Source organism: Macrotis lagotis, chromosome 7 (genome assembly GCF_037893015.1).
Source record: "Macrotis lagotis isolate mMagLag1 chromosome 7, bilby.v1.9.chrom.fasta, whole genome shotgun sequence".
Classification (NCBI taxonomy): Eukaryota; Metazoa; Chordata; class Mammalia; order Peramelemorphia; family Peramelidae; genus Macrotis; species Macrotis lagotis.
Window position 1 is genome coordinate 13,094,448 of NC_133664.1, and position 282,500 is coordinate 13,376,947.

At 42.9% G+C, this 282,500-nt stretch overlaps 1 protein-coding gene across 1 annotated transcript; it reads right to left on the reverse strand.

Annotated features, from left to right (window-relative positions):
* Nucleotides 1-24,245: 24,245 nt before the first annotated feature.
* LOC141494001 (rap guanine nucleotide exchange factor 5-like) lies at nucleotides 24,246-187,523 on the reverse strand. The gene is made up of 11 exons (XM_074195202.1): nucleotides 187,293-187,523; nucleotides 149,325-149,375; nucleotides 140,923-141,029; nucleotides 132,913-133,034; nucleotides 129,674-129,845; nucleotides 117,359-117,425; nucleotides 103,016-103,064; nucleotides 79,085-79,158; nucleotides 70,876-71,001; nucleotides 25,164-25,282; nucleotides 24,246-24,549 (listed from the first exon to the last, which is right to left on the reverse strand). The coding sequence occupies exons 1-11, from the start codon at nucleotides 187,521-187,523 to the stop codon at nucleotides 24,246-24,248; spliced, it is 1,422 nt and encodes a 473-aa protein (XP_074051303.1).
* Between the last annotated feature and the right edge of the window lie 94,977 nt (nucleotides 187,524-282,500).

Below are 282,500 nucleotides of genomic sequence, written 5' to 3' on the forward strand. Positions count from 1 at the left end.
AATCCTCCCTAGAAAGAGGCACCCAACCTAGGTCACTGTGAAAGCTGCAAAGATCTCCCAGCATCATTAGGAGACAAATCTAAAGTGGCTTCCAAGGAGATGATCCCACAGTGACTGCCTCAAGAGCTCTTAATGACCAGCAGGTTCTTAGTACAGGGAAGACCCAAGGGAAGAGTTTTCCTTCACCAAGGCAGGTTAGAACCTTCTCTGTCATTCATAGCTTGAGAAGGCTGCCCAGAGTATGGGAGCTTGTGACTTGTCCAGGTTCACACAACCATGGTGTGCCCAAAGCAGGACTTAGACCTGAATTTTCCCTGATTTCAAGGCAGGCTCTCTAGCGACCATGTTCTTACAATGTATAAATAATTCACTGATGACCTAAACACTAAAATGTGATTTTATAATCATTTATAACCATTTTATAACCATTTCCCACCTTTTAAACAACACTCAACCATTGTTGTATATGTTTGGAAGTCACAAAATGTCATCATCTCCAAAGAATGAAACTGGAGAATCTCTCAAAGAGCAATGTGAAAGGCACTTGGTAGGCAGGTGTCATTTATGAGACATTGAAAACAAGGAATTATGTAGGAGCAGGGCAAAGAATGTCATCAAAGAAATGTTCATGAAAAAGTGAGTCGGCAAGTCCAATCAGGTACAAGGGTAATGAGGGATGACAGCCCATAGGATGCTATGGAAAGATAATAAGTAAAGGAAGAAATAGGAAAAATTCTTCATCCAGGTTCATCAGGGGACACATGAACCAGAGCTTCCTGAACAGAGAGAGCTCCACTGTTGGAGAGCCCAGTCTTGTGGGAATAGCAAAGGAAGGGGAGGCCAAGGAGCAGTCAGATTTGCTTGTGAAATCCAACCCAGTCCTCCCCTGGAGATGTCCAAGGTCCAACCTTTATTCTATTGGCTCCATTTTTATGGTAAACATCATTGATGCTTAGCAAGAATATCCCCTTGTTTATCTCTCCGTCCAAGGTCCTCAGATGGCATTCCAACTTTTTTTTAAGATTTGAAGAAAAAAAACCTACAATTTATATTTAAGAAATTAAACATTTGGCTTTTTGTTTAAGAGTTTAAACGTTTGTCTTTTTTCCCCCCTTTTTGCTTTTAGTGAATCAATTCCTCCTTTATAATTTAAGAATTTCAAGCATTTTGCAACTTCCAGTCTACATCTGGAGCAAATGTCACCCTTGGGCAGGGATTGGGGAGGAAGTTTGGGATTGAAAGTCAAGAAGATATGGGTTCAGAGTCCGTCTCTGGCGTTTAGCAGGTGTGACTTTGGAATTCTACCTCTGGTTTTTATCAGGTATGGCCTTGGCTAAGTCCCCTAACTACTAGAGGACAGTTGTCTAACCAACCTGGGGGTGAGGCTCAAAATGAAGCTGCATTCTAAAGCTTACAAAATGAGTATGAGATAAGCATCAGTTTTCACCATCCCCAACATTATCACCACCATAGTCATCAAGTTTTAAAGCTAGAAGAGCCATGGGGACCTTCCTGTCTAACGTCTTCATTTTAACATGGTTTCAAGAGAAGGCATTGACTTGTTCATGCTAATAAGCTTCTAAGAATGAGATTTGAATCCAGATCTCCCTAACTACAAAGTCCAATGTCCTATCTGTCATACCCTTCTGTGCCTCCATGTCCACAGTGGCACTCAGGGCACATCTTAAGAGACTCAACCTCAGGCCATTTGGGAAAGGTTCAGTAAGGCCTTTGAATCTTACCTGAATTATTCCTGTATAAATCAGAGAAGGAAGAGAAGGAAAAGAAGATTCTGAAAGGGAGATGGTCCTGGGAAAAAAACAGCAGCTTTGGAGTTAAGAGGACCTGAGTTTAGATCCACCTCTGCTGCTTATTAGCAGTGTGACCTTGGGGTAATCGCTTCCCTTCTCCTTCTCAACCTCAGATTACTACTTAGAGGAGTCAAACTAATGGTGGTTCGGGAGCAGGTCTCTGCAAAACTTCCTAACAGCCTCTGGGTCTGCTCCCTGGCCACCTGCAAATGGCAATGATTCACCCCTCTCCCGAATGGAACTGAAACACTTTGCAAAGCTTTGAAAACCCTCTCCAAGTCAAGGCTGTGTGACCTGTCCTTGACTTCAAGAAACAGAGCTAAGGGGTGCCGGGGGTGGTCCCCAGGCTCTGTACCGTCATTCCAAAAACCCTGAATGCAGACCCAAGTCTAAGTGGCTTGCTCCCTTTGAATCTCTAGGCATTCAGGTTTTTTAATTGCAGCCCTTTAAATCACAGAATAAAAACACACCACCCCTGAGAGCAGTGTTTTTTCCTGGGGGCCCTTATTTTTGGATCTGAGGTTTATTATCTTGTTCCCAGCAGGATGGAATGTTCCTTTGAGAGTTCTCTGCAACTCAGCCTACACAGACCAGAAACCGCCTGGTCCTTGGAAGGACCACACCTCCTGACCCTGAAAGCTCTCCCATTTTTTTTTTGTTTTTAAAGATGGGAACAGGCATTGAGATAACACTCATTCCTAAAAAGATACGACATTTAAAGATAGTGTCTTATCCGGTGAATGACTGGGGAGACATTTGTCAAATGGTAGAAAACAATTTGAATGTTTTTAAAAATATTTAACAAAGTACAAAACATCCTACTCCCTCTGCCGTCATCCCCCAGATCTTCCTTTGAGAATAGAAGGGTTTGAGCACACACACCCCCCCCCCCAGGAAATTTTCCCAAAGGCCCTGAAATGTTTCCTTCTATAATTTCAGTTTTTCTGTCACTTCACTATGACACATCATAGAGGCAGAAGATCTCAAAGGCATTGTATCACTTGCAGTTTGGTCAAGGCCATGAGCAATCTGATAAAAAAAAATATGTTTGTCATGGGCATGGGGTCTGAAGGGCATGAAATCATAGACTTAGAACTGGAAAAGACCTTGGGAACTACCAACACTATTCCTGCCCCCATTCTGGTGAGGAAAAAATTGAGGCCAAGAGACTTTAGTATCTTACTCAGATTCACAAAACCAATATTTATCAGAAGTGGGCTTTGAAGCCAGTCTTTGTGATACCTCTATCCACTAGGCAATATTGTCCTTTCAGTATTTATAGAGAACCTTTTAAAAATGTGCGAATCACTTTACATAACATATCATGTGAGCTTCCCAACCCCTGGAAGGAAGGTACAAATATAATTACTAATAAACTAATGATATGCTTCATTTACACATTGGGAAACTGAGGCTAAGATAGACAATAATTTCCTGTTGTTGTCATTCAGTTGTTTCAGTTGTATCTGACTTTCCATGACCCCATTTGGGGTTTTCTTGGCAAAGATCATGGAGTGGTTTGCCAATTCCTTCTCCACCTCATTTTACAAATAAGAAAACTGAGGCAAACAGGGTGAAGTGACTTGTCCAGAGTCACATAGATAGTGAACATCTGAGGCTGGATTTGAACTCAGACTTCCCTGCATCTAGAAACACTGCTCTATCCACTGTGCTATCTAATTGGCCCTAGGTCTCCTTCTATTCAAGGAAAGCAGGATATCCACTGTTTGACTGAGGATCCTTAGAGGGTAAGGATAGGTCATATGTAATTCAATTTGCACAACTGCTCACCATCTACACAATTATGTCCTTGATGGATATTTTTAATAAGAGGATTATTTTAAAACTTTTTACAAGAACCTTCCTTCTATGCTTCACAATGATGTGTCAGACCCCCAGGATCTGAGATACCTGTAATGCCCATTACGAATTTGACAGAAGCTTATAGACTTGACTTGATGTCCAAGGCCGGGCCAGTAGAGCACCATCTCTGACCATCCGTGACATGGCTAATAGATTCCTCCATACCCACTCTTTCCTACTGCCTTGCATAATCTTTAGAAAAAATTCACTCTATGACCCCCGTATACATTTCTCTCAATGCCAATACCTCCCTCAATTCCAATTTTCTTCTTTCATGATCTGAATAATATCATCTCTTTTTAAATGACTTTCCAATGTCTTTCTAGCCCTAACCTCTCTCCCAAGAATGAAACTTCATCAGATTTACATGTTCAAGAAATATCAAAAGGAAAGAGGGCTCCCAAAGCCCCATTGGAACTGGAAGGCAGAAGGTCCATAATGACTGTTTCGGCATGCTTAACCATTGGCTAGGACGGTCAAGGCTCGCACAAGATGGGCAGGCAGGGATGGTTTATAATCAGCATAAATGGATGGAGTGAATCCAAATAAAAACTCAACTCCATTGGCTTACTGGGAAAAATCCAAACAGTGGACAAGACTTCCCAATTTAGTCCCATTTATTATTAAGATCAGTGATAAGGACATAAAACAGTTTGATGAACAACCCAGTTTTATTATCTCCAAGCACTCTCTTGGGTTGAAGCAACTGCCTTCCATTGAGGCGCAGCAGGCGGGCGCCATGCACAACCCGAGGAGAATTGCCTAGGTCTGTCTGAGTGTTTGTCTGCTGTGGCAGCTGGCCCCCAAGAACTACAGATTTATCATGCTAATTTTGGTTCTGGGTAGAAGTTGATTTAATGCTTTAAAATCATTTGGAATAAAAGCAAAAAAAAAAAAATCCTGAATATTAACATCTTAAATTAGTACCCAAAGATACACAAAGTAATTCCCAGGAATAAGACAGATCTTTCTATCTGAATCCATTTAAGGATAGCTCACCAGGCACCACAGAACAGTCTGGATCATCAGCTTCCTTTCCAAACTTGGAATGGGCTCCTCTTCTAACTATACAGGATTTCTCTTTATATGACTCTAGTTCACTGAAAATTATTGACAGAGAGAGGGGGGCGGTATTTGGCAAGCAGACTTAAAATTTTATAATAAAATAATATTAATAAATCAACAAGCATCTAAATGGATAGAAATGATTTTGGGGGAACTGAGGCAACAGATAAAGTGGACAGAGAGCTGGTCTCAGAGTTAGAAAAGCCTGGGTTCAAATCTTGCCTCTGGTTGAGTGACCCTGCGTAAGTCACTCATCATTTCAGGGACCCCCTAGGCAGCTCACCAAGATGAGACATTTCAGACATGAAGTGTGAAGACATGAAAAGTGCAGGCCTTGAAGTGCCAAAAATGTTAGTAATTGTTACAATATATTCATCATTGCTAAATTAAAGGGAATTAATTGGACTCTCTTTGGTTTTCCATGAACTCAGCACCAGGCTCTACATGTCCTAGGGGATGACTGTGGAGCATCCCTTTGGTTTGCAATTCCCTAAATCAACAGTGACTGTCTGGATCAAGTTCCTACAGATCACGCACTTGCCTCCATCCCATGAACACCTGGATAAATAAGTGGGTGGCCGCAGGACCATGACTCAAGCAAATTCTGCCTGCGGGCAGCTGTCAGGCCCTTCTACAACTTCCTGTTGTGCCCACTGGATCAAAGGGACTCTGTGGCACTTCTGGAAGTCATTTGGATAGCCCTTCCCAAAACTCCCAGGATGTTCTCTTGGGGGGGGGGGCTTGAGGCTATGCCAAAGACAGCCCAAGTTCAGACAGGCTCTCATGAGAGGAAAAGCTTTTCTGATGGGCCTGGCAGCCAACTCTTGGTCAATGGATTGGTGGAGGACCAGCTGAAGCAGCTTCAAGAGGATCCATCACTAGAAGGCCAATGACCGGGCAAGGTCTGGATGAGGACTTGCAACTTATGAAACTATCAGTGACAGGCCAGGAAGGGCAGCCCATGGGTCAGCGGAGGCAGACGTGGTTCCCATGATTTCATCCCCTACCTCTCACAATGAATGTGATGATGGGAAGGTCTCCTGGAGTAAACACCTACACCCCCCCCCACACACACACACACATTTAGAGATATAGTGGACCCTCTCCTTTTACACCTGAGGAAACTGAGGCACAGTAGAAGTTTACTGGACTGTTTGAGGTCACACAGATAATAAACAGCAGAGAAGATTTGAATCCAGGGCTTGTGATCAAGAGTTAACCTCATTACCCTGTAAAGTGGAGCCTTTGTCACAAAATTACAGAACTTCAGGCTAAAAGGAACATTTTATTCCAATTCACATCTGAAAGGAAAGTCCACTGACATCCCTACAAAGGAGCTGCCCAGGGTCTGCTTAGGAACTCCGGAGAAGGGGAGCATCAGCCCTCCTGTCAGTAATCCTTGGGAAGTTCTTTTAGAAGGTCCCCTTAAATGTCAACTTCTCTCTGAGAGGATCCAAGTTCAAATAGATCCTCACACACTTACCAGAGTATGACCCTGGGCAAGTCACTTAACTTCTGTTTACCTTAATCCACTGGAGAAGGAAATGGCAAACCACTCCAGTATTTTTGGGAAGAAAACACCCATGGACAGTATGATCCACAGAGTCATGAAGAGTTGGGCACAACTGAATGATTAAACAAGGATAACAATCAACCTCAATAGATACTGTTTGTGATTCATTTTCACATGGGAAATTAGAATATTCTCTCTCTCTGGCTCTCTGTCTTTGTCTCTCTCTCTCTCTGTCTCTCCCCCCCCCCTCGCCCCCATATATACATTCCCATACACACACAAACATATATACTTTAAAATGATGCAATCCCATAATTGTCCATAGTCAATCCGCCAAAGCACAGATGCTCACCACTGAGATTTCTACACTTAAGAAGAGATAATGACAACATTTCAAATAGGCCCAGATAATCACTCCAGAGAATTTGATGACTTCTTGAGCCGGAAATGAATAATGCCAGAGCCTTAGGAAACCACTTAAAGGTTTATAGACACTAAGAGCTGTCAATCACAATAGATTTCTGTCTCTGACAAAAGAAGAGAAAATAGACTTGTATTTCTAGAGTCAAAGCCCATGCTAGGTTTGCACACTATAAATTTCACATATTGGGGATAAAGAGAATGTATGTTCAGAAACACAGACTTCAAGGACACACAAGATAAGCCCAATACATTTCTTAATTTATTAATTAACACAAGGATTAATTTCAGGGTAATGGCCCTAATAATCTATGAGAAATCTGGGCTGCATAGTATTATAGGATCTGTGACCTGGAGACGAAAGGGAACTGAGAGGCTTCAGTTAGTCCAACCTCCTCATTTTACACTTGAGAAACCTGAGACTCAGTGAGGTTTGGCATGCGTCACCAGGGAGCAAGTGATGAGGCAGAATTTGAACTCAGATCCTCCCCCAAGAAAAGGGGCCAGTAAAATCCCTTCTAATCACCACTGAGCCTTGTAAGGAACCAATGAAGGATTCAGAGATGGGGCCCAGAAGTTGGCTTCAAATCCCTGAGAGACTAGCATATCAGAGAGATTGGATCTATTCTCTATGACATCAGAGTATGGAATGAGACCAAATAGGTGAATATTAATTACAGGGAGGAAGGTTCCAGCTGACCATGAAGAAGAGCTTTCTCACAACTAGAGATTCATGAAACAGTACAATGAACCCCTTCCTTCTAGGAGGTTACTCTAACCATTGAAGATCTCTTAAGGCAAAGTTTGGGTTCATTCGTGGTGGGCATTCCCATAGGGCTTCATTCTCTGTGATGCCAAGGTTGGTCAAAGTACAAAAGAGAAATATGGCCCAACAAAGAATGTTCTGTGCTCTTTTAAAGGAACAACTAAAAGAAACTCACCATTGCTTTTAACCAGACAGTGAATCTGGAATCAGATGCCCTGAGTTCAAATCTCACTTGGACATTTATTACCAGTGTGATCTCTGTGGATTTGAGTGACTATTTCACTCCCCTGGGATTGGTTCCTCACTTAATTAGACTAGATGGTCTCGGATGCCCATTTGATCTTGCCAGACAATTTGATTTTAAGCTATTTTTTTTTTTTTGGTTTTTGCAAGGCAATGGGGTTAAGTGGCTTGCCCAAGGCCACACAGCTAGGTAATTATTAAGTGTCTGAGACCGGATTTGAACCCAGGTACTCCTGACTTCAGGGCTGGTGCTTTATCCACTGTGCCACCTAGCCACCCCTAAGCCAAATTTTTAAGACAAAATGCTTTGTGTAAGAATACTTTTTTAAAAAAGAACAAAATGGAATAATAGCACATGTCAAAGTGTCTCTTCATAAGACTCTAAGAGCCCACAATTTGGTAAAATGCAGGATTGTAATCACCCACATTCTTCCCCTTGACATCCTCCTACCCCCCCTCAACCAACTCTTTCTTGAAGTGATAGAAACTTTGCATCTTCCTTCCAAATGCAATAAATCCCATTTGTGGCAAGGGAAATATCCTATCTAATGTAAGGGAAAAATGAAAAACAGCTTAACAAATGAAAGCCCCTCTTTTACAAACACACACCAAGCAAGACCTTGTCTACATAGCTTCCTTCCAAAGCACCTCATTCCTAATTTTTGGTTTTCTCATCTCCTTTGGAGTTCACAACAAGTCTCACAGGTGGGTGTTGTAATTATTCTCACAGAAAGGGAAACTGAGATGCAGAAAAGTCACTTGCCTGGGGTCACATAGTTAGTTTCTTCCTATCGACCCCCTCCTTTCTTTTTTTTGGGGGGGGGTTGGCAAGGCAATGGGGTTAAGTGACTTGTCCAAGGTTACACAGCTATCGGATTTGAACTTAGGTCCTCCTGACTCCAGGGCTGGTGCTGTATCCACTGCGCCACCTAGCTGCCCCAGACCCCCTTCTTTCTTATTTAAAAGTGAGTTTAGACGCAAATCAAACATCTCCAGATGTGAGGATAACAGCTGTCACCAAGTTTCTCCCACTTCCCTAGTGTTTCTTATTCAGCTGCAAAGAAGTCATCAATTACTGTCAAATAAGCTGATGATTTGGAGATGTCAGGACTCCACCAGGAGAACTTGGCCTGAGTTGACCAAAATTGTGTTAGAAAACCATCCATCAGTCAAGAGATGAAAACAGTTTTCAATACCTTCAACTGAACTGAATTGAGCCATTCTGAGTGCTCCCAGTTCCCAGGCAGACTGCAGGGTCTGTGAAGGTGGGAGTGGGTGGGAAAGAGAGAGTAGAGGAAATGCTCACAGCTAGAATGGCCCAAATAATAGCCAACTCCCCAAAGCAAGGGAGCTTTGATAGAAAAAAAAATACAATAATTAAATATAATTACCACAACAAAATACTTTTTGAGTTCTTTTCACTATGTTCTCTTCAGTTCAAATAAGAATGTTTTATTTACTTTTGACATCCCTGCTCCTGGGGAACACTGGGCATCCTTCTCTCCTTCCCAGTCTTCCCACCCTTGCTACCCTTTGCATCAGAAAAGTGACTTTTTTCAGAACAGCAGAGGACAGACTCAAGATGGATTCTTTTCTGTGAAATTAAAATGCAGTAACACCTCACATGCACAGTTTTCCTACCTAAGGTACTAGGAGGATGATTCTACAGTCGGTGTTTAGGCTTGGGAAGTTTCAAGGTCAGATGTATGGTTTCATTGCTGTGATCAATTCCTCCTATTAATGCAGAGCAACAGCTCATCTTTAACCTTCTTAGAGAGTTGGGCACTAGTGGTTAAATGATGCATCAGAGGCAGGATTTTATTCACTTCCTCAAGACTTCAAGACTGTCCCCCTCTAAGCTATTTTTCCTCTCCTAGAGGCACAGAGCTTTTAAACAAGCCAAATTTTGCTAACAGACTCTGGGTATGTCTATGTCCGTCTGTCTGTGAAGAATGGACCCTTAAATTGGACCAAAATAGTATTTTCCCTAAAAGAAATACATATTCTGGGGAAGTTAGATAATACAGTGGATAGAGGATCAGTCCTGGAGTCAGGAGGACCTACGTTTAAATCTGGCCTCAGAAACTTAATAATTACTTACCTGTGTGACCTTGGGCAAGTCACTTTCAAAAACCAAAAAAAAAAAAAAAAGGAAATGCATATCCAACTGTCTTCCTTCCAAAGCATCTTTCCTTATATTTGTTGGTTTGTCATCACCTTTGGCCTTGCAATAATGTTTTCTGTTATGTCCCTTACAGTCATAAATGGGATGTAGGACCACATGTACCTGCCTTTGCACTGGAGAAAGGAGAGCACCAAGAGATGGCCTTTAGTAATCAGAGTAAAGCAACAAGGATTCAGATGTGGGCAAGTCCCTGTCCTTGCTCCTTTCCTCCCTCCCCTTCCTCTTCTTCTGTCTCTCTTCTTTTCCTTTCCTCTCCCACTTTCTTTTTCTTTTTCTCTCTCTGTCTCTCTGTCTCTCTGTCTCTCTGTCTGTCTCTCTCTCTCTCTCTCTCTCTCTCTCTCTCTCTCTCTCTCTCTGTGTGTCTCTCTCCATCTTCCTTTTCATCTCTCTCCCTGTCTCTACTCTCCACCCTATATGATACTAAATACATTTGTATAAACTCTGGGAAAGCTCACTATCCATGTAAGTCTCCTAAAACTGGGGGGGGGGGGGGGAAAGGGAGGGAAAGGGGGACAGCAAACTGGCTGAACAGTTTCAAATGCAGGACACCACCAACAAAAAGCTCCAAAGGTGGAGAGTGGGGATAATGAAAAAAGGAAGAAGTGTTACAATGAAAAAGAAGTTGAGGCTGGCAGAGGACAAGGACCCGGCAGATTGCTGGTATCTGAAAGAGCCGCTAGTGCCCCAAAGGACATCACTACATTAGTTGCCAATTCCAACTGATTCTATGGCGCCACTGTTTAAATGAGGTCAATGATTTGATAGAAACTTCTGGGAAAGATTAACAAATGCAGTGACTGCTCATCCAACAAATTACCATCTAGCAGCCCTCTTTTCTACCTTGATCAGCCCCCTGATGATCAGCCCCTTGCATATACAAAGCCTCTCTCCGTGTAGAGACAAGGCAATAAATTCACGTGGGGGAAGATATCAGCAACATTTTAAAATTCTTACAAGGGCATCTGATGATCCCACACTGCTGATTGACCAGCTGTGTGTGGGGGGGGTAAGGGGTGCAATTACCCCTGAAAGAGAAATGGTTCCACCTTTTGCACTGTCGTAAAGATGCTGTGGGGTAATAATTTCCGCAGTGGCCGTTCCAATGGAATGGTCCTTTGGCTCAAACTACTAGACTGCCAGACTCATTACTGACACACTGTCCCTTTCCTTGGATTGTAGGAGTAAGGCCCAAGCGGCTGCTACAGCAAAGTCTGAGCCTCCTCCTTTAACTTGTCCAATGTACAACTGAGATTTAGGGAAGCGGAGGAGTGAAGGCTGACGGAGAGCAGGAACCACCACCACCCAAGAAAAGCCTTCAGACAAGCAATGCCATCTTATTGTTCTGGAGCCCTCACAGTATCACTTCTTAAAAACAACACCAACAGCAAAACATGACTATCACAGATCCATTAACCCATCATTGGTCCAGTCAAAGGTCTATCTTACTAATGGCCAGAGCACAGGGACCTCTTCCGGAAAGCAAAGGAAGCTACAGAAGGAGAATCTTCACCCTGAGCCCCGAGAGAGCTCATGTCCTATTGAGAAGACAGATTATGTCCAAAACGTAAGTTACAAAACGTCACTAAGTAGAAATTTCTATATTATTTCAAAAGAATGGCAAATTATAAGTGATCTGCCGAAAGACCACTCTAAACAAATGTAAGAAACATGCAAATCCCAACAACTCTGAAGAATTTTCTCACATCCTGGAAATTGTAAAGATCACAGAAACTAGAATCAGTCAAGGTAGTAGGGACTGAGGAAAGACAGGAACGGGTAGCACACTGTTAGGAGAGCTGTGAATTGGCCCACCCATCCTGGGAAATAATTTAGAATTGTGAATGATAAACGATTATGATTCCATTACTGACAATACATATTTTTTTTCTCATTTTTTTTTTTGCAAGGCAATAGGGTTAAGTGACTTGTCCAAAGTCACACAGCTAGGCAATTATTAAGTGTCTAAGGCTGGATTTGAACTCAGGTCCTCCTGACTCCAGGGGCCGGTGGTCTATCCTCTGTACCACCTAGCTGCCCCTCTAACAAAATAGCTTAATGAGGTCAGACAGAAACATCCAATACTAACCCAAACTATGCATAGGAAGACTTTTTTGTAGCAAAGACCTTTAAGTAAACCAGATGCCCATAAGCTACAGAATGGCTAGAGAAACCATGGCATAGATGGATATGACAGGACAATATTGTCCCTCGTTCCATGCCAAGAGGTGAACCTGATCTGTCAGCATAATATAAATGCCCTTGAGGTGGTACAGACCCAGTGATAGTGTATGTCTGTTGTCCAAAGACCAGTCTGGCTATTTCAGTCTGGGGAGTCTCATCACCAGGGGCGGAGGGGGAGGCTGCAGGGTGATCAACTGTGGGGCCACAGCAACTCTTAAAGTCTGAATAACCATGAAGTTTTAAAGAATGCTCAATCTACATCAGTGAAGAGAGGGCTGAATCTGATAAAAGTGAGGGGAGAACAAGAAAGGACCCTTTTAACACAGCCCAGAGGCAAATGGCAGCAATAAATGGCAGGATAAGTCATCAGGAATTTCCCTTTTAGGTTAAAGATTATAGAATCAATACTGATTCAACTTAATTTCCTACATCTGCTACATTTCTATCCCAAACTGATGCTCCTGGTGATGCCCTGGACACTGTTGGTTTCAAATCCTTCCTCCAACATTCACTTTGGGCAGTTGGGTGAGGCATTGGCCCTGGAGTTAGGAGGTCCTGAGTTAAATCTGACCTCAGACACTTGACATCAGACACTTACTAGCTGTGATTGCCCCACATCCAGGACCATCTCCAGTCATCCTATCTATATCTAGCCTCTGGTTCCAGATATCTGGAGGAGAAAGTGAGGCTGAAGACTTAGCACGGTTACCCCTCACTCAACTCCAATTCAAGTGCTTGTCATGGCATCACCCTGATGTCATGGTCATTTTTGAGGATGAAGGACAAGCAACAACAGAAACAACAATTAGGTGGGTGACCTAGGGAAGTCATTCAAGTTTTCTGAGTCTGTTTTCACATCTATAAAATGGGGTTTGAATGTAACCAGATTATCCAAAGCACAGGGCTATTGAGGGGTTAGAATGAGACTATCTGTAAGGTCCTTTCTGAGTGTTATGGCACTGTATAAATGATGATGATGATGATGATGATGATGATGATAGAAGAGGGTAAGAGAATTAAATTTGCACCCAACAGACCTAGATTCAAATTCTTTTCCACTACTTTACTATAGAAAGTGCTCCAGAAGTCTTAGTGCAGTTCTAAGCCATTGGAGCTTGGTTATTTTTATTTTGACTTGGGTTTAAAGCTAGGAGAATTTATGTACATTCATAAGAGGGGGGAAAAGAGAATTCTTTTGCATAAACAGGGCCCTTTCCCTCACAGATAGGCATGGTCTTGTCCTTTCTCTAGCTTCCAAAATTCCTTAAAATGAATTCCTATTGGCCCTACCACTAATTTGGCCAATTCCCAAATTGCTAGGAGATACTTCCTAACTTTTTCCCTTCCACAATAACTCTTACAAGCTAGGAAGGAGACTATTAATACAACTCTATTTTGAATTCTATCTCCTTTCTAATACAGTATATAATATAAATAATATCTCTCAGCTCCCAGATTCGTCTTGCCTTGGCAAGCCTAAGAGATAACCACTGGACTCCCCATAGGCTCAAATGGCATCGTTGGTCAAGAGAACCTGAGAAAATATCGCAGCATGATGGGTGGACTCCAGCTAATGAAATTTATAGAAGGATGTGAACAAATGTCACAATGGGCAAATGTAGACAGCATACATTGTGCATTGTTGGGGGGGAATGCCCTTGTTGATGAGATTCAGATGAGTGTGTTTCATGCCACTTTTCTCATAGAAGAAGCATGATATTGTATTGTAGAAATGAGCACTGATTTTTAAACTGTCTGAAATCTGAAAGATGGATAGAAAATGAAATGTCTCCTAGCAGGAAGAAGGAGGTAGGTATGCTTCATCACCAGTCACCTAGTGTTAGGACTGGTCGGTGCTGGTTCAGAGTCCTGGCACTGTTTGGTCGGGTTTTCCTAGCCAATACTAAGGTCGCCATATATTATTTGTTCTCCTGGTTCCACTTATATCTCCAAGCAACTGTTTAGATAAATCTTCCCAAATGACTCTAAATTCTTTTATTTTTAGTTTTTTGCAAGGGCAATGGGGTTAAGTGGCTTGCCCAAGGCCACACAGCTAGGTCATTATTAAGTGTCTGAGGCCAGATATGAACTCAAGTACTCCTGACTCCAGGGCTGGTACTCTATCCACTGTGCCACCTAGCCACCCCCTGACTCTAAATTCTTTCTGTGTTATATCTTGAGACACAATAATAACATTCATAGACCACAATTTGTTCCCCAGTGCCTCATTCAGCGAATACCCACTTTATTTTCAGCTTCTTTTTTGGGTCTAGATGCAGGATTCCAATTATATAGGAAATTCCTTGGGGAAGAAATCCTCTCTTTCAATGCAGATCTGCAACTCAGAGTTCTCCGAGAATTGTCTGGAGCACCAAGCTCCAGAGCCAATATGTTGTCAGCAGGGGAGGGACTTGAACCTAAGTCATCCTAACTCTGAGGTCAGAGTCTCTATTCTAGCTTCTTGGGTAATATAAAAATATGCTGCTATAAATATTTGCATCTCCATAGAACCTTCCCCTCTACTATTGATCTCTTTGGGGCAGATGACTGACAATGGGAGTATAGAGTCCGAGTATAAGTAGTTTACCCACTTTTCTGGCATAATTCCATGTTTTTTTTCCAGAATGGTTAGGAGCAACCCATAGGACACCCTAACAATGAATTAATGTGCTAATACTGATACTAATTATCTCCAATTTAAATCATCCTTGCCAATGGGGTCTCAAGTAAGAACTCAGAGTAGTTTTCATTTTTCTTTGCCTTATTATTCGTAACTCAAAGCATATTTTCATATAGGCAATAGCTTTCAGTTCCATATCCTTTGACTAATTGTTTTTTGGGAATTGCTCCTGGTTGAATAGATTTATATTAATTCCCTATCCATCATGGTTACCAGATCTGCAGTCTACCTGGATTCCCTAGCTTAATCAAGATATTCATACTAAATTGACACTATTATCTAAGCATTGTTGTAGTTTTGTCCAGCAGCATAATCTGCCATCTATCCATACCTGCTCATTCTGTGGGACCCTCATTCATGTCCTCTAGAAGTTTGCTTTGGGACATCTTCCCAAGATGCTAGGGGTCTTCCTCATTTTCTTTGGACATGGCAAGGAAATCAATCAAGCACAAAACAATACCTGTATGCCTTTCTGGGAGGTGGCCCTGGGTTCTTCATAGCTATGCCAGCAAACCCGAACCTCTGGCAGGCCCCTCCATGCTGGAAAGAAGAAGCTAGTCTGGCCACTGGGTAATGAATTCTTTGGTCATGGTAATCCGTGAAACAAAGAACAATACAAAATGGCCCTCAGTCTTATTTGGACCCTTTCCAGTTCAGCAGTGATGATTGCAGGGTAGATGACAAGGAGGCAGAGAGTGGCAGCAATTTTAGATATTATATTAAGAAAAAAAAATCACTTTTTCTATTGAGAGACCAATGAAGTCACCAGTCTGTGTTTCTCTGAAAATGCTTCACTCACAGGAAAACCATTGTATTCTGGTCACTTGATCCTAAACATTTTTGTAATGATGAAATTTGAACCCAAAGCTTAAAGGAGACCTTGGTGGATCCCAAGAGAAGTTATGTTTTCAATAATGAAGTGATGAAGTGCTCTTCAGCTTGCCAATTAACCTTTTAAAAGACCCCTTCTCATATTAGGGGGGAAATGAAAATCTTCCCTTGAAAGAAGGGTAGATTCTCTGGATGAAGCATCATCCATTAAACACATTACCCCACCCAGGGTCGCACCACAATGAAATAAGCAGGTTTCCATTCTTAATCAGTGGATGCTAATAACCTGATGCTTTGGCTCAGTCTCACTTCACTTCCCCCACTTTCTTTAGTAATGAGGGTATTAATTAACCCACAATCCACTGGCAGTGTAAAGGCATCAGCTCCCTTGTTACTGTACAGCATGTCGTGTGCTCGAAGGTGAGAGAGAACAGATTCATCCAAAAGAGGAACGGCTTCAATGGAAAGTCTCATCTGATGTGGGATGCCTGGTAATTTCTCATTAGAGCCGGCTGCCATGGTGGCAGTTGGACCAGGGAGGCTTTGTACCCTCTTAAGAGGAGGAACTCAGAGGGGCTATTTTGCTCACAGCTGGTAGCCCAGATGATGGTCTTTGTGCCGGAGATGAAATGACTTAAGTGGCTCACAAACAGTCTGACCCAGGGCTTGCCAGACAGAGCCTCACTTCAATTAGGACCTTGGCATCTAGGATTCCACTCATGAGACACACGCCAGGCTGGGAGAAAAGCTAAGGGATCTCTGAGTTATCTTTCTATCTACTTCTCACCCACTCTGTCACAAGAAAGAACTTAGCTTCAGCTCTTCCTATCACTCTGCTCCCATTTGCATGAATGCCAACATTAACATACTTGATGTACCTTACTTATCTCAGTTGAATTTCACAATAATCCCGGGAGGTAGGTGTCTTAGCCACTTTTAATTCCCATTTTGCAGATGTGGAAATTAGAGTCAGAGAACCTGGAGAAAAATCCCCTCCATTCTGTTAGCTGTGTGACTCTGGGCAAGGTCCCTAATAATAGAGAGGGGGCATATTTATAAGTCTTTATCTTTGTTTTCTCATGTCATTCTCACAACAACCCTTTGAGGAAAATGCGGCTATTATGCCCATGGACAGATGAAGATATGGAGGCATCCAGAGGTGAAGTGATTTGTCCCCTTAGAACTTCAGTCTTCCTGACTCTAGGTCCATTACTCTCACATAATGGACCATAGAGAGGTAGCAATTTGACTGGAATAATGACTAATATTTACACCGTGCTTTTAAGATTTGCAAAGCAGTTGACAACTGACAGAGAGCACCCTTACAATAACTCTTGGAGGCAGCTGCCATTATCATTCCCATTTTGGAGGTGACAAAACTGAGGCAGACTTTTTCCAGACCACCAGCTAATAAGTGTCTAAGACAGGATTTGAACTCAGGTCTTCCTGACTCCAACTCCACCACTCTATCCATTGTACCATTTTGCTACCCACCCGATTCTATTGGGTCTTGGGTATCTCACCTGCAAATCAGATAAGAATATCCATAAGCCTCACTTGCCCCCCAGTTGTTGTGGAGATCTCACTTCATAGCAGATACAAAGTGTTTGGCAAGCTTGTCTCATAAATGTCATTTGCTTCCATCTTCCAATTTTGTTGACAACACTAAACTCTCCCTATGATTCAATGACTACACCCAAGGCTGGGCTTCCACCATGCCTGCGGAAGTGGGGGTTGGCCACCCTAGAGGATGGGCAGTGTACCCCTCTGGTTAGGCCTTCCTTTGGGCTGCTGTCCCTCCTCTTTGCCTTTCACTTCCCAAACCAATGGAGAAGGAATTCTGAACAGAACTCTGCAGGAAACCAGAATGATTCCATTGCCATCTCTCTTTGATTCTATTGCCATCTCTCTTCCAAGACACTCTACCCCTCTTAAACCTATGACAGCTCCAGTACATTGGGAATGTCCTTGGTTACTTAATTCCTCAGGAACGTCTAATCAGATGCATCTAATCAGGTGCATGGCCAAATCAGAAAATAGCAGGCAAGGCATTATGCTTTCTTCATAAGATGGAAAAGAAGCATCAATATCCTCAGGAATTAAAAGAGATGGCAGCCCTGTGCCTGAACAAAGCGACATACTTTCTAGCAATCAGTAAACATTTATCAAGAACCTTCTCTATATTGGGCACTGTGCTAAGCAGCAGCAACTTTCTGAAATCCTCCCCAGTGACTTGGTGAGGTCTGAGGGGCTTCTGAGACAGTTTTCTATCACTGGTTAGGAAGCCTTGCTTCCATTTTGGAAGTTCATGGCACTTTTTTCCACAGGGGATTTTTGTCCAAAACTGTTCATTTGACATGATGTCTCCTTATGGATGCACTTAAATTGGCACCAGGTGGAAGAATGATGTTATGCCAGTCAGGTCTAATATTCCATCTCCTCATTAGCTGTACCATGTGGCTGTAAACAGTGGGGCAGTGACACACTAGTGGGAACTTGCAGAAAAAGATCAGTAACCTTGTTTGTAGTTAAGGAGTGCTGCTATCTGCTACTTTTGAAGGACTTCTAGGGTGAGTCCAAGGTCCTTCCCCAGACCCAGGGCTCTGGGGTTCTCTGGCTAGTGTAGTCCTAGATTTCTTAAAATTAAAAATTTGGGGGCTAGAAGAAATCTAATCAGATCCAATATTCACCCTGCCACACTAAATTTTTTCCCTTCCTTCCTTCCTCCCTCCCTCCCTCCCTCCCTCCCTCCCTCCCTCCCTCCCTCCTTCCTTCCTTCCTTCCTTCCTTCCTTCCTTCCTTCCTTCCTTCCTTCCTTCCTTCCTTCCTTCCTTCCTTCCTCCCAGAGTAAAAGAACAAGAGCATTCCAGGATGGTGAGAGTCAGAGAAAACTTCCAGAGCTGAGAAATGGACATCTTGTTCCCGGAAAAACAAGGAGGCCAGGGTCACCATATTCATAATATTATACTGTGTTTTTTTTTTACTTATTTTGTGAAATGCTTCCCAGTTACATTTTAATCTGGTTCAGGAAGGACTTGGAGTTGTGTGGGGGCGAATTTGACCTTGAGCATGGGGTAATGAGAAATTAATTAACCAGCCTGGAGTCACATGGCCAATCGGAATAGACCTTGACCCTAGGTTGAAGGTCCATAGGTAAACCAAGACTCAGAGAGGTTAGGGGCTTGCTTGGGGTCACTCAGTAAATGTCCAAGATTATGCCAAGCACAGCCAGCAAACCCACCTGGGTGAAACTGTAGGACACCCTGAGGAGGGGATGGGAGGTATCCTGTGACAGTCAACCCAACCACCCCCATCACTAGCTTGACCACCCAACTCCTGATGGAGGCAGCCCAGGACCCTGAGCCCACAAGCCTTGAGAAGAGCAAGGCATCCAGTCCAATGCTCTCAGTCCCTGAGAGATGCAGCCTGGGGACTGGCTGCTCAGGGGCCGCAACAATAGTTAGTGAAGACCTAGAGAGGAAAGTTGTGGCCACCAGGGTCCTTGGTCCTGTCAGGTGATTCATCAAAGAATGAAAGGACTGGGGGTGGCTAGGTGGCACAGTGGATAGAGCACTGGCCCTGGAGTCAGGAATACCTGAGTTCAGATCCAGCCTCAGACACTTAATAATTGCCCAGCTGTGTGACCTTAGGCAAATCACTTAACCCCACTGCCTTAAATAAAAAAAAAGAATGATGGATTTACCAGTGGAATGGAGGCTTTTCCATCTGCCTTGTAACTGAAATCATCTGTGTGTGTTCCCTTCTCCAGTAGATTGGAAGCTCTCGGAGGGCAGGGTCTGGCTCACTTTTTTGTATTTGGGTCCCCAGGGCTCTGGACATAGTAAATGTCTTATACTCTATCCACCCAAGTACTTAATAAATGCTTCACTTATTCATTCATTCCTTCTGTCATCACAGGTAATTATTAAGTATCGGTTGAATGAATGAAATAACTTTTTTCTCCAGGTTTTGTTCTCCCCCTGGTGAAGTGAGAAACTGTTTCAGAAACTTAACTTTCTATTCTTCAAATCAATCAAGCAGAGAGGGAGTGTCACCAGCTCTTTTGTCGCTCCACTGTCTGGTAATCCCATGAGGGTCCCTCACTGGATCAGTCACATTTCCTCTTATCCAGGGAGGACTGGTTACTGAGTGCTGAGCATGCTCCTCTGGTTGTTTAGCCTAAGTCTCCTTTTCATCTCCTAAACTGCCTGGAGAGGAGACTGATGAGAGATGACCTCCAGGGTTGGAGAAACCTGTCTAGGCAAGAGTGCCCTTACTCCATTCCACTGGGGACCCCTCCTCTGCCCCCATGCCAAACATGGGACCATGCCGAGAAACACATGGCTGTCTTCTAGAGGATGAGAATCACCCTCCCTCAAAAGAGACTTCAGATGATGAACAGTGCCCTTGGACACCTGGATGACAGCCCCCTGTCATCCCAGGTGTCTCTCACAAGACATCTGGGGCTCCCCCTAGATTAGGAATGAGGATGTGAATTTGGAGTTATCAAAATATCCTATGTGTGTCTCATTCAACGTGTCCTTCCCAATTTATCTATGTATGTATGTATGTATTCATTAGTTTTTACTTTTTTGCAAGGCAATGGGGTTAAATAGTTTGCCTAAGGCTACACAGCTAGGTAATTATTAAGGTAATTATGAAGTGTCTGAGGTCAAATTTGAACTCAGATCCTCCTGACTCCAGGGCCAGTGCTCTATTCACTGCGTCACCTAGCTGCCCTCCAATTCATTTATTACAATGAATAAAAGTGGCAAAAGTTTCCCATGACCCTGGGGCCAAGAATTAGAGATCCCTACTACAAGGCTTTTATGACTTTCAGTCCAGAAAAATAGAAAATACATTACTTTTCCCCTTGATTTTTTCTGTTCTCCTCAGATGTTGGACATGCCAATGTACTATTACTGCCCAAACTCTGCAAAGAGTTCTTTGGAATTAGAAGAAAACTCACTGAAATGTCCAACCCAGAGGTCCCACCATTCAGTGTCTACAGAAAGGACTAGTATCCATAGAATAGTTGCAGTTGTAGAATTTTAGGGGTGAGCAAAAAAGCAAAAAGAAATACAGAAGGTCCCTATTGCTTGGGGGAGGACTAAATAAAGGGTAGTACATGACTATAATGAATGATGTTGTCACATAAAGTAATGAATGGGAGGAATCAAGGAAATAAAAGGAAATAAAGTGGGTTCCCATTGCTTGGGGACTGACTGAACCAATCATCATAAAGAACTATAATGAATGCTGCCTCCTAACCAATGATAAATATGAGTAATCTAAGAAACCTTGATTAAACTTCCATAAAGTGATGCAAGGTCGAGAGAGCTGAACCAGGAGAACAAAATACACAGTGTTAGCAATGCAAAAATAATACTTGGGTATGGGTGAACTCCAGTAAACTGCAATATGCTGACCTTGGCCAAAGAGGAGGAAATGCACATCCCTTCTCTCAATAGGAAATAGGAGTCTAGGGGTGCAGAATGCTGCTTATCTTGCTAGTTGGAAAGGAGGATGATGATGGTGATGGTGAAGATGATGGTGAGGAAGAGGATCTTATGGCACTGTGCTAAGAACTTTACAATTATTATCTCACGTGATCCTTACAACAATCCTGGGAAGTAGCTGCTACTTTTCTTTGGCCTTCATTTTAGAGAAACTGAGACAAACTGAGGTAAAGTGACTAGTCCATGCTCACACAGTTGGTGAGGGTCTGAGACCAGATTTGAACTCAGATCTTCCTGACTCTAGCACTCTAACCACTGCCCCACATTGTATGCCCTTGACCAAATCATTGAGACTCATCTCATCTGTAAAATGGGGATCCCCACATTTGCACTACCCATGTCACCAATCTAGCATATACTGCCAAACACTATATAAACAGGAGTTATTGTCACTGTCATGATCACCATGCATGGGAGTAGGGGTACCAAGAGATAAAGGTAACAAAGGGGCACAGGACGATAGGGTACACAGGAGCATGGGCTAGTGGATGAGACATTGAACTTGGAGTCAGAAAGACTGGAGTTCAAATCCATTCTCAGTCTCTGATTAGCTGTGTGACCCTGGGGAAGTCATTTAACCTTCTGTGCCTCAGTTTCCTCATCTGTAAAATGAAAGGACTAAACCTGTGGGCCTCGAAGGTCTCTTTCAGATATACACTTATGATCCCATGCTTTGTCAGTCAGTTCAGTTGTGCCCAACTTTTTTTGCCCCCATGGAGTTCTGTCCATGGAATTTTCTTAGCAAAGATGTTGGGATGATTTACCATTTCCCTCTCCAGTGGCAAACAGAGGTGAAATGATTGGCCCAAGGTCATACAGCTAGGAAGTTGCCGAGGCTGGATTTGATCTCCGTTCTTCCTGACTTCAGGCCTGGCACTCTATCCACTGAGCCACCCAGTTGCCCCGATCTCATGCTAAGTGTGACGTGATTATGTGAAGAGGGATAAAAGTATGAAGTTTAAGGGTCATCAGGAGAAGCTTGTCCTTGAGGCAAGCTTGGGATTCCATTCAATGACGCCATCAAAAGGCCTTTATTGAGTGCTTGCTGTATGGGCCAGACCCCGTGCTAACCAAAGAGGAGACTGATTAATCGCCCATCACTTATCTATCAGACCTGTGAGCTCCTGCAGGTAGGGTCTGATTGCTGTCTTTCTTTGACTCCCCAGTTCTTAGCACAGAGTCCAGAATACAGTAGACACTCAATCAATACTTCCTAACTTTCTTCCCCAAACCTTCTTTTGTCCTGTGTGTGTGTGTGTGGGGGGGGGAACTCCAGAGTCAGGGGCTGAGAGCTATTGGGGTCTCATGGCCTGGCCGTGAGATTGAAGTGACCAAGTGAATCCCAGAGTAGTTCTGACTGGGGGAGATGGGAGAAGACATGCCCAGCTCCCGCTCAGCTCCCAAATGCCCAGTGCCAAGCTCAAAGGAGAGTCATCATTCTGACTTTTAAATAGTGGAAACTTAAGAACAAGTCCTTGGACTTTCTTTCAGGAGGAGAAACCAAAACACATCCTCATATAATCCTACATATGGTCAGGAGCACAGATTGAGAGAAAGAAAAGACCATTAGGTTCAGTCCCCTCATTTTACAGATGAAGAAACTGAGACACAGAAAGCTAGATGGTTTCTCCCAGGCTCACCCAGTGAGTCAGTGTCTGAGTCCAGGTCACCTTCACGAAGCCCAATGTCCATCCATCAGCCCATGTCTCTTTCTGTGTACACTATAACCTCCTCTAGAATGTAAGCTCCTTGAGGGCAAGGATATTAAAACACTCATTTTGATGGCATCTTAAAGGCCCCACAATAATTTCAGGAGGTAGGGCATTACCATAATAATTTTGCTTTGTTTTGGCATGGTCTTCCAGCCACTAAATGTTGAGGGAGCAGATTTGCAGCCCTAAGAACATTATTGAAACCTCTGCACCAAAATCAATTATTCACAATAAATGAAGAATTATAAGATTATGACTTTGGGCAAGTCACTTCACTGGTGCCTGTAAAATGAGGGACTTTATTAGGTAGCCTCTGGAGTCCTTTGCAGTATGAGATTTATGATCTTAACTTCCCTCTTGAGACCCCAGCTTCCTCCTTCCTATATTGGGAAAGTTGGAATGGGGGCTTTGGAGTCCCTTTCAGTAAGCCATCTTATTATAAGTTCATCCTCCTCTCGGGGCCTCAGTTTCCTTTGCTCTGTAAATGAGGGGGTTGGATTAGACAGTCTCTGGGGGTCCATCCAGCTCTGACTCTCCCACCCTGGGAGTCCTACTTCCACTACCAACAGTAATTCTCTCTTGGTGCATAGTAGGTTTGTCCATGACTACTCTGTTCTTGCTACCTTGGTCCTTCCCAGGATTATCCATCTGCCACCAGCATGCATGAAAGACACCCCATTGGATATCACCTAATGTGGAATTCCACTCAAAAGTTGCTGAGGTCTCCCCAACTTTCTAACTATAGGGCAACCTTGGCTTTCATGGGAAACTTCTCCCATCATGCTGGGGAACTCCAGAATCCCTCCTGTGAAGGGTGGAAACATGGAATTGGGGTTCATCCTCCCCAATAAAACTTGTCCAACCACTTTCTAGAGGAAATTCTAAGCAAACAGGACTTCTGAGCTATCTGATCTACTGAAGGGGGCACAAAACAAATACCCTGGAGTCAGGCAAATCCTTGGAGCCCATAAGTCAAACGCCCTTCAAGGGGGTTGACCAGTGCAAGAATGCCTGGGGGCTGAAGGCCATGCCAGCTTCTGGGCTGAGATGCACCAGCAAGGGGCACCAGGATGTCCCAGGGCATAGAGGAAACCCTCCAGATAACAAACTCTGAAACCCAAAGGTCTTTCCTCCCAAGGAGCAGAGTGCCTCAAGTCTACTTAGCAATGAGATTAAAGTCGACATCCAGGACCCGGGATCAATAGCGTCATTCCTCCAGGCACCAATGAATTACCAATTCTCGGTGAAAAGTCAGAAGTGCCATATCTTAGCCCCTCCAGATTACGCTGCCCGGCTTGTCTGCAAACCGGTTATGTATCTGGAGGATGCACAAGTTGCCCCCAAGCAGTTTTCTTCCCAGTGGGTCCCTCTGCCCTTGCTCTCTGCATGGCAGGTGGATGTTTCCTGCCAGGCTTCACCCTGGATGCCAACTTGGGCCCCTGCCTCTGCAAGCTCGTCATGGTTGGGAATTCCTGGCGCTGCCCTGTCCCAGGCTGGCATCCATCTGGAGAGGGCCTGGACTGGGCTGACGGGCAGCGGACCAACCCAAACGCATCCCCCCGAGCAGGGCAGCTCGCCTTGGCATTGGCCCTGCCTTGGCAGCCCCGGGCCCCCGACGCATCGGCTGGGCTGGGCTCTCCGGGCCGGCAGGAGGTCCCGGCGCCCCCTTACCTGTTTCTTTGTCCTGGACTTCTTCCAGGTGCAAGTCATTGAGCAGGTGCTCCAGGATCTTCTCGGGAGTCCCCGACACCACCACGTATCTGTCGGAGAGGAGAGAATCGGAAGACTCGTCCTCAGTGGAGGACTGCGAGCGGCTGCTCCACTCATCCTCCTCATCCTCCTCGTCGATGTATTTGAAATAAGGCACATCAAAGGTGGGCAAGGGCAGCTGGCGGCCGCCGGCCAGGCCGGCCGAGTCCTTCCTCTCCAGGTGGGGGTCAAAGACCCTGAGCCGGGAGCTCCCCATTGTGCTGCCTGAGTAACAAAGGCATCTCCCCCCCCCCTAGGCGCTCCGATCCCTTGCCATCCCCCAGACAGTCAGTCCATCTGGCTGCTCCCGGCTCTCCGCAGCCCGCTAGGACGTTCCAGAGGCGGAGAGAAGGCAGGCAGGGGGAGGGCGGCAGGGATGGAGGCAGGGATGGAGGCAGGGATGGAGGCACGGATGGAGGCACGGATGGAGGCACGGATGGAGAGCCGGAGCCGGGGGGGGGGGGGCGGAGAGGAGACAATCAGAGAGAGAGGGAGAGGGCTGGAGGGGCAGACGAGTGGAGAGGAAGAGGAGGAGAGAGGGAGGAGGAGAGGAGGAGGCAGCTGGAGCCAGGCGAACAGCCAGAGAGTGCCTGCTGCGGGAGGAAACAAGCCCCAAGCCGCTCACCTCCAATCAGTGCGGGCACTCCCTGATGTGGGGGCCGGGCCATATGACGACACCTTCTTGAATACCAGGACAGTTCCGTCTTCTTCCTTGACTTGCAAGGTTGTCACTTCATCATCTGGCTGTAATTTGGGGTTAAGGGAGGGGAGGGGCAGGAGAGAAAACAAAGAGAAAGCAAGAAAGGTAAATACTCAGGAACAGCTGGGCAGCCCCCCCAAGGGAGATGGCTTTCATCTGAAGTTGCAAGGGGGTCTGGAAAGACAGCTTTAACATCCAGAATGAAAGTGGGGTCCCATGGAACAGCTCCCACGCCCCTGAAAGGAGCAGTTTAAGTTTGGGGCGGGGGAATCCTTGGATCTGGCGTTTCCATGGATCTGGATTCAGATTCTACCTGTGACCCTGGCCAAGTTACTTCTACGTTGTTGGGTCTCGATTTCCTTATCTGTAAAAGGAGGGTGTTTTGAGAGAAGCAGCTGACAAGCCAGGACCATCCCGTCCAGTCCCTTCATTTAACATTTCCAAGTCCCGTGGCAGTTACTTAATTTGCCCAGGGGCACCCAGGCAGCCATCATTAGATTTGGAATTCGAACTCAGTTCCTCGGAAGTCCAGACACGCTGGTCTTTCTAGCAGACTCTCAGCTTAGTCTCAGTGACCTCCAAGGTCCCTTCCAGCTCTAGAACAATAACCTTGGAGAATCACAGAAATCCTTTCAAGTATTGTAGGCAAAAGGGAGTCAAAAGGGGTGAGGCGCAGTGATTAAAAGCAAAAAACAACCCCTCCATGAAGATCATGAATTAGAGAATTCATAATGTCCCAAACAATCACGGTCCATTCATTGGACTCCAACTTCACGTCCTGGGAACTGGGGGCTCTTTCTTTTGTTCCTTGCCCAGGATCTGCCAAGACCCAGCCCGGGGGGGGGGGGCGGGGGGGCTCTGCCCCATGGGCCAGTCAGGATGGAAGGCAAGCAGCCAGAGAGGTCAAGGACCTGGGGCGTCCCTTGCCTTCATGCACTAAAGGACTATGTTTCCAGGTCTGCTCCAAAGGAGCTCCTGTGAGCGGCCCACCTACTATGAAATGCCAGGGCTCTGGGTCAAGGAGCTGGCTGGCCTCTCTCATCTCAAAAGGAGGGAGGGATAGGGGGAGAGGAAGGGTGGGACCAAGGGGGTGAAGAGAGGGAGAAGGGGGAGAGAGGAGGGGAGAGAGATAGAGAGAGGGAAAGAAGGAAAGAATTGAGAGGAGGGGAAGGAAGAGAGGAGAAGAAAGGAGGGAAGTGGAAGAGGAGACAGGAGGAGAGGGGAAGAAGGGAGAGAGGGCGGCATAGAGGAGGGTTCCCTTGTGCCCCCACAGCCTCCCTTCCAGCCCTGCAGAAGTGGAGCCCACAGAAAGGGCATGGGGTGGGGCTTGGCCAGGTACTGCTCTGCCTGGGCATCCTGGTGCCCTAAGAGATACCGAGTGATGAGTATTTCCCGACCACTTGACTGAAATAGATGAAGGCAGTCGGTACCATTTCTGAAGGAAAAGTTGAGTCCAGTAACTCTGGCTTTTAGAACAGTGTAAGTGGGGGCAAAAGGGAGCAGAAACCAGGGCATGGTAGCAGTGGAGTGGCATAGGAGCCCCTCAGCTCATGGCTGGACTTCCCACTAATGACTGCAGCATGTTTTGTCAATGTGTAACAGACTATCTTACAAATATATTACACATTTATATGGCTTGCTAGTTACTTGACCCCCCCAGCTAATGGAGCCCCCATCCTAGTCGAGGCTCTCTTCCCCTCTGTGACAGCCCCCTAATTTGTCACCCACAGTCCAGCTCTCCTCCTCCTCCACCTCCAACAGAATCATCCTCTGACCACCCTGCTGCCCTGTTCAAGAGTCATCAGTGGCTCCCTATTGCCTCGAAGATAAGATGCCACCCCCTCAGCCTGACCTCAAAGTCCTTCCCTTCCCTCCACTGATCCATTCTGCATTCCACCCAAACCAAATCTCCCAAGAACAACAGCATCCTGACCTGGGCCCTCCAGCTGCTCTCCTTGTTTTTACAAGCTGTCCCTTCCCTAGAGTAGACTCCCTCCTCTCCCTGCCTTCTGGCATCTCCTGGGCCCCCCATACCTAAGAAGCCATTCCTCACCCCCACTCCCATCCCAGCTGTTCCCATTCTCTCTCTTCCTCAACAGCCTTGCATTGGCCTTTCTCTTGATCTGTGTCACTCCCACCCCCATCCCCACCCCAGAAGGATGACCACAAGCACCTTCAGGTCAAGGATTATTTTCATTTATAAAAACCTGGCACCTAGCAGGCTCTTCACAAATGTTTAATGTGAAATGCTGCAGAAAGGAATAATATTCCACAAAGGGAAGGAGACAGCCACAGACGAATGACTTCCCAAAAGCCTTTTCATTGGCTTAGAAGTCCCAGACATTTTTAGTTCCCCATTTGTAGAAGTGGAGAGACAGGTTATTGCCAGAATCTCCAAGCAAGTTAGTAGCCAAGATGCCATGCTCCAAGACTGGGGTGGGGGACTTTAGATACCCTCTGGGCCAGGGATTCTTCACCTGCTTTGAGTCTTGGATCCCTTTGGCAGCCTAGCATTCCTAGATGGAGGTTAGAAATTCCTTCCCAGAATAATGTAAATTATTAATGTAATTAGTATTATTAATATAATGTGTTATGAATCATGTAAATGTGTAAAATGAAATACAAAGAACAATAAAGGAAACTACTGAAAAACAGCTGTCAAGATATTAAAACTCCCAAGCTCATGGGTCCCCTGTTCATGAGGCCCAGAGAAATTAAGTGACTTGCCCAAAGTTTCATAGATCAAAACTGAGACAGGATTTGAACCCAAGATGTGACTCCAAAGTCAGTATTTTTTCCACCCTATCACCCATTTCCTGCCTCAAAGGTTGAGCCATGTAACCATTCTATCTCCCCCAAGTTCTTTTCTTTTTTTCTAAATTTTTATTTATTTAAGGCAATGGGGTCAAGTGACTTGCCCAAGGTCCACAGCTAGACAATTATTAAGTGTCTGAGGCCACATCTGAACTCAGGTCCTCCTGACACGGCACCATTTACCTGCTCCCCAAAGTTATTTTCAAAATAACTTTTTTTCCACTGGTGATTTCAAAGAGTAAAACAGTGATGCATTCATTGGCTATTTTTTTTTATTAATTTTATCTCCTCTCAGTAAAAATGTGACCAAATAAAAGGGACACAGGAAGTCTTTGCAAGGTCAGTTATCACTGAGTTACTGGGACAATCCATGCCTGACCTCTGTTGGTGTAAAGCCATAAGGCATGAATGCCAGTGTTACTGGGAGGGAAGCATAGAGAGGACCTGCTGGGTCTGAGAAGGTGGGTACCCCTTCATCCCAGGGGCTGGTGGAGTTACAGGATAGGATGTATTTATCATAGTGATCTAGTAACCATTCCAACACCTGGTCAGGAATAAAGAAGGTGGAAGATGATTCTGCAAGGAGACTCATGGAAAAAAATGGAGGCTCCTTTTGAATCAGGATTATTCCCCTACTAGAAGTTCCCAAGGAGCGGGCTATTCTCCTTGGGGCAGCAATTCTTAGCAGGAATTTCTGTCTTTTCTAAGCCAACCAAGTCAACCCTACAGCCTTCCACCTTGAAGGATATCAGTCCCTGTCTTCCCCATCCTCTTTGCTCTCTATTCATCAGTATCTTTCCTAAAATGTGGCTCCTAAAGTTCCTGGTTTGGTCTGACCAAAGCAGCAACCAGTGGGATGAGCCAGGCTTCCATCATAGTCACCACTTCTCTCCTTGGGAATCTCTCCCACCACCATAGTAAGCCATGCCTACCTCATCACCACAGTAAGCCATGCCTACCTTATCACCATAGTAAGCCATGTCTACCTCATCACCATAGTAAGCCATGCCTACCTCATCACCATAGTAAACCATGCCTACCTTATCACCATAGTAAGCCATGCCTACCTTATTTTTTTCGAGAAGCATTTGGCCAATGATAGTGAGCTGTTTTTTTTCTTTTACCTAGAAGATCAGATAGAAACAGTTGAAAATTCCCAGCTGGGAGTAGGTTTAACTCCGGGTGGACCAGATTCAGCTCCCATTGGTTTTTCATTTGGTTGGAGGTGCCCAGAAGTCTCTATCTCCAAATACCAAAATCAGCAAGAAAAAGATATTCTGAAGGTGATCTCAAGGGTGTTGGCACTGTGACAATTACCCCCGTGATTTTGATGAGCAGCAAAATGTCCTGCCCAGGCACAACCATTCAAGCCCAACCTTCAGCTACTGCCATCACAGGATGATTTCTAGCGTAATGAGCCTCCAGCTCTCCCTGAGAACTTCTCTGTCAAACACTTTGAGAGGCAATGACTCCCAGAGAACAGCTCAAGGATTCGGCCAAGCCAAGCTGTACCTCTGAGCACCGGTCCCATGAGGGAGTTGGTAATGCCAAGGCCAGAGAGTGAGGCTAGCTCTAGGCACCATACAACTTCTTCTTACAGTCTCCTCCCCTCCTTCCTCTACTCCTCTGTCCTCATCAGGTCCCACAGATGGGATGGTGGGCCAATCAGTAATCCAATCCCCAGGGCTTCCAGAGCATCCATCTCCCCCTTCAAACACCCAGTCCTTCACTGCTTTATGCCAGCAAAATTATCAACTAATTCACACTCACCTGTCAATAGTTCATAAAATTTATGGTAATAGTCTCAGAATTTTTTTAATAGCTTGGTCTGGATCTGTGATTTCCTTGCTGCTAGCATGGAAATGTCTTCCAAAAATGAATATAATTGGCCTTGCCTACCTCAAGCCTTTCTTAGCATTACCTGAGGTCACTAAGAGATTAAGTGACTTGCCCAGGGACTTCTTGACTCCAAGACTGGCCCTCAGGTACTTCCTGTGAAGTTTCCTCAGTACTATTACTAATAAACTCTCACATTAAGTAGCAATGTTTGTGAAGTGCTGTGTATTGTTGTTGAGTTGTGTTTGACTCTTCATGAGTTTTCTTAGAAAAGATACCGAAGTGTTTTGTCATTTTCTTCCCCAGTTCACTTTTTATAGTTGAGGAAACTGAGGCAAACAGGGTTAAGTGACTTGCCTCACACAGTTAGTAAGAGTCTGAGGTCAGATCTGAACACAGGTCTTTCTTACTCCAGGCTAGTACTCCATCTATTGTACTTTACTTCAAAACTTTACATACAGCCCCTTTCCAACTACTCCAGGCTGCTGCTGCTGTCTCCCAGATGCTTTATAGTCAGTAAGTATATGATCCGTACAATTTTACATACATAATCTATATATAGGAACTACATTATATATATTTATATTCATCTACCTATATATAAATATATTTATATTTATAGACATTACCTGTATAAAAATGCTAAGTGTATATATTTATATTTATATACATCTGTATATAGAGATTGTGTATATATATATATATATATTTATATACATACATCCATATGAACATGGTGAATATATATATTTATATACATATACCTTTATATAGATGTTAATTATATATATCTCCCTATATATTTATATGTATTTGCATTCATCTGTATCTATATCTATACATCTATATACCTACACATACACCTAGGTATAGATGCTATACATATACATATATATATTTATATTCATATACTTTTATATAGATGCTATATATATTTATATTTATATACATCCATCCATATGAAGATGGTGAATATATTTGTATACATATACCTTTATATAGATGTCAATTATATTTATATATACCTCCCTATATATTTATATGTATATGCATACATCTGTGTGTATATATATATATGCCTACACATACACCTAGATATAGATGTTATACATATATAAATATATTTATATTCATATACTTTTATATAGATGCTATTTATATTTATATACATACACCTTTATTTGGATACTGTATATATACTTGGTTATATATATGTATACACACACACACACACCTTTACATAGATATCATATTTATATTTCTATACATGCCCCTATATATTTATATATATATGTGTGTGTGTGTGTATACACACACATACACACACACACACACACACACACACACATATATATATATATATATATCCACCTGTATATAGATGTTGCTGACCAATTGTTCTCGGCAGGCAAATATGAGAGATGCGACCCGTTCCAAAGACCTATCTATGTATATAGATGCTAGACCTAGTCTATTTGAAATTTTTATAAAATCCTTAGTAGAATGGAAAGGGGACTAGTTTGGGAACTTGGGTTTGAATCCTGGCTTGGCCATTTTCTATCTGCATGATCATGGAATAACTACTTCCCTCTATCCCTGTTTTTGCTTTTCTCAAGGACAGAATCGGGTCTTAATAAGATGACTGTTAACTGACTGGCCATGAGCCTCAGTTTCCTGGTGAGGAGATCGGCCTCTAAGGTCCTCTCCATAAGTCTACAAGTCTGTGTTGATCCTCTGAAGAGGAGGCAACGGATCCCATGTGGAGATAATTTGAAGCTCATATGCTGATGACAGACTCCAGACTCAGGCTGGAATGATAGACCCAAACCAACCAGATGACATTTAATGAGGATAAACGTCAAGCCATGCAGTCAGGCTAAACAAATGAACTAGGGACCTGGCTTGGCAGTTTTTCCCATCAAAAAGTCCCAAGAGCTTTGGCTGGCTGCATGCTTGATATGTCAATGATGGGATGTGGCTGCTTAAGTGGCTAATGCAATCTTAGGTTGCATTAATAGAGGCATAGACTCTGAATAAGGGCAGATCCAGACCCACTGTCCACTGAGGCTGAACACCAGGCTACATGGGGACCACCGATCTCATCAGGAAGGATCGTCATTTCAGAAGGGGTTACTAAGGAGGCCATGATGAGGCTGGGGAAGGCTCTGCTAACCCCATCACAGCAGGAATGAATTCCAGAGTGGTAGCTTTGACTTGTGGCCAAAGAGTGGAAGAAGAAGAAGAATATGGGGGACTGCCATAAGAAAAGAGGCAAATGATTTCAGAAAGACTGGAAAGATGTAAATGAACTGATGCAGAGCGAAGGGGCAGGACCAGAGCGTCAGCATTAGAAACATCACAGTTCTGAGGACTTTTAAACTGAAAAAGAATGAAAGGAATGGAAACAGGAGAACAGTTTAGACAATCACAACAAAACCACTGAGACAAACAACTTTAAAAGCTGGAAGGACTTATCAAAACAAGGACCATCTGTGATTCCCAAGGATGGAAGGAAAAACATGCTCTTTCCTCCTGACAGATGGACTCGGGGTTCAGAATGAAACATCATGTATGTATTGTGCATGCATGCACATGTGTGGCAAAACAGGAACACACACGCACACCTATCCAACACACATGTGTGTGATGTCTATACATGTGTGTTCATATGTGTTTAACATGCAGGTGAGCATATTATAAATATTCATTTATATTAATGAATATAGCAATGGGGAAATTTATTTGTGTCTGAATTTGCATATTTGTTAAAAAGGATTTGATGAGTCCCTTTCCAGATTCTTATGTTGAGTCCCGCTTCTGGACCCCCTCAATCTTCCCCAGACAAGCGTTGGAGGGGCGGGAGACAAGGAAGACAAAGGAGACAAGTACTCCATCAAGATTTCCAAGTGCTCCCTTTATTCACCAAAACACCAGTGCCTAAATCCCTTTCCAGTCTCTAATCTACTCCCACTCCCACACTTAGTAAAACAAGGTTCTCATGCTCAAAGGCACCAGGTGATGATAATTTACAGTATTCCCACACACAGCAATCCCTAAAAAGGATTTTTTTTCTCTTTTTATTTTGAGGAGGAATGGTGAAATGGATGTCAGTTCTCTGGGATAATAATAACAAGAACAACTATTATCATTATCATTATCATTATCATTATCATTATTATTATCATTATCTCGATCATTATTGCTATCAAGTTCGTCCACAACTCCAACAAACACCCATTTAAGTTTTCACTATGAACAAGGCACAGAGGATACAAAAATACAAACGAGTCAGCCTTCAACTTATATTCTAGTGGGAGTAGAATGGAGGAGACACTGCACACGTCGATAACTTCATATGGTATAATTCAAGACAATTTCACGAGGGAAAGGACACAACTTAGGTGTCCCCATTTTGGAAGAAGTAAAATCATTTCCTCCTGGTCACACAGCTACCAAATATAGGAGCCAGAATTTGAACCTGACTTTCTGCTCAGGGACCTTTCTGGGCTGGCTGTTTTAGGAATTGGCTAAGTAGATGTGATGGAGAGTCTTCAGAGGCTTCCCACAATCAATGAGTCATTACCTAAAGGGTCTTAAAGGTCACTTCTGATTCAAAGATTCTGTCAACTATAACTGAATTGAATTCAGTACCTTCAAAAATACAAAAGACTGAGTTGCTCCAAATCTTGTCATCTTGGATTCTCCCGTCTCCCTCATTTAAATACACTGCCAAGTACTATAGAAACCAGAAATCTCTTTGTCTGTCTCTGGTTCTGGCTCTTTATTTCTGGGTGTGTGTGCATGTGTATGTCTGTCTGTCTATTTCTGTGTGTCTTTCTTTCTCCTTGTCTGCCTTTGATCACACATACACATTCACACATGCACACACATGCACACACGCACACAAACCCTTCCCAGTGCTACCTCCTTAGCTCAGGTCCTAAGTTCTTTTCTAAATGATGATAATCATCACTTAAGTGGACTTCTTCTATTTTTTAAAATTTCTTTTTATTTTCATCTGTTTGTACATGCGTATTTCCAAGTTACAAAATCTTCTTACTTCTAATTTAACCTTTCCCCAATTTATTCATCATTGCTCCAAAACCTTCATAGTCTCCTTTATACCTGTTGAAAAAAAGCATAAGTGCAGATCCCAATATTAAAAAGGAGAATCATGGAGCCTAAGAGTTGACTGGGACTTACAAGGACATTGAGTCTGGTTCCCTCTTGAATGAGAATGACTTTGCCAGTATCCCTGACTGTAATCATCTAGCCTTTGTTGGAAGATGGCCCATGATCAGAGCCATGAACTCTGACCATTCCTTTTTGGGACCATTGCAATGGTCAGCAAGTTTCTCCGGATATCAAGCCCCATATCTATTTTTTTTCCAATATCCACCCATTGTTCACTATACTATGCTTGAGGGCCAAACAAAATAATACTAATCTCTCTTCCACCCGATGGCCCTTCAGACACAGGTGGGCAGCTGTTTTATGCTTCCAGTCTCTTCTCCCGGCTAGATGTGCCAGTTCCTTCGGGCTTAAGCCTTCACTACCTTCCTGTGGATACTCCATAGCTTATCGAATGATGTCCTTCTTAGGAGAGCCCACCGAGACCCGAACCCAATACTCCAGCAGAGCAGAGGGGAAATATACCTTGGATACAAACAATGGGGCTTCAGAAATATTTCAAAACAATAAGGGGAAAATAGACCCGATTCAGCAAGCAGCAAGTGCTTCCAAAATTCACTCAGCCTGTTTCCCAATGGAACCACCAGCATGGGGCTCACATGGTGTTCGCAGGCTTAGCCAGGGAAGCCTTGTGAATAAATGAGCCCAAAAGCTGTCCTCTGGGTCCAGACAATTGTCCATCAGGGGAACGATCCCTGAAGCTGCTGACTCTGCTTTGGCATATTTTCCCAGAAAATATGAGTAAACAGATCCTTGTAGAAAGGTCAAAAGCATATCACTGGCAAGATGAAGCTGATTAACAATGTAAACTGGGGGAAAGATGAAGCCAGTGAATGTAGGTCAAGGTGAAGAGCTTCCAGTTCAATTTACTGGATTAGAAGGGGTTTTGTGGAGGCTTTTATGGGAAACAAACAGAGAAAGTGCTATGTGGGAGGAGATCAGACCCTTCTCAGTCTCTCCTGTGTAAACAGCTCTGGCAGAGGAGAGCACTTACTGCCCACATTGATGAACCTTCAGGGAGGCTAAGACAAAAGACTTTCAAGAAGCTTACACCCAGTTTTCACAACTATAAAATGAGGTCTTTGGGTCTAACGAAGTCCCTCCCAGCTCTAAATCTGTGGTCCTCTAGGAATTTTGATAAACCTCAGTTTCTTTATCTGTTAAAAGGGGGGTTGGGGCTGGAGGAACTCTCAGATCCCTTACAGCTGTGATTCAGGAGGAAAGAAAACACTAATTTTATTTTGGAAAAGCAGAGAATTAGGGAAGGCTTCACAAGGAACACTGGTGCCTCAGTTGAACAATGACAGAAAGAAGACAAGGATTCTGAGGAGGAATGGCCGGTGGGGAATAGCTTCGGTTTGGCTAGAATAGAGAGTTGGTAAATTAGTGAGAAAAGATGGGAAAAGTGGGTGGGAGTCAAAATAAGGAGGGCTTGAAACGCATAAGGTAGGTAAATAGTTCATATTTTATCCTTTGAGCAATAGGGCGCCACTGAAGGTTTCTGAGGAACAAGTATTTCACATTTTTCTCCCTTTCAAATTTAGATTTCTTTTTTTGAACTGGGACTGTGATTTCAATGGTCTTTGCTATTTCCAACAAAGAAACCCCATCATTTCCAGTGCAATTTGTAACCTTATAGTGTCGACTATACCCTGAGAGGGTAAGCTCTCATAGTTATTGGTCAGGGGCAGTATTTGAATAGGGATCCTCCTGTCTTAGAGGCTACTTCTCAGGTTGAGATGCAAATAAAATCATCTCCTGTACAATCTGTACAATGATATGGAACAGATCCAAAAGCTTTGAGATTTGGGGTGCCATCTCAGCAGCCAACCTCTCCTTTTACCAACAAAGGCAGAGATGGCATTCCAGATCTCACTGAATAATACAAGGGATTGCCCAGTTACCTCAAAGGCAAGAAGCAGGCTTAATCCTATCACCTCTAATCACTTGAATTCGAATCCCATGTCTGACACTGACAGCAGGGTGACCCTGGGCAAGTCCTTTCACCTCTTGGTGCCTCTGTAAAATAAGAGGATTGAACTTGACCTGAGATGTCTCAATTTTACTTCTTTTCTGGTTCCATTCACTGACTCTGAGTTTCTTCCTCTGGGACCAAGGAGAACATGTCTATATGTTCTCTTCTACATGTCTGTATTCTCCAGGGGAAATATTGCCCAGTTCCTTCTGCTGACCCTCATGGCATGATTAGGAGCCATCCTTCACCCCAACTGTCAGCAGCCTCACTCTGGGAAATGACTTTGTTTTTATTTCTTCATGTATATACTGGGAGCATCCCCAGCACCTAACCTTGTATACAGAATGCATTTAATAAATGTTGCTGGCTTTTAATTCAATTGGCTCCTTCCTTCTCTCCCCTCTGGATGCTCTCTAGGTTGTCAGCATCTCTTCTGGGCCCAGTATTAGGCACAAATCTCCAGGTGCGATCAATCCTTTCTTCACGTTGCAGGACAAAAATAGCTCTAGGCTCCATCTAACTCTAAAAGTCTTTACTGGGGGAAGGGCAGCATGGGGAGAATGGGATTCTATAATCTCCCTCCGTCATGTGCTCCATGCCCTGGCAACCTTGACAATGGTCATGTTCTTTCTTATCAAGAACCCAGATCAGCTCCCTGAAATCTGAGCTCGTTTCCTAACACTCTGTACTCAGAGGAAACAAGATTCGGTGCCTCGGCCCTTGAGAACAGGGAGATCTCCTGAACACTCTCTCTGCAAGATGACATCTGGCGCTGGCTGTAGGTCACCATGGGATGAGGCAGGTCAGAAGAGACCAGGCTGGGGAACTGCGCTGAGATGGATGGGAGCAGGTAGGCCAGGAGCTGAGACTAGACAAGTCAGCAAAGGCTGAAAAATGGAAGGGGCAAGAGAAAGGAGAGAAAGAACTGGGGCCATGAATCCTGTGAACAAGGTAGGCAGTACAGGTAAAGGGTTCAAGCAACACAGGGTCAGTAATGGGAATTAGAGTCATTGGTCTAGGCAGCAGCCTAGAACTGGCCAAGTGTTCTAGCAGTGATGAAGTTTGATAATAAGCATGGCAGAGTGGCCAAAGAGCTGGTCTTGAAACCAGGGTGACTGTGCCCCAGAGAAAATCACAGATTCTGGTTCGGTCTCTATCCCTAGTCTTTAGCCCGACTTCTCTGTTTCTCTCAAGGACCCCACCATCCTCCTGGACCCTCTTCCCCACCCACAGCCTCTGCTCAGTCCAGGTACTAGACCTCACATGATCTCCCTCATCCTCCCCTTCCTCAGGTGAATACTGGCCACCACTTAAGTGAAGACCCTCATTACATTTTTATTTTTGGTAAGGCAATGTGGTTAAGTGGCTTGCCCAAGGTCAGACAGCTAGGTCATAAGTGTCTGAGGTTAGATTTGAACTCAGGTCCCCCTGACTCCAGGATTGGTGCTCTATCTACTGCCCCTACATTTTTTTTATGTCTTCTCATACATTTAAAAAAAAGTATTTAAGGCAATGGGGTTAGAAATGAATCACTGAGTATCTGAGACTGGATTTGAACTCAGGTCTTCTTGACTCTAGGGCCGATGCTCCATCTACTACACCACCTAGCTTCCTCCCCGCCTCCCCCTTACACCTTGTCTACTGTTTGGCACCACCTCCTCACTGGTCTCCCAGTTTCCAGACTCTGCTTTCATCAGTCCATCTTCGCAGCTGCCAAATAACCTTCCCAAAGGCCCAGGTCAGGCTATGGAACACACCTCCTCAGAGACCACCAAAGCTTCCCCAGAGCTTTTAGGATGAAACAGCAAATCCATAACCTGACATTGAAAGTCCTCCATGTGAATGCCTCACTCTACCTTTCTGGGCTTATTTCCCATTACTCTCTTTCCTTCCTTCAAAATTGGAGACAAATTGAATTGTCGGCAAGTCATTTCTCCCTCATTGATCTTTATCTATAAAATGACAGGAGACGATAATATCACCTCAGACTGGATAATTTTGAGGGTCCCTTATGGCTCTGTGCCAATGAACCTAGGATCCTTAGTATAACTGATAGAAGAGTTCACATTCCTGTTTTGCTGGGAGTCCTGCAGTTTTCTGGGGTATCAGCGCTATTTTACAGGTGAAGCAGCAGACTCCATGCTCGCCGCCGGCCATACGCACACACGCACACACACAGCTATAACAATAAGAAAGCAGAACCACAACAATAGTTGTCCTTCATATTCAAAGAGGACCCCGCCAGCTAACTTGATGGTGGCATAATGAGCACATTGCGCCCGCCAGAAGTTCCAGATCTGGGAATCATGCAGAGGCGGCCAAAACGACCCAGCACTAATATTCAGAGTTCCTAGAGATTTATAAAATGCTGTACAAACATTATCCCTTTTCTTTCTCACAACAGCCCTGAAGATGGCTGCTATTTTGACCCCCATTTTGTGGATAAGAAACTGAGGCAAACAGGGTTAAGTGACCTGCCCAAGGCTGTAGAGCTAGTGTCTGAGGTTGGATTTGATGTTTTCCTAACTCGAAGACAAGAGCTCTAACCACTGTACCACTGAGCTGGCCGCCAGGCCCGGCCTTAGTACAGATTTTAATCTGGACTTTAGAGGTCAGCCAGCTCCACCCTTTCCAGTTCTTTGCATCTGGCATCTTAAAGAGGCACCTCAGGATAGTGGGATGCCAGAAGATCTGAATTCAAATCCCACCTTTGGCATATAATACCTGTGTGACCTTGGGCACACCTTTTCATCTTTGGTTCCCAGTCTTCCTAACGTATAAAAAAAGATTCTTTTCTAGCAGTAGAGGGATTAAACCTGTACCTAAAACAGAACTTTTCTCTTAGCGATTCAAAATTCTTCTTTCCCTCCAATCAATCAATCAACATTTATTAAGCACCTGCTAGGTCCCAGGGACTGTGCTGAGTTCAGGTGCCACAGCTTCCCAGAATGCACCTTGATCTTGCTCAAAAGGACTCTGACCCGCCACCCATCCCAAGCGCAGCTTCTCCTGGACAGAGCTTCATCTTCTCTTCATTTCTGCAACCCCAGTCCTGAGAAGGGGACCATGCAGGTACATAAATCAAGGAACCTGTGATTTCCTTAACATGGGAACTCTCTCCATCTATGGAGATCCCAGCTTGTCTATCATTGGCAGTCTCAGAGTATTGCCTTTTCCCAGGATCACCCAGCTCCAGGGGTAAATGGGGACCCCAGTCTTCCCAGCTCCACAACCAGAGCTCCAACCACACATTGAGCTGCCCCTCCTGCTCACAAACTGTACATAAGACCACAGGGCCATGGATTTGGAGCCGGAAGGGACCTTGGATAGTGATCTCACAGTCCAATGTCTTCATTTGAGGGATGAGAATGTCTTTGAGTGAATATGGCTACGAGGAAGCATCAGCCATTATCGCTGTGATTTGTTGGCTCTGAATCAGGAGGCTGGGGCTCCTTCCAGTCCAAGGTCAGACTTCATCTCAGAAATGGGGGTGGGTCCGAAAGTGCTGGAGGAAACCGGGCAGGCTTAAGTCAGGAAAGGAGGAAATGGAGAACAAGGCAGGTCCTGACATCACCTTTTTCCTCAGCAGATGGTGTCCTCACCCTTTCCTTCCTCCAGTGGGCATTGGCTTCATAACTGCTGACAGCTGCTGACAGCTGTTCTGGTGTTCTGGCAGCTCTCTCTCCTCCACCTACCAACCTGGGGGGGGGGGGGTCCGGCAGGTGCAAAGTCTCATCCATCTCCTTCTCCTGAGCACTGACAAATTTTGCAGTGATGAGGCAGTCTAGAAAAAGGTCTTAGATTTTTTTTAAGTTAAAAAAACCTAACCGTGCTCCTTAAAACATATTTTTGGGGATGGGGTGGGAGGTGGGAAGTTGTTTTTGTTGATTTTAAATGACCTATTTTTTTCTTTGTACCCCAACCTCTTCTTCCAGAAAGTCATTCTTTAAAATTGGAGTTTCAAACCTGAAGTCCACGAACTTCTAAAAAACAGTAATCTGGTAACTGCATTTCAATATAATTCATTTCATTTAAGAACATGCTTCTGAGAAGGGTCCAGAAGCTTCAGGCTCAAAGTGCCAAACAGGGGCTGACATTAGAAAGGTAAAAAACCTTATTACATAAAATAAAATGAAATTTAAAAAAAACTTATGAGAAGGAATTCTTCACTGTTCCAAGTTTTTTGACCAGGGTAAATCCCTTAACTTTTCCAAGTCTCAATTCTCTCATCTGTCAAATAAAAAGAGGGGGGCTATAATACCATCTATTGGGTCTATTTAACAGGGGTGTGAGTCCTTAGGGTTTTCAGTGGCTGTTGTCTTTTGGGGTAGCAGGTAGGGAGTGTGGAGCTCATTTGGAAGAGTTCTTTGAGAACATGGAATCCAGCCTATTCCCTAGATTGAGGAGGAAGCCAAAGAAAGGGTCCCATATGTCAGGAAGGGTCATCTACATGATTCTGATTATTAAACTATTATTTTAAAGAGAGAAAAGTGAAGACTGTTCTGGCAACCATCAGACAATAGAAGGAAAAATAGAAAGTTGTGAGCTGCCAGGACAATAGAAGGAACACATGGTGACTGTTGATGATTCGAACAGATAAAAAGTTCTACTGATCCACGGCTCCTGGACAAACTCAAATTGTCTGATGTGTGGTCACTAGAGACGCCAGCCGAGCTTTATTTTCAGAATGAGACGATGGGCCAAATTTCATCCCCAGGTACTGTGCCAGTCCCTTATTTACAGCTGGAATCTTGAAAGGGCCGTGTGTGTGTGTGGATGGACTTCTTCTGACCCCAGGGGAGATTTAACAGAAATAATTAGAATGGTATAGTGACAGAGGATTCCCTTCTAACCCAGGAGAAGTCTATTATCATATCATTTCCCAAACACAGGCAATCCTAAGGGGAAGGCAAACCAAGACAGAGGCTGTTCCCCAGACAGTTGAAAGGCATCATGAATAGGATGGAAGGCTAAGCCAGAGGAGTGATTAAAATTGAGTTTCCACATTTCAATTGCAGTTATAGTTATCACCTGGGGTTTGAATAATTCATAGCAGCGATCTCAGAGAAGCTTTGAAAATCTGAACAACTTGATAGTATTTTCAAAAGTGGCATTTTCTAAGTCACCTCATGGCCTTGGTTTCACTTCTGAGAGTCTTCCTACTCCATCAAAAGTTCAATGGAATGGGAATCACAGACTCCCAAAGTTGGAAAGAGGCCAGTTAGCCCAACTGGGACCTGAAGAAATACTCTCTAAAAAGCCGACATCCAACCTTGGCTCGAAGACCTCCAAGAAGGGGACACTCCCGCCCAGCATCCCAGCTCATCACCCTTTGGAATGGCTCTAGTTCTTAGGAAATTCCCCCTCCTCCTGCCATTTTTCCTAGCTCTGCCTCCTGGGGCCAAGCGCAACAAGCCTAATCCCTTTTCCCCATGACAGACTCAAATACCTGAAGACAGCTACACTATCCACCCTGCCCCACCCCAGCCCCAAGACTTTTCCTTCTCCAAGCTAGTCATTCCCTTCATCTATTGATCAAAACCATTGGATTCTTGCTCTTCCCTCCATCAGAACATCTCTGGTCATTGGATACCTTAAAGAGAAAGAAAAGCATCTATAGGAGAATATGCAAAAAGGTGGAGGTGAGCTTCACGCTTTCCAAATATTTCTCCTTTTTTCTAACTTCAAGGAGGCCGAGGCAGTATTAACAAGGACACCCTTCGTATTTATGCAAGTTAGAGAATGAAAAAATTCCGTGTTACCATAGCAACGGCTAAATCACGTGGTCCGTGGGCAGGGAGTTGCAAAGCATCTTAAGTAAACAGTCTTTGTTTTGTCATGTTTGTGTACCCCTCCAAGAGCCTGTGGTGAAGGGTGCAGGGTGGAGGCTTCAAGACTTCATTCTACCCTACAGGAACTTTTATTTGGGGGTGTGGATTTGGAGTCAGGAGAGAGTCAAATGTGAATTTTGCTTGTGACCATCGAGCCAGTGATTTCAACTCTTTAGCTTCAACTTCCTCATCTGTAAAATGGGTGCAATGTGACCTAAAGAGAAGGGATCATGAGTTATTGTGAGGGTCACACGAGTTACGAGTTATGGGATGGAGAGTGCTTTGAGATCTTAAAGTGTAATAGTCATGGCAGCTCTCATGAAGAGATCAAATTCATGCCAAAGGCTGCTCAGGTGAATTGGAGAAATGCAACAGGCCTGATCAATCTGTCCTTATCCAAGTATGAGAAATGACGATGATGATGATGGTATTTTTCCTTCATTTTTGAAGAAGACTATGGCATCTAGGAGGTGATGCCATGACGTGTATATGATTTGTATTTAAATGAGGGGGTGTTTGTGCTAGGTCATCAGCCTCACCTTCTCCTCCAGAGGCTAGGTCCAGTGGCCAGATAGGAATCAGGATGCCTGGAGCTAGCCCTGGATGTGAGGCAATCAGGATTAAGTGACTTGCCCAAGGTCACACAGCTAGTAAGTGGCAAGTGTCAACCTGAATTTGATCTGAGGTCCTCCTGATTCTATACTGCACCACCAACCTGGAAAGGGATAAAAAAGGAAGGGAAAAGGGAGAGGGAGAGAGAAGAGAGTACACTGAGGAGCAGGATACCAAGAATGAGGGATCTTAATTCTCATTATGCAGATAAAGAGCCTGAGTTTCAGAGAAGCCAAGCTTGTAACTAGCAGGTGTCCCATGCAGAGTTCAAACTCAGATCTTGCCTGACTTGGGAGACAAAGAGATTATGGTTTTCATATTCAAAATGGATGCAGGTCTTTTGAGATGGAGATTGTCCAAATGAAGAGCACTCCTTAAGAGATGGGTCACACATTGGGTTAGAGTTCTCTACCATTTCATGATATGGTTGATGAGCTTCAAGAATTGCTATGACTGAAACATCCATTTCCCTGTGACCAGTCTGGTGGTGAACCTACTTTGGAATTAGCTCAAGTTGAACATAGGCTTTTGTTCAACCATCTTTCAGTCCTGTACAACTTTCATGATCCCCATCTAGCATTTTCCTAGCAGATTCTAGAGTGATTTGCCATTTTCTTCTCCAGTTCACTTTACAGATGAGGAAACTGAGGCAGACAGGAGTAAGTGACTTGCCCAAGATGGTAACACAGTTAGCAAATATCAGAGGCAAGATCTGAACTCAGGGAAGGGAGTCTTGCTGACTCCAAGTCTGGCACCCTATCCATTGCACCATCTTCTGTTTCCATACTCAAAGCCTTTCACACTTGTTAAGACCTATCAAAGCTTGAGTTCCATGACCTTCAAGAACCCAAGGTCACCTCCATGCTACAAAGGGGGTTGGAGAACAATAAAAAGTCTGAAAAATTTTTGCTAACAATGTTTTCCTTTTTATCAATAATGAGGTGGCAGGACAATAGGAGCAAAACACTTGGTAATAATTGTCTCATTTGATCTGGCGACAACCTTGACTGGTGGGAAGTGAGTCATAAAGCTCCTTGGGCCTTCGGTTCCTCTTCTGTAGTGTTTGGGGAGCCTGTTTCAGACAGGTTACCCATGTATCCACTAGGACTGGGTGTCACTGGTCAGTCCTGTTACAGTTAAAAGTGGGGTTTAGCCTGGATGGCTTCAGGCTTTTGCTCTGAAATGAACAGTGTTGAGGATGCAAAGATGAAACTAAAAAATACCTGCTCTCAAGAAGCTGCCATTCTAAAGGGCAAGAATAATAGGAAACTTGACATCCGTTCTCATTGGATCTGGGGAGCCAGACTGAGAAACAGAGATGGGGAAGGAGAATAGGCAAGTCCTGATCTTGAGTCTGATATTTGCTTCCCGTTTGGCTTTGGGCGAGGCACTTAGCCTGCTTAATTTCAATTTACTTATCCTTAAAATAAGGTGCTACTTTAGTTGGCCTTACAAGGTCCTTCTAACTATTATCTTCTTTTTTTTGGGGGGGGGGGTAAGGCAATGGGGTTAAGTGGCTTGCCCAAGGCCACACAGTTAGTGTCTGGGGCCAGATTTGAACTCAGGTCCTCCTGATTCCAGGGCCGGTGCTCTATCCACTGCACCACCCTCTGTGACAGGGTCTGAATCATCTCTACTTTTACAGATGAGGACAAGTCTCTAAGAAGTTCAATGACTTCCCCGAGGTTATACTGCTAGTAAATTCTGAGGAAGGATTTGAATTTAGATCTTCCTGACTCCAGGCCCAGTACTCTATGCTGGCTCCACAGATAAGTATAGTATAAAGAAAATGGAGGTAGAAGAAATACCTATGTGGGGGGTTGGGGTTGAGCTCAGAGAAGGCTCCACAAGGCAATATCATATTGTGGGGAAAAAATGGAACTCAGTGTTCTGAACTCAAGATGTGTTCAAATCCCAGCCCAACTACTTGTTTGCTGTGTGACCTTAGGCAAATCACTTAATTTTCTGACCTTCAGTTTCCTCATCTGTTCAATGAGGGAGCTGGGCTCAATGGCCTCTGAGATCCTTTCAATCTCTCAATCTTTGTTCCTATAAAGAGACAGTTGAGAAGGGACACCTTTTGGCAGTTTTCATGGAAGACCTATCAGGTCAGTATTACTGATGAGGTACTTGGTTCCCTGGGACTGGCCAGTGCTTGGAAAATTTGTACTATTTCTGTCCTATTTGGGATATTTTGTGCTCTGAAAACAAGTAACAGGTCCTAATGGAAGGTTTGCTTTGAAACCTTTCTCTCCCTAGTATCATGAAGCTCTGGAAAGAGATGCTCTTCCAACCATCTGCACCCCACCAACACCATCTTGTGAGGAGGGAATTTTTAGGAGTTTCCATCATGGAAGTATTTTTAGTTCAAGAAAGAACAGAATGATACTTGGGTAGCTGGCAACCAGTTTTAGCAGGGAATGAAGTGGGTACTCAGAGCTTGCTAAGTGAAGGAAGAAATCTGATGACATCAAAAAAGATAACTGGATTCCAGAGTCCAAGGGTACTGGGCTTCTACTATCAATATTGATAAGTGAAAGATCACCAAAGCAGGCAGACCCTGGAGAACTCCTCTCCACCAATCCCTTCCATTGTCCATATGGAGAAACCCAAGTGAGATGAAACCCACCCAAATCTTTCTCTCCCCAACACAGAAATGTTTCCCTAATAACTGTGACTTTAGGTCATTCTATCAAACCAAAAAGAAAAATTCAGATATGATATGAATGAACTTATTAAATTTACCAAAGATTCAATCCATTCAGGAAAAATGACCCACTAAATTTATGGATAAAATAAATGTATGGATAAAAATAATCACTGTGGTAGAATAGACAAAGTGCAAGAGTAGAGCTAGGAATACTGGGGTTCATAGTCACTTAAATTTCTATATGACCCTGGAGAAGTCACTTCAACTCTATAAACATCAGGCAATTCCCTAGGATTTGCCTATCAAGTCACTGTGGAATGATTTGGTCTGTGTTAGAAGGGAATGCTCCTATACTGAGTTCCCCAAACTAACAAAATCACCTAGGTTCCTGTAATCTCAGGTGAGTCAGAACTTTGGCTATTCTGAGTCTTAACTGTGTCTATGAAGAAGGGCCTTGGTTGAGGAATCAGAGACCTGGGTTCTAATCTCACCTTTGATAATTCCTAACTATATGATTTGTATTAGGTCCCTTAATCTCCTTGTGTCTCAGTTTCCTCATCTGTTAAAAATAAGGGAGTTTTATTACCTTGCGCATTTCTAAGATCCTTTGAATTTTCAGTAGCCAGTTAAGAAATCTCACCTTAACAGAAGTTAGGGAACTAACTTTCTGGAACTATTGGCAAACTGATTGGTTACAAAGGTTACAAGCTACTAGTGGAAGCCCTGAGATTCAAAACTGGGTTTCCTAAGTCTCAGTTGCCTAGCCAAGTCACACACAGCCTAGCTGCCTTCACAAACCTTAAACGAAGAAAAACATGAAATTTCTGTCCGACCACAAAAATGCACAAAGTCAACAGACAGGTAGCGTGCTAAATATAATCCTGACAGACAGAAATGAATGCCTCAGCACATGTTCATAAGCAGGAAAAACTGATGATAATAAACTCTTCCCATAGATTTTTCCTTATTTTAATAATAAATTTATTCAAGTTTTACTTTTGTCCCCTGTCCAAAGCAAGGAAATGTGGGAAATACGGGGTGGGGGGGGGGGATTTGCCTCAATAGGCAAATAGTGGAATAAAATACATGTTATATAAAGAAATGGCCTCCCCAAAGTGGGATCTATTATTTAAAATGAGAGTATAAATCATTCCTATTAAAACAGTGCATGCAGGAGAAGGTAAGCTCATTGAAGGCAGGACTTTTTCACTTTTGGAAATAGACTGTATAGACAAGTCCTTTTCAGTAAAAGTCAAATATCAAACTATAGGACTTTCTAAATATGAACTCAAAAGAATTATCTTTCAGCTCAAACCTTGCCTGTGTGGAAGCTATATTTATGATATCTCTTTCCAGGTCCCTCTCCAAATGGTAAAACCCTCTAATCTCTTGCTCCAAAAAGAGTAATCAGATTAACTGGCCTTTATTTCAGGTTGAAAGCATTCAGGTTTTTTTTGTTTGTTTGTTTGTTTTTTAATTACTATCTGGGTTTGATTCTCAGGATTCTTGCTGCAGGACCACGGACAAGTCTTAACATTTCTCTGAGCCAGGATTTGGAATCCAAAGACCTGATTTCCAATCCTGGCCTGGCCATGAACTCAATGTGGGAAAATTGCCCTCTTATATCTGAAGGACTCCATTTACCTATTTTTAAAAGAAAGGACAGATTGGAGAAAATAATCTCTTAAGGTCCCTACAGATTCTAAATCCTATGAAGCTATAAATGTATCTTTATTCCTCTTGGCAAACATTAAATTTGATTTGGAAAACCTGATGCTATCCTTGGTGACAAGGTGAAGGATGATGATGGTAATGGCAATTGACATTCATATAGGGCTTTAAGGTTCACAACAATACCATAGTGAGGGGAACTGCTGTTTCTATACACATCCAAAACCAATATAAACCCAGATAAGAACAAATCTATTTGCTGAAGTAACTCAAAAGTGCATGGCTCTCACAGAAGCTTAGACTGTTTGGGGGAGTTGAGGACTTGAAGTCTCCAGGGCTTGGGTTGCTCCATGGGGAGACTAGATTCTAGTTTGTTTCGAATCCCCCAAACCATTCTTGATTCTCTGTTTTGCTACCCCCAAACTGCCAGGGATTAAAAACTGGTCATTGCCATCCTGATCCCTAGGACCAGGAAGGAAGAGCAGGAAGAATAACAGAGTGTGAAATTTGGGACAAGCCTCAGCAGCCATTTCATCCAACCTGTACATTTACACACAAGGCATCACTGTTCTCATATACTGGATAAAGAGTCACCCAGTGTCTCTTTGAACACCTCCCAGATGGAGACCTGTTTATGACTTCTCTCAGTGTTAGAAAAGTTGTTCTGCGCTCAGACATAAATTTGCCTCTGTAACTTTTTTCATGGTTAGTTAGGTGGCACAGTAGATAGAGGGTGAAGTGAAATTGGGAAACCACTCCAGTATCTTTGCCAAGAAAACCCTCCAAAAAGTCATGCAGAATAAAAAATGACTGAAATGACTGAAGCAGCAATGAAAATATCCCTCCCACCATTGCTCTAAGTTTGTTCCTCAGAGACCAAACAGAATGAATCATATGACAGCCCTTCAAATATTTTGAAAAAACTCTTATGCTTCTTTAGAACTTCATTTTCTCCAGGCTGGACAGGCCCAGTTCCTCCAACAGACCCTTATATGACTTGAACTTGAGACCCTTTCTTATCCTGGTTTCCTAACTTTGGACACTGTCCAATCTATCATTGTTCCTCCCCAACAGTGGGGTCCAGAACTGAACCCAATGCTCTGGATGAGAGCAGAAGACAGTGGAAGTGTCATCTCCCTGGGCCAGGAAGCTCCAGTCCCTCTTAACGCAGCTTAGATTCACCCCAGCCCTTGGGTGCTTTATTATTCCACTAAAGGCTCGATTGAGATCCCTGCCCACTAGAAGGCCCAGATCTTTTTCATAATAGCTATTCCCACATGCCTCCTCTATTTTACATTAGAGAAACTGATCTTCTGAAGCCAAATGTAAAACTTTCCATTTATCCCTATTACATTTCATCTAATTAGATTTAGCCCAGGGTGCAAGTCTGACAAGATCCTTTTGGAGTCTCACTACAAAGTCACTCTAGTTGCTGCAGGGTGATCACAAAAATGGGGGCCTGTGGGGAACATGACTGGGAAATGTGAAGAAATTTTAAAAAATGAGAAAATTTGTACAAACGGATGCAAGACTGAAGTAATCAGAACCAGAAAAACCAAATGTCTGGGTGACTAGAACCATGCAAGTGGAAATGATCCAGCTCCCACCACTAAAACAATCCCACAGCAGAGATGAAAAATGCATCTTCTTCCTTTCTTTGAATGAGTAAGGATCATAAGAGGTGGAATATCACATCCATTTTTAGGCTTATCCAAAGTGTTGGTTACTTTTGCTGAACTAACTGATGACTAACTTCTCTCTTTGTTTTGCTACCAGGGATGGTTCCCTGGGTTAGGGGAAAGAGACAGATGTATTCAGAAATTAAGGTGATGGGAAGAAAAACAAAGGATATCTTGGGAGATAATGGGTTCTTCCACGAACTTGGCTCAGTGCCTAACCAAGAATTAGCCCCTAATAAAGGTTTACTAATTGACTGGGAGACTTTCAGTAGAAATTGAATGACCACGGGGTACTAGGTAGCACAGTGGATAGAGCACCGGCCCTGGAGTCAGGAGGACCTGAGTTCAAATCCGGATTCAGACACTTAATAATGACCCAGCTGTGTGGCCTTGGGCAAGTCACTTAACCCCATTGCCTTGCAAAAACCTTAAAAAAAGAGAAAGAAATTGACCACTTGAAGAGCTCGTTTTCAATGAGTTTCTTTTCCATGAAAGAGCTGAAAGATAGGATCCTTGAGGACTCTTCCCACTTAAAAATCTCTGATGCAGAGTAGACCGTCTCAGGCTCTCTCTAAATCACATGGACCCATACAGGTGATATAAATGAGATATTAATCATCATCTTCTATTCATTCTATTGAGGGGTTTTCACTTGGTGAGGAGAAATCCCTTTTGCTATACCAACTACAACCAGCCTATGATGCTAGAGATCCCCTAGAGATTTGCTTAGGTCAGAGCATCACCCAGTTATAAATGTCAAAGGCAGGATTTGAATTTGATTCTTTTCTGCTTCCAGCCCAGCCCTTTATACCTCCCTGTCATGCTTAGAAGTAATGACAATTGGACCATTTACTTAATGCTGAGTGGTACAAGGCATTCTAGATGTTCTCACATAGGGAAGGATATCTTGAGAAACACAGGAGTGCCCTTCTCATATTCCCCTCCTTCCCACCCTCGGGGACATACTTCTTGTCTCCACTCCCCCCTAATGAGCCCAACCAGCCCAACTGGGTGGAGTTCTCCTTTGAAACCAAAGATATAAACAGCTGCCAAGGATGCTTAGACCTAAAGCTATCTCCAATCTTAAGAAGGATTTCTCCAAGGTGTGGTGGAGGCTCTCAGGTCTATACAGATCTCTTCTGCTTGCCAAGACATTGAGTAACACTAAAGGAGAGTCAGATTTATTGACTTGGCATGGAAACAGGACCCACTTAAATCTAAGGGGGAAAGGTTATATTTCATTTCTTCCTGGAAAATCCCAAGCTCTATCCACATCTGTGGGTCATTAGAGGTGGATTTTTCCACCGGAAGGTGACTTTACACATCTTGCCTCATTCCTTAAAAGAAATCTCCTTATCAGGAGCAAACCAACTTCCTTCATTTTCTTTCCACTTTGTCCTTGATTCCACAGCTGGGGTATTCTGCCTCTGCTGGCATCAAAATCTCCCTGGTTTCTTCTATGGTCTTATCTTTTATCTCAACCTATGTACCTGGAGTCCAGTGTAATCTTTTGTTTTCAAAATCTTTTTTTTTAATTTAAGGTAATGGGGTTAAGTGACTTGCCCAAAGGTCACACAGCTAGGAAATTATTAAATGTCTGAAGCCACATTTGAACTCAGGTCCTCTTGACTCCAGGGCTGGTGCTCTATCCATCGTGCCACCTAGCTGTCCTTCAATATAATCTTTAGCCCTTTCTCATACCTCCATCCCTCATTTTAATATCTAATACATATTGGCATTGTAAAAATGTAATTAATTCCTTTTGTATTTTTACTACCAAATGAATTTTCCAATAAACTCATTCCCTCACTGAACTCTCCTAACAACAACAACAATTGAGGAAAATAACCAACTTATCAACTAGATCTGATGCCATATGTAAACGTCAGTGCCCTTAGGAGGCGTATTTCATCCCTCGACCCTGAGTTCATTGACATGATTGCTGTCTTGGTGGCAATCATTTTCATCTATTTAAAAAATCTAGTTTTGTATATGTTCTTAGGACAAGCTAGTTCCACAAGCTTGGCTGTGATCTCATCACCCTTCCAACCATATGATGCCCTCCTGTTTAGTTTCTCTGATCTCAGCAGTTTAGGGATTCCCTCCAAAAGATCACAAATCCAATCCATCTTTTGGGACTCTTCTGTGTGCAGGTGATAAGATCACCAGATGGGGATCACCTGTTCACATGCTGGGACTTCCTCTAGATGCATCAACATCCCATGGATACTAACAGGCAATATGAAATGTCACTTGATTATCTCTCATTCTCACTCTGGGACTGGTTCATTTTTTTTCCTGTTCATCCATTTAATTATTGTTTTAAGGCATTGGGAATTATTGAGTTGGCTCATGAACCTTTGCTGCCTGCAATATGATGAATGAGGTCACTTTTCCTTTGTTTTCTCATAGGAGAGAGCAGGGATGTGTTTTTTGGTTTTTGGTTTTGGGGGGTTTTTTGGTTTCTTTTCTAGTTCAAATGATGGGAGGCATGACATCTCATTTCAAATGTAATACTATTTTATGAAATATAAACTCACCGCATTCTTCCAATCAATTTATGTTGACAAATCAAGGATAACTTATTCTAAAAAATCTTTTTATAGTATTTAAACCTGGAAAAGGACCTTGGAGATAGGCCAACAGGAACCAGAGGCCAAATACAGAGTTTGGGTCAAAGGACCAAGACCGAAAGCCCAGCCTTGCTGTTTAAATGATCAATAAGCATCTATTTAACCACCTATTACTGTGGCTACTGGGGTGAAGTTGTTGCTGTCCTTCGTTCTTGAAGAAAACCATGTCATTAGGGGGGTGATGCCATGGCAAGCAAGTGAATTGGATTGGAGTGAGGAGATTCTGTGCTAGGTCCCCAGCCTCACTTTCTCCTCCAGAGCCATCTGGGTCCAATGGCCAGATAGGAATCAGGACGACTGGAGATGGTCCTGGAAGTGAAGCGGTCAGGGTTAAGTGACTTGCCTAAGGTCACAGAGCTAGTAAGTATCTGAGGCTAGATTTGAACTCAGGTCCTCCTGACTTCAGGACCAGTGCTCTACCCACTGCCCCATCTGAGAAGCAGTCCACCACCACAGAAAATGGACCAGTGAGACCCGGGTTCAAGTTTAGCTTCATTCCAGTACTATCTGTATGACTTGGCTGGCTCATTATGAACTCAATACTATTGAGCTCTCTTAGTTCTCTTAAGCTCTCTTAGACTATGAGCTGCGGGATGTGGACATATGTATTTGGAGAGTTTATCTGAGGCTTACTTAAACCAGTGAAATTGAATTCCTGGCTCAACCCTGTCTCTAATTACGTGCTAGACATTGTGTGAAGTGTTGGGGACACTTAACCCTTAATCTTATGGCCTTCCCTTTGAGATTAACTTCATTTCCCCCCTCTATATGTCTTATGTGTACATGATTGCCTGCTTGCTGTTACTCCCAAGGAAAATAGTCCAACACATCTATAAAATCAGACTAGGGACACTTGGTGAAGAGAAATTCCTCTTGCTAGGCTAACTACAACCAGCCTATGAAACTAGAGATCTCCTAGATATTTGCTTTAGCTCAGAGCATCACCCAGTTATAAATGTCAAGGGCAGGATTTGAATCTGATTCTTCCTGCTCTCGGCCCAGCACTTGACACCTCCCTGTCATGCAGTTGGTCCATTTACTTAATGCTGAGTACTCAAGAATCTGAGAATGAGAGGAGGAAGGACTTCAGAGACCATCTTGTCCAATTCTCTTGTTTTTAACAGTTACCCCTGAGAGGGGGTAACTGGCAGGAATAGCAAAGCAGGCCACTAGGTAGCACCACAGTGTATGCACTCCACCAGGAGTACCAAAGACTCCTCAACCTGAATCCAAATCTGGCATCAGACTAGCTGTGGGACCCTGGGCTAGTCAATTAACCTGTGTCTGCCTCAGTTTTCCCAACTGTAAAATGAGTCAAAAAAGGAAATGGCAAACTAGTCCAGGATTTATGCTAAGAAAACCCCAAAAGGAGTGGAAATGAGTCAGATATGACCGAAAAAATCTAAACAATAACCAAAAAAGGAGAGCTAGAATTTGAATCCTTGCTCCAAACCCAATATTCTTTCCAACTCACCATCCAGTATTCATCTAGTTTCATGCAAAAGCCCCTCCTGGGTACGGTGAACACATGCTCTTTACTTTAACCATGAAAAAAGGAGAGATTCTATTATCAGTGTTTATTCATTGAACAGCTACCTAGTTAACGCAAAGCAAAGAAGGTGGAATTCACATTAAAATTCCATTTGGATTCTCCAATCTACTTCTCCATTTCCAAACCTACTGGAAGTCTTCACCTATATGGACATGAACATGCAGTCTAACAATTGTTTATTATACGCCCGAGGCAAGGCCAAGACAAAAAAGGTTCCAGGATCAGTGGTGCCAGGATGGAAGGCTGAACTAGTCTGCCTCCTGATGCCCAGGGGGCCTCCGATCTCACCTGAACACACCTGCCCCTCAACCTACGGGGTCACTTCAGCATTCCTCCTTGTGTGACTCAGCAGGCTTGGAGCTCCCTCTTTCTGAACTCGGCCAAACCACGGCTCCCGGTTTCCTTAATTCCACGATCCCTCTTCTTCTGCTCACATCTTGCTTACTCCCCCCCCCCGCCCCGAGTGCCCCCCAGCCCATCCTTTTCTTTTAATGTCTATGACTCACTTCCCCCACAATCCGCCCCATTCTTGGAACAGAACAGGAATGGCATTTAAAAGCATTAGTTAAGGCTGTTTGGGCTCGTTAATTTAATTATCTTAGAGTTGAGAAATGTATAAGGAAATAGTTTATTCCTCTTTGCTTTGTTTAATTCAGAAGGGAGGTATTGGCAAAAGAGATCACCTTCTCCAGGTGAACTCAGCGGGCAGTGGAATGACCCACAGACCAAGTCAGATCAGACCAGACACGGATGAGATGATTATACCAGTTTCCAGAGAAGGACCTGTGGAAATTAGCCTTTGCGAACATGGCCAGAAGTGATGAAAAAGATGGGCACATAACGGATGATATAATTGAAAAATATGTACTGAATGTTACCAAATTCTGTTATGTTCTTTTATTTTTTTTCGGCAACTTGCGATTTCTGCTATCTTAAAAAAGCATTTAGGGCAGTTGGAAGCCAGATGGAATTTTTTCTTTCCTCCCACATCCCACTCCAATAGGAAAATGGTTTCAAGCACCATCCTACATGAAAACCTTTTTTTGTGAATGTCTTTTTCTTCTCCTTTCTCAATTATAGGATTTGAATTGCACAAAAATCCTAACTCTCCAAAGCTCCACACTTAGGCTTGGGGAAAAGGGACAAGAGTATTTCAGCTAGAGTTTGGAGATCCTGACTCTATTTCCTGGCAAAATACTAGAATGTGTTAAAAAGGCACAACGTGTTTGTCTTTAGGAAGGGAAATGGAGACGATTCAAGAGTCAACATGCCTTCATCATTCCCTTTGCCTGGGTGAATATCTGGTAGACTGAGCTCTCCCGGTAGGTCTGGCACCTCTGCCAATGTACTTTGTGATCCCTCCAGGTGGGGCCTCTCTGCCCTTTAAAAGCAGGCAGTTCACAGACAGAACAACCTGCTTATCTATGACTTTATGGGATATATGCCCACCAAAAACATCCTGTGTGTCCATCGGGACCAAAGATTCTATGCTTATCCCAAGGGAAGATTTAGCCTTGATCTTAAACAACTGAACCTAATCAAGACGTGGCCCAAAGGGCAACAGATGACCCTAAGACATGGTGGTTGTCTTTTCTCTGGGGTGTTCTAAAGGCAGCTGGTGATCAATAATGGGGGGTGTTATAAGAGAGACTTTTGTTCAGGGGGTAAGTGTTAGATTAAAAAACTTCTGAAGTCTATTCCAACCTTGAGGGCTGGGCTGGAAGTCAAGATTTGAGTGGAAATTCAGCCTCAGATACCTGTGAACCTGGACAAGTCATTGAACCCTGTTTGCCTCAGTTTCCTCACTTGTCAAATGAAATAGAGAAGGAAATAGCAAACCAATCCAATATCTTTACCAAGAAAAGCCCAGAGTCACAAAGAGTTTGACAAGACTGAACACAATTGAACAACCACTGCAAAACCTATTTAAGGCAAACATAGATCATGGGATTTAAAACTGAATGAAACTCCAGTTTCTAATTCCAGGCCCACTGTCATAGAAGAAACTGAGACCCAGAGAGATCAGTAGTCTATAATAGGATTTTGAATCCCCAAACCAAAATTCTTTGCAATGATCCATAGTAATGATCAGAGTATAATGTATTACCAACAAAATGTATTTTCCTGGTGAATGTAACATTTCTTAGTTCAGTAATTATTTCAGAATGCCCTCTACCCTCCCAGTTTGCTTATTTAAGTAAATCTTGGAACTGACATGAAAACAATTTCCAAATGTAGAGGGTTAAATTAATATAAGCTTAAAATAAGTTAAAATATAATAATACAACTATAATGAAACAACATGGTAGAGACTTGATTGGTAGCAACCTGGAGACTTACCAAAGCTAATTATTTGTCCTTTCTAGATTGATCACAGGGACATTGCACTAGAATATTTCAAAATGTTTAATTGGGATACACTGAGTATTCTGAACTGTGCTAGAAACAACTCTGAAATCAGGGAAGGAGAACACATCCATCGAGATCTGAAAGGGAGGTCAGCTTGGGTACCTAGGGTCTCCTTGGCTAAATTAAGAAAAAGGAATGAATAACAAGGAAGTGAGGAGATATGTCTAAAGATAGGCAGGTGCTGTAGTTAATAGGGAGCTACATAGAGGACCCAAAAGACTCAGGTGCAAATCCTTCCTCTGAGGCATCTTGGTTGGTCAGTTCCCTAACCTCCTCTTGGCACAGTTGGAGCTTAACAAATGCTTGTTGACTTGGCTCTACATGTTTCACTGTGATCAGGGCAAGGTTTTGAATTTGAGATTGCAGGAGGGATGAGCTGCACTGGTGGAAGGAGTTTGTTTACCTGGGAGTTCCCTCTGCCCATGAAATCACAGAGCCAGTCTCCATCACCATGTTATTCCTAAAGACATCAGACCACCCTCCAAAGATGAAAGGATAAGACTATGGGAAAAAGGAAATTCTGATATTTCAATCAAACTCCCAGCCAGTCAGAAGGATAAAAATGAGAAGCCTGGCCTCATTTAACATGTCATTTACCTGAGAATTGTTATTTTTACCAGATATGCATCATTAACTCAAAGCAAAAAAATAGAATACACAACACTAGAAACTGAATAGCAATTGAATTTTAACAGCAAAAAATATAGATTCGGGCTGAAAAAACTTTAATAAGTCAACTCTCATTTTATAGATAGGGAAACTGAGGCCTCCAAAATTTCAGTGACTTGATCATGATCATATGACTAATTAGGACCCAAGGCAAGATTCAAAGCCAGATTTCCTGGATGTGTGGCTGGAAAGCCATTCATTACATTAAAGTGTGCTGACCTAAAAGAAGAGGAGAACTGATTCAAATCCCACCTGGAGCACTTTCTCGACATGTGACCATGAGCTGAGTAGACTGTCTGTAAAACAGAGGGGTGCCCAGAGGAGTGGGGCTGGCGTGGTTGCTGGGAAGATCAAAGGAGAGAACGTATGGAAAATACTTTGTCAACTTTAAAAAGGCAAAGAAATAGGGCAGCTAGATGGATAGGGCACTAGCCCTGGAGTCAGAGGACCTGAGTTCAAATCTGGCCTCAAACACTTAATAATTTCCTAGCTTGGGCAAGTCACTTAACCCCATTGCCTTGCAAAAATAATAATTAAAGGGGCAGCTAAGTGGTGAAGTGGATAAAGCACTGGCCTTGGAGTCAGGAGTACCTGGGTTCAAATCTGGTCTCAGACACTTAATAATTACCTAGCTGTGTGGCCTTGGGCAAGCCACTTAACCCCATTTACCTTGCAAAAAGCTAAAATAATAATAATAATTTTAAAATAAAAGCCAAAGAAATGGCCACTCTCATCCCCAAGATCTTCATCACCTGATCTTCCCCTTACTTTCCTGAGAGAGTCACAAAATTGCTTTTCCCCAATAGAGAAGTATTGGTCTAATACCCTCCACCGCCTGCAGAGGTAGGCTGTCCATGAATATGGAACATGGCATGTTAACAGATTTTTTTCAAATATATTGTTTTTGATGGTTACTTTTTTCTCTTCTTTAAAAAAAATCTTTGATCTGTGTGGTGGCTCTCTGAGAGAGGAAGAAGAATGCAGGGGGAGACTGAGGCAATATTGGTAAAACTTCCTTGACTTCCTTCTCCAACAAGCTTTTCCCAACCTCCCTCTGTGCTTGTGTCTTTTCGCTGAGATGAGCTGCAATTTGTCATGTATTTATTTAGTTTGAACATTGTTGTTTGCAAACTTTTCTCCCCAGTTAGCTCATGAGCTCCTTGAGGAAAAAATTTTTTTAAAAATATAGCGGGATTTTTTTTGTAATTCCTTACCTATAGCACAGGATCTCATACATAGTAGGTGATTAATAAATGCTCGCTAATTTGATTTGATGTGAAAACAAAAGGTATCAATAGTAATTTATTTAAAAAAAAACCCAAAGGTATTGCTCTAAATGCAGGCCATTCTGACATTACATAATATATAATATATGTGTGTGCATGCATGCATGTATATAGTATGTGTAAGTATGTTCGTGTGTGTACATGTGGGTTGTGAATATAGTCAACTCTATCTTTATACACACATTATATAGAGAGAATGCATCTATAAGTGTAAATACACATGCACACACATGCATCTATGCATATATGTACATGCTTTCTACAAACACATAGATGGGGAAGAGCATAACCTAGGTTGGATCAGATAAACTGGAAACGCACCCAACTAGCAGTGCCATTTGTTTCATCCTTTATGTACATGCTGCTGTGGATGGCATTGCGCTTTCAAATCTTTCTCCTGTTGTGAAACTTGGTAAATGTTTGTCTAAGAGATGCTATTAGAAAAGTACCGCCTCTTAATCTGGAAGCTGGCGGATTTTTAGCTAAGCTGTTAAACGGATATGGTCAAAATGTTTACAACCTGTTAAATATGTAATGGGACATATTTTACTTTAAAATGGATAATAGTAACTTCCTGCTGGGAAGTAAAGGCAGCAAAGTTGCCTTTATTTATCTTTTTTCTGCATGAACCAGGGCATGAGATCTTCCCAGCCCTGTTATTTCTCATCTCTCACTCCCAATGAGAAAACTTACTAGGCTCTCTTCTAGGAAAGAAGGGATTTTAAGGGTGGCTAGGTGGCACAGTGGATAGAGCACCGGCCCTGGAGTCAGGAGTACCTGGGTTCAAATCCAGCCTCAGACACTAACTAATTACCTTGGGCAAACCACTTAACCCCATTGCCTTGCAAAAAAACCTTAAAAGAGAGAGAGAGACAGAGACAGAGACAGAGACAGAGACAGAGAGACAGACAAACAGACAGACAGACAGACAAACAGACTACTACTGGGGCAGCTAGGTGGTGCAGTGGATAGAGCACCGGCCCTGGAGTCAGGAGGACCTGAGTTCAAATGTGACCTCAAACACTTAATTACCTAGCTGTGTGGCTTTGGGCAAGTCACTTAACCCCATTGTCTTGCAAAAACCTTTAAAAAAAGGGGATTTTATCTAACAATTGATGAAAACATGAAATTGTACATGTTAATAAAGAATAATATCTATTGAAGTTATACCTTTGAACCAATTAAGTAATGACAAACTTTAGATTCAGAGACTTTATTTGGCCATAAAGGTGAACAGACAATCTGGCTCTCTGTCTAGGGATTTACAGTCGTCACCAATTTGGGGAGTTTTTAATCAATTAGGAGGTATTCACTCTATGTGTTCAGAATATGAATTATTCTTAATTTACATGTAAAGGATAAATGAAGTGTCCCTTATGGATGGATGCTCCTTATTATCTGTTAGTACAATAATATTCTAACCCTAAACTGTGATTAGTGAAATTTTGCAGTTTGAGGTACAATTTCTGGGGACTATAATTTGATATTATTCTGAGTTTGATTTAAGGCCTAGCTGCCAGAAGTGTTACTGATCCCCTAACTCAAGGGAAATGCCTGTGCTTCAGGCTGTGAATTACCAGCTGTCTCTCCCTGGGGGGAGTTGAGGGAATGACTTGGGGGCTGGGCAAAAAGGCAGGATCCTCTTGACTTAGCTTCTCCATTGTGCTACTTCCTTTCGAAAAAGAAACTATCCTATTTGGTTAATTCTGAGTCTGGCTATAATATGGAACTTTGGACTGTTCAAGATAACTTGGGCCTAGAAACCAAAGAGAGAGAAGGGAGTTTTTCCCTGTGAGGGCTTATATCGAGTCAGTCTGTGTCCTTGAGGTCCAGTCTTTCTGACTTTTTTTTCTTTTTAGCCAATTTTTCTATTTCAGGCAGGTGATCCATGGCACCCATTTGGACCAGGGGCAAATCTATTGATATAGTGCTGAAATGGAAACATTTGAGTTTTGTAAGATCTTCTGCTTGCCATCCACTTGCTAGGGCCACTGTTGACTCTTGAAAAAGTATTCTTTTCTCCTCAGACCAAACTCTTCTGTTATCATTATGTCCTGCTTTGTGGAAGGTTCTTTGTTCCTGGAGATTCCTGTGGATTCCTGTTTCATTGCCTCTGGGGTCTGAGAACTCTTCCCCTCCCTAAGGTTTCTATCACCAGATAATATATATATTAGGCATTTATAATGCGTATCTGAATGATGACAGACAAATTGATATAAAGACATTGCCAGAGGGTGAGTGCACACCCCAATTGGGTTTTTCAAAGACTACTGGCATAATTTACTTTGTACTGAGGATGTGAGAAGCAGAATGGGCAAAGTGGTAGAGAACCCAAAATCCTGGGTTCAAGTCCGCATCTCTGGCACCTAACTGTAAGAGCCTGGACAATTGAACCTGACAGTACCTTTCCAGTTAACTCATCCAGACTAAGGTGAAGAGACGGTGTCCCCCTATATTGGTGGAAGGAGGTTCCTCCATGAATGAGCTCAACAAAGCCAGTCTCCACCCCCCTTTTTAAGGGAGAACAGACAAGAAGCATGAAAGAACAAATTTCTTAGCCTTAGGAGAAACTCAGTTCTCAAAGAATTATGAATAATGACATTAATGAGCAAGGCAGACTTTGGAAGGAAGGACCTTGCAGACAGCCCTGAGCAAACACAATTGGTTGGGAAGTCCCAGGAAAATACTTACTATCAGTAGAATGAAAAGGAAAGCATCAAGTTAGAGACTGGAGAAATAAAAGGAATGAACACTTTTCACAGGGGACGTTTCTGCATTCTCATACTGAAAAATGAGTCACACAGAGACTTGGAATTGGTCCAGATTCCATGTGACCCACCCTCACCCTCTGTGCTCCCCTCACCACCTGGGCTGCTCTGTCCAGGGACATCTCAGCTCTGTTGGACTCTCCTCAGACTAATCTCAGCTTCCCATTCAATTCAGCTTCAGGGATAGCACCGCAGAATGAAGAGGGCATCAGGGTTCCCATTAGCCATCTGACACCAATGTGATGTTGGACAAGTTAGTTAACCTTTACTAGGCCACCATTTCCTCAACTGTAAAATGACAAAAGGGGGTGGGTGGGCAGATTCAATGTTTCCCAAGGTTTTTTTCCAGATTTATATCTAGAACCGATGAGCACTGCATCCCCCATGACCATGGTTTTGCAGAGGCAGAAGGCAAGTGAGAATGCATGCCCCTTCCTCAGAGATACCTCTCAGAAACCCTGGTTTCCTTCAAGTTTCACTCAGGTACCACCTCCTATAGGAACTTTTTCCTGATCTTCTTGGTTGTTGCAGTTGTTGCTTTGATGTTGATGGTTGTAGTGGTGGTGGTGATGGTGAAGGTGGTAGAGGTGGTAGTGGAGGTGCTGTGGTAGTGGTAGAGATAGTTGTGATGGAGGTGGTAGAGGTAGTGGAGGTGGTAGTGGTGGTGGTGGTGGTGGAGGAGGAGAGTGGTGGTAATGGTGGTAGTAGAGATGGTAGAGGTGGTGGTGGTGGTTGTGGTAGAGGAGATGTGGTGCTGCTGGTGATAGTAGATATGGTGGTGATGGTGGTTGTAGAGGTGTTGGTGGCGGTGGTAGAGGAGATGTGGTGGTGAAGGTGGTAGTAGAGATAGTGGTGGCAGTGATGGTAGAGATGGTAGTAGTGGAGGTGGGATGGTGGTGGTGGAAGTGGTAGAGGAAAGACATGGGCAGATCTCTGCTTTAGGAAGATTCTTTTGACAGCAGTTATAAGGTTGAATCAGAGATGGGAGGGCCTGGAGGCAAGGGGACTTGTCTAGGAGAGGGGATGAGGGTCTGAACAAGTGTGTTGTTAGGGAGGAGAAAGGTAGGGACTGATGTAAGAGATGTCTGACGGGATGGGAAAGGAGAAGCCAAAGGCAAGAACCAGAGACTTGGAGAACAGAAGTGCTATTAGCAGAAAGAGGGGCAGGTTTGAGGGGAAAGTGAGGGCAGCCTGGGGCAGGGTACAGCTCTGTAGGGATCACCCGCATGGAGTTGGTATTCCATGTCTGCCCCTGGTACTGGCTGACCTTGATTTTTCCTCCCTGAGTCTTGGTTTCCTTATTTAGAAAGTGAAGAGTAACTAACCAGATGATCTCTGAGGTCCCGTCCAATTATCCCCTTTATCTCAGGAAGTTGATGCCTCTAAATCTCCTATTCCAAAATCCTAAAACTGCCCTTATTACATGTGGTGACCTTAGCCAAGCTACTTCACTTTCCAGACCTCAGTTTCCTCATCTGTAAACAGGAATGGGACTCTAGGGCCCCCTTGAGCTCTGTGGCCACGATCCATCTCATCATCATTTAATAAGCACTTATAAACATAATGACTCATGCCAACAGAATGTTCAGTCTGATAAATCCAGATAGACACGTTGGATGGACATGGTAATTCAGGGTCACTTTTTCCTTATCACAACAAACAGCAGACTTTCTAGGTTTGAATCTGATTCTGTTCCTCACTGTGCAAGGAGATATCAGTCAATCCGTGATCCTGGTCACCCAAAAAATCACTTTCCTATAACCAGGAGTCTTTTATTCTCTCTCACCCAAGACTTTGTTGATGAAAAGTTTTTTTCAATTTAAAAATAACCCCTGGCAGATTACATCGAGTCACACCCCACTGCCCTGTTGCTATTTTTAAAAGATACTTTGGTTTAGCCGTTGGGTCTGACCTTAGAGTAAACTTCCACATTTTCCTTTCGGTCATTCAATCAAGCAGACCTTTATTAAGCACCTACTATGTGCAGGCCCATGTGTCCCCACCCTTAATTATGCATTGGAGAAGATCATACTGGATTATGTCCGTCTCCCTGCCATCTCTGGGTGACCTCGCCTTCTTTCAAGGCTCAGGTCTAATGACCCCCCCCTACAAGATGAGCCCTCCTTCCCTGGTATTGCTATTCCATTCATTTTGTATTTACTCATCTGTGTGCATGTTGTTTCCTTTCCACAGAATGTAAGCTCCTTGAAGGCAGGATCTGTTTTCACTTTATATCCCCAGTGTCTGATTCATAGATCCTGTAGCAATGTCCTGTTGAATTAAATTGAATTCTGAAACCTCAGAGCCCTTCTCATCTAAGGTACACCATAGGGGTTATCCCACTGGCATCCACCCAACAAGTGGCCATCCATCCTCTGCTTGAAGCCCTTCAAAGAGGGGGAACCCATTGCCTCATAAACCATGCCCTCCTCTCCTGGACAGCTCAAATTGTTAAGAAACTTTTCCTTGCCTTGAGCTAAAATCTGCCTTGCAGAAATATGCTCCCTTGCCCCTAGTTCTACCTTCTGAGCCAGCAGAACAAGAATACTCAATCCATCATTTACCTCATAGCCCTTCAAAAACTCCCCTATTGGATCTGTCCTAAGTTTTGCTTTCTCAAGCAGTCTTTGCAAGGGTCTCCAATCCCCTTGCCATCCTGGCTGCCCTTCCCCAGAGGCACTCTGGGATGGTTGTGACTTTCGTCTTGTCTTGACCAAGGTACCCAGGAGCCATGAGTAACTGGGAGTTAGCAAAGCCAAGCTGGGGACTAGGTAGGGCTTATGAACTGGCTCCCTGAACCCTGGAAAAAGCAGAAATCCCAGCAGTGGGATGAAGGAATTTTCCTGTTACTCATCAAGGCTGCAGGATGACAGGATCAGAGATTAGGACCCTGGAAAGCACACCCTCCAACACTCTACCTAAGCCCAAAGAGGAGGCATCACTGGAATAAAAACAGAGCCTGAAGATGGGCAAAACACCCTTGTATCCATGATCTCATGAGCTCAGACAAGACACCAGCTTCAGAAATGGGGGTGGGAATGGGAAACCTCTGAAAAAGACCTCCTGGTTAGACACATGAGGAAACTGAGGCTCAGGGTACTTAAGTGATGTATTCAAGATGATAAAAGCAGCATGAAGCATAGCACAGAGACTCCTGATTCCAAATTTTGTGCTTTTCCTACCTCTGAAAGGACTTAGACAGCAAATATCAATAATCTAAGAACAGGCTTTGAATGGAATTCAGTTAAATAATCCATTTTTTCTTTTCTTTTCCTTTTGCATTTTTTTTGCCAACCTGGTAGGCTATATGCAAATTTAAATGGTTCTACACTGTAGGGGGAAAAAACCCTTTCCTCAAGTTGAGGGTGGTGGGGAAAGGAAACATCCCTCAATGGAAAAGGGAACATAGTGACCCCACTTCCTATCTCGGTGATCTGAATGATGATGTGGGGCTCATTCTTCAGGATGGAGCTGCAGGAAAGAGGGCCTGGAATCCAGGACGCTCTTGAGCAACAGGAACCCCACCCTAGGAACCTCGCGGGCCCAGCTGGCTTTGTCCGACCACCATGCAAATTACCCTAGTCTGGACTAATGACCACTGAAGTAAACGGAAGGAAGTGAGAGGTGGGAATTAAAGAAGGAAAATAGGGAAAGTACAGAGATGACTAAAGCCAAGACCATTTGGGAAAGGCAACTGGAGGGAGTTTTCACATCCATTTTCTCAGTTTTAATGTCTTGTCTTTGAAAAGTCAGAATCACAGACTCACAGTAAGACACACACTGAACTGGTAGACAGATGGTGAAGAGTGCCATTCTGATTAAGTGATTTCACTTTTTTGGGACTTAATTTATTCATCTTTAAAATGGGGAGGTTGGATATGGTTAGCCCCAAGGCACCAACGCCCCATTCAAAATTAGTGATGCCTCTTAGACCTCACATAGAAATCACCTGGGAAGAGAATAAGTGAGCACCTATACCAACTTATTCCTAATTAGCGATGCCCTCTACAATCACCCAACAACTGGTCAGTCAGCCTTGGGTTTAAGGATCTCCAAAAAGGATAAGCCCAACATTAGCTCCCTACATCAGAGTACAGGCAGCCTAAACCCCTTCAGGATGGCATTCAATATTAGAAAATCCTCCCCACCCTTGAGTGAAGTCCAATCTGCTTCTTTCAAAAGAGGGATCATCAATGTATACCATGGAAAGAATGTAAAGACTAACAGACTCCCTTCCTGTGCAGAGTAGGGGGAGAGAAGCCAGAATAGGGGAAAAAATTGTAAAACTCAAAATAAATAAAATCTCTCTAAACAAAAAGAGGGATCATCTCCTGTGTAATGGGAGTGAGTATTTTCAATGTTCAGATGAATTTGGTGTCTGGCATAAACAAGAGTACATTTAGCATCAGTTTCAGTTTTATGTTAAATTCCATAGTCATGCTTGGGAAAACCATGCCCCCCCCCCCTCCCGCTCAAACCAAGGTCTGGATAAATTCGAGTGCTGGGAGCTTTAGAAAAGTGGTGGAAGAGACAAACTAATTAATTAGAAATAGTTTCTCATCACTGTACCTCAACTTCCCCTCTTGGGTTCTCCTCCGATGTCTCATTTAGCTTAGGGGGGGACACTGGGTTCCCCAAAGTGTGGTAGAGGAGAACAAGGTCTAGCAGGACCCACCAACTAGGAAGGTCACAAGTTCTGAATAACCAAGGACTGATCCAGCTATAACCAAGAGAATACATGTCCAGAGAATCCTAGTTTCAGAGCCAGTGTGCCCTTGAGAAGTCAAGAAGTCACTCTCCTCACTTAATACAGGAGGACGCTGTGAGGGCCAGTGGCCCACCCAACATCAGTCAGGTAAGGAGCAAGTCCACAAACTCCAGATCTCAGCTTCTCTCTTTCTACAGCACCAAGGGTGATCATTCTTTCCACTCATAGAAAAGACTCCCTTTTTTTTTTTTTTTTGCAAGGCAATGGGGTTAAGTGGCTTGCCCAAGGCCACACAACTAGGTCATTATTAAGTGTCTGATCCGGATTTAAACCTAGGTACTCCTGACTCCAGGACCGGTACTTTGTCCACTGCCTCACCTAGCCGCCCCCAAAGACTCCCTTCTTAAATGTTTATTCTATTCATAGTAGAGATACTTAGGATGTGAGAGGGTGAGAAAGAACTCTGATTCTGGAGTCAGAGGACTCAGATTCAAATTCTGCCTCCAATGCATATCAATACATGAAACTAAATCATTCCACCTCCCCAGGTCCATTTTACCTGTAAATAACAAGACTGACTCATTTGTCCTTTATCAGTTCTAGGGATATGATCTTATTTACAAATCTGTAGTATTTTTTATTCAATTTTTATTTTATTTTCAGTTTTGAATTCTCTTCCTTTCCCATTTTGCCCTTGCTATTGAGAAAGGAAAGAAGGAAGGAAGGAAGGAAGGAAGGAAGGAAGGAAGGAAGGAAGGAAGGAAGGAAGGAAGGAAGGAAGGAAGGAAGGAGAGAGGAGGGAGAGAGGAGGGAGGGAGGGAGGGAGGGAGGAAGGAAGGAAGGAAGGAAGGAAGGAAGGAAGGAAGGAAGGAAGGAAGGAAGGAAGGAAGGAAGGAAGGAAGGAAGGAAGAAGAAAAAGAAGAGATGCTTCAACCTGCCTGTCAATTAGCTCTTCATCTGGAGGTGGACAACATGTTTCATCATGACTACTTCGGAATTGTGGTGAGTCATTAGGTTGATCAGAATTCCTAAGTTTTTCCAAGTTGATTATTGTTACAACATTGTTTGTTGTAGAAATTGTCCTCCTGATTCTGCTCACTTCATTTTATATCAGTTCACATAAATTTTCCTAGGTTTTTTTAAATGATCCACTTCATCACTTCCTACAGTACAACAATATTTGGTATATTATACACCATTCAATATAATTCAGTATTTTATACTCTTTATATAAAATATCTATGTTATATAACTCAGTATTTATATACTAGAGCTTGTTCAATCATTCTCCAATTAGTGAGCATCATCTCAATTTCCATTTCCTTTTCACTACAAAAGAACAGTTATAAGGACACATATAAGTATCCTTTTCCTCTTTCTTTGATCTCTTTGGGGATAGCCCTCATAGCAATAAAGATTTTTTGATTCCAGTTCCAAATCAATTTTCAAAATAGCTGAACCAGTTCACAACTCCATCAACAAGGCAGCTAGGTGGTGCAGTGGATACAGCACTGGCCCTGGAGTCAGGAATACCTGGGCTCAAATCCGGCCTCAGACACTTAATAATTACCTAGCTCTGTGGCCTTGGGCAAGCCACTTAATCCTATTTACCTTGCAAAAACCTAAAAAAAAATTCCTAGCTGTGTGGCCTTGGGTAAGTCACTTAACTCCATTGCCTTGCAAAAAAAACCACAAAAAAACACAACTCCATCAACAACAAGCATCAGTGTGCTTATTCAAATCTATACTCTTAGATTAATGAGAATAGTCAATAAAGAAGTTTTTAATCACATTTATTTCTTTCTAAGTAAAGTAAAATGTCAAGTTAACATTTTTCTTGGGAGCAATTTTTTTTTTAATTTTACACTGAATTTCTGTCTTCGTTGTAAATGAAATATCCAGATAGAAAATTGTATCTCTCATTAAAAATTCCAGCTGCCTGACCTTGGACAAGTTATTTCCTCTTTTTTGGCTTCAGTTTCTTCCTATGTAAAATAAGGGGACCAGATGAGATAGTCTTTAAATTCCTTCCCAGCTGGTAATTAGGATCAAGGATCTGTGACTGTTCTGTAACTTAGAGAGTTTTCTGGGACCCAGATAGAGATGATGAGTGACTTGCCCAGGGTAACATGGGCTGTGTGTCTTTCCCCACCACGCTCATGGATTCTCTGTCCTTAAAATCACAGCACTTTTAGAATTGGAAGGATCCTCTGTCTGATGATCTCATTTTTTTTTGGCAAGGCAATGGGTTAAGTGACTTGCCCAAGGTCACACAGCTAGGTCATTATTAAGTGTCTGAGGCTAGATTTGACCTCAGGTACTCCTGACTCCAAAGCCAGTGCTCTAGTCATTGTGCCACCTAGCTGCCCCATAATCTCATTTTACATCTGAAGGAGAGGGATGGAAGAGGGGAAGGAGTAAAGGATGAAGGGGGTTTTGTATTGATCAGAGGAAGTATCAATGAAATCATGGGTCTAGCACCTTCCTATCATCTAAGACTATCATCTTGCCAAAGGATAATAGGCAGAGAATTAGCTTATGATGCCATTGATGAGAAAAATCTATAAGGTTAAAAACAAAATTATCATCCTTTTCAGTATCCCAAGAAAGTTAAGTGAACATTATTCTTAAGTCATAAATCAGAGGGCTGCTCCTCCAGAATACTGTCATCTTTTGCCACATAGTCAAGCATTATCACAAGTCATGACCATAGGCTCAGGAATCTGGAGGACGAGAAAGAATCACTTGGACCAACTGCCTCCATTTTACAGAGAAGGAAACTAAGATCTGCCATCAACCATACAGGCAGTAGGTAAAAGAGCGGATATTCAAACCTGAGGACTTCTCTCACTCCAAACCCAATGTTCTTTTAACTATAGTGTGGTATAAAGAGGTGATAACACATTTTACAGAATGGAGTCAATACCCTACTCTAAAGCATTGGAATAATCCACCAGTAACCATCAGAACTGAGGTTCTGGGGCAGCTAGGTGGCACAGTGGATAGAGCACCAGGAGGACCTGAGTCCAAATCCGGCCTCAGACACTTAATAATGACCTAGCTGTGTGGCTTTGGGCAAGTCACTTAACCCCATTGCCTTGCCAAAAAAAAAAAAAAAACCTGAGGTCCCTTGTGATCTCTGCTCTAAGGTTACAAAATTGCTGGTTTTTCCACTAATTGAAAACCCCAGCTGATTAATTTTTATGCTTTCATTTTGATCTCAGAATCTCTGCATCATGTTCATTTTCTTGTCCTGAATCTTCTGATTCTCCAATGGTCAGCTTGTCCCAACATGACTCAATTTATTGTTAATGGCCCTAGGACCTCATCAACTATTGTATTCTCTTCAGTGCAGAAGAATGAATGAATGAATGAATGAAAAAATCATTTCTCAAATTCTGATAATGTACCAAACTATGAGCCAAGTGCTCCAGATAAAACTAGAGAAGGAAGACAATCCTTCCCTTAAAGAGATCACATTTGAAGAAATGGAGCAAATATACATATAGGAGAGCTCTGTTCCAGGACAGGGCAAGACCCCCAAGTCCTTCAAATGCATCATCAAATGACTTCCCAGTATGAAAGACCCAAAGGGAACAAGTCCACTACCATTGGGAATAGGGGATTGGGATTAAGGATTGGAATGAAGTCAGGATTCTGGATTCAGGTGCCCTCCAACCAGATCAGGTAGGAGGCAAGCAGTGACAGGAATCTGTGCATGGGGAATAGGAATCTGGAAGAAGGCAACTGGTCCATCTTGGGTCATTCTTACCTGTGTCCTTTCACAGAGGATGGGAGGATCTGTCCCCTATCCGAATGACCTTTCCTTGGGGATCTGACTCTTCAATGTGTACCAAAGCAGCCCTCAGGCTGCCAGCCTCTTATCCTTTGCCTCAGTCTACCTCCTCTTTCCTCTTTTTGCCACAAACTGCTACATGTAACATATTATTTTTTAGCGTTTTTGCAAGGCAAACAGGGTTAAGTGGCTTGCCCAAGGCCACACAGCTAGGTAATCATTAAGTGTCTGAGGTTGGATTTGAACTCAGGAACTCCTGACTCCAGGGCCGGTGCTTTATCCACTACGCTACCTAGCCGCCCCTCATGTAACATATTTTTAAAACTTAAGTTAAATCCTCAGTAAAAGCTTATTCAATGAGTGACTAATTGAAGGACAGGATTCCTCTGATGCCATAGATCCAGGCTGAATTCCATGACTCTTTGCTCTCCTCCCAAAGCCCATGATTCAGTTGCAGTTGGTCAGTCAATAAGCACTAATATGAGAGGCACTGTGCTGAACACAAGAGATCCCAAGGCCAAAAAACCCCAATCTCTGCTTTAAAGGAGCTCACATTTGCAAGGAGGAGACCACACATAAATAACTTTGTACCAAAAAGTTCCAGACAAGATAAATTCTTTTCATTTCTTTTTTTGATTTTTGTGAGGTAATGGGGTTAAGTGACTTGCCCAAGGTCACACAGTTAGTAGTACTAAGTGTCTGAGGCAGGATTCAAATTCAAGTCTACCTGACTTGAGGAGTGATGTTCTATCTACTGTGCTACCTAGCTGTCCCACAGAAATGATAAATTGCAGCAAATCTCAGAAGAAAGACACTGAGGTGAGGGAGGATCCCCCATAAATCCACCCAACATCTCTATTCAGTATCTCACACTCAGGCTTATGTGAGCCCTGACATTGAAGTCACAGGAATACCACGAGCATAGGGAGATCTGGATGCATCGTACACATTCTGGGATCCAGCCAATCTAGCCTCCAGCTGCTCCTCATACATTCTGCTCCATCTCCCATCTACAAACCTTTGTAAAAGCTGTTCCCCACACCCAGAATGCCCTCCTCCTAATCTCTTCTCTTTGAATCTCATTTGTCTCCAGCAATCCTTCTAAATGAAATCTGGTGATCTGTTCCCATCTCTGATCAGCTGAGACTGTGTTCCTCACCCCTTGTCGAAACACTTTGTACTGTTTCTGAAAAAATCTTGTGAATAATGTGAAGGTTCTCTCCTCTTTGAGGACAGGAATTGTTCTACTTTGGTTACTGAATTCCAATAGCCAGAGAATGCTTAGTATACAGAAGGTATTTAATAATTATTTGTTGGTTATGGGACATTCCTATAACCATAGCAGAGGGAACCCAGTAGGTGCTTAAACACCAGTTGCATTAGAGCTTCTCCCCAGATCAGGGTTCAAGGCCCTGCCATGATGAGCCACCCTTCATCAACTCAGCCTCACATTTGCGTGAGCCCCCACGCTGGCACTACCCATCGAGCCAGCACTACTAGGAGGTACCTCTGTACCAGCTCAATTAGAAGAATTGGAAACCAGTCAATTGTGCTCCTCCTTTGGAGATGGCAATTGTGATAATGACTCTCCTTGCCAGAGATGTGAACATGTCTTATTGAACGGACCAGCATGGAAACTCCCCCGATATCTCATCTCCCTCTCTTCCTGCGAGTAATTCTCCCACTGGTATTGATGGATTGAAAGCAAGGGGGGAGGGGGTTTCTCCCAGGGGCTGATCTTCTCCCCTGACCCCTCCTTGCAAAGCATTGAAAGTGAAAATTCAGGAGATGGAGGAATCCCTCATCCCCCTTTCTGAGCCTTCTTGATTCATGGTGAAGCCGCATGAACAATATTTTAAAAATACACAGCCAAGGAAAATGGTCATATTGAGTCACTAGCAAGACAGCTGGGATGTACACACCCTGACTGTCCCAAGATACCATTTGGATTCCTCCTTGCAAGAGCCATGGGCAGAATACCCACTTGCCTCCAGTTTTAACCTCAGACGAACAAAAGGACTCTTGTTCAGACACCCGATAGCTTAGAAAACTCCCTTTCTGGTTCTGTCCTTGGTCAAGACAAGATCCCATTAGTGTTTTCTGTATGAATACCACTAGGGTTCGGTCATCCCTACTTGTACTCATCTATTCCTAATGACTATTCTGGGGAAGGAGGAGCATCTTAGAAACATTTTACCAAAGGAATATACCCCTAGTGACATATAGGCATCTATCACTGGATTTTAACTCAGGACTCATATTCTCAAAATCCTCTCATCAAAAGGAGAAACATCTCAACTTCACTAGGAAAATCTCACAAGGTAACCTAAATAAACAGGTCAAAGATCCAGGAAGCAGGGACAGAAAGGCTTCCAAATCTTGTTTTTTTATCAGGAAAGTTTCTATAGACAGTTCCCACTGGCCAGTGAAAGATGACCATTCCCCATTCCTTTTAGAATTTCCACCAAACACACTATTATGCTGCATCAAACAGGGAGGTAGGAAAACCCCCCTCCCCATCCTTCCAATCTAGGCCCCCAAGAAGAAACACTCTTACTTGCTCAGGCTTCTCCTGCTCCTTTCTGTCCGTCTGTAGAAACTGGCAGTTTTCTCTGGCGAGTTTCTGGACGAGTTCAATTCGCCCGATGTCATCCCTCTCCTGAAGTTTACACATCACTCCTGCCTTGAGAGTTGGAGAAAGAGCGAAAAGATACTTGAATCCACAATCCCAGGACATGGCCCTCCTACCAGTGGAATGTTACAACGAGAAGCTCATCTTTGGAGGGGCCACTTGGCTTTAAATCATAGCTCCAGTCAACTTCTTGGGTCCCAGAGAAGAAAGCGGCGAATGAACCAATATCTATCTATATCGTCTTTAAGAGAATGAAGGGCAGCCCTCACTACAGTCAACTGTTACTCTGTGTGTGTGTGGGTCTGATAGGCTAACCGTTTGTTTGTTCCTGTCAGCCTGTTTCCTGTTACATAAGCAAAGCCTAGCAAGAGGTTAAAAACTCATGGGAAAGTTAGCCAGGAACCTTTCTGGCGGGCAAAAAAAAAAAAAAAAATGAAACCATGAGGCAGGGTCCTAAAAATAACCCAGCTGGCTAGTCCATTTCTATAGGGTTTCTACTCCATGTATAAAAACATAGTGCTTATAAGAAGAATTTTAAGCTAATTATTCCCCTCATAATTGACAAATTATCCTGGGAATTGAAATGAAATTTCTCCATTCAATTATTTTTTTTCTCCTGAGACATACCCAGGTAACCAACTTACTTTAAAATGATTGGGGATAGGGTGGCACTGGGTTGGGAAGTGGAAGGGTTCACTTTTTGATCCTGGCTCTGCCCCTTTCTAGCTGCGTGACCATGGATAAGCCCCAGACCCTCTCTGGGTACCAATTTTCTTGGCTGGGGAATAAGAAGGTTAGACCGGATGACCTCAGAGGTCCCTCCCTGCTCTAAATCTATGATTCTGTGCAAATGCTGGAAAGAAGATATTAGCAAAATTCTGAAATAGTAACTTCTAGAAGAGGTGTATGGTGTTTAATGAGTCCTGAGGGATGCATCCAGATCACTGGGAAAATCAGATTCTTATAAAATGCTCTGAGTTCAGGGAAAAGATGACAGGATAAAATGCAAGCCAAGGGTTGAATTCACCACAATTCCCAGTGGTCCATGAGGACTGTACTGGATGACGACTTTGAAGCCAGGCTTGGCTGGAGTTGATGGAAGTATTGTTCTCGCCATGACAATAGCAGCCACAGAACTGGACTTTATTACATCAAGATCTGTTTCAGATGACTCCATGTAGGAAGTAGGGGAAGAGAGAGCAGGCATAGGATAGGGGAGAAGAGAGCAGGCATAGGATAGGGGAGAAGAGAGCAGGCATAGGATAGGAGCAAAGAATGGAGCAAAGATTTGGGACTTTTTCTTTAAGTTATTTCTTATAACACTTCTTACATCCATGGTCAAAGGTTAAGAATTAGAGACTGGACAATGTAATGAAGGTTTGGCTTCTTCACTGAAGCACCCTTAACTAGATCAGACAGTCCTCTTAGCACAATGAAGAAATCTGATGCAACTATTAAACACCTACTATGGATCAGTCATGGGTCAGCCTTGGGTTATAAAAACAGAAATTAAATGACCTTTTTCCTCAGGAAGCTCTATGTAGTGAGAAAATATGAACATATATAAGTCTATACAAAAGTCAGAATGACTGACAATGGCCCAGATGCAATGGATGACTTTGGCATCTTTATGTCTGACTGTCTCTAAGTGCTCCACACACCTGCTTCAGCCACCTTCATAACCATTGGAACAAACTGTTCTTATGTGTCCTTTCCATTGGGGAAGTCTGTACATGCTTGGGGTAGACACCCCCCTAATTCATCAACTAGTTTGTGGCCTTCATCTTGGTAGCTGCTGGGTGTTGATGGTGTTCAGGAAGGACTAGTAGCACCTCTGGGGTAATAAGGGTTGATCATTCCCCTTTGGTGTCCACCTCTACTCAACTCTCACCTGTTGCTCCAAGAAGCTGGAGCATTGCTACAGTAAAACTAGTGCATGGTGGATGCTGACTATTGATTGATTGATTCAACTTCTTCATCTGTCAAGTGGGGATAATAGTGCCTTAGGTGGAAGGTTCATGAGAGAATGCAAACTTTAAAAGGCTGATTAAATTACAGTCATTGCCACTATCGCTAACGATGGAAGCATTGCACAGTTTCTAAAACATGAGGAACTTACTATCCTCCCATTCAGGTCAAGGACTAGCTCTTTTTCTTCTGTGTTGTTCATCTAAGACATAGGAACTAATGGTCTAATTCAAGGAAAATCCTAATTAGGTGCTTGGAGTACTCTATTAGGTACAGACAGCTCTCACTTTATATGGATTCACATTATGCAAATTCAACTCTACATAAAATATTCTGAAAGAAATCTGCATTCCTAAAAAACACCTAGGTTAATTTTATTGTACTATAAAGATGCTCTGTCTCCACCAATCCTATTTCTCCACCACTATCAACAAAAAATTCTAAATAAGAAAACCTAAAAATGTCCTTCCAAGTGAAAGAAGTATTGAGGACCAGAGAGACTGCTGTTGCAGTGGAAGGTGGTTTGATCTCCAGCACCTAGAGAGAAAAATTCTTTTTTTCTTAGATTTTTTTTTGCAAGGCAAATGGGGTTAAGTGGCTTGCCCAAGGCCACACAGCTAGGTAATTATGAAGTGTCTTAGACTGGATTTGAACCCAGGTACTCGCTGACTCCAGGGCCAGTGCTTTATCCACTACGCCATCTAGCCACCCTGAGAGAGAAATTCTTGAAAGATCTTTGGCCTACTCCGTCCTTAGCCCCTACATGTCCTTGATGCTCATTCCAGGCTTCTCCCTCTGTGGATGCATAGTCCACTTCTTGCCTCCCTCCCTTGCTTCTGCATCTATGGGCAATAAATATCACATTACATAAAAAGTGCTTAATATAGAGGTCTACAAAACAGTTCATCTACAGAAAGTGAGGACTGTTTGTATTTTTCATCTGTTTGATGACATCCTAGAAGAATGAGTCATTCATCAGACCAATAAAAGTGCTCACCTAGTTACCTGATTCATAAGTAGGTGTAGGTCAAGGTATTGACCCAATCTATAAAACTGATGAGATTTGGAGGCTGGTTTTCCCATGTCCTCACAATGATATATGTTCTGCCTCATGTGGCAAGAAGGTTTGAGGTTGAAGGACTTGGGTTCAACTTACTAGCCCAGTAACCCTGGCCATCCTATTTTACTTTGTTTTCTCATCTGCAAAATGGGTACAGTATTTCCTGTATAGTATTCAGAGGTCTTTATAGCTCTCTGCAAACTTTAAGTCATAATACAAAAGGTAATTATGATAGTGATGCATTCCCATTGGCGTTCTGGGTCCTTGGCTTTGATTTCTCAAAAGTGGGGAATGGTTTTCTACCATCCAATCATTATACCCAGTTAAGTTTCCCTTACACCTAAAATCCATTTTTTAGATGACTGATGAAGATCAAGAGAGCCAGGCACAGCTCTGCACACCACAAAGTCAATGGACTCCTAGCCCATTCTAGGATCCTCAGTGTTTTCTCTCTATAGTATAATAAATGAACCAACAATGCTAAGCAGAGACTGATAGTGGGAGGGATTTATGAAGCATCCTTTGCTCAAGCCAAGGGGCTCAGAGTCAGACTTTGAACAAACAGTATTATTGGCTGTATTGTGGAGAGGGGTAGAAGAAGTCCTGTCTTTCTCAGATGTCTGGGTTTGTAGCTATTAGGAAACAATGCAAGTTCCTCAATTACAACTCTAAGCATAGCATTTACTTTCATTAGGAAATGCATATTTGTATGGATACCTGGGGATGCCATTGATGAATCCAATGGAAAAAAAGGTAAATATCATTACTTTTCAAAATGGGCTTAGACTTAGACTTAGACTGCTATGCTGGCTGCTATTCTGGGAACTTGATATTTTCATAATTAAAGAAAGGAAATGGCACACTTGATTTCTGATTTTGGCAGAAGAATTAACTTACGAAAATGTAATTTTGCCTGGTGATTAGTTTGAAAGTTCTCATTACATAACCACCAACCAAAGAAATCTGCAGGGAAGGCAGGTCACGCTAGCTCACTGATTCCCTAGAGATCTTTCAGGCTCAGATTGGCATCCATATGTCGGGGATAGCTTATAAATGTAGGTCTTCTTGAAAGCAGGAAGCATAACCAGATGTTCTCCTGGGGTCTATTTGAGGGCTATAATTTAGTGACTTAATTCCAGAAGCCCATAACTTCATTAATTCACTTTGGTGGCCACACTCCTGTTCAGTCTTTACAATAACCACAAGAAACCAGGATCCAGTTCTGCCATGCTGGTTTACTTAATTTATTGATATGAAACTGGTTATAAATAATTTACTGAATGCTGATGAACTAGAATAATAAGGGATTAATGGAGATACTGTCAAAAGAAACACCTCACTTTAGTTTCTTTAAAAGGAGAAGCATAAAGTTATGCTCTGAATTTCATGCAAACTGACTAAAAAACTTCAAACTCAGCAGTTTCCTATCTCCATGTCTTTGAATAGGCTGATTCCCCCTTGCTGGAATATAAGAATCTCTAATTTCTTTAGAAGTTCAGTTCATGAGTCATCTCCTTTGAGAAGGTTTTCTAGCTTCTTGTAATTATTAGTGCTCCCTCCCTTTTTCATAGATTTTATATTTGAGATTGTTGGATGGTGCTGGACCTGGAGTCAAGAAGGCCTGGATTCAAATCTGGTTCTGTGACACTAGGCTAGTCATTGTAATTTCTGTCTGCCTCTGTTTCCTCATCTGCAAAACGAGGATAATAATAATATATAAATCCCAGAATTGTTGTAGGGAGATAATGAAATCATGTTTATAACGCACTTGGCAAACCTTAATAGAGATGATGATGAGGATGAGGATGAGGAGGATGATGATGATGATTTACCTATCTATGGGTTTGCTTTATTCCAATAGAATGGAGAAGCAGGGACTGCTACAGATCTCTTTTTTTAATTCCATTTTTGCCTGCCCTTTTATCCTCAGAGTTTAGCACAATGTCTGATACCTATTTGGCATTTAATACTTATTTGTTGATTTGATTTTTATCTCCAATGTCTGCCATAAAGTTTATGCTTAATAAATGTTGGCTGACTTGAATAGACTTGAGATAATTTTCAGTAGAGCTGTCCTTTCTCTATGGTAATGAAAAGTTGCCATCCATTTTGATTACAGTAGCAGATGTGTCCACATCTTTTTGTTGAAAGGTGAAACTTGGAATCAGTTTATCAACTACCACCAAGCTTTTATGAATTGATGACTATGAGCACATAACTGGCTTAGGCATGGTATATACAAACAGAAAAATGAGAGGCCCTACTGACTTGGAGTTTATATTCTATTGGGAGTGACAGCTGCATATATGAGCATATTACATTAGAAGGCATTGGGGGAGGGCTGTTAGGAATGGCTTCATCAAGAAATGTGTGAATCTCTAGGGAAACAGCTAAACAATAAGAAAATGACTAATCTTCAAGTGAAGAAAGGTCAAATGCCTATAATCTGCAAAAAGCTCTATTTGCTTTATTTCTATGCTCAACTTCAGAAAAAGAATTTCAAAATCCTTTCTCTAAAATACCAAGTTAAGTCAGCCTAATGTGAACAAGAGATGTCCAAAGGGACACCCGTGGGGGCTCCAAAAATCAACTCTCCTCTTTTTTCTGCCTTTTGATGAGACTTATATCAACACTTATCACTTTCTGACTTTTCTTTCAGCATTTTTCTTTGATATTTCTGAAATTTATAGCATGAAGAAATGTAGTTAGAAATCAAAATGCTCTGTCACTTTAAAAAGAAAAAACCCTGGGGGAAATTTCTTTTTAAGGAGAATAGGGAGCAATATTTTAACTTATTCAAGTAGCAAATATTAACAAATAATAATGGACAATAATGAGAAAGAGCTGATAAGAACAACAGCTCGCTTTGTGCTTTGCCTGTGATCGCTCTATGAGAGAGATAGTGTAATGATTATTATTATCCCTCCCAATTTGTAGATGTCAATACTATGCCATACCACCTGACTCTCAATGGATTATAGATGAAAGGATTGTAAAATTACGACTATAAGGAGAGTCAGATGCTTTCTTAATGCTCCTTTAGGCATAAAAAGGGCTGAATAGAGGTATGAAAATACTGATAATGCCCATTCCTTGGGACATGAACATTTGTGAGAAGACTCAATGAAAATCAAATGTATCCTCTGGCAAAGTAGGTAATGGAAAGAATAAATAATAAGGAAAGTGTATAATAAGGAAGGGGCATGACAGAGCACATGACTAAGGATGATGAGGATAATTTCCATATTCATGTTAAAGTTTGCAAAGAATTTTCCATGTGTTATTATATTCGACCCTCACAAAATCCTGGGAGGTAGGTACCATCATTATGCTCATTTTCCACATAAGGAAACTGAGGTTAAGGGAGAGTATGACTTGCTGAGTATCCGGAGGAAGGTTACTGACTCCAAGTCCAGTCTGTCACTGGAACTTTCCTCTCTCACTGTCCACATCCAAGTTGGTATGTCATTGAACTTTACAGCTTAGGGTTTGAGAGGTCATTGAGGTTAACCCCTTTGTTTCTACAGATGAGGAAGTTGAACCCTAAAGAGGTTGTTTCTTGCCCAAGGTCATGCAATCAGTAGGACATGGTCCTGAAAAATACATTTTTCTTATGACTGTTTTCCCTGGGTGACTGTGGTCAAACAATTCATAGTCAAGTGGTTGGCTTATTGAGTCTAAGAGTTGCTTGTACTTTGCTTAGCTGGACCTCAGACAACTGAATCAGCAGCTCACTGGGAATATATGTAGAACCCATCGAGCATGGAACAGACTGCTACAACTTGTACTACCCTGATGAAGAAGCCCAGAATTGTCAGGGGCTGCCTTAGTACCTACAGAATAGAACAAAACCTCTGGGTAGAATCCCAGTCATTGGGTTCAAGCTTGGGGCTTGAAAGTGAAATGTAGTCAAGAATCAGATTAGGTGGATTCCATTTTTCAATAATGGAAAAGAATTCCCAGAGCAAAGATCAAAGATTCACTGTTTTCAGGATGAAATAAATTTGGTTTTTAACATCAAATTTCCATCTCAAGAATAGTTTTACCCTGCCTCAGTTACTTCCTAGCTGAAAGACCCTGAGCAAGTCTGCTAAGCTCCCTTGGCCTCACCTAATATGATAAGCTACAGATGGGTTGTAGTGTATGTTGGTGGGATGAGTTCATATACTGGTAATTTTCATGAAATCAGAGGCCCATGACTTACTGACATCTTGAGAAAATGAAAATATGGGAGTTGAAGGAATTATGAAGAGAATACTTTACAAGCTCTGCCTTGGAATCAAATGTGAACTTAGAGATGAAAGGCAGTATGGCTTTGGCTTTGAGGCCAGCTTTGGATCCAGAGGCTCTAGGTCCAAGTTTTGTTTGTGAGATAATCTAATCGTGTGACCATGAGCAAGCTGCTCACTCAATACTTCAGGCAACTGATACTGATGATACACTACATACCCATTACTGATCTGTACAGTGGAGTGAGAGTCTATGCTGGGAGTTCCCTTCATGAAGAAAAAAAACCATAGGTCCATAATCCCTTCCCCAAATAAATCAATGGACAAATCAATCAAAGTTGGAGATGGCAGCAATCATCCAAGTAGGAAATAACTTCAAAAGGGACCTTTTTTCTAGAAACGACATCCCAACACCAATGAAGAACCAAACAAGCTCATTCTTGACAATCTCATTTACTTCTGGCAGAATTTTATGGTCAAAAAAACAAAGTTGGTCATGGTGTCCATCTTTAAAGGGCATATTTTTGGCCTGAAGTGAACAACTGTTCAAACTAAGCCATTCATAGATTTCTGATGTAAGAATATTTGGGGCTTAGCTGCAACTACCTCGGGCTGGATTTATTCTTAACATGTCTGAAATGTCATTAAAATGTCATGGCTACGTCTGCCAAAGAGAACCCGACTCAGCATTCCTACTTCCTTCTCTTATCCCATCTCTAATATTAAAGTTAAAGATTTGATTCACAGCAATATGGTTTTATTTACTCAAGATAAGGACAAGAGATCAATATCATTTAGTAATGCCCCCATCCCAAGTAAAGCACTCCCCAACTGTAGGATAGGGGAAGGGCATATTTTCAGTTAGAGCTTTCCATACCTGGGAGTCAGAGAGACCATCATCCTCGGACACCGATGTCTGTGTGTCCTCACTCTCTTCATCTCGATCGAGAGCTAAAACAACAAACCAAGGGGTTATTTAGAAACAAATAAACAAAGCAAATATGTTTTGTCTGAGGGCAGGGTTACAGTTTGGAAAGCATCTATTTTCTGTCAACTCAATTCTGGGGAATACATATTTTTAAAGACAATATTACCACAACTGTTTTGCTTCTGAGATCAGTGGTCATGGAAAAAGAAGTCAGCATACAACCCTCACCCTCATTTCAACAAAGCCTGAGTCAACAAGATGACTTCAGTAATTAGCTGGGGATAAAGGAAGAACAGGAGATTTTTTCCAGTAGCATGGAGATGACAGTTTATGAATTCTTAATTCTCCAGCCAGCATCTTTTTTAATACCTAGATTTCTAAACAAAAATGTTTTATTGATTTTTTGTTTTAACATCAATTTGCACTGGATCCTATTTTCCAATCCCTTCCCTTGAGATTAAAAAAAAGTAGGAAAAAAACACTCAGAAAAACTAATCAACATGCTGAAAAAAAACTGTCATTATATGAAGTGTTCCACATCCATGATTCCCCACCTCTGCAAAGAAACAGGAAGAGATTACTATTCTTCCCTTGTCTTTGGTTGCAAGCTCGGCCAGGATAATTTCAGTGTTCAGTCCTAAATGCTTTGTAGTTGGGGGAATTCTAGTTCTTTTTGCTTCACTTTGTATCAGTTCATCTAAATCTTTCCAAGATTCTCTGTATTTGTCACATAAATATTTTTTTCTTATGGTGAAATAATATCCCATTACAGTCAAAATAATTTGTTGAACCATTCATTCCCTAATCAATGAGGACTTAGTTGCTTTCCAATGTTTGCACAAAAAGGGCATCTCTAGACATTTGGGGGTATGAGGGGGTTTTCTTTTTGTCACTGACATCCTTGAGATAAAGGTCTAGTGGTGCCATCTCTGAATCCAAAGTTCTTCATTTTTGTCATGCTAATTGCTTATTTCCAAATTGCTTTCTAGCATCTCATTAATAATTCCAGTCTAGCATGCGATTTCTCAATTATAGCATAGCTCACTCACTTCCTTGCCTCAACAAAAATTCCAAGGTGCAACCTCTTGAATGTGATCCTTCTCCACTTCCCCAGTTACCATTTGAATCCAAACCATCTTTGATGTTTTTTATTTTGGATCCTATTCCCCATGCTGGTCTTCCCACTTTCTAGCTCCTGACTCTTCCTATCTGTCCCACACAACTTGGTTAGAATTCTCTTTCTTAGATATTTCAGGAACCCATTCGCCAGTGGCTTATGATCCACTATCCCTACTGCTAACCATATCAAACCTACAGACTCCGGCATATAAGGTCCTCCACTGCATCCAAGACTATATTGTGTCTCTTTGATATATGTTTAATACAGCCTTGCATATGGATGTATCATCTCCTGAAACTATAGGCTCTTTGAGGACAGGGATGATTTCATTTTTGTTTTTGTACCCCTTGCACCCAATACAGTGCCTGGCAAATTGAAGGTGCTTAATAAATGTTTATCGATTGGTTAATGCATAGGTAGCCTCCAGTCTTTAGCTTCATTTCTCTTTATGCCCCCATTCTTTCAAAGAGTAATAGAATAGTTGAGTCCTCAACAGAATAATCCAACCCAGGATTCAAAGGAATTCCATCCCTCCAACTATTATTCTCAGTCTGATTACTCCCTACTTCATATGCCTCCCTCTTCTTAGTGCCTAGTCTTTTTTTCTATTTTTTTTAACAAATTATAATTCTGATTCCTCCATTTTAACTACTTTCTTCAAAGGTCAAATCTGAGAAGCATCATGGGGAACTATGAATTTGGAAACAGAAGACAAAAAGTCAGAATTCCAGCTTAGTTACTTCATTTCCAGTGACCTTGGGCAAATCACTTATTTGTCTTTTCTAGTTTCCTGATTCATAAAATGAATACTTTGGAATCTCTTAACTTGGGGTTCATGAGATAGATAGATAGATAGATAGATGATAGAAGGATAAATATATAGATAGATACATAGATACATAGATGGATAAACATATTTCAATAAAGTGAGCTTCCACGGTACTCATGCATTTAATTTAATAGAATTGTGAGGAGTCCAAAGATTTTTCTCAAACTGCCAGAAGAATCCATGATAAAGGACCCTTGCAGTAGATGACCTCATAGGTCCCTTCCAGGACTTAATCTAAGGAAGGAAGGAAGGAAGGAAATAGGCATTTATTACTTACTGGACCTTACTGTGTGGCCAGGAACTTTGCTAAGCATTTTATAAACAGTGATTGATCCTTACAGTCTTGTGAAGTTGATACTATTATAAACACATTCTACAATTGAAGAAACTGAGGTAGACAGATCAAGAGACTTGCCCAAAGTGACATGGTGTTTTCCGAGGCCACATTTGAACTCAGATCTTCCTGATTTCAGGCTCACACTCTCTCCATTGAACCCCCAGGTTGTATCTCTGTCCCTCTGATCCTTCCTTAACTGACCTCTGTTGGCTCAGAGGACATCTCTATTATATATTCAAAGACTCAACTTATCGCAATATTTTTAAAAAATTAATATTAATAAAATATAAAATAATATTCAAATATTAAAAATAGAAAATCTGATTTTATTGATATGGGGATTTCCTTCACTAAGCTGATTGTGGCCTCTTTCTGCTTTAATAAACAGTTTTCATGAGTAGCTGTGGCTAAACATAGTCATTGTCTGCTGGTCAACTTTCAGGGACAGTCTTTTGGCTGAGGATATGAAGATTGGCAACTCTTCCTTCAAAGGGCTCAGGAAGTAGTTCAAGAAGGTTCTAAGACCATGACAAGTCAACTTGGCAGGACCCAGAGGAGTGTTTAAATGGCTTTGGAGAATCCAGTCACTGTAGCAAAGTTGAGTAAAGCAGAGTGGGAGGAAGGTGGCAACAAATATTTGGGGTGACATAGCTTTTGCATAACTCTCTTAGAATCTTCCTCAGGATCTCATCACTAGATGGGGCTAAACTCGGGGGTCCTACTAGCTGTGTCCGCAGAGTGACAGTTCTGGCTGGCCCAGCCAAGGCAGATAGGCTGTGACTGTGGCCTCTCGGAACTCTTCCGGCTTAGTGGAAAAGGGGGCTTGGCATCTGAAGGTCAGTTCCACGATAGAAAATAATCTTTGTCATGGAATCTCACAAAGACTATCCAGGAAGGCTGAGGTCAACTCTCCTCCTCACTAGGAGATCCTTGTCACTCTTCCTAGCTGCTGCTATCCATCCTCTAAGATTGCCTCCCATTCACTCCCTGTATATTTTTAAATTATTTTATATACAGCATCGCCCAATAGAATGCAATCTCCTTGAGGGCAGGGATCGTGCTTTGTCATCTAGGGAATGTTATCCCCAGATCTCAGCACAAGGCTTGGAATACCCTAAGTACTTAATAATGCTTATCCACTGACTGAAGAGATTGAAATCTGCCATAGTGGAGGGAGGACTCCTATCTATTAAATCAGACTTCGGAGGTCTCGGCCCTATGTGAACATCTTTCCAAGAGAAATTCATCTCACTGACCAGACTGAGTTTCTTCTAGAAGCTGGTTGCAACACCTTGCAGAAGGAAGGAAGGAAGAGGGCTCCGAGTCAAAAGAGCTGAGTGTGAATCCTACCTGTATGACCTAAGGTAAGTCACTTCTTCTCTCTCAGCCTCAGCCTCCTCATTTGTAAAATGGATGACTCCTAGGTTCCATTCAAGCTTTAGACCTAGGATTCTGGTCTACAGTTATACATTCTGAGCCACTTCTCTCCACTGGAGACAGAAACTGGAGGAGAAGGAGCATCACATTGGAAAGCACGAGAACAGCTCAGGTCAACAAAACTACCCCACAAATCCCCAGATCCAAATGGCCTTCATCCTAATTCTATTTACAGGTCTAATCTCCCTGCTTTAGCAAAGTGCTTTCCTGTAGAAAATGAAAGGGGAGATTGTGTGGTAAATTCCTTGGATAATGCCTCCCCTCTCCTGTTGAGCCTTGGAAGGCCAGGTAAGAGCAGTTGGGGCAAGTCCGCTTTGTCAGATTTGCAGTCAACAGGTTTTTTTGTGTCTCTAGAATGTCTCTAACCAAGGGGCTCCTGGAGCTAGGGCTGCCTGGGCGTGAAGGGATGGAAGCCGGAAAAATAAAGCCTATTTCCTCTGCAAACTGGGGCGGGGAAGCTACACAAAGGGCTAAGTACAGTGGAACAAATACCATTTAATCATCTAAAAGCACCATGTCAGTAGGTTGTTCTTTGGAAGTGGGGGTGGCCCAGAAGCCTAGTTCAAACCAGATTTGAAAAGAGGCATTACTGAAAACATACTACATGTGGTGTGGGGCCCCTCCATCTTAGCCTACGCTGGGTAGCCAGTCATGGGGCTCCCATTGCGGTTTTGGAAAACTTCTAGGAAAGTCACATCCTCTTTCTACACTAAATCCTCACTGAATTCTGGCCATATTGATTTTTAATTTCAATGAAAGTTAGCAAGGCCAAATCATGGATGCCTAAAATCTGTGATCTCATTCATCATCCACCATCTTATAATTGTGATTCAGTGTTGCCATCTCTGGTCCTTTAGCCGCCAGGCTCCAAGGGCTGGAGGAGTAGGCATCCTCATGGGCATGGGATGGTGTTTGTTGGGCAGGGCCTGGCACACTGTAAATCTAAACAAATGTTACTTATTATCATTGTTATTATCATAGAGCAGGAAAATAATAGCAGTTTCCGCCTAGGGAATTTATTATTATTTTAATTCTTAAAAGAATGTTTTAAGTGAATAAGAAAAATTATATAGACTTACAAAGGAAACTAAAAATACAGTTGTCAAAATATTTTTTAAACCAATAGATTAAGAGCCCTTTGCTTTAAAGAATACCAAATGCTTTACATGCCTTAATTATTCATTTTTCAAAACACTCCTAAAAGGAGTTAACAGAAATACTGTTTTCACCACTTGAAAAATAGAGAAACTGAGGTTCAAAAAGGGGGCAAGACTTGTCCATGATCCCATGACTGGTAAGTGTGAAGAAGCAGAATTTGAAACTTGGCTGTCTGGTTAGTACTTCAAATAAACTGTGGATTCTCTAAATTATAGATCACTTAGAGATTAAAATTCCTATTTTTCAGCCTGAGAACTGAGGTGCAAACATGATGCAATCAAGGTGGGCCTGCCGCTGCCACAGATTTACTACAGCTTCCTTTTACCTGAAAGGATGACTTCTTGTGCATCTTCCATTGAGAACCTGACCACCCAGCAGTAACCCCCCTTCTATCCCTTTAATCCCTTGTGGTATAACCATGTGGTTTAACCAAAGGCTATGTAGCCTTTCCTGATACAAGGCCGCCTTTCCAAACCAGCATATCTTTGATAATCATGCCTCAGCTATGACTTGGAGGATACAGGTCCTCACTTATCTTTGGCCTCCTGGCTTCTCCTTATTCCCACCAAATTGTCTTCTTCAGTCCTTTGGGTTATTTATTCTTTAAATTAGATCTTGGCATTATCTCCCTCCACATGGATTTTCCAATGAATGTAACATGACTGTGGATTTTACAGAGCAAACTTGGTGATTCCTATAATTCTATTTCAATGAATCCCTTTTGATGGGCAGTGTGGCCCAATAGTTAGATCACAGCACTTGGAATCAAAATGATCTGGGCTCAAATCTTGTTTCACTTACTAATCTGTGATCTGGGTCAAATTCACCTGAAAAAAATAGGAAGACTAGCAGCCTCCCCCTCCACGATTTCCTGGGAAGTCCAGATGAGATAATATGTGTAGAATGAGTTAAGAAACTTGAAGGAGCAGATCAGAGAGGGTTTCCTCCAGCTCTAAATCAGGAGTCTGAGTATCTTTCTGACTTTATGCACTTTCCTCTCTTTCTGTTGCACTAGAGAAATGGAGATGTCCATTTGTTTGGCTTTGAGAAGCTCAAATAATTTTTTGAAGTCTATATATTACAGATGAATTCCTGATCATCATGGAGGAAGAAGTGTGTATATAGATACATCCAAGCTAGGTCCCTGCACCAATAATACCACAGGTCGGGCCTCAAAGAAACCCAAAAAACAAAGCCCTTTGTGGATACACTTACTAACACCCATCACACTCCTCCAAGAGGCAGAGGATTCGGAACACTCCTGTCTGACTTCGAATATTTTCTCTCTTTGTCCCTATAAATCAATTCTTTGTCAAATCCAGTGTCCTGATTTAGGGTTAGGAAAACATCCATACATTCCTTCCCTCCCTCCTGACTCCCCCAGCCATGAGGCAATTAGGAGGCCATAATTGCTTCCTCTTCATAGAGGAGCTGAATCAGCCTGGGAGGATGAAAGGGGGCTTGGCTAAGACTCCTCTATTGGACGTCCCCCTTGTGAGGCCCAGAAAGGGTCCTCAAAGGCCTGGCAGGTCTGCATCCCTAACCTCAGCTTCTCTACAAAGAAAACATCCTTCTCATTGGGAACACGCAATGAGCAGCATTTTCTTGGAAAGGACAAAGAAATATTACTGCAAGAATATAGCTTAGCAAGTGGTTCCCATGTCCCACTGGGGGAAAGGAAATGAATTAGCCTGAGCTTTGAAGGATTTATGAACAGCCCCATAAACTTAGACACATGAAACAAATATATGGCTTTGGCAAAGACCACAGAGGGTGACGCCCTGGTGAACTTTTTTTTCAATTTCAATGAATTTCAAGTCATAAACTATAAGAAAGAAGCAATTTCCCACTTAGGAGAGGTTCACATTATGTTGGCTTGGCTCAGCATTTTTTTGGGGGGGCTTTCTTTCAGGTTTGGGTCTGTTTAGTTTATTATTCTAAGTTGACCAGAGCAAGGGTGGGATCCTGGGATTGTTCCCTTAAATGTGACATGTCCAAAAAAGCTGCAGCAGTTGGCCCAGGGTGGAGGTCTGAGACCCTCCTCTCTGCCAACACAAGCCAAGAGCTTCTCTGTGAAACAGAGATAAGAAACCAGGCGAAGTGATTTTTAAAAGAAAGAAAAAACTGATCATACCAACGGTCAGAAAAACTCCCTGCATTCTTGTCTTTTTTTTAACATTGCACCCATCCTATGGCACAGCTAGCCTGTGAGAGCTAGTTTAGGTTAAAAAGATTATGTGGCCTGGGATGAGCTGTTGAACCTCTCTGGTAAATAGAACGCTCCCACTTGGATCTCTGGGATCTCCATGCACACTGACAAGGAAGACAGAACTTGCTTCATCAGAGTTCTATCTTTTTATCTGTCTGCCCAAAGTTCCAGAGTTTCTATTAGTGGGTGGGGTTTCTATACCCAGAATCCCCTAAGTGACGCCAGCACAGGTCAGAATTGGAAAGGAAAAAAAAAAGGGAAGAATCTCTTTTAGCTAAGAAAAGGGTGCAAATAGGTTTACCCAAGCACAGTTCAATGAGGACATTTTAAAACAAACCCCAGAGGGTTAAAGTTCACACTTTATCCTCACTTAAGGTTCATGGATCATAATATTACGTGTGTGTGTGTGTGTGTGTTTGTGTGTGACAGACAGATAGACATCTAGATATAGGGAGAGAGCAGAGGGGATGAAAGACAGAGATAGAGAGATGAGGAGACAGAGTCAGAGAGACATACACAGAGACAGAGACTTGCCCAGGATCACACAAGTGGTAAGCATCTGCTGCCAGATTTGGACTCAGGTCTGGGACTCTATTCCCCTGCATCACCTTGAGGCAACAGCTGTCTTTGAGAACAAATACTCCCATCAATTGGCACTCAATAAGTCTTCTTGCGACAGCTGGTGGTACAATTGAATAGACCCCTGGACCTGGACTCAGGAAGATTGGAGTTCAAATTCAACCTCAGACCCTAACTGTAATCTTGGGCAAGTCATCCTTAACTTCTACAGAGTCATCAGTTGACCTTCTATACCAATTTGGGAGTAATACCCCCCCCACACACACACACATATATACACCCAAGAGACTCCCATCCCCTGAAGCCCATGGAGTGACAGAATGGGCCAACATTTCCAATTTCTCAACTCTTTTCCTTCTGGAGAGAAAGATAACTTCTCCCAGTCCTTTTTGGCCAGCCAGACTGGAACAATAACACAAAGAGGTGTGAACTTCCTCAATTGGTCTAAGGAGGTCATAAAGTGAATGTCCATTATGAAAGGTTTCAAACCACAATGCCAAGATGTTAACCACTTCTGGGTGAAAGGACAGGCTGCCCCACCCATCACCACCCAGACCCCAGCCCGGCCCAGCCCAGAAGATCAGGAAATGGTGACACTCAGTCCCAATTAACTGGGTTCCTGGCTTAGTCCCTTTCCTGTTCACACTGGTTCAAACCAGCTCCTCAAATAAAATATCTTGAAGATGTTTTCCCCCCAAAAGATCACTCATTGTGACTGCTAAGGTTGGTCTAGATGTCCACAAAATAAAATATAGCAATAACTCTCGTCATCTTCTCTATTATTTACTGCCACTGGCACAGACAGGTTTTCGAATGTTCCCATTTATTTTGCAAACATTCTCATGAGAAAAGCCTCCTGGACAGTTCTGGGAAGGCAGGGCCTGGCCCAGCATGGCACAATAGGTCAGGAACAGAAGTGGAAGGACAATTCTACCCCAACCCTGACCTCCCACCCCAAATCCAGGTCAAAGGCACTATGGAGATTTTCATATTTCCAACAAATTTGTGATTTCAGGTTTGCCCTTCTCATTTTAGTCCCAGTTTGCCCAGATTCACCTATGTCTCACGAATTTATTGTTTGGGTTCCACAAGACTGTGAAGGGAGCATTGTTTGTTTACATTACAAAGACTGAGATCTGCCTATATTGTTGCCTATGGGCAGGGATTGAGTTAAAACAAAAGATTTGGCACCAAACTGATCAAAAACTGAAATTAGGCCAGGTCCACCCTACCTAGTTCTAAATTAACCTAGGGTCTTCAACCTTCTCCTTTTCATGTTCAAGGAGGTAGCTTACTCATTAGTATAATGAGCAGGGCAGGAAAGACATATGGGGACCAATGTATCAATTAGATCATGACCCCAGCCAATGATTGGCAAGAAGGGACAGGATCAAAGCCTTTCAAACTGCATAAAAGACCTAACATTTCTGAGATTCCCCACCCTCTCCCACCTTGAGGGAGGTGTGCCTTTTTATTAAGACATCTTAATAAAAAAAAATTTTAATCACTCTGGACTAAGTATTCATGAGCCATTTATAACATTTATGACATCAAAGAATTTAAGCTGACAAAGACTTTAGACACCCTCTTGTCCAATGCTCTACTTTAAGACCCAGAGAAAGAAAAGTCACTTTCTCAAACTTCCAAAAGGTATTAAGTTCAAAATCTGGATTTGAACTCAGAGCTTTAGACTCCCAACAAGCATTGTTGTAATCCTCCATAGATCCCAAGTAATGAAAAAAAAATCCTCTGAAGTCGTCACAATATTTTAAATCAAGTCACACATTTCCATTGTGCTGAAACCAATGACCACATTTTTCATAGTTTTAACTTTAAATACCATGAATAAGAATACTTGGGACCATCTCACTTGAGGGATTCACTCTTTGACCTAACAGATCTAGCTGAATAGGACAGATGCTAGGATCAACAACAAAAATGTCACCCTGTGGCCAAGCTGGAGATGGACTTCTCTACCTCACCTTGGGGAAGAATTCTGATGGTAGTGAGATGAGTAACAGACCTCTCTGCAGGTCATTTCTTTCCAGAGTGATCATACATCTTTTCTCATGGTCCAATTCCCTCCTTTAAACTGAGGTCTAGATAAGAAACTCTCAGAAGTAGGTAATGAAGCTCAGAGGCAACATCTGAACTCACTCCCTCTGACTCCAAAGTCTATGTTTCTTCACCTCTGAAGGATGCTGCTTCTCCACATCTCCAGCCAGACTGGTCTTCTTGCTGTCCTCCTGGATGTTCCATCCCTACTCTTGGGACTTAACCACATGACCGAACGACTTGGAATGTCCTCCCTCCTCCTCTCTGCTCCACTGCCACCTTCCTTCTGACCCTCCCAATCACTGTGAATACAACTGCCTTCCTCTCCCCAGTTATATCACATTTGCACTGCATGTGTCTCAAACAACTATCCCTTAAATCCACCTTTCTACCCTAGGGGAATGGTGACTCCTGAGCAGAAATGACTACTTTTTGGCTCATTTGGTCACTGATGGTATCCTCAAAGACTGACATATTACCCATCATTCAGTAGATGTGCAATTCAAGTACGTATTGAATTAAGTTCTCTATTGACTCTTCCTTCAAGTCACACTGGCTGGGTAGGACCTGCCATTGCCTCCTCTACAAGAGTGAATGAATGAATGGATATATGCATGCCTATGAAGTACCAAAATGTATCAGACTTTAGACTGTATACCACAGACACAAATACAAGAGTGAACCAGACCCCTGTTCTCATGAAACTTATGTTCCACTGTGGGGGGGGGGGGCATCGCACATAGGTAGAAATGACCAAGAAAGGTTTGAGTTATGAAGTCCTAGGAATAGTGAGTGGAGAGCCATCCAGTGTTAAATGCACTTGATGGAGTGATATTATGGAATTGGATATTCTTGACTATTCATGATTATACCTATGAATTGGGGGGGGGGGAAGGCAAGATGTCCAAGGTGGATGGATTGAAAGCGTCATCCAGGGCCAGTCTGATGACAAACTTGTACTCCCTGACAGGTCAAGGAGGGAGCTCCAGGTTGGGCAAATTAACTCTCCCAAGGAGGGAGCTATAGCTTCTAGCTGTCTAGAAAGCTCTGATCCAGGGGGAGAGAACAGGGTCACCTTCCTACCCTGAACATGGGAAGCACTGGAATGGAACCTGCATGAATGAGATTTTGATAACCTAAGTTTAAACTTCCCAAGACTTCCAAACACAATTTATCTATTTTCACAGAGAATTTCTAGCAGCAAATTCATAAAAGCTAACTGACTGGCTCATATTTACACGGAAACCCTAAGTCAGAGAATCAATCAGGCTCAGCTCTTCCTAATTTGGTATTTGTTTGCTGAATGATGAATTTAAAACAAGCATTTAATCCATATTTGGGGGAGCTCAGTTTGGTATGAGAAAGTTGCTGGCCTTGGAGGCAAAAGAGTTCAAATATTGGTACAAAAACTTTCTAGCTATAATTACCTCACTTCTAATATGAGAGAGTTCAAGACTGCTTTCTTCTCAAAGTCTCTGATCCCTGATTCTTCCTCATGTTCCTTGCAATAAGGTTCTGCCAGGATCTAATTATTAATACAAAGTTCTAGGTCTGGTTTTTAGAGCTCTTCTGAGCTGAGTAAGACCCCGCCTAACTTATTGCATGTTGTTGCTAATATTTGCTATTCCTAGTACACAATTCTCAACCTCCTGCCTTCATCCCTTTGTTCAGGTTGGTCATCCTACCTGGACTGCCTTTCCACCTCTTGGAACACATACTGCCAATGACCTGGAGCTTAGCTCCTGTGCCATCTCTTGATTCCCACTCTCTCTAGACTAATGCCCATTCATTATTTTATTTTATTTTATTTTGAGCTTAGTTTCATTCCTTTATTAGTGTATATATATTCTCCCAGGAAATTATAAAAGTCCTTAAGCATTTGTTTGGTTCTTTGTAAATCTAGTACCTAGGACAGTGCCCTCCTTGCTGACTCCAATGGGCAGTGGGACAGAGAGATCCTGGACTGATAATCCCAACTTGGTGAATCCAATATGGGCTTAGACATTTATTAGCTCTGGGACTCTTGCTACCTCTCTGAGCCTTAGTTTCTTCATCTCTACAATAGGGTTATAATCATGCTCTGCTGGGTCGCAAATTTCAACATTCTGAACTCCAGATGTCACACAAACTGAATCTATAAAGAGAAGCACAAACACATAGAACACAATGCAGCTCAGGTGACACCTGAACTGGACAGCAGAGGAAGGTGGGGATCCTGAGAGATGGAGGAGGAGCTAGATAAAGGTGCAAAGGTGGGAAATGGAAAGGAAGCAGCTTAGCAGCCCTGTGGAAATGGAGCAGGGTTTGAGCAGGGAGTGATCTGAAATAAAACTGGAAAAGGAAGGAGGAAGTACATGGTGGGGAGGGGGCTGGAGATGGGACCCTCAGGATGGCATTGTTTCCTAGAGGCAGAAGGGGATCAGTAAAGATGGGAGGGTGGGGAGAAAGGGTTTACCAAGTTCAGATCTGGGTCTTAGGAATATCGACTTGGAAGAATGCCAAGGAGAAGTTAGTAAAGAGCAAGGCAGGGAGACTCCCCGGGAAGGGAGAAGGGTCAAGGGCCTTAACTAGGATGCCAACACTGTAAGGGGAGAAAGGGAGCATGGAAGCAACAGACAGTATAAAGACAGAACCCAAAGTTCAATTTAATCTGTACCCCAAGTGCAGGGAGTCACGTCTAGGACCATTAGTCCCCAAGATGAGTTTTGGAAATAAATCCCAAACACAAGGCTTTTATTCAATTTCCTAGACTATACCCGGCATCTGGTTTCTGATGAACCTCCTAATTAATAATTCACAGTGTAGCTTTTAGAAACTGACTCCACACACACACACACACACACACACACACACACACACACACACACACACATACACACACACCAATAAATAAATTGGACCAACATGGATTTATTGTGCCTAAGTTAGGGTAGTATCTGTTTTCCCCTAACCAAACATTCACATGCTTTCCCCCCAAAGAATCCCAGGCAGCAATGGCAGCTCCCCCTTTCCCTCCACAATCATCTGCCTCCTAGCCTGTACCCAGGCCTACATTAGCTGCCACAACCAACTAATTAAAGAAACAAAGGCAAACTGGAAATCATTAATGAGAAGGCTCCTGATTACATTATGGACTTCTGATTTGGAGGGCTGTCACACAGCAGGGGCACTGATGGAGACAAGAAGGGGGCTGGCAAGCCAGAGAGTTCCAGAAGCCATGGCATTGCCTGGCATGAGATTTTTGGTCTCATGTCTCTGTCTCTCTCTCTTGTCTATCTATCTCTATCTCTCTGTCAGTATGCCTCTTTCTCATTCTCTCTCTCTCTCTCTCTCTCTCTCTCTCATATTAAGAATCTGTTACAAGCCCTGGTACTCAGCTCTCTGGTGAGTAAAGGGTCATTAACTTTAATTTGACCTTCAGTAGAGGACAAATATGGAACTAGCAGCATGGGGTCCCCCCAGGCTCATTCAGCTCCCACACAGCAAATCTAGTCCCAGGAGCCTGGATGCTTGAAGCCATTTCTCAGATCTCAGAAAACTGACTTCCCACATTCCCTCCTCACTCTCCTGGGTCCACAAAAGAAAATGTACAAACACTATTTTCTTATCTTCAGCAGAGTTTCTAAAACCCAGTCAATAGATAACACGGGCCCCCGCCACACTCAATTGAAAGGATGTGCCTTGCTTCACTTCCCACTTCTGAAGGATAGGGGTGGGAAGGGCTCAACTTGGGTTCCCAGTATCTCCCATGGAATCACTGGTTTCGAGCCAGAGAGGACCTTCAAGGTCATCTAAACCAGCTCTCTCATTTCATAGAGAAGGAACTTATGACCCAGGCAAGTTCAATGATCCCCCAAATTTTTGTTAGGAATTGATGGCTGAGTCAAGAGAGCCCCCTAAACCAATGTCCTTTTCAAGCTATTTCAAAAAACAAGTTTCAGTTTAGAACACTTACTGAAGTGTTGTGGCTACTGGTGCTAGGCTTGGAGTTGGAAGATTGGGTCCTACAATCACAGAACTGGAAAGATCTCAACAACCATTAAGATCACCTCATGCACAAAGGAATTCCCACCATAACATACCAGATGAGTGATCATCCAGTCCCTATGGGGAGACCTCCAAAGAGGTCTCAAATATTTATTAGCTGTTTGGTCCTAAGTCACAATGTCTGTGCCTCAGTTTTCTCACCTTCATTCCATCCTAGGGCCACAGCTAACTCTCCTGATTTCTTTCTCCATCATACCTCCACAATCTGCAGCTCTTTCAAACTAGAAGATCCCTTCTCCCCAAAGATTCCACTTCTCTGCAGTCCCTTCCTCTGACTGATCAGTTCCTCCAGGGGCCACCATTTTAAGGCAAGTATGTAAGATGGTGGCATCTTCAACCTTTCTATCATAGCTGGGCCCCCACTCCAGGTTCTTAGGAGTTCTTTTTCCACTTTCTTTTCTCAATGGTACTTTTCATTCAGCTGATGACAATGCTTGCCTTTTCTGATATCCCTAGGACTGAGCAGACTCCCTACCATTTAGCATGTTCTTTTTGTTTGTTTGTTTGTTTTGCAAAGCAATGAGGTTAAGTGACTTCCTACACAGAATCAAGTGTCTGAGGCTGGATTTGAACTCAGGTCCTCCTGACTCCAGGATTGGTATTCTACTTACTATGTCACCTAACTGCCCCCCATACAGCATGTTCTAAAACTCACTGTCTTGACTGGATTTGAACTTCTACAAATGGCCTAGCCTAATGCAACAGTCTCCACTATCCCTCTCAAAACTAATTTACATTATTTTGTATCTACTTCATATTTAGTAATCTGTGTAGTCATCATACCCCATCCCCACCGCTACCCAGTGGATAGAAAATCCTTGAGAGCAGGGTGGGTTTTAGTTTCCTTTTTTTATTCCCAGTTCCTAGGATAGGCATTAGAGGTCCTCAAAGAAAGGCTGTTGAGTTAAATTGAAATATAAACATTGAATACTGTCATTTTTAAACTATCAGAGATTTCCCACAAGTAAATGGACGTCAGAGACAAGTAACTGTTCCTTGAATGTTAGTAGTTATTTATTTTGTTAAACAATTTCTTTTATCAACTTAGTGGGACTCCAGAAGGTTATTTCACTTTTTTCTCATCATTTCTAAATTTTTATATAATCTGCAAGATTCACTAGCTTAATGTTATAAGTCTGGAACCTCAACAACAACACAAAGGCAATTGCAAAAGGGTTAAAGCATACCCAAGAACCATGGCTGATCATTTGGACTTAATGTCTCTAATTGCAATAAACAGTGACATGGGATTGGAGGGGGAGAGTTGGAGGGGAGGGGGAGTGCAATTTTCGCCATGCCCCAATGGGAGTATGAAGGGAAATTGAGAGAACATCTGCTCCATCCGTCACCAATTACTCCTGGATGAGGCTTGTCCTGTTATTTTCTCATTTTCAAAACATCAGATTTAAAATGAAGAAAATGTCTATTTTGGACTTCATCAAAGTCCCCAGCCTGAGGACTCACAAGGTCATTAAGACTTAAAAAAAGGAAAAAACAGAAACAAATATGTGGAGGAAGCCAGTGGATTGTAGTTCAGCAAAATCATGGATGGATGAAGATGGGCTCATTACACAGGGAGGGAGAGATGAGGTGCATTAGGAAATACTGGAATGAGTCTTTCCACCAAAGAAAGGAGACCTACAGCCAACAACTGTCAGGATATGAAGTAGATATTGGTAATGCATGAGAAGCTGGGCATTCTGCATCATCCATCACCCAGGCAGGAAGATTTGGTTCTAGCAAGTTTCGGAAAAATTCCCAGTAACACTGGCACATGAAGGAGACAGAGTACCCAAGTGGAAACAGAGGTCAAGGGGTCAGTTGTTGGCTCTGTTACTGGCCAAGTTACTTTACCCCTTCTGGGCTTTGCAAACTGAAACACAAGCTATTATTATTGCTATTGATTATTATCATCATCATCATCATCATCATCATCATCATCATTGTGCTGTTGCCTCTCATTGAAATTCTAATTTAAAAATAATTAGGTGCTATGCTCTAATTATTTAAAACCATTCAGCACAGACAACACAAGTCCCAGACAACAATCCCCTCCCCCTCTTTCCAAGGTCATCTTTTATTTTCACAATAACATTCAGGCTGACTTGAGGCTGCCAATGAGACCTTGAGAACAAGTCTCTGTAAATCCTCTCATCATGAAACACCAGAAAGGAGAAAGAAATTCAAAATAAGAATGATTTGACCAATGTGTGAACCTTCTGGGCTGCTCCTTCCTCTCCAAAGTGGCCTCAAGGTCATTGGGAGAATTCAATCTCACGAGGCCAAGGTTTAAAGAAACTATAAGGTAGATTGAAATAAGCCTTTAACTTGAAAATTAAAAAAACAATTCTCCTGGAAATGAACAACAAAAAGAACAGGGAACACACACAAGGTCTCAAGTTTGGAGGTTTGGAATATTTTTTCATCTCCTTTATATGGGTGCAAGAATACACACTCTTCAAAATAGGTTTCTCCTAAAGTAAAACATTCTTTCACTTGGAATAGAGCAAGAAAGACACAAGAGAGTTAATATGGCATAGTGGATGGAGACTCATCCTTAAGGCCAGAAAGAATTTGGTTCCATATGGTTTGTCTCCTGGGAATGTCCCAGGAACTCTGAGATTTTCAGTTGTAGAAAAGTTGGCTATCTGTGTTGGGGCAAGTTTCCTCACATGGAGTTTTTTATACTCGTGAAATCCCAATTGTGACAAACAAAAAGAACATTCAGCCATGATGAACTTCAAATGCTAAGATTCTTCCATATTCTGTCACTTTTAAATTTATCCAACCCTAAAACCACTGAGAATGGCAGGATGTCTAAGACCTTACTGGATTACTACAGAAGTTGGAATTTGCCCTCATACCGTAGTAGGCACAACCAAGTAGGGTCCTGGAAAATGGTTTAACTGAGCACCAAGCTGAAGAAAGTCCACACTAGTCATTGAGGTAAAGAGGCAAGGCTTATTCCATATGTTTATTCTAGAAATTAGGATTCCAGAAAACTGAGACAAATTCTAACTGCCCCTTCTGGCCAAAAGGTGATAGACTGAAGGAGAGGAAGTGACACAATTCTCAGATGTGGCAAATACATTGATGGCTTTGCTGGACAATATGGCCTTATTCTAAGAGATGACTTCTATTTGGGGGAAGGGACATAGTGAAAAAGTGAATGGTGACAGGTATGCAAAAAGGAAGCAATAAAACATTTTTAAATATGCAGAAGGGGACAAAAATAGAGTGATTTATCTCCCGCCTCTTAAAATGTAATCTATATTTCTGAAGTAAAAGGGGAGTGATATAATGGACAGCACTGGAGTTAGAGTCAGAAAGATCTTGGTTTGAATCTCATCTCGACTACTTACCAGCTGGGTGACCCTGGTTAAACTACACTGATTTCTTCATCTGTGAAAGGAAGAGACTAGATTTGATGACATCTCAGGTTCTTCTAACTCTGAATTTGTATCCTATGATGAATCCTATGACTTGGGTTCAAGTCCCACCTCTGGCATCTACTGTCTGTTGACTCTGGGCAAGTCAAATACCCTAGTCAACTCTCCAAGTCTGCATTGGTGAATGGAATTTCTGATTCTCTACATTAATGAATTGTCACGTCTAGTTTCTATCCCTATATTTCTCTTTTAAAAACCTACAACTATACATAACCTAAGAGGGACTTCCAGACCAAGATGCCTAAATAGGATGGAGGTATCCCATCTGCCACATGGAGCTTGCACCAGAATGAATCATGATCAAGAAATCAAGAAATGGGAAGATGGCCAGGTAGTGTTATAGACAGAACATCAGGACAGGAGTTAGGAAAATTCAAATTCAAATCTATCCTTGGAAACTAGCTGTGTGACCATAGAAGAAATTAAGCAAAAGATAAAAAAGCTACTGAAAAACTGTTGAGGAAAGAATTAGGAGAAAAAGTGGCTTAGCAGAGTATAGGTCTAAACCTTCCCCCTCCCCCAAATGGATAGATCGCACTGAAATGGCTTGATGACATAATCAGAACAATGAAAAGAAAATTAAAAGATTGAAAAAAAACAGAAGAAAACATAAGATAATGGATAAAGAAAAAAAGGGAATGGCTCTAGAAATCACATCACAGAGAGCTCATTTAAAAATTGTTGAATGCCTATCAGAGAAAAAAAATCTCAAACACAATATTTCAAGACATCATAAAGAAAAACTGTCTAGCTCTATGAGAATCAGAGGATGGAGAAAAGATAGAAAAAATCCGTCAATCACCTTCTGAAAGGAACTCCAAAGGGAGAGCTTTGGCACATTTATGGATGACTTCAATAAAGGCCCTTTATAGCATCATTATGAAATTTGCAGATTACACAAAATTAGGAGGTGGAACTAACAGGCTGGATAACAGAAATAGGACTCTATAGTATCTCAGTGGGCAGAATAATGGACCCAACACGATCATGTGACTAATAATAATTACAATAATAATAGGGTGCATTTTTCTAACACTTGAAGGTTTATAAGAGTAGCTGGATAACTTGGTGGATAGAGAACCTGAGTTCAAATCTGGTTGTGTGATTCTGGGCAAGTCCCTTAACCCTGTTTGCCTCAATTTCCCCATGTGCTGGAGAAGAAAATGGAAACCCCTCCAGTATCTTTGACAAGAAAACCCCAAATGAAGTTGCAGAGTCAGATGTGACTAAAAGGATTAAATAATAAAGGTTTACAAAGTACTTTATATTTTATCTCATTTGATCATCACAACAACCTTTTATTACATCCATTTTACAGATGAGGAAAATGAGGTATTGAAAGTTCAAGTGATTTGTGCATTCAGACAGAATTTATTCTTAATGAACCTATGATGGCTCTGAGGGATTACTGCTTTCATTTCTTAAAGTAATCACATCCATCAAATTGTCAAATTCTGCCTGTCATCCATCCCATCTTAGTTTCGGAGACTTTGAGTTGTGAGTGCCAAAACAGAGGCTGCTTGAAAGCAGGGACCTTTTCCTTTGTCTCTTTACACCCCAAGTATCTGGCACAGACCTGGAACAGTGGAGGCATTTAAGAAACATTTGCCCATTCGATTGTAAGTTTTTTGAGAGCAGGGACTATTTTTTGCTTCTTTTTCTATCTCCAGCATGTAGCTCTTGATTAATAAAAAAAAAGTTTATTGACTGAATGATTGATTGATGTCCAGGTCCCAAGCACCTCTTCTTTCCACAATTTTTCAAATAGCGATCACAGTAGCTCCATCAATTCTGCATGGCAATGAATGGCTTCAGGTTCAGATAGTCCTCAAGACCAGGTGACAAACTCATTTAAGGCAGCTAAGTGCTCTCTGACACCCTCCTTTCTTGTTTTGGACTATAATTTCCCTCCATTATTTTTACTTCCATCTTCATCAGTTTAAAGATCCTTCTTGTTGATGGAAAAATAATTAGTGAATTAGGAGCCATAGAATCACCCCTCCCTTTTCTGCCTGAAAACAAAGCAGACTGCCCCAAGGAACTCACCTAGCCAAGCCTCACTCCTCTTCTCTACTCTTCTCTGGTCCCAGCTACAAAAGATTTATCCCACCCCTTGCCTTGGGGAATTGCTCCCCACCAAGATATGGTTTCAGTCCCCAGAAACAGAATTCCTCTAATCTGTTGCTCCCTGTACATCTTCCTCATCTTTCCTGTGTCTGTCTCAGGAAAGAGACTTAGAAGGATGGGAAAGGCTTCATCCCTACCCCAACATAGCTCTAAAGATTCTGTTTATTCCCCTTCTGTTCTTCCTCTGGGTCATATTTTTCTTCCCTTCAACATCAGGGCTGGCTTAGAATCTTTTCTGTCTCTTTAGAGGATTTATTCTTCTGGTTTTTAAAAATTCAATTATTTCTTACTATCTTAATACATTTTTTTTGGATTGTAAGTTTATTAGTAGAGAATTTCCAGTGTGGAAACTCCCTTTTTCAATGCAGGTCAACACCTTCTCTGAAACCTACATAAAATCCTACAAAACTACCTAGAGACTGACAAGTGACTTGCCCAGGGTCATACAGTCCATATGTAACAAAAGCAGGATTTGAACACAGCTCTTGCTGACTCTAAAGTCAGCTCACTCTCCACTAAGCACTGCACTCTCTCATAGGAATTCAAATTCTTAAAGAAGCCAGAAGAGAAAGCTGTCCGATGAGCCCTTTGACCTTTGCTCTAGAACCTCAGTAAATTTGCATTTCTTCTTCTGCAAAGTCTCTATAAGAAATACAGACATGGTTTAGCCCCCAGAGACCAGTGGAACAGCTCCCCAGTTCCCCACACTTTCTGAATAGGGGGTTCAGTGGCTCCCTTATCTGTTATTAGCTGCTGAGGCAAACTGCCCCCAAGATGTTTTGCTAGAATATTTCAGAATCCCTGCCTCACAGCTTCTGCTGATAAAATACCGCCTACCTGTTTGCTCACACCTATGATGCTTCAGGGAGTTTTGGTTGGATAAAGAGAATGAGACCAGTTTAGGGAGAGCTCTGAGTATCAGGCTAAAACCAATAGGGCAATAGTCCCTGATGAGCTGGAAGAGACATCAATCACATGGATGTGTGCAGAAGACTAGTGTGGTCAGAATGTAAAAGATGGGAATTCTTAACCTGGGGTCTATGGGTAGATTTCAGGTGGCCTAGGAACTTGGATGGGAAAAAATACATCTTTATTTTCATGAATATTTGTTTTCCTTTGCAATCACATGAAGTTCATTTTATATATTGTATGCATTTAAAAACATGAACCTGAGAGGGAGAACATAAGCTTCCACAGGAGGCCAAAGGGATTCATAACACCCCAAAGGATAATTTCCCCTGGATCAGAGAGAGGAGAGAAATATGGTGTGAAAGATGAAATGACTGAGGAAGTAAAGGTTTGATTTCCAAGTGAATTGATTTATTAAGCAATGCCAGCAATTGCCCCAAAGCCAGAATAGATCTGCTTAGCTTCTGCCTGGACCTCTAAAATAGGGGGAGATAGATTTATGCATGAAAAACAATTGGTAATACAAGAACAACTAATTAAAAGGAAACAATAGAACATTAGATAATCTGATGTCTAATTTGAAGAAAAATTAGGGAGATTCTAAATTGAGAGGGAAAGAGTAAACAGATGCAATCCCCCAAATTCAGAAAAGGAAGTGTCCAGCTCCCCCCAGTATCTGTAAACAATCAAAGGAACATCAGAAGAATACCTGACCAATCAGTATGGGGTCTGTTCTTGGATAAAACATATGGGTTGCTTGGGATATACAAGAGTGAGATGTAAAAGTGTGATGTCCTTGCCTCAATCTTTGAATCTCACTGGGTCTATGGATGGTGTAATGTAAGGGGAAGCTCTGGACCGAGGCCACCGGAGCAGGTCAAAACTCCCGTGCCGATCAGTAGTGGGATCGCGCCTGTGAATAGCCACTGTACTCCAGCCTGGGCAAGATAGTGAAGCCATCCCAGTACCCTACAAGATTATTTTATAAGGCAGGTTCAGACTTCCAGGCGTCTCACGGCCCAGGTCATATGACCCTCATGGGTGGCCTCGGTCCAGAGCTTCCCCTTACAGTGTAATCCAGGTCTATAGTGAAGGGTCTCTAAATAGAGGTGGTCCACTTTCACAGTCACCTAGCTTTGGGTCGTAACAATACAATAAGGTTTTCTCACCATTCTCACAATTGAATAAAGTTTTTTCACAGGAAAGAATTCGGATTAGACCCATAATTGAATAAAAAGGGAACTGAGCTACTCCAGAATTAAGTTACTAGATAAAGTTCATGGGATTCACCCAGTTCCTATAATTAACCACTTGTTGTCCTAATCCCCTCAATTTCCTCAGAAAAATAGGTATGAAACTCAGTTAGGAGTCTATTAGATTAATTTAAGTAGAAGGTGATGATGTCATTTATCTGGGAGAAGTGAGCATGATTAAAAGAGATACCCTCAAAAGCATCTGTGGCTCTTTGGCTAGACTGGATTAATCAAGGATGGAAGAGAGATTGGACCAAAGATAACTAAGTAGGAAATGGAAGTATTCAATCTTTTTTATTAGAGATATGGGAAATTGAGTCAAGGATGCTAAAACTGGTGATTGGAAACTCACCTTCATACCTCTAGGCTCCCTGCTTCAAATTACCAGGATCACATATTCAAAGGAAGGCAAAGTCTGGACACCAGGCATCCCCACTTGGCCATTTCAGACCCTTTCTCAAATATCACTATCCCGTCTGCCCTATAACCATGAGTAAAACGGGTGTACAAAAATTGTACAATGAAGGAGAACCAACCAAAAAATACTAAAGGGAGGCTTTCCTCCTCTCCCTCATCCATATACATGTATAGAGAGTAGAGTCTATGGCCAGGATTGAAGGTTTAACTTAGATCCAGAGATAGAGATAACAGATGTTTCGAGATGGCAGGCATCTTAGACTTAATCTGTCTACTCCTTCACCTTCCATTCATACAGTCAGTCCCTCTCCAACAATCCAGACTGTTAAATCTGTGCCTCAGTAGGTGACTTCCTATGGCCAAAAATTCATCCAGCATCCAACTCTCTAGGAAATAGCCTCTCCAAACAGAGCTGGGCTGGCTCTATGATGCCCGATGTCTATTGTTGCACTAATTCTCTAAATCTTCTTAACATAGTAGAACTCCTATTCAACATGGAATTCTTTAAGAACAAGGTTACTTCTACCCCCAGGATCACATTAAGGAGTCTTTAAGACAGAAGATCTTGAGTTTCCAGCATTTGAAGGAGTATCAAGAGTCAGCAGTGAAATGTAGGAGGGAAAGAAAGCTAATGCAAAATTATGCTGCATGAAGAGAGTCAGAACCTTCAGAGAGGAGATGAGAGTCTCACTATGCTCTTCCCCAGGAGACTGGATCTGGTCCAAAGGACCCAGTTCCCAGCTCTGAATTTTGGAAATAACATTAATAAGAGGAAGAAAACCAAGATTGGGGAAGTGACTTTCTTGAGTGCAGGGACCAGATCTTGCCTTTATTTGTAACCTCAGCTCTTAGCGCACAGTAGGTACTCAAGGGCCAGTTGAAGGAACTGTGGATACTTGGCCTGGAGAAGACAGTCTTGAAATGGGTATTATCAGTCTCTTCAAGTGATTAAAGGATTGTCATATGGAAGAGAGAGAATCAAGTCATGCATTTATTAGGTGCTAGCCTCTGGGTAAGCACTGGGAATATAAAGCAGAGCAATTTGTTCTGCTTGGCCAGAGAGGCAGAAGTAAAAGCAGAGTCAGATCATACTTAAGAGCAAAGGTAAGACATAGAGTGTCTTCCTTGTGTCCTGGCTTAGCTCACTTTCTGATCCTTTATATGCTCTTCTCCCCTCTGCTCCCCTTAGCTCACTTTCTGGTCCCTTACTTGCTCTTCTCCCCTCTGCTCCTCCCCACCTTCCTGTTTCCCAGCTCCCCTTTCCATAGAAGCTTTCCTCAGTGAGTAGGCATGGTCTTGTTAGTTTTTCTGTCCTTCATGCTTAGCATAGTGTTTGACACAGAGTAAAGTAATAAATAACAACTTCTGGCATTACTATAGGACTTGAAGGTTTACAAAGTGCCTTACATGATAATTCATTTGTTCACTGATTAATTTGGGCATGAATGAATGCTTCCTTTATATTACTCTGCCACTCAAGCTTAGGGATAGTCCAGTAACATTGTAAAAAAAAGTCTTTAAATATCTTCACATAATTTCTAAGAGAACAGTTTTAAAGAAACTGTTTCCTTTCATTTAAGGACATTTTAACAGTGACATTTATTGAACAAAAGTTAATATTCAATGCCAAGAAATGTCTTTTGTTTTCAGTTAGTGTCTCTGTCCATCACAGGACCAGAGCAAAAAGGGTGCTGGGCTTTTGGTCATGAGCTCAGATAAAAGACAATGATTTTCATTATTTTAGCAGACTTCAAAGACAATGCTTTTTGCCCCCCCCCCACTGCTTCCTCCACTAAAAAACATAACTCCCTGAAAAACATATAAAATCAAGGAAATGTATATTTCATAGCAGTACATGAAGCAGCCATGCATCTCAGACACAAAGATCATGGAATATAAAAAAAATCCTTTTTCTTCCCCAAAGAAAGAGAGAGCGCACTCCAAATCTACTCACCTGCCTTCCTGGCTTTGAAAGCAATGACGGCAGCAAGTTCCCTCTGAACCTGATATCACACAAAGAAAAAATAGCAAAATTAGAAAAAGATAAACTTCTCGTGCATTTCCTGTTATGTGATGAGATGCTGCTCAGATAATGTGGCTATCCCCTTTTAAAAATTGTTGAGGATTATAGTTTATTTGTTTTGTTGTTTAGTTCTATTGACCAATTATGACTGTGAATTTTTAAACCAAGAATATGAATGCTTTGGTGATTTTAGGAAAGATAAAAATAATAATAGCTATCATTTATGCCTGACATAAGTTTTGTCTCATTTGTGACTCACAGCCCCCTGTGAGGCAGGTGCTGTCTATGGTTGGGGAAACTCAGTCTGAAAAGAGTTGAGTGATTTGCCCAGGGTCTCCCAGATTGAAAGGGCCGTCATCAGAATGTGAACCCAGACTTTCCATTTCCAAATCTAACCCTTCCTCAAGTCGCTGTCTTGAATCATCCTAAAGGGCAGGTAGCCTCTTCTCCAGTGAGCTGACCCTTTCTTTACCATCTCTAAACTGGAAGAACTAAATTATCTTGTTCCCTGGCTAAAGGTCAAGATGACCAACGCCCAGTAGGTGATCAGAATATTCATCTGGGAAGTCCTGGTTTTCCTCTGTCGTCAGTCCAGGGGAGTTTCTCTGAGGTCCTTTCTCTCCTTACTGTAACCACTGGCTTCCTGCTAATGGGAAGGATGTGAGAATTTCCCTACAGACCAAACCCCAAATCAACATTTTCAGGTAATGATACAGTAATTAAGTTCTTTTAAGCTGAAATGCTAAGGAAGGAATTTACTAATGACTTTTCCCTTTGGCTTTTGGTTATCACTAATATACTCATATGTATGTTCAGCAATCTAGTAGGGCACCATCCTTCCCTAAAGCAGATAGTAGCCCCTCCAAGCCCCAGCAGAAAATCTAAAAAAAAAGCATGATTGGAAATGTTTGTCCTTCATTTTCCAAGAAGACCATGACATCAGGGAGGTGATGCCACGACAAGCACATAAAGTCGATTTGAATGAGGGGAGGCTGTGCTAAGTCACCAGACTCACTTTCTCCTCCAGATTTATCTGGGTCCAGTGGCTGGATATGAATCAGGATGACTGGAGATGGCCCTGGATGCGAGGCCATCAGGGTGAAGTGACTTTCCCAGGGTCACACAGCTAGTGAGTGTCAGAGGCTGGCTTTGAACTCCTCTGCAGATAACCAGATGAGGAGCTCCAGACTTGGTGTGACAGATATATGAGGCTGAGGTTGAAACCTGTCTAGCTTGCAAAAGTCAGTTCACCATACTGCAGCCCTCAGCAGTCAAAGGTCCCCATGTAGCCACAACAAAACACAGGTCAGTGGGGTATCTATGGGCATCTACAGACAATAATGACCACTGTCATTTAGAGAGTGATTTAGAGTGAGTAATTTAGAGTGAGGATTTTACAAATGTTATCTCATCTGGTCCTCACAACAACCCTGGGAGGTAGGCACTCCTATCATTTTCATTTTAGAGATGAAAAACTAAGGTATCCAATGATAAAAAGGACTTGCCCAGGGTCACACAGCCAGTCAGTGTCTGAAGTCGAATTTAAACTCAGGTCTTCCTGACTTCAAATCCACCTTGCTCCCAATAATGACTATAGGCATGCAATTTTCTTTTCTCTTAACAGTTTCTGATAGGAATCTTTCGAAAGTTCGAGCAATGACCCCCTCATATTCTCAAACAATAAATGATCCAGATTAGATTGGGCTTATCAATGGCACAGGGACAAGTATGAGTGGTATTGTTATAGGATTTTAAATCTTCCAAAGCACTTCACTGAAGGCCACCCTTCAATGACCTCAACAAGTGCGAGGAGCCACTCTCTCCATTTTATAGGCAACAGCCTCAGGAATGGATGGTCAGTGACTATCTCTACCTCATTTGTACAGAGTTTTCTTTAGATCTGCAGCTTTTATTGTAGTGACTGGCACACAGTAGGTGTTTGTTGACTGATTCCCTCCTGGACGACTTCTACTCTGCTCTGTACCATCACCCAGAAATCAGTCCAGGGCAGCAGGAGAGACTCCAGGTTTTGGAGTAAGTCAAGTTACTTTTACCCAGAATGCTCTTGGAGCCTACCCTGGCTTAGAGCAGGTAGGTCGAACTGTCTCCCCTGGAGTCTGAGAACGGGCCTTGGGACCACAATGTTCCGAGCTGCTCAGGGACTTGGCTTTGCTTTAGTTTTTACTTCCACAGGAAAACAAACATTTCTTTTAAAAATAAACTCTGAAGTTTCTAAAACAACAACAGAAGGTCCTTTCCTCGGGTTGAGAAGGCTGCTCCAAGCACGTTTCCTATCTCTTCAATCCATGGGTCAACAAACCTGCCCTGCCCCTCTTTCTGGAGGCCTTGAGCTCCCACCTCTCCCTGACATCATCATCCCCATTCTCTTCTCTTGGGGCTGCCATTCTCCTTGCCAAGGCCAACTCTCACCTGTGCCATGAACCCTTACCCTCCTGTCTCCATTTGTCCCTTCAATCACTGCCTCTAAACCCATGGACATCTCCTTCAGGAAGCCTTTCTCTGAGCACCCCCCAAAAGCACCGATTGCTGATTTTCTCCCTTTCATGGTCAAACTCTTAGAAAAGTTGGTCTTGGATTCTCACTTTCCTTCCTCCCTCCTCTCACTTCTTAAGTCCTTGGTGACCCTGCTTTGCACCCACCAAGCTCAGTGACACCTGATGATTAATGACTGGGGTCTTTCGATCATTTTTGTCAGAATTTCTTCTTGTTGTCCACTAGAGGGCACAGTGCACACACAGACATGGATCTGGCAGCCTTGAGTGTGAATCCTACCCTAGTCATTTACTTGCTGGACCATTGTTTTCTGCCTCACTTTACCCAACTGTAAAATGGGAACAATAACTATCTATGTCTCAGGGTGCTTGTGAGGATCAAAGAGGTTAATACTTAGTATTAATTATTATTAATCATTATCAATCAGTAAATGTTGCTTATCCTACCTTGTGATGGCTAAGTGCTGGGATACGAAATGAAGCTCTCAAAGGACTGGCTCATAAATAACTCTCTGGGTGGCTGAGGCCAGTCGTCCTTGATGCTTTTCTCAGTTGTCAGTCATGTCTATTTTACCTCCACAAGGTTTCCCTATCCCATAGCCCTCCTCCCCATGCTCCCACTCACCCCCTCTCTCCCAAAATACTATTGCCTTTTAAGAAGAGCCATCCAAGAGCTTCCATTGACTCCTTGGCCCCAGTAGGGGACAGGACCAAAAGTCATGGACAGAAGGAGCCAGAAGAGACTCAAAGACCTGAAAACCATTTAAGTAAAGGGAGCTACTCCATAAGACCCAAGGTGCCCTCCTAGAAGATCTTCAGAGATGAAGGAACATTCATTCATCAGGTATGTTCTAATGGGGATCCTTCCAGGTGGGTTGGATGACTCTCCAATCCTGAGAGAATGGAATATGATCAAGACTCTGCCCGTCCAGGATGCTTTACTGTACTCCCCATCGCTAAAAATTAAATGTGAGAAACAACTCTTGGGCTTTCACCTCACCTCTCTTGTCAGAGACTGAAAAAAAAGATTTCTTTTTTCTTTCTGATTGGGAACCTTTAGCTTTTCCCACCTCTGCCCAGACAGTCTTCTCCTCCTGCTCCCTGGATGCTGTCTACTCCTCTCATTGGTCAGTTCCTGCTTGGAGCTTCCATTTGAGGAAGTCTGAGGGCCATCTTGCTCACTTTTCACCTTCTCCAGTCATGACCCTCAATTTCCCCACCTTCCCCACTGATACTCAGTCCCTTATATGTGTTGCCTTGCCCCATTAGGTCAGCCCTCTGAGCATAGGGATTGTTACTTTTTTGTTTGTATTAATTCACGATAGCTAATATTTCTATCATTAGTTTCTTAATAATAGGTGCCATTAGATTGTAAGCTCCTTGAGGGTGGGAACTGTCATTTTCTTTGTGTTATTTTCATGCTAACTTATATTTCTATTGTTGATTTAATAATCACAGGTTCCATTCGCTTGTAGGCTCCTTGAAGGCAGGACCTGCCTTTCTTCTCTCTGTTACTTCCTAAACTTTACGAGAAGGGACAAATCACTTCTCTTTCCAAGCCTCAGTTTCCTTATCTGTCAAGTCAGAGAAGGTTGTGTTCCATGGGCCCTCTGAGGTATAAAACAATGAGCCTTCATTTTCTCCATCAGCAACAGCAGGTGTATAAATTGAGATTTGCCAACGGATCATTAGCAATCATAGATACTCATTTTCTGCATGAACAAAATACTGCTTAGACTTGAGATGCTAAAACATAACTCCAAGTAAATGAAGAATTCACATGATTAGATTTCCCCAAATCAACATGTATCACAGTGACAAGCTGCTTAACTCACTTCTTCAGAGGCAACCAGAAAGGGAGCTCAGAAAACATTGCTGTGTAGGTGAGAAACTGGGTTAGGAAGTGACCTGCCCTGGGTCACCCAGCCTCAACCTGCTAGGAATTCATGATAATACAATCTCTGTTCTAAGCTGGTACCTTGCTCTTTGGTGACAAGTCAAAGCCTGGACACCAATATCATCACAGGTGTTTACTGGAGGTCATGCAACTTCATCCTTCTGAATCTGCTTTCCCATGGACAAAGTAGGAAAGCTTCCTAGCGCCACCTGCTCCAGAAGCTGTGGTGGAGAATCACCACCACCATGATCATGACGAATAAGGAGCTAATACTTACAAAGTTCTCACACAACACCTCATTGGTGGTGTTTGTCCTTCCTTCTCCAAGAAGACCATGACCTCAGGGAGGTGATGCCATGGCAAGCACATGAATTGGATTTGAGTAAGGGGAGCTATGCTAAATCACCAGCCTCCCTTTCTCCTCCAGTGTCATCTGGGTCTAGCGGCCAGATAGGAATCAGGATGACTTGAGGTGGCCCTGGATGCGAGGCAGTCAAGGTGAAGTGACTTGCCAAGGTCACATAGCTAGTAAGTGGCAAGTGTCTGAGGCCAGATTCGAACTGACTCCAAAGTCGGTGCTCTATCCACCGTACCATCTAGCTGCCCCTACCACCTCATTTATCCTCCTGGCAACCCCATGAAGCCCAATAGTATTGTTATAACAGTTTGAATTTTATCACACCCATTTTACAGCTGATGAAACTGAGGCTGAGAGATTGCATGGCTTGCCCAAAGGGAGAAAACATTCTATAAACTGCAAAACACTAAAGAAGTGGGAAATGATATTCTTGTACCAACTAGGGCTTGTCAGCCCACAGAGAAGAGCAGAGGAAGCCAAAGGCACTAAATTTTCTGTAGAGAAGGTGCAACTCCACCCCCTGGCATCAGAAAAAGTCCTTTTTTTTCCCTTTCTCATGGCTTTTCAGGCCAAGGGACTAGGTTCTGGAGACACAACCCCACCTGGAGAAAAGGCTTATTGACATCACCCTGGCCAGTCCAGAGGGGCAAATGTCTCCTTGGTTTCTGAACAACGGTGACTCACATTGAATTAATCATCTGGATGAACAAGCCTCTGAACCATAAAGTAGTCACAGCTTTTTGCAAATTTGGGACCAGAATGTGAAAGAAAAGCTAACCAAAACAAAACTGTCAAGTCAAGAAATCTGGATCCAGGGGTGGCTAGGTGGCATAGTGGATAAAGCACCAGCCCTGGAGTCAGGAGTACCTGGGTTCAAATCCGGTCTCAGACACTTAATAATTACCTAGCTATGTGGCCTTGGGCAAGCCACTTCACCCCGTTTGCCTTGCAAAAAAAACCCTAAAAAAAAAGAAATCTGGATCCAACTGCGGGCTTAAATTAGAAAAATTGAAATTGTCCAGAGCCCAGGGATTGATGCTCCTTTCTACATTCCTGCCTCAACTTTCTGACAAAAGAGAAGAGGTTGTTTTGGTTTTTTCTCTCAAAATATAGACATTAAGTTTACTGAAGAGAAAAAATTCTGGCTGAGGCAGCTAGAGGGTGCCAGAGTGCATAGAGTTCTGGATCCGCTCATGTGGTCCAAACACAATCTCAGCCATGACTTGTGTGATCTTGGGTTAGTCCCTTGACCTCTGTCTGCACCAGTTTCTTCAACTGTAAAATAAAGACAATAGCACCTCTCTGACAGGGTAGTTATGAGGATCAAATGAGATCATATTGGTAAATTGCTCGCTAGCACAGGTTGGACCCTTAAATGAATGCTCCCCTCCTTCCTCCCCTTCCTTGCCCTCCCACCCTGGGGGCATTAATGGATTGCAAGTTTAGGAAGACTCACCAGTAAGACATGGCAGCTGATAAAATTCAATGCCATCACAGGCTGCATTAACCACCCTTGGAGTATCCTCTTAAGGAATCTGAACCAAAGGATAATTTGGCTTGCTCCCCCCCAGTTCCCCAGGGAGGGGCTCTAAGCAAGACCACCTGAAACAGGGTTCAGGGTCTGTACATTCAAATTGCATGTGAAGCTTCTACTTTCCTCATGATACTTTAGTAGACGGGATGGGGAGGACAAATAAGTAAAAGATATGGCCTAGCTCTAAGGAAATGTGTGATCTAATCAGGAGAAAGGGGGTACAAATCAAAATGGTGAGAATCAAAGACAAAAACTGTTCAAAGCAATGGAAGACGGTACCATAAGGTTTGTGTAGACTATAATTGCCCTGGGAATGGATAGCATCATATTGGAAGAAGTACTCAATGAAGAGTCAAGAGACCCCCTCCCCCATGAGGAGTCAGGAGAGGCTCCCTCCACAATGATGAGAAGTCAGGAGACTCTTGAAAGAATCCAAACCCTCTTCAGGTAGGGATCATCACAGAAGCATCACTAGAAAAAGTGGAATAAATAGGATTTCAACTGAGATAGATAGAATCCACAGAGGAAGAAGAGGGGTGAGGATGAGGAAATGATTTCAGCTTCAGCCTAGCTTACCGACTACAATGAAATTAATTTCCATATTTTGAATGACAGTTCAATGAGAAGTACCTATAACTCTTAGCTATATTTTTCTTTTAAAAAATGTTTTTCACCAAGGCAAGTTTCTGTGCCAAAAATCTTCCACAAGTCACATGATTTAATTGTTATTGGACTAAGAGAGAGGCAGTGGAGTTTAATGGATGGAGAGCTGGCTTCAAAGCCAAGAAGATATGGGCTCTAGTTCTGCCCCTGGGCAACTCACCTACCTCCTTATTTACTCAGTTTCCTCATCTGAATAATGAAGAGACTGGATTCAGAGATCTCCAGGGTCCCTTCCAAATCTATAGCTCTGAGCCTAGAGATATCACACAGATACTTAAAACAGTACCATGGAGAGGTTGCAGAGGACCATGAAAAGAGAGCCAAATTTGGAGTCAGCAGAGTTGAATTTGAGTCCTCTCTCTGACAAGACCTGGTGGTCAGGGAGTTATCCCTGAAGGTTAAAGAGATTTATTCTTCTCATCTGGGGACAATTTCTCAAAATAGCAACTCAAAATAGGAACTGTTGTGAGAATCAAGAGATCACAAGATGCCATTGAATCCAACCTCTTACTTCTAGTGAAGGAAACTGAGGCCTAAAGAGATGAAGGGTTGACCCCACATTATTCACTTTCCAGACAGTATGGAGGAGAAGCAGAATTTGAACCCAAGACCTCTAACTCAAAATATGGGCTGTTTTCTCCTGTGCCAAGCAGCTTCCATGTTTTGAGAACGGAATGCATAATTTATTTTTGTGTGAGTCATTCATACAGTTCTGTATTTGTTTGCATAATGAATGCTGTGCTTTGTAAACCTTGAAGCTCCATGTAAATGTCAGCTCCCATTATGGTGAATCCTCGTCCTTCCTTTGGGTTCTGCTGCAATGCGCCCCAGAGATGCTTGGGCTTGGGTAGGAACCAAAAGAAACTTCATCCTTGGGGCCATTTGACTCCATTGTCTTCGGAACAGATTTCAAGTCAGAGGTCTAGGGTTCAAACCTGTTTCTCCTCCTCACTATCTGGATAACCTGGATCCAACCACCTTCCTCTCTTTGGGTCTCAGTTTCCTTCCCTACAAATAGGAGGTTGGATGCAATGGCATCTCATGCCTCTAGACCTTCACAACAGCCCTGGGACATCAATACAAGGCACTATTGTCCCTACTTTGAGAAATTGTCCCCAGATGAGAAGAATAAATCTCTTTAACCTTCAGGGACTACTCCCTGGCCACACAGGTTGTGTCAGAGGGAGGATTCGAACTTGGCTCTGTAGTATCACTTCAGTAGATCAGCACCTACTCAGTAGCTTAGGTACCCTGTTTCCTGAAGGCAATTAGAGGTTAAGTGACTTACCCAAGGTGATGCCCAGACCAATATGAGTCATCATCAGGGCTCAAACCCATGTCTTTTTGACCCCCCCCCCAAATTGGCAAGCTCTCTCAGTTCAGGGCAATTATGAGGATAAAGTCATATAAAATATCTTAGAACTCTAAAAACAATATGTATAAATGATATCTGTCATGAACAAAGAATGAGTATGGCAAGAATTCCAGTAGGATCAAAGCTGCTGTCTCCCTATTCCATCCTGGTCCCCACCCAAATCAAAGGATAACCCCAGGGGCCTTAAAAGCTGCCCAGACTGCAAAGAAAGGGTGGGTCTTGGAGTTCCCCTCCAACAGACCTGCTACAGAGCAATTGCTCTCCTCCCAGATGCTCTGCAAAAGAAAGAGGCAAAAGGTCAAGCATCCCCTGGGAGAAGAGTTCATAGTCTTTCCCCAGAAAGAGACAAGTCCACTCAGGTCAGCATCCTCTTCCCTGCAGGTAAGAAAGGGGCAGGTAGTCAGGAAGGGAGGCAAGCTGAAACAAGGGTTCGCTTCCTTTATTCTATTCCTTTATTTGAAGTCTAGTTTAACTCATTACCGGTTGGGAGGCCTCCAGGTGACCCAAAGGGTTCCTCAGAAAGGATGGCATCTTCCACAAGTCTGCCATCCAATAAACAGAATGATCTTCAAGGCCCTTCTGCCACATTCAGGGAAAGTCTATACTGGGGTTCTGGTATTCCAATTCTAGAGGTTCTCCCCCCCCTCAAAAAATCATTTCTATTCTTGATGGTTTCTCCTTCCCCCAACTCACATAAGCCTGGCACCAATCCAGATCTGCCTACTCCCTGCAGATGGTCAAAAAAGAAATCTAGATGTGCTCGGAGGAGAGAAAATCTTGAAAAGTCTAAGATAGAAAAGTGTTGCAGCAAATAGAAGCCCATCTTGTGACGCCCATTGCAAGGGTAGGAATAGAAGTGAGGGGGATGGACTCATGTGTTCGGCCCTAAATTCCATGAGCAAGAGTAAGGGGAAGAACTGGAGCACCCCCAGTAATTGTTTGAGCTTCATAGGTGTCCAACCTTTTAGCTTTTCTGGGAGCCATCACCCCACAAAACCTTGTTAAGGGCCACAGATAGATAATATTTATTTATGACTACAATGTAATCCATATTAACAATGAGTATTACAATGATAAAATGTAGTAATGTCACATGAAAGGACTTTGAGGGCTGCATGAGGCTTGTGGGGCAAAAGAGGACCTGGAGAAAAATTATCTGTCCTTAGTGAACATCTAATCATAAAAGATATCATTCCAAAATTCTGAATGAGATTAAGAGAGTCCACTAAGGTCCGGATGAGGCCTGGATTCTAAGTCATATTGATCATGTCCCAAGTAATGGGCCTAGTCCCAACATTCTAATCTGCTCTATGTCAGATGAGGCCGAAAGATAGCCCTTTCTAAAACCCAGAATTCAAGACGGGGACTACTGCCCCTGCTTCTGCCCAAGGCCTCTCTATTGTACCTGACCTTGCCCAATGTCTTTTTGTCTTCTGATTGCCTCTTAGGTCTGCTTAGTGCTATCTTTGTCCTTAAATTGTGAGGAATATGGGGGTGGTTGGGTTCTACAAGAATGTGAAAGGAGAATTGTTAGTTTACATTACAAAGACTGGAGTCTGCCTATATGGTTGCTTATGGGCAGTTAAGACAAAAGATTTAGCCTCAATCTCATCAAAAGCCTAGTTCTAAGTTAACCTAGGGTCTTTGACCTTCTCCTTTACCATGCTCAAGGAGGAGGTATGGGGATTAATGTATCAATTAGATTGTACCCCCAAGCCAATGATTGGCATGAAGGGGCAGGAACAAAGCCTTTCAAACTGCCTAAAAGACCTAACTTTGGGGGATTCCCCGTCCCTCTCCCACCTTGAGAGATGTGTGCCACTAAGATATCTTAACAAAAAAAAATTTAATCACTCTGGACTAAGTATTGAGGAAGCATTCATAACAATTTGAAGACCAGGGTCTGCCTAGAGACTTAAATACTTGAACAAAGAACCTGGGGTTCTCTTTGATATCCAAAACTCCCCTAACTAGCATATTTATAACAAAGTTCTGTCCCTTCTAACTATCCTTTGGTAGCATCATCCAGATTCTTGGGAGCAACTTCTGACATCCAGAATCACCTTAAAAGAACATTTTCTTTTTGATTTTACTTTCTTTTTCTCTGCCTTATATAAATGAGCATGTACCAGTTTCTCTTTATTAGAGTATGTCTCAACTCTCAGTCTGCTGTGCCTTCATAGCACTCAATAGAATGCCTGCTTGCCCGGCAGAGAACCCACATCTCTTGAACTCTTTCTCAGACAACCTTATACTGAACCCAAACAATATAATGTGGAAAGACTACAGTGCCTGAATTCCATTATTAACTCTGTGACCTTGGGCAAATTCACTTCATTTCTTGGAAATTCGAGTTTTCACTTTTGCAAAATGGCTGTGTTGGGAGGGTAGCGGTGTGGATCTAAATTATTGTTAAACCTCCTGAGTTCCAATGGCCCCTCTGATATTTGCTTTTTGTGTGAGCACAGAGCAGCCAGTTAGCATCTTTGATATAGGACTCAAATGAGGCTGATGGTACCTCTAATATTCACTCCACAGAGTTACTGAAACTCAACTGAGAGAGGGTCAAGTAGACCTTAGCTAACTTTAAATTTCCATGTAAATTATCACTATCACCATCTATCTGTCCTCTACTCTTTTGGGTTGTGATGTTGGAGAATCCCTGGACAGAAAGGAGATCAAATCTACCAATGCTTCAAGTAATTAATCCACTGGAAAGTCAAATACTTTGGCCACATACTGAAAAAGTGAGACTCACTGGAAAAGACCCTGATGTTGGGAAAGATGGAAGGCAAAAGGAAAAGAGGAATGGCATAGAAACAGTGTGTGTTTGGAGGATAGAAGACCTTGGCACACTGAGGTCCATGGGATCAGAAAGAGGTGGGCAACAACAACCACCATCATCATCCACTACTCTAACCACTGGGAAACCTAGTCAGGGGAGTGCAGTAAATAGTCCTCTGGAACTGAAATCAGGAAAATCTGAAATCAAATTCAGCCTCAGACACTTTTTAATTATATGACAGACATGTTCCCCATTTGCCTCAATTCCTCATCTATAAAATGGGGACACACTGGAGAAGGAAATAGCAAACCACTCCAGTATCTTTGTCAAGAAAACCCCACATGAAGGGTTGAACTGAACAACTCAAAAACAATAGCAATAGCAAAAACATCTATCCTCAATCCTTGGTTAAAAAAAAAACCTCCTTCATGAAAGTGAGCTTCCAAGAAACTTGAGTCCAAACAGCTCAAACTAAAGAGCTGAGCCACAGATACTGAGTTCCCTATTCTTCATTTTAATTACAACTATTCACCAACATAAGGAAGGAAAATTACAGACCCTGCAATGGTCTGTTATGTATAGATATAGATATAGATATATTGCTATATCTATATCTATATGTAAAATAACAGATCCTGGAATGGATGAAGGAGCTCACAATCCATTTGTGGAGGAAATCTTTATTGGCAAATATCTGGGATGTTGTTTTCATTCTCAGTGGGTTATAAACTCCATGAAGGTAAAAAATATTCAATTTTTGTCTTTGTATGTCCAGCAAACCCAAGAGCATGATATATAGTTGGATATCTTAAGCTGGATACAATGAAGTCCATAGGAAGGCAATGGCATGAAAAACTGAAGGAAATGGGAAAGAAATCTCATCCAGATGTGCTATTGAATTCAGGGTTGAACAAAGGAAGTGGCCCCAGGCTTGGATGCTCTGGAAAAGATGTCAGAGACAGGAAAAAGTAAAGAAAGACTGACAACCTGGGAACATTCTGAGAATAGCCAGTGCCTTCCTCAGTACAGCTAGCTGCCAGATTAGAAGTTCCCTCCACAGATGAGGATTAAGAAATGATCTCAAACTTCCAGTGACCAAGAGTGTTGCCTTGGATGCCAGGAAGCAGCATGTCCCAGCTCACAGAGCCGTCTTGTGTCAGATTTAGGTCCTAAAACTGGGCAGTCCTGACTCCAAGACCTCCCTCTCTCCATGGGACTGTGACCTTTAAATGCCAGCTGGGGTCATTCCTACCATGTGTATGACTCGCTTATTTGTGATGTTTTCCTCCTTAATCCTTGTCTTTGTGATTGCCCCCAGCAACCTCTGTCCTTTTAAAGTTCGGGTCACAATCATGGAGTACTCACTGTTGGAGAGACTTCATTCTATTTCATTCAGCCCAGGATAAATTCAGGGGATGCCCTGCTAACTCCCTTTAGTGTCATGCCCATTCTGCTTCCCACTCATTCTACCTTGAAGAGCCCTATAACAAAGTAAACAAGGTAGCACAGTGGATAGAGCCGAGGGTCTGAAATCAAAAGGACTTATCTTCCTGAATTTAAATCTGACTTCAGACTTATTTGCTGTGTGACCCTGGGCAAGTCCTTTACCTCAGTTGCATCATCTGTAAAATGAGTTGGAAAAGACAAACCACTATAGTATCTTTGCCAAATGGGATCACAAAGAATCAGTCATGACTGAAAAACAAAGTAATCATTCTACAATTATATAACCAAAGGCAAGACCCAAGCCAAATTCCTGAGAAGATTCTCCAAGCAAGTATTTTTGAAAAGCACTTTTTTTTCATATGGAGAATTCCTCACTTATTTCTCTGCTGAAAATCTCTCTTTAATATAAACATAAATAGGATCAAAGAATATGGTCTCCTGGATTTAGAGTGACAGAGACCTCAGAAACAACCCAATCCAACTTTTATTCGATAAGCAGAAAAACCATCACACAAATAGTAATTAGCAAAAGTAGGACTTAGCAGTTATAGAGAAGGAAACTGAAGCCCCAACAGGAGAAACTGGTCCAAGTTCACATGCTCTTTGAGGGAAAGAGCCAAAATTTGACCCTCGACCTGATAATCAATGTCCAGTACACCCATAGGGGTCCAGACGTAACCAAAATAGAAAACTCAACGTGTCAGATTTACCTCTACGACTCTTTGGACAGAAGCAATAGACCACTGGCTGGAGATTCGAGGGTAGTATGAGCTGGGTGAGTAGGTCCAGAGGCTTGCTACACTGCCCTAGTCAGTCTTCCCCAGTCCCCTAATTTCTGTAAGTTGAAATGCATTGAATTCTTTATTGGCAGATATCTAGGATGCTGTTATCCTTCTTAGTGGGTTATAAACTCCACAAAGGTAAAAATTATCTAATTGTTGTCTTTGTATGTCTGGAAAATCCAAGAACATGAGCCTAGATTAATTCTCATACAAATCTATAATTGATTCTCTTCTGATGCTTCTAGACTCAAATTGTTTGAAGCCACTCCCTTCTTTGAGTTACTGCCTCTATTTCCAAATCCATCTGAAGGAAATGTTGTCTCCTCCCTCAAGTATGCCCTGAATTCTTTGTAACGGAATGACTTTCAAACAGCTGAAGATGATGCCATAGTGGGCAAGCAGCTCCACAGTCAGATGCCATAGTGAATATGGTGGGGGAGAAGGGAAAATCCCCTTTCTTTACCTTGGTATTCTCTGCTAAGTTCAAGGTCACAATTTATATAGCTTGAACTCTCTGGAACTAACTTAGCTTTTTCCACTAATTGTAGAGTCACCCAGAGACATGGCCAATATTTTCCAAACCAATGGCCAGGCTCCCTTCCTAATTCAATCACAGAGAAATTTGCTCACATTTCCTAAAACCATCACTAGACATGAAGGCATCTTTATGGTTAATTAAATGCTTCTCTATTGGCCCCTTACTTTCCGTGATTAGAGAAAAGGCCGCCTAGGGCTGAGGAGTTGGCCAGAAATCATCTGCCATCCACTAGTACAAAGTGTTTGCCACCCTGGATGGCAAGTTGAGTGAACTGAATTGAATCCCAGATCCCATCTAACTCTAATGATGAGGACAAAGTAAAAGAACAAATTCAAAAATAATTATAATCAAGATCCAAAGTTAAGCACATTTAATAACCTTACCGCAGATGTGAGGCGGACAAGAAGTTCATCACTGGTTTCTTCTGTGTCTTCAATTTTCTGATGGGGCCTGGAAAATAAATATCTAATTACTTTTTAGATGTTTTTTTCAGCTTGGCTGCATTATTCATATTATGTAGAAAATCGGGGGCAAAGAGCAACCTTTCACTATGCCATCACAAATCCTTTATGTAATCACAAAACTCCTGGGTGATTCTAATCCCACACTGGTCTAACTATTCTCCTGAAATCAATAAGCATGATGCTAAATTCAATTAATTATAAGTAAAAGAATTGTTCTCCAAATATTGCCCAAGGATGACACTGATATATAAGGTTTGGGTCCAGATGGCAGAACTAGGAACAATGAGTGGCAGTGACTTAGAGGTAAATTTTAGCTGAGGATGAGAATGGAGAGAATACTCTTCTTGGGCAGGTTTTAGAGTGTATTCTTGGTCAGGTATGAGTTAGAATAGACAGTCTCTCATGTTCCTTCCAACACAAATTCTATGATGAGAAAAATTTTCCAGGTAGTTGAGGCAATCCCAAAGTGGGATGGGCTACCTCTGGAGGTAATGGGCTCTCCCTCAATGAAGGGCTCCCCTTAAAAGCTGAATGATGACTCATAGCATTGTTTGTGTTAAGTGTTGGTTAGACCAGAGGGTTGGTGATTTGGGGGTAAGGATTAAAAAGCAACAAACCTTTCTAACAATCAATAGACTTCAAGGATGGAATTGACTATCATGGTAAGGGAATGGCTGTCCATCTTTGGAGGTCTTCCATCAGAGGTTGGTTTGGCATTTGAGAGACATTGATATAGAGGGAATTCTTGTCCAGGTGCAAGCTAAAGGAGATGGGCTCTGAAGTCACTTCCAACTTAGATTCTCCATACCAAAAACATCAATACAAACAAGATGGCACTATTTTAAGAGGATGGGTGGACTGGGTGGTGGGAGGACCTTGGCAGCTGCCCATTCACCAAAAGCATCCTCACTATTTCATACTTGACAAGTGGTCATCCAGTTAGAGTGGGAACCTCTTGGGGCAACCCTCTCTATGTTGAAACAAGTCCAATTGATAGGAAGCTATTCCCAACATTCAGCCTCAGTTGCCTTCTTTGTAATTTTCCCCTTTGCTCCTGGTCCTAGCCTTTAGAGTCAAAAAGAAAAAAAACCTCTTCTACATGATGGCTGTTAGCACACTTGAAGACCGTTCTCATGTCCCAGAACTGTCTCTTCTTTAGGCTAAACATACCCAGGTCTCTCTACTGATTCTCATCTGATACACATTCCAAACCCTTCAATATCCTGAAAAATACCCTCAGGACATCTCGAGCTCATCAGTTGGGGGTAGAATTTGTCACTTGTACTAAATCAAATATAGAGACTATTTGGATGATTGATGAAGATGTCTTTGTCATAAATCTTAGGCCTGGAACATTTCGACCGCCTTTCTTAAGCATCCACCATATGCTTAGCCCAGTTCTCAGACCCCTGACATAGAAGGACATATGGTCCTGTCCTTCAAGAGTGTTCATCCTCACTGGCGATAACAGCTGGTGATGCTATAGCTCCTTAATATTTACCAAGCACTTCATGTAATTATTTCATCGAAAGCTCACAACTCCAGAAGGCAGGTCCTAGCATTACCTCCATTGTGAAGAGCCGAAAACTGAGATTGGAAAAGGGTAAATGATTGACCCAGGATCATTCAGCTAATAAGCATGAGAAGAGGTAGTCATTTTAGGGAGGAAATGCCTCTGAATCTGGAGGGCTAGAGAAGAGGCAAGAGGGGATTGGAGACAGAGGAAGGAGCTTGATCCAAAGATACTTCATCTCAACAAATAATGATTGTGTTCACCAAAGACAGATCCATTAGATCCAGAGCTGAGCCAATCTAGCCCCCTCATTTTGCAGCAGAACTGCTTCCCCAAGAGGGGTTACATATGCACAAGGCCACAGAGAGGATCCCAGAGCTCCAGGGGGTTTGAACCCTGGAGGGCATCTCATCCAACCCTCCCATTTTACACATGGAGAGACTGAGATCCAAAGGATTTGTGACTTGTCCAAGGTCACAGAGAGGATCATGGATCCTGAGATATGGGACTTCAGAGGCCATCTAGTTTTCCATTGGGATTAGGGAAACTGAGGCCCATAGAGTTGGAATGACATGTGCATAGTCACTCAGAGAATCAGGAAGGTTTTTACCATAGATGAGGAAGCACAAAGTTTGGGTAGGTAAGGTGGGACCAAGTACCTGACAAATATGAGCATCCACAAGCCCTTGATCCCATACTTCATTGTGGATTTCTGAATAAACAAGAGACATAAGAGAATAGTATTTAAGAGGGGGAAGTCACCCAATATTTTAGCTTGTAAGGAAATCTTGAGGTTCCTAAATCTGAGGAAGGATGGGAGAGAGGAGAGATGAGAGAGAATATCCAAATGTCACTTCAGATTAGAAAACTCACTTTAGGATTTTTTTAGATAGTCAAAGTAAGGCCTTGGCCATAGATACTTTCTTGAATCATGAAAATCAGTAGCAAATCTGATTCCATCAAGCAATCCTTTTAAATACAAGCTGTGGAGCCAGGAGGATTCACGGTAATTATACCCCGAAGAAAGCAACTCCAAGATCAGAGCCCCATGATCGATTTCCATTCATAGCTAAGCCCAACAAGCCAAGTCTAGATTTATTCACAGAGGGCAAAGGGCTCCTCCCCAGACTCTGAAACCCTCTAATAGGAACATCTCCAGGAATTAAAATGAAACACCAGCTGATCAATTCTGGCTTTAGGTTCTTGAAATTATATTAAAGTCTTTTTTCTTCCTTTTTTTAAAAAATCACTCACTTTCCACTGGAGTCATTAACTCCAAACCATGGATTTTACAAGATATCCTAACATGCAGGTATGAACTAACACCACTGGCTTCCAATGTGTAATTTAATTACTCACAGTCCAGGGTTTTGAAGAATAATTGACAGGCTGTCTGATAAAGGCAGCAATGAGAACAAAGACCTTAGGATTTTTTTGTGCTGGTGTTGAACTTCAGAAAAGAAATCAGTCTTCTGCAAAACAGAACATTCTCTACAAAAATAATTTGTGGGACCCTGGTGGTATTCACGAAACCCTCCCTGATATTTAGCCAAGCTTTTCTGAATTGGGATTGATATCCCACTGGCATCGATTGCTCTGCAGGACTCCGGACTTGAAGGAGAATCATCATAATTATATCTGATGTTTGTTGAACACTTTGAAAGTTTGTGAAGCAAACCATTTCATTTAAGCCTAACAACCCTGCCAGGGAGGAGGCATCCAAAGGATGAGTATTAACGTCCTTTTTACAGGTAAAAATTCAATCACAGGATTCTAGATGTGGAGTTGAAAGAAACTTTACAAGCCATTCAAGCTAATCATCTCATTTTACTGATAAAGACACTGAGTCAAGGGATGGGAAATAACTTGTCCAAGGTGACATAGTAAGTGGCCAAGGCTTGATTTGAACCCAAGCCCCCAGTTTCCAAACTTATTACCCTTCCACCACCATTGACCTAGTAGTGGAAGGCAAAGCTGAACAAGTGGGACCCCAAGTGGTGGAAGTCAAGGATGTGATGCTGACTCAAGGTGCTTTGGCTGTCCTGGCAGGGAGCAGTGCCTTTTCCCATCTCTCTCCCACCAAGAGATGCCTAATGGCTGAGCTCATAAGCCTGCTGCATTCCGCACTCACGGGATCCCTTGTATACCTCCTATCAGAAATCTGTTTTCAACATCCTGGGGGCAGAACCTTATACAACTGGGGGGGGGGGGTGACCCAAACATCCCTGGAGATGTTGTTGTGGTTTCCCATGGGTGTCACTCAAATCTGGGTTGTCTAGGTGATAAATAGCCCAATTAGTATCTCAATAGAATGAGAGTCTGAGTTTCCTCCCCTTGACCAGCCCACACATGCATGGTGTGCCTTCATGGAAAGCCCTGGAACACATGAGGGGAGACCAAAGAAACAGACCTCACAATTATCCAAGGCATCCAGGACCACCAAAGCAGTGTTACAAGGCAGAAGGCCTGCCTCTACAACGGACTATCTTGGGACCCTAGACAAACCATTTCACCGCTAAGCCCCACTTTCCCTAGCTCCCCAAAATGAGGGACTTTGACAAGATGACCTCTAAAGCAACTAAATTGATGACCCTATGTTCTCCATTGAATCCTCCTGGGATAACATCAACTATCTCCACTCTCCTAGATCTTCTCCCATGTACCTCTTGGGCTGTTTCCTTTTGCTCATGCCCGAACTCCCAACCCACTAAGCTGGACACCCCAAAGACTCTAGGGGTCCTTTTTATCTCCTCTGAACACTCTCTCTCTCTTCCCCATATAAGGCTCTCATTTACTACAATGAGTTCAACTGTCATCTCAAAGTGACAACTCCCAAATCTATTGATTGATTCCTCTCTAACCTTCCTGAACCTTAACCCCACATCTGCCTCTCAAACATTCCCCAATGGCATAACAAACTCAACCTGATAAAGACAAAAATCATTGTTTCCCCTAAAAAATTCTGCTTGGTCCTAAACTAATTTTTCCCCCTGAGTGTTTTAGCCTTATATTAGTCATCCAAATCTGTAACCTTGGAGTCCTCCTGGACTCTCCTCTCTTATTTATCCTCTATAGTCAATAATACTCATAATCATAGGCAATATTTATATAGTACCATTTACTAACCATTTACAATTCTGATCTCATTGGATCCACACCATAGCCCTGGGAGGGTAGTGCTGTTAGTGTTCCCATTTTGCAGGAAAAGAAATTGAGATTAAGTGATTTGTTCAGTCACATAACTAGTGTCTAAGATCAGATTTGAACTCAGATCTTCCTGACTTCAAAGCAGCAGTCTATACCCTGCCAAGTCTCTTTGATTTTATCTACTACTTCTCACATCTTTCTCCTTCTTTCTACTCACATAGCCATCTCCCCCCAAGTCTTTCACCTGGATTATTACAAATAAATCCCTAATTCATCTTATTCTTTCTCAAAGTTTTCCTTGCCAATTCCTCTCAATCCAATTGCCAAAATCATCTTATGAAGACATAGATATTATCACATTATTTGCCTATTCAAAAATCTTCAGTGGCTCCCTACTACCTCCCGTTTTCCAAGCCTTCACCTATGCAGCCACTACTTACCTTTCTTGGCTTAGTTCGCATTCTTTTACTTGTTCTATGTTCCATTCAACTAGCATTTCCTGAACCCAATAATCCATCTCCTAGCTCCTACAGTCACAAGGGTCATCCTCCTTCCCCTTTACTCCCTACTCAGTCCTCTCTAGAATGGGCTCCCTTCTCAGTCAATCTTGTTTCTGAGAATTCTCACCTTCCTTCAAGGCCTAATGAAGTGCCACCTCCTTCATGAAACCTTGCTTGACTCCCCACCCCCATCATTAGTTAGTGTCTTCAATTACCTTATTTTTTGATCTGTGTACATGTTATAACTCCTGGTCAAATGTGAGCCCAGGAAAGAGACTATAAGCTCTTGGAGGGGGTGGGTGTTATTTTTTCTACTAGAGTAGAAGTTTAATACCCTCCCAGGGCTATGGTGTGGATCCAATGAGATCAGAATTGTAAATGGTTAGTAAATGGCACTATATAAATCAAATAAAATCAAGCCAAACCTTTCAGGTATATTTCAGAGCACAGAGGCCCACCCCATGTGGAGGAAAGCACCCCTGAACCCTTATGCTTCCTACTTAATCTCATTCTTTTTTAAATTTTATTTATTTAAGGCAATGGGGTTAAGTGACTTGCCCAAGGTCACACAGCTAGGTAATTATTAAGTGTCTGAGGTCAGATTTGAACTCAGGTCCTCCTGATTCCAGACCCAGTGCTCTATCTACTGCACCACATAGATGCCTACTTAATCCCATTCTTAACTGCATAAATAGACTGTTCTAGACCAGGAAAACTCAAATGGGTAATAGAGATAAGAAAGGCACAATGGATGGTTCCATGGCCAATCCCTTCATCTCCTTCAGCCTCAGATTATTTGTCTGTAAAATGGGAATGATAACACTTGTAATTGACCCTCCTCTCAGAGTCTTGGTGAAGTTCAAATGAGATCACAGGAGCTAAGAACTTTGCAATTTGAAAATACTACATATGCTCTGGAGGGAATAATGACTGAATTGAGGAAAGGGGAAAATTAATCTTGATGTTAAGGAGAAACTTCTTAATAATGAGAGTTGCTGGGGCAACTAGATGGTGCAGTGCATAGAACACTCTGAGGCCAGATCTTTATCCACTATGCAACACTGCCTCTCTCCATTGATATCACTATTCCTATTTTTCAAATGTAAAAAACTGAGGCAGAGAAATGAAGCAATTTTTTCATGGGCATAGTCACATAGCAATTAACCGTCAGCATCACGCCTGAAACCCAGGTCCTCTTGACTTCTAAGTTCATGACTGTTTCTACTATACCATGCTTCATTTCCTAAAGTCCATCTGTTTAATTACCATTCTAGATCAAAGAGATCAATGGTCTGTGCCAGTAAATGCCCAGTCTTAGGTCTGTGTGATTATACAAACAGTCAAATTAATTTCAACACCTTGGGGACAACTATAAGCAAGGTGCTGTCCTAGGGACTGGCGAGTCAAAGGAATACAAGCTTTCGTAAAGGTACTGTCAACTGGACATGGACAGTGTCTATCATCTGAGGAACGCCTTTCATTGAGACTCGTGCCTAGATGAGCTGCAGGGGACTGAGCTCGTGGGCCATAGGAGGTAGCAAATATTCCACATGAAGGGTTGCTCTCTTTGTCATTGCAGGATGAGTTCACAATAGCAAAATCACAGCTCCTCAATATATTGCAGTAAAACTGGATGATGCTGGACAAGGCCCTTCTCCTTTCTCAGCCTCTCTTTCCCTATCTGCAAAATGGGGTTAAGAACCTCTACCTCCAATGATATAGTAGAGGCAAAGCACTTTGCAAACTTCGAAGCATCATATAAATATTATCGATTATGTTCAGCCTTCTCTCTATTGATATTGTTCTATTAAAAGTAAGCCCAGGCTTCTCCATTGCAAATTCTCAGTTACATTTGACCAAAGCATCAGTTTTAAGTTAAAACTCCTAAATTTCATAAACAGACAGGAATAATTTGGGAGAAAGGCTAGCAATCTTAGACTTCCATCTCGAGATGTGATCTGAAGGATTGGAGTTCTCTTCTATGTTTCTTGGAGACTTCTGAACAAAGCATGTTGTTTCACCAATATGGGAATTTGTTAGAATGATTCTACAGAGTCATTATAAGGATTTTTTTCCCTTTTCTTTTTTCTAGTTAGAGAACAGAGATAGGAGGGAAAATAAAGATGCTTAATAATTGAAAATGTAATGACACGTACAAATTTTGAAAACAAAAATAATCTGTCTAATATATAATCATAAATAGTAGCTCATATTTTTGTGACTATCTCATATGATAATGGTGAGTGGGTGTTTCTCCTGACAATATCAAGAAAAAAAGGTTTGCCTATAGTTATAATTTTGAAAGTGAAGGAGATGCCTCAGGTCAGAAATTCAAGGGGAGAGGAACAGAGAGAATGGCCTATCAGACCTCTAGAAATAAAATTTAGCAGTGGATGTCCCCACACAGTCAAAGAATCTGTGTTCCCCAGCTGGTCTCAACTGCCTTTAACCCATTTCCCTTTTTCATCTTCTTTAGTTTTTAAAAACATTTATATCCTCTAAGTCTCAGTTTTCCCACCTATAAAATGGGGACAATTATTCCCAGTTCCTCATGTTATAGAAGTAAAAAAAGTTAAGTAGTTTTCCTGAAGTTACACAGGGAAAAAGTAGGGAAATGGTTTCTATCTTTCACCATCTTTTCCACAGCACCACACGATTACCTCCCAAAAGCATGGTGAGGAGCAAACAAACCAATAAACGGTCACCAAACTCTTGGTAAACCTTAAAATATTTCACAGGAATTGGAGACATTTTTAAAGTGTCTCAGAGATTTCAAAGCATTTATATGCATTTCTAATTTGAGCAACAACAAAATAGTCCTAGGGGAGTGGACCCAATGGATGGTATTATGCCTATTTTACTAATGAGGAAAAGGAACTTCAGAGAAGGGACTGACTTGCCCAAGGTTGCACAGCTATTGTGTCCAAGGCAAAATTTGAGTCTGATCCCTCCTGATTCCGAGTTTAGCATTCTTGTCACCGGGCTAGGATGTTTCTCATTGATAGATGGTGATGATGATGATGATGATGATGATGATGATGATGATGATGATGATGATGATGATGGTGATGGTGATGATGGTGATGATGGTGATGATGATTACTGCCTAGGATTCTGAGAAGAAATTAAGTGACTAGCCCAGAGACATACAGGCAGGGTATGTCAGAAACAAAATGAGCTCTGATTGTGAGGCTGACTCTCTATCCACCATCAAAATGTTGTCTCTTTTAAAGAAGCAACTTTCTAAGATGAATTTGCAGAGTAGGTACATGTCTGCATTGGGAGAGGAAGTTTCTTCATCAGGAACCTCTCTAAAGTTCACAGTCTTGATCAAAAATAGAAATCAGCAGCAGCAACACCACCACCGCCATCATCATCATTATCAACATCATTATCACCACCATCATCATCATCATCATCATCATCATCAATGATAGCTTTCCTTTAGTCATTGATTTTAAGTCAGGAGAAGATTTTGTTAAAAATTAGTGGCAGTCGGGGGCAGCTAGGTGGCTCAGTGGATAGAGCACTGGCTTTGGAGTCAGGAGTACCTGAGTTCAAATCTGGCCTTAGACACTTAATAATTACCTAGCTGTGTGGCCTTGGGCAAGCCACTTAACCCCATAGCCTTGCAAAAAAACAAAAGAAGACTTAAAAATTAGTGGCAGTTTCTCCCTATCTCTGAACAATGGAAAATATCCTCCTCTTCTTTCTCTGTGTTTTGAACACTGAGTCATTCATGTCACATGAAGGTGAATAATTGCAGAAAATGAGACTCAACTAGGTAAAAGGTTTATTTCCAAGAATTAATGTAGTCCCTACTTCATTATGCAAATGTGTGAAATATAAAAACAAATAACATGTTTTTATTAGTGACCCATTTGCAAATTGGTGTGCAGATGACTCATAATGAGATAGAAGTAGAGAGAAAATAATTGACAAATGCTTACAAACTAAATCAACACAAACCACTGGCCTTTCCTGGGAAATCTTATAAAATTCAAATGAACACGTCATCCACCTGCCCTCAGAAAATGGCTAGCTCTGTGGGAAACATGCAAATTAAAGGATGGTTTTGCCTATCCTTTGACAAATACCAACTCTAATCAATACTGGTCCTATATATAACCCACTGAAACTTCCAGATGCCCTCTGAACTCTTTCCCTGGGATTTTTAGCTCTTCTCTCTCTAAGCCATATTACACAACCACTGTCAGATTTCTCCTTCCCTAAGCAAAGGACCAGTCACATTATTTCTCCACTCAAAACCATTGAGACTGCTCCTCTATGCCTTCCAAATAAAGTCCAATGTCTTCCAGGTTCCCACTATCTTTTTAACAGGCAAAAAGGTTCCACACTTTTCACACCTCTACTCTCATTATTCACTCTGCCTGAGACAAACTCTGCAGCACCATTAATCTCTACTTTTTTTGAAATCCTACCCTTTCTTTAAGGCTCAGATCAAATGACACTTCTCCATGAATCTGTTCCATCTCCCCTTGCCCTATGGGCAAAACAGCTCCTCATCTTCCTCTTCCCCAACAGAACTCTGCTGGTACTTATGCACTTACCTATATCTATTATATCTGTGTAAGGTTTTTATCACTCCTTTGGGTCTAAAAACTCTTAGAAAGCAGGCTTAGTGTTATCTTTTCTTCACAAAAAAAGCTAACAAGGCATTGTACATTAGTACATACCTAATGAGCAAATGTGTGAATAAATCAAATAGCCTTTCAAAATTCTCAAGTGTAACTGAAGGAGGAATGTATCTCCATTTCTTTTTGAACAGGACCATGTTGTCACTTGACAGGCCCCAGGCCATGGATGGAGTACATTTAACAAGGTATGGTAATAATATGTTTCCCTGGAGTCTTGAAAATCAAATCAAAAGGATAAGATATAAAAGGGAATGAATGGGGAAAATCTGCCTGCTTATATTCATGACTACATTCTGACTATAGGAAATGTTAGAAGAATAAAGATTTACATCATTCAGTTCAGAGACAAAATATAAGAAAAAAGTCAATAATTCATCCTATGGCCTCACCCATCTATATACAAATACAGAAAAATGAACACTCAGCAAGATGACAGAGACTCTAATGCAAGGAGGAAACACTGAAACCACAGATACTACCAAACCTTGATGAGATGAGACCATGGTGGTAGTGATGGTGACTGCATCATTGTCTGTCATTTCTAACTCTCTGGGGCCCCACTCGGAGTTTTCTTGGCAGAGACACTGAAGTCATTTGTCATTTCCTTTTCCCAGTTCATTTTCTAGAGGAGGAACCGAGGTAAACGGGGTGAAGTAACTTGCTTTGGCCTACACAGGTATCTGAGGCAGAATTTGGACTCAGGTCCTGCTTATGCCAGGTCTGGCATCACCCAGTTACCCTTCTGATCTGGAAAGATGGAACTTATTTAAAAGAAACAAGAGATTGAAAGGAGGTAATGAAAGTGGTAGCTTTCCAAATTAAGATATATCCCTGTGAGAAAACTTAGGCACCATATCCAAAGAACCACAGTGGAGCCTAGCAAGTTAAAGTTAAAAAGAAACCAATTCAGAAGTGATACAGACATTAGAATATACTATAGACCATGTAGATCAGGATGAAGGAGATAAGTTCTAGAAATAAGCACCATCTTATAAATTATCCTTGATAATTTCAAGTCATCTAGTCCAGGTGAACTATATTCTGAGGTCTTAGAAACAAGCTTGCAGCTATAACCAGACTACAATCTGGGATGGCTATCTTTGAAAGACCAGGAACAAGGAGAAAGGGACCACAGAACTGGAGAGAAGCAAATGTCAAATATCTTTTTTTAAAAATGAAAGAAGCCAGTGAGCTTGGCTTCAACTTCAGCAAATTTCTGAAGAGATTATTAAAGGAATTGTTGGTGAAAATCCTGAAAAGAGACATCATAACTTTCCCAGCAGTGTGATGTGGGAGTCAAACAATGTTACTCCTGCCACCGAACCCATTAAAAGGAGTGGATGGCATGAGAACCAGGAGGGAGATAGACTTGCTGCCTTTGAACAGCTCAGATCCCATTTCAAGGCCCATGCTCACTTCTGTGCACCACCTTTTAGGGAAAAAATAAAATATTGCTAAGTTGTTAAGCATACAGAGGAAGATGACCAGGAAAATGAAGTACCTTGAGCCTGTACATTTCAAACCTAAAGAAATTGGCATGTTCAGACTGGAAAAGGAAAGACTTAGAGGATAAGGAAAGACCTGTCTAAGAGAACTTGAGGGACCATCAGGTCAAAAAGGGATGGGATTGTGTTTCTTGGCTCAAAGGGTGGAACGGGAAGCAATGGGTGGAAGTTTCAGAGGCATATCTGAACTTGAGGGTAAGGAAAAACTCCCTAACAATTAGTAATGACACAGAGGGGCATGGATGTGTTATGGTTTTCCCCGTCTTGGAGGCCTCTACCCCATTCTTGGCAAGGTTGTGGAGGAAGTTCTCTGTTGGCCATGATTTGAGGTAGGCCAGCCTCTTAGCTCCCTTTCAAAGGAGACAAACTGTACTATGTGAAAGCTAGAAAGTCTCACCTACAGCTCCCCATGAAATGATCTCAGTCACTTCAGAACCCATCATACGCTCGACCAATCAAATTCTAATGAATAACAAGTATCGGTCATATATGAGAGTATAACAAGCATAACAAGTTAAGAAGATGGTTGTGCTGGTTATAGATCAAGGTCAGTAAGTGTCATTTTTTTTTAAAAAGCTGGGCTTCCCTTAGGCTAAAAACAAAAACCCACTCCCCAACCCTAGTCCCCCACTTGGGGCCCTCTGTTCCAACTGGAACGTCTCATTTTCATTCATTTTACAAATTCATGATATAGTATTTCACTATTAAGTGATGGTCGTTAGGATTCATTTATTTCAATTTGCCAAATGTTGCGTCCTGATGATTTCCCCAGCTGTTGAGCCCTTGTATTAGATACACTTGGCTATTGAACCCTAGGAAGCCATTGTTTGGTCTTCTCAACCTCTTGATTTTTGCCTCCCTAGTGAGCAGAAAGGAGAAGAGCCTGAGTCAGAGTGGGATGGATGACTTACAGGTCACAGTCGTCTGCTCTCGATGATGGGCTAAGCGGGACCAGTTGTAGCAGGAGGCGTACTCCATTCTGCCATTCCTCGGCCCTTTCGAATTCACAGTATAGGTAGCTGCACTCATCTGAGGAAAACTGGTAGAAAACATAGGTGTCCTGGAAGTACAGCTGCTGGTCCACTGGGAAAAACAGAAAAAGGCTCCATTAGATCCACAATCCCCCCCAGTTTTCCTTTCTATCTCATGTCATAGATGCATCAACACAATACGTAGTTGTCTTTCCAAATGCTAAATCTCCCACTTCAAAGCTTGGGGTGGCTAGGTGGTGCAGTGGATAGAGAACCAGCCCTGGAGTCAGGAGTACCTGAGTTGGAATCCGGCCTCAGACACTTCATAATTACCTAGTTGTGTGGCCTTGGGCAAGCCACTTAACCCCACTGCCTTGCAAAAACCTAAAAAAAGCCAAAACTTCAAAGCTCTAAGGATCTGGGAATAACTTCCTCCTCGGATATAGGTGGCAGCTCCTCTCTAACTTAATAGATGGTCTTTGGGTCTTTTGAGAGTTCTCCAGATCCCAGTTATAGAGATGAAACATTCCTTCAAGGGGAACCAGTTTAACCCCCTCCGTTTATAGATGGGGAAGAAGAGGATGAGAGATGGAGAGCTGGAAAGTGCCCTGAGAAACCATCTGAGCCAACCCACCCAACTGACAGATGAAGAAATAGAGGCCCAGAGAGCAGAAATTTGCCCAAAGAAACAGAGAGACAATAAGTAGCAGACGTTGGCCTAGAAACGGGGCCATCTGAATCTAGAACTAGCTCTTGCTATGATAGCACCCGGGTGCAAATCCTGCACGACTATGCCGATCTCTACACTCTCTGTCAGTCAGTTTCTAGATCTGTAAAATGAGAATATAATAGCGTCTCACTCAAGGTGGTTCTGAGGATCAAATGGAATCATGTGTCAAATGCTTTCCCCTGCTACAGAACTATCAGTAATTATTATTAGGTAGTAAAACAATTCAGCCCCTTGCAAGGATAACAACTGACAGTTAGACAGGATTTCATAGGCTATTTTCATAACCTCATACTTCAGAGGCAGCAGAGAAGTGATTTGTCTCTTGGCAAATAGTGAGTGTCATTTATCAAATAGTGAGTGTCAGCCAGTAAGCATTTATTATGCATCTACTGTATAGGACATAGGTGAGGACTAGGTACCAGTTTTCTACTTCCAGTCTGGTTTCCCAACAGCTTCCTGCCCCAGCCTGGCCAGCAGCCTCTCTACCCCTACCTAGACTGACCTTAGACAACACCCATCACCAGACCCCTGCTCAAAGTCTTCTCAGATTGGTCAAACCTGAAGAATTCAAGTGCCCCTGGTGAGGCCTGCTAAGCCATAGGGTCCCACACCACAAGGAACCAAGGGAGAGCCTATCTTTCATCTCTAAGCTCTAATTTTCAGAGGCAGATCTCACTACATTTGCTGTGGTTGTTTCAAATCTTCCAATGACCTGACAAAATAGAAATAACAGGAAATGGAAACTTAAAGGAAAGGAAAACTTTAAAATGGTTCAAAAATGAGGAAAGCATTTTAATGACTTTCCAGGACAAGTTCAGTCCTGAGGGCAAAGTTTAGAGACAAGACCTTGGGTTGAGTGAGCACTATTCTATTGCCCAATGAACTTCAAGAAACACCAACTCTTTTGGGTGTCAAATGGAAATTAGGTCATTTTCTAACAAAAGTGAATGTTTCAATTCAATTCAATAAATTAACTGTACTAACCACTGAGGGCACAGCATGACCTTGATGGATGTGGCATGAGTGTAGACATTCAACCTACCTGGGCCTCAATTTCCTAATCTGAAAAATGGAGCAAATGACTTCTGAGGTCTCTTCCAGATTTAATCTATGATGCTATAAAAACAGTGCCTGACCTCAAGGCCCTTCCATTCTGCTTGGGGTGCGAGTGGGGGAGAGACACAAGAGAGAAGTCAATAGAAAATATTTGGGGTAAAAGAAGGGGATCAACAAAGGTCTCTGGGAAGCTGGAGGGACTTGAGCTGAGAGTCTTGAAGGATTTTAGGGCTACTAAGAGAAGGGAGAGTATGCCAGGGAAGAGGAAACAGCCTGTGGATGCAGGTGAAGGTGGGAGATGAAATATAGTCTAGAGGGAACGGTGCTGGTTTATCTAAGGGGGATGTAGCCAGCCCGGAAAACAGAATCTGAGCCTTATTGGGAAGGTCCATCACTGGAGGGTAAAGGTTACCCAGCAACAACCAACTTCCTAAGCATCAATATTCCCATCTAAAACTTACAAGGGCTTTCTAGCAACCACATATGTTGGAAGCATTAGATGGGTACCATTAGATAAAGAATCCATGTCTCCTGAAATAGAACCTTTCATTCCTCACCCATACCCCACCAAGTCAAAGGAACTGTGGGACCAATCTCTTCCAATTTATCTGCCCTCTCTCCCCCCACCCAGGGTTCCCCTTTAAATTGCATCTCTCGTGGATTGTGGAGTGCTAGGAATTGGAGAATCCTAAGTCTGACTTAAAAAGAAGCAAGCTTTCTCACCATCTGACAGACCAGTCTTAGGAAACTACAAACATCAGTAACAAACTCAAATATGTAATAATTCAAGCTGTCTCTGGTGAGAAAACAAAAATGCAGTATGGGAATGTCCCAGGAAGAGGAGAGGGGACTGGGAATGGAAGCAAGGAGTGAGCTCTCTGTCCTAACAGGTAGAGCATCAGACATTTTTCTAAAATATTGATGATAGTAACTATCTCAGAAAAGATTTCCCCCATTATCTACCTCTCTATATCATGAAGAATATGAAAATATTTATGGTGGTTCAGGGGAAAATATTTGCCAATACAAATGAGGTACACCCAGCTTCTGAGCACCTTAGAAAAGGGGTAAGGTTTGGTTTGCAAAAGCAGACTATTGTTGATCAACAAATACATAAATAATGGTGTAGTGGATGGAGCCTGTCTCCAGGAACATCTAGGTTCAGATCACATCTCTGAGCCACACTGGCCAGGCGACTCTGTAGAGGTCATTTACCTATTTCAGGGCCCCATGATACTCAATAAGCTGATACAATGCAGAAAAATATATACAGACCTAGATTAATAGGAGTCCCCAAAATGGGGATGTCATACCCTGATGGCATCACAGGCTCAATTAAAAAGAAAGAACAATGAAATGAGAGATAACAAAGCACTGACTCTGGGATCCAAACCTGAGAGAATAATTCCCATGTCCAGAAGTAGCTGCCATACACCAACGGCCATGGCGCGACATTCAACGAAAGGACAGTTCTCCAAAAGCCAGTCCACAAGCTCGGATCCTACGCAGCTTCTCCTAGACAAACATATGAAAATTATTCATCACTTCAGAATGGGGCGATTATTTGACTTTAGCATTAAGAGAAGAATGGAGTGAGGGAGGTGGAAAGGACCTAGTCAGACTCCAGATAGGGTACTGGGCTTGTGTTCTAGGCAACATTGATCCACTGGAAAGTGTCCAGAAAAGAGTGAGTATGGTTTTAAAGAATCAAAGCTTTACTGTCCAAGGCGTAGTTGGCAGGTTGGGGATTGCTAAGGCTGGAGACAAATCTTGTATCCAAGCTTCAGATTTCTAACTGGCAAGGACTGTAGCTAGAGGGAGCAGTTGGTGAGATGCCTTTCCTAGATGAGGAGAGGGAAGCAGATCAGGAAAATGGTGGAGCAATGAGCTAGAGAAAGGGGCCTTAACATGGTATCATTATGGAGAGATTTCAGGAAATCCATCAACTTGGATGGAGGAAAAGTATCTTCATTTTCACTTCTCTCTAACTGAAACACGGCATTTCCTTCAATAACTTAAAAAATAGGATAATAAAAAGGGATCCAGCAACTTTCTCAGATGGTACAAAGTCCAGGTTAAGAAGTCCTGGCCTAGGGCAAGCCACTTAACCCCATTTTCCTTGTATTAAAAAAAAAGTCCTGGCTTAGGCTGTCACCCTCAGCAATCTCCTAATGCTGAGACACCATGATCCTAAGAAAATGACACTGTTGGATGTGAACTCTGAGGAATCCCACACTGTGGTCAGGGCAGAATAGAGATCTCACAATGGGAAGGATCTTCAAGGCTCTTAAGTCTAATCCCCTTATTTGCCAGATGGAAAATAATGCAAGACATGGAAATAACCTGTTCAGTTTTGTACAACTGGCAGGTGGCAAAGGGGACACAGTGCATACATACATGTGTCCATGTGTGCATACTTATATATAGGCATGCATGTGTGTGAAATGCATGCATGTGATATATACTACAGACATATGTAATTAAAATATGGTCTAATAAAATCACTATATTATAGAGACATTACAGTGTTATCATGTTGTCCTCCCTATTAGAATTAAGTTCCTTTGACAGTCCATTTTTGCCTTTCTTTGTATCCTTGCTACTTTGCACCACATATTTAGCCTGTTGAGGGAATGATTAACAACCTCCCTATGTCTTAGTTTCCTGCTATAATATGAGAGTGGTGGGCTAGGTGACCTCTAAGGCTTCTTCCATCTCTTAATGTATGGTATTTGAGCTACAAGAATTTGAAAAACAAAGTAAAACTTATTCTCATGGAAAGAGTTAAACTTATAGTCAGTGGAAAGGCCTAAGAGACTAGGAAGACTATATGTAATAAATCTCCATTATAGGAGGAGATATATATGGTGCCAAGATTTGGACAAAGCATCTCTAAGAGGCAAAGTGGGAGTGCCAGAAGGAGGAAATGAAGGACCTGGAGTCATGAGTACCTGGGATTTAAGCTTGTCTCTGACATTGTAAATTGGGGTTGATGATGATGAGATTGTTATTGTTGTTGATGATGATGATGATGGTGATGATGATGGTGATGATGATGGTGATGATGATCATCATTATCATCAGCATCAGCATCATCACACCATCCTCCCAGAGTGATGGGGAAGCTCCAATGAAATCAATGCTATTATGTGCTTTTAAAACTTAAAGCATTTTCTCAATGAGAGGTCCGATGATAAAAATTATGACCAGCCCAGTTGAGTTACCTCGATGCTAACAATGGCATTCCAAAGAGCAGTGGACCTGTGAAGGACATCCAGGGTTTATTAATGAATTAGCCTGGTGATAGAATGAAAAGTGTCAGCCTGAGAGTTGGTTTGTCAGATGAGATTCATTGAGTGCTCATTGTTTCCTTCAGTATCCCTTCTGAATGGCCTCCTGGAGAGCCATTCCATAGGATAAATATTATTTTTATAGACAGAGAAAGAAAAAAGAGGGAAAAAATTCAGCATCGGTGCCTGTGCTAAGTAGTGGGCATACCACAAAAAGAAAAGAAAGTCTTTATTCTCAAAGAGATGCTATTCTACTGGGGAACATCACCAATGTCATCAATAGGCACATGAACATGCAAAGGAAGAGGGTACAGCAGAATCAGGAAGAATGGTATTCAAATCTCAGTGTCTAGCTGGGGGACCCTCAGTGGGTCACTCAGGTCCTTAATTGTAAAATGGGCTCATAGAACCTGTAGCTCTACCCTCAGAGACTCATTGTGAGGATGAAAAGAGCCAATGTGTGAGAGCATTTTTCAAATCTTCAAAGCACTCTCCGAATGGCAGCAATTATTGTTGATATAAAAGTTCGAAAAAGCTCTGGTGAAAAAGCTTGGGGCTGAGAAAGCACTTTCACAGAATAATCATCCCTTGTTAATGATTTCTTTTTTAGAAATAAGTTTTTAGTCATGAAAAAATGCTCTAAATCATTACTGATTAGAGAAAGGCAAATTAAATTAACTTGGAGGTACCATTTTACATGCATTAGAATGGCTAATATGACAGGAAAAAATGACAAATGTTGGAAGGGATGAGGGAACATTGAAACACTAATGAACTTTTGATGGAGTTATGAACGGATCCAACCATTCTAGAGAACAATGTGGAACTATATCCATAAGGCTATAAAATTATGCATACTCTTTGATCACAAAGAGATTTTTTAAAAAGGGAAAGGATGTATTTCTACAAAAACATTCATAGCTGCTCTTTCTGTGGTGGCAAGAAACTGGAAATTGAGGGGATGTTCATAATTGCGTAATGGCTGAACAAGTTGAATATACTGGGGTATAAGAAATAACAACTAGGATGCTTAAAAAACCTGGAAAGATTTACTCAACTGATGCAAAGTGAAGTGGACAAATACAGGAGAATGTTTGGACACAGTAATAGCAATATTGTACAACGATCAACCATGAGGGACTTAGTACTCAGAGTAAGGCAATGACCCAAGACAATTCCAAAGGGCCCATAATGAAAAATGCTATTCACCACCAAACGAAGAACTGACAAAACTTGGACACAGATCAAAGCATATGATTTTTCACTTCATTTTTGGTCTATGTTTTCTTTCACAATATGAATAATATGGAAATATGTTTTTTCATGATTGTATATAAATAGCCTAAATCAAATTTCTATCTCAGGGAGGGAGAGAATTTGAGACTAAAAATTAAAAAAAATAAAGGTTAAAAATTTTCACAGGCACTTGGGAAATAAAATATTATTTTAAAAAGTTTTATTGAGAGCTTTGTCTTTTTAGCATTATCATTGCTTCCTTCAGTATCCTTTAGGATAGATATTAATTTTAAAGACAGGGAAAGAAAAAAGAGGGAGGAAAATCAGCACAACCAACCAATACATCAATAAAAAGATCAACTATTATTAAGATAACCAAACTGTCTGAAAATATGTACAGTGTGCAACTTTGTGGACCTCCCATCTTCTCATCTCTCAGGGTGGGGGCAGGTTAGATCTCATATCCTCTCAAATTTTACTTCTTTAAAATTTTGCAACGTCAACCTTTGAGGTTTATTGTGGCTGTTCTTTCCACATAATTGTTGAAGTCATCTTGAATATTGTCTTCTTGGCTCTGCTTAACCCCTGGGCAAATCCTTTAATCTCTTTGAGTCTCAGTTTCCTCATCTGTAAAATGAAGAAGCTGGATGAGACAATCCCTGAGGCCCCTCCAGTTCCAGATCCCAGACTCCTATTATCTTCTAACAAAGACATGTCTTGAGACTTTAAAATAGCAGATGTTCATTCTGAGTCACAAGGAATCACCCAGGCGCCGTTAGCCATCAGCATTCTGCACAGGTGAGTGAGTGGCTAAATTATCCAGCTAGGGTGCTTGGGAGCCAGCCTCCAACTCCTGCTATTGAGGAAACGTAGTGTTTGACACAAAGAGATTATTTCAAAGTCTCCCAGATGAAGTTGTTCTGCAAGTGGCCAGTAATGTGGTTTTTCAATTTATTTGTGGAGCTCACAGTAATGGGAAACACTCAATTCCTTGCCATCATGTTAGCAACTTGCGTCTCTGTCCGTGGAAGAAAAAAAGCATTTCTGGCAGATTGCCAGGGATCTGAATTAGCAAGACTCCTGCTTTCCACCCCAGCACCCACCTCCAGGAACAGGTGGGGTGTTTCATGCCTCGCTTGTCTCCTCCAAGATCCTGACTAATTCCTATCTCCTCAGCTTCTTCCAAGGGAAAAAATAACTTCAGTTGATCCCCATGGAGATATGAGGAATAAAACTGAGAGCTACCACCAACACCAAGGCTGTGGCATCAGCTTAATGTGGTGAGACTGAGTAGATAACCTGTCAGTGCACTGCCAGTTCCCACAAGGAACCAGAAATAGGATCTGCTCTGGGAGGAGACTAAAATAATAACAACATTAACTGGCATCTAGAGATCATTTCAAATGTCTGTATTCTCTTATTTAAGCTTCACAATAACCTCGAGAGGGAGGGGCCATCATCATTATCCCCATGTTACAGAAGAGTCTAATTGGCTTCTATTCACAATCATGTTTAAAATATCACAGGTTAGGGACAGCTAGGTGGCACAGTGGATAGAGCACCGGCCCTGGAGTCAAGAGTACCTGGGTTCAAATCTGGTCTCAGACACTTAATAGTTATCTAGCTGTGTGGCCTTGGGGAAGCCACTTAACCCCATTGCCTTGCAAAAGAAAATATCACATGTTAAAAAGTATGTTTACAAAAGTATGGTATCAGAGGCAGGATTTGAACCCAGGTCTCCCCTGACTTCATGACCAGCACTCCTACTTTATCTTGCCAATGTCTATAAACAGGACAGATCGAGGTGCTTTCAATATTATTTCAATGAGTTGTTTCATAAGATGAGGCACTGCATAGGCATTGAAATTCAGTGGAGGTTTGGGTCTAAACATCTACCTGTGATGTTTTTAAGAAGCTATAATTCTGCTTAGTTTTTTGTGTTAATATCTCTAGAGATACCACAAACTTTAGTCTGAAATAATGAATGAATCTAATAAGATGAAATTTAATAGCAAAAAACATAAAGTAACACCTGGTTTATAAAATTGATCTCCCAAGTATAAGTTCTGAGAGGCGCAATAGACAACAGTGTCTGGAAAGAGATCTGGGGGTCTTCATGAACTCTAAGAACCATGTGAATCAAAGAACATAATATGATTGCCAAAAAAAGCTAAAGAGTTGGGGTGATATTAAGACACAGAATCAAGGACTAGGGAAAGGACAATCCCAGTGTATTTGATTGTGGAGTCCTGGGTTTTATAATTTTAAAAGGACATTGATAAGCCAGAAGGCAGGAAGAGGAGAGCTACAAGGATAATGAAAGTCCAGATATTCCTACCTTTTGGAGATCAGTGGAAGGAACAGGAGATGTTCAGGATGAAGAAGAGAAGACTGTGGGGAAGGGGAAAGGGTATGACAGCTCCTTAAAGTATAAGGATAGGGAGGGGTGATTGAAAGAATCACCCTTATAGTTTCAAACAAAATTCCCTACACCCCACTTCCTTTACCAATTGGAATGCCTCTTGGGTTGAGTTTTACAATCACTCAAATGTTAAGTGAAGGGTAAATAAAAGTAGTGCCCTGAAACTGGTCGAAGAGTAATGTCTTGTGGGCCTTAGATAAAAAAATCTCAAACCTCAAGAGTGTGACTTGGACTTTTGTGCTAACTCTTCTTATTAGATCATCTTAGGAAAAACTCATTTCTAAAAGCTAATCAAGTCTGGTTGGTTGATTGATATTGGCTAAAAATCAATGGGGGGGGTAATGAGTGAGCTCTTCTCAAATCCTCAATCCATCCAAATTATCCCCAAGAGCCCTGAAGGGAACAATATTTAGCTGCCCTCCATAGGCCTGACCTGCTGATCTGAGGAAGCATGGAAGAATGAACCCCAGAAAACTGTATTACCCAAGAATTCCAAGAGCCATCACATGGAGAAGAAATCAGACATGTCCTATTTTGTTCAGAAGGCACAGATAGAAAGACCAGAGACAGATTTGGACTTGATCTCAGGAAACACCCCTAACATTAAAATTACTCAAAAGTAGCTGAGGCTGTCATGGGAGTGGATTTGGTTTCACTGGAGGCTTCAAGCAAGGCAGGATAAATAAAAGTGTTGTTTATATATATCTTCTGGTAAGCATGGGACAGGATAGCCTTTAGGGCCTCTAACATTTAGGTTCTCTGATCCTGAGTGTCTAAGCTTCCAAAGAGCCTCCAAGTATTTGGCACCCAGAAAGCAGTTGATTCAAGTTTATTGAGAGGTGAGTCTACTGGGGAGCCAGTGATTCCTGAGGTATTTGTGGATAACAGAATGTGAGCAGAGAAGGGAACCAGTAGAGGTGGGGGGTGGCCTTCCCTGAGAAAGTCCCCTTGGCAGCACTGAAGATGAGTTTAGCCAAAACCTTAATTTGAGTCATAAACTTCAGGTACCTAAAGGACCTACTGGGAGTCATTAAAGGAGCTCAAAAGTCACCCACCATATCCTCCATGATTAAACATTTTCCAAGTGCCTTCTGTCCTAGGTGCTGTCCTAGGTGCTTGGGGGATTAAAAGACAAACATGAATCACTGTCCCTCCCTCATGAAGTTTATATTTGATTTGGAGGATGCCATGACAATACAGATAAGTAAACATGAAGGAACATATACATATATATATATATATATATTACTTAATAGCATTTTTTTCAATTAAATATAAAGATCATTTTCAACATTCATTTTTCTGTTAGATTTTTGAATTATAATTTTTTCTGCCTCCCTCCCCTGTCTGAAGTTATAACCAGTAATTTGATATAGGTTTTTCACGTACAATCATGTTAAACATCTTTCCATGTTATTCATGTTGTGAAAGAAGAATCAGAATTTGGGAGAAAGAAAACCAAAAACAAGTTTAAAAAAGTGACAACAGTCTGCTTTGGTCTGCAGTCAGACTTCACAGTTCTTTCTCTGGATATGGAGGCTACTTTCCATCACAAGTCTTTTGGAATTGTCTCAGATGACTGGAAGTCTATCACTGTTTATCACAGCACAATGTTGCTGTTAATGCATAGAATGTTGTCCTCTCTTCACACAGCATCCGTTCATCTAAGTCTTTCCAGGCTTTTCTGAAATCAGCTTGCTCATCATTTATTCTTGCACAATAATATTTCATCACATTCATAGACTACAACTTGTTCAGTCATTCCCCAATTGATGGGCATCCCCTCAATTTGTAAGTCTTTGCCACCACAAAAAGAGCTGCTATAAAATATGTTTATACACGTGGGTCCTTTTCTCTTTTTTAATCATCTCTTTGGTCCTAGTGGTGATATTGCAGGATCAAAGGGTATGCCCAGTTTTATAGCCTTTTGGGCAGAGGAACAAAGTAATTTCTAGAAGAGAAAACTGACTCTGAGGAGCCAACCAGTTCAGAGCAGGTAGCCCCTCAAGTAAACTTTGAAAGAAGTTGAAGATTCTAAAGTGGCCATTTTAGGGATCCTATAGTGCATAGAGAACCAGGGCTGGAGTCAGAAAGACTCATTTCCTGAGTTCAAATCCCATCTCAGACACTCACTAATTGTGTGACCCTGGGCAAATCCCTTTTAAAAAAATCCATGTTTTCCTCAGTTTTCCCATCTGTAAAATGACCTGGAAAAGGAAATGAAAAATCACTCCAGTAACTTTGTCCAGAAAACCCCAAGTGAGGTCATGAAGGGTTGGACACAACTGAAAAATGACTGAACAACAACGAAAAGGATTATTAAAGGTTGGGGTGAATTAATTAAGCATTCCAGGTCCAGGGTTGGTGTCTGTCACTCCTGAGCTGCACCTGGTCTGGAAATGAGGTAATGATTTTAAATAGACATTTGCCTGGTGATAATCATCCATGGGGCTACCTGTAAATCCCCTTAAGGTTCACACGGTCTTTGATCAGGTCAGATGCTTGCACCGTAAATATATTCCTCAGGGCTCTCCCAGCACAGGAAGAATTCTCTCCATAAATCTAGGGAAAAAAATAAAAAACGGACTTGAAACTTAGTCCTACAACTTGTCAGGCACTCACAATACATCACAGAGGACACAAAAGGCATTGCCACTGCTCCTAGAAAGTCTCTACGGTTTGCCCATGCATGTGTAGACATCCACCATCTTTGAGCATGTCTCTGATTTCAGCCAGTTCATTCTGGTTTACATAGCTGGATGCAAATGACAAATGATTTCGGTTTTTCTTCATTTACCAAACATTGTTTCATTGAATTCATTGGAATGAAGAGAAGCAAAGATTCCCCTGGGCAGATCATACATGGAGAGAGACATTCATGGGAGCCAGGACCGAATATCTTACTCCATATACTCCAGAGCAGGGGACAGTGATGCCAAGAACCAGACAGGGAATGGCCCCAAGGTCATACGTGACAACAATTAATAATAATATGAATGATAGAATTTTTATTGGGCTTTGAGATTTCCAAGCACTTTTCATAGGCTTTCTATCTCCTTTGAGCCCAACAACACTGAGAGGTGGGAAGGATTGTTATCCCTGCTTCATGGGGGCAAAAATGGAGATTGAGACAGATGAAGGAACTTGGCCAGGATCACACAGTTGGTATGTGTCTAAGGTCAAATTTGAACTCAGGTCTTGTCCTTTATCCATTTCAATATCCAGCTCTCTCAATATGAAGATCTCTTGAAAGAAACAGGGATGTTAAGCTTAGATGAGAAAATATCAAGGTGTGTGTCTGGCGATGCCTAAGGGAGAAGATACCTTAAGTATGTTGGAGTTTTGAAGGGCTGAAGATGGATTAGATCTGTTTTCTTTCACCCCCAGAGGACAGAACTAGAAGTAATGGTAGAATCTGCAGCAAGATAAGTTTCAGCTTGATACTAGCACAATTTTCCAAAGAGAACCATCCCCTCAACAGAATGGGCCACAAGGGGAGTGGAGAAGTTCCCATTCATTGAAGGCTTTCCAACAGAAACCAAATTGAACATGGGGTGGGGGTGGGAAGGGGGTGCTCAAAGAAGGAATTCTCATTCAGAGAGGAAGTTGGACTCCATGGATTCCAAGCCAGAACCTTCCCACTCTATGACGCTAAGATCCCTCATCCTCTTACACACTAAAATTTTCCATAATTCTATTTTCTTAATCTTTTAAAGAAAATGGCAACTGCCTGCTTTCCTAAAGAAAGCCCCAGAGCAGCAGCAACCTGAAATGCATCTGCCCCATAATCATGGACATACATGCGGCTGCCTCTGGAGATCAGTGTTTGTCCCTGGCTGAGTGAACACCTTCTACACGGACACAGAATGGGATATTCCTAAGGCTACAGCAGGGGGTACTCGGCCTCACACTGAGAATGTCTTGCTATTCATGTTCACAGTGTGACAACAGCAGGAGTTCATCTAACTCACGGCCTCATCTTGATCTGATTCACTAAATGATACAGAATTTCTTCCCTTTGGTTCTTTCCCTCACAGCCCCACATTTTTGTCATATCCCTCATGGTCCTTGGCATGGATCTCTCATTTTTAAATCATACCAAGTTAAACAAGCATCTGAGAGTCACTTCCACATATTGTGCCTTCGTTCATTTTTAAAATAAAATTCTAGTTATTTGGAAACTTCCATTCCCTTTACCTGGAAGAGCGAGATTTCTCTGCCTAAAAGATGCCCCTGCTCTTTGTCCAAGGGAAGGGGTCTCATTGTATTTCCTAACCCCCCAAGTCCCAGAGGAACAAAGCAGATACAAGGTTTACTCTGTTTTTCATTGAAGCATTACTGTAGTCTTTTAATTGGGGGGAGGGGGTTAGTTTACCCAACCAGTTCTAAGAACATGACCCAAATACCTCTGAACTGACTCCTGATTTGGTCATTTGGGCAATCTGGAGTCCACACCAGGCTTTAGCCTCTAATCAATCAATCAACCAACAAACATTTATTAACGAATAAATGCCAAGAAACAAGGACTCAAATACAATGCATCTGCTCCTTGGCCAAACTCTCCATTTAGAGATTTAAAATGTGCTATGTCTGAGCATCCCTGATCATAGAATGCTGAGTGGTCCATGGCGATGCAGCTACTCACGATTTTGTACCCCTGCTCCCTTGCCAGTTAAAAACTTTGTTCCATTCTGTGCTGAGGTGGGAAGCTACCAAGAGAGAATATGGCCTCCAAGGTTAGACTTGATTGATGACCGGTTAGTTTTTAATGAACTGGCTTTTTCCCTTACTTCTTTTTTGTTACAAAGGATGTTTTTTGGAGAGGGAGAAAGATGGATGTCCTGGGAAATGAGAGATTTTTAAAATTGACACCTTTTTACAAATGGTGTGAGGGGTTAAGGATGAACAAGGAAACTCTTTCTGCTGCTATCACTGTTTCCCAGTTGTTTCAATCGTGTCTGATCCTTTGTACCCTAGTTGGGGTTATCACGGCCAAAGCACTGGGCTAGTTTGCCATTTCCTTCTCTAGTGGATCCATTTTGTCAAGCAAATGGAAGTTAAGTGACTTGCCCAGAGTCACACCTCTAGGCCAGGAAGTGTCTGAGGCTAGATTTGAATTGAAGTCTTCCTGACTTCAGACCCAAGGCTCTATCCACTGAGCCACCACTTGCCTCTAAGGAAGACCACAGATTGTCTCTATGCTAACACACACACACACACACACACACACACACACACACACACACACACATACACACACCGCTTCAGAGTTTCCGGCCTGACATTTTGGTGATGAGTTTTCTGAACCTAGCCTAGCAGTCAGTTCAGTTCAGCATTTACAGAGGACTCACCATTTGCTAGGCATTGGAGAGACAAAGTCCTCCAAGAGCTGACATTCTATTCGGAGGAAATAATGAGCCCGGAGAAGGGAACAGAAATGGTTGGGATATGGGCTGAAATGGTCATTTTCTTGGTAGAGAAAATTCAGCAATGAGGAAACACCTCCCGCCAAGGTAGGAATGTTCCTACTCTGAAACTAGAGTCTGGTAAACCTGTTTGGAGCTTTGTATCGGCGGATCTTAGAATTGCTCCTGACAGAGGGTATACTTAATGCTGGCTGGCTGACTGGCTGCCCACCAGAGCAGTAATGATTGCCAGGACATGAATGTAGGTGTTCCATTAGTTGTTGTTGCTGTAAGGGCAGTTAGGTGACTCAGTGGATGGAATACCTGCCCTAGAATCAAAAGGACCTGAGTTCAAATCCAGTCTAATATATTTGATACTTACTAGCTGTATGACCTTGGGCAAGTCACTTAATCCTGACTGCCTCACATCCAAGGCCACCTCCAGTCATCCTGATTCAGTCCCCCCCAAATCCAATTCACTAATTTGTTATGGCATCTTGATGTCTTGCTCTTTGAGAACGAAGGACAAACATTATCATCAGGGCAGTTGAGTGGCAGAGTGGATAGAGTATGGGCCTGAAGGTAAGAAGACTTAAGTTCAAATCCTGCCTCGGACAGTTACGGGCTGTCACTTCACCCTGTTTGCCTCAGTTTCCTCATCTGCCAAGCCACCCCAAGCAAGATAATCCCAAATGGGGTCATGAAGAGTCAGGCACAGCGGAGTGACTGAACAACTGCCACATAGTAGCTGTTTAATAAATGCTTCTCGACCACCTGAGCTTTGACAACCTCTAATACAAACACACAAAAGATACACAAAGTAATGGTTTGGGTGCTGTGCATTTGTTGTCATTGTCTGTCACTGGTTCCTCCTTGAAGATGTGACAACTTAGAGTTTTAGACTTGAACTCAACTTCAAATCTGCCTGAATTCCTCACAAGCCGTGGATGCTGGGCCTCAGCTTCCTCTTCTGTCAAATAAGGGGATTGGGCATGATGATCCCCAAAGCCCTTCCCACTTCTTCTCTATGATCCCACGGCCCTAGGTTCCACCAATTTGTTTTCCATTAGTCTTGCCTTCAAGAATTCCTAACCACCTCCAAAGCTCAGTGGGGCTGACCCTGGTGAGGGAGAGAAAAATGACCTTTATCATCTTGTTTCCCAGAGACTGACTTAGAGGGAATCTATGGGAACAGGAGAAACAGAATAGGATTGCCATGCCCCATTCTCCCAGGCCCCATTCCCCCATCCCCATCAGCAGCCTTCTTCCAAGTGGCAAAGCTGATCCACAATTCCCTCTGCAAACTCAATCACCCGGGCTGTCTCCTCTCTTTCAGACACACACATATTGATGGTTTTGTCTTATAATAGAAACAGAAAGTCTATCATTTTCCTTGCTTGTCTCCCAATATTGCTTCTCATCCTGCTTCATCAAAATAAAATAATCCATCCAAAGCAAAAAAAGAAGAATATAAATGGGATTGATATGGATCTGACAGGAACAAGTCGAACATCATTCTTGGGAGACGTTAAGAGCATCTCATTATCACCTCCTAAACAAAGCTAAAAAGGAAGTCTTCAGCCTGTTCCAATGTTCCCACCCACTTACTTTGGTAAGAACAAACACAAATAGATTGTGGAAGAGTTGGGAGAGTTGTTACAAGGCAAGGAGGAGGCTGGAGCTAGGAGTCACTCTTAGATAACTTGGCTCTGGCTCTGGTGCCATGGCATTGTCACTTTAAAAATCAAATCTATACGGACTGACTACCTAGCCTCAGTTTCTATCACCCAGCCCTAACTTTCCTGGACCAATATGGCAGGCACGTAGTGTAGGAGATAGCTCACAGGACTTGGAACCAGGAATACTCAGGGTCAGGTCCCAACTCTGCTGCTTACTAGGTGCTCACAGACAAGTCAGGAGATCTTTCTGAAGCTCAGTTTACCAATCTATAAAATGAGGGTAGTTGCACTGCCATGCTTAATCTCACAATTCCTGTACAGTTAGTGTTTGCTTCCTTTCTTTCTCACTGCTGCTGTGAGCCTCAAATGGGCAATCAGGTGGCCCAGAGGAGAGAGGCTAGATCTGGAGATAGAAAGCCCTGAGTTCAAATCCAACATCAGACCTTTATGAAATGTGGGAACCTGAGAAGTCACATAATCTTCAGCAGTCTCAATTTCTTCCTCATCTGGGTTAATAAATGCACCTACCTTCCCAGGTTGTCATGAGGATCAAATAGGATAATATTTATGTAGCAAAATAGAAATTCTAGCTAATATTATTAATGTTTACAGATGCATTGCAACTTAGATAAATGTAGGTTACTCATCTTGGTGTTATTTCCATTGCCAAGGAAAACAGAGCTCCAAGAAACCCTGCCATGACCTACTGCCTTGGGTCCTCAAGAAGCATATCTCCTTCTGCCACCCCTGCCATCTGCCTGCTGCCATTGTCGCTTTGGGCAAGCATGTGACTCCTGCCTTCAGCAGACCTACTACCCCATTTACTGACAATGATGTCAAGAGAAGTTGGACTTCTGGGGAAACCATATTTCTTCCAAATGACCTTAAGGTCCTCTCTCTCTCTAAATTGAAAATCGGGTGTTGTCAAAATTCAATGTAACATCATGAATGTGGTCAAGACTAAGCAAACCCCAGCCTGAGTTGCCCATGACTGAGAAGGATCATAAAATCATGACACCATGATTCACTATCAGAAGGGCACCTAGATACTGAAAACAAGGGCCAGTGGCTTCTTTTTACTCTGTGAATTTGATACTTCTGGTAGGTTAATGGACAGAGGATTGACCTTAGAGTCAGGAAGACCTGAGTTCAAATCATACTTTTGACACATTAACTATAAAGCAAATGACTTAGACCTTCTGTATCTAGGAAGTTGCAGATCAGTCAACCAGACAGGCAAAAGATATTTATTAAGGACCTGGCATTCTGCTATGAAGAAAAGGCATTCTTGCCCTCAAAGAGTTTACAAGGCATCAGGGAAAGGAAATGGTTCAGAAAGGGGACAAAAAGAGGTGGTGAGGGGAAGAAAAGTATCTGATCTGTCGAGCCATGATGGAGACAGTCAAAGGAGGGGACCCAGGAGGGAAAAGAAGAGATGCTGGGCTGAGCACCATCCTCAAAGGGAAGTTTGAGGAGCAATTCTCCTATCTGCCTCCAATCAGGAGAACAGAGTATTGATAAGGCAGGCATAAGCACAAAGGTTGCTATGGCCTTGCAGGAGGAAGAGGATCTGTATCCACCAGAGACTGAGACTAGCTGGTGGGCAAGGTGGTGGTGCCAACCTGCCTGGTTCATGTTGTCTTCTATCTCTCCCTCAGTCTGCCTGCTTCCACTTGGCTGATTCATCTGCCTGTGTATGGCAGCTGGTTGGCAGTTGGTAGGATGGTGAGCCCTTTCTGCACAGAAGCTGCTTCCTGAGATGTCTGGGGTGGGCTAAAAGGAGAACCTGTGATCTGGGAGATATCGCCTCTCCTGGACCTCTCTGCCTGTTAGCAGTCATTGCTCAGTAGAAATCACTGGTAGTAATTAATAAAAAAAAGTTGGGTCCCCCTCTCCACAATGATTTCCATCCTCAGTGAGAAGAAAGAAACAAGAGTACCAAGCAGAGATGTGACCTCAAAGGCAAGAAGACCCAAATCCTACTTTTGACGTTTGCTAGCTTTGTGATCGTGCGCAAGCCATTTAACATTGGAGTTCTCTAAACAACCTTCCAAGACTTTCATGTGCAAAGTGGATGCCAATCTACATTGGCAGAAGCAACTTCATCATCTGAGAGCTCCCTATATGCTAGAATTCATAGGTCTAGTCCATATACAAAAGGATTCTCCATTGATTTCTTTGATATAAGGGTGTGTGTCTGTGTGTGTGTGTGTGTGTGTGTGTGTGTGTATGTGCGTATGAGAGGGAGAAGGGAAAGGAGGGAGGTAAGGAAAATGAGAGAGAATGAGAAAACAAGAGAGACAGACAGAAAGAGAAAAAAAGATAAAGTTTTAAATAGCTTAAACCTGTACTAAAGGTTTGGGGTGACATTCATACATACACATGCAAATATGCATATGTGCAAATATCAATACACACATACATGTAGACTTGTGTACACTCATGCATGTGCATACAGTTCATCATAGTGGGAGGTGACTCTAAATTATTTTTTTTTCCTTTTGGTTCTTGCAAAGCAATGGGGTTAAGTGACTTACCCAAAGTCACACAGCTGACAAGTATCAAGTTCTGATTTGAACTCAGGTTCTCCTAACTCCAGGGCCAGTGCTCTATCCACTCACTGCACCACCTAGCTGCCCACAAATCTAAATTCTTGAAGGTCATATCAACAGATCTTGAACACCTTCAAGTACAGAACTAAAGATGGACTGACATCATCCAAGGACTGGCTAAAACATGACTGAAGAAGACCATCACTATGGTAACCAAAGTGGATTTTTTTGGCCACAACAACTCTCAAAGCATACCTCACAAAGAGGGAAAAGGGCCCAATGAGGAGAATAATTCACATTTATCCTCAAAGGAAATGACTTTGAAAGGCACTAGAACCCTGAGCAACACTTGAACAATTGTGACTTTGAAGATGGAGGTTAAAGGCTCCCACTGTTTGGCAGAGGTGGTGGCCTGAAGGAACAGATGGAGACAGGCATTTCTAGACACAACCAATGTGTTCATTTGTTTTGCTTGACTATACCTACACTATAAAGAAGCCAGAGCTGGGGGAGTGGTGGAAATATGAGGTAAAATATCTATAAAAAGGGAATATGGTAGCACATCCTTCCCAGGGTGCTGTGAGGATCTTATGAGAAGGTATTTTCAAATTACTTCGTGAATTAAAATATGCTAAGTAAATTCTATTATTATTATTATTATTATTATTATCATTATTGTTTATATTAAACAAAGCATACAAAAGAAGTGGACATTTTCATATATAAGTCTCTTTTTGGTTCTTTATAAAATGAGGCATTTATGATAATTATGTTCTTAATAAAAAGAAAACTGTTTAAATTGTCTAGGATTTGAGCAACCACACTGATCGAATCACAGACCTCTGCATTCTGAAATATTATGAAATAAAATTGTGACTGAAATGGGTTAAAATACATTCAAATATCCCATCATTATTGAAACCTATGAATCTATACATTAATTCTAGGTATATGTTAAGGAATAGGGCAAGAGATGAAGGAGGGAAGGAAAAAAGGAAGGAAGGGAGAGAGGGAGGGAAGGAGGGAAGGAAGGAAAGAAGGAAGAATGTGAGAAAAAGGGAGGAAGGGAAGGATAAGAAAGGAAAAACAGGAGAGAATACAATGATAACCTATGCTATTAGTGGAAATTTCTTTAATGAACTCAAAATTCCAATGATAATAATGTCTTTTCTTAGTGAATAAATGTTATGACAAAAGACCGGAGACATAGTATAATCATACCTGGGAAGCCGTGTGTTCTAGATATGGATTTGAAATTCTTCTTGCCAGAGCCTATATTTAAAAAAGAAAAAAAAGAGGTTAGAAGAACCATTCAGTCCCCAGAGAAAAGGACAAAAAAGCAATCAGCTTTACTTCCCAGTGTACCCAATAGTGCCCTTTATAGTCTCAGTAGGCACTGAACTCAAATCTCTGAAATCACAAATGATCCCATGGTCATGGATATTGTGTCCATTTAAGATGAAAGGCATACTAAATAAGTCAGAAAGTCAAAAAACAACCTTGTGTGTGTTTGTGTGTGTGTGTGTGTGTTTGTTTGACTTAGTCCCTGTTTGTACATTGCTTCTTAGAGAACCCTAATCTAATCTCCTCTCACCTCAGAGCTAGATCATGCACAAGATCAGACCTGCAGAATGGTAGGGGATCTCCAAGATCTTCCAAATGATGGTTCTCACAAAGCACTTTACATATGTATCTCATTTGAGCTTCACTAGAATCCTAAGGATTAATGCCCTTGGGTCAGTTTTAGAGAAGAACAGTCAATGACTCCAAGAGTTGCATGACTTGATCAGGGTCCCGCAACTCTTATGTGGCAGAGATGGGATTCCAGTCAAGAGCTCCATAATGCCTAGCCATTTGCTCTTCTGCCTATTACACTAGATGGAGGTCATCTAGCTCAACTTTTTATCTAAATAGCCATATCTATTAAACTTCCCTAGCAAAGGATCATACAGCGTCCATGTCAAAACCTTGAAGAAGAGAGATTATACCATCTTTCTAGGCAGCCCATTCCACTCATGCTTCTCATCAAGCTTCCTTCTGCTTCTTTGTAACTTCTACCCATTCTTGCCCTTTGCAGCCAAGAAGAATGTTGAATTCTAGAAGCAGGAAGCATCTATCTCCCCACCTCCAATTAGTTTACCCAAGAACACAGGTATCCACCCTAACATTCTATAATATGAAAAATCTTACTTTTGCCTTGTGATTCCCTTGTTTGGGGGAAAAATGTTTTATGGATTCTCTACAACCTAGGATCCAGGTCAAGCTCCACAATCCAACTTTGAAGGTACTCTGCAATCTGAGTTATAACTTGGGTCCTACTTTTCCTCCTCTTCCTCCTTAGCCCATGAGCCTTCTGTTCCAGCTGCCAAGAGTCTTTCTCTCTCCTCTGAATCTGAAGACAGCCATACTCCATATCCTAGGGTTAATCTAATCACAGGGATCTTTGCCTTCTCATTCTTGAAGCACTCATCATCTGGGCCTCTCCCTTTACACAGCATTTGTCCCTCTGCCAATTAAACATCATTGTATAAAGACACATTTACAAGGGACACTAAGCTGGGAGGAGAACTAAAACACTGGATGACTGAACCCAGATTAAAACAGGCTGAGCCAACACTAGGGAGACAGATCACATTTGTCAGAGAAAAAAGTAAAATAATATCCTTGAGTTCAAAAAGTCAACTTCACAAGCACATGACAGGGAAGGTGTGGCTGGACACCTAGTTGTCTGAAAAACAATGAATTAACAGTACTCTATGATGCAACAGTATGACAAAACAGCCAAAAGAGTCACTGTAATCTCTGCCCGAATTAAGAGAGACATCAGGTCTAGCACAAAAGAGGTGACAATCCCCAGACATGCTGCCCTGACCCAGCCACATCTAGAGCAGTATGCTCAATTCTGGACACCACATTTTAGAAATGACATTAATGAGATGAAGAGTGTTGAGGGGACAGAAGCCCCGGATGGAGAATAGCCTTGAGTCCTCCTCCATCATCATCATCATCATCATCATCATCATCATCATCATCTTTAATACCCCCCAACAAGTCTTTAACACCTATTATATACAAAAGTCTCAAGCACTCAAAATAAAAAGAAAAGCAGTAAGTTTTGCAAATACTGTGCGCAAAAATGATATAAACAGCATAAATGGGAGGTAAATCTCAGAGTCCATGACATATAAGGATGGACTGAAGGAACCAGGGATATTTAACCTACTACAAAAGAGACTTAGAGAGTACTTGACAACTGCCGTCAAAAATTGCAGGAGTTGTCATGGAGGAGAAGGATTAGACATAGCTGTCTAGGGTCAAGCCAAATAAGGACAGCAGATGGACATTACAAAGAGAACAATCTAGACTCAATTTAAGGGAAAACTCCCTAAAAATGAGAGCAATCCCAAAGTAGAATGAATGTACTTTCTCAGGTGCTAATGAATTTCCCCTCTCTGAAAGATATCAAGCAAAGATTGGATGAACGATCTTTGCATGAACTAGAAAAGTAATTCTTGTTTTGGTATAGATTGGTTGACATGGTGCTTCAGGTTTCCTTCCAGTTCCAAGATTCTGGTATTCTTTCTCCTCCTGTCCCTGCTGCTCAACTCTCCCACAAAAGTCCTGCATTTTCGTATCTCAGAGTTATTCACTCTGAAAAGCTGACATGATCCTTAAATGGACAGTGGCCAACCTGCTCCAATGACGACGGTGATTAGAGTAGACCTTTCCATCACCTAAAATGTTGCTTGCTCTCTTGCCCTTTGGTTAAGAGTTTTATTTGACTCCTGATTCTATGTGGCAGCTTGTTCTGTTTGGGAAAAACCTTTTTATAGTGTCTCTTATGTAGCAAGCACTTTACATTTGATTCACACACCGACATATGAGAAAGTGCTATTATCTCCATTTTACATTTCAGGAAACTGAGGCAAACAGAAGTTAAGTCACTTGCCCAGAGACATACAGCTAGTTAAATATTTGAGGCCACATCTGAACTTGGTTCTTCCTGACTCTGGACCCAATACACTCTCCATTGCACTACCAATGGTCTCTATTTCCTCACTAATTTCCCAATTAAAAGAAATCTTGCCCCCACAAAAACAAGCAAAGTGAAGACAAATTACTTTGTGATAATTGAATATTTTTTCCCTCAACTGAGTCAGGGCACCTCTAGAAATATGCCAGATGTACAATGTGTCACAACTACCCCACCCTCTTGATTCACCCTTAATTTCTAGATTGCCTAATGAAAAGTCCAAGTTTCAGAGAATATTAGGGAGCACAGGAGACAAAAGTTAATACATCTTAGGAACCCTTTCACTGAAGACAGCAAACTGCTTTTTCCTCTCTTTCTCTGGGCTCTGTCTGAGCCAACCTGGATAAACCAACACTAGGGTTACACTTTACACAATCAAATTTCACCACGGTTGCTGATTGATGGGTGATCTCCAAAGTTTTGTAAGGCGAGTAAGGAAAACAGTGAAATCTGTCTATACTGACTAGATAGCAGCCGAAGATACGCCCTGAGCCAAGGGGTATCAATAGCAATAGAATAAGGCTGGCTTTGACAAAACAAAATAAGGTGGGTCTGTTGTCTGTCTCATGGCTCCTGCAGAAGCTGGTATCCAGACTGGTGTCAATATTCTTGGTCACACAGGGATAGGGTATGAGCAGTAGCAGGAGGACCCACTTCCTTCATGGCCACTATTTAAATATCAGAGCCAGCAGGAACTAGGTATCGTCTTTCAATTTTTTCCCCTTCTGTCTTCTCATCTTTTTATGCAATTTCTCCTTTCAGTAGTCCATGGACTCATCTCAACACTTCTCTGAGACTATTCTTAAAGTTTGATGAGAACTATCAGAAAATTCAGAGTATTTGAAACCAGTCATTTCTACCTACAGACCTTGTTCTTTTCCCATCGATTTTCTCTAAAACCATGGGTGATCCATACCCAGTAAGTTAATAATCAACATTTGAGCTCATTTCATACAACTTGTTGACTTTCTTGGAGGGTTATCCTTCTAAATTAGGAGTTCTGAAGTTCAGATCAATAGAGAGATTTCAGAGGGTCTATGGACTTAGATAAGGAAAAACAAAGACATCTTTCTTTTTACTATCATCTAACTGAAATGTATCATTTTCTTCCGTTGTTTAAAAAGATGATTCTGAGAAGGGGCCTGTAGGTTTCACCAGCCTGCCAAAGGGGTCTTTGACCCCAAAATGGTTAAGGATTCCTGCTCTGGAGAGTATTCTCTAAAATTGAGATAATTATCTCATCATGGTCATAGAATTACAGTGTTAAGAACAGAGAAACTCTCTAAAGGACTCCACATGATAATGAGTTTGAAATAATTATATTTGGTAAATGGCACAGATGATAAAGACACTCACAGATGATGGGCTGGCCACTTGAAGGAGTTCAGATTTTAATTCAAATCTTTGCTTTCCTTCCTTTCAATTATAATACATTTAGAAAAATGTTCTAAGGAATTCCAAGCACATTGTAAGTACCCATGAAGCTGTTTGTTTTTCAATGATTATAAAAATATGGTCCATATCAAATATGAATCTATAATCTATTTGCATCTATTTCAGAATTGCAGGTAAAAGAAAATATAGGCACAGCCTTTCATTGCTGGAAGGAATCAATGCCGCCCATGGTTTTTTTGGAAATTATAATATCATTTAAAACTCCAAATGATCATCAGCCTTCACTTGGAGGGTCTCTGCATTGAAATTCCTGGTGTGTGACAAAGACTCCTATTTCAATAGGTTTACAAAGATTTTCCTCGCAAAAACCCCAAGGAACATTGAGGAAATAGTGTTTTTCTCATTTTATAGATGTAGAAACAGAAGTTAAGAGTTGAAGTGAATTGCCATAGTTATTTAATATCAAAGCCTAAATTCAAACTTGGATCTCTTGACTTTTAAGTCTAGAGGCTACTCCTAGCTGTGTGACCTTGGGGGAAGACACAGAGCCCCAATTGTCTCCAAAACAAACAAATCAAAAATGTCTACTGTAATTTCCACGAAAATCCACTCTGTTTCTGACAATGATCATAGTATATCAAATTTGGATCTGGTAGGAACTCCAGAAACCATCAAGTCTAACCCTATCAATTAAGGAAACTGAGGTCAAGAAGGTTAGGTGATTTATCCAAGGAAAGATAAACAGATGGTGCAAAAGATGGATTTTTGAACCCAGGTTCCCTAATCAGAGGCTAAAGACAGTACTACTTCCACCTGATCCATTTATACAAAGATTTAAAACTTACTTCTTTCAAACAGACTTGAGGCAGGTCTATTTGTGGCAAACAGCTCATTGAAGAATGGTTGGGAGTAATTTTTTTTAGCTGTGTTCCATCTATAACTCAAACAAAAATTTCATTGCCTTTGAGAAATGTCCTGATGCCAACAAGAGATGAAGTAAAATAAGATGGAGTTACTGGGAGAAGAGAAGGGAAAGAAAACGGTCTAACCCACTTCCAAGTAACTTGAATTTCTAACGATTCATCATCCCTACCATATACTCCACTCAGCAGTGGCTGTAAAATGGTCATTGGTAGCTCTGGCCACTTGGGCATTTCTGGGATCTGGAAGCTTGGGCACTGGGACAGCTGCCATCACCTTCTCCTATGAAGATTCAGCCTTCAGTCAATCAATTAACATTTATTAATCGCCTACTGTGTGCTGTGCTAAGATCTGGGAAGACAGAAGAAGCAAAAGACAGACCTCAAGGAGCTCACAAGCTAATGGAGGAGACAACAAACAAAACCAATATGGACAAACCAGTATGTGGAAGATAAATGGGAAATAGAGGGAAGATATTAGAATTAAGAGGGGGGTTGGGAAAGGTGATCACCACAGTCACAGAGGAGGGTTATAGACTAGAATTAGAAATAACTTTTGTTTAACAGATGAATAAACTAAGTCCCCAAAAGGTAAATGATTTGCCCAAAGTCACACAGGTGGAAGAATCAGGATTTGCACTTAGGTTCCTGGATCCAAATCCAGTGAATGATCTTTGCACTTCAGTCTAGGGATCCCCTCAATCTCTTTATCTCCATCCACAATCTGTAAAATCACTATGTTGTCTAGACTGGCTATGGCACCTTACCGATGCTCTTGAACCCATGTCCACTTCAATGAACATTTCTTCAAGGGAAAAGCTGAGTCATTTTCACAGGTAATGGCTTCACACCACACAACCCTGAGCTATTACTGAGCCAGGCTCATGGCAAGAACCCACATGCCAAAACCATTTGCTATTTTCTCCTTCAATTGACAAAAACAAGTGAGACGACTCCCTGAGAATACCATGTCAAAGCACATCCCACTCACTGGGATCAGAGATCTGGCAAGGCAGGAGCCCCAGAGGTCACCAAGTTCAACTCTTGCCTCCTAGAGATGAACAAACACTGGCCTTGGAGCTGAAGTAATTTACCCAAAGTCATCAAACAATCAAAATTTCAGAGAACCATAAGCCTCGAGCTAGAAGAGCCCTCAGAGATCATTGAATCCAATCTCTTCATTTTACATATAGAAACACTGAGGCTCAGGACCAATGTCATAGAGGTGGTTAGAGGATAGAGGCCTAAGGGATCTTCAGTCTGGTCCAGTCTCATAACTTGACACATGGCCTCTTACTTATGGTCTCTTGATTACCCAATCCAATGTCTTTTTCTCAATCATCATTCCCCTTGACCTTTCTGAAGTCATGGTCACTCTCTCTTCTTTGGTATTCTCTTCTGTCTAGGTTTTGGGGACATCTTCTCTCCTGGTTCACCTCTGACCTCTATGACCACTCTTTCTCCATCTCCTCTAGCTCATGCCCTCTAACTGTAGATATCCCTCAGGGCTCTGTCCTAGGTCCTCTTCTCTTCTCTCTCTAGATTACTTCTCTTGATGTTCTCATCTGTTCCCATAGATTTAATTACCATCTATATACAGATGATATCATATGTATCTCATATGATCCTTAACTCTACTTTCCCTGTTTCAACCTCTCAACCACCTCCAATCTCATGACCCCAGTTGTCTTTTAGACATTTTGAACTGGAAGTCCAGTAGAACTCATTATCTTTCCCCAAACCCTCCCACCTCCCATCTTCCATTACTATAGAGAGCATCACTCTCCTCCTAATCCCTCAGGCTCATAACCTAGGAGTCATGCTGGACCCCTCACTCTCTCTCACCCCTTTCCCCCCATTTCCAAACTATTGCCAAGCTCATTGATGTCATCTCTGCAACATCTTTTGAATATACCCCACTTCCCTCCTCTGACACTGTCGCCACTCTGTTACAGACCTTCATCCCCTCTTACCTGGACTGTTATAGTAATCACCTGCTCAGGGAGTCTGTGTGCTTCAAGTCCCTCTCTGCTTCAATCCTGCTCCAATCCAACCTACATTCAACCATTAAAGGGATTATTTTGTCACTTTCCTGCTCAATACACTCCTATGACTCCCTATCACCTCCAGGATCAACTACAAAATGGTCTGTTTGGCATTTGTAGTCTTTCGTAACCCAATCCCCTCCTTTTTCACACCTTACTCCTTAACATGGATTCTTCAATATTGTGACCCCAGCTTCCTAGCATTCTCTCTGTCTCCCATGCCCGGAACCCTCTTCTTCCTCTGCTCTGATCTCTGTTGTCCTTTGCTTCCCAATCAGAATTCACTGATCTGGGAGCAAGAGTATTTCTCCTGGGCCAAATCTTGCTACAGCCAGAGAGAAGGAGCAGACTTAAGAGGAAGCAGAGGGTGGTAGAAGCAAGATGGAAGTGAGTCAGACAGCCCAGGGTTTGATTTCAGCTACTAGTGTGACTTAAACCTCCGTTTTCCCATCTATAAAATGGAATTAATGATCCCTTCACAGAGCCATTGTAAACCTTGAACCCTGGAGAAAACTTCATTATTATTGTTGTTATAAATCTTAAACTCTATTGAAATCTTTATTACCATAGACCTTGAACCCCATAGAAATGTCCATCATTATTGCTGTTGTTACTAATATTATTCATCTTTCCCTGAAGTCTTCCCCCTTACTCCATTATGGCTGCAGGGGTTCCTGGGCTCTGGAAGCCTCTGTCAGTTGGGTTCAACCTCTGGGAGATTCAACTGAGACAAAAGGACTTTGATCAGAGGCCTTGGGGAAAGCATCTGCCCTCTGGTTGGTTGAGTGAGGAGGGCTTTGCTACCTCACCACCATGCTGGTGGAGCAAGGAAAATCCCATCTTATTACCACGCTGGTGGGGTGAGGAGGGTTCCACCATCTCACCATCATGCTTGTGGTGTGAGGAGGATCCCACCATCTCATCACCGTGCTGGTGGAGTAAGGTCCCACTATCTCACCACCATGCTGGTGGGGTGAGGAGGGTCCCATCATCTCACCACCATGCTGATGAGGGGTGAGGAGGGTCCATCAACTCAGCACCAGGTTTGCAGACAGAGAAGGGTCCTGCCACCTTACCACTAGGTTGGTGGACCTTGGAGGGCCTCGCCATCAGGTTGGCTACTAGGGATGGAATTGTTCAGCCCTAACAACTCTCAGAGTCATCTCTCTGCCAGGTCATTGAGAGGCCGAGACCTGGAAAGCCAGATGTATCTGGGCCTCCAAGATCAGCCTTCTCTGCTGCCTCTCTTGTCCAGACAGAAGCCCCTCTAAAGCAGGGACTAGGAATGATTCCTTTGCATGAGAGACACAGTATGACTGTGTGAGAAGTAAAGAGAATTTGGAGTCAAAGGGCCTGAGTTCAATCCCCATATGATGTGATCACCAAAAGTCACTTAACTTTGGACCTCAGTTTCTCTCACTATAAAGGAGGACAAGGCTGGGCTGTATGACCTCAAGGAGCTTAACTATTCTCGGCTCTAGGGCCTATGAGTTCTTGGTCCTTCCTAGGTCCTGCCTACAGAGGCAGTCCCTCTAGGGCCATAGGAGCACTTGTCAATCATTTCTCCTCTTAGGTTATTTCTTTTCCAATCATTTGCCCATGGCTGCTCCACATAGGTCCCCAGCTGCCTGGCCTCCAAGCCCACTCTCTGAGCCCCCCTACTTTCAGTTCAGAAACAAAGGCCTCCTGTTCTCAGCAATCCCCACCCCCACTGCCTCACACCTGCTCAGGAGGCTCATGTCTGTAGCTTATTGTTTCCCAGACACTGGCCCCCACGTGGAGCACCTGCACCCCCAACCCCCCACACCAGACTGAAGGAGAATCTCCACCAGGGCTCAGGAAATGAGGGGCCTGCAGGTTCATTCTGCTTCCCAATATGAAGAGTCTCTTCTTGTACAGACCTGCCTCCACCCTTTAAAAGGGAGGATTGTGGAAGTAACTGGGCTCCTGGAATGCCTGGCACTCGCCAACCTGGCTCTCTTCCTGCCGCCTTGGGAGAGAAATCAGCCAGAACCAATTGAGAGCCCTGGAAAGACCCCCCCCCAGGGCCACCAAGCCCACCAGACTTGAGGAAGGAGACCAAAGAGCTGAGTCCAAAGTCAAGGCACTATCCTCCTAGACTGAGAGGTCATCTTTGACTTGCCCATGTTCAAGACCTAGTGACTCCCACACCAGGCTTCAGCCCATCCATTCCCACCCTTCCCCCTCTTCCCTTCACCCTGGTAGGAATCCCCTGAGGTCACTGTCTCCAGCCTCTCTTCTTTCCCAGAGTCAAACATGAGACCCCAGGGCAGGTGAATCCAGTTAAAATGTAATGGAGAGATTTGGATTAAATGCGTTATTTTTCATATCTGATATTCCTTTTGACCTGATATATATATATATATATATATATATATATATATATATATATATATATATATATTTCTCCATAGAAGCCTATTTGTTTAATTAGTGTTATTTTTGTGGCTAAAGTTCTATTGTGAATAAAAGTCTGAGCCTTAAATGTGATATTTGATAATTAATATATATTCACTGATTCACTGTTGCTATGTATAAAAGAGAGTGTCCATTTATTTTGTTTCTTAGTAAAGAAATAATCTCTAGATATCTGAAGACTGTTAATACTTCTGACTCTTGTTTCTGGTTTATGAATTTGTTTGGCAACACGAAATGACTTATGTTTTCTTTCTTTGTTACCTTGATTTGCAAATTGGAAGTGTTGATAATCTCATTCAAAGTACTTGGAATAAAATATGCTAAATAAAAAAAAGTAATGGAGAAAGAATAGCAAAAATAGAAAAATACACCAAAGCAGAGAGAATATTACATTTTAAAACCAAGTCACTCCACAGGAGACAGTAATGCTTAGGAATGGAGCAGCAGACTGAATACTCCTGGAAGAGGATGGTCTAGTCCACAGCTTGCATCCTCCTAGGAAAGGGGAGCTCACTACATGCTGGTCATGGAGTCAGCAACTGGCTTCCCACTCTGACACTACAAGTGTCACTATGGGCAAGTCTCATAACCACTCGAAGGCTCAGTTTCCTCATCTGTAAAAGAGGAATAAGGATCCTTGCTATCCCCGCCTATTTCAGAGAAGCAACCTAGGGTTCACCTGTAAAGCATCTTGCCCACTCTGCATCATCTGGGATTTCATTCTCCAAGACACAGAGGAAAAGGGGAAAGAGTCATCCTGGCTGCAGCTTAGCGATAAGAAGAAAACAGGCGCAAAAGGAGAAGTGAGAGGGACGTCCTGCTCACGGCCAAGGCTGGCTCACACTCAATTCATACCATCTCAATTCCATTTCTTGACTTTCTCCTGACCTTGCGGCTGGCTTTCCTGTTGTCCCCCAGATCCCAGCCCTCCTGGGCTTCCTGCTTACTTCCCTGGAGGTGGGAAATGCCATCTGTCTGCATTCCCCTGGCCTCCTATCTCCTCTCAGCTACTCTGGCCATGGTCCTTGGCCTTGGCCTTGGAGCTAACCCTGCCCCGCACCCCAAGCTCCTCAAGCTCTGAGATGTGACCATTGGAGACTTTCCCACAACTGTCTAGTGACCAGCCACCCAACCAGCCACCCTGAGGTCAATGAAACAGGCCTGCCCATCATCTGACCATGAAGATGTGTTCCCTAGACCCCTTCATTTTCTGTTTTGGTAGGAAGATCAACCTGTAACCAACTGGTGGAACCTCCAGCAGGAAGCGAAATACAGACCTTGCCTTGTCTTCCCAGGTCCTATGGTAATCATCTTTGACTACTGGAACCTCCGTCCTCAGAGTGCCAGTTAACTAAACCTGTTCCTCGGGAACTTCTGGGCCAAGAGAATTGCAACCCTCCCCTTGCACGGGCCCCCAGCTACTGCTTCATCAATCACTGGCACCGATCCACACCCTCCAGATTTCTGTCCTGGTCCCTCAGTCCACACTGGGACACGCACCACCCCTGGACACTCCAGAACAATAAGCCAAAATTCCCAAGATAAAATCCTTCCTACCTCTTGCCACACCTGGCTAAGGGTTTCCAGGAACTCTGGGAGTTTACATGTGGGCGTCTGAAGCCGTCCTTGGGCAAGATCAAACGGTACCTCAGCCTGGTGACAAGACAGACTAGGGGAGGCCCCTGGGCCAAGAGGAAGAAGAAGGCCCTGGTTATAGTTTCCTTGCCCATCCCCAGAGCTGTCAAACCCTCAGAATCCTAGCCAAGTTCACCTGCTATTTCCCAAGATTTTCTCAAGATCCCTAGTTCAGTTTTTCCATCTATAGAAACTAATGTGAATGTTGGGGGTGGGGGAAGGAGAGACACAGAGTCATTCTAGTCTGCTCCAAGATTCAGATAATATCTCATTCTCATTTTTCTTTTACTATTGACTCTTATAACCTCATTTGTTTAAAGGTTTCTAAAACCACACACATAGTAACCATTAACAAAAAAATGAGACATTTTATCTCTCTGGGCCTCAGTTTCCTCATTTTCAAAATGAGAAAACCAGAAAGATCCCTTCCCATATTCACACTATGGCCCTATACTTAATGATAAGCACTCAAAAAAAAAGAAAAGCCTGAAAAATGCAAGTTGCTATTAAAGTATATCCTAATTTCCTGAAACTTCAAGGGCACATTTCTCTGAACACCTGCAGAGAGGACAACCTTTTTTTCCCCAAATGAAAAAGTTATGGCATAAGACTGACATGTCCCACAAGTCTTAGTCACATAGAAAGGCTCCCATGTAGTGGTCTCCTCCTAGAAGCAAGAAATGTCTCCCATCAATCAGCAGGTTGACTCCCATAATGGCCCCCTCAGAATGGCCCCTGAGGGGGTAGGACTACATCCAAGAGAGATCATCTGCACTGTAGAAAGCTCACTCAGTCAGAACAACACTGGCCCAAAGATACAGAAGCTCAGGAGAGCAACGCAGCCTCTCCCACCATGGCCATGGCCAAAATGGGGCGGGACAGTGGTCACCATTGCTGTTTCCTCAGAAATCTTAGAGCAGTTCAACCCAGATATGTTCCAAGCTTCTTTAGGAGCAGATGACTGCTGAAGGTCACTACTCCCCAGCATACTCTTGCACAGAGACTCACCAAAATACAGCCAACAGTTCAGTTGAATTATTGCCTAAAGGACTGAGAACCAAGAGTCAGACACTTGACCATATAGGCAACAAGGTTTAGTTATTTCCACAAACACCTACTTTGTCATAGGTAGAGGGCAGCTAGATGGTTCAATGGGTAGAGTGCCCACCCTGAAGTGAGGAGGACCTGAGTCCAAATCCATTCTCAGATTCTTATTAGCTGTGTGACCTTGGGCAAGTCCCTTCACCCTGATTGCCTACATCCAAGGCCACCTCCAGTCATCCTGATTCCTATCTAGCCACTGAACCCAGATGGCTCTGGAGGAGAAAGGGAGACTGATGACTTAGCATAGCCTCCCCCTCACTCAAATTCAATTCAGTTGTTTATCATGGCATCACCACCTCATGTCATGGTCTCCTTCAAGAAAGAAAAACAGAAGTCATCACTGGAGTAGATATAATGTGATAAATGAATACCAAATGGATCTCCTAAGTCATTTCAGTTCTGAGAGTTAAAACTAGGAGACAAATGGAACCTCTGCTGCCTTTGGCCACAGGAAGAAGGGACTTTAAGAGACCAGCTAGGCCATTTGTACATGCACGTTGTTTTAGTTGAATAAACTTTGAGAGATAAAGTAGAATAGTGATTATAATAATTTTTTTAGGAGTCAGGAAGACTGGGGTTTAAATTCCCTTCCTCAGGCCTTCATTGGCAAGTCACAAATCTCTAATTCTCAAGTCCCTCATCTAGAAAACAGTCTGAATAACTGGAATGGGTACATTAAGGAGGAGACCATGATATAGTGGAGAGTCTTACACTATGAAATCACAAATACATAAATGTTAACAAAATACTAGCAAACATTATCTTCTAATCTTTTCAGATTAGAAAAATCACAATGGATTTATGACTTCACTGATACAGATCAATAGATCTCAAAGTCTGGCCTGGTAATCCTTGGGGTTCCCCAAGATTTTTTAAAAAGAAAAGATAGCAATTTCATTGTAAGAATGTGAACATGTGGGGAACACCATATAAAGCACCGATTTTCTCTGTCTGGTGAGGGTAATGCTCAAGGTCAATGCTAGGGGAGAAGGCTAGACTGGTCATAGAATAAAAAGCAGTGTGACAGTGGGGACCAAATTGGTTTTGACAGCTTGGAACTAAATCTAGAAATTGAATAAGCCTGAAAGCAAAGACTTGGGTTTAGCTTCCTGTCAATCAAGAAGCATTTATTAATCTCTTACTGTGTACCAAGCAAATCTCTCTGGAGCTAGGAAGGACTCAGGGGCCATTTATTTAGCCCATTCACCCCCTCCCATAAACACACACTCTTATTAGATGAGGAAACTGAGATCTAAAAAGTTGAAAAAATGTCTTGTCCAAGTCATCCAGGGTATATCAGAAGCAAGATTTGATTCCAAGTTCTCTATCCACCAGGATATTTTGCTCTAAAGTAATATGAAACCTCTAATTTCCCAGTCTACATAGGATACTTTGAATTTTCTAGAATAAAAAACTCCAGTTCCTTTCTACTAGAATTTATTGCTTGAAGAGGTTCCTCTTCCATGGCCTCCCTGCCATCCATCTGCTATGGAACGTCTGAACTTTGGTGGCACAGATACAACTGATTTGTTTGTCAAGGTTATTTCTCTATTTTAGGAAGAGTCTAAGTGGCAAAGAGAAGTGTCCCAGCATTGTAGTGGAGCTAGGGAAGTGAGCAAGTAGAATGGGCGCCCATGGACCACTTTTCTGAAGAATGAAATCAAACAAATATAGTGTCAAACATTGCTGGTGTATCAGTGATGCCTTAAAGATAATCTAGGTAAGAAGTGGGATGCCTACTTTCTTCAGGGAACAGAAATGTCCTCTCAATGTACTTTATCCTTCTGGTAACAAGACTTAGTCTTTCTGTTAGCAAAGTAAGTTATGGGGGCAGCTAGGTGGTGCAGTGGATAGAGCACTGTCCCTGGAGTCCGGAGGACCTGGGTTCAAATTTGGCCTCAGACACTTAATAATTGCCCAGCTGTGTGACCTTGGGCAAGCCACTTAAGCCCATTGCCTTAAATAAAGCAAGTTAAGTGACCAGAAGAGTGGGTGAGCTCAAGTCCAAGTTATGTGAGATCAGTCGAAGGAAATGGGAATGTTAAGGCTGGACAAGAGAATATTGGAAGCAGAAAGGGTTCCAATAGTCATCTGAAATCTCGTTTCTCTGCTTGACCCCAGAGGCAGAGCCAGGACCAACAGACAAAAGTGACAAAGAAGCCAATTCAAAGAAAACGTATAGACTTGTTCCCAAATGGAGCAGGCTGCCTTGGGAAGGAAACATCATCAGAGGTCTCCAAATGAATGTTGGATAACCACTTGTTGGGGAGATGGCAATGGGGATTCATTGTTGGGGCATGCCTTGAACTAGATGGGCTTCTAATCCTCAGATTCAAGTTTCAGGAAATCTACCGCCATTGACCCTTTTCTGAACCTGATGCATAAACTGGTTTAGTTTTTAGTTCTCTCACCTTAAAGAAATTGCCAAGGCTCATCTTACCTCCCCCCCCAGGAGACTCAATTGGGAGCAGATGTGTCTTTGGAGCAGATACTGTCACGTTATCTATTAGACAATGTTAGATCTTGAGATGCCTCTTGAGCGTCTCAACTTCATATTCTTGAGGATGTTTGGGACTTGGGGGACCTTTCTGTTGCCATGTACCCTGAGACATCATGGGAAGAGAACCTGGCCAATCTTTTCCATAAGTGATGGCTGAAGAAATATTTAGAAGTATTTTTAAGCTTTTACTATTTACCTAGCACTTCCCCAAGTGTTGGGGATACAGAGAGAAAAGCAACATGGATCTCACATGCAATTGTGGTAGAAGAAGGCTTTTGTGATCCCTTACCAAAAAAATCAACTCTTTAACTTAGCTAGAACTCCTTTGTGAATATCCTGATTTTTTTTATCACCATTCAGAATTTTACAATTCTTTAAGATTTACAAAACCTTTCCTTCACAATCACTCTCTGGGCTAGAGGGTACAAGTCTTACCATTCCACTTTACAACTTAAGAAACTGAGTCTCAGAAAAGGAAACCAAACAGGAGCCCCAGCCCTGCCAACCAGTGAGTCACAGACAGAAGCCAGAACACTTTCCCAATACTTTGCTTTTTAGGAAATGAATATTGCTTTAATGTTTTCTGCCTTATCACCCCTGTCATCAGTGAATTCATGGGAGCTCAAAATTACTACATTATGAAAAAAATTGCAAAACCATCTATTGCTACATGCCTGGTTATAAGAAGGGTTCTGAAGTTTCATTTTATATAAGACTGGCCTATCCTAACACAGAGTGTGATTTTCAAAAATTCACTCTACCAAGCAAATCTTCACATAGAAAAAGACACCACCGACCTCCCACCCCAAAGACCAAAGCAAATCACCAAACCAAACAAACACATATACACACAAAACCCTTTTTTTCCTATTCCCTAGGAGCCACCTCAAACTTCCACAGGGTAATTTTTGCCATAATTGTAGGACTGAAAACTGTGGAGGTGAGCCACCAAAGAATCTCCACATCTGCCTTAATTTATCCAGTTGGGTTGTTACAGAATCATAGACTTTCTAAATGAGAAAGGACCCCAGAAGCCATGCAGCCCAACCCATCCCCAAGGAAAAAGAAGTCACTGAGGCAGCCCAATCCACTGTGTGATGGTAAGCAAGGCACTTGGTTCCTCTGAACTCAGTGTCTTCATCTTCAAAATAATGGCACCAAACCAACTCTCAAAACCTAGAGTTATGGCCCATTAAGGTTACAAAGGTCTTTACTAATAAACATCAATTGAGAGACACATCCATCCATCAATATAAAGGAGACCAAGAAGGAACAGTTAGACAAGGAGACAATCATATCCCCAATTTTACAAATGAGAAAACTGAGGTCTGGAAATGGGCGAAGTGAGTTAGTAAGTACAAGAAGTCAGAGTTGAAGCCAGATCTTCAGGCTTTAAGCCAACATTATTATAACACACTATCCCTCTCCAATCTTTTCTACAATATCCCACAGAGATTCACTGTGTTCTATAGGCAAACAATGCTAGACTCTAGGGGATGATCTCAGAGTGGGATTTTCTCTATCCACCATACAACACAACCTTCTGCTTGGATGACCTTGTTTCAGGGATCTCTTCTGATTACCCAGGATGCTTTAAAGTAAACAATATTGAAATCTAAGCAATTAAAGCAAATTAATTGCTAACTGGCAGCTTGGTCCAATATAATCAAAATGACAATTTTACCTAAATCAGTTTACTTACTCAGTGTCATACAAATCAAACTACTAAAGAATTCTTTTAGAGATTAAAAAATAATAATAGCAAAATTCATCTGGAAAAACAAAGGTCAAGAATGTCAAGGAAATTAAAGGAAAAATATGAAGAAAAGTGACCTAGCAGTTCCAGATCTCAAACTGTAATATAAAATGATAATCATCAAAACTATTGGTTATTGGCTAAGAAAGAGAGTGGTAGCTAAGTGGAATAAGTTAGACACACAACACAGAGTGGGAAATGACCATAGTAATCTAGTGTTTGATAAACCCCAAAATTCAAATTCTTGAAGTAAGAAATCACTCTTTTTTTTAAGTTTTTGTAAGGCAATGGGGTTAAGTGGCTTGCCCAAGGCCACATAGCTAGGTAATTATTAAGTGTCTGAGGTCGGATTTGAACCCAGGTACTCCTGACTCCAGGGCCGGTGCTCTATCCACTGCACAAGAAATCACTCTTTAACAAAAATGACTGAGAAAATTAGAAATCACTTTGGCATAGACCAACATTTCATATAAGGTCTAAATGGATAAATGATTTAGATATAAAAGGTGATATAAAAAATAAGGGAGCATGGAAATTTTTATCAGTCAGATCTACAGATATGGGAAGAATTGAACAAGAGGTAAAGAGGTAAAAACACATGAGAAACAAAAATGGATAATTTTGAATACATTAAATTAAAAAGTTTCCACAAACAAGCCAATACAGTCAAAATTAAAAGAAAAGCAGGAGTGGGCAGCTAGGTGGTGCAGTGGATAGAGCACTGGCCCTGGAGTCAGGAGTACCTGGGTTCAAATCCGGCCTCAGACACTTAATAATTACCTAGCTGTGTGGCCTTGGGAAGTCACTGAACTCCATTGCCTTGCAAAAACTAAAAAAAAAAATCAGGAAACTGAAGAAAAAAAATTTATAACAACTTTCTCTGATAAAGACCTCATTTCTCAAATACATAGGGACTGAATCAAATTTATAAAAATGAGCTATTCCCCAATTGATAAATGGACAAAAGATCTGAACAGGTAGTTTTCAGAAGTAGAAATCAAAATTGTCAATAAGAATATGAAAAAATGTTTTAAATTGCTACTGATTAGAGAAATACAAATTAAAACAACTCTGAGATACCACCTTAACCCTTCAGATTACTAATATGACAGAAAAGAAGAAGAATAAATACTGGAGGGGATATAAGAAAAATAGGTACATTAATGCACAAGAGGTATATTAATGGAGTTGTGAACTCATTCAACCATTCTGGAGAACTTGGAATTGTGCCCAATCGTAAAATCTCATGTACCCTTTGACCCAGCAATAACACTACTCATTCTATATCCAAGAGATCAAAGATAAAGGAAATAGAAGTTCCTTTTGTAGTGACAAAGAACTGGAAATTGAGGGGATGCTGGTCAATTGGGGAACAGCTGAACAAACTGTAGTATATGATTACAATGTAAAACTATTGTGCTAGTAGAAGTGATTTAAGAAAGAATGAGCCCAGTGGGTTCAGAAAAACCTAGAAAGATTTATATAAATTGATACAAATTGAAATGAGCAGAACCAGGAGAACATTGTACATAGTAACGGCAACAGTGTATGATGATCAGTTGTGACAGAATTATTCACTCTGATCAAGGCAGTGATCCAAGACAGTTCCCAAAGGATCGATGACAAACAATTCTAATCATGTCCAGAAAGAGAATTGATGAACCATGAGTGCAGATTAAAGCGTATTCTTTATTTTGCTTGCCTTTTGCATCTTGGTTAATATACAGTAATTTTTCATGATTTCACATGGATAATTGAAAGCATATTACTTGTCTACTTGATAGATGTAGGAAGGGCAGAGAGAAGGGAGAATTTGAAATTCAGTTTTTAAAAAGTTTAAAAATAAACAAATATTTTCATAAAGTGTTTGAAACTGGAAAGAACTATTTCTGTTGGAAAGAGAGAAAGAAAAATTAATTCTCCAAGGAAAATGAATGAGTGCTTTCCCCATCATTTGCTCTACAGAAGCACAAGTATTTTGCCACATCTGGAATATTGACACTAATTTTTTTTATCTTAAATAACTAAAGTGGCCTGTCAGAGAAGTGCACCAGGGGCTCTTAGATAAATGGTTTGGTTCTTATTGAGGCTCTGAAAGAGATTGAGAAGGGAGGGAAAGGTAATTTTGCTGTAATCTCTAAGCACACACCCATATGGAAAGCTTTATAAATAACAGCTGCTGAAGAAATGACTTTTTATCCTTTCCCCAGTTTGTATGTTGCTGAAAAGGAAATCCTGGCATCTAAAAGGGCTTTCATACAAATATAAAAGTGTAAAGAAAAGCAGTTGTGAGTGCGTGCACACACACTCGCCTGCACTGATATTCTACATAAAAACAGAAAAAAGGAAAAAAATTCAATTTTCCCCAGCATTCCTCTAAGCACAACATGTAAGCTAACAAAGCTAATAGTTGAGCTGTCCTTGGCCTCGGGAAGCTTACATTCAGAGAAAGAGGGCTTATGACATTTCCATGGATAAGCAGAAACAAAGTTTAAACAAAGAAACGTGGTGAGAGGGAACATTCACCCCTGGGAAGGAGTCAACGAAAGACTTTGATAGAGAAGGCAGCTCCAAAGCTCTGCTCTGAAAGACTACTCCAGCAGTACATTAGAAACCTGGGGGACCTTGGACCAAGCAGGAAAGTAGAAAATGGCCTGCTAATTTGACCAAAGTAGAACTAAGCTTATAAAGATAGGTGGGAGCATTTCAGGACAGGTCTTTCAATGGCAAACTGAGTCTGTATTTTATCCTACGGCCAACAGGGAGCCACTGATGATTTCTGAGTAGAGGAGTGACATGGTCAGATGAGTTTTGCAGCTGGGAGAATGCCGGATTTAAGAAGGAAGAAAGGGAAGGCAGGAAGAGACTGTTTCAGTAATCTAGAGAAGAGGTAACAAGAGTCTGCACCTTGGAGGCTAGGCTCCAAGGAGTGGTTACCCCATCTGCTATCATCCAAAGACACAGATACCTTGCCACTCTGTTGAAGACAGAATTTCTGAACGTCTGAGCATTCCACGGGACATTTGAAGTTGTACTCAAAGAGTGGTTATTGATGGGTTACTGTAGCTTGGAAGGAGAAAGCATATTACTTGGGAAAATATCCCAGAGAGCTGCGCTTGAATTTCTTCTGTGCCATAGGAGAAAGGCACAGATGGTGAGCATCTCCAATCTGCAGCTGGTACAAAGCTGGAAGAACATGTTCACATTCTAGCTGACAGAGACAGGGCCCGATGGGCATTATGGTCAAATCTAAGAATATGAAATTTAACAGGAGGAATAATTATAAAAACTAAAAATTTGATTAAAAATAAATTATACATATTAGAGAGGAAAAAAATCTCAAGAGCTTCAGTGGATGGCAAGCCCAACACAAGTCAACAATGTAACATAATGAACACCCTAAAAAGTAATTTCAATCTTAGGCTAAATTAAAAGAGGCATGATGTCTAGAACTTGGAAAATTATGGTCCTGTTGGGCTTTTTCCTAGTCAAACCATAGCAGGAAAGACCATTCTATGCACTGCATATTAGGACAACCTTAGGAATGCATCTAATAAGTAAGTCTACCAAGATTCATGGTGTCATTCTAAAGACTCTCAGCAATGACCATTTTGAGGTGCTAGGGATGTTAAGCCTGGAGAAGTGTGTGTGTGTGTGTGTGTGTGTGTGTGTGTGTGTGTGTGTGTGTGTGTGTGAGAGAGAGAGAGAGAGAGAGAGAGAGAATGGGGGTGGAGAAGGAGGAGGGAGGAAAGAGGGAGGGAGAGAGATGAGTTAGAGAAATGGATTTTGGATTTTTGAAGAGTTGATAAAATGAGGCCTTCTGTTTGGCCCCAGAGGACAGACCTAGGAGTGATGGGGGGAAGTTGCAAAGAGCTCAAATATTTGAGCGCAATGTCAAGAAAAAGTGCTAGGAGTTAGAACTCAAGTTTTAAAGTGGCATGAGCTGCCTCAAGAGGGAGCTGGGTTTCCATAACCATTTGTTAAGGATGTTGGAGTGGGGATTCCTCTTTAGATGTGGGTTGGACTTTATGGTCTCCATGGTCTCTTTATATAACCAATCAATATGGTGCCTGTTTCAATGTGTATGCATTCAAAGAAACACAACTAAATATAAATAAACCAGGTATATACCACAAAATCTGAAGAATAGAAGCTCAAAGGCCCATCTTAACCCAAATATCAGAATACATTCAGCTATGAAATTGAGGCCCAGGGTGGCTAGGTGGCTCAGTGAATAGAGCACTGGCCCTGGAGTCAGGAGTACCTCAGTTCAAATCGAGCCTTAGAAACTTAGTAATTACCTAGCTGTGTGGACTTGGGCAAGCCACTTAAACCCCATTGCCTAGCAAAAACATAAAATAAAAAGAAATTGATGCCCAAATAAACACAATTCTCTGTGAATAGGTAACAAGTTTACCAGAATAGTCAGATATCTGATCAAAGTACATCTTCACTTCATGGAAAATCTTTCATTCACGATCCACTCAGCCATTAATTCGATATTCCATGAAGGGGTGGAGGTAACTCCAGTTTTCCAAGGAAACACAAGCTCTAGTAGGTCCCACCAATGCTTTCAGTATAAGCCAAGAAGTGAAAAGCATGCATTGACTTTCTTAAGATTGACCTGGAAGAGTTGAAGGAAGCCCATCTCCAGGATGGCCATAGAGTGAGGGATTTCACAGTCAAAAATATACTAGAACCATCTTTTGAAAATATGAAAGAATAAGTCAGTAGATGCAAGACCAAAATCAACTCACCTTTCCATGGAGTACTGAAATAATGGAAGGTTTTGTGCATCATTTCAGTGAAGTAGTTGGAAAGGACACATCACACACAGAGGATTTCTGAAAATCTTCCAAATGACATCTGTTTTTAATATTTCAAAGTCCCCTGAATATATAAAAGACTAGCTTCCATAGATGCCTGTATCTTCAAAGAAGTTTCTCTTCAGGCTAACTTTCATTGAGCAGAACTTCCTTATTGGGGGGGGGTGGGATATTGCCAGTGCTTGGTGATGTAAGGAAATATGCCAGGTAGTTGCAGGGCAATGGACTCTTTTTTTTGTAGGGAGCAGAAAATACTGATCTGGGCCCTTATCCATGCATTGGAATCCAAACAACCATCTTTAGGAACCACCACTGTTTCTGAGTCAACATGGGCAGGCAACTAGACCGGCATCATTAACTGCCAGAAATAAACGAATAACTAGAAACCCAGAGACTGGCAAGAAGAATGGATTTTGGAATAAGGTAGAAACATGACTTCTGTGGATTGAAAAATCCTTGTGCCATTATTGGAAATATACTCTGGGAATATCATCATAAAGAAAAATATATGATAACTTCTCAAAAATTTGCCAGGCAGCAATCTTTGTAATTATAGAGAACTGGAGACAATTGAAATGTCCAACAGTTGGTTAATGGCTACATAAACTATAGTACATAAACATAATGGAAGACTCCAGTACCATTTAAAATGATAAATGGGGAAATAGAAAGAAATGAGGAAAGACTTAGATCAAAGTGAAGCAAAGTGAAGAATTCCAAGGCAGAAGAGTTGAGCACACCAACTGTGAATGTAGGAAATGAAAAATGTATCTGCAAATCCAGATATGAATGAATGAGCCCAACAGAAGGGGACACAGAAGGAGGAGCTCATAAGCTGTTATGGACAGATTGTACAGAGAAATTCATTTCAGAAGTGTAAATAGTTGTAAACCTCAGCTTATTTGATTGTGTTGTTGTTTGAAATTATGCAAATGATGATTTAAAAAGAAAACACTCTTGATCATTGTTGAAGAGGAGGTGGGAAAACTGGGACACTAATGCATTACTGGTGGAGTTGTGAACTAATTCAATCATTCTGGAGAACAACCTGACCAAAGGACAACAGATCTGAGCATATCCTTTGATCCAGCAATACCACCTAGTTTTACATCCCAAAGAGATCATAAAAAGGGAGGAAAGATCCAAATGAACAAAAATATTTATAGCAGCTCTTTTAGTAGTGGTAAAGAATTGGAAACTGAAGGGGAATGGATGAACAAGTTGAGGTAAATGAATGTGATGCAGCACTATTTTTCTGTAAGAAATCATGAATAATCAGATTTCAGAAAAGCCTGGAAAGACTTGCATGAACTGTTGCCAAGTGAAGTGAGTAGAACCAGGAGAGCAATGTACACATTAACAGCAACACTGTAAAGTGGACACTTATTATGGACAATGACATTCAGATCCAGAAGAAAAAACTATGGAGTCTGAATGCAAAGCAAAGCATACTATGTTCACTTTTTAAAATTTCATCTATATTGTTTCTCTCTCCTGGTTTTTCCCCCTTAGTTGTAATTCTACTTTCATAACAAGACTAATATGGAAATATGTTAAACACAATTGCACATGTACAGCCTATACTAGATTGTTCCGTGCCATGGGGAGAGGAGAGAGGAGGGAGGGTGGTGGTAGAAAAATGTGAAACTCAAAAACTTGCAAAAGGTGAGTATTGAAAGCTAGCTTTATATGTAATTGGAAAAGGTAAAATAAAATCTCAATTTCAAAAAGCACCCTGATCATCCCACCCAAGGACAAATGGACATAAGTCAGGTAGCCCCAACCTAACCTGTACCTTTTATTCTTGTCTGGCATGTAATAAGTTCTTAATATATACTTGCTAAATAGAATTGAATTGGGGTGGCTAGGTGGCGCAATAGATAGAGCACCGGCCCTGGAGTCAAGAGGACCTGAGTTCAAATCCGGCCTCAGACACTTAATAATTACCTAGCTGTGTGGCCTTGGGCAAGCCACTTAACCTCATTGCCTTGCAAAAAATTTAAAAAAAAATTAGAATTGAATTGTTGAATGGCCTGGTTTTAGTGGGGAGGGGGGTAGCAGTTGGTTCTCCCCAGAACAGTTGATTTAGTTTCCTAGTTCCTTGGAAGTTTGTCCATCCTGGTCAACAGAGTGGAAGATTATCCACCATGGAACCAGGCAGACATCCAAAACGAATCCCAGCAAAGTGCTTCGAACCATAAGATCTCACGTGTTGGAAAGTCTATTCAAATGATATTCTGGTGAAAAGGATCCAATCTGGCCTATAAACCTGAAAGGATTACAGACCACTCTGGACCTGCATACAACAGTGGTGTCAAATCCAAATAGAAACAGGTCCTAGTGGGTGACATAGTGACTTAGAAAACCAGAAATTAACATAATCTTGTTGCATTGCATTTTTATTTCTTTAGTGAAATATTTCCCAATTACATTTTAATCTGGTTTGGTCAGCATTTGAGGGTTTAGACACCTCTAATATAAATAATTCTCCCTGTGGAAATTCAATTGACTGATGAAAGCCATCAATTTATCTGATATTTATCTTAAAGAGTTGTCTTGACCCCTGGGCAAGGACCCAAGGCCGCAAAGCAAGGATGTGTCAGAGACGGACTTGGGCATAAATCTTCCACATTACAAGGCTTTCTATCAAGAGGCAATGGATAAAATGCTTCCCCCAGAGTCAGGAAGACCCAGGTTCAAATGTGACTTAAAATACTTACTTGTTGTGTGAACCTAGGCAAGCCACTCAACCTCTGTCTGCCTCAATTTCCTCAACTTTAAAATCAGAACAAACTGATCTCCAAGGATTATTGTGAGGATCAACTCAAATAATTGCCTTGCCTCTCCCCCCTCCTCCTTTCCTTCTTCTTCTGTCCTCTCCTGCCTCCGCCTTCCTTCTTTCCTCTATTCTACTACATCTGCCCTGCTGTGATTGGGTAGACTGGCACTCTTTAAGTCATGTCTGACTCTTGATGACCCCATCTAGGGTTTTCTTGACAAAGATACTGGAGGGGTTTTTTTGCCATTTCCTTTTCCAGCTACAGGTGATGAAACTGAAATCAAGAGGGTGAAGTGACTTGCCCAGGGTCACACAGCTAGAAAGTCTGGGGCTGGATTTGAACTGATGAAGAGAGTCTTCTTCTTGACCCCTGGCTTACACTGTGCACTAGGGTAGCCCCTCGGTGTTCTATAAATGCTGGTTATTATTATTATTATAAATATTCTTTGCCTCTTACCTCTCTCTCACTCTTCTAATTCAATCAGTTGTCGAGTCTTGGTGATTCTACCCCCACAACTGCCCCTCCATCTCATATGGGAATGGCTAGTGACTCCTAACTGGTCTCCCTGTGGCCAGCTTCCCCATTCTCCATCTGCCTTTCACAGTCTGATAAACTTATGAATCCCTTCTCAGGATAATGCTTCTAAAGTTTTCATTTAAAGCACATAAAATTACAGTGAATGAATTACATTGAAATACAGTGATTAGAATATTTTTTTAAAGTGACCTGAGACCCCAGCTGTCAAATTGACATTCTTCAAGAACAACTCTGAGTCTGTTATTTCCCTGCTCAAGAACCTTCTGTGACTCCCTATTGCCTCTAGGAGAAAGAACAACTTCTCTGCTTTAAGATCATTATAATCCCTTCAGTGTCTGACTTCAACCTACCTTATAAGACTCTACCATCCCACCTGCACACTTCGTTGTCTGGCCAACCTGATTGATCTCTGATCCATCACTTGCCTTAGTCTCCTTGGATAAGCTGTCTCTTATAATAGGAATGCTCTCCCTCATTAAGTTTACCTCTGGGGATCCCCAGTTTCCTCCCACAGCTCCTATGTGAAACCTTTTCTGATTCTTCCAATCCTCCAGTCTACTCCCATATTTCTCTGTGTCCATTTTCTGTTCATTCCTCTTTGTCCCCATTTTCTCTTCTCTTCCCAAACCCACCACAGAATGTAAATGCCATCAGAACAGGGTTGGATCCATTTTTGTCTGGGCACCTCCTCTGGCTAGCATATTGACTGGCAGAAATTTGTGGCCTAAAAGCTACCTTGCCTCTCAAAATTCACATTGTCATTTTTTTTTCTATTTTTAGGTAGACTTATATTTCTTTAATTTTGCCCCACAGTTTCTTCAACCCATTCAGACTGGAGGCCACCTCTGGTGGCTCTCTTCCAATACTTCCGAGTCCCAACTATCTATTTTACCCCCAAAGTGGACCAAGGCCAGAAGAGTTTGTAAGACACCAATCAAAAATCACCATCTCTCTGGGCTCATGGAGTACACATCCTGTTGTGAAGCCATCCAAAAGACTCAGCTATTTTTGAGCTTCAAAGACATCTGGTTCTAGCTTCCAGAGAAGAAAGGCAAGTGAAAGACTTTATAATAAACAGGAAGACCTAAGCCCACCAGCTCCTGGTACTGCATGTCCCTACTGTCCAGATCCAAGAACTGAGGTTCAGAAGCAAGGTTTGCAACTTCCCTAGGCTAGCTGGCATTTCTGGGGTTCTCCGGCTATAAATAAACAAGAAGAAAACAGAGATAAAGTGAGATAACTGAGGAAGTTAAGACTTGAGAAAACAGAAAACTCAAGGCAAATGGACTTCCCAAGCTCAATTGAGGTCAGCCTTGAAAAGGGTAATTCCCACAGAGGACACTGCCCGCTGACCAGAGGTGGCAGAAATCAATCTAGGGCCTTGCACAAGGTTGACCACTGTTGGCTGATTAATTACTTAGTTGGTGACTACTGATATTTCCTGAAATATTTTTTGGCCACATATATTCATTTTCAAATTCGATTCTTTCAACAACCCAGTGAGATAAGCTATATGTGCTCAATTATCTCCATTTTGCAAACTAAACTTCAGGCAGAAAATTCTGGGTTCAAATCCCACTACAGACACTCACAGGCTGTGTGGTCTGGGGTATATCACCTAACCTCTCTGGTACTCATTCACTACCCTCTCTGGTAAAATGAGAGAGTTGGACCTTTCCTCTTAGGTTTGTTCTGACTCTAAACTCATGTTTCTAGCATACTGTGACCTTCACTCCCTCCTGTGATGGTCCTTCCCAGCCTTCTTCCTCTGCCATACCTACCCTCCTTCCTTGAACTAAACTGAAGCAGGTATGCTGGCACCTGAAGATCCCAGGAGTGCCCAAGGGCTCCCCAACCGCCTTACTGAGTGTGGCACCATCAAGGTTTAAAGCCATAACCCAAGTGTACATGAGTGGAAAGGATGGAGTACATGCCTTACCCCAACTACAGATACACCAGAGAAAATCAACACACAGGAGGGTAGAGTCAGCACTAGAAGGGCTCTCCATGGGCTTTAAGGAAAACTTACTCATCTTTAGAGTTGAGAAAATGGAAGACCACAAAGCTATCCTCAGGCAGTAAGCCTCAGAGGCACAATATGGATCCAGGTCTTCTCGTTCCAGTGTACCTGAATAATTCCATGATTCTCAGCCATTGTCAGAAGAATGATATTGATATTTATAAGGAGGAGGTTTGGCTTCAAGGAGAGGCTTAAGGTCATTAAATTTCCTGCCTAATTTCCCAAAGGCCCCCTTTATCTTCTCCTCTCTAATAATAGCCACCATAATAACTACTCCCATCCATCCTCTGGCATCGTGAAAAGTGCACTTGATGAGAAGCTGACCATCCAGTGATCAGCTCAGCCACATAAGACCCCAGTGACCTTGGACAAGTCACCTCATCTCTAGTGCCTTGTTCTACTGTCCTTTCAGGTCCCTGATATCTGTGATCGGAGTGAAGACCCCAAGAAGAATCAGTGGGTGGAAGTTCCCACCATGGAGAGCTCCTGCCCCTGGACCAAGACAGGAGGTTCTCCATCCCACTGGGCCAAAAAATTCAGAACTCCTTTTCAGACTCTGACAAAATTTTGTAAGAACACATGAAAGGTGTTCTATCTCATAAGTGATGATAAAGAGCTCCAAATGTTTGAGTCAAAGGATTAAGAATACACTAAGGAATTGCCTAAGTATTACAGGAAAGTAAAATGCCAGTTTCCCCATCCCCTCCCCCACCCTGATATAAATACAAGAGGTGAACAACCACCAAGAAAATACTGGGACACATGGGCTGGATTACCAGTAACTCACAGCTGTGTGATCTTAGGCAAATTATTTCACTCTTCAGGGTTTCCTCTATTTCCTTCTCTGTAAAACAAGGGGAATCTAGGGAAGAGAACTAACAAAACTGAATCCTGTTTGGCTATAATGACTAAGTTTTACTACAAGGAAGACCAGAGAAAATGCCCCCTCTGGCTCATCTCTGCAAAGGTGGAGGACTATGGATATGGAGTAGGGTATATTCTGCCAGACATGGTTGATGCATAAGCTTTACTGAAGTCCCTTCCCCATTCCCCTTTAAAATTTTTGTGTCCAAAGATGACTCAGTGCAAAAGGATGGACAGTTTATACCTGGAAATAGGAAAATAAAAGATATTTTTTGTTTAAATGAGGAAACCTGTGACTAATGGTTACAGTGAATATCCAGTAAGGGCTCCCTAGGTCCCTAGTTCAGTGTTTGGAATACAAAGATAACTCAGTTTCTCCTATAAGACAGAGTGAGGGCTGTATTCTAGGTGGGGATTCTTAACTGAGCTTCTATAAACTCAGTTTTTAAAATATTTTTTAAATTTTGATAAAATTTCTTTATAATTCTATGTATTTTATTTTATCCATTAAAAACAGTTCTAAGAAGGGATCCATAGCTTCCACCAGACTGACGGCCCATAGGGTCCAGGAAACATAATAAAAAGTTTAAGAAGCACTGTTCTAAATTATTTCAATGATGTTTCTTCAAGTGTTACTGTGTACAAAGCCCTCAGCTTGGGACCGGGATACAAAGATGCCTTAGTTTCCTCTTTTGTAAAAAGGAAATTATAATATCTGTAGCATCTACTTTATAACTTTGTTATGGGGTTCTATTGAGAGGGATAAGTGGAAGGTGCTCCGCCAACCTTCAAGACCAATATAAGGATGACGGTAAAATGAGGGAACTCCGCGACACTAGCGGGGAAAAAACTAAGGCTGTGCTGAAAACAAGAAGCATTGCCATAGACTCTTCAAAGGCATCAGTGGTTCTCAATGGTGTCAACAGCAGCCATCAGCCCCATGTTGATGAGACCTTACTCCCAGCATTGCCAAACTCCAAAGTGGTGACCAGCAAGAACATAAAAGACATGCTCAAATGAGCTTTTCAACCAGGCCCCTGGGAAAGGCAAATAGAGATCCTGGGAGGCTGGTGCTAGAGACAAAAACTGGGATGGGGCAGAACAGGACGATAGAAGCCAGGGAAAGAAGCATGACATCTAGGGTCTTCATATTTTAACTAATTATTCTTGTTACCCAGTTGCTGAATTGTTTCTCCCTGTGAAAAGAAATACAATCACTGCCAATACCCTCTAGATTTTAGTGCCCTAGGTAGAAGTCCATGTTGCCTACCCATTGCCCTGTTAAACCTTCTGCTAGAAATACAATTATCAGTCACTCAACTGAGAAGCATTGATTAGTGTCTTCTTTGCATCAGGCACAGACTCCCTTCTCCATTCATTCAAATTCAATCTATGTCCTTGCCATAGCATCTTCTCCCTGATGTCATGGTCTTCTTCAAGAGCAAAGGATAAAGATCATCATCATCATCATGCATCAGGCACCATACTGAGCTTTTATCAGGCACTGACTACGTGTAAGAACTGTGCTAACCATTTCACATAGTGGCTGACACATAGTAGGGCCTATAGAAATGCCAGCTCTGCTAACAGAAACCTCTGCCCTCATTGAGCACCCCACTGTCAAAGAGTGACCATTTCTTAGGAACACCATACTTAGTGTTCAACTAATAGAAAGACGTTTAAAAGTAAAAACTCCAGAGCCCAGGAACAAAAGCCCAGCTTCCAACAAAAACACCCACATGGACTGAGTCATACCCGGAAAAGTTCTGCCAACCCCACACATGAATCACGGTGACTTGCAAAGGGCACGTCTAAATCGATATTCTCTCCTGCGCCTCCATGAACCAAATGTGGAATTTATGGAAGAACATGGGGAGTGGAAAGTTTTGTGGAGCTGGTCACAACATCTTGAATGCACCCCCTTCTCTCCTCTGAGATGGCCTCCATTTTGCCACAGTTTTGCCTGCCTTAAGGCTCTCCCTACTCCAATCCATCCATCCCCCACTCAGATACCAAAGAGATTTTCCTAAAGCTCAGGTCCGACCATATCACTCTCCTGATCAATAAATCCAGTGACTCCCTACTGCCTTCTAGGAGCTAACAAAGTCCTTCCTGCCTTGGCCCCTTCCTACCTTTCCATCTTCTTACCCATTAGCCCCCAATGTGATAGGGATGCTGGCCTCCTGGCTATTCCATGACCAAGATCCTCCATCTCTGAGCTCCAAGCAATCTCTCTTTCTGGCTCCCCTGCCTGGATCATTCTCCCTCCCTATCTTTGCCTCCTGGCTTGCCTCAAGTCCCAGCTAAAATCCCTCTTTCTCTAGCCCCTCATCACCTAGAGCCTGCCCTCTATGAATTGTGTTCTATTTGTCTTATCTATAGCTTGTCCTTTATCACCCCCATTAGACCGAAAATCCCATGGCCTGTCTTTGACCTCCTTTTGTATCCCCCAGAACTAACTTAGGGCTTGGAACATACTAGAGCCTTAATAAATGTTTATTATCTGATAGACTGATAGTGATCTGGGCCCTCCTTCCTCATGGCCAATCACAGAACAAACCTCAGTTTGGGAAAAGAAATGGATTCTTACTAAAGAGAAATTGTGAAAGGATAGAGTAGGAGAATGAAGTGCAGACCTTCTTGTCTGATGAATAAACACTGTACATTCCTTACATTCAGAGAGAAAATTGGGCAGGCGATATTTGGAGGCACTGTTTTTACAACGATAACTTGCTATTCCCTGGCCATACAGGCAATGAGTCAGAGCTGGTCTGAAGTCAGGAAGAGTCGAGTTCAAAAGCCAACTCAAGCCCTTAGTCGCTGTGTGACTCTGGCTGAGTGGCTTAACTTCTCTGAGTCTAAGCAGTGGCAGAGGCCTTGGGGGAGGGAGGGAGTTTCCGTACCTGGAAGCTCCATCTACCAGTGAAATACTAGATGCAGTCCCTGTCCCCAGCCTTGTCCTTGTGAATCTGTCCTGTAATCATGCTATTTCAAACGAGTAAGCAAAAGCGCCTAAACCCTCTGAGTTGCCTAAGAGATTAGGGAAGAACTTTCCTGATTTTTCAATTCCCGAGTAGTTACTTGGGACTTGGAGACGACTCGGAGAGAACATTTTCTTCCGGTGGCTTCGTCCCTCAAAGTAGAACAGAAGTTCTTGCTGCTCCAATGCAGCAAGTTGAACTCAGCCTCAGGGCTCACCAAACATTGTTCATTAAAACCAGACCCTGAGGTGCCAGTGTCACTCTGCTGGGGTGGGGAGAGGGGCAGGGAGGGGGAGAGGAGTGGAGGTTAGCAAACAGGCACTAACTGAATTGGTCATTCTTGGGCCTCAAATGTATGACATTGTGGCTGGCATGATGGAAGGGTCAGGGATGGACGACCAGTGGATTCCCAAATCCTTTTTGAGCACATAAGGATTGATCCTAATAGCAAACAGCGAAAACACTGGTCAGAAAGTGAATTTGGGGCTTGGCCTACTATGATCTAAACAATTTTTAAGGCTGAATGAATGGCGCCTCACACACAATTGGGAGTTTGAATAATGTTTTTCATGATAATCTCTTCTCTAGATCTTAAGATTATGGGCATATCAACTGGCACACTCAACTCAACTATCAAAGACTAAAACCTAATTCAATTCTAACAGGCAGTCACATCACACACAAAAATGGCAAACAGAAGTTGTTGTGCTGCTAGGGTAAACAGGCTACACACACACACACACACACACACACACACACACACACACACACGAGATTTCAAGTGAGAACTAGGCAGATAAGGGAATTTGGAATCAAGAATGGTTTCATGAAGATGGAAGCTATTGAGTTAAGGATTCAAAGAGGGAAAGGAAAATATTCCAGGCTCTAGAGAGAGCCAATGAAAAAATCCAGAGGCCCACTATGCTAAGCTAGCTGCTTAAACTTTCAGTGCCCTGACAACTTGCTAAGACTAGGACTGAATCAGTGGAAAGAGTTTCCATATCAAGAGAAATCTGAAGTATGGCAGAATCTCCCTTCACTTCCAAAAATGTATATTAGGGTAGGAAGGAAGGAAGGAAGGAAGGAAGGAAGGAAGGAAGGAAGGAAGGAAGGAAGGAAGGAAGGAAGGAAGGAAGGAAGGAAGGAAGGGAGGGAGGGAGAGAGGAAGGAAAGAGAAACTGACAGGAAGAAAGAAAGAAAATGGGCTTCAGTCTGACACCATTATTTGTCTGTCTCAGCACTTCCCCAGACTGCTCCCACAGCACCAGAAACATAGCTTACTCCTGGGCTATTGAGGACTCCACTCTTGGGTTATTTTAAACCTCCTCCTCCTCCAGCTCAGTTGCCCAAGTCCCCAATTACAGCCTTGTCAAGTTAAGAGAGAGTGACATCTGGGAAGCACACTTGTCTCCCTCCATTACATTCCTGTGGTCATGGTTTCAACACCTCCTAAAATCCTGCCATTTGGAGTCAACCCTTGCTGAAGCAAAATCCTGCTAATATATTATACAAGTTTAGCAGTTCAGAAAAGAGCAAATGGCCTGTCACTTGGCTGCCAGGCCCCCAAATTTATTTGGGGAGCAGCTGGACAAAAGGCTCCCTTGGTCAGGACAAGCACAAAACACAGGGAAGACCAGGAGCTCTTTCCCTTCTTTGTATGGTGGATGCTGAGGGCGGTCTGGTGAAGCCTCCAGCCCACTTCTAAGGGTCATTTATAACATGCAAAAAATAAGCTGGATAGGTTTACAAAGGAACCCAATGGTATGGAAGGGCAGTCATCAAAACGTAAAAAAGTCCAGTTTATGGACCACAGCCCTACTTCCCCTTCCTGGATTTCCCATGAAATTATAAGCAAGATGAAACCTTCCCAATCTCCTTACAGAGTTTCCCTCACCAGTAGCTGTGTATGTGTGTGTTTTTTTCTCTAGGAGACATTGAGTTCGTGGTGTTTTGCCTTAATTATATCCATGATTAACATAATTTTGTAATTTGGAGGTGTGGGCTGGCAACTTGCCAGGAATCACAGCGGACAGCTGAGGCAGCTCGTTTTAAAAAGTCAACAGTTCCAATGTGAAATGCCACAGGATCTTATTCTTCTCTTATTTGGCAGATAAATGAATTTATTGGTGGTTGTTAATTAAATGGATATCCATTCATTCATTCACTGGATTCTCATTAATTCACAAGTTTATTAAGTGTCTACTACATTTATTCAGCTGTATTTAGCTTTAGAGATGCAAAATTAAATGAAACAGTCCTTGTCCTCAGAGAGCTCACATTCTATTGTAGGAGAGCAACACATACGCATAGAGGCAAATAAAAAATGTAAAAACATCGACTCTACACACAGACATTTCACAAACCACATGATATCCTTGGTCCCAGTGAGTGGGAGATCTTATTTCCCATCCAATAAGGTCAGGGCTCAAACAAAACGTGGGCAATTCCCAATGGTGCCGAGCATTTGGGAAAATCATGGAACAGGAAGAGTTTGTAAAGGTTTTTCCTCTGTCCACATGATGTCCATGGCAGGTAACTGCCAGCTGGAAATTGATAGTAAAAGAACAGGGAGATAGGCATGATCAAAACATTGAGAAGCCTCGGGAAGAAGGCTACAGTTGGAGGGTGTCCACCGTGGTATATGGTATGTGATATCATATCTGGGGTCTTTTGAGCTGGCTGCCTTTTGGGGAGGGATGAAAAAAATCAAGAAGTGATGATGATGATGATGATGATGATGATGATGATGATGATGATGATATTATTATTATTATCCAAGAGGATAATCATTGGGAAGGAAATCCTGGCCTCTCCTCTGCTGGGGCTGTTCTCTAGGGATTCCCATAATTTTTCTCCAGGCCCCATCCAGTATTCCAGAAGCCTTCCTCTAGCTCCAAACTAGCGCAGCTACCAGAGAAGCACAAAGGCCATCCATTGGCTATGGCTGCCATTTTGATCCACAACTAATTGCCCCAGTTTCTGTTCCAAAAATGTACCTCTTTGGTCCTGTTCCCACTGGTGAATGATGACAGCCAACTAATGCCTACTATGGGGCTCTCCATAAGCATTGAGGAAGGGAAAGGGAATGAGCACTTATGTGCCTGCTGTACGAATTCACTGGGTTTTACAAAGTATTGGCTTTTATGATTTTTATCCTTAACTTCCAATGTTTGAGAACCTGGCCTTCCCTGCCTCATAGTCACACAGCCCAGTGGGATGAAAATTCTCCCACTGATATTTCCTACACTTTCCTGCTTGTGTGGGTCAATTCATCTGTCTAGGCCTTGGTTCCCCCTTTATAGAATATGGGGATTACACTAGGGGACCCCTAAGGGTCCCCCCCCCAGCATGAGGGCCTGAATGCTGAATGCCTTTGGCTCAGGGAGAAGTTTGGAACTCACTGGACTCCCCCAGATTTGAACTAATTTCTCTTCATTCAGGCTTGGGCTCAATTCACTGTACTCAAATATGCATTGAGTCCTAAAATAGGCCACATTTCTCAAATCTTCTCCAGGAAATGTCCCTTCCAATGTACTATTCCAGCAAAGGGGCTAGATTTCTGCCAGTGTAGTCACTTTCTTCCTCCTGGCCATCCTGACCAATGCCTTCAGGAGTCAAAGGGCCAGGTCTAATGTGGGTTCTGTGGGGGGAAGCAAAGAAGGGAGAGAGAGAAAGGAAGAATGAGAAGGAGGGAGAGAGGGAGGAAGGGAGGTAGGGAAAGAGAGAGGGAGGAAAGAGGAGACAGAGCAAAAGAGGCAGAGGGAGGGAGAAATAGGGAAAGGGAAGGAGGGAGGAAAGTTGCGCTGTATGGTAGAAATGAAAAGGAAAGATTTCTCAAACTTAGGACACTGGGCTAGCAGAGGAATGCTGTCTGGAACCTCGAGGAGTTGACTGTCTATGTATGGAGAAGTGTCAGAGAATCTCCCCTGATCATAACATGTAGGGTGTGTCAAGGGAAGAGAGGCAGCTTGGCATAGCAGACAGGGCTCAACTTGATGTCAGAAGGTCTGGATTCAAATCTTGTCTCAGATAGTAGTTGTGTGATCTTGGACAAGTCACTTTACCCCTTAGTCTCGGGAGCATAGATGGAAGCAGAGCTGGGATAGACCTGGGTATCATCATCAAGTCTAACCCCCCTCATTTTACAGGTGAAAAAATAAGCTCATCAAGGTTCAGTGACTTGCCCAAAGTCACTCAGTTATGAACTCAGAATTGAAGGACAGATTTTGAGCTTCCCCTAAGACCCAGCACATCAAAGAAACAGTCTCTGCCCTTAAGAAACTTCCACTCCATGGACAGGGACACTCTTGGATGTAAAATCCCTGAGGCCCAAGACTGATTTTTGTCTGACTTTGCAATACCTGCATCCAATACCCAGTATACCATCAGTGGTTAATAAATGCATATTGGCTGATTAATTAGCTTCTATTTAAGGAAACCAATATAAGGGAGGCAGCTAAGTGGTACAGTAGATATAGCACTGGCCCAAAGTCAGGAGGACCTGAGTTCAAATACAGCCTTAGACACTTAAGAATTACCTAGCTGTGTGACCTTGGGTAAGTCATTTAACCCATTGACTTGCAAAAAAAACCCCAAAAAACAAAATAAAAACAATACAAGGTAAAGAGGCTTCCTGAAGCCAAAAGGAAACTAGAGATTCAATGAAGCCATGAAGAGGGAACGCATTCCAGGCCTGGATATAGCTGGGGCAAAGATATGGAGATGAGAGATGGACTGTCATGTATTAAAAAGGCTGAAAAAGGCCAGTGGAAGACCTTGAACGACAGACTGAGAAAGCTCTCTTTACCAATGGGTATGATGAAGGCAAGGCTAATCTCAAAGCCAACAACCAGTTTCAGCAGGGAAACCCCAGCAACCTTTGCTCTAACGGTGGTTCATGGCCACCATGCTGCGGACCAAAAGCTGCTACAGTTCCCGCTGAGCGACGCAGCTCTCGTCACCATTCCTATCAGGGAGAGCCAGGCTCGAGCTTTGTCTTCAGTGTGCTCTGCCACAAAAAGTAACTGTCAAGAATAATAGGAATGAGATCTGACCTACTTTTCCCTAGATTCCTGCAAAGTCGGTGCAGCTCGGAGGCCTTCGATGCCTCCATGTCCTCCTTGCCTCCACTATCTGCCCCCTGCCCCACTCAGGAGTCACTAGATTTTCTACCACCTTCTCCTCACCAACTTTGGCCCCCTCCCTCCCTTTCAGGGGAGCTCCTCTGGAGAGGGAGCTTGGGAGCTGAACAGGAGATCGCAGCAGGACTCACAAGACCACCTAAGCTGGGCACCCAGGTATCCTCACATACCCCATCCTTAGCGCAGATGGGCTCAATTTCAACTAGCATGGATGCTGCCCAGCAAGGTGCAAGGAAGGCACTGTCGTATGTACTGAGAATAAGAATGAGCCCCAGGCCCCTACCCTTGGGGGGGGTGATCTTCTCCTGGAAGGATGCAACAGGTGGACAGAGGGCTAAGAACTCAAAGGGCCAGATCCTTCCTCCATCACTGGGCAAATTATTCAACTCAGACTCAGTTCCTTCATCTGTCCTAAGACAGTGTTGGACAAGATTCCTTGGAGGTCCTCAGCAGCTTTATGCCTCTACTTCCCTCACAGCTCCTGGGATAAACATTCCAGAAAAATAAAGATTCTGAGAGACAGAGGTGGAGGGGGTGAGGAGTGCAGTCCCTGCAAAGGATGGTGGGTGGAAGAGAGAAGGTCAAATGAAAGGGATAATGGGTCTTGGCCACATCATCACCACCCAGAATAACACCAAGAGTCCCAATGTGCTCCTTTAATCCTCTTTATGTTAAATAGCACTCTCTAAGCAACAAGAGGCACAAACAAGGGCCAAGTCTCCTGTTCTCCATAAACCTGACCCTTTTCTTAAAAATTTACTTCAGGGCTTCATTTGATCATGAGCAGCAGTGCCTTCTAGAGAACAGAGTTAAACCTGGAATCAGTCTAACCTAGGTTCAGCCCCTCCCGACATGGCCAAGCAGTATGACCGTGAGCAAGTCACCTCCTTCCAGGTGAAATGAGAGCAACAGACTCCGACTGGGATTGTTGGGAGGTTCCACTGAGATCAGAGGTGGAAAGGCCTCCTATCAATGTTGGCTATTATTATAAGGCCCAGAATGAAGGGGTTTTATTGCTGCTGCACTTGCTTATTTTAATCTAGGAGCCTGACTGGAGCCTTCCAGAGCAGGAAGTCACCAGTCTGTGTAGGATGAGGGAGGCCAGGGGCCACACAGCACTAGACACTCCAACTTAAAAATGAGGACCATCCCAAAGCTCTGGTCAGGGCCTCAGTAGCTAGGCTCTGAAGAGCCTGGGCAGCGTCTGGGTTTCTTAGGCAAGATTCACCTGGAAACTCCCAGCTCTTATAGGCGGTCACCCCCTCCAGAGCTGCTAGGGAACCTGGACATCCCTAGAATCACACGCCTCATTTCACAAGGAAAACTTTGACCCAGGAGGAGAAGCAATGACTTGCCCAAGGTCATATGTGTCACAAGCAGCCAAACCCAGCTAGGCACACTAAAAGGCTCTTGCCCAGAGTGGGCTCTCCAAATCTTTACTCTGCCCCAACGAGTCTGAAGCAGTGGAGTTCCTTAGCTATGCTTAGAGGGAGGTGAGCAGGCCAGTTTAGCCCGGAGATTGGTCCAAAAGTCGGCGGCTGCCCCACTTGGCAGGAGCGACTGGCGCCTCAGGGCAGGCACCTAGCCCCGGCTGGCAGGAGGGCACTGAGGGCCATAAACTGGGTAAACAGGCGGCTGAGCCAGAGCAGACCAGCCCTGGGGCCTGCCTGGGGAGGAGGGCTGGGAAATCACCTCCAGGAGGGAAGCCCCCCCCTCCCCAGGGGACACAGGCAGGAAGCCCCGAACCCACGGCCACCCCCCTTTTTCCAAGGCACCCACTGGGCCGGGCTGGAGGGGAAGCCACCTGCACGTCCAGAGACCTCTAAGCAGCAGGGGGTGCTCAGAGTCACCACCCCCACCCTGCAGGAGTGCAAGGCCAGGGAGTCATCCAAGAGTGCACCCCCCCAGGGGTGCAAGGAGAGCCTGCTGTTCTGAGAGCCGTCAGAAAGTGCACCCCCTCCCCCAGGAGTGGAAGGACGGGGCTGTCCGGACTCGGATCAGAGCCCTTCACTGGCCCCAGTCCGGCCCCCGGGGTTCCCAGCGGTAGCTGGGCCCCCCCCCCCCAGCAGCTCCGGCCCCCAACTTCCAGGGTGGCGGGGTGAGAGCCCCTGCCCGGCCCCGGCCCGGCCCCTGGCCCAGGCGGTGGGCAGCACGTGGCAGCCCCTCCGAGGGGGCCGGCCCGGCCGGCGGGGGGCCCGGCCCCGGTCACTCACCCTGCCGCCGCCGGCGCTCCTCTTCCTGCGCAGGGTGAGCCCGCTCCGCAGCCGAGCCGGGAGCTCCCGCAGCCGCTGCCGCAGCTGCTGCTGCTCCGGGGCGCCCCGCGGGGCCCCCCGCGGGCCCCCCGCCGCGCCCCCCGCCGCCCCCGCCGGCTCGGGGCTCCGCGCCGGCTCCGGGCTCTCGGGCGGCGCGGGCAGCATCTTCACGGCCCCCACGGCCATCTTCATGCCGCCCCCCAGGCGCTCCCGGCCTCCGCGCCCCTCGGCTGGCGGGCCGGGCAGGGCAGTGCCAGGCGGCCTGCCTCCACCTCCTCTTCCTCCGGCTCCCCACGCCCAGCCCCGCCGGCCGCGCCTCCTCCTGGCCGGCCCAGGTGCGCAGGCCCCGCCCTCCTGCCTCTCCCACCGGGCCCCCGGGCTGCCGGCTGCACCCCAGGAACAGGAAAGCCCCCTCCGGGACCCCCCGCGCCCGCTCTCCCAGAGCCTGGGAACCCACCGCGGCTCTTGCCCTTTCCCGGGTCTCTCCCTGCGCGGCCGTGGCCCGGCTGCCCCCCCAGTCTCTCCTCCTGGGGCCCCCCACGTTCTCAGCACGCTGTAAGCTGCCAGGGATAGCATCGGAGTCGGCGAGGCAGACTTCACGGGTGGGGAAACTGAGGCCGGGATAAAAGGATGGGCTTGAGGTTCAGCTGCAAATACACTTCAGAACCGGGATTCGAACCCAGCCCTTCTGCTCCCTCTAACAGTACCGCCTTTCCCTGCCCCCCTGCCCCACTCTTCAGTAGAAGCAAAAGGAGAGGCCCTGGGGTCTCCAAGAAAGGCCCCCTAGAGAGTCAGCCAGGTGGGGGGGGGGAATGCGGCCCCCCAGCACTCACCCCCCGGGTTCTGGATCCAAGACTGGGGGTGCCCCATCCGAAGGGGGATTAGCTCTCTGCCTTCTCCCAGGGAGAGGCAGGCGGGCCCTCAGAGGGCCTGGGTGGGGGCAGGCCCAGGGCAGCAGGGGACCCGGGAGGGGCCCGGGAGCTGTCCAGGCCAGAGGAAGAAACTGAAGCCAGGCACCAGAACTCAGAGCCGGCAAGGTCACCTGGATTGTCACAGGGGCTGCACCTGGGGCCAGGCTGCCCCCCTCCCCCAGGCAGCTACACTCGACCACGACACTGGGCTTTCTGCAGGTTCCGCAAATCGAACACACACACAGACACACACACACACACACACACACACACACACACACACACACACACACACACCTGAGGATCCTTTGCACCAGGGATCCCACAGCCCAGTTTCCTCTCTGTCACCACAGCAAATTAATGCAAAATAAGAAAGTGATCTTTGCCAAAGAAGTCACTGAAGGCAATGAGTTCATTCATTCTTTCTTTTAGATTTATTCAGCAAAGATATGTATCTATCTATATATCTCTAGAGATATATAGGTATATATTAGGGACCTTCTATCCATCTACCTATCCATCCATCCATCCATCCATCTAGCTAGCTAGCTATCTGTCTGTCTATCCACCTACCTGCCTATCTTCATATCCATTTAACTATTATCTATCTCTACCAATTTATCTATCATTTATTTACTCATTCATCCATCTCCTATAACTATCTATTTATATATCTTTACCAATATATCCATCATATCTATATCTATCTACCATCCATCCATCTGTCTTTCTATCTATCATCCATCCATCTATCTATCTACATATATATATATATATATATATATATGTATGTATATGTATATAGGGCATTGTGGGATAGAAGGCTTGCTCTTAGTCCCAAGACTGAGCAGCTGTGGCTGCTTCTTTCCCCAACAACAGCTCCCAAATTCTTAGCATTGAAAAGAAGCCTATCAGAAAGGGACCTGGAAGGGTCAAGTTATTTCACCAATGTTAGATTGGATAGGACCCTTCATTTTACAGGTGAGGAAACTGAGGCTTTTCAGCAGAGTACAGCAGAAACAGAATGGGGTCAGAAGATCTGTTTATTCCGTGACCCTGGGCAGTCCTTGAATTTCCCTGAGGCTCATTTTCCCCAAAATGAAAAACAAATTCAAAAATTAATTTATGGCTCAAAACTCACAGGAGAAGGGACAATGCAGAAGAACCTCAGGTCCTCTCACCGGAAACCTTGTCCTCAGTGATGTGGCCCCAGAAGCACCACCCCCACCCTTCAGACAACCTGGGGAGGGAGTAAGCCTGGGATTTCTTTGGTATAAGGGACTCCCAGGAGAGCAAACCCTCTTTCCATGCAGGGTAGCACCTCTTCTGCAAGGCTCTTCAGCTGAGTAGAACATTGATTTCATGTGATTAGCATAAGGTCAAACAGCCAATATGTAATAATAATAAATGACAATAGCAATAATAAATAGCTAGCATTGATATATCTCCTACTCTGTGGTAGGTATTATGCTAAACACTTTAAAATCTCATTTGATCATCCCCACAACCCTGCAAGGGAAGGGGCAATAGTATCCTCATTTTACCATTAAGGAAGCTGAGGCAAACAAGTTAAATGACTTGCTTAAGATCACAGAGCTAGTAAGTGTAATTGCTGAGCTTAAATCTTGGTCTTATGAATGAAAGTGTGGGCCAGTAACCCATGCTCTCCTCCAGGCCCTACACCAAGGCTAACCAGCCTGTTCCTGGGATGTCTGACCCATAGACCTCATTACGAGGGATGGTTCCTAGCCCTTGAAGAGTGGCAGGATTCGGCCAGGGAATGGATTCTGCTAAGGGAGTCACCTCCATGATGAGCTGACATTAGAGAAGAAGAGGACTGAAAATGCTATTAATAATGAACTGACGCTATTAGCAGAAGCTGCATCTTGTCCATTCACTAAGGGTGGGCTGGCGGTAGAGGAGAAACCTCTCACAGCAATGAACAGTCATGGGGCAGCCAGGCGGCACAGTGGAGTCAAGAGGATCTGAGTTCAGATTCGAACTCAAGCACTTGACACTGACTGTGTGACCCTGGAAAAGTCACTTAACTCCAATTGCCTTGCCATATATATATATATATATATATATATATGTGTGTGTGTGTGTGTGTGTGTGTGTGTGTGTGTGTGTGTGTGTGTGTGTGTGTGTATATATATATATATATATATACACATATTTATATATTCATTTCATGTCACCCAGGGGCCCAAGCCTCCTTTGGCTCTGTTTGGATCCAACTCTGGAGCTTTTAAAGAATAGGAGAATTGGATTTATGGAGAGCCTGGAGGACTGTCCCTCCTGTTACAGAGAAAGACACTGAAGAAGAGGTCAGAATCTGAGGGTCAAAGTTTTGTCACAGAGAGTTTGGAGCAGAAGGGGCATTCTGGATGGGGTTGACAGAGGGAGCTTCACAAAAGAGATGGGAGATTCAAATACCTAAAAAACAAAGGGTCAAGATGATGCCTTGGAAAGTGTTGAGCAGAACTCAGAGTCATGGAACCTGATTCTGCCCCAGGAGCCAGCTCTGCCACTCACTGTCTTTGCAAATTTGGGCAAGTCATGGACTGTTTGGGTCTCAGTTTATTCAACTGTAAAATGGGAGCATTTTCCTCAATGATCATCTCAAAGGTCCTTTCCAACTGTAAATTACCTGTGTGTCCTTGGGTGAGTCCTAACCTCTCTGACTCTCAGTCTCCTCTTCTATAAGATGAGGGGGTGGGGTTGGATGGTCTGGGAGGCCAGATCAGTCGCAAAGGCAGAACCACAGTTCAGGTCATTTGACACCAAGACAAGCTAGATTTAGTCTCCTTATGGGTCCAAGTCTTTTATCATCATGAAAAACATTTTGTGAAAAAGCCTGGAAGTGATCCAGTTGGCCATGAGGAATCGAAGCCCTGCTTTTAGAACATTTATTTTGCTTATTTGTATAAGAATAAATGTTGAAATGAAATGAAACTAAGTGGCAGTTGGGGATGGGGAGGTTTGAATGGAAGGCCTCTGCAATATCCAGGTGTGAGAAAGTATGGCCCTGAAAGAGGTGGGGGTGGGGGTGGAGGTGAAGGTAAGAGAAAAGAAGGAAAAAAGGTGTCAGACACATGAATTAGAATGGGAGGATCCACAGGACTTTGGGATCGGTTAAATGTTAAGCAGTGGGCAATGGCATCCTTCTTTCTGGCTTCACTCAGTGTCCTCACCCATTATCATGGGCTGATTAATTAGAAGCATCTTGGGAGAGAACAGAGAGGTCCTTGGTCTTGAAATCAAGAAGGGGTGGGTTCAAATGACCTCTCAGATATTTTATTTTAAAATATCTCTCAGAAATTTTAACTGGAAACAACTTCCGAGAGCCCCCTTTCTATTATTTGTAAAATGGAGATGACAATACTCCTAGTCTCAAGTGAGACAGGACAGCCAAATGTTTTGCAGATTGTAAGACCTTTGTGGTTAGAGGGTTTCTAAAGCCCCTCTTGGGGCAGCTAAGTGGAAAGAGCACCAAGTCTAAAGTCAGGTGGACTCATCTTCCTGAGTTCAAATCTTACCTCAGACACTAGTTGGGTGGTTGGATGTTATCCTTCATGATCGAAGAAGACCAAATCGACATCTGTATTTTGGAGACAAACTCCAGTGTGTCCAACGGTGGCCAATCAGATCAACACAAGCTCAGAAGGTTCTACCACAGATGGGGCAAAAGTAGTCCATGTGAACACCTGGGATAGTTACTCTAAACATTTCCTTTGGGTTGCTTCCATTCTGCCTTTGCTTGCTGATGAGGTCAAGCCAAGTTGGAAGGTCTGAAGCCAGTGTCTCCCATGCTGCAAGTCAATTCCAAAGTTCTTAAAAGAGACACTGCCTGGTTGCGATACCCTCGACAGGTCCTTTCCCTCGTTTGCCTCAATTTCCCCATCTGAAAAGGAAATGGCAAGCCACTCTGGTATCTCTGCCCCCCAAATCCCAATGAGATCATGAAGAGTAGGACATGACTGAAAACAAGACCCTCTTGGTTCTCCCATTCTGTGACAAGATAAAAGGGAGATTCTGAGTTGCTGGGGAACAGAGACGTGGGTAGAATGGGGGACCTCTTATTTCTATATAACTAAGGACTCTTTCAATTTAAAGATGGATAAACTGAGGTCCAGAGAAATGAAAGGGATTTTCCCAAGGTGACTGATTATACTGGGTTAAAACTCTGTTCATCTACCTACTCGGACACTAGAAACTAGTCAGTAGTTATCTTGCCCTCCATCCCCTGCCCTTAGCCTCTATCCCCCTTCTGAGAGAGTTAATCCTCTCAATTTGGAGTGAGCATTGGGGTCAATCTGATGGCTTAGATTAGAAGGATTAGAAAGTGAGTCTATCTTAAAATAAGCTTCAGGGCATGTAGCCATCCAACAGGACAGCAGGGCCCTGCCAGTCCGGGCACTTTACCATCTGCCCCCAATCCCCAGCTCTGCCTCCTCCCTCTAGTTCAGGTACAGTAGGCAAGTCAATACCCCCATCATCACCCCTGAAGTCAGTAGGACAACCAAGTTCCCCATGACTCTACTCTTGCTTTCAATGATTCTCCAGATCCAAGCTCCATTCCCTAACCACCTCTCCTGGCTAGGTACTTTTTATCCCCCCAGGAGAATATCAGCTTCCTGAGGGCAGACACTTTCCTGTTTGTATCTCCAGCAGGACCTAATTCAAAGGAGTCCTTTAATAAAGGTTGGCTGACAGTGGAACCATCAATTGACAATTACCAGTTATGTGTTAGTAATCAACCAATCTTAGCCTCAGATATAGTGATAGGCTCCACCTCAGCAGTTGGAATCAAGGCTTAGCAAATAAAATTTCACTTTTGGGGATATGTTCATTTTTATGTTTATTTAGTTTGGAAGTTTTTTAAAGACAGAGAACAATCACCAGAAAAATTCTAGAAGGTAACAATGAACTGTGCTATGAAGGAAGATAAAAATTCAACGAGGTTCTGTTGAAGAGAGAATACATTAAAAGCATGGAGGGGGGACTGACTGAGCAAAGGCTTGGAGGTTGGAGATGTCATCATGTAAAGGGAACAGTTTGACTGGAATGTCAAATGCTTGAAGTTGAGTAAATGAAATAAGGGGGCTTGATGTGGCAGTCTGAACGGTTTGTATTTTGTGGAGGAAGTTCAAAAGAAAATAATCAAAGATGGTTTTAGTAGTTAGGGAGAGGGATTAAAAGGTCAAACTTGTTTTAGAAATATTAATTTGACTGGGCAGGTGGTCCATAGCTGACCTGTAGACCCTGCTTCTGGAGAGGGTGAGGCTGAGGCTAATGGACCTCTTGGGTTTAGAAGTTCTGAACCTCAGTGGGCTCTCTTGATTGGGTGTCCACAGGAATGTTGGCCCCTAAAAGCTGGAGAGTCACCAGACTGCCTAAGGAGGAACAAACCAGCTCAAAGCTCTCATGCCAATCAGGAGGATGAGCGGTGTTGAGAGATCAAAAGGATGAGCACTGGAAAAAGCCTTCCTACTTGGCCACAGAGATTATTAGTACCAACCTTGGGCAGAGAAGTTTCACTGAGTGAGGAAAGAGGAAGGAAACAAAGTGTATTAGTACCTATTTTCCAGGGACTGGAGAGTTAAAAATCTTTAGAAGGAAACATACCACATGTATACATTAGGCAAGGCATAAATGATTTCTGAATTCCTTATGTCACATGCCCCATTTGGGCTCACTTCCCTCCAATTTGAATTGGCCAATTGGATCCCCAGAGGGAGAGCTGCTACCACTTCTGGTGGTCTTTGGGGAATCCTCCAGATGACTGTCCTTCTAACATTAACACCCACTGATATGCTTCTTAATGGTCAGTAATTGCCCAAAGCATTTACTTAAATGGTAGGGCAAAATAATAGTTAGAAAGCATGTCCCCTCGAACCAAGAGAACATTCTCCCACAAATACAGATAGAGTCCATGAAGGGGGAAAATTGTACCAAACTTAGAAAAACAGTAGCAGAGACGGGTAAGGGTTGGGACTGGCTGAGGCAGCCCTCAAACCCAGACCTGCAAGGACTTGAAGTCCTTTATTTTTCTAGAGGGTCCGGGAGGGCATGATGTTGGTGCTGGCCAGCTCACTCCACTTCTCTCCTGGAGGAGCAGCAATTCTGGACTGGTCTAGTATTCTGCCAGACTAGGTCAAACTGGTCACCTGCCAGCTCTTCTGCTTCTGGGCTAAGGTGGACAGGTAAATCAGTGATTGGGTGGTTGCTGGGCTGAACCAGTAAGCCATAAGTCACTGGTGGTCACCTGATTCCAGACAGGGCTGGGTAGCCTGCAGGACTAAGCTAAGCAGAGCAGTTCACCTGATGCTGGAATCGTCTAAGAGGTCAATGACTCTGGTGGATGAGGAAGGCAAGGAAATATTATAGAACAACTACTATTACCAGGGTAAAGGTGGGCATGCTGTTATGATCTCATTGGGGAAACTGAGGCAAACAGAGGTGAAGTGACTTGCCCAGAGTCATATAGCTAGCAAGTGAATGGATTTATCTACCAAACCCCAGGTTCAAGTTTCCATGACCAGTTGTATCTTTTCCCACCTTCAGTCACTGGCTCTGCCTTAACTGGGAATGGCCCTCAACATAGGATTGACCAAAGTCTTTCTCCTTTGATTCCATTAGAGCCTCAGCTCTAAAGATTGCCACCTACAGGCAAGAGGTGGGAGCCAACTAGTCAACAATGTTTCCTGGTTCAAGAGACCCTTCTCTCCATCTTGTCTATGTTCCCAAACCTCAATTCAATCTCCTTTTGGGCTTTTATAATAGATGAGTGACTCAGGATAAAGGAAAGAATACTGTCTGAGCCCTAAAGTCCAGTTCATTTTCTCATTGGCTTTTTCATCAAAAGCTGAGTTATCCCAACCTAAAGGCCTTTCCCTTCATCTTGTAAAGTCTTTCTCTTAGTCTTTCCAAGTCTCATACATCTAAGTCCTTGATAAAAAGAGATCAACTCAGTCCAATTCAGTGAGTATTTATTAAATGTCCATTGTATTCTGGACAGCAGAGATCACAGACAGAAATATAAACAATCCCTGCCCTTGAGAAGTTTACACACTTACTCTACCCATGCCCTACTTGGGAGAACCAAAGAAAAAAAACAAGAAAACAAATTCAAATATAAGTCTATCAGCCAAGAGTACCAAGATTTACTCATAGAAAACCTAGAAGCTAATGGCCACTGATTTTTGGAAAGCAACTTGTTTATGAAGAGAGTATTCAGAGGAGGGTGACCCAGAAGGCCAAGGTCATGTCTGACCCATTCAGATTCTCAAGTCTGAGGTATATGCGAATTGGAAGTCACTGGAGAAAGGCTTGGGGGAGGAGGGCATGATGGCAGTCTTCAAATATTTGAAGGTTTGTCCACAGAAGAAAGAACCAGGAACTACTGGGGGGAGTTACAAACTGGACCATTTAGATTGGATGACTCTATACAAAGCCAGGTTGATTCTTGGTTGAGCATTCTATCCAAATGGTTTATGGCAAGCACAGGTTGGAGGACATCAAGAGTTCATCTCTTTTATTTCATGGACCCCTTTGAGTCACCAGTCAGCTATGGGCTAGTCAGTGTTGCTAAGTGTTTAGAATACAACTATAAGCACCTCCTGTCCTCAGGGAGCTTCCATTCTAATGGGGAAGACAACAGTAAAAGGGCATTTGATAAAATTGGGGGACTGAATGTTAAAAACTTTTTTACCTATAATTGGAAAGGACTTAAATGAAACAAAATTTTTTTTAAAAAAAAGAAGAGCCAAGAAGTACCCTAGCAGTAGCATCCTGGTATAGTCTAAAAACCCAGGCCACTGAAGACAGCTGGTACGGGCTCTTTCCAAAATGGAGATTTGAAGAACTCACCCGTGGGGGAAGAGCGCCAAGTGAGGAGGCAACTGAAACATGGTGGTGAAGTTCAGAGAACTAGGAAGGGCTGCTCAGAGTCCTTCTCAGAATCACAATTTTAAATGTATAAAATAAATGCAGAAGTTTATTAGACTATTAATAGTATGTTATATTCTTATATTGTTATTATTCATATATTACATTGAAATAGTTATCAAACTATTTTTAGAAACAAATTTACAACCTTCCTGGTTAAGCCCTCTTGGAGAGAACAGATGATCACTGAGGTCCCTTCTGCTCCTAGGATTCCATGACCATATGGGTGTTCAGCATCTGTTCACAGAGAGTGTCAGAATGGGGAGAAGCCCAAACCTGGGCAGCCTGCTAAGCAGGTCACTGGATCTCAAGCATATCAGAGAAACCAAAACAAGCCACTTTAGGATTTTGCTGTTCAGTCATTTCCAGTCGAGTCTGACTCTCTCTGAGGCCATTTAGGGTTTTTGAGGCAGAGTCCTTAGAATACTTTGCCATTTCCTTCTCCAGCTCCTTTGACAGATGAGGAAACTGAGGCAAACTGATGGACTGACTTGCCCAACTAGTAAGTGCCCAACTAGTTAGTAGTCAGAGTTGAACTTGGGAAGATGAATCTCCCTGACTCCAGGTCTGGAGTCACACTTTGTAATGGAAACTAAAAAAATAATAAATAAAATAAAAAACCATTGTAAGAATTCAAATTTTGCTAAGAAATAGGAATGACAGCTTATATTTTTGAAACACTTTATATTTAACAAAGCTTTCTTTCCAAGGTCCCTGTGGGAGTTTGGAGAGCACAGGTCTCCTTATCTTCATTTTACAGATATGGAAAATAGGGTTGAGAGGTTATAGGATTTACCTTGGGTCCCATAGCCAGTATGTGTCCAAGACCTGACTGGAACCCAGGAGACTAGGGGGCATATATGGACTTGGAGACAGGTGGACCCAAGTTTAAGTCTTGTCTCTGGCCCTGATGGGCCTCAGCTGTCCCCTCCCCCAAAGGAAGGGGTTAGATGACAGCAGATGGAAAGCTACAATCCCCAAATGACTGTGAACTTTCAGATCTATTTAAAGTAAAAGTCTGTCCATTTCTCTTCTTCCCCATTAGCATTTACCCAAGTTAACTACTGATTTTTATCTGGGGAGGAGGGGAAGGGGTTTTTATGTTGGTTTCTTTCTAAACAGAAACATTTTTGGTGGGTGCTCCATGAGAGTTCAGAGTTTGGAATCAGGGATTTAAGTCTTGATTTTTGCTAATTACTTGAACATGGATTGAAGTCTTGATTTTGTTAATTATAATCCAAGTGACTTTGCATAAGCCTCAGTTTCCCCATCTGTCAAATGAGCAAGAATAGACAGTTTCTGAAGTCCCTCCAAGGTTTGTGTCTATAGTCTTGTGCTTCTACCAACAGAAAGTGCATCAATTCCAGGAATAATTAAAAAAAACTTTTCATTAATCACAGCTCACTCTAATGACCTCCTTTATAATAGCAAAAAGAGTTCTGAGCTTGGAGACAAAGGATCCGAATCTTTTACTTCTGACCTATGTGACCTTGGTCAAATCACTTTATTTTGCTGTACTTCAGTTTACCCATGTGTAAGATAATGATACTGTGTGGACCAGACCCTATGAGGTCTTTTTTTTGTCTCTCAGTTCCCAGTTCTGGGTGCTCCCCTAGATCAGAACTGGGTCAGAAGATGCATTGATTAAAAAAAAATCAATCCTAGAATATGTTTGACCCACTCAGACTTTGTGGGTTCTTTTTTAAATTAGATTTGGGATTTGCTTCCTGATCTACTTGTTATATTTTGATGGGGTAAGTGAAAAGACAGACTTCATAGTGCTGAAAGGAACCTTCAAAAATCATCTGTTTTACAGATTAAGCAACTGAGGCCCATCAAGGGAAAGTGATTTGCCCACAGAGTTAAATGCTAGTTGAATTGGAAGTCTGTGATTTGGGAGCAGCTAGGTGATACAGTGGATAGAGCACCAACCCAGGAGTCAGGACCACCTGAGTTCAAATCCAGCCCCAGACACTTGATATTTACTAGTAGTGTGACTTTGGACAAGTCATTTAAACCCCATACCTTACAGCTACCTTCCCCCCCGCCCATGCCAAGAGAAGTCAGTGCTTTGGCTACTCTGTCACATTGTCCTCAATCATATTTTTAGAAGGTCCCTAAACTGTCCCTGGATAAAGCCAATCTTTTTCCTGAGGAATCAAACTTAGCATAGACTTCCTAAGTATCAAGTGATTCAGAAACCCAGGGGAGTTCATTACCATGTCATGAGGATGAGAAGGAGGAGAGGTCTGCCTAGGAAGCTCAATGTCATTATTGACCTGAAAACCATTTCCATAGAGACTCCTTGTCCCAAGGGGCTTTCCCCAGCTCAGGCCTTGGTTTAGCTTGTTTGGGTGCTCCTCCAAGAAAGAGAAAGACTGGGGATACTCAAGGACAACCCTCCCCACCCAGGAAGCTGAGGAAGACTGGTTTCTCTAGCAAAGAGGCCTCGAGCAATCTGGGAGTCATCAGGTGGGGTGGGGCCAACTTGGGCCCAGAGCTTCTGTTTTATGATGTATTCATCAAAATATGTTCACTAGACTGTGGGTGTCACATAGCCTGAGATGAGGAACTCTCACCTTGCTACGCCACCAACCCAGGGTCTCTCATCCAGGTAGATGCTCCCTCCACCAGCCCAGAACTCAGCCTAGCTAGGTGACTTCAACCCATCCTATTCCATGGGTCCCTCAGACTTCTGATACTTTCTGCTAAGTCAATGGTTTCTAGTCTTTGAATCACAAGACCCATTTTTAATGTCAAAAATATTTAAGGACCATCATATGAAAGTACCTCTTCCTTCTATTTTGTTTTAATTTTCTTTTCTTTTAAAGTAATAAGTATTTATATTCATCTTTCCCTCTCTCCTATTATCAAAAAGAAAGAAAAACAAAATGCTTCTATCAGACAGGTCAAACAAAACAAATTTCCTCCATTGGCCACATCCAAAAGTATGGGTCTACATCTCGAATCCATCACCTCTGACAAGAGGTGGGTAGCCTGCTACATCACTGGTCTCCAAGAGGCCTAAGATCATCAGACTTTTTCAGTCTTGCTGTGTTGCCATCATAATATAAGTTGTTCTAGGTCTATTCATTTCCCTCGGCATTGACCCATAGAAATCTTTCTGAATTATTCTTCTTTTCTATCACTTTCTTCATTTCTGTCTCCTCTACTTTTATACTGTATAATTTGTTCTCTCATTTCCCAACTGATAGACACCTCCTTCCTCAGTTTCCAGTTCTTTGACACTATAAAAAGAGAGGCTCTAACTATTTTTACACATCTAGGCTAATTTTTTTTAGTATGTCCTGACTGAGAAAATACTGCATGACTGAAAGCAGTGATAAATTTAGTAACAGATTAAAAGAATTTGCATTTTCTTCATCTGAGAATTGTAGATTATGAGTTGCTCAACTCTGAAGTTGTGCAGTCTAGGCCCACATTTCTACAAATGAGGAACTGAGACAGATTTGCAGGGGAAGATCTGAAGAGAAGGGGAGTCCCCACCTGCAGAAGCAGCCCATTCCAGTTTTCTAATTTTTAGTAAGTGTTATCTTAAAAAATATATAAGGAAGTGACTAGTCTGCAATCACATGCAGCTAATAAAATTGAGAACAGCAAAATCGAGCTCAGGTATCCTTTGTCTTTGGACTGAGCCATCTTTCCATTTAACCACATTGCCTGTCAGTTGAGATTTATCGAGGAAGAATTCTGGAAGGATGAGAACAAGGCAAAAAAGCTTAAATAAAGAAAGTACTGTTTAAAGAAAAGGAATTTGGAAAGTGATGCCTGGTCTATACAGAGACAGTCTGGAGCCAAGGAGAGCAGTCAGGGGACGGCTTTACAAGAAGATTGGTGGGAGCCTATTATGCCATAATGAACATTTTTTTTTTCATTTTTGCAAGGCAGTGAGTTAAGTGACTTGCCCAAGGTAATTATAATGTGTCTGAGATCACATTTGAACTCAGGTCCTCCTGACTCCAGGGCTGGTGCTCTATCCATTGCACCCACCTGACTTCCCAGTGAACAAAGTTTATGCAGAGAAGCATGGGTAGATGTAGAGGAAGTGATCCAAAGGGAGAAGCACCAGGGAGCATAATGACTGGAGCTAGTAGGGCTTGGGCTAGCTGGGAGAATGGAGAGGGAGATGGGGATTTGGGAACCACTTCAAAGGAAAAATGGAAGAATCTGCCTTTGGGATGAATAGAAGGGGCAAGAAAAGGAATGGGTCTAAAGTAACTCTAACTATTTGCCAAATACAACACGATCTGGCAAATATTTATTAAGGGCTTACTATATATAAGATGTAAGCTCTGGTACAGAGGAAGAGAAATAAGCCACTGCTGGTCCCAGCTTCTGAATTTGTAGTCTAGCTGGGGAGCTGAGACAGGAGGACCCAAAATAGGACTGGAAAAATGAGGACTTGACAGATGTATAGACAAAATGCCCAAGTACATCTTGTTTTCCAGGTCCTCATGGGGAAACTACAGCAGATTCTCACCTTCTGGCTTGGAAAAATGTTTTTCATCATTGAAAACAAAAAACAAAAAAAAATGGTATACAGTTGAATTAAACTTCAGAAAACCATATTCTGGTAGGGCATAAGATCATCGATTGAGAACTGGAAGGGACCTTAGAGATCATCTGGTGAAGTCTCCTCTCCCCTCCCACCATTTTCTAGATGAATCATAAAGAAATAAAGTTATTTGTCCAAAGTCATATAGATAGCATCGCCATAATTTGACCCCAAGTCCTTAATCTTCTATCCATTCATCCATCTATCTACTCTATCCATCTACCCACACATCTTTCTATGTCTGTCTATCCACCTATCCATCTGTTTTTATCTAGTCGACTACCATGAACCTATCAGTCTATCATCTGCTTATCCATCAATCTATCTATCCAACTTTCTATCCATCCATCTATCATCCTCCCATCTATCTATCTGTCTATCTATCTAGTCTATGACGTATGATAGGTAATAGCTCTTATAGCTATAAGACATAGCTATGTCTTATACATACAACACCATGTTACAGGAGCTGGGACAGAGGAGAGCGAGGGTGGGCGGTGCAGCAATTAATGTAAGACAGGCCGATTTGGGCTTGGGAAGGAATCGAGATGGCCCTGGCTCATGCATTAGGGCTTGTTTGACTTTTCCTGGTTGATTGCTGAGAATATTAGCTACCATCTGGTCGACATTTTCAAGTCTTCTAATTTTTTCCTTACAGTCTCTCATTTAAGCCTCAAAATCACCCTCAGCAGGAAGTCCTCTAACAGAATGTCGCACCCAGCTCATGTCAGGGTGCCTGCTGCCAGGGACCAGATTAAAATGTAATCTGGAAATAGTTAACAAAAGAAATAAAAAGACAATAAAATATAGCTAATATCTCTTAAATTAAACACCAAGTTCATAGATTGCCCCCACAGATCCTTGTGTCAATCAGTGACCCCACTTCTATTTGACTTTGACATCACTGTTCTATCATTTTCTCTAGCCCCATTTTACAGATGATAAAACCAAGACTCAAAGATTTTAAGTGACTTGCCCAAAATCTCACTAAGTGTCAGAGGGGAGATTTGAAATATGGTATACACACAGCCATTGCCACAAAGGTGACTTCTTACAATTATTTGTATGTAATACTCATACATTGGAGTGACCGTTCTTTTGAAGGGGGGCGGGGCACAGAAGAATGTTTCTGAAATTAAGAGATTGGAGGGGAGGGAAGATAGAAGATTTTAAACCATATGTTTAACTAGACAGAAAAAAAATGAAGGATTAAAGGGGAAACAAAAATAAGTAAATGGGTAAATACATTTACAATTTAAGAAAATTCAAGGAATTTGAAATGGAGCAAAAAATGGGAGTAGTTATAGTCTGTAGGCATCTAAGTAGTGTGAGCAGAATTAATCATAGGGACAAAGTACAGGAAGAATGGGACAAGACTCTATATGAAAAAATGCAAAAAATACAAGACTAACAATTATAACCTCAAATGGAAATGGATTAAATAACACAACAAAACAAAAAATAGGGGCAGATTTGATATGAACAGAAAACCCAACAATTTGAAGTATGTGAGAAACATATCTAAAAATAAAGGCAAAATATTGCTATCCATAAGAGCAAAAAATAAAAATCCCTAATGTCAAGAGAGACCAAGAGGGAAACTGCCATAATGATAGCATAGATAATGAAATAATTTCAGTTTTAAACATATTTGCACCAAATAGATAGCATCTAAATTCATGAAGGAAATGTGAACAGTAGAAAAAAGATGTAGATAACATAATAATAATTGTAGATTTAGTGGCGGCTAGGTGGTGCAGTGGATAGAGCACCGGCCCTGGAGTCATGAGGACCTGAGTTCAAATGTGACCTCAGACACTTAATAATTACCTAGCTGTGTGGCCTTGGGCAAGTCACTTGACCCCATTGCCTTACAAAAACTAAAAAAATTAAAAATTAAAAAAATTGTATATTTTAATGTCACTAATTCAGAGATGGATGAATAGAAAGATAAACATAAAGGAAAATGTAAAACTGGACAGACTGAGAAAATATAAATCTGAATTACTTGTGACAACATCTGAATGACATTAAAAATATACATATTTCTTAGCATCTCATAGAACTTTAAAAATAGAGAACAGAAAAATGATGAACATTTGTACAAATCTATATGTTATCTTGAAGTAATTAATATGGATAATACAAGAAAAAGATGCAGTTTAAAATAGAGAACAGAAAAATGATGAACATTTTTACAAATCTATATGTTATCTTGAAGTAATTAATATGGATAATACAAGAAAAAATGCAGTTTAAAATGGAAACTTAATAGTGATATCCTAAGTGATGATGTCAAAGAATTAACCATAGAAAAACCAAGAGTGTGTGAAGGAACTAAAACAATGAAAAAAGAAACTAAACATTCTGAGATGTAACTAATGCAATACAAGAAGAAAAATCTATATACCTCTGAAATGCATATTTGACTTTTTCTTCTCTTCTAAGCAGATTAACATAAGATTTTTTTTCCTGTACAATTAAAAAAAAACCTCAAAAATTGGCAAGTAAAAAATAGGCACCAAAGAAGAAATCTTGAAAGATAATTGAGAAATAGATAAAATAGAAAGCAAACAGACAATTAAAATGATAGGTAAAATTAAAAGCTGATTCCCTGAAAAGACTAATAATATTGCTAAACTTTAAGCTAACCTGATCAAAAGAGGGGAGTAAGAAGAAAAAACTTCAAAATTAAAAAATATATAGAATTAGAAAAAGAAGAAAGAAAAAATCAGATCCTACAAATATGCACTTACATGCTTGCAAAACTGGGGATTTTTTTGGAAAGAGATGATAACCTGCCAAAATAAAAATTATTCAAGTAAATTGTAATCCTCCGGGCTCACAGCATCTTAATTGCATTTCCGTTCACAAGCTGCAGGCATCGATCTAAATCCTGCCCAAGCAGCCCCTGGCATTGTTCCTGTGTCCAGGAAGGAAGATGGCTGGGGGCAGACAGCGTCTCTTAACAGCTGGCAGAGGGGCCTTTGTAAGATTTTGCTCTGGGACTAAGAATTTAAAATCACTGCCTTCAAAGTAATACTCAAAATCATATGGGCAGATATGTTCTCTGTCTCTGCCCTGGCTTATTTTAGGAGTTGGAGCTAAAGACCTCGGGATCATCCACCCCAAGGCTAGAGAGGGGAGTGACTCCTAGAAGATCTGGAGGCTGAAGTAGGAGAAGAACCCAGTTCTGAATCCAGTTCTGAATCCAGTATTCGTGCTACTGCATCCTTAGTTGTGTCAGTCATAGCCACCTATTCGTGCATATGAATAATTGGAGTTTCCTTAGTAAAAGTATTAGAATGGATTTTGTTCATTTGTATATGGGGAAACTGAGACAAATTGGGTTAAATGACTTGTCCAGGGTCATACAGCTAGTAAATGTCTGAGGCTGGATTTGAACTCAGATTCTCCTGACTTCGTAGTCTGGCAATCCCTTCACTGCACCACCTAGCAGCCCCACTACCTTTCACTGTCTTCAATCTTACTAAGCACTAATCCTACCTCTGAGGCAGGACTGAAAAATTAGACAGTTCTGACTAATCTGGAATTCATCTCAATCAACGCTGATTAAGCAGCTACTGTGGGCTGGACCCCGAGAATAAACATTTGAGACCATGATTTCACTAGTGTGCACATTCTCTCCATCTACATAAGTAGCACCCCTTCTATAGGGACTTTGATCCCTCTTGAGACCTACTCTGGTCAAAAACCTCATCTCCCCCTGGACAACCTGGTGAAGAACCTCTGCAGACTTGGCCAGGCTGGGGTTCCAGTCATAGATATTCTGTTCATCAGTCACTGATCCTGGGTGGGGAGGTGGCTCACACTACCTCAGATCTGGAGATGGTTCCAGCCTCCTTGGCCACATGGTCGAGTCCATACCCGAAAAGGAATCCCTGCCACAGTTCAGGCCCTAGTCTCTAGTTTAGAGTGGGGAAGAGGAGGAATCCCATTTTTTCCTGGCTCAATCTGTTGACAAAGTTCTCCAGACACTGAACTCCCATTTTCCTCTTGGAAACTTTCCTTCTTTCCCCATTTTCGGGCCAAACAGACATAGGATAACCCTTCCTCCCCGGGGGCAGCCTCTCAGACATTGCTACCTCATCTTCTCCCCTCTACTCCCACCCCATTCTTTCCCCCCATCCTCACTGGCCACCCTCTTCTCCACATTCTCCAATCCCAACTTTTTCTTTCCTACAAAGGATGAGAGAAAGGTGAGGGACTAGGGGGACTAAATGTCACATACCTGATAGACATGGTCTCTGAGGCAAATGGTTTCTCTTCATTATTTCTCAGTTATAAGGGAAGAGTGGAGTAGGGATTATTACCAGGACACTAGAAGTTCAGTCTTCAGGGAGTCTACCTATAAGTGGGCATCCCTAAAGCCTAACACTGGTAAAACACTGAAAATGAAAAATAAAATGAGTGAATAAAATAGAGGCTCCTTGCCAGTTGGGAGGTTTGGTGGGCAGACCTGGACGAAGCCCCCACCTCTAAGTCTTCCTTCCCACAGGCTCTTACACTTAGCTCTCTGAAGCCGGAAGACACAGGTGCCAATTTCCCAGCTTTCCTGGGCTGTCTTGAACAAAGAACAAGGACTTTTGACACTGACTTTCAAACGGAGGAGGGGGAGACGAGCAGCTGAACAAAATGTCACCAGGTGTTCTCAGTCATGTGGGAATTATGACAATGATAATAATATTAAATTTGGACCCCTATCGGGAGACGCACAGAAACCCATGCGCTTGGAATCCTTTATTAAAGGTCTGTCTCAATGAGCCCAGGCAGGTTCAATTCATCCTGGGCTCTCGCTGAGTGAAGACAAGCTGACTAGGAGTCACAAAGGCTTGGATTCGTATTCTGCCTCAGACACATCCCTGCTGGGTGACCTTGGACAAGTCACTCCCCCTCGATGCTCGGGGCCACTCGAAGACTTTATGTGGAAAAGGAGATGCTCCCTTGAATTTAGAGAGATCCCCATACAAATGAACCCCCCCCATCCTCCGCCACCAGAGAGTTACATGTAACGATCTGTAAAGTGCTCTATAAATTGTAGAGGGCTTTGCAAATGTCAGAGATTCTTATGTCATTCAAAGGAGAAGAGAAGAGGCTTTGTCTAAATTTAGGCTAATATCTGGTGCCTCCAGGTTCCCTAAGATGCCCTGAAAGCAGGCTTGAAAATGAATCCACAGCCTTGTTCTGCCGGCTGACTGCCTCCCCACCTGCCCACACGCTGCCCCCTCCCGAAAGAAGAGGGCAGACTGCGGCGGAGCATTTCAGATCTCTGGCAGATGGGCCTTCTATTTTAAAATGGGCTTTATTTTTCATTTGTTTTCAAGGATTAGTAGATGCTTAGACGCTCCCAGCCCTTATGCTTCCTTTCACATCTCGCAAAACCCTTAGGAGTTGGGAGAAAAACAATCATCTCAACTGTCTCGGAGACTGAAAAGGCGGTTCAGAGTTTGCAAAGGGCTGGACTGACATTTGATCTCTATAACAACTCTTTGAGGCAGGTTCTGCTGATAGGTTCCCCACTTTGCAGAGCAAGAAACTGACTCTCAGGGAGGGTAAGAGACTCACCCGGGGAACTCAGATCTTGGATGTCTAAGAGGAGATTTGAATCCATGGCTATCCACGTGGCACTGTAGTTACCATGCCTTTTTGAGGGCAAGAGGTGCCAGTCTGTATGGCATCTGAGGAAGAAAAGGAGTCTCTGCTGCTGCTGAGAAATGGATTCTCTCTCTCTCTCTCTCTCTCTCTCTCTCTCTCTCTCGGGGTCTGTCTCTCTCTCTGTCTCTGTCTCTCCTCTCTTTCCTCTCTCTGTCTCTCTTTGCCTCTGTCCCTCTGTCTCTCTCACTGTCTCTGTCTCTCTCTTTGCCTCTCTCTCTCTCTCTCTGTGTCTCTCTCTGTGTCTGTCTCTGTCTCTCTGTCTCTCTCTGTCTCTCCTCTGTCTCTCCCCCCCTGTCTTCTCTCTGTCTCTCTCTCTCTCTCCCTCCTCTCTCTCTGTCTCTGTCTTTCTGTCTGTCTGTCTCTCTCTTTACCCTCTTCTCTTCTCTTCCCTTTGTCTGTCTGAAGTGTGTCTCTCTGTCTGTCTCTTATCTCCCCCGGACTAGACTGTTAGCTTTCAGTCAGAAGTAGTGTTCAGCGAAAAGCCTAGGGTATCTCAGCTGTGTGAACAAGGAATGCACTATGGCCAGCTTCTCAGGGACAGTCTCTGAGTGTTAATGGAGCATAAATGATCACATCTGGCATTCCCAAAATCAGAAAATCTTAAAAAGAGCTTGGAGACTACTGAGTCCCAACACTATCTGACCAAGGTTCCTCTTTCTGACTTCCCCCATCAGTGCTCATTCAACTTTTGCTTGAAGACCCTGCCACCATCACCAAATCCAACACTTTCATGGCAGCCCATTCTCCCGTTGGTTGTCTCTAAGAGTTAGGAAGCTTTTACTTATGAAATGAGGAAGACTAAAGAAACCCCTTGATCTGTGGTACTGGGGAACCCCCTTGGAACTAGGCATGTTCTTAGAACCTGCTCTTCCTCCTTGTTATCATCATCATCATCATCATCATCACCTAGCATTTATGCTAAACTTGAAGATTTGCAAAATACTTGACAGATATGAACTCATTTGAACTGAGGTAGATCGGGGATGAAGTGACTGGCTCAGGTTGCACAAGGGTCTGAACCGAGACCCAAACCTGGTCTTCGTGCCTAACTGCCTGCTCTTTGGCTCTTCTGAGGACATTTGCCTTATTGATCACCTTTAGTCACCTTTGACATAAGGTTCTGTCAAAGACAATTATCCAGAGGAACCACCCATTTGGTGTGCTGGCTGTTGTTTGGAATCACCCTTTTGAAAGTCTTCCAATGCTTCTTTGACTTTGAGGGAAGATTTCTCTTCCCTGATCCCCTTTCCCACCATGCAACCTGGCAACCACAAGCACATGGCTGAGTTTTTGATTGTCTTATATCATCTAAAGAAATGAATAATTCTTGTTGGTAAAAATACTGAGAGCTTCTGAGTCAGTTCCTGAGTCACTATGCAACATGAAGTGGTTTCCCCAAGAAGACTACCACTTTTTGGAGGAAAAGTACCAACTCCAGAAGGAGTCTGCAGTTCCAGGCCCAAATCACATGGATCACATCTGTTCCCTCTTTCATATAATGGTCTTTCAACTGCTTGTTAAGAACCATCATGTCCTTCTCTAGAACTTTCCTTCTCCGTGTCAAATACTCCTAATTCCTTCATTGGACCTTCTTGGCGTAATCTTGAGACCTTCCACATCTGGCTTTCTCTCCACAATATGCCATCTACCTTTTCATTTTCCTTCTTAAACTGTGACCCACAGAACCAAATACACATAGCTGTCTATGGTCCAACTAAGTCAGAGAACAATAACAAGGCCAAGCCACCACTCCCTTGTTCTAGATGCATTGTGGCATTGATTCACTGAGTCTCCCATTTAATGAAACACTCAGATTTATTTTAAATGGACTTCCATCTAGCCATTGCCCCTACATCTTGGATTGGGGAAGATGATTTTTAGAATTCTGGAGGCAGACTAAATTTTATTTCTCCCTAATCAGTCTGCTGATCCATATCTATCTGTATCTCCCTTGTCTTCTTCCCACTAACACAACATGGATGACACCATCAAGCAACACTTCCTTGAAGTGCTAACTGAAGGCCTCCATCTCAGAGAGATTCTTTTGAATGTTTGAGATCAGCAACTGAGTCACCGTGGGGTCATTTCTATGACTTTGCTGAGTGTCCTCAGAGATGAAATTTAATAGTGATGAAGACAAAATCCTGAATTTGGTCTCAAGCAATCAATTCCAAAGTACAAGATGGATAACGTAAAAGTAGATATTCAATAGTGTGAAAGAGATCTTAGGGGACTGCAAACCTCACTCTGTCAATAGTGTCATCTGGCAATGCCAAAGCCACCTTGGGCCACCATAAAAGTGCCCACAATAAGGAAGGGAACCCTCCAGCTATGTTTCACCTCATGTGTAATCTTAGGTACATATTTGAGGTCCACAGGAAGGGCCCCATTGGAGCACATGCAGAGAAGTGGCTAGGGTAGCAAAAAGCCTCAGGGATGGATTAAAAAAACTAAGACAATTATGATTCAAGAGGACTTGTAGGGAGGGTGGGAAAGAGAAAATTTAGAACTCAGAATTGTATTAAAAATGAATGCTAGTAATTATCTTAATTGTAATTAAAAAATAAAATATTATTAAAAATAAATTGATTTAAAAAAAAAAAGCATTGGAAGGACTGTCATGTGTAAAGGGGCCCAGACCTGTTCTCCTTGGCCCCAGGAGCCAGGAAAGACCTGTGAAATTCAAATCACACAATTTTGAAAGCAGTGGTAACCAGAATAATGAATGTCTGTGCGTAGGAGATGCCCACCTTATTAAGCTCAATTGCATATTATTTTATTGTGTTCCTGAAGAGAGAAGACTATTTCAACCTCCCTGCTGGATCAGAGATCATACAAAAAAACCTCCTCTTCTCCTTGCCCTCCAGCAGATTCATTATAGAGGGTCTCTGTACAGCCCCTTTCTTCCTACACCATCCAGGGTCCTCCCGCCTCACAGGGCTTCACCCTCCCGGCCCCCACTCATAAAGCACAAATTTCCCAAACTCTGCATTCTTTTTTTTAAGACATGAAGCAGGGAAGTCTTGAATTCTCTTGACAGCTGGGCCTAAAGGCCAGCAATATTGAAAACACAGATAAAAGGCACTAGGGAGAAATGCTAAAGAGCCCACTCAGAGGTAAACAAACTCCCCACAGAGACCAACTGAGTTCTTGGAATTAAAAATACATGGAACCCTCCCTTGAGCAGTCCAAACTTCATGGAGTTATGACTATAAATACATGAGCTGAATCTTTTTTTTCCTATTTGCATTTTAAAATATACTTAAGTGAACTCATTTGCATCTATATTTTAGCACATTTTCAAAGGGGAATAATCAGTGTGACTTTTTTACCCCCTCTCAGAACTTTTCAAATTTGACTTTTCTTGCAGAGGAGAAAGGTTTCTATTTGACTCTGAAGGGCTGATTAAAAATTTCCAGAGAATTACAGTTCTGTGGGAAAGAACACTGGATAAAGGATCAGGTGAGGTAAGAGCCACTCCTAGCCTTGCTTTCTGTGTGACCTTGGGCAGGTCGCTTCTTTCACAGCTCAGTTTCCCCATCTTTAAAATGAGGAGATTTGAATTAAATGATGGATAGCTGATAAATGACCAGATTCTTGAGATTAGACCATGAATCCATAAGGTAGGCAACCCAGACAGGGACTCTTCACCCTGAGATTCAGGGGGGGGGGCATATGCAGATAGAAGTAATAAGAGTGATTAATGATACCCTTGAGTGGAGAGCCTCAGTTGACTCATCTATAAAATAGATAAGATGACCTCTGGACTCATTTCCAGTCCTACAGCGAAGAGCCTATAAACCCATGACCTCTGAGGAAGTCAACTAATGGCTATGTTTAAGCATAACAATAATCATAATAATAAAGATGTGGGGCATTAAATTTTACAAAGTGCTCCACATATTATCTTATTTAGTCATCACAACAACCCTGTGAAGCAGGTCCTATTATGTCCCCATTTTACAGATGAGGAAACTGAGACTTCGAGAAATTAAGGAACTTGCCCAGGGTTCACCAACTGGTAAAATCTAAGGCAGGCATTGAAAGGACACCAACACTTTGGCCATCATGCCAGCTAGCTGCTTCTCTGACCTAGTCACGATCAAACCATGCACAGGTGGTCAATGTTTGCTCACTCTGGACTGAAGCGCTCAGTTCCCTTTGTCTACTCTGGCAAAACAAAAAAAAAGTCACCAAAAACCCCACAGCCCCTTAGGGGCCATGGCCCACCTAGACTTGATTGCTCAGGATTCAGTTTCTTTAGTCTGTCACTGCCCTTCCCCAGATGAGGCTGAAATGGAGCCCATGACTGTGGCGAGACAGAAAGCTCATATAATTTATATCCTTCTTTTCAATTTAGCCCAATTCAGTTCAATAAGGCTTTCGAAACACTTCCCTGTGGTGGTGGTGTTCAGTCATGTCCGACTTTTCATGACCCCATTTGGGGTTTTCTTGGCAAAGACACTGGAGTGGCTTGCCATTTCCTTCTCCGAGTCCTATGGTGAGCTCTGGACAAAAACCGACACATTCCTCTCCTCCAAATAGCTTTCTTCTCAATGGGGGAAAACAGCTGGTACACAGAGAAATACAAAATAGATGCAAAAAAAGTCTGTTTTGATTTCAGGGGAGAGAGCTCCGACAACTGGGGGGATGTGGAAAGACCTCTTGAAGGGGAAAGCACCTGAACTGACTCATGCATGGACATAGGGATGTCAAAGGATGCCAAGGGACATAGGGGAGAAGAGGGTCACCCATTCTTGGCATGGGCAAGGGTCGCAAACGAAGGATGGAGGCACAAGATAGAACATAATGTACATTATGTTGTAGATAGGCCAGTGTGGGTCAATGGGGTATGTGAGGGGGAATCTACATGGAAGGTAGGTTGAGGCCAATCGTGAAAGGCCAAAGAGAGTCATGTGTATTTGATCCTAGAATCAATGGAGGAACTGGTGCCCTTTGTTGAGAAGGATAATGGCTTAAAGGTCTCTCTTTTCCTTGGGAACAAGTAGACTGAATGTGAAATATATTCAATATATATTTAATATACTTAATATACATTTATATACATTAATATACATTTAATAAATGGGTTTCATTAGTTTGAATTCAGTGTCAATAAAGTGGGTAGAAGATGGGCTCATTGGGGCAGATTTAGGGAAGGGCATGAGTGAGAGTCACCCAGGACGGACTGTGCTCCATGTTGTTGAGGGGGATGCCCTCAGCGGTGAAATCCTGGCTCTGAGGCTGTATCCACCACACCAGCACTATCTTATAGAGAGCCCCCAGTCCACTTTCCTGCTCTTTGTCTTAGATCCATGACTTTGTTGGGCAAGTGCTCTCAAAGCCGCCCATGGGATTTCGGAAACGCCCAAAGGAGCTCTCTCCACCTCTCTAAGGTGATTCAGTCGGGGATATCTGCTCCCAAATCTGCTAATAGGAAATATACCCTGACCCTCTGATTTTCACTATGTAGCAAATATCTGTGAGGTGGCTAGGATTTAGAACTAGAAAAAGTCTCCAAAGTCAAACACACTCATTTCACACCCTGGGAAACTGAGCCACAGAAAAGGGAAGTGGTTTGTGGGAGCTCACCCAGGTGGCAGGGCTGAAGGCAGTATTCTTTTCACTGCACTTTGAGTCTGGAGAAGAAGCGATAGAGGAAAAAGAGTCCTGACCTTGAGTCTCTCTCTCCTTATGTATAAAATAGGGATAATTATACCTGCAGAGTTCCTCTCATCAGGAACAGAAATGTGATTGATGTCAACAACTGCTATTTACAGAGTGCTTACAGTTTGCAAAATATTTTGCATCTGCTAGACAGACAGCATCTTAGTGTTATGGGTCCTAGAGGGTCTGGGTTCAAATCCCAGCTCTGTCACTCTGGAATTTCAAGTAAATTATCTCCCCTGGGGAAGTTTCCTGGTCTAGTGAAAAGAACATGAGGCTCTAAAGTCAGAGGTTCTAGGTTCAAATTCTGTACATGATACTTATTAGTTGTATGATCTTGGGCAAACTTTACCCTTCCTTGGCCTCAATTTCCCCATCTGTAAAATGAGGAGTAGGACAAGATAACCTCTAAGGACCCTTTTGGTTCTCAGTCCATATGCCCTTGTCATCTGGTCTTCACAAAACTCCTGAGGTGTCCTTTAAAGCTGGAGGAATCGAGGCTCAGAAATTGAATGACTCAGTCACTAAATGTCAGCTGACATTCTCGAGTTTTTCTTAAACTGAGATTCTTTTCTTATTTCTCTTTAAGCTCCTAATTTAGATTGTACCTCCCTATGCCAAATCTGCTTCCTCACAAAAAACTCATATTCTAAGGACCCACAGTGTCTAGGAGGAGAACTCCTTCTGGGAGGGGAAGGCTCTCCCCTAGGGTTCATTTGAAAAGAGAATGGTCCAAGAGCATAACCTGAGATCACTTCCCTAGTAACAATTACAAATGCCATGGCATCCCGAGAATGCCTTAGATTCAGGGAACCATTATTTTGACAATACTTGGAGATGAAGACATTTTTTCTATTTCTTCTAATAATAGGAGGACAAATATATTTTCTTGTGAACTCAGGAGAAAAATAGTTTTAATGAGCCAATTTAATCTAGAGCTCCAAACAATGAACTTGCCTAAGAGGAAGAATTGTTTTGCTTGTTTATGAGCTACTGGGACACCCTTTATGAATTTTTTTGCATTTTTGAATAGGTGCCAATACTATCTGCTTGTTCTGTGCAGTAAAATAAAAGTTGTGTTATATGGAATACTACTGTTACCTCTAGTGCTTGCATGGGAGCAGAAGACCCTGCAACTGCCATTTATAGGAATCTATAGATAAGCCATATTTGGGGATTTGCCAGAACAAAAGCAATCTTTTTGGACTGACCATCAAGCTCAAACACAGTCCTTGTGGGGTCTAAGTGACTCTGCCCAAGGCTTATTGTCATCAATATTTACTAAATGAATGAAGAAATAAATTGATTCCCTGGGCTTGACTTCAGGGAGTAGCAAGAAAATTCAGCTTCTGAACAGATCAAGAAAGGCTACCAACAATCATGCTTTCTTCATAGGTGAATGAATGGCAATGATGCCCACTAGAACCAAAACCATTGGTCACATATCCATACAAAGGCTAGTTTAATATTGGTGATATTAGTCATAGTATTAACCTAACATATATGTGTGTGTGTGTGTGTGTGTGCGTGTGTGTGTGTGTGTGGCCAATCTCATTTTCTTCCAGCCCTTCATGAGGAGATAGACACTAGTCTTAGTACAAGAGTCTGGTTGGAAGTTTTCCATCTCCTGTTTTCTTCTTCCTAGGTAGCCACAAAGCAGGAGAGAAGCTAATCTCTTCTTAGGACTTACTGGCAGCCCCTGAGACCTTCCTGCTCCCAAAGCTTCATTCTCTTTCCACCTTATATACAGGAACACAAAGTCATCAATTATTGCTGAATTGGAGCAAATTAAATTTTTTAAAGTGAATTTATAGCAATTTAGGTAATTAGACAGCCTGAAAGATCCATTAGAGTTTGCCAGGGCACTCATGTTCCAAGTGTACAGGTATTTGCCCATTGAGAAGAGGAAGGGAGAAAGTCTAAAAAGTGACGTAAGCAAGATATCTAGTCATCTCATCTGGGGCTGGTTCTCATCTAGAGATATGATCTGCTCAGCTCTATTCCCATGTTCCTTCCCACCATGAACAGCCAAACACAAGTTAGCAGAACCTCTTGACTCAGTGGGACATAAGACATCTCCTTGTGCACTTGTGAATGGATTGACCCAGGAAAAGATGCATAAACTCACATAACAAGCAAGTTGATGTGATGATCCCAGACTCTGGAGGAAGGGAAATCCACAGAGAACAGAGCCCTCTAGGAGCATCCTAACTAGAAAATAACTCCAAGCTCTTGTACTATCATAATCTTTTTCAGAAACTGAAAAAGAGTCACCAGTCAGATAACCAGTATAGAGAAGTCCTTGGCACTGGGGCCAATGGGCCCCGGATAATTTTGTACTTTCAAGGGATGGCAGGTAATGAGACCTTCTCTTTCATAATACATCCTTCATAACTATTCTTTCTTCCTATATGTCTGCCTCCTTATACATTCTCTATCTCTTTATACTAAATGACTTTCACTGAACGTGCTCTGACCTTCCTTATCAGATATCTGTTTCCTGTTCCCAAGAGTCCCTAATCCCTGTACAATCTGCAATTTACTGTTTATCACATGATACCCCAATTTCTCATCTCTTTTCCTTTGGACTGGTTGTCCCCCATACCTGAAATACTCTCTTATTTCCACCTGTAAGTCCCCTGACTTCCTGCCAGACTCAGCTCAAATCCCACAATCAGCTGGAAGCCTTTCCCAGACCATTCCAACCCCCTTCCACCATCTTCTTCATTTATCTCCTCTGAACCTACATTCCCTCTATTCTGTAGACCCAGTTTAGCGTCTAGAAAAGACGCTTGCATAGACCCAATGATATACACATTGTCCTCCCATTTAAATGTGAATTCCTGATAGGGACTGTGGTTTTAGTTTTTTCCTTTTATCTGCAGTACTTAGCATAGCACTTGGAGTATAATATAATTAATAAATTCTTTGATTGAATGAGTAAACAGAATGCTCCCAAAGTCCACCCTAAGTGACTAACTTTTATCTTCCCTTTCAAATGTATTATGGAAATGGAACTCTTCTACCTCTGTTCCTATAGCACAAAGCTGAACCACGTTCAGAGTCAAGATGGTATGACCCATAATGCTGTTGACCCAATAGTCGTTATTAAGGAATAACCCTGATGCCATTAGAAATCAAGGATCTGGGGCAGCTATGTGGCACAGTGGATAGAGTACTGACCCTGGAGTCAAAAGGACTGAGTTCAAATCCAGACTTATACATGTAATAATAATTACCTAGCTGTGTGACCTTGGGCAAGTCACTTAACCCATTGCCTTACAAAAAGCAGAAAAAGCAAATAAAAGAAATCAAGTATCCTCATTTTTTTGCTTGAGGTGGTATAATTCAGGTGGCTTCCTGAAATGAGAAGTTTGTACCTCCACTGTATTCTGCCCTACTAAAACTACACCTCAGGTATTGTGTTCAGTTCTGGGCACCATATTTAAGGAAGAACATTGAAGAGCTTGGGTGGATCCCACTGGCAAATTTATGAAAGGGACAGTGATATCTGAGCCAGATGGGCGGTCAGAGATGGGGGTAGCCTTGGAGGGAACATTTGATTCAAGGAGCTCCTAAGTCCATTGGATGGGTGGGGTGTTGAGAAACCAGAGAGTATTCAAAGAAGAGCAGTCAGACCTCAGTGACTGCCATAAAGAAATGAGTCAAGTTGGGTATAAGCTGTCTAGAATTTTTTAGAGGGCAAAGATTAGTTTTCTGCTATCTCTTTTGAGTAGACTTATATGTTTATATGCTATTTCAAATAGAATATATGGTCTTTGAGGTTAGGGACTGTTTTATTTATCCTAGAAGACAGTAGGCATTTAATAAATGCTTGCTGATCAATCAACAGACCTTGAGAACAGAATTCAGAGCAAGGGATTGAAGTTGCAAAGGGAAAATTTAGGCTGAAGGTAAAGAAAATCTTGGTAAAAATTGAAACTGTGCCAAAGTGAAATGATTTCCCTGGGGAGGTAGCAAAGTCTACCTTTGGGTGGGGATACCTTTGGGGTTTAAGTGGGACTTGAGGGACACTGACATCCCTTCTGACTCTCAAACTCTGCAACTCATCAGAGAGTGATCAACAGATGGCCACTGGTCAGATATAATGCAAAAGAACTCTTTTCCAGCTCTGGGTGGGACTAAATTTCTTCACTCTGAGAGTCTTTGTTTTTCAGATTCCAAAGAATTCATCCAGTCATCCTCAACACTGACACGGAAGAAGTGGGCTGTGATCCACAGACACATGTTCTATGATCATAAAAGACTTCTTAGTCAACATAAGAGGCTCCCATGACCTGCTGCGTGCCTAGTGTAAAATTAAACTTTGAATAGAATTTAAATACTGGCTATAATTACAGTGAACAAATCTTTCCCAAAGATACTGAAGGCAGTTGCACATTTTTGTTTCCAAATACATAAAGTACTAGAAAAGTAGCCAAAAAGGAGAAGGGGGAGTGGGGAGAGACTAAAAGAGTGGGAGCATGCTGGCAAAAGAAAGAATAGAATGTTAAATGTTAAAGTATTTTAAATCCATCTCTGAAATCATAGTTTCTAGCCAACATTTGGTGGTGGCTTTTTTGTTTGTTTTGTTTTTTCCTTCTTTTTTATTGTAGAGCCACCTTTCTGGCTTCATCCGGAGACGTTGGTGGCCCATCTACTGCGTCAGAGACAGCAGTCGCTCCAAATGGATGAGTGGGTCTGGTGGGAAAAAAAGAGTTGGGTGATGAAAGAAAGGGGAGCCATCCCAATGGGCAGCGTCAGTGGGAAGAGGAAGCTGAGAAAAAGGCCCCAAAGAGCTCGACTGCTGCCAGCAGGGCAGGTTGGGTGACCTCCGGCTCTCAGTGGGAGGTGGGAAATGTGCCTACTGAAGGAAAGCAGAATGGCCTGGGTGAGCTTCGTTATTCAAGGAAAAATCCTAAGGGACAGGCTGTCCCTCCAATTGGCTGGGGGTTCTTCCTCCCTCCACTCGTCCCTTTCTGTTATTGCCCAGAGTTTTCCAGGTCACATGAGGAGGGTGGGTGGAAGTCAAGGCTCTGTGCCATCATACAGGATGGTTTCCAAGATGCGTTTCCCAGACCTATATTTTCTGTATGCATTCCACTGCCCCCTCCTCAAGATACACACATACACACATACATACATAAATACACAGTGGGAGAGGAAGGAGGGCAAGTGGCTTGGGGTTATAATGCTATTTATGGTCACCAGACCACAGTGTTAGAGAGAGATGAGCATCTTGTCTAACCCAGACATGAGTAAGAGGCCCCACTATAAGATTCCCAAGAAGTGGTAATCCATCCATTGTTTAAAGGTTACTTTTTTTAATTAGATAAAAGAGGCCATTCTTTGCCTCATTTCTTACCTAGCCTTAATCATAGAATGGGCATTGCTTCATTTTTTCCTTGAAAAAACAAAGTGTGGAAAGAAAGAGAAAAAAAGTGTCCTGTGACTAGTTAATGACCTTGACTTTAAAAGATCAGGGTCTCCCACTCCATCTAGAACCATCTCTAGTCTTCTTGATCCATATCTGGTCATTGTAACCAGATGGCTCTGAAGTCAAAAGTGAGGTTGGTGAATTTTCCCAGCCTCCCTCACTTAAATCCAACTCACTTGGAAGTCAGGCATCTCCTTCCTGATGTCATAGAACTCTAAGAATGAAGAACCAAAAAAAAGAATGAAGAACAAAGAACCAAGATTAATAGGGGAATGGGAAAGAAGTCTCCTGAGACAACCCATCACATGTATGTAGATAGCTAGTCCTTGGAAAGTTTTAGCTTTTTTGTTTTTCTTTCTTAGGCTGAACCTTATTCTGCCCCTCTATAACTTCCACCCAGGGCTCCTTGTTCTGCCCCTTGGGCCAAGCAGAGCAAGACTAAGGTTCCTCTAAGTGATGACCCATCAGATGCCTGAAGTCAGCTATAGAATCTATCCCCTCCCGCCCATCCCTCCATCCTGCTGACTAAAGTTCCCTGGTTCCTTCAGTTCATCCTCAGATGCCATGAACTTGAGGTCTTTCCCTGTCCTCAGTGCCCTTCCCTGTACATTTGCCAACTTTTCATGGGTTTTTCTAGACTACAGATCCCCAGAGTTCAGCACTTCCCCGTAAAGAGCCTAACTAGGACTCTATCTCATCTCTATGTCTCTTCCCTAGGAAACTCCAACCTTTTTGGCTACTAAAACAGTTAACAATTTGCTACTAAAACAATTAACACTTTGCCCTGTTCTAGAAAGCTGGGTGGGGGGGAATCCAGCTTTGACGATGTCTATAGGTCAAGACTGTCAGCACCAGCTTTTAAAAAGCTCTGTCTCTGTCCTAAGACTTGATCTAATCTCACCATGAATTCAGCAGGCATCTTTGTTCTCTAAATACCCAATAATAATAATGGATCTAGGAACTAATATGTACCTGCCCAACTCCTTCACCTTCAATCCTTCCTATTCGTCACCAGCTCAACTACCTTCCCAACTGTTCAATCACCCTCCTAGCAGCCTTGCCCAACTCAGGATGGCTCTGCCCTCTGACCTACTCTCCTACTTGGCAAGTCTGAATAAATTGCATTTATTGAGGACTCCCAGCTCAAATCCCTCCTTTTCCCACTTTCCAGCAAACTTAAAATGTCCCTGATATTTTGTCTTCCCCTTCGAATGTTAGCGTCTTGAGGGCAGACACCATCTTGTTTCCTTCTCTTTGTGTCCTAGTCCTTAACCTAGGGCTTGTCACAAAGGAAGCACTTAAGGTTGTATGAACCTCCCCCATTAGACTATGAGCTCTTTGAAGGCAGGGGTTTTTTCCTTTGCTTTGTATCATTGGGTCTCAGTGGTGTTTGACTCATTGTAGCTGCTTCATACTGTCTTCTTGACTAGTTGTCTACCAGTTGATGACTACCTGATGTTCCATGGCGATGGAAGGGGTCATTATTATGACAAGGAATGCAGCCCAAGTCACCACAAGAAAAATGTTGGCCGAGCCCATGATCTGAAGCCAGGGGGATGCAGTCAGAATGACCTCTCTGATTTTGGGCAAAGCAGCTCTCTCCTCTGGATCTCAGTGACCTTAGCTATGAAAGGAGAGGGGTTAGACTAGATGATCTCTATGACCCTTTCTAGCTGTAAATCCAATTGTGTGGGCAAAGTCTTATTTTCCATCTTACAGATGGAAAAACCAAAACTCAAAGTGCTAATGTGTTTATTTTTTTAAGGTTTTTGCAAGGCAAATGGGGTTAAGTGGCTTGTCCAAGGCCACATAGCTAGAGGTAATTATTAAGTGTCTGAGGCCGGATTTGAACACAGGTACTCCTGACTCCAGGGCTGGTGCTTTATCCACTGCGCCACCTAGCCGCCCCTAAAGTGCTAATATGTTTAAACAAAATTTAAGATTCTAAACATTAGCTATGATTGGGTTTTACCCCTAGAGGAAAGAGTTAACAAGGTATTATATTCCAGACAAAGTTGCTTTCACCTTGAGTTTTCTATGCCTCTTAAAGCAAGGGAGTCACATAGACATATTCTCTATACTCTTCCAGCAATGGACAAATCAGTCAGCAGATATTTAATAAAGGCAGTCCAGGCAGGGCCTTGCGATAGGCCTTGGGTAGCACAAAACTTAGATGAGGCACAGGCCCTGGTCTTACTGTCTAGGAGCAGCTCCATGCAACCTGCATATCTCCCCAGTTGAAGTCACCCCAATCCAACAAGTATTTCTTAAGCAGCTACCATATGCTTGACACTGATACTGATTCAATGACAAAAATGAAATAATTCCTACATATCTAAGGGAGCAAAAGTTCTTATATGGATAAATATATACAGAGTTCAAATATAGACAAGCACCAATAAAGGCAATCATTAAACACATAAAAGGAAGTTTGGGAAAAGCTCCTGGCAGAGGGGGGTGAACTGAGTCTTGAAGGAAGTGAGGGAGAGGCAGGGAAAAAAGTGAGGAATGTCTTTCAAATATGGGGAATGACCTGGCCAAAGGGAGAGCTCTAGAAGAGGTGTCAGGACCAGAGCGGGACTTCAGCAGACTCAGTCAGACTCTACACTGAAAGGCAAAATGGCAGACCCACACCAACTCTTTCCTGCTGGGATGATCCATACAGGTCTTTGAGCAGTGACCTGGTGAAACTCATTATTATGAATTAACATAAAATAATTTGGGATGGTGAAACACAAAAGCATCCGGTTTCCTAAGTGCATCTGATAGGCAGATATCCAAGTAGGAATGGAATGCTGTACTTTGAAGTATTAGTAAGCGAATTTATTATTGGAGAATCTTCCATTTGGAGCCATTAGCCCTGGATGAAAATTCTATTCTCCTTTCCATTCTGTGTGACCTTGAGCAGTTCTCTCATCTAGAAGCAAAAATAAGGGTGGAAGGTGGGAGGGAATTAGACCAGAAGATTTCCTTTGTATTCTCAGGGGTTTAGAAAATAGGCCTGCTATATAGTAGGTGATTAATAAATGGTTATTGTCTGCCAAACTTCCAGAATCCTAGAGTTATTGTGAGGAAGACACTGGGAAATGTCTAAGCTCCTTGAGGGCAGGGTCTATTTTCCAGTCTGTCTTGATTTCCCCAGTCCCCAGTCAGTAGCACTTCACACATTATAGATATTTAAAAGTTTTTCCGCTTGGAAGTGTGAGCTGACATTCAAGGTGAAGACCAAAGTTTCAGAGAATTTAGAGAATTCCACAAGGAATCGAGATGACCTATTCCACAGTTCCTCAGCTTAGAGATCAGGAAACTGGGGTCCTGAAAAGGTGGGTGACTTATGTAAAGTGGCACAGGTTGTGAGATGGAGGATTTGACCACAGGACCACTGACTTTCCACTGTATTTCCATTTTCTAGATGAGGAAAGGAAAGGTTCAGAAGTATGCCTAAGATCAGTTTATGCTCATTCCACAGTGCCAAGACTTAGTTATCCTATTGGAGGGGCCAAGCGTCATGGGTTTCTGTCTCCCTGACCAGTTTCCCTAGACTTCCTGTCTCTGCCCTCCTTACACTGTAACACAAGCACAGAAAGGGGTCCAAATATTGACCAGGGAGTGGGGAGGAAGAGGGTTCCAGGGTCTCTTCCTTCCAACTGGACCCCTAAGAACAAGGTCACAGAGAGACTTGGGCTGACTCCAGTGGATTCCTCCACATCCCTGACAAGTACTGGGCAGGAGGGAGCAAGAAGAGTCTGGAACTGCCTTCCCATTCTCCATCCTCCTTGGCCCCCAGTGGGTTTCAGGAATTTATAGGCAGGTCTTCCCTTAGGCTCCAGAAAGAAAAGAGTCAAGGGAGAGGAGGTGAGGACCAGCACAGAAAGAGTTAATCAGGCCCCAGGAAGGGTCAGCCCCTTCAGGGATCTTGTGACTTCCTTTTCCCCCTTGAACATACTTCATTCAAGTGACCCACAAACATACCCTTTGATAGTGTGCAATAGAGGAACCGATGGGGAGGTGGAATGTGATCCAACCCAGCTGATAGACAGGGGCAACAAGGAAGCGTGTGTTAACTGGGAATTGTGCAATTCCCCAGCGAGACACTTACCTGGTCGAGCAGCGAGGGAATGAGTGAATGAATGAATGAGTGAGGGAATGAATGAATAGCATTAATTTCTTACTTAAAGGTCTCCTAAGAGGAAGAATAACCTGACCTGAGTTCTAAAGAAAGCCAAGAGCTCCAGGACTGGGAGGGAAGGAGGGAAGGAGGAGATGTTTTAACAAATATGAAAAATGGGAAGTTAGCCAGTTTGGCTGGAACATCGATTGCATAAAAGTGAGTAATGTTCAATAGCAGGGAAGGTCTGCTGGTGTCGGTTATAAAGTCCTCCAAAGCCAAACAGCACATTTTGGAGCAACGAAGAACATGGGTAAAACTGAATGTGAAGTCAGGAAAACCTGAGTTCAGAGCTTACTAACTCTGTGACCCTGGGCAAGTCACTGAACCTTTGTCTACCTCAGTTTCTTTATCTGTAAAATGGGGAGAAAAATAATGCTTCACTCCCTTGTCATGAAGACTAAATGAGATACTAATTGTTAAATATTTCTCCCAGTATCTAGCATATAGTATTTAAATGTTGGCTATTATTATTAATAACATATAAGTAAGGTGGAGTCACTAAAGCTTCATGGAAATGGGGGAGGGGTGTGGTCAAGCCCAGGCTTGAGGAAGGTCCATTGATCTGCCCTGTGGAAGACGGATTGCAGAGTAGAAAGACAGGAAGCAGAGAAACCACTTGGGAAGCAAACGTGCAGGTGAGAGATGATGAGGGTTGGGGCTTGGGGAGTCTCAGCAAAGAAAAAGAGAAAGAAGCAAAAGTTGCTTCAGTCCCCAAGATTTGAAACAAGAAAATGGGCCGAGTCTGGGAAGACATGGATGCCAGGCCATTTTCTTGGCTTTTTTCTGAACTCAGTGATGTTCGGAGGGAGCTGAATCATCCTTAGGATGAAGGCCAAATCCAGGGCAACCACCAGCTTCTGCAGAAGAGGGTAATGAGGGGCTGCTCCTTCATCTAGGATAACTTCTGCCCCATATGTTAAAGACCAGGGAATAAAAGGGAGGAGGAGGGTGTGACCAGTAGATAACTGAGCAAACAGCACCTGTTCTTTCTTGGGTCAGAGGCTTCATTTTCAGCCTTCCAAGGCCACAAGACAACATAGATGTTCCAAGTCAAATCCCAAGGTTTGCTCTAGATTAGACCCCACGTCATTCCATGATTAAAATCAAACTAGGGGCGGCTAGGTGGCGTAGTGGATAAAGCACCAGCCTTGAAGTCAGCAGTACTTGGGTTCAAATCCGGTCTCAGACACTTCATAATGACCTAGCTGTGTGGCCTTGGGCAAGCCACTTAACCCCATTTGCCTTGCAAAAACTTTAAAAAAAAAAGATCAAACTAGACCCTTGGACCCAACAGTTGAGTCAGTCACTTAAGGCCTTCTAGCGCAAAGGAAACCCCAGCCAGAGCAGGCCTGTATGCAGGTGTGTGGTGTGCAATAAAAGTGTAAACTTCTGAAGGTCAGTGTTGTTGAAAGAGTTTTGTAAACAAATTCTTTATAAACAAGGCTCTGCAAAGAGAGGAGTTATTAGAGAAGGAGAAGGTCTGCCAATATGGTGAAGGTAAGAATGAAAGAAACACCAGACTCTCCCCATTACAGATATGTATGTGTGGGGGAAGATATAAAGAGTCCTCAAAAAAAAAAGAGGTTACTGAGGAAGGGTCTGAGGAAAGACAGCAAAGTCATGGAGGTTGCTGGGTCCCAGGGGAGCAGTGCCAAGGCAGCTACAAAAGTGGAGAAGAGTGATAAATAGGACACTGGTCTTGGAGTCTGAAAAACCCAGGTTCTAATCCTGGTTCAGATAATTACTCATTATGCTTCTCTAGATAAGTCATTTCGACTCACTGTACCTCAGTTTCCTCATCTGTAAAGTGAGCAGTCTGAACTTAGTGGTCTCTAAGTTCCTCTTCAGATCTCAATATATAATCTCTCCACCAGTGGGGTCCATTGAAGAAACAGAAGTAGCTCTAAAGGCCAGTCATGAATGGCCAGAATATTAACAGAGGCTTTCGTTATAGTCAGGAGCAAGAGGGATACCAAAGATAGGAGAAGGCAGATGGGGTGATATTCAGTGTGGAGGTGATGATGGTAACAGATGACAAAAAGAAGGAGGAAGAATCAACTGAACTTCCTTTGTTTCTTCTTTCTTAGCCAAGGAGAATGAAAAGAACAAAAACCTTGAACAGGAAGTTGGACCCCAAGAAAAGTGAGAAACTGTTGAGGGGGTGCCCAGCTGCTCTCAGTGAATTCAAGTCACCCATGCAGGACAAATGAAATCCTTGGGCTGCGAAGGAATTGGCAGATGGGACTGCCAAGCCACTGTTGGCGATCTCTGAAAGACAGTGGAGAGCAAGGCAAGTTCAATGTCGTCTCGCTCTACAGAAAAGGAAAGAGAGCAGAGTGGTCAAACTATGGCTAGTGAGCTCGACGCGCATTCTTGGCCAAGTCGGAGGATGTCTTTGAAGAGATGGTGAATGAACTCTTAGAAAGGGAAGAAATGATGACAAAAAGCCAAGATGGCCTCGCCAAGAACAGTTGCTGCCAAACCAACCTAACTTTTCTTTTTCAGCTTAAACTAGTGAATCAGAGAAGAGTAGAAATGGGGTTGGATTTGTACTTCATGGACATGGATTTAAATCCCATTTCTGCAACTTATTATCTATGTGACATCGAGCAACTTTACCTCTCTGGGCCTCAGTTTCCCTCACTTGTAAAATGAAGGGACTGAACTAGATGACCACAGAGGTCCATTATACTTCTAGAGTAATAGTCCTCATGGTGATTCCTCTAATGTGTTTCCCCCTTCCCCTGTAAACTCAGTGGATGTTGTCACAGAATAGTCATACATGATGAGATTTTAATATGCCAACAATGTGTCCCACTATGTGTGATCACTTCATGATCTAATCATGAAAGAAAAAAGGCCTTGGATGAGCAATAAATTAGACATGCTTCTGACAGTTTTAAATAGCTAAACCCTGGGTAGATTTTAGCAGTTTAAAAGCAAAGGGACTGAAAGTCAGGAGCTGCCTGTGGAAAAGAAGGGAAGCTTCCACAGGGAAGCTATTGGGATCAATAGGATATTTTGCAGTCAGTGGGGAATGAGGATATACGCTCCAGAGGGGTACAGATGTTTCTACATCAACAGGGGAATGGAGCATATCTTTGATAACAAGGGGAAAAGATCAGACTATAGAAAGAAGCAAACCCTGGGAATACAACTGAGCAACTCACCTAGAAGAGACACTACCTAGCAAAAAAGAGGATTCCCACATTGGTGGAGGCTCACAAACACTACAATTTTAGAAGGACGACTACATACAGTTAGCTCTAGAACCCAACACATTATTTTCCCTCTGGATGGACCCCAATGTGTCTTCAATCAAGGTGGAGGGGTACCCCGAAAGTTTTACCCTATGATCCTATGATTAGATAAGGTTTAGATTAATATAGTGAGTCCCCAGGAACAGAGTTTTCAGTTAAGCAGTTCAGAAAATGACTCTTCCTATTCTTGTGAAGAAAATAGACATGAGGGACTAGATAACAGGACAATTAGAAGATTTCTGAACTGACTAAATGACTGGAATCAAAATGGTCATTTTTAACTTGAGGAAGGTTGAAGTGTCCTAGGGAATGGTCCCTTTTCCTGAATGATTTAGAATTTGCTGATTAAGGATTTAAATAAAATTGTAGATGGAATGCTTCTCAAAATGCTGATAAGCTAACATACTGGTTAAAAATAAAGATTCAAAATGATCTCAGTGGACTGGATACTTGGGTTGAATTTAATGAGATGAAACTTAATATAAAGTCCTGTTTTTAATTTTAAAAAATCCACTTCCAAAGTACATTATAGAGAAGGCATAGGGAGACAATAATTTGTATGAAAAAGTCCTGAGTTTTAGTGGATTCTGAATAAGAGTTCGGAATGATTTCATACATGATACAATAATGACCAGAATTTCCATAGCACTTCCAGTTTTTCAAAGCATTTCATATGTTGCCTCACAGGCGGCTAGGTGGCGCAGTGGATGGAGCACTGGCTCTAGAGTCGTGTCCCTGAGTTCAAATTGGGCCTCAGACACTTAATAATTACCTAGCTATGTGGCCTTGGGCAAGCCACTTAACCCCATTGCCTTGCAAAAAAACAACTTAAAAAAAATATGTTGCCTTATATTCATCAGATAAGGAAACCAAGGGAGTTTGAGAGGTTAAGTGACTTGCCCTGGATCACACAACAAATAACTATCTGAGACAGGATTTGAATTCATTCCTTCTTGATTCCAAGTCCAAAGTTCCTTCCAAACAGAGTCTATGTCTTAGTATGAACTATTTCTCACACAACTGAAACCAAACCAAACAAACAAAAAAAAAGATGCTCTATTAAGAAAGCTCAAATTGCTTTAAGAGATGTTATTTTCTTGAAAAGAACTAATCCAGTAGAAATCTAATTTTGAAACTTCAGAAGATCACCTTTCATGATTTAATTGTACAAAACTCATCTAATATGTTTTATCTGGCAACCTTGCCTCAGCAAATACATTTCACAGAGTGACTCTAGAGAAGGATGATCATTTTAATATCTTTCCCCTTTGAAAAAAAAATGACCTGTTGGCTCACCTATAGAACAGAAGAGGCTTACTAAGCACAACATTTTTAGTAGATGATGGATGGCATGATGGTCACGAATATTAGCAGGTAGCTGATGCTCATTGGAATGGAGAAGTCACTTAATATGTCTGGCTGAGAGAAGAATCATCTTGAGCTATATACAGCAGAGAGGCTTCCAGATTGAGTACTCCCAATAAAGAACAGGATAGCATTATTAGAAGGCCTCAACAACAATGAATAGTCAGAGGGTGGAATCATTGACAGCTTAGAATGCCCTAGATCATCTTCAGATAAACATTTCTAGGAATAACTACTTCATCTTGTACGTGTTAAGATTTTTGTTTTGAATTCAAGTGGAACATTTTCCACTTCTCCCTGTTACATTCCATTTTACTCAATTTGACCCAATCTTATCAACATCTCTTTGGACTACTTGCTGTGTTAGCTAATTCCTCCCAGCTCATTGTCATTCACATTTTATAAGGAGACCAGTTATATCTTACATTAACTATCCAAGTTATTAATAAAATGTGAGATAGCCTAAATCCAAGCACAGATCTATAGGGACTTCTACCAAATTTATATCAAACCATTAATGCGAATACTTTGAGATGAGTCATCAAGTTCCATCCACTTGCCCATATGCAAGATGGTTCTGCCAACCACTGAAGAAGAAAATCTCAGAATACAGAAGTTGGGAAGGACTTCAGATGCCATCTAATCTATCTCATACCCAGGAAAGACTTCTTATTGATGAGTCAACCAGCAATTATTAAGCTCTTGCCACATTCCTGGCAATGAGAAATGTTTATCTAGCTTTTGCTTGAAGACTTCCAATAATAGAGAACCTAACCACTCTTGAGCAACTCATTCTACTCTGATGGTTAGAAAGTTTGGGGCTTTTATTGGCATTGGGTTTAAATTTGTTCCTGTGAAACTTCTACTCATTGCCTCTGGAGTCAACCAGGAACCCTTCAAGCAGGGCTTTGAGGGCCTTCTGGGACAGAGTCTGGAATTCTGTTTTACATTCTTTGTTTCTTGGTCTTAATCATGGATACTCTGGTTTGGGAAGGAATATGAGAAAGGCAGTGGTCTGAAAAGAACTTCCAAGTGAGCTCAAGGTCTGCCTTTGACATGCCAACCTTCTCTTCCAGCCAAGTGTTAGGGTTCCATAGGTTTCCTTTGGAAAGGATCCCCAAGAGGGGCCTCCAGATCTTAATCTTGACAGTGTCAGTGAGAAAATCATCCATGGTTTATATGGGTTTTTTGGTTTCATTTTCATTTTCATTTATTTTTAAATCTTATGGTGCCAGATCCAGGCAAATTAGCCAAGAGAGAAAAAGGACTTCCAATAATATAGGGAAATGAGTCTCTAAAACAAGAATGTTTAACCTAATGCTTACAGATGCCCAAGGGATCTGTGCACAGATCCCAGGTATTGATGGACTTGCTTTTTAAAATATATTTTGACAATTGTATTTTAATATAGTTCATTTGTAATCCTATGTATTTTATTATATTAATTCAAAACCATACTTGTGAGAAGTGGTTAGTGGGCTTCCCCAGTCAGTCAGGGGGTCCATGACGCCAAGAAGGTGAAGAATTCCTTGCTCTCTTTCAAGGGCCTTTGACCCCCTTACCCAGAAGCTCAGCTGCTATCCAAAATTGAGGGCCAGGAAACTCAATCTTCAATTTATTCTTTGGCTAGAAATCTGTAGCCTTTCTTTTGTTCAAAAAAAAGTCCATAAAAAATGGAATCCTGTTCCGACAAGACCACAGCTCTTAGCCAAGCTTAGTCGGGCCCTTCTGGGAGTTGGAAACATTGTTTTTCCTTCATACCCTCACTTCTCCCTCCTACAAAAGTACCAGTTTTACAACTTAAAAAAAAAGAAGAAAAGAAAAGAGAGAGAGAGAAAGCCACAAAAATCTACCACCCGACTTTTTCCAGGAATGCTCCAATTCACTTCTAAAAGTTGAATTCTCCCATGGCTTCTCTGAAAATAGTAGCTGGGTAAGTGGGGAGAGCTGAGGGGAGGTGTTGATTGAAGGAAGGAAGGAGAGATGAATGAATCAAAATTTCCTTCTCATCAAAATGATGGGGTCTTTCCTTAAAGTCCCTTTCTGGGTCTAAATCTATAATTCCATGGCGGGGGGGGGGGGGGCAGGGCAGGGAAGGGAGATAAAGTCACTATGTTTAAGGAATTCTGCTGTAACCCTTTCCAGCTTGTGAAGGGTCTTACAAAGAGGATCCCCCTTCTAACAACCCTTCTGACAACTCGGAGACCAAATATGACTAATAAGTCCTAATGAGTTACTTCAGCATGTCCAGACTCACCCCATAGTCTTCCCGCTTTAACTAACAGTATCCGTGCCGCCCACCTCATAGGGTTGATGTGAGGATATCTATTGGAATGAAGGGCTATAGGACTTTCTTAAGTTTGGATCCCAACTGTGTGAAGTGGGAGGTGGGGATGGGGATAGGGATGGGGCTCAGAGTTCTTAAGACAAGGATCCCTGAAACCAGCCTCAGATGCTAGACACAAACAGTTCTCGACTCCCAAATCTCTCCATCAGTTATGTGATTGTTCTCGCGAATAAATGTTCTTGTCACATCTGACATTAAGGTACAATTAATTGGTCTGCTTATTCTCCTGGAAGTTGATTCTATAATTAATTCCCGCAAAGAATCACTGACTTGGAGAGAATTCTCCAGCTAAAATAGAGGAAGCTATGGTATGAGGAGGCAGTGTTCCATACTTTACCTGCTGAAGCTATCACCTCAATCTGTAAGGTTTGGGGGCAGGGGGAGGAGAGAAGCACAACCTCCCAAGAACACAACTCTCTGGCTGCCAGGAATTGGAGGTTTAGATGTTTGGGTAAAAACAATGTTTTATTAATCTCTAAACAATAGCCAGAATCAGAGAGGCTGCTGGGAAGGAGATGAGGTGATAAAGTGGGGAAGCCAGGGAATGGAAAGGCCTGAGCTCCAGGCTCACCTAGGAGACCTGGGGGAAATCACTTCACCTTTCTGAGCAGCTCTGGAAGCTGGGAATAATGATACCTACCTCAGAGGGGAAGCAAATGAGGTCATTTGAGGTGATTGATATCAAGAGCTTTGTAAGCACAAGCTATTACTAAAATTATTATTGAAGTAGATAGAAGTGTCAGGAAAAGAGGGGGGAGGGTAGAGGGGTACCCTAGATTTGAGGAGAGCAGCTTTCAAAAAGCTGAAATAAAGAGTACAGGTGATGAAATCATTGCTGATGAAATCATTTCAAGAGAGAGAGAGAAAGTTATTCTCAAAAATGAAATTCTACAAACAAAACAGAAACTAGGAGGGGAAATGAAGAACATGCCCAACCTTATTTCCTTGTCCTCTGTTCTGGACAGAGAATGAAAGGCTCCCAGAGAAGGAACCACCCAGCCCAGTCTCCCCAGTGTTCTCCGGTGCCCCCAATGGGGAGGACCAGAAGCCAGCTCTCCAATAGACTATCTACCCCCCACCCTGGCCCCACCAAGGACAGGAAGTATTTCCTTCTTGTCTCTCAGCCTCTATTCGCAGAATTGAAGAGGAAGAAGAGAAAGGAAATTACCTAGCACTTTGAAGGATGCTGCGATGTTTCCTGAATGAAAACCCAGGACACCAGTGTTAGCCCCATCCCACCAGGTAGTCTATCCTCTGCATCCAGTAGGCATTTAATAAAGGCCGTGGGTTTGGATGGCCAGAGGGAACTTGAGATTATTGCTACCTCCCAACTGGTGCAGACTGGCTGTGAGTAGCTGCTTCTCCAACCCAGGACTTGCTGCCTGAGTTACAGACAAGGGGTTCCTGAAAAATCCTTCATTTGCCTTTGAGCTCTGCTCCCCAGCTCAGAGGGATAGAAAAGTTAAATACTGGAACACATTTAATGAGGTGATTGCCTACCTCAGTCAAGTTGGCTCCTTGTTTTAAGGCTGATAAGACCACAGAGCTGCCGTTTGGGAAAAGGCCACATTGTAAGATGGCATTGGACGAACCCTAACCCAAAGCAGTCAGACAAGGCAAAACCTCCCTCTGCCCCCCAACTTCAGGTCCCAGCTGTAGACTTGGAGGGTAGTGAGCACCTCCCTCATCCTCTAACCCAGGTGAAAAAGAATCAGTTGTTCTGACTCTGAGAGACAAGGACAAACAGAGAAGGAGGAAGGAGGGGAGGGGAGGGGAGGGGAGGGGAGGGGAAAGGGAGAGAGAGAGAGAGAGAGAGAGAGAGAGAGAGAGAGAGAGAGAGAGAGAGAGAGAGAGATGACTATGTCAGGGGTCATGTGGTCTGACGAAGCTGAGAAAATTGCTCATGGCAATGATGAATGTGGATGGCAGACTGGTACATAGATTGGAGCTACTCCTGGAGGCCTGCAGACCCCGCCTCCCAAGCTGAAAAAGCCCCTAGCCCAAGGTTAGATTCTCTGAACTCTTCAAAGTTTCAGATTTCTCTCTATGTTTCCTCCCTTCCTGTTAGACATGGGGTAGTTTTAGATGCATCCTGAGGCCCCAGGGGTCACCTTGAAAGCTGCCTGGTCCAACTGCTTCATTTCATGAGGAATAGGTCCTGGGTCCCACATCTAGGCAGGACGGAGAGGGAATTTGGACCAGGTGTTCTTGCCTCCGCATCCTGTACTCTACAAATTGCCTCTCGGTGAGAAGTTATGGGCCCTCGAGGAGCTTAAATCCTAATAAGGAATCAATCACTTTACCTACTTGGTGAGTTGAGAAATGAGTCAGTCAACCAAGGGCCTCCCATGCCTATGTGAGCAGTTTACAAGATGTGGTTTTTGATGAAACCCCAGAAACAGCTTTGTGGGTGAACAAGTCTGTTCACCAAGCGTTCACCACCATAGAGTCCAAATGGAACAGGAATTCCCCAAGGATGGTCAGGTCTGGCAGAGGCTCTTTTACTAAGGTGACATTATGCTCACAGTGTAAGATCCATGACCACTCCAAAGAAGTTGGCCCAACAATCAATAGAGGGGAAAAATAAATGGATGCAAAAAGTCTCTGATATAATCTATAACTTTACATTCTTGTAATCAATCCCCCAGTCAACAGACTTTCATTAAGAACCGACTATCATACTAAGCAATATATCTTGGACAGAAATGACAGTTAGACAATGAACTGGGCACAGATCTGAAGAGGAAGAAGAGAAGGGAAATTACCCAGCACTTTGAAGGATGAAAACTCAGAACATCAGTGTTAGCCCTATAACACCATATCGCTGAGCCTCAGGAAACACCAGTCTCCAAAGCATCAAAATTGTAGGTGACTCAAAGACTAGGCAGGGAGGGGATACAGCTGGGTGGTACATTGGATAGTGTGCTGGATTTGGACTCAAGAAGACCCTACATTCAAATTTGGCTTCAGATATTTACTAGTTGGATGACCCTGGGCAAATCAATTCACCCTATTTACCTCAGTTTCTTCATCTGTAAAATGAACCACAAAAAGGAAATGGCAAACCTCTCTAGGATCTTTGCCAAGAAAACCCCCAATGAGGTCACAATGAGTTGAACACAACTGAAAGTAACTGAGCAAAAATAATAAAAAGACAATTGAGAGACTTATGGAGGGCATAATAAGCTGGTTCCATCTAATTTAAGTGAATGACATACTCAGGAAGTGGTATTAAGGAAATCATCCAAGGAATTCATAATGGAAAAGAAGGTAGGCATGTCATGCCACAAGAGGAAGGATCCAAATGAACAAAGTCTAGCTCCTGAAAAAGGCCTCAGGGATACAGGGCAGGTCCTTGATGAAGAACTTTTGGGAGGACATGAATGAGAGATGCTCAGGATGAGGCAGGATGCTGACAGGACAGGATCGCTCCATCTCTCTCAACTAAAGCCATTAAATATTGTGTGTAGACACAATCCTACTCTTTTCCAGACATAACCCTTACAAAGGGGAGGAAGAGCTGGTCAGAGCGGCAAGTAGGGCTGATGGGGCAGACTCCTGGTCATTATCTTTCCTGCCCTGGCAGGCCTCCTTGCCAGAAAAAAGAACATTCTCAGAGAGGGCATCTTATATTAAGAATCAGCCCCAGCAGGTCAGTAAGCATCCAGAGAGACAGAATGCAGCCCCATCGATTCACCAGGGACTCAGTTGATGAAACCAAGAATGGAAATTGAAGTTTGTGCTTTTCCAAGGACTAAGAGTCACAAAGAGATATCTAGACTCTTGCCCTTGATTGTTTCCCCAATTGGTCACAGGAAACTGGTCACTGGGGACAGTTGCCTCGTCTGTCATTACAGGCCACCAGACAAGAGTCAGTGAACCTCAGGGTCAACCTGGCTCAAGCTGTCCCCACCAGGCTGCTGGATTCCAGGTCCTTCTTCCCAGCATTCTTCTACCCATTGTGTTTCTTTAGCTTGAAATTGACTGAATTGGAATTCTCTGAACAATCAGCCTATGTCCCCAAGGAGGCCCTTGTGGCCTCCCAGCCTGAAGTCCATTGGAAACAACACTGCTAATTGGATTTTGAGAACTTTATGCCAGGTGGTTTTATTTTTTGCAGGGTCAGGGACTTTGTTATATTGGTTTTCCATACATTTTTCATAAAAGAATTATTATTTTTCCTTTGGCTCAATTCTCTCTATCCTAGACAGCTTATTCAATGAAATGGAGAGGCTTGTGATCATCAAATGAGAGTTGGGCAGTCCCCCACAGGCCATATAGTTAAATATCTTCATTTTACAGAGAAGAAAACTGAGATTTAGGGTCCCAAGGTCACAGCAAAGTCTGTATTTGAATAATTTTTGAACTACAAAGTCAACATTCTTTCCATTGTGTGTGTGTGAAACATCAGCCATGTCCACATATCACCTTCTCTCTTCCACTGCATCAGAGACAACTCATCATCATCATCATCATCATCACTATCACCATCACCACCATCTCTGAGTATATAAGGATCCAAGAGAACCCTTAATTGTTAAGGGATCCAAAAGAAGACAACCTTGGATCTGGAAGAGATTCAATCCCCTCATTTTGTGTATAGGGAAACCAGAGTTTTAGAAGCTGAAATGCTCCGGCCAATCTTACAGAGGAAGTTGGGAACCTACTTCCTGAGACTTCAAATGTTGCATTCCTTCTGCCAAACCATATTCCTTCCAATCTGATGTCATCTAGTAGTCAGTAATTGGTAGGAAGTGGGAGAGAGAATTCAGGACTTAGAGGCAGAAAAACCCAGGTTCATATCCTTTGATGGGTCAGACTCCTGGTCTGATGACACACTCAGGAAGTGGTACCTTTCAAACTCAGTTTCCTCACCTGTAAAATAAGGGATTTAAACTCAATTTACTTGTGTCCTTTCAGCTCTCGACCTAAGATCCAGTAATTCAGTTGTGCCAATTATGTTCATTATTATTTGAGTGAAAAAAAATTGAAAGGAATTGTTAAAATCCAATTTAAGCACAGAGAGATGATCAAAGTTTCAAAAAAAAATTTTTTTGCAAGGCAATGGGGTTAAGTGACTTGCCCAAGGCCACACAGCTAGGTCATTATTAAGTGTCTGAGACCGAATTTGAACTCAGGCACTTCTGACTCCAGGGCCAGTGCTCTATCCACTGCACCACCTAGCTGCCCCTCAAAATGCTTTTTAAAAAAAAAATATCCTTGGTGGAGAAAAAGAGTGAGGAAAAATCAAGGTGTTGTGGAAATATCTCTGCTTTTTGACTCAAAAGACCCAAGGTTAAACTGCCATTTTTTTAGTCATGTGACTCTACCCAAAGCCCTGACCCCCACTCTAAATTGCAGTTTGCTAACCTGGCCAAGGAAGGGGTGGCTTAGATCATTGAGAAGGTCCAGCATTAAAGACCTGGGATCCTGAGACCCTCCCTGACTCCTCCATTACGCTTCCTTCCCATTCTCTCTTTCCTTCTTCTGCCTCCATGGACCCCTCCTTTCCGCTTCAATGCATCCATCAAACTGGCCATTATGTGGAATCAAGGCATATTTTTGCATTTGTGTCATCAAGATTTACATCCTCTGGTCTTCATTTTAAAAACAACTGGAAAGTTTTACATTTTTCCTCTTAAAAGAACACCACAGTCAATTTGCTTTTTGCTTTTATGTGAGCCTCAATTGATTTTTTCCCCCTTTGAGCTACTGAATATCAATAGAAAATGTCATCCTCTTTACCCCCTGGTAATGTCCATCTTGTTCAACCCCTGGTCCATCAGGGTCCATCAGCAGCCGTTCACGGAGACTCTCAGATAAATGAAAATGTCTCCCAATTTTAAAAGCTTCCTGAGGAGGGGATTGCAAATATCACCAAACAATCCATTCTGATGTTTATCAAACCCCTACTGCCCAGAGCATCTTCTTTATCTCTAAATGGGATTGACCATTCAATGTAACGTCTCCTTCTGGGTTCTGTCTCTCCATTCCCACTAGTATGGACAGGTTGGGTGCCCAGAAAGTATCGATTACTTCTCCCTCAGAGTTCTAGAGTCATCATGAAGGCTGGAGGTACTTTTCTGGCATTATCCCCGCCCCCAGATCTGCTCTGCTCCACACTGATTATCAGTCAATTAAAATATCCATTCTTACTCAGATTGGAAAGGATGCAGAGTTGGTACAAAACATCCCCCAAACCTAAAGGACACTGTCCCCCTACACATGCTTAGTCCCTAATGAGATTATTTCAGACTTAGGACATAAAACCAAGGTCTAACTTTAGAGCCTTTGGTTTCTAGAAGCCCTTTGTTCTCTTTGTGAGGTCCTCCTGAAGCTTTCTCTGTGTGGGCAGCTCTCTGCTGGACTCCAAGGCCCAATGTCCCAGTCTCCCCCAGTCCTGTTATCAGCTGCTGTGGTCTCAAGGTCATAGTGAGCAACAATGAGGGTGGCCCAATCTTTGATCTTTGCAAGGTCAATTTCTAGTTAAGAGAGAGGGAGGTGAAAGAAAGATCCTCTCCTTCCCCAAGGCATTTCCTCTCAGAGGCTTGTCCTAGGCTGCCCCATCACTAGTTTGCCCTGTTCTTGGACGACTGGATTCTGGGCTGGCTTCCCATTTTGTCCAAAACCCTCATGTCGTGAATGATTCTCTTCAACCGACCGGGAAACATTTCCTGGGTGGCATCATTGCTTTCATCCAATTTTCACCTGTGGTTGATGGATTCAATAGGAATACCTAGAAATTGTTACCGCCTGATTTATACCTTGGAAGGATTCTTCCTATAACTGAAAGAACTGTTCTTTTCTAATAAAGGTATTCAGTCTTCATGACCCCATTTAGGATTTTCTTGGCAAAGATATAGGAGTGATTTGCCATTTCTTTCTCCAGCTCATTTGACAGATGAGGAAACTGAGGCAAGCAGAGTTAAATGACTTCCCCAGGATCACAAAGCTAGTAAGTATCTGAGGGCAGATTTGAACTCAGATTTGAGCTTTCCTGATTCTACATACACCTAGCTGCACATTATACTGACTGTGGTCAATTAGAAAACCAGTCTCCATTACATATGGCTCCAGATAGACATAATTGCTAGAGTCACAGGGTCTCAGAGTCAGAAGGGACCTCAGAGATGATCTAGACCAACCTGAGCCTGTGGAGGACTCTTGTCCAAAACAAATGACCATTCAGGTGCTTCTGGAAGCCCTCCAGAGCAGGAGGCAGACCCAAGATGGCACAGGAAAGCCCAGAAGCCCTCCAGAGAAAAGGAGAATTCATTTCCCCTTGGTTTAGCTCTAATTTTTCAGATTTTTTTTCCCTGCTATCTGCCTTAATTCTAAATCTGTTCCACCCCCTACAATGGCTGCTGGTTCTGCCTTCTGGAATTAAGCAGTCAGCTGAACCCTTCTTCCACATAATAGTTTTCAAATACTTAAAGGTTAGACTTAGAAACTCTGCCCTGACCCTCTACCTGCCCCCCCCCAACTCTTCAGGCTAAATACAACCATGTCCTTCAATAGTTTCTCATATGGCATGGTTTCCAGGTCTTTCCCCATCCTGTTTAACCTCCTCTGGACACTTGCTCTCTTGTCCTTCCTAAACTGTAGAACCCAGTCCAGTACTCCAGATGTGGTCTGACCAAGGCAGAGGACAGTAGGACTATCATCTGTCTTCTTATTCCTGGAAGTAATGTCTCTTTTATACAACCCAAGATCCCATAGCTTTTCCTGGCTGCCATATTTCCCTACCCTGTTACTTCACATTATGAAAACCAAGATATTCCCACTCTCACTGAAGCCCCTCCAATCCCCTTATCAGTTCCCTAAGATCCTAGCTCAAGTCATTTGTTCATAGTCAGAAAGGCCCAGAATTCAAACCCAGGTCTCCCTTGAACCTCAGCTCTGCCCTCTCTGCTCTTCTCTCTTGACTGCCCACTGTTTTTTGGGTGTGACTCTGGAAGACTTGGGGTGGCTCTTTCCAGAAACCCAATCTAGCTTCATGGGAAGAAGCTTCAACACCCTGATGATGTTCAAAGGAACAGATGTCAATGCTGAAGGCAGTTCCCAGGAAGGAGTTGCTCAAGTATTTTAAGCAGGGGCAGCACTGTAAGAATAAATCTCTCCCCCAGGGATACTTTGAAGGAGACTACACACATTTGGATGTCTGTTTTATTCCTTTCCTTGTTCATTTGTTTATTTAGGGTTTATAACTGCCTCCTTCCCCAAAGGACTTCTCTGATGTTGAAGCTTGGGTGTGTTTGTTTTTAAAAAAACAAAACCAAAAAAACCCCAATCCCTCACATTGCTTTCCATCACACTTTGCTTAATACAACTTTTATTAAAGTGACCTTAACTCTTTGATGTGGAATAGAGGCAGGGGGTACTGGAAGATGGGGATTTCAGAAAAGGCTACTGTTAAGAATCTTTCCATTAAAGGAGAGAGAGATGGTGTTGCCATCTTTGTCCCCTGATAATTCCTTTGCATTTTTTTCTTTCTCAAAAGCTTGATTGAAATGGAAAAAAATGGGGAGATTCAGTCATATTCTAGGCTGCACAGTGAACAGAGTGCCAGGCCTGGGGTCAGGAAGAATTGAGCTCAAATCTGATCTCATATACTTCCTAGCTGCATGATTCTGGGCAAGTCACTTAACCAGTTTGCCTCCGTATCCTCATCTATAAAATGAGGTCATCTCTGGTCATCTTAATTCATAGCTGCTCATTGGGCCCAAATGGTTCTGTAGGAGGAATGAGGCTTAGCCCAGTACCCCCCATCACTCACTCAAATCCAATTCACTTGCTTGCCATGGCATCACCTCCTTGATATCATGGTCTCTCTGAGAACAAAGGACAGAACATCATCAAAATGAACTGGAGAAGGAAATGGCAAACCACTCCAGTACCTCTGGCAAGAAAACCCCAACAGGGATCACAAAGTCAATCAGGTGAGCCCTGGCCTGCCTGAGATGCTGCCTGTTTACCTCCTTCCTTGGGCCTCACTATCTGAACTGCTCACCAGCTCTTTGAACAAAGGAATGGGTAAGTTGAGCAGTGGCTGGTCACGTTGGAGGTCAATGACTTACCAACCTTGGTTGGCAGTCCAGGCAGCCTTTCCTGCCCACTGACTGCCTTTGATCCAAACCCAGAAGCATGTGCTTGGGTGACAACAGGACAACGGGACCGTTGAATACTAAGGTTAGAAAAGTCAGTTCAAAAACATTTCGGCAAGACCAGGTAACTATTTTCCTGATGATAGATCTTTGGGGTACATGAGAAGTCCAGACCAAAACTGACACCCAGAGCCTGAGGGGGTCCCTTCCCCAAGCTGCGTTCCCTGCTACAACCTACTGGAGTATCCCCATAACCATGCCAACAACCAAGGGTTGCGAAGACTCTCCTGCCATGGACAGGAGACCCAGTGTAGCCCTAGAGGACCCCAAGCATCATTAGCTGCTTGCCCCTGCCCCCCACAGGAAATCAGAGCCCAAAGAGAATAATTCAGGTCTGATGCTGCTAAGAGTAAAAAGGCTTGAGAGCCTGGGACTAAGGCAGCCCTACAGAGTCCAGGGCCTCTCTCTGAGCCAGTCTTCAGGTCCCAGGGTTTGTCAGACACATCACTGGAAAGGAGGCTTCCTTAATTTAGCCAGGTTTTCCCAGATGATTTTTTTCTCTCTCCATAATCATTTTTTTAGGTTGTAATTCGTTAGAAAAACTTCTGCTACTACTTAGCATTGCAAGTTTTCCCAATCCAAACTCTACTTCAGAACCAGAAAATAGAAAGGTAATAATCATTAGAACAGTATTTTGAAATTTGAAATGTGTTTCCCCAACGCTATGAGGCAGTCATTTCAGGCAAAAGATGACATACAGGAATTATCTTATAATTTGTTAAAAAGAATCAGTCATGGGGTGGCTAGGTGGCGAAGTGGATAGAGCACCGGCCCTGGAGTCAGGAGGACCTGGGTTCAAATCTGGCCTCAGACACTTCATAATGACCTAGCTGTGTGACCTTGGGCAAGTCACTTAACCCCATTTGCCTTGCAAAAAAAAAGAATCAGCCACACACTATGAGTTTTGTATAAAATAGCCAGTCAGTTCATAAGATGGCATTCCAATAACAGGTCATTTGACAGATGAGAAAACTGAGGTTTGGAGTCCTAGTTAGAGCTAGAGTTCAAACCCAGAATGAAAACTCTGCTGCTCTGAGCAGTTTCAAGAAAAGAGACAGGGAACCAGAAAGAAGGTAGGTCAGAAGGAACAGGATACCAGAGGGAGAGAAGGTGGAGAGGGAAGAGGGGAAGGGAAGGAGAAAGAGGAGAAGGGGGAAAGAAGAGGAGTCCCTTATTGGAGTTATAGGATTTTAGACATGAGGAACTTTGGTACTGAGATCATCACAGACCAGAAAAAATCTGGTGCCTTCCAGATCAGGAGCTGAGTCAGTTCCAGACAGCATTGAGCTCACTAGCAAGGAAGGCAGGAAGGTCACTGGAAGTGGGGTTGATAGTGTCTGGCTGATCCACTTGCTTCCTCTCCTAATCCAAGGCATTCATTTGCTTTGTGGCCTTGCGTAAGTCACTTCTGTTTTGCTGGGCAGAATGTACCAGGTAAGTGCTTTGGGAATGATTATAAAGGAACTAGGAATGTTGACCCTGGAGAAGAGAAGCTAGTCTTTGAGTAGTCTAAGGAGAGCCCTGAGGGGGGAAAGGGGGGTTAGATTTGTTCTCTTTGACTCCATAACAAAAGGCAAGGGCAGAAAGTTGCTAAGAAACATATTTAGCCTTTGATGGGAGGAAGAGCTTTGCTACCATTTGAGCTGTTCAGAAGTGGATGCCATAGACAGGGTACGTCATGGAGGAGATCCATGTCCAAGAGGCCACTGATGAGTTTCTTTGGATTTGTGAGAGTCATTGACCAAGATCTGAGGTCCTGAGGACACTGGAGCTGAACTGTGATTGTTCAAGACCTGATGTGCAGCCATCTCCATCTCCACCACCTATACCTTTATAGACTTCATCGGGGAATGTCAGAGGCCAGTCTTCAGGTCACTGTCTCTACAGTGTGTCACCCTGCATATAACCCCCCCTTTACTAGGATTTCCTTTTTGTGCTGTCTTCCCCCATTGGAATGTAAACTCCCTGAGGGCAAGGGCTGTCTTGCTTCCTTGTTTTTGTATCTTTGGGGCCTGGCAAGGAATAAGAGCTGGATCAATTGTCCATCTTTTTGTTGAACTATCTGTCTCATGGATCATAAGAGACATCCTTAACAATCCCTCTTGAACCTTTCCCACACTCTCAGATGTATTTCTGTATGACCCTGACTGTACAAGGACTAGCTTCTCCTTCCCTTGGAGTCAATACAGACATCAAATCCTATCCCAAGATGCCCTTAACCAAGATGCTCAGCAAAATTTATAATTTAAAGATGATTGTTGTAGTTCCTCAAGCCCTAAGGGTGTCAGGGTCCCAAGGTGTCTGACCTAGGCCCAACCTCAAGGTAGGAAAGTCACTCATGTTCAAGAGGGCATTCTCCACCAACCTCAATCCAAACTCTTCTCCATGGTCTCTTCCCTTCAGGCAATTACATTGGGTTCCAGGCAGCAATCAGTCTGGACAGTACCAACACTATGCACAGACACACACACACACCCCATACCCAATTTCTCTCCTGCTGTCACCAGAGGCAGGGTCACCAGAAGAATACAACACAACTCAGTAAGGTTCACACTGAAGGGTCTCAGCAGCTAAAGTTGTAGGAAAGGAGTTTCATTTGAATAGTCTTTCTCCTCTGTTACATGACTTCATTGTTTCTCTTCCATGATGAACTCTACGTGGACTTGAGAATCTTTGTTCTGTTCTAAGACAGAACCAGGAACAAGGGAGCAAAGCTACAAAAAAATTCAAATTTAGGTCTAATAAAAAAAAAAGATTTCCTAATAATTCAGGTCTTTTTCCAGGGGCAAGGGCTATTTCACAAGAAATCAGCTCCCTGGAGATTTCAAAAAAAGATTAGACTGACCATCAGTTCCCTAGTAACGAGCATTTATTAAGCACCAACTGCATACTAGGCAGCAAAACCACAGAGACAGACCATGTCTTCTGCTCTGTGGAGATGAACTTTTAGAAAAGTTGAAAAGGCATTTATACTTGGCCCCTTTCTGTTCTTTCCTCTCACTTTCTTCTTTATTTTTTTTATTTTTTGCAAAGCATTGGAGTTAAGTGACTTATCCAAGGTCACACAGCTAAGTAAGTATTAAATGTCTGAGGATGGATTTGAACTCAGGTCCTCCTGACTCCATGGCAGATGCTCTAACCTGAAACACTTAGCTGCCCCCTCTCACTCTCTCTTAATCCTTTACAATCTAGCTTCTGACTTTATCAATTCCCTGAAACTGGCTCCAAAGTGACCAATTATCAAGGGTCTTTTCTCAATCTTCCTCCTCCTTGACGTCTCTGCAGTCTTTGACACTGTTGCTTACCCTTTTTTCCTTAATTCTATTCTTTCTTTAGAGTTTTGGGACATCTGTCTGTCTCTGTATGACTCTGTCTCTGTCTAGCTGTTTCTCTGTCTCTGTCTCTCCCTTCCTCTTTTTTCTGTCTCTCTGTCTGTCTCTCTCTTGGTTCTCCTCCTACCTCTCTGACCATTATTCTCAGTCTCCTTTGCTGGATCCTCCTCCAGGTCACACCTATTGTCCATGATTGTTCCACAGAATTCTGTCCTAGACCCTCCTCTTTCTCCCTTCACTGGTGATCTCATCAGCTCCCCTCAATTCAATGACCACGTCTCCTGGCCCCAACTCTCCTCATTACCTGACATCTGGACTGTTGCAATAGGAGGTCTGTCTGCCTCAAGTCTCTCCTCACTCCAGTCCATCCTTCTTTCAACCACTAAAGAGATTTTCCTAAAGTAAAGGTCTGACAATGTCATCCCCCCCAGTCAAACTCCAAGGGTTCCCTATAAATTCCAGGATCAAAGCCATTCAAAGCCCTTTATAACCTGTCCCTCCCACCTTTCCTGTTGAATCACTCCATCCTCTCCCACACACGGTCCCCTCAACACTCCCACACACTCCCCTCCTGGCTGTTCCCCAAACAAGACTCTCCATGTCTCAGCTCTGGCCATCTCCCTCTCTCTTTCATTTCAGACTCTTAGCTTCCTCTGATTCCCAGCTAAAATCCCGCCATCTACAGAAAGCCTTTCTCTGGCCCTCTCAATCCCAATGTCCTCCCTCTCTTAATTTTTATTCTGTCTATAGACTTCTTTGGAGCAATATGTTTGTATGTTGTCTCCATCATGAGATGCTGAGCTCCGGGAGCCTGAATCTTCAGTAGCCAAAGGGGCCAGTGTCTGGAGATGCTGCCCCTCATGGACTCCTATCTGTACCCCACACACACACATACACACACACTACCACACTCACTCACACACACTCACATGCTCACACACTCCCTCACATGTTCACTCCCTCTCACTCAAATACACACACCCTGAATTGATTCCTGATTATCTGTGGCCACGGTTGAGGTAGGGGATAGCAAGGGGAGGAGGGTTAGGAAAGTACTGGGTAACCTCTGGGGCAAATCACCTCACTTCTCTGAGTCTCAGTGTCTTCAGCCATAAAATGGGATAATAATGCTCTCTCCTACCTCAAAGCACTAGGTTAATATAAGTCATTACTATTATCCTTTTTATTATGGTTGTATAAATTGCAGCTGTCATTAAAATAGACGGCATTCAGTCATGTGCTTGCCTCCAGGGTCCACCCATCATCCTGGCCACCTTTCTACAGGTGTTGGGGTTCTGTTGTCACTACCAAGATGGTGGGATTGAAGGAACACAACGCTGGGACTCAGGGGCCTACTCTTGGCTTCTGTCTCAGACTGTGATGCCTCCCATCCTTTCCCTTTGTGAGAGGAACAACAGAACCACCAAGGCAGGGATTGGTAGTAACTGGAGCACTAGACCAAGAGTTAGGAAGCACTAGATTCAAATCCTACCACTGCCACTCACCTCTTGGCTCACCCAGTGCAAGTCACTCCACATCTGTGTGAAATGAGGGATTTGGGCTCCAGCTGAATTTCAGCCCAAATCTAATCCTTTCCATCCCTGGTGCCATTTTGGTTCTGCCAGCTGTGTTGGAGAGAAGCACCAATTGTCATTGGATGAACCTGCCTTAGATCATCCCCTGCATGTAAGGAGCATGAGGTGCTTTGGGTCCTTAATGGAAGATGAAGGAACGCTTTCTCCAGGACTCCTAAGCTGGTGTGACCTAGAGGAGGATCCAGCAAAGGAGACTGAGAAAAATGGACAGACACGTAGGAGGAGAACAAGGAGAGCGACAGAGATAGAGACCAACACAGACAGAAAGAGAGAGGGAGAGAGACAGAGAGAGACAGAGACAGTGAGACAGAGACAGAGAGACAGAGAGAGAGAGACAGATTAATTAATATTTAATATTAAATATTGGGAGCAAAGAAAATATGAGATGGATGAGTCAAGACTGCCCTTTACCTAAAAAGAAGCCAATATGAACTACCACAGCTACAGCAGCACGAAAGAGTTGAAAGAAAGGAGTAGATGCAGACAGCCCAAGGGAACACAGAGGGAGGAAGTAATGAGCTCTTATGAGCACTTAGGATGGTGATTTTTACTAAAATGTAAAGAGTTATAAATGTCACTTCAATTGGTTTCTTCATGTTTGAACTTCAGCAACATGGGTTGGCTCTTCTTGGACCAGGGTCCTCTGTCAAGGAGCATCACATTAGCTTGCTACTGCCTTAAAATCTGAAGGGTGGAGGAGGCTCCCTGCCCCCACCCCACCCCATCCCCACACCCCCTGCCCATGTGCAGAGCAGGGACCCTGGGCCCTCCACCAGAGCTGGAGCTGGTGCTCACCAACATGTCTGCATTCAGCTCAACAATGCAGTTGACTTGTAGTGAGTCCCACTAGGTGGGAGCTCTAGAGATTCAAAGGGGAAAAAAAGATTCCTTGCCCATTGAGTTTGTGCTCTGAGGCTGAAAAGGTGCCTACTGTGCACACAGCATTGAAGTAGTTTCTGTAGGGGCGCAAAGAACTCCCAGTCTGTCCTAGGGTTGTCAGAGAGTTGAGATGGTGACAAACTGAGAATCCCAGACCTGGAAAAGGAAAATCTGGGTTCTCACCCCACTCCCATTCTGACTGGCTATGTGACCATGGGCAAGTCACTTTACCCAGGAGCCTCAATGTTCTTAGCTATAAAATGAGAATAACAGTTCCTGATCCCCAGAGCTATCAATGGAGGAGTTCAAATGGGATAATGAATAAGAAACCCTGGATTAGCAGACCTTAATGCACTCCAGAAATGGGGGGGGGGGGTGCTGCCGGGGTTTATGCCTTTGTCTTTTTTAAAACTGAGTTAGAGCTTACTCCAGGTTTGAAATTTATTGCCTGTGCACCCTTGGACAAGGTGTTTCATCTCACTGGGTCTGAATTTATTCATCTATAAAATAAAGAAATTGGACCAGGAGGCTTGTGGAGGAACACCCCTTCCAACTCACAAAGAAAGCCATTCTCTTTCTCCATTTAACTTTTTTTTGTCTCTGTGTCTCTCTCATTATTTCTCTTTCATGGTCTCCCTCTGTGTCTTCTTAGTCTCTTGGGGTCTCTCTCTCTCTCTCTCTCTCTCTCTCTCTCTCTCTCTCTCTCTCTCTCACACACACACACACACACACACACACACACACACACACACACACACACACACACACACACACCCTGGTTATTCAGTGGAAGCCAGCCTACAAACATCTCGCTGCCTGTTGGCCCAAGTCTGTCTCTAGAGAGAGGCAGCACCCTTCTCAGAGCTAGAGGAACCTATAAGAGCAAAATCTTAAGGAGAGTCTTACTCTTCACCATCCCTAGGCAGCATGAGAAAGAAGGACTGGAAAGAACTCCCCTGCACATATTCTGGGTTTCTGGAAGATTCATAGTAGGAAGGGAGAAAACATCAAGTTCTTAAACCGTTTCCTAAGGAAACTCGGGAGTAGAAGAGGCATCACATGCCAGGGCCCATGGACCAACCCCCAGGAGGAAGCTGCCAAGAGGGGCCTGCATCAGGATCGCCCGGCAGGGGCCAGTCAACCTCAGTGAAGGTGTGGAAATGACCGTTGGCTTATTAGTCCTTCATTAGCGCCATGCTAGCGATGGAGATCTTCCCAGCCCAGTTCAGAAATGAGGCCCAGAGGAGATGGAGAGCCCAAGCTTGAAATACCATTGCCAATGAATCAATAATGAAAGGTCAATTCATGTATGGGAGTTTGTTGTTTCCTTCAATCACTGAGACCACAAAATGTTAGCCCTCTTAACCCTTCAAGGGGAACTGGTTGAGCTGGTTGTCATAGAGAGAGGAAGGAGACAATGGTTGGTGGTGGGATAGATAAGTATGGTGGGGGGTGGGGGAATATGTATGTCAGAGACAGAGGCAGAAACAGAGAAAAAGCCAGAATCAAGAGAATCTGAGTCAGCATTCCATGTCCAGCTTTATCAAAGTAACCTCCATGGCAATGCTGTCCCAATCTTCCAGGAGGGGCCCCAGGAATAGGACCCACACCCTCCTCCCCTGCAGGCTCCTGGCACCTTGCTTTGCAACAGATGCTCAAATGACATAAGGCCAGAGAGGTCATAGGTCAGGCTTCCCCATAACAAAGGGCCAAGGATGTGGCCACAATGGTCTCAGGATGATGCCTCTTCCTGGATGACCTCACTGGAGAGATCTGCAGAGCCCAGATAAGAATCGGCTAGCTCGGTCGAGGGACTCTGGAGGGAGAGGAAAGGGAGGGGAAGCCAACTTTCCGTCCCTGTGACCTCCTTCCCCTGGTCCTTGTGTCCCTGCACCTGCAGCCCCCAAGAACCCCACTGCCCAAACTTATCCTCTCTAAGCCAGCTCAGAGAGCTATGGGGTGGGGTGGGTAGTGTTTCTCAGCCACATCTACTTTTCTGATGAAACAGTGATCCCCTTGGGCCTGCTTGAACTCATCTCTCATCTCTGTTTTAATAAAGTCTTTGGTCACTCCTCAGGTATTCACTTCCACCATATTTAAGAAAAGCAAAAACGCAGAAAAAAGGGCACACATGGTGTGCTGATAAAAAAAAAATGGTGTCCACTTTGGGATAGCACTGATGATAAATTGATAGGAGGGGCTGTGGAGAAGGGAAATGGCCCAAAGGTGACTTGGAGCCAGTAGACAAGGCTGGTGACTCCCCAGTAAATAAAGTGGCCCCTGTGGCCCCTAAGTCCATGGTGGTTGAAAGATGAAAAGAAATGGATTAAAGGAATAACCCATCACCATTGCCCAAAATTCTTTCATTTGCTTAGAATGTTTAATTAATTCCCTTACTCCCATTAGGACCCAGAGGGGATGCTCCCTAAGAGGTCAGGACTGTGGGGCCAACAACAGATTCCAACTAACAAAGATGTGATTGGGATGTCCCAGCTTGGCTGCCATGAGGGCCTCTCTGAAGACCCCTCTCTGAGTATGAGTATGAGTAGAGTAGAAAGTAGAGTATGAGTATGAGTAGAAAACAGAATATACTTGACTTGGTTTTGTTAAACTGCTCTCCCCCCCTTTTCTTGTGGAAGAGGGAAGGAATATATTGGGAAAGGAAGAACCCAAAGTTATCAACATTGTTTTAAAAATCCTTGTTTGCCATCCAAAGAGCCTAAATTAGAATGAAGAATCTGGTCACCAGGAGCTGGCCACTGGGGGGATTATTTTGGCCATAGGGACCCATGCAATGGACAAAATAAACTAATAGGCCTTTGATCCTAAGTGGTCCCTTCCATATCCTCAGAAATGGTGGCAAAGTATTGGAACAGGGTGAGACAAAGTATTCTGAGTCACAGACTCTTAAACTTCTGCAAATACTAATTTAATTATTGGTCTTCTTATAAGATCTTCGAGATCAGGGATTGGTTTGTTTTTCTCTTGTCTTGCGTCCCCTGAGCTTCTTGCACAGATAAAGAGAAAGGAGACATTATTATATTAATGCATATTTCCAGAATGGAATAGGATGGAGTGAGAATGTTTAGGATAAAATAGGTCGAGATGAGAATGGATGGAATGGGAAGCAATGAGGCAGAATGGAGCAGGCTACCTTTGTCTAATGACCCCTAAGTTTCAACACTCTTAGAAAAATGGAACCACATTCACAAGGACATTCTTGCCACTCATGAAGCCAGAACTCAATGATGCTACTGTTGATGACAAGGGCTCCCAGACAAGCAGGGGTTGGCAGAGATGCTGGTGTTGTGCATCATCATTTCAAGGGACACTTGGCTATGTTGCCTTGGAGCATCCTTGGGGAATATAAGTACGAGATTGCTGCAAAGGTACAAGAGAAGATGAAAAAGGCAGGTGGCAATTCTGTATGGCTGAGAAACACCAAACACCCAGATCTCAGAAGAACACACAATGAAAAAGGAGAAAGCAAAGATGCAAGGAAGGTCCCTGTGGGCTGCAAAACAGCAATGGAGCAGCGGAGATTAGAAATCCTACCTCCCACTGCCTCTACATGCCTCCTATAATGTCAATATTCATGATATTTAACAATTATGATGTATAAAATTTGCAGATGACTTTCCATATATGATTTCAGTGATCCTCCCATCAGCCCTGTGAGAGAGGTAATACAGGTTGGTTGTACCATCCCCTTTTCATCTCATCTCCTCATCTCCTCCATACCATCCCCTTTTATGTTTTTTTTGTTTGTTTTTTGGGGCTAGGCAATGGGGTGAAGTGGCTTGCCCAAGGTCACACAGCTAGGTAATCCTGCCTCCAGGTTCAGTGCTTTATCCACTGTGCCACCTAGCCGCCCCTACCATCCCCTTTTATGGAAGGAGAAATTAAGACTCTGGAGGTGAGGACTTCCTTGTGGTCCCACAAGAGAGATTTGCCAGAGACAGGATTTTACATCTAGTCTTTCCTGACTAGATCACCACTGATGTTCTCAACACCTCCCCCACCACCTCAAGCCTCATGGATGGTCAGTCAGCCAGAATTAGACTGAGTGACTCAACCATAAGAATGGCCAATGAGCCATCAAAGAAATTATCCCTGCTAAGTCAACTAGATTGAGGCACCCAGAGAGCCGCTAAAGAGTACGATCTAAAGATGTCTCTTAAGTCGGTGCTGCTTGAATTACCACAACTAAAATGGACATCAGTAAGGAGAAGTGAAGGATAATGGTGATACTTGTTAGAGGAAGACAAGCAAGACCAGATGTAACGATAGCAAAGAAGGAAAAAAAATGTGGAATTTGTTCTGCCTGGTCCAGGAGAGCAGAGTAGGGAACATCCCATGGGGGTTAGGGTTAGGGTTAGGGTTAGGGGTGGGGGGAGGCCTCCAGGCTAGGGATTCTGACCCTTGGCTTCTCTGTCACTGTGGTACTACAGCTTGTCAGTGATCCTTGCTCACTACCTGAATGAGGTCTGTAGACCCTGGGGGAAAGTAGCAGTGCTCTGTCCTTTGGGGTCACCCATGCTCTCCAAGGAGCCTTCCCCATAGCCAAACAGAGGAAGAAATTTGGGCTATAGTGGTTTTAGCCTTGGTCAGTGTGGAACAGGAGCTGACTACATCATGCCCACTCTTAAAGGGCTTGGTTCTGCAACTTGGCTCAAGAAGAGACCTTAGAAAAAAAAAGAAAAAAAGAAAAAAGAAAAAAGTAAGAAGAGACCTTAGAGGTCAGATAGTCCAATTCTCCCATTTTACAGAAAAAAAACTGAGCCCCAATTTAGTGCTAGAGAAAGGATTTGAACCCAAATCCATTCATTCCATTGTCCAATGATGATGAAAATAATATCTTCAAAAGAGGAGCGTGATTGTGGTCTGAAGAATGGAACAGAGGACAGAGACCCTGGATGTCCCCTCCTAATTCTAACCATAGAATGACAAGATCCTGTATCTGGAGCCAGAAGAAACCTTAGAGCTCAATCTGGCTCAGCCCCCTTCATTTTGCAGATAAGGAAAAAGAGACAAGAGAAGTAAAATGCATATTCAAAGTTACACAAATAAGTAAGCATCCAAGGTGGGGATTTGAACCCCACTCTGACTTCAGAACCAGTGCTCTGCGATTCTATCAATATACTTTCCCAAATATGGTGCCCAGAAGTGAACCACATACCGGATGAGGTAGGTGTGAGAAGAGAACCCCAGAACTATCCCCTCCCTTATCCTAGACATTCTGGCTGCTTCTATCACTCGTTCTTGCCCCAGAACTGGCCTATTATCATGCCCCTGCTTGATTCCCTTGGGGAAGAAGGGAGATGAGGCTGGGTCCAGGGAATCTAGTTCTCATCAGTTTTTCCCAAGTGAGCAGGGACCCACACATCCACAGAATAAACTCCATTAGAAATGGGTTTCTGTCGCTTTCCCTTGCTCAGTCAGGACATCTTCCCCAAGTGGCTAACTGGCTGGTGAGGCATCTCTCAGCCCAGGGCAAGGCAAGGACACAACCGTCAGCCTGCTGCCAGGGCCAGACACCAAGCCTGCCTTCTGGCAGAGAGACATGGCAGAAAGAAACATTCAGCTTCGGAACTGGGCTTTTTGGAGCCAGAAGACATCTATAGTGGGACTCCTTTATCCTTATCCTTATTGGGGGGGGGCTGTCCTCAGGTGACCCTGAATGTTTGGTTTTCAGGGAATGATCTGACTTTGCCAACCAGTTCAGCTACCTTCCCATACAGGCCTCTTAGGAGGAATGAGTTCATCGGAAACCCCAGAGAAGAACAGAGCATTGTTCCTTCAGCAGTGAGACCTGAAAAAGAAACCTGTTTCCAATTCCAGGGGCAGCTTGGCAAATGAAGGTAAAGCCAGAGAGAAGGAAGCCATTCTCTGCTTACCTTGGTCCATGACTTGTATTCATCATTGAAGACCATTGTGGCATAAGAGGAGAAGGCTGAACCTGCCATCAAGAAACTTTGAGTTCAAATTCCCATCACTAGGTGTGTGACCCTTGGCCAGCCTCAGTTGCCTTACCTGTAAAATGAGGACAGAAAAGGAGCTTAACACAGTAGATAGCCAACTTCGGAGTCAAGAACATTTGGGTTCAAGCCTGCCATGTTGGTTGCGGGACCCTCACTCAGTCATTTAATTTCCAGTGCTCACAGGTAACTCTCTGAGGGGATAAGACACAGATCAGGTGCAAAGAATGTTTCTACAATGGGTAGCTTACTAGACCAATGAAATCACCATTTTAATTTCCCCTAAGCCCTACTCTAACCCTAAATGGCTATAATAATTGGAAAGAGGATTGGATTTGGAGTAGGAAGACATAAGCTGAGATCCTTTACTACCCAGTTGACTTTGGACACTCCATCTAATTAACCTCTTGAGGCCTCAGTTTCTCTATCTGTAAAATGGACTCACCCAGGTGATCTCTATGGTGTCATCAAAGAAAAAACATTTCTAGGAAACCCACAGCAATCATCTCAGGGCATTTACTACTCATATAGAATTTGGACAATCTCCCTGGGTCTCAGTTTATTCATTTATAGAATAAGAAACCTGGTCTAGCTGGCTCTCTGGGGTCTCTAATCAGGTCTGGACCTAGAATCTTTTCTGTCACATCTTCCTGTTTTGAGCTTGAAAAGTTCATTTGTTGACCCCCAAACATAAGCATTGATCTTTCTCCCTCCTGAATTTCCTCTTGGTTGCTTTGAGTCAATGTTTTAACAGGTGTAGGTATATTTGCCTCCTGGACCTGCCATATGCTAATTCCACTAACCTGACCACCTTGGAGGAATCTTCAAATTCCATAAGTGTGCCACCCTTAAATATCCAGAAAATGCTGAAGCAAACTGCTTCTGATTTCCCCTAGGACAGATCCTACAATAATTTTTTCTCCAGCTTCAGGGTTTGCTCCCATCCCTGCCCTATCCCTTCATGAAAAGTTTTCCCTTTGTGTGACACATCAGATTTCTTGCCCCTTGGGTACCCCAGGCCCTAAAAGGAAACTGGCTGTTGGAGGGCTGGACAGCTCTCAGAGCCCACACTCATCCCAGCAGCTGGCCTCTGCTTTGATCCCCCAGAAGAGTGGCTGAGGGCCAGGGGAAGCACCTGCCTCTCCTTGAGGCCCCAGGGAGGCCAGGCCCTGCTTCCTTGTTGCTGGCTCCAATGGACCCTGGCCAGATTCCACTGCCAACTCCAGGAAAAGAGGCGGACACTGGCCAGAAATCATCCTTCTTCTTTGGGAGGCAAAGTTTCAGCTAGCTCACTGAACACATCACACCCTTTGGGGAGCTCTGCAATGGACAGAGCTGAAGGGATGGGGATGGAGGGAGGGAGGGAGGGATGGATGGATGGATGGATGGATAGATGGATGGATGGATGGGTTCATTACTCAATACGCATCATCAATTAATGTAGTGTCTACCATGTTTCAGACTGGATCTGAGACAGGCTACAAAGACAAAGCCTAACAAACAAAACCACTCTCTGTCCTCAAGAAGTTTCCATTCTACTTAGGGGGAAACTATATTTGCAAAATAAAACATGGTAATTGGGAATGGCACTCGTCAACAAGTAGGGAGTTCAGACCTGAATTCCTGTAAGACGGGTCATGTAGATGAGGGCAGAGGGGAGAAGGCACCCTTGGGACAGAACACAGTCTGAGCAAAGGTAGAGGGGAAGGAACACTGTGGACAGGACCAAGTAGACAGGAAGTTGGTTGGTCTTAGAAGGTTTGAAGCCAGAAGCCCTGGGTTTAAATCTCACCTGACCTTAACTAGATATGTGTGAGAAGATCCTGGACATCTAACTTGTCTCAGTCTTAGCTTCTGAACCTCTAAAATGAACAGATTTGGTTTGATGTCTTATAAGCTACCTCCAAGTTCTAAATCTGTGATCATAATAAATGCCTTTCGATGTTTTTTTTTTTGGTTCTTGCAAGGCAGTGGGGTTAAGTGACTTGCCCAAGGTCACACAGCTAGGTCATTATTAAGTGTCTAAGGTCAGATTTGAATCCAGGTCCACCTGACTCCAGGGTCAGTGCTCTATTCACTTCACCATCAAGATGAATTGATTAAGGGAGGCAGATTGGAAGCTGAGGGTCTGGCTGCTCCAAATCTCATCACACTGACCTAGGAAAGCTGGGAAAAACCCTACTGAAATCAAACCTTCTTTCCTCCACCCATGTCAAGAGACTGACAAACTGAAGATTTCAAGAATCATCTCATGAGCAGTTCATTTTTCCTTCTTCTCTTAGGACAAGAACTGAGATCACCCACACACAAATCTAATGAAATCTAAACAAATCCTAACAATAGGTCTTTTAAAAAATGAATTTTGTTTTGGAATAATAATAGCTAACATGTATGAAGCTTTTTAGAGTTTGCAGCAGGCTGTATAAATATTATCTCATTTTATGCTCACAGCAATCTTGAAAGATGAGTGCTATAATTATGGGGATGGGGAAATGAGGCAAGACAGAAGCTGTGCCTTTGCCCAGGGACACACAGCTAATAAGGATCTGAAGCTGGATTTGAACTCAGTTCTTCCCCCCTCCAAGTACTCTGTCTACCAACCACCTAACAAGTTGGCTACAAAGCTACCTTCAAAAGTCTAAGATCCTCTCTCAGGAGGGTCAAATCAACCATGCTTCTTTCCTCTGCCCTCAGGGCCAGAGAGACCAAGGCTAATCTCTCTTCCACATGACAGGCCTTCTTACCTGAAGGCCCTTCTCCTGACTCTGGCATCTCCCCTGTTCTAAATGTTTCTTTATGGGATCCATCTATAAGGTTCTTATTCTGAGGACCTTTGCAATCTCATCTGCTCTTCACAGGTTATCATTCCATGTATCAACCTTCTCCCTACAGTACCCATAGCCATCCAAATACTCCAGATGAGATCTGACCAGGGCAGAAAACAACATGAATTGATTGTATTTGTATGATTTCATTGGCACTTGTAGGGAGGAAATGCCTTCATCAAAGGCAGGTTAGTCCCTGTTCTTCCTCTCATAGTCTCAGAGAGATGTCCAGGACGCCAAGTGGCCATGCCTCAGAACCATCCCAGGTCTCTGGAAGCTGTGCCTCTCCAAATGGAGTCCCAGTCTCCATTAGGCCTGTTGCCTCGTCATATCATCTTGATTCTTGTCAGCCCTATATTCCACTGAAACCCACCAGATTATCTACCTTGTCCTATAATCATGTCTTCTCCATGGTGTTCCCTGCTGAGGAAACTCTCCCACCTTTGATATACAACAACTTTCCACAGATGACTTTAGAGACAATACTGGAAGAACATACAATGGACAGTTAGGTCTCAGAGGAAGAAAATCCTTCAGTCTTATGGCAAACTTGCTCAGCCCTTTGGGGGAAGAAAATCACTTATGTATTCAATGCCTGTTTCTCCAGCAGGAAATGGTGATGGCAGTGCTGTATTAATATTTCCAGGCCTGGGGTGGGTGGTGAGGGTAGGGCAATGGGAGACTTTGGGGGTGTCCCTTTGGGGGGGTCCTTAGAGTTTCATGTTTGTTTCTCCATAAAGACAACTGGTCACAAGACCAGAAATATCATTCAGGATGCTCTCTGTCTTAGAATAAATAATCACAATAATATGTTTGTATAATGGCAATGAAGTAAACCGGGCTTCTGGAAACGTCTGAGCCCCAGGCTAGGAAGGTAAACAAGCAGTCTGAGGCCAGCTGGACCCACTAAAATAGCTCATTCCCCTTCCCCATCCTTCTGCCTCTCAGATGCCTTCGGAAGTGGCTGGAAATATTTATGGCTTTAAACTGGTCATGGAAAGATTTCAGGGGAAGATTGTCTTCCTGAAGACATGTTCCCAAAGGAAGTTTTCTACTTAAAAACCAAATATAATTTATCTCAGAGTTTGGGGGAAAGAGGGTTGAGAGAGAGAGAGAGAGAGAGAGAGAGAGAGACCCTTTCCCAAATTCCTGTGTGATCAGAATCTGTTCAAAGGGATGTCAGCATCCATTTAATCCAAATGGTACCTGAAATATCATCTCCTCTATGATATCCCAAAACAGTGGTGATTCAGCTTTTTCTTTGAAGGCCCCCAATGATGGGGAACTCACTCCTGCACCAGTGCTAAGGGAACTCTACCCATCAGGAAGTGCTTTCAGATGGCAAACCTCTCTTTCCTCTTTGCAACTTCAGTGTAGGGAGGTGGTGGGGCTAGGAACAGGAAGACAAAAGATCTATGCCAGACAATGGGTGGTCAAAGAATGGAGACAGCACAGGACAAGACAAGTAAGGAAAACGGATAATTGGCCAATTAAGTTGAAATCCACTACAGAGATGGGAGCAGGATCCTCATTCTGGTCAGCTTATAGAACCAGATCCGCAAGGTTGTACCTCCCTCTATAGGCATCTATAGGAGACTATTGAAAATTTAGGAATTGTTTTTCCTTACTTCCTTATTTTTTTAATCCTGCACCAAATAAATCCCAACTAAAATGAGCATTTCCAAATATACAATAGAACAGGAAAAGAGGATTGCAAAACTGGGGATCTCTATCGAGTAACTGCTTGTTCTTCCTCTTAAATAGACAATAAATTAAAAGTGTAATTTTCAAACATCCAAAGTTCTTCTGTTTTTCTATTTTTCCTCCTGACCTGCTAAAAATGACCCTATCTTCTTTCTTCTTTGGTATTCCAGTCACTAGTCTCCTCTCCATTCTAGCTGAACCCCCCCCCAAAAAAAAATATTAAAAAAAGAAAGAAAAGTGAAAACTCTTTGTAATAAATATACTCAGTCAAACAAAACAAATTCTTATGATGGCTGTATCCAAAATTGTGTGTCTCAATGCATACATACATGAAGAAATAAATCAAGCAATAAGTGAATAGATAAAGAATGAAAGAAAGGAATAAAATTGAAACAAAATTGTTTCTCAATATACCCGTGAATGAATAAATAAATAAACAAGTAAATAAATAAGTCAAGAGATAAAAGAATGACTGAAAATAGAATAAAAAACAAAATTGTATGCCACAATTATTACATGAACACATAAATAACAAGTAAATAAATAAGGTAATGGATAAACAAAAGAATGACTGAATGGAATCGAATAAGACCAAAATTATTTGACTCATTCTTCACCCAGAGTCCACATCCTCTCAGAAAGAACTGATGACAAACTTGGAATTTCTGTTGCACATTGGTCTGAACTGAATTCTTAAGTCTTTCAAAGTTGTTTGGTTTAACAACAATGTTGTTATTGGATAAACTGTTTTCCTGGTTTTTCTCCTTTTACCCAGCTGTAGTTCATACAAGATTTCCCAGGTCCCTAAAAACCAACTCTATTTCTTTCATCATTTTCTTATGGACCAAAAGCATTCCAAATGTCACATTACATTCCTGCACCACAATTTATTCTGCCATTACCCAGTTGATGGGTAGCTCCTTAGTTTCCAATTGTTTGCTATGACAAAAGGAGCTCCCATAAATATTTTTATAGGTTCCGGTCCTTTTCCTCTTTCTTTGATCTCTTGAGGGGTATAGGCAAGGAAAGGTTTTGAGTAAAGACAAAACACAATGAAAGGGTTGCATTAGGAAGATGAGTCAAGTAAGGGGCAAGAAAGATTGATTAGAGAAGGAAGAGACAGAAGAATGAGGCAGGATTAGTGGTTGAGAGAGGATTCTTAGAAGAGTTGAGGTCAAAAGATCTGGGGCTTAGATTAGGATTGTTTCTACGAGAGTGGAGGAAACCAAAGTCTAAGAAATTTCAAGGTATCAGGTCCTCCACGTGACTAAAGGAGATTCCCCACCATGACAGAGATTGCCTGGTGTTTGTTTGAAGCTCTAGTGAGGGGCAATTCCTTACCTCCCAGAGCAGCCAATGCCACTGATGGCCAACTCTGAAGGCTAACTTTGGAAATGGGATGGGGGAGAGAAAAGAGCCCAAACTGACTTAGAGATCTGAGTGCCCTATCACTTCCTACTTGGGTGACCTTGCCCAAGATGCTTCCCCTCAATGGGTCAAGTCTAGGCAAGTGAACACACATTTATTAAGCTCCTATACCCTGCTAAACACAGTGCTAAACTGAGAATACTAATACAAATGAGACAAAAGATAGTGTTGTCCTCAAGGAGCTTACATTCTTATGATGCCCAAGGATATGATAGAGAAGCCATAGAAGCCAGGCTTGCTTTTGGGAGGGTTTTTAGGTTTTTGCAAGGCAAATGGGGTTAAGTGGCTTGCCCAAGGTCACACAGCTAGGTAATTATTAAGTGTCTGAGACCGGATTTGAACCCAGGTACTCCTGACTCCAAGGCCCGTGATTTATCCACTACACCACCTAGCCGCACCATTGTTTCTTGTTTTAAAGGCAATGGGATTAAGTGCCCTGCCCAAGGTCACACAGCCAGGTAATTAGTCTGAGGTCAGATGTGAACTCAGGTCCTCCTGACTCCAGGGCCGGTGCTCCTTCCACTGTGCCTAGCTGCCCTGATTATTTCTAATGTGACAAACCAGAGTGGAGTGAACTTCCTAGAACAAAGAAGTTTCTATAGCATGGGAGACCAACTGGGTCTGTTCCTCCTCTGAAAACTTTTCAGGAAGGCAATGATCATTTATGAAGCACCTCCTGTATGCAGATGCTGTGCTAAAACCATGTTGCTTCAAAGAGTTCACAGTCTATCGGGATGCTGTCCAAGGTCTAGACTTTAAATCACCACAAACATGGAAAAGGAGCAGGAAAAAGTCTCAGGAAACTTGAAGGAAAACCCTTAATGCCACAAATACTGGAGAAAGTAGCCTAGTCTTCTATTTGACAGCAACCCTGGGGACCACTTTGGGCCCAGTCGGTCTGACTTGGGGCTGCCCCACACAGATGCCTCAACAGGGCCCCTGCAGAGCGTTGAGGAAAGCTCCAGCATCAGGTTTGCCTCACTAGCCAACCTCTTCACTTCTCACTAGTGCAAGGGCACATCACATTTTCCAGACAAGTAGGAATAACTGGGGCGTGCCGGCTTGAACCCAGAGTGTGGAGGACTTGCAAACTCCTGGGAAAGTCGTGAGCCTTGTAAACCTGAGGTTTATAATGAGAGAGCCAGGGCAACCGCAGGGTCCCGCCCCCTCCATCTAATATTATGGTATTAGACAAAGAAAACAGATGAGGCTTAAAAGCATTGTAATTACTGGGGTTGGTTGACACTAAGATCTGTGTGTTCTGCAGGGCTGTGGTTTTCCTTAGTGGGGCCCCACAGCGTCCCAGTGGGAGCCCAGTCACCCTCCGTCCAGGTCAAACCTCTAGACCTGGAGACAGAGGACCTGGGTTGCAATGCCAGCCCTTCTGTGGCCCACAGCAAATCCTGGGCTCTCTCTGGGCTTCAGGATCTTCCTCTACAAAATAGTGGGATTGAATCCAAAGGATCATAAACCCACGGTCCCAAGTCCTCCACACAAATTTGTTTTTTCATTTTCTTTTTTCCTAACTTAATAAACACCCAATATAATGAATGCTTCCATATGTGTTATAGAACAAGCCCAGAGGACAGGACATGAAACTGAATCTCTCCATTATGCAGAGAATTTGCTTTTCTTGTTAACTATCCAATAAATTCAGCATGCAACTTTCTCAGCTGCCCTGCATGTCCGTGATTTCTCTGAGCCTGTCTTTGCTTCTCATCTGGGGAGGGGAGCCCTATCCCTAACCTATCTCCCCACAACTGAAAAGACAAAGGCCTTGTAGCTTATGCTTGGTGAGCCCAAATTGCTGCAGGAAGTTTTTTCTACTTACCCCCAAGATGAGGTGGGTGCTATCTAGAGAGATTTTTTTAAAAATCCCATTCTTCCAAAAATCCAACACTATTAAATTCAACAGTCATTTAGTAACCACTCGCAGTATGCAAGAAGAGAGATGGCCTTCTGAGACCAGTAGAGACCATGCCATGGCACCAGGAAGACTTGGGCTGAAATCTTGCCCTTGACACATCCTGTCTCTGTGACCCTAAGCATGCCTTTCAACTTCTCAGTATAGTCAATTACTCTTTCTGATTATAGATTTCCAGTGAATTAATAATCTGCATTGGGGGAGACTGGGGGATGTTTCCTTACCTGGAGTTCCTTTTTGTGGTGGTTGTTGCTGTTTAATCATTTTTAGTAATGTCTAACTCTGCGTGATTCCATTTGGGATATTCTTGGCAAACATACTGGAGTGATTTATCTTCTCCAGGAAGAGAAAACTGAAACAAACATGGTAGACTGGCTGGCCCAAGGTCATACAGCTAGTAAGTATCTGAGACTGGATTCAAACTCAGGTCTTCCTGACTCCAGATCTGGCACTCTATCCATTGTGCCATCTAGCTTCCCCTGGGGAGTTCCTTACCTCAATGGAATCAAAGATTCCAATTTCTTCTTTTTTAATGCACAATGTTTTGTGTATTTGGGATAGAAAGGAAAAATGAAATGGTCTTTGATTTTCAGAAGCTTCCAATATACTAAAAAGAAGCAACATGGATTCAGCAAAGTAAATGCAAAGGTCATGTGTCATTCATTTCTGGGAAGCAGTAATAATGAGGGGGTAATCAGGGCAGGTCTTCATTAGGAAGAAGCCCTTGACCCTGAAGAGGAGTAGGGATGGAAGGACAAAGTATGACCTGGGGAAGGGGTGACAGTCTCCCTTATTGACTCATGTATAGTATTTCACCTCCCTCAACAGAAATGATGAATGATCTTCCAAGAATATGTTCCTTTGAAGCTGCCCAGAGCCCATTGACTCTCTTCTGGAAGTTTCTGGCCAGGAGACATCCGAGAAGCTCTTTATATCCATGACCTGAAGTTTGCTCCATGTTTGACTGGAGTAAAGGAGATTGGAAGGAAAGAAGTGATAAATAGCCAATTTCTTCAACAATATGTACACATTCTTTGACTGTGCTCCATATTTCCATTGGCCAGAGGGACAGGGGTGCCATTTTGGATACTATGGCCGATTTAATCTGAAGTCTTTACTGATTGCATGCATTGTTTTTTGTTTTGTTTTGTTATTTGGCTATTAGTAGAAACCGAAAGAGAAATGAGGATCTGGGAGGAGAGAGTCTTTGGATCAGCCCCAAGATTCTCTTTTCAGGCCCCTTCAAACTTTCCACTTCAATCATTCTAGGCTCCCTTCTCTCTCTGACACCTGACATTTATCTACCATCATTGACTCTGGACTGAGATCTTTCTGTTTGTAGTTTCAGGTCATTAGCATCCCTTCAACCAGTGAGCTGCTAGTGAGCAGGCTGTCTAATGGTAATAAGCTTTTGTCTTAGGTCTGAGCTTAGGGTGCTTCTTGCCCTGAGATCATAGTATTAAGAGGTTCGTTTAGAGGAGGCCCTGTCTAACCTTTCATTAAAATAAGGAAACAGATCCAGGCAGGTCAAGGGATATGCAGAAAGGGTGAGGACCCTGAGCATCTATGGCTATGCTTCCTCTCCACTATGCCACCCTATTTTCTGCTATTCATAGCCACTCACTTATAAAAATAGACATTCTTGTTAACATAGCTAAATATGGCCAATATTAATAAAAACATGTCCCCCTGTTAACGTCTGAGTTTCTAAACCTTGCCACCTGCTGCTTTCTAACCCATAACTGACGCAATGGTGTCAAAGCAAAGGAGATTCCTTTAGTCTTCTTTTAAAAGAATTCCCAGAGTCTTCCTTCCTCAATTTCCCCTTAAGTTTCAACTCCCTATAAAGTATTTTTTCTCCCCAATTTCTTAAGCTTAAAGTTTTTTTTTAAAAAAGAAAAATGCTTCTGGAGACAAAATCAACTTAGACAATAAAAATCCTTTTAAACAATAAATTTATACTAGGATCTTCAGGGATTCCTTTTGGTTTCAGGATAATATAGAGTCACTTCAGTGGTGATGATTGCAACCTCTCCACTCTCCTTCATCCTATGTGATTCTTATCCAGGTTCTACCACAGGCATCTCCCCAGCATTTAGGAACCTGCCATTTTGTAGCTGCAGGTGGGGCTCTCAGGTCACCCACCGGTTAGTCCTCCCTCCTGCTACGGTGCCAATCCATCCGCTGTCACTGAGTCATTTCCTGACCACTTTTATTCTGTTCTTTTTCTTGATTCCTTCTTTGTTCTGTGCTGCAGCCTCCACAATCCTGCCACAGAGCTCCATCACACTCCAAATGATGCCCAGTTTTCTTTATGACATCATCAACCCAGAAATTTGGTTGCATCTTTGTGACTGACAAGTTATCAGGTGTTATTGGCCCCATCTAACTTTGGGGTTGGGTTTTGACTCAAGAAATAGCTTCCTGTCCCTGTCCTGAATGGGGTCATCTCCTTTCTAGCTGTCTGGCTTCATGGGAACCAAATCCTAGGCTCCCATTCATTCCATCTGGCCTTCTGACCCCTCCTGGCTGCCAACTCGCCCGGCCCACTCCCTCAGTTGACTGACTTCCATTTACCCAGAAGCAGGAGACTCATAGCTCACTGTTGAGATAGACTCAGGTTTCTTGTTCCAGACTGCTGGGTGACTCTGTCCCATTTGCCACAATAGAAGACAGCTCCTCATTGGAAACAACACCAACTTCACCTTCAGTGGGCCATTTTCTGGCTTGGTCATTGAGAACTCCACACTGAACCAACCGCCAATAGCCCCTTCATGGGCTCCCAGAGTCAGGTCAGCAAACACGGACTGATTCAAAGGCCAATATTCATTGCATCTTTTTCTTTGTTAGAAGATCATAGATTTACAACTGGAGAAAAGATTGGTAAAAGACTGTAAAAATTTTCTCATTCAACCTCTTCATTTTACATTATAAGATAACTGAGACCCAAAGAAATCAGATGACTTACCCAAGGTCACACAGTTAATAAGTGACATGAGGGTTTAGTTTAGACTCAGGTCTCTTTCCATTACATCCAGACCAGTGATTCCATCATCTTGAGAGAGAAAAATAAAGAGAGAGGGAGGGAAGGAGAGAGAGGAGAGAGAGAGAGAGAGAGAGAGAGAGAGAGAGAGAGAGAGAGAGAGAGAGAGAGAGAAATGGGGAGGGAGGGGAAAGAGAAAGAAAAGAAACTTCCATTGTAGAAACTTCTTCCACCAATGCTATTCTGCTGAGTCACACAGATGATAAGTAACAGGGATAGGCTTTGAACCCATGTCTTCCTAATTCCAAGGCTACCTCTTCCCATGATCCTTGCCTGCCCCTCTCTCTTTGGGGTTATGATCATGATTTCCATACTTCTTACTAGATGTATTTTCTCAGAATGACTTGAGGTCCCATTGGACTTAGGAGAAGGGGGTAGCTACAAGCCTTGTCTTGGACATCTCGTGTATGACCCAGACAAGTCACAACCTCTCACTAACTGGAACAATCCTTTGAGACTAGAAGTTTCACCTCAGAAATTCCCTAAATGGATGCAGTTCCAGGCCTAGCCACCTTACTCTGTCCCCTCCCCATATTATTATTGAAAAAAAATCTAAGAAGAAAATGAAATCTTTCAGATTCTTTCTTGAGACTTCATTGGAGTCTTTCTGGAAATAGAGAAAACCCCATAATGTGTTCCTGTATTTCCTCTACTAATCCCAAAGCTGGTGGTGTTCATTATCCGCTTGGAAAGGCATCAGAATAAATTAATATTTAAAAATTTAAATTTAGACCGAGGAGGGAATGCCATTAGGAAGATTTATCTCCTGTGATCTGGAGACTAGGCCGAACCCCATGATTTACAAAGCCCCTTGGAGTGAGTTTGGGAGCCTCCGTCTCAGCTCATTACCTTTTCTCCACCTCTACCCCCCCATCCTGCCTGCTCATTGCCTAATGAATTCTTGAGGAGCAGGGATGTGGGTATCACTGAATGGTTCTCCACATCCTTAGGCAACCTTCGGCATCAGCAGCCTGGGAGCCAAGCTGAGATACAATTAAAAAATGCTGAGGAAAGGGGAAAGCGATCCCCAGCCAGGTAGACCATGAGCCCAGATGTTGACGAGGGAAGGCAGGGGAGCAGATTGAGACAATACCAAGTCCTGAAGAGGTCTGGGAGCAGCCAAAAGATCTATCACACCCTGGATCAAAGGTTGGAGTCGGGGGCAGCTAGGTGGCGTAGTGGAAAAAGCACCGGCCCTGGAGTCAGGAGTGCCTGGGTTCAAATCCGGTCTCAGACACTTAATAATGACCTAGCTGTGTGGCCTTGGGCAAGCCACTTAACCCCGTTTGCCTTGCAAAAACCTAAAAAAAAAAGGTTGGAGTCATGAAGATCTGGATTCAAATTCTGTCTTAGACACTGACTAGCCGGGAAACCCAATTTCCTCATTTGTAAAAAGAGGGTCCATAATACCACCTACTTCCCAGGCTTATTGTGAGGCTCAGATGAGATAACAAATGAGACGGGCCTCGCAAAACTTCAATGCCGGCCATTACTGTTATTGTTATCAATGTTATTATCATTGTTATTACCTCTAAGGAGCCCATCCCATCGAGGCCAAGCTAATTTCTGGGGAAGACCAAAAGGGAAATATAATTATAGGCTGTGCCTGCTGATTGAGGCTCACACCTGCAGTCTAGAAGCCCCCAGCTAGCTGAATTACTTACACTATCCCAGTCAAACTAGCTCCGAGGTGAACCTGGTCTAGACATGTCCCACTTAGCAAATTTTATTTCAAAAAGGTAATAATTTCTCTTAAGCAGAAAATCCTGAAGAAATCATATGGAGTGAACAAGGGAGGATGCCCAAGGGCTCTTACAGAAGGAAAAAACATCAGTTGGGTCTGATTTCCCTAAAAATAAACTTTCCAAAGGAGCTACAACCAGACACCCCTCCCCACGCGCCCCCACCCAGACCTTGGCCTCAAAAAGGAGTTGCTATTATTTCTTCACACCATTAGCTGGAAAAAGTCCCTTGACCTTGAGCTTGGGGCTGTTAGGACTGGCCTGAGGCCCAGCCAATCTCCCGTCCACAGCCTGGGCTGATTGGAGGAGGGCTCTGTTCTAAGGGAGTAAATTAGAGGCCCTGTCTACAGTGAAGTCACATTTATCGGACTGTTTTTACGGTTTGCAAGCATTTTCCATATAGGGTGGCAGGCTGCTATGTCTGCCCCACTCACTTCCCGGCTCTCTAGGCCCCAGGATAACACCTGGCCTCCTTAGATGCCATCAAAGCTCTCCCCAGTCTGCCTTGAGTCTTCTTTTCCACATTGATATCTCACCCTCACACCCTCTACTTTCCAACCCAACAGCCCTACTAAATTTCTCCTCCCCTCAACCTGCAATCTCCCACCTCCTGGCCTTTGCACAGGCTCTCATCTCATCCTTAGAATGCATTCCTGACTTAAGTTCATTTTCTTCAAGACAGGCTAAAGGGTTTCACAATGTTATATATCTATAACTTATATTAGTTTATTCTCTGTCAAAGGAGGGGGTAGGGAAGAGAGGAAGGGAGAAAAATGTGGCACTCAAAAACTCACCCCCCCAAAAATGATTTTTTGGGGGCAACTAGGTAGCTAAAGCACCGGCCCTGGAGTCAGGAGGACCTGAGTTCAAATCTGACCTCAGATACTTAATAATAAAATAGCTGTGTGACCTTGGGCAAGCCACTTAACCCCATTGCCTTGCAAAAAACCATACATACATACATAAATGAATAAATAAATAGAATATTTTTTTAAAAGAATTAAAAAGACAGCCCAGGGACTGACTCCTTTCCTGACTCACACCCCCATTCATTCCCCTACTTTCAGCTGTTAGCACTCTCTCCCTCCTCAACTTAACTCAGATTTATTATTTCTGTACTAGTTGCATTCCCTTCCCAAGAGGTAAGCCCCTTGAAGGCAGGTACTCTTTTTCAGTTTTACATCCCCACCACCTTTACACATAGTAGGCACTTAATAAAATATTTATTGGATAGGGTCCTGGCAGAGTGACATTTTAAAGTATTATCAGTCATTAACACTTCAGTTTGAATGATTTGATAAGAACAAATCCAAAACTGATCCAGAGATCATCTAGCTCATTCCTTTTCATTTTTAAAATGAGGAAGTTGGTTCCAAGATGATAAATGAATTGTCCAAGGTCACCAAGGAGAAGGAGGCTTTCAACTCACGTTCTAGGACAAGTTTAAGGTACAATTCTGCTAGAAAAGCATGGAAAGGGTGGCAAAGGATGTAGGGCGATTGGGCCTCAAAGACAGAGGGAAGGCTGGAGGGGGTCACGGCAGAGGACACCATGTCCAGAGCCTACAGGTCCTCCCTCAGAGGCTGCCTCATCCCCTTATATTACAGATGAAGAAACAAAGTTGTGGGCCAAGGTGCCACAGGTACCTTGAGATGACCCAGCCTTACCCTGTCCACCACTCCAGCTGAACAACCCGGAGAAATCTATCATTCACGGTTCCAACCCATCTTCCTAGAAAGAATTAAGACTCCCAAAGGAAAACTCCATTGGTCCAGAGAAGGTTTTTGGATCACCAATAATATCAGCCAAAGGGATACCCATCAACTGAGGAATGACTGAACCAATAGGGGTATATGGATGCAATGGAATACTATTGTTCTATAAGAAATCATGAGGGATGGCACTTCAGAAAAGCCTGGAAAGACTTGCATGAACTGATGCTGAGTGAAGGGAGAAGAACCAGGAGAACATTCTACACTCTAACAGTAACACTGGGTGATGATCAACTATGATGGACTTGTTCAATTCTGCAGGACAATAATCAAAGACAATTCTTTTTTTTTTTTTTTTGCAGGGCAAACGGGGTTAAGTGGCTTGCCCAAGGCCACACAGCTAGGTCATTATTAAGTGTCTGAGACCAGATTTGAGCCCAGGTACTCCTGACTCCAGGGCCGGTGCTCTATCCACTGCGCCACCTAGCCACCCCTATCAAAGATAATTCTGAAAGAATTTAAATGTAGACCAAAGTTCACTGTCTTCATTTTTTTTAGGTTTTTGCAAGGCAATGGGGTTAAGTAGCTTTCCCAAAGCCACACAGCTAGGTAATTATTAAATGTCTGAGGCTGGATTTGAACTCAGGTCCTCCTGACTCCAGGTGCTCTATCCACTGCACCACCTAGCTGCCCCCACTGTCTTCAATGGAAAAAAAAAAGTTGTCTTATGAATTATATCATTTTGTCTCTTTAATTTTTTTCTCTTCCATTTGAATGTGATTCTACTTTCACATCATGATTAATATGGATCTATGTTTAGCATGGTTTTAGATACAGAACCTTTATGTCATTACTTTCTGTCAGGGGGAGGAGGAGGAGCGAAAGGAGAGAGGGAGAAAAATGTAAAAAAAAAAAGGATTGTTGAAAATAACCATTACACGTAGTTGGAAAAATTTTTTAAAAAACACAATATCAATCGCTCCAGTGTCTTTGCCAAGAAAATTCCAAAAGAGTTGAACAGGCCTGAAAAGAACTAAACAACAATCATAATATTAACTCATTGGACTCTTGAGATTTAGAGAGTTCTGTCTCCACAGCAATCCAATTCAGAACTATAACAAAGGCTAGGTGAGCAGGACTTTTCTCCAGGGTGCCAAAATTTAAACAGTGCCAACGGCACTATTTCAGTGTGCCTCCTCCTTCCTCACTGACAAGACCTGGAGCCCTTCTTTCCCTGGCCCTTGCCCCATCCATTCATGTCCTGCAGAAGCCAGACCCTCAGCAGAGTAGAAACCTGATATCCAAGGGTCCGCATCCCCGCCTTCACTGCTGCATACCTGACCCTCCTATATTACAGAAGTAAGGAATGTAAAAGCCAGTCTGGGGAAGAACCCACATCTACTGAATCATGCATGATGCATGGCTATCAGAAGCTCCCCACTTGCATAACTCTGTGTGTGTGTCTCTGTCTCTCTTTCTCTTTCTCCTTCCCTCTCTCTCTTTCCCTGTCCTTGTCTCTCTCCCTCTCCCCACCTCCATCTATCTCTCTCTGTCTCTCTGTCTCTCTCTGCCTCTCTGTCTGTGTGTATGTAGATGTCTCTCTCTCTCTCTCTCTCTCTCTCTCTCTCTCTCTCTCTCTCTCTCTCCCTCCCTCCCTCCCTCCCTCCCTCCTCCCTCCATTTTAGGGATGTCTAAGGGGGTTCACTCTGGGTTTTTCTTCCCCCCCACCCCAGCTGCAGCCCCCTCATAGGACCAGCTCCCTAAGACAAAAAGCCCACTGCTGAACAGTTTATCTGTATTTTCCTGAGTTTCTCCCTCCCCCCTCCCCAATCCATTTTTCATCAGGAACCTGAAGCAATGAAATAACTCAATCAAATGTTTTTGAAATTAAGTGGATGGGGGCAGCTAGGTAGAACAGTGGATAGAGCACCAGCCCTGGAGTCAGGAGGACCTGAGTTCAAATCCGACTTCAGACACTTAATAGTTGCCTAGCTGTGTGACCTTGGGCAAGTCACACAGCCCCATTGCCTTAAATTTTTTTTACTTAGGTAGGTAGAGTCTCAGACTTGGAGTCACAAAGATGCAGGATCAAATTCTTCTTCAGATTTCCTAGCTTTGTGACCCTGGGCAAATCTTTTAAGCTCTGTTCACCTTCGTTGTTTTCATTCGTCAAACGAGAAGACTGGATTTTCTGGCCTCCAAGATTCATTCCTGTTCTAAATGTCTGACACCATGACCCCAGTTAGCAGGTTTCAAGATGACTGAATCCCATCAGAAGCAATGGAACCAACTCCTAGCCTTGGATCCTTCTCAGCCACCATCATCCCTTCATATATAAATACATCATTAGCGAGGAGTGAGGCAAGTGGCATCTGCTGTCATCCAAGGCTCCTGCTGTCACCCAGTGACATTTCCAGGGTTGCCTCCATCTCACACCTTCCCACAGCTTCACCTTTTCTTCCCTCCCTTGAAGATCCATCTCCTGTGGGAAGAACAGATTGGTGTCTGACCCTGCCTATGATGATTGTTATTTAAGTCTCTTACATTTGGCCCTTGAGGGAAGCCTTCCTCTGATGCCAGTAAAGTGAGATCTGTGACAGTACCGGTAGGCATTCATTCAGATCCATGTGTGCCAATGGGCCAGGGCATCAGTGAGAAGGGACCCAGATGTCAGCATCTGGCCAACCCAAACTCAGAGATCAGAGTCTGAGGGGTCTGATGGGTCTCCTCCAGGAGGGAGGATGGAAGCTCCTGGATGGAAGGGGGAGTTGTCTTTTTGTCTTTGTACCTCTAAAACTTTGTGAGGCACAGCACCTGATTCATGACATGGGGAATAGGAATGGGTCCTTGGATCTCATGACTAAAAGGAGTTAGTTCCCGAGTGAAGAGACTCCCTCTGTGAGGCCAGGTTAGCGTCTTCCCATCCTAGAGAGCTGCCGGGAACACTGAGAGGTCAGTGACTTGCTCAGGGTCACTAAGCAAGTAGGTGTCAGACTTGAGCCTTGAACCCAGGTTGTCTGGGTCGGGGTCCAGTCTTCCTCACAAACCTGATCTCATCCTCTCATCCTATCCCTTTTGATAGTGTGAAATGTCCCTAGGTGCTGTAGAGGCGCCCTGTTGGAATGACATGCTGAGGCACTTAGATCAAAAGGATCGAAATTCAAGTCTGGTCTTAGGTCCTGAATAGCGATGTCACTCTAAGCAAGTCATTTAACCTCTTTGAGACTCAAGTTCCTCCTCTGTAAAATGGGGGGTAACACCACATTTTGGGGGGTTTGAATGTTTGAATCTGATTTCTGGCATGTCATGTGACCCTGGGCAGGTCATTTCTCCTCTTCTTGGGCATCATTTTTTGCATCTTTGAAATGAAGGGGTTGGAATAGACTCCCTTTAGGGTCCCTTCCAGCTCTAATTTTCCGTTCCCACTGGTGTTCTTAGATCGGGTGGTAGGGATGCTCCTCAGGGGGCCATAGAAATGTCAGCTATTTTCATGACTCGGTTTATTGTGAGAATGCAGCTTTTTCTCTTGGAGGCAGAATAGATTGCCTAAATTTGTGACAAAAGAAGCTTCTGCAAACTTGGCCTTAGGGCCCCTTAGCAACATTGGAATCTTACAAACAAATGTCAAAAAACTGGGATGGAAACTTCCCTCCCTCCTGAGACACAACTTTTAGCCTGAAACAGCTGGAAGCAGTCCTGGGGGCCTCAGGACATGAGGGCTCCCCTGAAGGAAGAGGCTGCCAGGGTCCAAGAGTCTCGTGGATGGGACTTTTGCCCTACTTCTATATCTGTACTGTTGCAGGTGATATTTCTAGAAGTCTGGAACAATTGATCATCTTTCTAATCTTAACCAAAAACCTAAAAAATTAAAAGGTTTGTCTTTCCTTCTTCAGCTCTCTGTTCATTATTCATTTCCATTTTCTTTCAAGGAGAAAGGGATTCAACTCTTTCTGCCTAGTTCCAGAGGCAGAGCCAAGAAAATTGGCACCAGTGCTAGATTCCATGCCCCCTTTTCCTTCCTGAACCCCCAAGGTTCCAGAGATGATCACAAGTCACAAGGTGCCATGTCAGGAGAAGCTTCTTGTCCATTAGAGTTGGCCTATGTTGGGAGACCATGGGAGACAAATCCCCTCCCTGAAAGTCTGTGAGTAAAGGCTGTTGTGGTATATTGGTATTGCATTATTGAGCATGGGTTTGATAAAATGGTCATGGAGATCCTTTTAAGCTCTAAAACCTAGGGTTTATGGCATTCTGAGACTTCACAGAAATAGAAAAAATATTCTTTGACTCCCTTCAGAAAAGAGATGTCCTCCAAGTGTGTAATCCCCTCCCCCCACAGTCCTTCTGTGACTTGGTCTCTGAGAGTTGTTGACTAAGCATTGATGAGCCTCCTGAGGTTGGTGAGCCTGTCATGGGCATCAAGCACACTATTGGTTCTTTCCTACCCAAAGCTTGGTAGGGCCCACTTAGTACAAAATAGATATTAAATTTGTCAAAGGAAAGAATTCCTTATTCAGTAGACCACCCACTGATGATGAGCCTAGAGCAGAGGGAAGGAGTATTGGATTTAAGGTCAGGGAAACTGAGGTTGAGTTTTGGCTTGGTTCCAGAGTTTTGGTGGGACTTTGGGTCAGAACTTTCACCTCCTTGTCCCTTCCAGCCCAGAATATGCTTCTATGGAGTCCCCAGAGATATGTCATGACTGGTATAAATGGAAAAAGTGAGGGTGACTCACATTAGGTAGAGCATCATGGTGGAGGGCAAATGGTGCTGGATTTTAGCTTGTGAGAGCTCTTGTTCAAGTCCCTCCCAGGGGTACCAGCAAGTTGGCTTAGTAGATAGAGCACTAGGCTTGCAGTCAGGAAGACTTGAGTTCAAATTTAGCCTCAGAGACTTACTAACTGTGGGACCCTAGGTCACAAACCCCTGTTTGCCTCAATTTTCTCAATGGTAAAATGGGAGTCACATTACCACCCACCTTCCCAGGATTGCTGTGAGACTCAGATCAGATAATATTTGAAAAGACCTTAGCATGGAGCAATGTAAGTCTCTTTAGTATGCAGTCTCCTTTTCCTCAGTTTCCCCATAAAGGAATTGAGCTGCACTCAGTACTGAGGATATAAAGAGGAAAAAATGCCTGCCCTCAGGGAGCTTCCATTCTAGGAGAAAAAACAACAGGGACATGATGGCCCAGATCCCTCCCCGAGCTCAGTCTAGGATCAGTTTCTCTTTCTGATGCATCTATAGGCCCTTCTGTGGGTCCTTGGCAGCCCTGGGTCCTCTGGGGATGCCGATACCTTCTTAGAACCACACTTTTGAGTAATGGAAGGAAGCATTCGATTCCAGTTGGAGGCAAAGTAAAGATGGCAGGCTTCCACATTCATGGAGCCTGGGGAAGAGCTCCAGAGCTGAAGCCTGGCTTTGCCCTTTTACAATTAGGGGGGGAAGGGGGGTTGGGGACTAATCCTGAACTTCACTGAATCTCAGTTAACTCAGCAATATGATGAGGATAACTATTCCTGTCATCTATAGATTTATTTATGCATTAACCAAAGACAATTGCAGAAAAAGAAACCTCCCTCTTCTGCCATTCTCTGGATTCTCCATTTGTGCTCTCTCACATGATCCTGAGGAGAGTCACTGCCTCAAGGCTCTGGGAAGGAGCACCCCAAAGACTGAGAAACACCCAGTTCTCTTTCCCAGGCTAGCCTGGCCCATTCCCTCCCCATACTGCAGAGGGGTTCCCACTGACTTCAGTCAGTCTGGGCAAGGCTGGGTCTGGGGCTTTGGGGGGAATCATGGGCCCAGACCTGTACCTCCTCTGGACAGCAGGGAAGGCAAGAAGATAGATTCTGCTTTGAATTAGATTCTGAGTAGCTGTAGGGACCCCTACTCTTCCCAACAGCAGATGGGAGAACCATTAAGCCACGGAGCGAGGAATCTTGGAGGGAGAAGAGAAGGTCTGAGTCTTACCCTCAGTCAGGTCTTATCCTCATCAAAGCCCAGATGCCTCCCTTATCTATACCTGGAGCCCCAAAAGGGGGAAACAAGGGGGAAAAAACCTTGGAGTTTAAAATTAGTCTCCAGCCAGGAGGAACAGAGGGGAGGAGGAGGAGGAGAAAGACTTCTGGTCATTCCTTTGTTCACTTTACTACCTGACCACAAAAAGTAGAACTCTAAGAGCTGGGGAAAGGGGGATTGGAGGTCAATAGGGAAAGAGAAGCCTCAAGAGACTTAGGGTTCCAAATTAAAAAAACCAGCTTCTCACTAATAAGATCCTAGCTCTAGATCTGAAAGGGACTTCTAATTCAATGCATTCATTTTACAGAGGAGGAAACTGAGACCCAGGGTCCCACAGCATCACAGATGCTTTGAACCTTAGGAAATTTTACTCCAAATCTGGGTGAAATCCCTCCTATGCTGTGTGTGATAGTAGGCCTATCCAAGAATGGAACGGCTGTCTCACAAGCTGGTGGCCTCACCTCCTTAGCAGAGGTCTTAGATGTCATTGATGTTTTAGAAGAATCACAGATTTAGAACTAGAAATGCCTTCTGAGGTCATCCAATCTCAAACTCTCATTATTCAGATGAAGAAACTTACTCTAAGGCAGGCGTGATGATTTCCCCAAAGCATCCAAGGAAGAGTTGAGATGGGATTTGAACCCAAGATCTGAGTAGTAATCCAGAATTCTTTCCCTGTACCATTCTGTCTCTCAAGGAGTCTTACTGAAGACTTGGTTGGACTTAATTGCAAGATTCCATGTATCTTCTTCAAATGAATGCCTGTCCTGATGCCTCATCACTGCATGGACCAGATTCTGGGTCCTCAACTAGAGTCCAACCTCTAGAAGGTACTAGTAACCCTAGAAGCCTCCAAGGATGGGCCAAGAATGGTGGCCAATATACCTCTTGTTCAAAGACCAGCTGAACTAAGGCACCAGAAAGTGGATCACCAGGTACCAAAAAATGGAGGAGCTATCTGTGAGGCATTAATGATTTACATCTGTGGAAGGAACATCCTTGTGGACACAATTGTGACTCCTCGAAGCATGGTAGTATTTTCATCTCTAAGGTCAGAAGGAGAGGAAGCATGGTGGAACCTTTTGGTTCCCAAACATTTTTGCTCATGGCCCATTATTAGTCTTTGCCACAAGGAACCGAAGCAACCTACTGGAAAGTTGGGAATCTCACACTCACAGCTTGTGTGAATTCCATCACAAATGGCAGCACATGGATAAAAACTCCTCGCATAGCACTTTGGGAACAAGGGGCATAATGGATAGAGGTCAGTCTTGGAAGCAAGAGGGTACCAGGCAGGAGGAGGGGGGCCCAGCCAGTTTGTTGGAATGAGAAAGGCTAGATTACTGAGTCACTGTCAGAGGGGAAGTGAGGCCATGTGGTGGGGTGATCAGCCTGTCTACCCCACAGAGGGAAAATAGAAAACAGCTCTTTATCAGCCTGCAAAGAAACTGCCTGTGCCCCAACAAAGCTTGAATTGTACACCTGGGATCAATACCTAAGGCCTGGGCTGATCATTTTGGAACTTTTTATGGCTCAACATCCCCTTTCCTTTGTGGGAATAAAATGTCTATTCCTTTTTTTAATAAATATTTTATTTGTTTTCCAATTATATAAAATAGTAGTTTCTACCTATCATTTTTTGGTAAGGTTTTGAATTTTACAATTTTCCTCCCACTCTCCCTTCCCTCCTCCTCCTCCCCCTCACAGAAGGTAATCTGATAATCTTTATATTGTTTCCATGCTATGCTTTGATCAAGATTGAATCTATTGAAAGCAAAAAAAAATCTCCTTGAGGAAGAAATAAAATATTAGAGATAGCAATATTATGTAGTCCATAAGACAACTTTCTTTGTAAAAGTTTAAGGTAATAGTCTTAGGTCTTCATTTAAACTCCACAGTCCTTTGGATACCGATGGTATTCTCCATCACAGATTCCCTAAAATTGTCCCTAATTGTTGCAGTGATGGAATGAGCAAGTCCATCAAGGTTGATCATCACCCCCAGTGTTCTTCTGGTTCTGCTCATCTCACTCATTCTATTCTAAAGCTGAGAGAAGAGAAAAGGAGGGAAAAGGAAGGAAAGAGGAGGAGGAAGAAGAAGAAAAGGGAGGAGAAAAGAAAGGAAAAGGAGGAGGAAAAGAAGAAGAAGGAAAGGAAGGGGGAGGAGGAGAAAGAGAAGACAACAAAAAGAAGGAGGAGGAGGAAGAGGAGAGATGAGGAGGAGGAGAAAAGAAAAAGAAAGAAAGAAGGAAGGAAGAAGGAAAAAGAAGGAGAAGGAGGAGAAAAGAGGAAGTGGAGGAAGAGGAGAAAGAGGAGAAGAAGAAAAAGAAAGAGGAGAAGAAGGAAGAAAACAGAAAGAAAAGGAGAAAGAGGAGAAAGAGAAGATGAAAAGGAGGAATAAGAGAAGAAAAAGAAAGCAAAAGAGGAGGAGGAAGAAGAGGAAGAAGAAGGAGGAGGAGGAGAGGAAAAGGAAGAGGAAGAAGAAGAAAGGGAGACAATCAATCATCAATAAACATTTATTACAACCAAACATTTAGTAAGACCAATTTTGTGTTGATCCTTGGGCTAAGCCTGTGCTTTATAATTATGACCTGTTCTACTGTTTATTTATATGAATACATTTATCATCTATTTCTTCTTAAGCACATGTACCTCCAGGTTCTATATAAAAATGCTCCTCACTTCCCTAATAAGCACCTTTACTGTGCCAGGCACTTTAGAAAAATGATCCTGCCCTCCCCATTGCCCATCATTATCTCCATTTTACAGGAAGCTGATGCAGTAGGAAGTAAAAGTCTAGCCCAGGTCTTCCAGACTCCTGGTTCTGCCCTCCAGCCACTGCACTACCCACTACCGCATAAGAAGGAGAAGGAAGAAGACAGCCTAAGCTGAAAAAAGCCAAAAGCCATTGCAAGGAATGCCAACTGAAATGTTAAGAGTTTTGTAAAATCTGATGTCAAACTTTGTCAAGCTGATAAGATATTTTGCCTGCATTGCTCCCTCCCTCCCTCCCAACAATATATAAAGAAGGTCTCATTATCCCCATTCTGCAGATGAGAACACCGAGGTACAGAGGAGGTAAACAAAGGAAGGCAAGCCTTTCCTGGCTCCACCCTCAGTCTCCCCAAGAGGGGTCTTTTGTAGTACTTAGAACTGCTGCTATCAATGAGAGGATTTTCAGAGACCTAGAGGATATGTTTTTTCCATGAAGGCAAAGCCCACCATGAAGAGCCCTTCCCCTCTACGTAAGCTTTGGAAATCTCTCCCATGATTCTGAAGAATCCCTCCAGCCAGTGTCCTGAGTGAGGACTAGGTCTGAGGGGCAAGGTCTAGGTGAGTCCCAAGGAGATGATAGGGATGGGAAGCCAGCCTCTCATGGAGGTGAGAGAGAGAGGATGAAGTGTACCCATCAATTATTGGGGATCTCTCGGGGTAGGAGCCTTACTTCAGTCTACATCAGTCGAGGGACATATGGGCGAGTCCTCATTAGATAGGTGACGAAGGTATGAACAAAGGACTCATCTATAATGAAGGGAAAGGCGAGGGACCAGAATTAGCAATATTTGTCAAGACTTCCTTAATTTAGGCAGCTCGTGTACACAGGTTGAATTATCCAGGTGATGGTTCAGATTTCCGGTTCATTTTCCCTTTTTGGCCATCGGCTTAGACTCCACTGGGATGGCTATATCAAGTCAGGAAAGGCCTAGATGCAAATCGTACCTCTAATAACATACCAGCTGTGGCATAAGCAAGTTACTTCACCTGTCTGGGCCCCAGGACTCTGGAGGCCCCTCCTGAATCTCAGTCAATGTACTTGTGGTCTTGTATTTACTTATTTTAAATGTGATTATTTTTCCTTCTATCTGACACCAAATACCACAGCCACTCATTCCAGTCAAATCTCTGGAGATGAGTCAATGAATCTGCTGACAAGTGGAAGCCAGGTCAGGATCCTATCCCAGGCGCTCATGCCAAAGGTCACGGCCAGGGGCCCTGCCCCTTTGTGCATCTCATTTCCCTTCTCACTGGCCCCTAGGCACTTGAGGCTAAGGAATCAATAACCCCTTCCTGGCAGGGCTAGGAGCAGAAGCTCATTCCTGGGTCTTTTGTCCTCCCTGATTCAGTTTCCCTGGGAGCAGACCCATAAATGAGGCTTTTAAGAAGGAAGACAGGAAGGTCCTTTGTCTAGGGCTCACCCGCTTTCTCCATCACATCCTGTTCTTTCTGGTTTCCTTCATGGACTTCAGGAGAGAGGCTGGGCATTTTCTTCCTCTGACCCACTTGAAGAACATTGGCACTGTTTGCCCAGGATGGAGGGAGAAAGAGATGGGGGAGCAGAAAGCTCCAGTGGGCACCTGGCTTCTGGGTCCCAAGGTGGAAAGCAAGGCAGACATCTTTCAGAGCTGACAATTTTAGGACAAGATCCTATCTGTAGAGCTTGGAGAATCTTAGGAGTCATCTCAACCCAAGAAACTGAGGGAGACTAGGAAAGAGAAATGGCTTCCCCATAGTTGCCCAGATAGTGACAGAACCAAGATTTAAACCCAAGACCCACCACGGCTGAGTCATCATGGGCCACCACTGTGGTGCCAAATTGGATTTCAAGTGCTTACTAGGCTCCTCTCAGCGTAAGGCAGATTTGACTACAATTGTGGGGGGAGGGGTTCCAGGATGCCTCAGATCTTTGAAATCTAGGCAAACTCTTAAGGTCAAAGCCTCAGAATCCTGGCTAGACAGGCAGATATTCTGACCTCCTTGCCATTTGCAAATTCAGTATTACAAAGTCTGACCATTATGGAGAAAAAGATTTGGGTTGGCCAGGGGGTCAGTCAAGACTGGCTGAACCACATGGGATCTGAAGGAACCCATTTCCATTCTGATCACCCCCTCCCCAAAGACCTATCACCACAAACAGTGTGAAAGCTCTGGAAAGTCTTCCATCCCGCCCAGGTCATAGATTTGGAGATGGAAAGGATTTGAGAGGTTCAAACCTCTTCTTTTACAAAGGAATGGATTGAGGCCTGGAGAGGTTGAATGATTGGTCTAAGGTCACTCCTGGGCAGCAGCATCAGAACTGGAAAATAAAGGCGGCTCTGGAAATCTTAGAAATCTTAGCCAACAGGAAGAGTTATTTAACAAGACATCATTTGCCATGAATAAAGTCTTTTAAAAACATAGGACAGTTGGCCCCCCTAATAGTCCACCCCCAGGCAGGTCCAGCCAGCAAATCCAGGCCAGGCTAACCCCTTTGTCCCCTTTCTGGGTTCTCTCCCTCTTTCCCCTTCTCAGAGCTAGCAGACTCACTCTCACCAGTGTCTGCCTGGGCCCACCAGCATCTCACTGGGAGCAGACTCAGCTTTGCTACTCACCCACCCACCCACACCCTCATTTCCTGTTGTTAGCCTACAGTTACCCCCGAGATTTCCTGTTGGAGATGGGGTATTTGTACAAGAGAGGTCTGGTGGCAAAGTCCAGAGGGAGGGGCAGGGTAGGAAAGAACAGGAAGAGTCTCTGAGCCCCCCCCCCCAATCTGAGATAAGAGCCCAAGGCAGCCTAACCTTTGAGAGGATACACCACCCCCACTGCAGCCCCAATTCACTCCTGGGATCCAAACACAGCATTAAACAAGGCAAAGAAAAAAGAAGAGTTTCCTTTCTAACACATGAGGACCACAGATTTGGAACTGGCCAGTTATGTCATTCACTTGCCTCATTTTACAAGTGAGGAAACTGAGGCCCAGCAAGATAAGCCTCTCTTATGGCTGAGCTGTGATTCACATCGATGGGGAGAATATCCAACTTGGAGGGAATCATAGAGCCATTGGAAAATTGGAATATATCCATCTCCACAGAGGATTTTTCCGCTGAAAAACAAGCATCTATTTTCTTTTTATTTTTATTTTAAATTTCAAATTTATTTTTTCAATGAAAAAATTATGTCTTTACCAGATCTCCCTCTCCAATAAGAAAAAAAAAGAAAAACCAAAAGTAAAACCCTTTTCAGAGCTATACATAGTCAAACAAAACAATTTCCCAAGTTTGCTATGCCCAGAAAAATATTTCTCATTGAAAAAAAGTAAACATTACCCCCCTTCCCCTACAGAGATGGATTAACTTTAAGAAAAATAAAAGGAGAGAGGAAAAAAGTGTGCTTCAGGGTGTGTTTAGATACCATGGGCTCTGCCTCAGGGCTGGATCGCATTCTTTTATCATAAGTCCATCAGAGACGTTGACAAACATCTCTTTTCTTTCTCTTTCACTTCCTTCTCCCCCAAACTGAATAATAACAAATATTCTTTTGGAGTAATGAGAATAAATATCTTAACTTCAACAACAGAAGAAGGGAGGAACCGGGTACTATTGCAATGGAAACCAGGTGAGTCAGAAATTTAAGAGACTACAGGAAATATACACAACAAAATTTTGCCCACTATTTTTTGATTTCAGAAATTATGGTTTTATATTTTTAACATAATGGGTCTGTTGCTTTTTTAAATGAATTAATACATTCTAATTTTTCAATCCTATTAGCTGAGAGACCTTGAATAAGTCATTATCTGTCCATAATGGGTGATGCAGTAGAGAAGACCCTAATCCACATCTGCAGTGGTCCAGATGCCCACAGAAATTCTGTCATTCCCTGAAGCTTATGCCCTCTGGCATCAGAGAGGAGAACCAGAGAGTGCCATATATGTAGATCAGGACAAGCTCCCTTGTTTTACAGATGAGGAAACTGAGACTTAGAAAGAAGAATTGCTAGCAGAAAGGCATCCAGACAACAGAACTGGGGTCTGAAGCTGCAGCCCTCATTCCATTTCCCCTGGGAAAACTTGGTTTTGTTCAGAGAGGTCATCCTCTTGGTGGCGGGAGGGGGAGGTTGAGGACAGTAAAGATTCTGGAAGCAGCACCCCACCCCAGGGTCTGCAGCACATCAGAGCCAAGTCTTGGGCAGCCAACCCTCTGAGCAAGCAGCTCAACACCACCACCTGGTGTTCTATGTCTATCTGGCTGTGGAATTCAATTAGAGGACCTCAGACCACGCAGAGCCAGATCTCCATTCAGAGGGGGAAACCAAGGCACGAGGTAGAGGGGTGGGGGAATGGTGGAGCTGGGCTGGGAATGAAGGGTCTTCTCCACTGCCCAAGACACAGAGTGAGCATACAAAACACACAACTTACCAACTTTTTTTTTTTTTAAGATTACTATGAAATTTAATTTGGCAACATTCAATTTAAAGACACCTTTATTCTTCTACAGCTGAGTTATGATAATCCATTGTTTCCTAATCCCATTTCAAAAATGTAGTATCTGAAAATTTTGGTTACATTTTTGTACCATACCAGTCCTCGGAAAATACTACATCCTTTACATTTTTCTTGTAACAGACAACATTTTTTGAACAGAAATGGTATTTTAAGTTGGTTTTTAAGGTATAAAATAACTAAATGTACCAAAAACAAATAAATAACTGCTTTCCTTTTCCATAGTAGTACATATAGCAATAGATTCCCCCTAAGTCATATAGTTATCATTTACAATAGACAACTTAATTTTACTAAAGATGCAAAAAAAAAATAGAATACAAGGCACAATCATTAAATGGAATTTTTCTTTAGGGTGCATATTGACTTCTATCAGCATGATAAGGATACCATAAAAAGTGCAGAAAAAACACAATATGCAATGAAACCACCTAACTTACCAACTTTCAAACAAGAAACTACAAAGGTTACTAATAACAAGACATCATTTGTCATGAATAAAGACAAAGGACAGTTAGGCCCCCTAATAGTCCACCCCTAGGCAGGTCCAGCCAGCAAATGCAGGCCAGGCTAACCCCTTTTGTCCCCTTTCTGGGTTCTCTCCCCCTTTCCCCTTCCCAGAGCTAGCAGACTTACTCTTACCAGTGTCTGTCTGGGTCCAGCCCCTAGCCACCAGCACCTCACTGAGAGGTTTACAAAACACTTTGCTCAGGGAGGAAGGAGGACTATTATCATCATTTTATAGATAAGGAGAAGATCAAGATGCCCAAAGTTCAAGTGACCTACCCAAGGTCACACAGCTAATACAAATTAAAGTCAGGGTTTTAACCCTGACTCTAAATTCAGTGCCCTTTCCCCTACTCCAAAGGTCCTAAAAATCTTGGGTTTCCAGGCCCTTTCCCTCTTAAAATATTGAAAACCTCTGTATAATCTTTAAATTAATTATTAAATTTTAATTAAATTGTTTTTATTAAATTAATATTCATATATCAAATCCTATCAAATATTTTATATTATATCCAATATATCAAATTAATATAAATTTAATTAAAATGAAATTTTAATTTTAATTAAAATAAAAAATATTAAAATTAAGACTACAAGGAGTTTGTGTTCATTGGGTTATGTCTATCAATATTTACTGTATTCAAAATGAAAATGTCTACATTTAAAAATATGAATGTATTCATTCATTTACACATAGTAATAGACCCATTATGTGTTAAAAAAATATAACTATAATTTCTGAAACAAAAAAAGAGAAAAGTTTTGTTTTCCATACTTTTCCAATCTCTTTAATTTCTGACAGAACGGAAGTTGACTAGATTCTCCTATCTTTTACTCTCAGTCTGCTCCAATATGTTGTTTAAAATTATGTGAAGGAAGTCTGGCTTCCACAGAGATGTATTCAGGAAAGGGAGGAATATTTTCAGAGGCAAAATATTGTCTCGGCATTATTATGAAAATAGTTTGAGAATTGCGAGGCCACAAGAAAAAATATGCCTAGTGATCAAAGTGTTCTGGAGTCCTGAAGATCTGTGTTTAATTCTGTCTTCAGGACTTACTGAGTGGTCCTAGGTAAATTTCTTGACCTCTGTGAGCCTCAGTTTCCTCATCTATATAAATACACATTATTTCAAGGCTTTGCATATACCCTCTACTGCCCCAGTCAGTGAAACCCTCACCCCCAAATTTGGTAGATGGTTTTTAAGAGTTGCTCTGGGGGCGGCTAGGTGGCATAGTGGATAGAGCACTGGCCCTGAAGTCAGGAGTACCTAAGTTCAAATCCGGCCTCAGACACTTAATAATTACCTAGCTGTGTGGCCTTGGCCAAGTCATTGAACCCCATTGCCTTGTAAAAACCTAAAAAAAAAATAAACTAAAAAAAAAAAAGAGTTGCTCTGACTCCGGGGGCTCATCTTCTTGAAGTCAATCTGGGGAAGAGGATCTCTGAGCAGACCTGGGCTGAACTGATCTTTAAATGATAGACATTGAGCACATGCCTAGTTTGGGCTTCAATTCTTTCTCTCCAGAGTTTGCAGCCCATTGACATAAGCTCAGAGACCAAATCCCCTCTAAGTCAGAGGAGAGCTTTCACCTTGACTAGAGTGACAGAAAGGGGAGACATACCCACAAAAAAGCAAACAGGCATATGAGACCATACTGGTTATCCATATTTGCCTAATGAAATTCATCTTAAAATGCACTTCTAATAAAATCCATTTCCCTAAGCCTTTGTAAGTTCCTACTAGAAGCCACCAGGTGGCATCATGGGTAAAACATTAGGCATAGTCCTGCCTCAAAGGCCATATCGGTAGTTTGGCCATCTCACTGTGAAATGTTTCCTTCCTCTAAAATGGTGATAAAACCACACCGAGCTCCCAGGGCTGCTTCAGAGTCAATGAGATAACATCTGGAAAGTGTTCTGCAAAGCTTAATGTACTAGGAGCGGTCATTATTAGCATAGAAAGAAAAATAAAATGCCTGGCTAATTCTGGTTGCCTTAGTAGGCTGTATCCTTTGGGAAGAGCAAGACTTGGCTTCCCAGTTGGTGTTTCATGAGCTCCAGGTCAGAGGGATGCCACAGGCAGCCAAAGGAAAGCAACACATAGGACTTATTTTAGGATGTTGCCTTCTGGTTCAGTAGGATTTGGATTAGGAAGACCCAAATTCAAATCCCATCTTAGATGGTTCCGGACCATCTGCAAATCATTTAACCTCTGGAAACCTCATTTTTCTCATTTCCACCAGGTGGCATCATGGGTAAAACATTGGGCATGGTCCTGCCTCAGTCAAGGGCCATTTAGGTGGCTAGGCCATTTCACTCTGTGAAATGTTTCCATTTTCCTAAGCTATAAAATGAGGATAATAAAAAACCCTTTCCTCACAAGGACTTGGTGAGACTTTCCTGAGATACTGTGAAACATCAATTATTCTTATTTTAATGCACATCATCTTGTATTTGAAGAATTGTCCATGAAAGAGAGATCAGACTTGTTCTCTTTAGTCCCAGAGGAATGGGTGGGTAGATAGGAGCTACAGAGAGGCTGAGTTTTGATTTGATGTTAGGAAAAAGTTATTAGCAATTAGAATTGCCCCAAAGGGGAATGGACAATCTCTGCCTTGCTTTGGATGCCCATCACTTTTCCTTGGAGTTGGTACACGTTATTTAATAAACAATGCCTAGTGACTGACTGCTGATTGACTGCTTCATTGGGGAGGAGTTCCCCCATCTCTGCAAACCTTCCAATAGAGAATGGATGTCCTGGAGAAGACAGTCTTTCTGATACAGGAAGGACTAGTAAGTTCTGAGGAGAGTGATTCGATAGTTCTTTGAAAATTGTGTCCCCTCAGGTTAACTTGCACTAGAGATGCTGGTGTCTCCCTCTCTCTCCTTCTCCTTCTCCCTCTCCCTCTCCCTTTGTGTGCATGTCTCTCACCTGTCTCTTTTGTCTGTCTCTCTCTCCCTCCTTCCCTTTTCCTTCTCCTCCCCCATACACAAATATCAATATGCTAGAGGCAGTAGAATTTTCTGACACAAAATAAATGTAAATTTATTCAAAGCAAATATTAAAACATGTCCCTCAGTGCTTTCCCTTCCCTACCCCCATCCACAAGTGTGCCCAAGGCAGCTGCCTCCTTAGCCTATCCTTCGTTCTGGCTCTGGTATTCCCTACCCTCAGCTTTATGTCATCTGTAGAGTTAATAAGCTTCATGTCATCTGTCTAGATCCTAAGTCACTGATAAAAATGGGAGACAGCACAGGGACAATGGCTGAGCATTTCAGCTCCCTCTTTCCTTGATCTGTAGCATTCTATGGGCATAGCTCGGAATCCAACTCACTAAGCCATCCTCTGTCCCATATGTTCATCTCTTGCCAACAGTGGTAGAGTATGGGGTAAACATATAAGGAGAATTGGGTGGGGTGGGGGAGAATCCAGGGCAAACTTCACAAAAATACCAGGAAAATGGCATCAAAAGCATTCTCAAATCAACTCTTTGTGACAAATTCAGTGGTGAGAAGAGGAAGGAAGAGACCAGGACATAGTGAAGTTAGCCTGGCCTGGAAATTGTGCCGACAGTCAGGGTAGGGGATTATGCAGTCGCTCCCATCTCTACCACGTTCATCCTGGTAACTAGTGGTTAATTCAGTTACGTTCACATACTGATGAAGTATATCATCGTCAGTACTCTCTGAACTTTGGTGTCCAGGGACAAAACCCTATAGACCCCACCCTAGGTAAAGCTTTGCAGTGAAAAATGTTGTCAAAAACCTTGCTAAACAGAAGTATCCAATGCCTTTGGTATTTTCAGTCTATTAACGAGAGAGAAGGGAAAAGAGAGATAAAAGGAGAGAGAGAGAGAGAGAGAGAAGGTTAATCTGGCTGGAATTTTTCTTAATGAGCCCATGTTAGTTCCTAGCAGACGCCACTTCTATTTCAAAGGGCTCCTGTACCATCTGTTTAATAATCCACTCAAGAATTTACCCAGGAATTGACGTCAAATCCAAACACCTCAAGGGTGAAGCATCCCTCATCTTCCCTTAATTTAACATTTATTCATCCCCTGTGCCACCACCCTGGGCTGTGGCCCTGCTGTCCCCCAAGAAAGCTGGCTGCCACTTGGTATTCCTGGCCATGCGTCCCAAGCTCTCCCTCACCTGTGACTCTGGTCTGGAATCCTTCCAGCTTCATTAGAAGCTCACCTGTCTGGCTCCCTGCTTCCCTCTTTGCCATGGGCTTTAATTCTCTCCTAACAAGGTTTTGTTCTGTCCTTCTTGGGATGAACATCATTCTCCTTGATAGAGAAAAGAGAAATTTAACAGGAGATGAATGTTCCATCTTCTGCTAGCTGCGATGGAGTGGGGACCGTCCCTCCCCTCCCCTATATCAGCAGCTTCAGCTCAAAGGGGATTCGGATTCTTCTTGTCAACGGAATATTAGTTCTGCATCAGGCCAGAATCATTTGTATTTACATCCCCAGCAAAGGGGTGTTCTGCTAAATGTGTAGCTGGCTCTCTGCATACACATACACACACACACACACACACACACACACACACACACACACACACGATAGCTTTCAAGTTTAATAAGCATCATTTTCTCCATCATTTTCTTAAGTGTAGATAACAAAACAATAAATCAAGCCCAGAACTTAGCACATTACATAGTACACTGTCAATGTGTAACAACTATTTAT

Coding starts and splice junctions, on each gene's coding strand:
- LOC141494001 (XM_074195202.1), bottom strand. CDS start 187,523: ATGAAGATGGCCGTGGGGGCCGTGAAGATGCTGCCCGCGCCGCCCGAG. Junction 149,376..187,292: donor GGAGCGCCGGCGGCGGCAGG/GTGAGTGACCGG, acceptor TTTTAAATATAG/GCTCTGGCAAGAAGAATTTC. Junction 141,030..149,324: donor TAGAACACACGGCTTCCCAG/GTATGATTATAC, acceptor TTTTTTCCCTAG/ATTTATGGAGAGAATTCTTC.